The sequence below is a fragment of the Pimephales promelas genome, chromosome 1 (genome assembly GCF_988280905.1).
Source record: "Pimephales promelas chromosome 1, fPimPro1.hap1.1, whole genome shotgun sequence".
In the NCBI taxonomy this organism is placed as follows: domain Eukaryota; kingdom Metazoa; phylum Chordata; class Actinopteri; order Cypriniformes; family Leuciscidae; genus Pimephales; species Pimephales promelas.
In genome coordinates this window covers 36457372-36725175 of record NC_142769.1, presented here as the reverse complement: position 1 = coordinate 36725175, position 267804 = coordinate 36457372, and the positions used below count along the sequence as shown (strand labels likewise).

At 36.7% G+C, this 267804-nt stretch overlaps 11 protein-coding genes across 23 annotated transcripts; 6 read left to right on the top strand and 5 right to left on the bottom strand.

Moving 5' to 3' along the window:
* Window positions 1-2056: 2056 nt before the first annotated feature.
* rab8b (RAB8B, member RAS oncogene family) lies at window positions 2057-7465 on the top strand. The gene is made up of 8 exons (XM_039662848.2): window positions 2057-2342; window positions 4024-4084; window positions 4377-4437; window positions 4521-4598; window positions 4695-4784; window positions 4938-5003; window positions 5130-5180; window positions 5391-7465. The coding sequence occupies exons 1-8, from the start codon at window positions 2219-2221 to the stop codon at window positions 5481-5483; spliced, it is 624 nt and encodes a 207-aa protein (XP_039518782.1). The 5' UTR covers window positions 2057-2218; the 3' UTR covers window positions 5484-7465.
* Window positions 7466-7610: 145 nt separating this feature from the next.
* On the bottom strand, window positions 7611-21547 carry trpm1a (transient receptor potential cation channel, subfamily M, member 1a). 2 transcript variants are annotated; one of them, XM_039662841.2, is made up of 26 exons: window positions 21446-21547; window positions 20942-21140; window positions 20595-20808; window positions 20267-20391; window positions 20020-20191; window positions 19491-19665; window positions 19142-19265; window positions 17694-17766; window positions 17360-17460; window positions 17108-17281; window positions 16263-16397; window positions 15879-15929; window positions 15453-15593; window positions 14996-15025; window positions 14559-14851; window positions 13828-14056; window positions 13605-13736; window positions 13001-13138; window positions 12785-12913; window positions 12455-12706; window positions 12191-12365; window positions 11097-11117; window positions 10841-10985; window positions 10517-10719; window positions 10290-10422; window positions 7611-9073 (listed from the first exon to the last, which is right to left on the bottom strand). In XM_039662841.2, exons 2-26 carry the CDS (start codon window positions 20942-20944, stop codon window positions 7870-7872), a joined length of 4572 nt encoding a protein of 1523 aa, XP_039518775.2. In that variant the 5' UTR covers window positions 20945-21140; window positions 21446-21547; the 3' UTR covers window positions 7611-7869. The 2 variants fall into 2 exon arrangements, with proteins under 2 accessions (XP_039518775.2, XP_039518779.2); XM_039662845.2 differs by lacking the exon at window positions 11097-11117 and having other exon boundaries at window positions 21446-21546.
* A 5554-nt stretch (window positions 21548-27101) lies between these two features.
* Window positions 27102-28980, bottom strand: gtf2a2 (general transcription factor IIA, 2). The gene is made up of 4 exons (XM_039662630.2): window positions 28786-28980; window positions 28087-28191; window positions 27527-27653; window positions 27102-27436 (listed from the first exon to the last, which is right to left on the bottom strand). The coding sequence occupies exons 1-4, from the start codon at window positions 28855-28857 to the stop codon at window positions 27411-27413; spliced, it is 330 nt and encodes a 109-aa protein (XP_039518564.1). The 5' UTR covers window positions 28858-28980; the 3' UTR covers window positions 27102-27410.
* A 15059-nt stretch (window positions 28981-44039) lies between these two features.
* Window positions 44040-46126, top strand: foxb1b (forkhead box B1b). The gene has a single exon (XM_039662864.2). The coding sequence runs from the start codon at window positions 44374-44376 to the stop codon at window positions 45262-45264; it is 891 nt and encodes a 296-aa protein (XP_039518798.1). The 5' UTR covers window positions 44040-44373; the 3' UTR covers window positions 45265-46126.
* Window positions 46127-64748: 18622 nt separating this feature from the next.
* Window positions 64749-68427, bottom strand: anxa2b (annexin A2b). Its single transcript, XM_089129581.1, has 12 exons — window positions 68362-68427; window positions 68094-68187; window positions 67516-67610; window positions 67229-67342; window positions 66726-66816; window positions 66574-66653; window positions 66360-66419; window positions 66112-66205; window positions 65793-65888; window positions 65426-65484; window positions 65168-65290; window positions 64749-65030 (listed from the first exon to the last, which is right to left on the bottom strand). Exons 1-12 carry the CDS (start codon window positions 68410-68412, stop codon window positions 64971-64973), a joined length of 1017 nt encoding a protein of 338 aa, XP_088985707.1. The 5' UTR covers window positions 68413-68427; the 3' UTR covers window positions 64749-64970.
* Window positions 68428-76334: 7907 nt separating this feature from the next.
* On the bottom strand, window positions 76335-125586 carry rorab (RAR-related orphan receptor A, paralog b). 2 transcript variants are annotated; one of them, XM_039662690.2, is made up of 11 exons: window positions 125280-125586; window positions 96026-96055; window positions 84493-84578; window positions 82450-82591; window positions 80998-81414; window positions 80370-80491; window positions 79473-79605; window positions 79237-79344; window positions 79033-79143; window positions 78241-78353; window positions 76335-76717 (listed from the first exon to the last, which is right to left on the bottom strand). In XM_039662690.2, the coding sequence occupies exons 1-11, from the start codon at window positions 125434-125436 to the stop codon at window positions 76553-76555; spliced, it is 1584 nt and encodes a 527-aa protein (XP_039518624.2). In that variant the 5' UTR covers window positions 125437-125586; the 3' UTR covers window positions 76335-76552. The 2 variants fall into 2 exon arrangements, with proteins under 2 accessions (XP_039518624.2, XP_039518625.2); XM_039662691.2 differs by lacking the exons at window positions 96026-96055; window positions 125280-125586 and adding an exon at window positions 88692-88817.
* A 1570-nt stretch (window positions 125587-127156) lies between these two features.
* Window positions 127157-175787, bottom strand: vps13c (vacuolar protein sorting 13 homolog C). Of its 6 annotated transcripts, XM_089129576.1 has the most exons (86): window positions 175564-175787; window positions 173598-173641; window positions 172830-172872; window positions 171096-171191; window positions 170382-170414; window positions 169227-169328; window positions 167684-167746; window positions 167367-167435; window positions 167088-167197; window positions 166911-166970; window positions 166734-166793; window positions 166555-166635; window positions 163924-163981; window positions 162875-163002; window positions 162399-162505; window positions 162145-162316; window positions 161884-161946; window positions 161660-161792; window positions 161465-161559; window positions 160983-161125; window positions 160657-160849; window positions 159979-160093; window positions 159733-159869; window positions 159517-159649; window positions 159319-159436; window positions 159113-159248; window positions 157779-157863; window positions 157569-157669; window positions 157193-157346; window positions 157010-157089; window positions 156836-156895; window positions 155697-155847; window positions 155257-155373; window positions 155020-155123; window positions 154767-154934; window positions 154453-154485; window positions 152660-152964; window positions 152019-152166; window positions 151797-151905; window positions 151581-151723; window positions 151285-151441; window positions 151075-151154; window positions 150184-150243; window positions 149955-150108; window positions 149748-149867; window positions 149304-149407; window positions 148983-149150; window positions 148605-148909; window positions 148269-148416; window positions 147440-147578; window positions 147226-147353; window positions 146952-147112; window positions 146170-146423; window positions 145488-145711; window positions 145227-145319; window positions 144011-144466; window positions 143736-143891; window positions 143065-143323; window positions 142656-142816; window positions 142389-142510; window positions 141728-142025; window positions 140713-141102; window positions 140433-140537; window positions 139747-139908; window positions 139539-139664; window positions 139317-139450; window positions 138438-138564; window positions 138121-138356; window positions 137846-137990; window positions 137622-137762; window positions 137450-137531; window positions 137277-137346; window positions 135669-135780; window positions 135358-135471; window positions 134404-134537; window positions 134211-134292; window positions 134005-134118; window positions 133713-133788; window positions 133454-133617; window positions 133276-133321; window positions 132923-133046; window positions 130528-130642; window positions 128551-128642; window positions 128337-128460; window positions 128119-128202; window positions 127157-127844 (listed from the first exon to the last, which is right to left on the bottom strand). In XM_089129576.1, the coding sequence occupies exons 1-86, from the start codon at window positions 175661-175663 to the stop codon at window positions 127746-127748; spliced, it is 11295 nt and encodes a 3764-aa protein (XP_088985702.1). In that variant the 5' UTR covers window positions 175664-175787; the 3' UTR covers window positions 127157-127745. The 6 variants fall into 6 exon arrangements, with proteins under 6 accessions (XP_088985702.1, XP_088985703.1, XP_088985704.1 ...); XM_089129577.1 differs by lacking the exon at window positions 170382-170414; XM_089129578.1 differs by lacking the exon at window positions 170382-170414 and having other exon boundaries at window positions 157779-157860.
* Window positions 175788-179366: 3579 nt separating this feature from the next.
* tln2a (talin 2a) lies at window positions 179367-230866 on the top strand. The gene is made up of 58 exons (XM_039662867.2): window positions 179367-179459; window positions 192474-192513; window positions 197597-197765; window positions 197875-197972; window positions 198992-199121; window positions 199860-200012; window positions 201246-201388; window positions 201747-201874; window positions 202137-202200; window positions 202328-202432; window positions 205970-206125; window positions 206785-206886; window positions 207093-207169; window positions 207525-207705; window positions 207906-208019; window positions 208239-208347; window positions 208474-208682; window positions 208924-209022; window positions 209103-209270; window positions 209353-209647; window positions 209823-209989; window positions 211037-211165; window positions 211306-211419; window positions 211515-211628; window positions 211753-211887; window positions 212547-212675; window positions 212801-212903; window positions 213259-213467; window positions 213650-213769; window positions 213929-214126; window positions 214214-214353; window positions 214440-214533; window positions 214622-214711; window positions 215421-215543; window positions 215646-215789; window positions 215882-216043; window positions 216150-216290; window positions 216379-216560; window positions 216653-216785; window positions 216923-217024; window positions 217107-217277; window positions 217361-217507; window positions 218395-218496; window positions 218623-218742; window positions 218825-218971; window positions 219103-219272; window positions 220271-220454; window positions 220577-220702; window positions 221396-221512; window positions 223670-223855; window positions 223950-224057; window positions 224715-224820; window positions 225228-225352; window positions 226276-226401; window positions 226711-226773; window positions 226858-227040; window positions 227316-227441; window positions 228895-230866. Exons 3-58 carry the CDS (start codon window positions 197630-197632, stop codon window positions 229021-229023), a joined length of 7632 nt encoding a protein of 2543 aa, XP_039518801.2. The 5' UTR covers window positions 179367-179459; window positions 192474-192513; window positions 197597-197629; the 3' UTR covers window positions 229024-230866.
* A 2825-nt stretch (window positions 230867-233691) lies between these two features.
* tpma (alpha-tropomyosin) lies at window positions 233692-240507 on the top strand. Of its 6 annotated transcripts, XM_039662808.2 has the most exons (10): window positions 233692-233943; window positions 234256-234381; window positions 236407-236540; window positions 237256-237373; window positions 237533-237603; window positions 237697-237772; window positions 237893-237955; window positions 238033-238102; window positions 238800-238878; window positions 239191-239508. In XM_039662808.2, exons 1-10 carry the CDS (start codon window positions 233830-233832, stop codon window positions 239192-239194), a joined length of 855 nt encoding a protein of 284 aa, XP_039518742.1. In that variant the 5' UTR covers window positions 233692-233829; the 3' UTR covers window positions 239195-239508. The 6 variants fall into 6 exon arrangements, with proteins under 6 accessions (XP_039518742.1, XP_039518744.1, XP_088985697.1 ...); XM_039662810.2 differs by lacking the exons at window positions 238800-238878; window positions 239191-239508 and adding an exon at window positions 239797-240507; XM_089129571.1 differs by lacking the exon at window positions 238800-238878.
* Window positions 240508-241239: 732 nt separating this feature from the next.
* Window positions 241240-246471, top strand: fbxo22 (F-box protein 22). Its single transcript, XM_039662807.2, has 7 exons — window positions 241240-241414; window positions 242507-242639; window positions 242726-242810; window positions 242903-243007; window positions 243111-243263; window positions 243807-243972; window positions 244761-246471. Exons 1-7 carry the CDS (start codon window positions 241284-241286, stop codon window positions 245152-245154), a joined length of 1167 nt encoding a protein of 388 aa, XP_039518741.2. The 5' UTR covers window positions 241240-241283; the 3' UTR covers window positions 245155-246471.
* A 14730-nt stretch (window positions 246472-261201) lies between these two features.
* Window positions 261202-264165, top strand: isl2b (ISL LIM homeobox 2b). The gene is made up of 6 exons (XM_039662665.2): window positions 261202-261320; window positions 261606-261795; window positions 262004-262263; window positions 263019-263302; window positions 263668-263835; window positions 263973-264165. The coding sequence occupies exons 1-6, from the start codon at window positions 261263-261265 to the stop codon at window positions 264087-264089; spliced, it is 1077 nt and encodes a 358-aa protein (XP_039518599.2). The 5' UTR covers window positions 261202-261262; the 3' UTR covers window positions 264090-264165.
* The last annotated feature ends 3639 nt before the right edge of the window (window positions 264166-267804 follow it).

The window sequence follows — 267804 nt, the reverse complement described above, 5'->3', positions numbered from 1 at the left end:
CTCTAAATACTGATACACTTAAAACCTCATGATGGATTGGTAAGCTGCAGAACAGCGTATTTTGCTATTTAATAAACTATGTTTGCATTATAGCCATCAAAATGACCTCCCCTGGGCTTCACTGGCTGTAATAGATTCTTGTTTAATGTATAAAGAGATTTGATGATTATTTTTTTCATGGGGTGTGTGGGTGGTGGTGGTGCAGTGGATGAGACACATGCCTTTGGTGTGAGAGATCTGGGTTCGAATCCACTGCGAGACACCAATGTGTCCCTGAGCAAGACACTTAACCCCTAGTTGCTCCAGAGGCGTGTGACCTCTGACATATATATCAATTGTCGCTTTGGATAAAAGCGTCAGCTAAATGAATAAATGTAATTTTTATGATAATTATATATATTTTAAATTGTACCATTACTTACATGATTAAATAATCCAATTATTATTAATAAGAATTCCATTTGGAGAGCTCTCTTATTCAGTTCTTACTAAGAATGCAATTGCAGAGCTCTTTAATTCAGTTAGAGCTCTGCAATTATACATATCTTTAATTAGTTTTTTACTAGTAAAAATTCAATTAGAGAGCTCTCTAATTGTAATTGTTACAGTCATAATTGGATTAGAGAGCTCTGTAATTAAAAATGAATAAAAGTCAACTGAGACATATGACTAGTAATAATTCATTTGTAGAGCCCTCTAATTGTAATTGTTACTAAGAATTGAATTAGAGAGCTCTGCAATTGTAATTCTTACTAGTAACAATACAATTACGACAAGTAAGGATGGTACAATTTAAGCTAAAACGGCTTGCCATATACTAGAGCGGTGAAGTACCGGTCTCCTCAAGCAGGCGGTGACACAACCACAATTCACACTTTACCTTTCAGATCCCCCCCCCCCCCCCCCCCCCCCATCATTATCAGTGACAATAAACTTGGTAGCCCTCATTGTCATTAAAATTTTTTTAAATAAAATGACAAAAATAGGCAATATAAAATGTGATGCCATAATTAGTGCTAATATGCATTTGGCGGATAGTATTATGTGGTGGATTCAAATAAGGGAAATTCGGGATAAACAAATGGTTTGTACCTAATGATATCATAGCTAAAATTCAGAAACCATGTGGTTATTATGACAAAGTAAAAGTACACCACAGAATAATTTGAATCAGAAAGTCGGGTATTTCCCCAAAAGCTTGCAGTTAGCTGAGTCTGCATAGATTTCACATGCCTAACAGTGCAGTGCATTGTTTAATTAAACATTAAAAATGTATCACTGAACAAATCAGTGAATTTCTCAGTGGATTGGTTTAACATCCCCATGACTAGTAGGCTACAGCTTTTTAGCCAATCAAATGATATAGGCTAATTAACAAACATGACCATACATCACTAAGGCTTTATCAAAATACAAAACTTTGTTGAAAGAAAAGGAAAAATGGTACACATTTTTTGAACGAGCTTCACCAAAAGTACAGTACGTTTTGTTTTACTATTTTTCAAACCAAGAAGCTACATAAATCAAAAACATGGAAGCCTAAATTCAAACTTTTTTTAATGAATAGGCTACTAATCACACATATAGGCTAACTACCTTGTTCCATTAAGAATTATACAAAATGTTTTATTAAGCAAGTTTTTTTTTACTCAATTTAGAATTACATTATTCATTCAGTTTATTCAACTCAGTTTGATAGAATTTTACTAGCCTCCAACTGAAATTCTTAAATGTAATTGAAAAAAAATCACATAGGGAAATAAATCGTAGGGAAAGCAACAAGGAGGTAGGCGAAATAGGAAATAATAATTATTATTTCAAGTAGGCTATAAACGTTGATGAACAAAATAATCATTATTATAACAACAAACGCAGTAGCCTATATTGTGACTTTTTATCTCATAATTTATATTAGACTTCATGGTCGCAGGGACTTTTTAAGTCATCATTATTATGATGTAAAAAAGCATGACTTTTCGCTTTTGCTTATGTGGGGTGAAAGGGACTTCCACACTAGTAGGCTACCTTCTGTCGCTCTTGACGCTCATAGCTTCGCAATGGCGTCACGACAGACACGCCCAGTCTTTTCCTCACTGCTGTGTGCAGAAAAGTCAGGAAACACAAGTTCAACAACCGCATCTTTTATGTACCGTTAGCCGAATACCGCTACTCTGCTACCGATCCAAAGTAAGGTAGCCAGGCAGGAGAAACAGGAAACATGGCGAAAACGTACGACTATCTGTTCAAATTGCTGCTCATCGGAGACAGCGGAGTGGGCAAGACGTGTCTGCTGTTTCGATTCAGCGAGGACGCGTTTAACACCACTTTCATCTCCACTATAGGTCAGTTTAACACTATGACTATTTGATTTGTATGTATACATTACCGGAACGTTTACTGGGTAGTCATGCCGGAGGAGAAATAAGCTGTTATAGAGATGGAGGTTTACATGCGTGACTGTCTGTTGGAGTGACAGGAAGAGGCCGTGAATGTGACAGCCCGTTTACTGAGCTGTTCATCGACTTGTTTTTATTCGAATTTAAAATGACAAACAACCGATTTTCTATGTCAGGATCAGTTGGCATATACTCTTTTATATGTCATTTGAATAAAACGTGAGAGTATGCTGTGTGTATATAGCTAGCATGATGGCAGCCTTATTAGCTGTTCGCTAGCAGTGTGGGCTGGACTGCCCTTTCGTTTCTGTGGTTAGAGACGTTTAGTGTTTAGATTCACATTTCACCTATAAACAAAATGTCATGGGGGCCAGAGCGAGCACTTTACTTGGATTTTTTACACTTGTGTATGCAGTCACAAGGGGCTCATCTCATATATATATATATATATATATATATATATATATATAGTTGTTAATTGCACTTAAACCTCAAAGTTGGCATGAAAATAATTCATGCCAACTTAGCGTTTTCTAAACTCATGTTATTGATTGTACTGTGAACAATTCATCTGTGCATGTTTCATTTTAAAATAATTGAGTGTCATAGCTGGACCTTCCTGTGAAATGACAGACTTTTCTTCGGTGAGGTATAGCACGACTTCTCCAATAATCATAGACTCATGAAGTCTGCTTAAACTTCGCCCCAGCAGAATGGTGTTCACCTGCCTCCACTATTGACTGCAACGCACACATCTCAAAATCCAATCTGCAACCGGTGAATTAAACCAAGACCCCGCCCTACATATTCTCTTTTTTCTTTCTTTCTTTTTGTCAATCTGATTAGTCATAATACAGGAAGATGTGTCACTACTTCCGATTCATTGCGACTTTAACACTATTATTATATTACCTTGAAGCAGTAAACTGTTTAAGTCAGCTGACCTATATTGTTATTCCGGGATAGGAACCTCTCAAAATAAGAATGTGCAAAATCATATGTCACGAGCAATTGTACACATACATGGACTAGGTCACAAGGCTAATAGTTCTTTGACACAATATTTGTTGTGATATTTTTGACACAACTTTGGGAAGGCTCGTCTACTCTCTACCGTGGATCAATACGTCATTTCCTGTGTGAAACCCGTGCGAGAGTTCCTTGACCTTTTGTCATTGTTATGCCACAGACTTCCCCTATTGCCATGGACAATACTGCTGTGTCACATCCCGTCCCATGTCCTGTCCAAGCTTTCACTGGTGGCAGGATTGTATGCCTCAATACACACACACAGTCAAGTTTTCTCATAATTGCCATAAGCAGAGGATCACAATCTGTTGCTACCAAATTCAACAGTTTTACATGCATCAAGTGTAGAGCCTTTTCCAAAACCGTAGTCATTGAGTTGGTCAGACATATGTTAAACCATTCTGACCTTTCTACACATTCCATATCCATGGTTACACCATGAAAACGTGCTAATGGGCCGATTCCCTTTTCAGTGGAAAGAGTTGTGATGTGTTCTGAGATGAGTCAGTTTCATAACGTGTCACCATAGGACTCCAATGTGCGAATACAAGGTATTGAGATACAGTGTTTCAAATGTTTCTAAACATTATTATTGCAGGAATTGACTTCAAAATCAGAACAATTGAGCTGGATGGGAAGAAGATCAAGCTTCAGATCTGGTGAGAGTACAAGTCTGCATTTTACATTATAAAGCAGAGATGCCCAAACCTGTGGAAAGATTTGGCCTGTAGTGACGTGGGGAAAAACATGCCATTGAAGCATATCTTCATTTGCTGGATTCATGTACTGGCTTCCTATTATTGTTTACATGTGGAGAATTTAAGTGAATTATAATATTGTGTAATATATAATATTGTTGGAAATTATGCTACATTTTTCAGTACCAGTATATAAAGTATCATTGCATACACATACAATATTTTAAATGTGTGTTTTAAATTTGCCTTAAAGGGATACAGCCGGACAGGAGAGGTTTAGAACCATCACCACTGCTTATTATAGAGGAGCGATGGTAAGCTATAATGGCTCATTCTTTTGAGTAAATCTTGTGGTTACTATTCATAAGCTATGTGTTTTTTTCTTTCACTTTCACAGGGAATTATGCTGGTGTATGATATCACAAATGAGAAATCATTTGACAACATCAGGAACTGGATCAGGAACATTGAGGAGGTGAGAAACTGAACTAATGTTGGAGAAAATAAGCATGATGTGATCATTTCATTTAGTGAGTTTGTCATATGGATTCACTTCTGTCTGTTTTATCAGCACGCGTCATCGGATGTGGAACGAATGGTATTGGGTAACAAATGTGACATGAATGACAAGAGACAAGTATCAAAAGAAAAAGGGGAAAAGGTATGTACAATTAATGACCAATTTATACATGATTGAGATTAGTGAAAAATGTGTTTTATAAAACAAATCTTGATCAAAGGAACTGCTTGTACAAGCTGTATGTTAAATGCTGATGTGGTTATTTTAACAGTTCCTTTTTTGTTGTTGCTACAGCTAGCTATTGATTATGGAATCAAGTTCTTGGAAACCAGTGCAAAATCTAGCACAAACGTTGAAGAGGTGTGGGAAAATTGTCTAATGTTGATCTAATTTGATTCATTTGAATGAGCAAGATTTGCATATTTTACAAGGTATCATACCATCTGATCTACAGTAGTGTCATATCTCTGTTTTCTTCAATTCTAGGCCTTTGTCACTCTCGCTAGGGACATCATGACCAGACTAAACAGAAAAATGGTGAGAATGCTGATGTAGAAAATGTTTATAATCTTATCTAAGAAAATTGATACGCTTCAACTGCTCACTGACTCAAACACAGTAGTATGTTAAATATTATTTAAATGTTGAAAAATTCAAGTTATGGAAAAAAAAAAACGTATAAAATGTGGCTTTATCTCGGACACTAATGCTGAATGGATTCTTGTTTGCTTGTATCTTTGTGTTTAGAATGAGAATAACCCATCGGGTGGAGGAGGAGCAGTGAAAATCACAGAGAGTCGGTCTAAGAAGCCAAGCTTCTTCCGCTGCACTCTGCTCTAACCCAGCAACTCCCGCAGCCTCAGTGTGTGAATGACTTCAATCATTTCTCTATGTGCGTTTGAGCTCAGTGTGTGTGTGTTTATGCGAGAGTTTACAGTACCACTGGACTTTCAGCTGTTAGCTGCTGCTGAGAGCTCTGGACTTTAGTCTGCCTCATCTAAGGCCTGAAGAAAGTATGCTAGATAAAAGACTCTTGAGCTGTTCCCAAAACATTTCTTTTAAACCAAAATATCTATCAAACTTAACCCTACCTGGGCCAATCAAAATTTGATGTTGTCTGATTTGAATTTTGAAAACATTTTTTTCCCCTTTAACATGTCAATAATTATACATGGACAATTTCTATAGATACATTTGATTTTAAAGTGCTTTGTTAGAGCACAGTTTAATGAAGGAAAGAATATAAAGAGATTACAGATCTGCCATTATGCAGTTTTTGGCAATAAAGACTGGACCTAAAGTAGCAACTGAAGAACCTGATGGTTTGACAGCTAAATATTGGTCAAACTGAAAGACATATATTATTTTTGTTGTTGTATGTTTTTTTTTATCTTCTTAAATTTGTGTTTAGTTTCCTAAGCAGCAATAAACTGTGGAATATAAAGAAGCGTTCCACAGGTTGTAGTCTTCCCCCTTTCCCTGACTTTTCGTTATTAACCTTATTTGTAACAGAGACCAAAGTAAAAAGAAATCAAAACTGTGATTAATATTAACAGTCAAAATTTCTCATTCTTTTTCGGTTGTAATTTCTCATATATTATATATTGAGCATGAAAAGAGAGCGAAAGAATGAAAAGAGAGAGCTTGGACACTTTTCCTAATGCTTGTTGAAGCAGCAGCCAGCTAGGCCCTGTATATTAGTATATACAGTATTACGTTTACTAATGGTATTATATTTTTATACGCAAGCATCTTATACTCACCACTTCATATAAAACACGTTAACCCGTGCTTATGTGAGATTTATTTGTTAATACTTATTTTTTTAAATGTATTAACTGTCGTCACAGTATTCTGTACATTGTCTTTTTAAATTCCCTCTTTTATAAGACTCTTATGAGTATGAAGTCATGTAGTGTTTACAGTAACAACACTGCAACAATATCTTTTTTTAAGTCATGCACTGTTATCTGTGTGTGTGGGTCTCTCATAGAGCCTCCTCACTTCATTAACCACTTAAAGTCCTGCTTGTGAAGTCAGCCACTCAAAAAAAGAGTGCAAGATTGCACTAGCTTGATTGTGTTCAAGTTTCCTCTGAGCTTATTGGGCTTTTACCAGGCTCAAATGGAACCTGCAGTCTCTTATCGCTGATTTTTTGGGGGGAAATCCATTGAAATTCTGCTGAATGGTTTTAAACATGGTCAAATTTGTTAACCAGAGTTGAGAATGATAAACTCTTATTACCTTTGAGCATATCAGACGTTAAATTTCTGCGTAAATCTGCTAATTTTTCCATGTACAGATTCCATGTGGGCCTGTTACAAATTCAAACACAAAATTTAAGCTGAAACTACAGAATCTACAAATTTCAGTATTCACAGTCGCTTTAGTTACTCCGAATGAATGATTGATTCTACTGTTAAGTTTAAGGGTGTACGATTGCTCGAGTTCCATTGGCTGTTTTGTATCTGTTTGAAAGAACCGCTGCTCGGAGGTGTGCCATATCCATTTAAAGGGATAGTCCATCCAAAGTAAATGATATATTTTTCATTTTTGGATGAGCTATGCCTTTAATGGCCCTGTAGTCATGTTTTGAATATGCATGCAGGCACATTTGCATATTTTTCAATGAAACAGTGACAGCACTCCACCTCCCATATGAGCATAGTCTTACTGACTATTCAATGCAAACTTTTATGTGCTATTTTATAACATCTTTCTTGATTTTCTTGTCTGTTCTATAATATGTCAGAGTGTCTGTTCTATGATGTGTCAGAGTTAACTGATTATGTAAAAAAGATTAAAATATCTTTTCTAAGTTATTTACATGTGCCCGATTTTTTTTTTTTATGGTGCTTTACCATATAAGACAATATATGATTTATATTATACTTTAATATTTTTCTGTTTTATTTGGAATAGGAATTTGGAAAGAAGTGAAGTTGTTGAATAATTAAACAGCATCACTGAAAGTTAGAGTTCCCTTTATTTAGAAAAATGGGTTATTTAATATCTACAGCACAAAGGGTAGACCCTTATTTCCCTTTTCATTACCAGGTTTTATTACGTACCTCATAAATATGAAGGAAGTATGCCTTTCTTGCTAAGATGTCCCTTGCATGAGCATAACCAGTGTTAGTTAAGTGTATTCCATACTGGAAAATAATAAAAAACAACACTTTATCCACTTTTTTAAGCTTGCACTCCTGCGATTACCTTAATAAAATTATGTCTCTCTGGAGGGTCTGTAGTCATTGGTGTTGACTTCAAAGGCCCCAGCCAGGTCTTTCACACTGCTGGCTGCGCGAGGTTTATCCAGGATGTCCCCTGCGGCCTTCACCTTTCGTGGATTGGTGTTCAGACTCTTAGATCTGAGTGAGGGGTACATCCTGTCCTCTGATACATACAAGTGATCTGAATCTGTGGGCTCTTCTCTCTTCTCTTCTCCCCCCTCTATTTTGATGCTTTCGCTATTTGCCTCCGTCTCATTCTCGTCATTCCTCTTCAAATCATTTTCTTCTTGTTGGGTTTTTGTCCTCTTGCTCTCCTTTGAAGCTCCTTCCTTAACTTGGTCCTCTATCGGTCTTGATTTCTCTGAAGATGTCTTGGGTGAAATGCCGACTGGGGAGGGATGAACTTTGTAATCGGAACGTGGAGGCCAGCGACCTAGCGTTGGCGATCTGCTTGCTTGATATTGTAGGCCGTGTGGCTCCGAAGCCCATGTGTTTTCTGAATTTCCCAACCTCAACTGGGCCACAGAGACATACAATGTGCTGCTTTGGGATCTGTTCCCGTACGAAAGTGAGTTACTTTGAGTTTCAGTTGGGTGCTGCCTTAGGGACTGCGCCCTTTCCAGAGGATGTGACATTGCAGCATCGATCCTAGCTTCTAGCAGAGCCTGTGCGTCTTTAGGGAGATGAGTGGAGGTGAGTTTTGGGGATTGAGAACTCTGGCCTCTACCTTGTGATTCACAGGGAGAGATGAGGATGTCCACACTGGAGCTGGAGCGTGACCTCTGCCGAAGGGGGACCACTTCCAATGTGGGACCGTAGGATGAAACATGTTGAGGATTTGGAAGGAGCTCGCCGCAGCCAATACTGCCACGATTCTCTGTTTGGCCCTTCCTCTCCCCTGTCATCTCATCACCACGGTCTTCAGCATCCAAGTGCCAGCGGTACAAACTGTAGCCGTCAGCACTATTGACACTACCGTGACGAAGCAGGCCGGATTGGTCGACGGTCACTGTGCTCCCGGATCGAGAGCGGACCAGCTCGCAGCGGTCGATGCCAGCCAGCCGCTCCAGCGCGTGCATCATGCGGCCAGAGAACTCCTCTAGCTGAGCCAAGCGCAAGTCTATTGTCTGAAGAGAGGCTTTCATGGAGTGCTCTCGTTCATTCACCTCCTCCAGGCGCATGGACATGTTCTCGACCCTGGAACAGCAAGAGTTTCAAATGGTTGTTGTTGTTTTGAACTCAATTGACCTTATGCATAGCTGCACTACCTCCTGAACTTATGCCAGCTCCTTGTTTCCTGTCTGCCATTATTGGCCGAACTTGATTAATTCAGGTGTGTCTGATTATTGTAGCCGTGACTACTGAGGTCAGGCACACCTGGATTAATCAATTGGTCCAATAATGACAGACAGGAAACAAGGAGCTGGCTTAAGTTCAGGAAGTAGTGCAGCTGTGCATAAAGCCAATTGTTATTCTAAATGCAGGGCTCAACAATAAGAAGGGCCTGCTTGCCCAAAGCCAGTGTGCGAGAGTTCTGGGCTAACTGACAGACTTGTAACTGGATCTTTTGGGTCAGTGCTACACTAACAGTGAACATTTTACATTCATTAATTCAGTACATCCATTTTTTAAATCTTTTTAAACTTAAATGTTTGGATTTCTGTGATATATTCTACATTGTTGTTGCAAATTATGCTTATTTGTCACCAAAAGAAAGTTATCAATCTGTCTTGAAAGCATTAGTATGGGTCTAATGCACAGAATGCACTTTTGCACTCTGCATTCTTCTAAAGCGTCTTTTGCATGATGCAGCTTAAGTTAAAAGCTGTTCATGTTTTTTTAAAACACATCTCAGGACCGTGCTTTTTATTCCTTTCCACTATTCGCGTCTAGAGTTTTTCAACGGCCCAAATAAAAAAAAAAATTGCAGGGTCGTTTATTTTTTTTTACAACTTATATTAACCACATATTTGCCTCAAAATACAATAAGAAAGCAGTGCAGTGGACCGTGCTTTTTATTCCTTTCCACTATTCGCGTCTAGAGTTTTTCAACGGCCCAAATAAAAAAAAAAATTGCAGGGTCGTTTATTTTTTTTTACAACTTATATTAACCACATATTTGCCTCAAAATACAATAAGAAAGCAGTGCAGTGGAGTGCAAAAACATTGTTAAAACTACATACCAGACAATAATGTTTTAAATTGTATGCCATAGTTAAAAAACTGCAATATTCATTAAATATTTATGAATATATGGAGTTACATTTTAATTTCCAGATTTAAAAAAAAAATTAGTAAAAATTAACATTTAAGAACAATGCTAAAAAATAAAAATAGATCATTTTGAACCGCATAAAAAACTTGTTGAGCCCTGAAATTACATTTGCAGGTGCAGTTGTTTTCCATCCAGTACCTCTGGGAAGTGATTCGGATTCGCTCATCATTGGAAGAATGCGTTTCGTCCTCCTTCTCTCTAAAGTACTCCTCCACACACTGTTCCTCAAACTCATACAGACCCTTCAGTTCCTCCAGACTCAGAGTCAACTCTGAAAAGAAAAAAAGATGATAATAGCCAGTTTTAAAATAAGATGCTATAACATTGATAGACTGAGGCAGTAAAGGAGTAACAGGAGTAATAACTCAGCCCGCGGTCTCTCTCGTCCAGCTCCCCTTCTTGTTTCTTTCTGCAGCGGCAGCACAGGCGCTTCAACACAATGTACATGTGGCTAAAGATAATGAGAGGAGGAGGAAGCACTGGTCTGTCATGGAACGTCATGATTAGCTGGTAGCGCTGGAACTTCCAAATTTGGTTGGAGATGGATTTGACTTCGAAGAACGTGTTACTGTGAAGAAAAATGAGTTCTCTTGATGAGTTGATGAATAAATGAGAACATAATACAGTGCTATGGCTCACATCACTGCTTTATGTTACAGGGGAAGCGTTATATTTAGTCTTTGACTCACTTGAATACAGCAATGAGCAGGTTGACCAGTAGGATGTTGGCTACCAGTAGGTAACAGGCCATGATGGCAGGTGTGAGCCAGGCTCCGGGTATACATGGAGGGAGCTTTTTTCCATCTTCATCATACAAATTTTCTCCACAGGGTGCTGTCATAAATAACAGAGGTTAAGATGCAACCATGACGTGATTCTACAGTGTTTGATCATTTAATAAAAATACACTGAATTGTGGGTATAGTAGAAGAATTTTACACTCACGATTAATCTCCATCGCATAGACTAAGAGTATGTAAAAAAGAAAGAGAGAGCACAGATAAAAACTGTTTTTATCATTTCACAATCAGCCAACTATACATTATGTTGGAAATATCTTACAGTGCACTATGAAGATTAGTTAAATAGTTTTTCAAGTGAATATAGAAAAGATATACCACTGTTCAAAAGTTTTTGGCCAATAAGTTTTTAATTTTTTTTAAATAAATGAATAATTTTATTAAGCAAGGATGCTTTAAACTGATCAAAAGATTTAAATTTCAAATAAATACTGCTGTTTTTTGCTTTCTATTCATCAGAGATTATGGGGAGGGGGGGGGGGTCACAAAAGTATTAAGCAGCACAATCATTTTCAGCATTGATAATAATAAGAAATGTTTGTTGAGCACCAAATCAACATATTAGAATGATTTTTGAAGGATCATGTGACACATAATTCAGCTTTGCCATCACAGGAATAAATTTAAGTTTTAAAATATGCATTTGTGATCAAATAAATACAGCCTTATTGAGCATAAGAGACTTATTTCAATTTGCACTGACTGACCCCACATTTTTGAACGATAGTGTACTCCATTTGCACAATAATTTAGTTTTAAATTATTTCATAACAATACTTTCACACATTACTGTACAACTACCATTTTGTACCAAATATCATTTTTTTCTACATTTATTCATTTAGCAACTAGCAAATGAGAATATACTAACAGAAGAAATGTAACCAAGGGTTATAACAATTAGTGCTACCACACATAAATACCAGAGTAGCATAATGCTTGAACAGAAATGTAAAAGTGAAAAAAAAAGATCAGTCAACAACTACGGACAATTAGAAGACACAGCTACAAACCTAAAACTCACAAGCAGGGTAGGTAAAGACCAGCATTGTCACACTCAGTCCATCACACATGATTCAGTAGAGGGCGAAAGCAGCAGTGTGAATGGTCATATGATCAGGAGATGAGATACAAATCTTTCTGCAGAGTTCACAGATACAGAAAGGGTGGAATGGAGACTAGACGCATCATCCACACATGAATCAGGAAACAGAATCTTACTATGAACTCTAGTCTTACGGTCTATCGAGTCAGCAAACACTTCTCCATAGATCATCCAGTAGGGCATGTAGAAGATATTCCTCGCCAGACGCCACGTCGGCTCCTCGTCCGGGTGCAGGATGGCCTGACGTGCCACGCCGAAGCTCATGAGAACCACCAGCATGATCACCACAAAGTACAGCATGTCAATCATCTGCACACACATCAAAAAAACACCATTGTTGTTAGTAAAACAAACAAACAAAAAGCCACTCATATTCAAGTTTTCATGTGAGTTCTCACCATTTTACCAATCATCATGACATACGGTCCCAAATACTTGTTAACTCCAAAGATGTCGAGGACACGAATGTACCAGAAGATGATGTCCACGCAGTAGATGACGCGTCCGTAGCCCAAGTAAGGCTCATTCTGCAAGCGCAGTAAAAGTCCCATAAGGAATGTGGTGATGGCAGCCAGGTCAGTGATATTCCAGTACTCTTCAAGCCATACGTTTATCTTCTGTTTCAGTTTTCCCGGCTCTGACATCAGGATCTACACACAAGCACATGCGTCCAATGAAGGAAACACAAAAATATAATGATATAGCAACTTCATCTACTAGTACTTCACCTGTCTAACTTTCTCCAATCCAAGAGTGATGATGTAGGAGATGACGATCCATTCCTGCAATGATGGCCATCTTTCCATTTTCACCAGTATGATGTAATTATACAGCATCAGGTATACCAAGTAGGCAGTCTGAGTAGATACATAATCATTATATTTTTTCCAGTTTTATGATGTTATAAACGTGCTACAACAAAATTTAGTTTTGACTTCACATACCGTATTGAACCAGAACTTGGTATACGGAGCGTTGAAGAAGTAGTAAATCTTCTTCCCAACAGGCACTCGTTTCTGACTCTTTTTACCATCTTCCTCATCACCTTTTTTAGATGTTGCGTCCATGCTCACAGTGCCATCCTGGTAATAAACATCCATGATGAGTTTTGCTCACTTTCACTTCATAAAGGTCAATAAAAATATACAGAATATATTATATATACGACAGCTTGGAGTTGGTATGGTTTTTTTTTTTAAATGTATTTGAAAGTCTCTTATGCTCATCAAGGCAGCAAAAGTAAAAAATAAAATTATAGTAAAACAGAAATATTGTAAAAACATGGTCACATGATCCTTCAGAAATCCTTCTAATATGATGATTTGCTCAAATACCTTCTTTTTATTATTATCAATGTTGAAAACAGTCATGCAACTTAATTTTTTGTGATGCATTTTTTTTCAGGATTCTTTGATTGATAGAAAGTTTATTTGAACAGCATTTATTTGAAATAGACATAAAACATTATAAATCTTTATTTATTTACCCTTGCTAATTTCTAAAAACCGCAAAGGAAAAAAAGCATAATAGTAGTGTACATATATTTACCTTGCTAGATTTGTTATCATCCTCTTTGTCTTTGAGCTCTTCTTTGTCTTTGGAGTTTTGGTAAGACAGATCATCTCCAGTTCGGAAGTCAAGGAGAAGGATGGCTGGAGGAAAAATGATTCCAAGGATCACCTAGGAATGATATTGAATGATAAACATGGTGATATCTAATACTTAGAGTCTATGGCTTATAAATGTAATGTGTATATTTATTATTGCAGACCTTGAGTCCATTGCTCTTGCCCACCCGCAAGCAGCCCATCCACATGTCAGTGAGCAGCATCTGGCTGCAGGTGTGGGCTATAAAGTCTCTGTGTTTGGCAGCCACAGCCAGTTTCAGACAGGTGGAGTTACTCCAGTTCTTCAACTCATACGTCAACAGCTTCATGGCCACTTGTTCGTCATGTTTGTATGACTGATCCAGCAGCTCATAGGCTAACTGGCCAAATTCCCTGATTGTGAGAGGGAGAAGAGACGTTTTATGTGAGAAGTGACTGTGTGACTGATTGATTTAGAAATAATAGTGAAAAAAAACAAATAGATACTATGTGCAAGAAATTGATACTTTTACTCAACAATGAAAGTGTCAGTAAAGACATTTCAAATGCTACAAAATATTTCCATTTAAAATAAATTCTGTTACTTTGAACTTTCTATTAATCAAATAATAATGAAAACATCATGGTTTCCACAAAAATATTAAGAAGCAGTTTTCAACATAAAAACAATAAATGCTTCGTGTTTGGAGTAATTATGCAGACAACTCAGCCTTGCCATTTTAAAAAAACACAAATATATATATATATATATCTTAATTGTAATTATATTTCACAATATTACTGTTTTAATCTATTTATTGTAGCTAAGAGACTGATTTTATACCAATCATTAAAAAAAACATTAAAAAAAATCTAAACAATTTATAATATAATACAATATAATAATATTCCTCACTTTGAATTATTGTCCAGATCTTGTGAGATGTCGTCTACAAGTTCACTCCGTGAGGATTCGTGCGCCATTGCTTTGTAGAGTTTACATGCCACCAGCGCTTTCGCCATGGCCTCCTCTCCCCTCTGCCACAGAAACAGCGCCATCTTCTGGCGTTTCATCAGAACTGCCCACACCATCAGCTCATGGAAAGGGTACTGGAATCGACTGACCTCTGGGTCATCAACGTCAATATCGATTTCTTCCTCTTTCTTCTTCTTCATCTTTTTTTTGCCTTTAGGTCCTGGGTCATCGTCCTGTCCAAACCAGAAAGAATCGGTTGCAAGTACAAGTTTTAGCTATCAGTCACATTTCTTTTGTGTGTGAGTAGAGTACACAGTACTTGCAAACATTCTGAGGATCAAAAACACAAGGTTTCACTTTTAAATTTAGTGGCTTACCTCCATACCCAGAAGTTTCAACGCTTTGGGCTACAAGAGAACAGAAAGTTGGAGTCAGTCAGCCACTTGTTTGAGCTTTTTTGAATATTTAAAGACACATTGGGAAATATCATTTTAAATGAGAAAAACAAACAATAGAAAATCATTATGCTAAAAAAACTGCATAAAGATTATTTCGTTTTCATGCTTCTGTTACTAATTTGTGATTGACCATAGTAAAGACAGTTAATTGGTACAGTAATCAAAGTTATTTGTATATTTTTCTGTTTAAATTTTGAGTAAATATTTTGTAAAATAATATTATTCCAGCACCCAGATCTAAAAATTGGAAAAACCCATATTGGTTGGTCACTGTTGTTTTATTACTAAACTAAGCTATTATGTTATGTATAATGTGCTTGCAGGAAAATTTGATTGTTTGTTTTCAAATATACATAACATGTAAGGTATAACTCACTCTTTTCAGTCCATAGAGGTTATTATAGAGCGTGCGGAAACTTTTCCTAGTATAGTTACACCGATACGCCCCTCCCATGAGGTACTCCAGAACCAAGCCAATGTCAATCAGGGTGATCTGGTAATCTGGTGGAAGGTTTCCCTGGAAACATTAATGTCATAACACCATAAAATAACTAGTCCTTCTATTGCTGGCTTAGTTTATGCTGCTGAAACTACTAAGATAAAAATAATATTATTGATGGAGTGCTCTCACATTTATACACACACAAACACAAATTCAAACGCACACTTGCATTCACACACTGTAAAGAAGATTAAAATCTTATTGTTTAGAACAATAGGCCATAAAAGAAAAAAAAAACTTATGATGATCTCAATGACAAGAATGATCATAGCACAAATTATGAATAATAATAAACTTTACCTTTTTTACATCTCTGACAACAAAATGCAATGTGTTGATGGGCCCTAACCTCTGAATGACAGAAAAAAAAAACATAGTTAACTGAAAAGCTCATCTTCTGTAAAACACACAGATGTTTGTGGGCTAAGTGCTTTCTCCTCAACAACAGATTAAATAAAATGATATGATAATGGATAATACTGAGCACACGCCTGACATTTTCAAATCATATTGCTAGAATAAGAAGAGGGGACTGGTGAAATCTCTAAAAACTGGACATGTGGCTCATATTTGTCAATGGTTGTCATTAAAACATAGAATGCACTCTGTAAGATGGAGAGCACATTAAAACACAGCGGCTACGTGACCCTCTAATATTCCATGAATTGATGATTGTGTGCTGACTGTGTTATAGAGCTCTTCCAGCCGTGGGATTGTCAGGAAATGGTGGATATTGACGCCATTTTCAATGAGGAGCTTCACAAAATCCACTCTGTCAAGCACAAGTGCATCCATCATGGCCTGCTCCAGAGAATTAACCTATTTTACACATCAACACACACAGGAAAATATTACATTTAATTCACCAGAAAGAACATACACACATGTATAAACAAAAAGAATTAAACTCTCTCACACACACATCCCTGCATAGTAAAGCACATGCTAATGGAAGCTTGTTTCTGCCACAGAATAAAAAGAATAAAAAAGGTAATTGCAACTTTTTAATCTCACATTTTACAGTAAGGGCTAGACTTTAACATGCAATTGTGAGTTTATATCTGAGTCATTCTGAAATGTTTGCCATTCTTGAGCCATCAATGTGGAAATATTTGTTTTTAAATTAATTATATAGAATTCCAAGCACCACAGAAGTGCAGAAAACTAAAGATTTTAGTTAAACTCACTGGTATGACATACTTTATTTTTAGACAAAAAAAAAAAAAACTACTTCATTTAGTTAGTAAACCATGCTTGACAACATGTTTTGATAGCCTACCTTGCAGCAGCCATTTTGTAAAATAAACTTTTCATGAAAATTTTCCTTTTTTATGTGTGAAACCAGTAACTCCCAAAAATGAACTTTATCCAAATGTATTCATTTAGATTTTAAAACGCAATTCTAAGAAATAACGTCAGAATTGCGAACTGTAGGCCTAAAAAACGCAATTTTCTTTTAAAATGTTTGTGGCGGAACAAGCTTCCATTGGCTATGCTGACGGACTCAACATTACTAAAAAACAAATTACCCAGTTAAGAAGCTCTAGTTTTCGGGGGTCTGTCTCCTCAGGAGGCTCATTTTTGGATTTGGCACCTTTGCCCTTCTTGCCCCTGGCAGGTTTACCCTTGCTGGCACGCGTGGCAATGGGGCTCTTTGGTTTATCCTGCTGGCTTGTGGACGAGGTGGGCAGAGACCTAGCAGTCTGGCGAGGTGACATATATGAGTATTGAAAAAAGGCAAATGTGTGCCCCATAAAACAGCTGTGGATAGCGACACCTACAGGCCAGTGTTGTCCGTGGACGAAGATCTGACTGCGAGCGATATCCACACGGTTCCAGGCCAAAGCCAAACTCAGCTGGTCTGGAGCGGAAGCATTTGTGCCTGATGAACCCAAAGAACAAAATTATCCAGAATTTTAAACCAGACGTTTAAAAGAATAGAGCTTAATAAAATTAGAGATATTAAGCTAGAAGAAAATTTTGTAAAAAAAAAAAAAAAAAAAAAAATTCTGATAATTCTGAAGTTCTTTTCAGGGGTAGGCCTTCATGGCTATTTTAATGTTCAAGCTTAGTGCTATTGTAAACTGTGTGAATGTGGTCTGAACATGATTTCACCTTTCAGTAGGGCAGTTAAGATGGCCATCTCAATATCCTGCTGACCCTCTGAAGCCGTGCGGAAAACTGTGATCTGTTTCAGCACAAAATGGAAAAACTGTGTGGAATGTGTATAGTAAAATAGTCGGCTATACCATACATAATATGTAAATATAATTATATACTACCATTCGAAGTTTGGGGATGGTACTTTTTTTATGTTTTGAAAAAAGTTGATTATGTTCCCCAAGGCTGCATTTGATGAAAATACAGTAATATTAAATAAATAAACTGTTAACTGTTAATAAACTGTTATAAATAAAATCTAATTTATTTCTGTGATGGTAAAGCTACTATTACTCCATTCTCAGTGTCGCACGTTGCATTAGAAATCATTCTAATCTGCTGATTTAGTGCTATTTAGTGCATAAATGTTGAGCTGATTAATATGTAGTACTGTGACACACATTTTTTCTCAGGATTCTTTAATGAAAAGAAGGTTTAAAAAAATGTATTAAATCTTTTTTTGGAAGTCTTTCTTGTCACTTTTGTAATCAATTTGATGCATCCTTGCTGAATATTAGCTATTAAGTATTAGCTTCTATGACATACTGACCCCAAACTTTGGAACGGTAGCCTATATAACTCATGAATGACAAACACTGGCCTAAATGATCATAATACGTACAAATTGACAAATGTAAACATGAAATATAGTTTATTCATTTCCCCACAGTTATTTTTAATTATCACGGTTGGACAGAAATGTAATTTGATCTAATATGTATGTTGAAAGAAAATAAATGATTAGAAGGATAAAATGCAATAAAAAAAATCATAATGATTTGATGACTGAGAGGGGGCACTGTGTGTAGCACAGGGCTTCTAAATATTACACATTCACGCAGTGAGAAAAAAAGGAGTGAGAACCCACAGTAGAACATGGTGTAACATTGGTGTTTTTTTTTTGGAGCACTAGCATAGTGATGTTCTGACTTTTATGAATTCCGTATCTTTTTTTCAAAGTCTAATACACTACAATGCCACATGGAACAGCCATGATGCACATGCTTATAGTTACATGTTTATTGTTATGTGTTTTCTCAGTTTCCCTAATGTGCTCCTCACATGGTTTTGCCCCAGTGTTCCTGGGTTTTGTAAGGAAATCTATATTTTTTCTTGAAGGGTTCAAGCACTCGGGATGACACATGGGATGACATGCAAACGAAAAGAATGTTGTGAAAAATGAGAATAAGAAAATAAGAACAATGTATGATATGAAAAAAGCAAATGAGGCTGAATGAATGACAGTCATGTTTATTATCAAATCTGTGAAATATAACAATCGAACAAATAATGTTTTCAAAAATAAACAGTATATTTTACATTGCATCAAAAAACTGGAACAAGCTTTCCTTTAAACCGTTTTCTTGCCATTCCATCTTTTTTTCTTTTCTTTTTTTACTCACCAGCTCTCTTTTCTTCATGCACTCCATCACCATGAGATAAATCTGCTGTGCCTGATTGCGGTTGTAGTTGAATGTCTTCTGTATGGTCACTAAAAGCTGTTCTCTAACACTGTCATTAACCAACCTACACCAGAACATACATTTTTAGAAACCGTGAGACAGAGGAGGTTAAATGAATATGGGATTTTATGTTCCTATTTTTTCAATAACCTCTCAGTAAAAACAAATCTGCTCCGTAATGCACATCCTTAAGAAAAAAATTGCAGAACTGTACCTTTAAGATTCATTAATAGTCACTAAACTTATTTAATAAGTTAAAAAAATGAAAAAAGTGAAAATATTTTCTCACCCATCCTCTTCAGAGTACTTGTGAGCGAATGAAATGATATCTGATGCTCGGCCGCTGCCGTCGCACACCACCACGGGTACGGGAGGGTCCTCACGCAGACTCTCCAACACAATGGAGATTACATTCGGCCCACCTTCAAGAATCAGACACACCAAAGGGACCCCCTGACCTAGACCTGTACAAACACACACATAAAACATACTCATGTACAAATATGCACAAAATAAGCAGTGATTAGACATGAAAAGATGCTTTCGAGCATGATTGAGATGGTTGTTTTGACTGCAGTATGGGTCGACGTCTGGACCTCCCTTTGCTGTCCCAGCCTTATCAGGAACTCCAGGCATAGGATGACAAAGGGAAACCCAGGAGGTCACAGACTAGGCCTTTCATCACTAGACCAACATTCATGGACTCCAACAGGGTTTGATTCCCTTTTGCCTTAGTACATTCATTAATATAATTTTACTGTCTTCAAAAAGTTGACTTCACTTCTAGTTGTTGTCAGAAAGTTGTCTGAGTGACTTACGTGTGTTGATCTTCTGCAGAGAGATGTGTTTCTCCAGCTGCCTGCGCAGACGGACCTCCGCGCCATACTTTCCGTGAGTGCCGTTGTCTGCCAGAATGAAGTGGGAATGGCTGTTGTTAAGCACAGAAAGTTTGCTGAGGGGGTTGGACATGGTTTGGTAAGGTCGCGTCACCTGGTCAAAGCAAAAATGCATGATGTATCACTCAAAAACCAAGTGTATTCCTGTCAAATGACACGAATGGCTTACATCTCGTCCGATCAGATCCTCTTTATTTTCCACAATACCCCACGGTGCAATTCCGATGGCACACACCTTCCCACGGGACTTGGAGGAGTGATCTTTCAAGGCATCTCCTACATGGCGAATCACTCCTGTGTAATGTGACAAAAGGGAAAAAACATAGTTGAGTCATTCACAGTTTATTGCTCAACAGGAAAGCACATGATTTAGCATCTGAAACAATAACAGATGACCATTTACAGTAAGTGTGAGGTCAGTTAGAGCACACCATGAATTGGTCCTCAATGACCACTGATCAGAATTTAATTTCAATTCTGAGTAGTCAAACACTCACCTGTACTAACTCCTCCAGTGAAGATCCAGGCCCCAGTGGTGACCGCTGCTTTTATCAGGCCCTTTCCGAACACTTGCTTGAGTTTGGGCTGCAAGTCAAAGTTCTGCAGGCCGCCATGCACAGAGATGAGCAGTGTGGGCAGCTCTAGCTGCCATTCTTTCACCATCAGATGCAGAAGGCTATCAGGCTTCGTATCATAGGACACACGCACATACTGATGATGAACAAGGAAGAGGAGAGAAAATTATATGACTTAAGGGTATATATACAATGTTCAGGACATTTTCTAAGATGACTCCCAAAGTATATGAGCACATTTTGCAATGAAAAAAAAAATAAAAAAATACCATGGCCTTGTTGACATGACCTCCTCCCTGGAATTCAATGATGCCGTATGCGTCAGTGGGCGTGGCTTGTGTGTGCTTAGCAACTGACCATTTCTCTTGTGAAGGCTCATTCTGCACCCCCTGACCTTCATCTGCGCTCTTATAGGTGGAACCAGGAAGAATAGCCACATGTTGGTTTACCAGTTGACCACAACAGCATCTACAACAGTTTGCAAAAAGGGAAAAAAGACACATTTAACCACCATAGCACATCTCATTCATTTAAAAAACTGCTATTGAGTGCCAAATAAAGCAGATTATAACTATCATGTTATGCATCATAACAAAGCAAATTAGTCGTATTTTTATATATTTTTAGTTTTCATTTGAATATTAGTGTAAGTTTTAGTATTATCTAATATCCATCTAATATTTTAATTTGAGATATATATATATATATATATATATATATACACTGTATATATAATTTCAGTTTTAGTTAACAATGATAACACTGTTACTGACTTGTTGGGCTCTTTGCTGGGGAATATATGAATGCACTCCCTTTTTAGAAATGTCCTGTCAATCCATGCCTTCTGAGCCTGCAAGACACAAAACAGGAGAATTCAGTAAACTCTTACTAAGTCATTTCAGGTGCAATGACATGTCTAAACATTTCCTAAATCACTTATGCAACTCGTTACTTTCTTTTTTTTCTGGTTGCTACAAAAATGAACAATCTGTTCTGCAGCTTATCTGTTTATTAAATTATTTCTGACTAATGATGTGGAAAACAATAAAAACAGCACTTGTAAAAAGAATTGTGATGTCACATACATTCAAAGAACTTATACCACTCTCAATTGTGTACTTTCTTTTCATATTTTTAAGAATTTAAATTGCACAAATGTGTAAGACGATGTGTGTAAAAAAAGGCTTGTGACATAAAAATATATTTAGCAAAATTACAGAAGACATAGCAGTGATGAGATGGAACTTTAAATTTAATCAGCTTAATGTTGTTTAATGTGGATATTTACAGAAATACACCTGAACCTCAATATCACAATAATAAACCAAACAGAAAATGAAAATTCATGCTGTGGATACAAAAATATATGTCTTTAATGGAACAAGCTCTTAACAAAGCCCGGACTGGGATGCAAACCAGTTACAGTGACTAACCAAAAGCTTGAAAACTCAAAATTTCCATTTTAATTTATACCAGACAACATTCAACCAATAAATATGAGGTCTCATCATTAACATTATCTATTAAGCTCAAACTGACTTGACAGGCACTTACCCTTGAAGTTAAAGAGAGAGAGGGCTTACATAATGGCAGGCTTGTTATGAAGTCTTCTTCCAGCTTGCCATGCCTCAACTGCCTGTGGCCTTCATTTATGGGGCAGTGGTCTTTATTTTGCCCCGGACCACGTGTTGCTGGACCTCAGTCTCAGAGTCTCATGACCACTGCTGAAGATAATCCTGCTGGGACCTCATGACCAATCCACTGGAACACCACAAACTAAAGTCTAATCTGCCTCATTGGTCAACATGCTAATCTCACCATTAGCCCCTCCATACCTCTTCTATTAATGCTGTTTGTTAAGGTAAACTGGGAAGGATAAGAATGATGTGAAAGACACCAATGCCCGGAGTCCTTAAAGTCCTGCCATTAATTTAGCATTTATATTGGAAACAGTACATTTTTACCTGCTTCAGAAAGGTAATCTATAAAACTGTTCAATGTTACTGTAGCAGCACCACATTAAAAAATAAATAAACCAATAGAGAAATCAAATTAAGCACAAGCACTCTCATTCACAAAGAGCAGTCTCGCTGAAATACAATCTGGCTCTTTCCCAAGTACATGTGAGATTTGTGTTTAGACATCTGTCGACAGCTTTTGACATCTTTGGATTTGGGTATTTTAGAGCTTCATTTCTCTCAAATCCTAAATGGTTTAGTCATAGAAACACACATGTGGAATTTGCCAGAGGTGAAGCTGGACAGTCACACAAACCATTATCTCAACCTACTTTGTTATTGGAATTTCTTTTTTCATATATAGGCTAGTTATATGATACACTTTAGTTGAGTAAAACAAAATGTAAAATTTGTATTATTGTTTTTTTGTTTTTTTTTTAATTTGGAGGAGAAATTGCCTTATACCTAATCTGTATGCCCTGTTTTGGTTTAGTTAGTTCCCGTTGTTCTCTTTTTCCCGTCACTAGTTTGTATCTATGACTGGTTTCTGTTAGTTAGTGTATTTAAGCCCTCAGTTTCCAATGTTTTATTTTTCTGCCTCGTCTGTGTATTGTGTGGTTATGTTATTCTCCTGCTACTCTTGTGGGGTTTTGTTCTTACTACTGTGAGTACTACTACAGCCACAGCCGATTGTGACAATGCCTTATAAGAAAGAGCTTTAATTACATTATTCTGTTATTTCATTATATTTTCCTTGTTTTATCTACACTACCATCCAATGACACAGAGATAATTGTCCTAGTCCACAAGCTTTCTGAAACAGATTGACTAAATTAAACAGAAAGAGAAAACCAGAAAAATCTGCTCCAGCTGATCCATAATTATAATTTAGTCCGTCAAAGCTCTCACATTAACACATGTCAACCCCGTGAGCAGCTAGGCCTACATAAAGGAGCTCTGTGAGAAGCTCAACTCAGATAATCCTCAACTAAGCAAATCAAGCAAAAAGCAAATCAACTCTGTCTGCCAATTGGAAACAAACACTTGCATTTCCACAATGTTCACAAGACAGAAAAAAATACAATGCTCATTGTGAGTCCCCCAAAAACATATGATTCTGGGAGTTAATATTAGTCCAACACTACTATGGACTTTTGTTGATCATGGTTATTTTTTCATTCCTAACAACATTCAGGACTATAATCCTTTAACATTAAATTTTAAAACAGCTTTTCCGTGAACACTGAATTAATGTTACCAAACATGGTCAGTTGCAAATGATAACTCAAAAGCATGTTTTCATTTGATAAGTGAAAATGCCGTTGGTCAGGCTACCTAGTTTACAGAGTTGGAAGGTCATTTGAAAATGACAATGCTTTTCGTGATTTCATGAACTCACACTGTTTTCCATTCCAGTGAACACAAGCTGATTTGCAATGATTTCATGTGCATTGTAAGCCCATTAAGTTTGTTTCTCTCCAATTGTGTTTGGATTTATTCCACAGAACTCTGCATTAATCACATAAGATTGAGAATAACAGAGAACAGGGGTTTAAGCTACCCGGGCCAGTGCTCTTTACTGGGCCATTATCAGAGATTACAGGACAATGCTGAAAACAGGTTTTGTTCTGTATGTATGCGTGCAAGTGTGTGAGTGCACCCTCAGAGATCAAGAATCAGTGCATTCACCAAATGATTTTACACAAGAATTTGACCATCCAAAATCACTGGCAATATAAAATATAACAGAAATCCAATTTTTGTTATAACATACAAACCTGCAATTTAAACTGCTTGATTTTACAGTGCAAAACAAATCTTCAAAAATGTGGCGAATCCTAAACAAATTAAAAATCCAATGCATAAGACAATGTAACTTCGGTTAATTAACCGCAACCAAAGCTGGTCGGGTTAAAAGTGGGAACGATTCTACAAGCCCACAATTTAAATGGGACAAAGGGCCCAAAATTTCTGGCAACAGCTCTGATCCCGAACATAATTCAATATGTTTCTTAAACAACTCAAGATAACCAAACAAATTGCAGTAGGTGGAGAACAGGGGGAATTCAAAGTTTGTTGGGGTCTCTTACCTTCTGAGATCCAGAGGTTGTGCGTTTAATAGATGCACGCTTAAAGGACCCCTCTTTGCCCCTTTTCCCTCCAAATCCCCTGCTATCCATCTTTATAATGAGCTCCTAAAATCAAGCCATTCCAATGTAGCATCACAGTCTCTGTGACCAGAAGACAGAATGTTCAACAACTGAAAGTAGTGATGTCCAGCATCCCCAGCCAGACTGGTTAATACAGACACAGCGAGATACAAAAAGTATGACGCTGACACAAAGACCCCCTTCCTCGGCTACTGTATATGTGTGTGTGTGTGTAATCAGGCTTAATGGAGTTGCCCTATGAGTGATGCTCTTTAATGTAGGAGATTTAATAAATGGTGATTGAAGGTAAATCTACTTTGGGTAAAAGTCAAATAAAAATAGCTCTTATGCTAAATACGAAACTGCACAGATAGGTCATGACATGGGAAGTATTAAGAAACCAAATTGTAGGGCTTAGCTGTGAATAGGACAGTGCAGCATAATCATCATCTCATGTACCGATGTTCAGGTGACGAGATCAGTTGACAGCACACATCTGCTATCAACATAATTTTCACCATTATCAGTTAAAAACTCAAGAGTTCCCAAATATCTCAAAATGAAATTGAGGCCAACACATAGCCTACTTGTTCTCCTCCTATAAATGATACAGAGTAATGAATAAAAGTCATTAAATCTACTGATTGATCATATTCACGCCTGATTTAATGTCCAGAATCACTAAACTGTGAGTAGAAATCTTACATGGTTAAGCTAAATATCTTAATTTGGTTTTGTTTCGTTAGCCCCGGTTTCACAGACATTGCTTAAGCTAGTTCTAGACTAAAACGCATTTTTGAGCTGTTTCAATTAAAGCAACAACTTGCACCGACCTGTCTTAAAGGGTCATGAAACCCCAAACCAAATTTTCTGAGATTTTAAGAGGTATGTGTGTTGAACATCATTGGAGACAATGTTAGCATCTGTCAGATTTAATAGTAGGGTTAAAATGGTTAAATTACATTTTTACAGTTTTTTTTTCATCTTCCGGGTTTAAAATCTTCGTGTCCACGACGTAGCCGTGCACTGTGAGTGCTTGATGACTCATCGGTGTTTCATAATTATTAATGAGACTGAGTTTTCATATCCTATAAGAAGACACTACCTAGTAGATGAGAGAAGAAATCATGGGACGCAAGTGTTTGTTTTCATGGTGCAAAAGCCCAAGTGGGTTGAATATTTTTTCCCGCGATGCTGCCAGGGCTAGACTCTGGCTCTGGACGGTTGGTTTGCCATCAACCAGGGCCACAAGTCTATGATCTAAACTATAGTGTGTGCCGCAAACATTTTCTCGAGAGGGCTGCGAGAAGTGGAGAATGGTGGACTTCGCCTTGTTGACAACCAATCTTGCGAGTGCTGCGAAACCAAGTCCCGAGGACTTTTCTATCCCTTCAGAGGTGTGTGTGTCTAAAATGAGAAGTCATCCACCTCCACAGAGCCATCTTTATTATGGGGGTTCAGGGGGCGCGTAGATCTAGGCTATGCATGGAACGATTTTTTTAAAGCGGAAAATGTATTATTTTCAAATGCATTTATAGTGTCTATATAAACCACTATATATTTTATAATGACATTATAACTGTACATGTAGTCTACATTAATAGGTTTTAAATGGAATTACAATTACTCAAGGCTAATATATGTAGCAGGACATTCAGTTACTTTTAAAAGGACGATAATAAAGTGTCAGTGTATTTCATAAGACTTTAACTTTGCCAGCTATATATAAAAAAAAAATAAAAAAAAATCGAGCATTTCCTCACGTTTTACCACTGCTTTTTAGTGACAGTCGATATGCATGGGACATTGGTCATGATGACAGTGATAGCCATACCACATCCACTCCCTCCCTTCTTCTCACAGCTATCCACGCCCATTTAAGTTGCATTTTTCAAAAAGATTATGAGTTGGACTTGAGCTGAAAGAGGGGAGTTTCATGAGTCATGACCCTTTAAAACAATGTCAATGCCATTGCCCCAGTTGTTTTTTCTCAAGATGTACACCAGTGGTTTTTAACTAAGGCTAATTTAAACAAGCTATTTAAATGTTTTAACTGAACTAAGGCCTAATCCTGGCTTAATCTAAACCCTGTCTGTGAAACCTGCCCTAATGTTATTGGTCACAGATAATAAAGATTAAACTGCTCAAAAACATTTGAGGACGTGACCCTGAACATTTAGTGATATTTAGTGGGTAACCAGAAATAGAAAACAATTCAGATAATTTTGTGATACAGCTATTATCTATTATCCTGTTCATTTAAAGTAAAATAGACCATAGGGAATAGTTAAAAATAAAAATTCTCCACAAGAGAAACTAAACACCTTTAAAACAAGTTTATTTAGAGAATAAGCTAAATAGTAACAAACTGAAAAGCATCGGCATTTCTATGAAAATTATATATATTTATTTATAAAAAGAAAAATTTCCTGTGACATCCAAGGCCTTTTGTGCTCCATACGTTTGTCAGTCCTCCACTGAGCAGGTTGGTGTATGAAGACTTGAGAACTGTTTCTTGTAATAAATAATATATACACAGTCCCCTCCGCTGTTTGCCTCGTCTTCAATTCTTGTCATCCTTCCCCACGATCCAGCAACTTAATTCACTCCATTTCTCTCTCTCCTTGATTTCACTCAGCTGCATTAGACCCAGTGTCTATAACAGAGAGATATTCAATCAGAAGGATTGCATCACACCATAAATTATGAAAATATACCATATAACATCAGCACAGGCGAATCTTACTTTTGCCATCACACGCTACAATTTTTACTTTATCCACCTTGACCAGATCAGTCACCTCCCGGAACTCAACGTCATTTAAAACAAACGTCCAGACGTTATCACAGAATCTGTATGTGTTCAGAGATCCCTATGGATAAAACAAAGATCTGTTATTTTTAGTGTCACGACAGTGTCCAGTTTAAAGGGATATTCCACCAAAAATGAAAATTCTGTCATCATTTACTCACCCTCAAATTGTTGCAAACATGTATCAGTTTTTTCTTCTGCTGAACACAAACGAAGATATTTTGAAGGACGATTGGAACAAACGGCTGTTTCCATAGTAGAAATGGTACCAAAGTTCCAATCGTTCTTCAAAATGTCTTCCTTTAGTTCAGCAGAAGAAAGAAACTCAGGTTTGGATCAACTTGAGGGTGAATAAGTGATGACAGAATTTTCATTTTTGGGTGGAGTATCCCTTTAAGGTAAAGCTAGATATCTAAAGATCTTGCATTAGCAGGCAAAACTCTGTAAATACTCAATACAATATCCTTAAGAAATAAGGCATTCACTTAACTTACCCTAAAATTGACCCTGTTGCGGACCCGGTTAGCCAGCGCTGTGTTGATAGCTTTATCAAATTGTAAAAGTACTTGGAGGGCTAATTGTGGAGTGATTTGTTGAGTCTATGAATGGAGGGAAAATGTAGTTAAATATTTCCCATTACTGAGATATTAACACAATATCGAGCTTCATTCAATAAGCTTGTAGTTTTATTTTAATTTAACACAACATTTTCAAAATACTTTCCAGTTTCATGAGTGGACTTAAATTATTCATAGTCATACAGAATGAAGTAATAATCAGCAAACTCTGCCTGTATGCTTGTTATTATTAAACATAGACAGGAATGTTTGGTTATGTTATGTCCCAAACATTTGAAAACAAAACAATTCTAAGAAACACTATAATAATTAACTTATTCATCCCTGACTAGAGCAGTTAACGTATGACTTTTTCTAATAAAGCAGCTAAATTACAAACACAGCTGGTGTTAGCTAACACTCATTTTCTAACAAACCAAGACATTACTAACCACGATCAGAAGAACAAATAATAGGCTTTAACACAAACACATGATATAATAAACCACAGAAGGTGGAAGAGTGGATGTGCAGTTATCGTTTTTATACCATTAGCTATGTTTGTTTATCTATTTATCACATCATTCTGCGCTGGTTAGCAATCAGCTACCTAACTTCACTTTGATTTAATCTTACCTGAATAAGCTCGTCGAGACTCTCCTGTAGACTGTTTCCGAGTGTCGTGTTTCTGTAGAGTTGATATGCCATAGTGTATTTTCAGAGCGAACGCGAATGTACTGTTTAAAATAACCGTAGGATCTTCGCTGATGCTTTGTGATTTACCCGCTGGATGAGCACTTCCTCAATATCCAAATTTAGACCGATCGCGCTACGGAAACACGCGAGGGACATACATCTCCATCCGATCCTGAAAGGATACAAAACATCGATAAAGAGAGGGTCGTACAAATTCCCTTTGGCAAGGAAAACGAAAATTATCATCCTAAAAAAACAATGAAAAGATATGAGCGATTGTTTAAGCCACAAACATTATTATCCACTATCCTTATTTTTTCTTACCACTCTTTGTTTGGTAGCCCAAGTAATGATTTGGCAAAGACTTCTAGCAATTTCTTAAACGAGCAGTAGATGGCAGCAGATGACAAGTCCAATCATTGCAGGAACATCTCTCATTTGATTTCAGGTTTTCTTCTTTTTATTTTTTTAAATAAAGAATAATAATGAACAAAATATCACAAATAAATCTGTTTTGGAGCCGTGAGCCTTATTTTATGAGCCATTCCAATGGGTGTCATTTGCTTCACTGTAAAAAAAAAAGATATGATCATTACATTATGACAACATATGTTTTTACCATTTTTTTTGCATCGCTCATCAAAATAAGTTAAGAAATGTTCTACTTTTTTGTAAGTTATACAAGATTCAATTTTTTAAGTCAATTTAATGTAATTTAAGTTGAAATGACTTCCAACATCCAAGTTGATTGTACTTATTTTAAGCCAGCAATTCTTTCTTTACAGTGCTGAAATGCTCTTTTTTCAACACTGAATCTGATAACATACATTTTTAACTATTTAAAATATGTACTGGTCAATTTTAGGTAACTTTATTTGAATTTTAAGGTTCTAAGCAGAAGATTGGTGGTTTTATTTCAGTCCCTGTTATCCTGTCTTTTAAAAAGCAAGATTTGTTGTAAATAAATGGTTGGGTACATGTTCAAATAACATGTCCTCTATTTTCAGCACGACTCTTGACTAATTGTTTAGAAAGAAAAGAAAGCCAGTGAAAAGCATGCTTGAGATGAAATATGAGGTGTGATATAAGCAATTTATGAATTACAATCAAGTTTTGACAATGTAATATATTTGTTTTTTATTTTATTTTAAATAAAATGTTCATAGAAATATGTCTTAGCAACACAAAGGAGTCACCCTTTTAATTAAAAATAAAAACATAAAGTGTAGGCCCAATTTTAAAGTGTGAAAGATGTGGGAAATGTTCATAACTTCTTGAATTAACAAAAAAAAAATTTCTTCTGAGCATCACACAGGGGATCTACAATTCATTAAATGAAATAAAATAAACTATGAAATTATACTTTGTGTGATGCCAGTATTTTATGTTCTGCAACACTTAAAATAGATGCTATTGCATTGATGTTTCATATCTGCACACTGTACATGTGTTTCAAGGTTGTATTTAAACATTTAAAGTTTTAATAAATCATATTTAGTTAGTTAACTAAATTCATTGAAGACTTTCATTTTTGTAATAGCATAAATAAAGAATATGCTAAAGAGACCCAAGCAGAAGCAGAGACAAAATGCAGCTCTTCATTAGTAACACTTTACACAGACAAATGAAGATGCCAGCAGATGCTCGAATAAGCATCTACACAGGGGAAACCACTGATAAATCATAGTTTGAAAGAAATTTGGTCAAATACTCACTGCGCTTTAGCTTCATAAATTGATGTTGATAATGAATGGAGGTGTTTATAGAGATATTTGAAACGACACATCCTTGTAATGATTTCATTTTTAAGAGAATGCAAATAAGGCACCTAGTAAATAGATGAAAAAATGGTAGGCAATTATTTGGATACAATGAGAGAATGTGGGCTCAACACAAACCAAACCATCAACATTGATCAATGGTTCTGTTCACTCTGTGTTGGAATAATGGCATTCGTTTAGCTTATTCATCTCCTCTTGAGCGTGTGTTTGTGTGCAGTGGAGGATGGTGGGGTTTAAACGATGATGGATACAGAGAGGCTGGCAGAAATGGGAGCTGCTTCCTTCATTTAATTACTGTGTCAAACTGAATTACCTTAGAAATCAGAAAACATGACCACTACACCACACAGATTTATTCATACTTCATTAATGCTGGACTTTCGCTTTTTCCCTCAGTTTGATGCATTTGTTCAGTTTTTTGTTCTGCAAGGAGTATTTTAACATTTATTTAGTATCACTCACTTTTGCTGGATGATATTGTTTCAACAACTCTTATTTTGCTGTGTATGACTATCTTTAATGGGACTGCAGCAACATGGTTAACCCTTGTGCTGCATTAGATTTTTAAGACCGTTGAGTGCATTAAGGACCAAAAATGGCCACATATTAAACATTGCCTAAAATATTATATATTATTATTTTTTTCCACTTTTACCAAGTTAAATCGCATCAGTCCTCATCATAACTACCAAAAATGTATTCAATTTCAGGATTTTAACCCTTTAATTACCAGTTTTGTTTGCGAAACCATCGATTTGTATAAGAGGAAAAAACACAAAAATTCAATTATTTTCAATAAACTAAATGCAAAGAGAAAACTTTATATTTGGATTATCACAGTCCCACTTTGCAAAAAATCCCACTTAGCGCGTTAGAGACCAAAAATGGCCACCTATTAAACATTGCCTATTGCCTAAAATAAGGTGCATTTCCACCCATAGGGAATAAATATGTAGTGACGTCATCTGGTGGAATACACTATATAATGCAAATATAATGCTTTTGCTTCAAAATGAAAGGATGTTTGTGCAAAAATCATGTGTCATGTATTACTGACAGCCTCAGATTTAAACAACGTTTTAATGGGTTTCAATGGGCCATTTTTGGTCTTTATGGTGCTGAGTGTTACTATTTGATCTACACAGTGTGTGTTATACATATTTTGCAAAATGGGATCACATTTTTTACATGTATCCAAAAAGTCACAATTTTGCCAAATTTCATACCATTTGCATTAAAACAGCCAAAATGGTCAAAGAAATTAAACTGCAAAAGACCAAAAATGTCCCTAATGCAGCATAAGGGTTAAATAAGCAAGATTACGCAAGGCAGATTTATACCTCTCAAGATATTGTTTCAGTAATTGTCTCGGTGGTCAGCAGGAGGATACATTTATCAAAGAACATTTTTTAAATATTTTCAGATTTCTTTCAGGAAAATCAGAAAAGATTTTCTTTCAGATTTGGATCTGAACTCCATAAACATGTTAAATGAAGACAGACAGATGGATGGATGGATGGATGGATGGATGTGGACGGACAGACGGACGGACGGACATAGATAGATAGATAGATAAATAGATAGATAGATAGATAGATAGATAGATAGATAGATAGATAGATAGATAGATAGATAGATAGATAGATAGATAGATAGATAGATAGATAGATAGATAGATAGATAGATAGATATAGATAGATATGACAGACAGATACAGACATACATGTATAGATAGATGACAGACAGATAGACAGACATGTATAGATAGATAGATAGATAGATAGATAGATAGATAGATAGATAGATAGATAGATAGATAGATAGATAGATAGATAGATAGATAGATAGATAGATAGATAGATGACAGACAGACAGACAAACATGACAGACATGTATAGATAGATGACAGACAGATAGACAGACAGACAGGCATGTATAGATAGATAGATGACAGACAGATAGACAGACATGTATATATAGATAGATAGATAGATAGATAGATAGATAGATAGATAGATAGATAGATAGATAGATAGATAGATAGATAGATAGATAGATAGATAGATAGATAGATAGATAGATAGATAGATAGATAGATAGATGACAGACAGACAGACAAACATGACAGACATGTATAGATAGATGACAGACAGATAGACAGACAGACAAACATGTATAGATAGATAGATAGATAGATAGATAGATAGATAGATAGATAGATAGATAGATAGATAGATAGATAGATAGATAGATAGATAGATAGATAGATAGATAGATAGATAGATAGATAGATAGATAGATAGATAGATAGATAGATAGATAGATAGATAGGCCGATAGACAGACAGACAGACAGACATGTATAGATAGATAGATGACAGACAGATAGACAGACAGACATGTATAGATAGATAGAAGACAGACAGATAGACATGTATAGATAGATAGATAGATATGACAGACAGATAGACAAGTATAGATAGATAGATAGATAGATAGATAGATAGATAGATAGATAGATAGATAGATAGATAGATAGATATAGATAGATATAGATAGATATGACAGACAGATACAGACATACATGTATAGATAGATGACAGACAGATAGACAGACATGTATAGATAGATAGATAGATAGATAGATAGATAGATAGATAGATAGATAGACAGACAGACAGACAGACAGACAGACAGACAGACAGACAGACAGACAGACAGACAGACAGACAGACAGACAGACAGACAGACAGACAGACAGACAGACAGACAGACAGACAGACAGACAGATAGATAGATAGATAGATAGATAGATAGATAGATAGATAGATAGATAGATAGATAGATAGATAGATAGATAGATAGATAGATAGTGTACTGTGTTGCGTTAGGCCTACATCCCAATCACTGTTCATGAATCAAAGAGTTAAAGTGATTTTCATTAAGAGCCTCTCTCTCTCTCATACATCTGATTGCATTTTACAGCACACAGGCTGTTACAGACAGCAGAGCTTATCACCGATCATTACACCATTCATCAGCAGGATTTTCAAGAGTATGCAAATGTGATCAGCAAACAAACAATTACACAAGTCAATGAGAACAATTAACACAACAATGCCCCAGAGACTGGGATAAGCTTAATTAATTTTCCCATTGCCGTGGTATAACAGCATGATCAAGCACAAACTGGATATTTTCTCAAACAGCTTCAGCATTATAAATGCGAAACAATTCTGAGGCCATTCATTCTAATGAACAAAAATATATCAGGTGATGTAGAGCAAAATGAACACATACAATCACATTTCATTAAAATCAAAAAGGTAACATGCTGTCAAACATGTACTGTAAATACAAAGATAAAATAAGAACGTTCATCCTTTCGATGGCTGATGTTATTTTAATATGCCATAGGGGAATACCAGGAGAAAGGTCTTTATTTTATTTGATCTTATCCTGTTCGGTTCAAATAAAGATGAATCAATATGACTCTTGACAGCTCATTGTCTCTGAAGGATAACGTTTTCAGTTATATTTCCCCTTTTCGGCCCACCAGACCAAAGCCCACCCTCAACAGCCACAAACACTGTGATGCTGTTTTTTCCCTAGTTAAACAGTGAAGACGACTGCATCATCCTCCCCCACTGCCGGAGCAGGACAGATGAGCTCCCCTCATTCTGCTCCTCTGCCTTCATTCAGTGCTGTGGGTTCATTGTAACCCACTTTGCTATTGTGATGCCATAAGGTTCAAAATAGCCTGTTTGACAATGGTTAAGAATTAATTTAGTAATGATAATAACAATTCAACCATCAAATATATAGAGATAATAATAATAAACAATGCATTGCTATTAAAAAAAATGTTTATGGCACACGTTTGCAATAGTTATTTTGAAATGTTTGTACTGTTCAAAAGTTTGGGGTCAGTAATATTTTTAATTCTTTTTAAATTTTAAATCTTTTGTTCTCATCAAGGATGTATTTATTTGATCAAAAATGAAACAAAACATTAAAAACTACTTAAATATCCTAACTGAACTACAGTAAGCCCATGCGTTGAGCTCATAATGATCAACCAGTTAGGCTGACCCGAATGCTTGCATGCGGTACTCCCGATGTGAGGACCCTGCCATCAATGAAGAAGACCACCACCCACCCACCAATAAAGCAGCTGTCAACTCATACAGGAAATGAAATACTGCCTTCGCATGTTCATTTACACTTACACACCCTTAATCTGGAGGGAGGAGCAAAAATAATAATTTCCTGTGGGAATACTGCCCCCCAAATTAATTACTGCAATTCAGCATTTTTAAATGGACCACTTAATAAAGTGGCAGCATAATTAAATTTCCAGCCCTGTGACCTTGAGAGCACTTCCTAGATAATTAATGATACACGCAGATAATCAATGCAGATAATCCATCTATGTACCATCTACACACACACACACACACACACACACACAGTATATAGGCTACACCACACAATACTGCATGGCCTACATGTATATAAAAATAAATATGACATGTAAGCAAACTAACACAAACAAAAGTGACATCAGAACATAAGAACTCACATTCAAGGTCATGAAAGCTAATTACGATTCACCCGACGTATAGAAAAAAAGAACCCAGAAGCCAGTTCCAGAATACATTTATGACCAATCCAAAGACCAATTTAAATCCAGAACCAAGAAAAACATTATTTATAAAAAAGAAGATAGAAAGAATTTTAAAGTTCGGATAATGCCATGATAGTAAAAAAAACCTTCACTCCTTGCCTACTACATTTTATCACTTTAACCATCAGATTCATTTTTTAATTCCCATATCAGCTGTTCAAAAATACAAGTTAGAAAAGTTACTGATGTCCATATAATTTACAGTGTGCAGTGTGCAGATCTTATTTTCATAAAGCATTCTGATTATCTCTTGATTCATGACTTGTTCAACCTCTGCTGAACTGAGAACACATTCCATTAGTGTCATTTGGATTATCATTCATCCTAACCCTGCAGAAACTACATTAATGTTTTAATTCACACTGATTATCAGATTAAGCAGAGCATAGACGAATGAAATCCAATATTTTTACAGAACTACACATCGTGTAAAGTTGGAGGTACAGTTAAATCATGAGAAGTGGTGTTATTTTACTCATGAGGGATTTCAAATTAAGATTTCACACTGTCGTTCAACCTTGCACTTTAGCACATGGAATTAAATTAAACGCTGTTAAAATTTGACATGTTTGACATCTTAATGGCCTTTGGCACTACATAACTGGCCTTTGTAAAGAAATAACTTGAAAGAGAGCAACCTAAACCTTGTATGTGTGTGCGTTTAAGTGGCACTATACTGATTTATGGTGGGCACAACAGCAAACAATCCATTTACTACACATTTATCCACTTAATCCTCAGCTTAACCGGAATGCCAATACTGTATTGACCAAATGTCAACACATTCGCACCAACAACACCGAATCCAACACAGTCTCATTCATCTCTCCTCAAACATGCAGGCAAGATTACACACACACACACACACACACACACACACACACACACACGCGTGCATGTGCAAGCAGAGTATACGAATACGGAAGACTGCAACGTTACAGAACACAGATGCCTGGAGGAAACAAGGCTGAGGAAAAATGACTGCTGTCAGAGTGACTCATGATAACCTTATCTGTACACTCGAAGAGTTATCGATCTCATATGAAGATTCAAGACTAGCACATTCTATACACAAGCACACAATGAACATAGAAAACTCAAACAACTTAAATGACAACACACACACACACTTGGGAGGGATCCCCTTCCTAAATCATTAAAGCTATTTACATAGCTAAATAAAAGTCCCATATTTTCATACAGACAAATGTATAGGAGACAAACAGCACCTGTCAAATTAGACAACATTTTGACTCTAAAATTAAATGATTAGCTTTTATGTGTAAGTAACAAATTCTAAATAAATAATCAAAATATTACTTTATTGTAGAATTTACATTTTTATGAATTCTTTGTATGAAATGAATGTAGTATCTTTTTGTACTTATTAATAGAAAATAAGAGAAACAATTTCAGTTCAAATTAATTTGTGTTTTATATTGCATAGTGTATATTTGTATAACAAACGTATACAAATGTTGCAATATTTTCAATGCATTTAAAAATATATATATTTTATGTACAAATATGCAAAGTTTTGTGAAATATTTTAAATATTTTGTGTGAATATATATACGATTTATTTAATCAAAATGCAGTAAAAACAGCAATATTGTAAAAAAAAAAAATTATATTCTTAAGGCGCAAATCAGCATATCAGATTTCTGAAGGATGTGATGATGCTAAAAATTCAGCTTTACCATCACAGGAATTAATTCGATTATAAAATATATTAAAAATATAATTAAATTAAGAAACTTTTGTGTTGCTTAATATATTTGAGGATACATATGATGAATCGAAAGGGTCAAAGAACAAAGAAAGAATGTTTTTAAAATCAATTTAATGCATTTATGCTAAATAGAAGTTCATTTCTTACTTCTTCACTTAAATGTTACCCTATTACCATATTACCCCATTGTGGCCCCCTGAGTGTCCCCAGATGCCAGTTTGAACACCCCTGCCTGGATGCTTGACTTTTCAGGTAGGGAAGTGGCCCAGATAAGCCCCTCTGATTCATCATCTGACTGATTGGACTCAGATGTTATCCTAAAGGCCTGCTGACGACTCGATCTAGACTGAGCTCTCTGAGACCTTTAGGCCGGAAAAATCACACACACCACAAAAGTACTGTCTGACTACCTCCACTCGACTCTGACAGTAGCGGAGGTGACAAATGGCCACGATTATTAAAAGAAGGTTACTTTTAAACACTGTTCTCTGGCAATGAGAGAGAATAGCAGCTGCTAAATCACTGTCAGGGGAACTAATGATAAGATATCATAAGACACGCAAGACACAAGACAAGATGGAGTGGAGCTTCTCCCTCCTTTAATCAGCTTCAGTCTCCACCTCTCGCCACTCTCACGTCTTTATCAAGCACACAAACGCACTTATTCCTGTTCACAGAGGTGTATCCATCACCTTAGCTCTGTGCCTCTCTCTCTATGGCTCGGCTGTAGACTGGTTCAGTCGCTCAAGCAATTTCATGCAGGCAGACAGCATGATTATGATAAAGAATGCGCTTATACTTGCTTTTGTAGCAGATACAATGTTATTTTCTGATGAATGTAAAGTTTACGTTGTATAGGACAAAAGAAGTGATTTTTTTCATGTTCAGCTTCAGTTCTTTATCATATTTTCTTTAAAATCACTTCTATTTCATGATATTTTCTTTCAAAGACTGACCCTTTAAAAGGTCCAGGTTTGCATAATAAATTGGATGGGTAGAGGTCATGCTGTGGCACTCATGTCAAAGCCTTAGCAAGGGGACAGATATGTTTCTCTGAGGCATGCAGGGTTAATCACACTCTGAGTAAAGGCCTCTAGATTAATCTAATTAATAAAAGTCATGGTCTGTCCCAGCATATCTAATACTTTAAGCTAATGATGTCATAAATCCACCCTGCTAATATGGCAGGTGGAGAGAGAGTGGTAGTAAGAGTGTGTGTGTGTGTGTGTGTGTGTGTGTGTGTGTGTGTGTGTGGTGATGGAGAGACAACGTACTTGCAAAATGTATTTACGTGTGACATGTGTACTTAAGAAAGTCTGGGTCATCAGTGGCGGGATAAGAATACACAACATCTTCTATTATCCACTCACAGATGCTTGATCATTTAATTCAGATCAATGTATTTATTCATAATATGTATTTTCTGGCAGTTCAATTCAATTGCTAATAATAATATTAATTATTATTATTATTATTTTTATATTAAATTGTATTTGTTTAAGAATAAATTATGTATTTATTCATTTTTTGAAAAAGAAAAAAGAAAACAACATTCCTATTCAGTAATTATCATGATAACAAAAAGGAAAAAATACACATTGTTTTATTATATGCAAACATTGAGATTTATATTATCATACAGAGCATGGTATTTACTATTGATCTAAACCGGGTGACCAAAAACAGCATAAGCTTCAGAGTCTGACAATGACACAAATGCACATCAAGATAAGTGGTCTAGCTGAGACAGCCACATAATTAGAGTGGTCCATTTTACAAGTCTTCTAATAAATCTGAAATCTGGTCTGATAAATTTGAATAAGTTAACAGGGCATTACCACACCACCACATTCGATTTGCATAGTGCATTTACTGAAATGAATATGCAAGCATAAGTGGAAGGGCTGCTGAATCCTCTTAATTAGAATAGCTCCTCCCAGTATGTTTTCTGAAAGACATATCTTTGCATATATTTTCCCGAGTAAGAGTCTTTGATCAGAGAGATATTGCTTTAACTCTCCTGACATTACAGAATATGGGTACCACCCATAATGTTGCTCATCATTTAATTCACAATGCAATTAGAGTTGTGATGACTCCTGAGGAAAAAATTATGTTGCTAATTATTTATTAAATATTCACGATGCCCTCTGAGTGGAAGGGAGGGTGACAATTAAAGAACTCAGAGCATATGCTGCATTACTTTACTGCATTCATAACTGCTAGTCAGCAGATGTTTTTTTTTACTAGAAGTAAAAAGTCTTGATGTGTCTAGAAAACGCTGCTTTGATACAATCTGTATAGTAAAAAGCGCTATATAAATAAAGTTGACTTGACTTGAAAAATACATTTGCAGCGATACTGCTAATGTCATGATACCACACACAGGGAGCAGAAGATCCAAAAGCAGTATCTTTAGTCAAGGGTAATCCGTACTCACAACAGTCCAGGCAAGGGTCAAAATCGAAATAAGCAACCCATACAAGAAAAACAGAACAAAACTGGCAAGAACACAGGACTCAGAAATGGTATGATGAATAACAAGGACTCCGTAACAAACAATAAAAAGGCAGGGTATTTATGCAGGGACCACAATTATGTTACTATGTTAGTGTGAGGCTATTTTGAGCCTTGCTAGTAAATAGCAATTTTTATTTTTATTTACTATGACATGCCCTATATACTAGCGTTATAAGCTAAATGTTTTTTTAGAGAAAAAAACTATTTATATTCAATTATCATGAAAACAAATCTTAGAGAATTTGAGCTTCCATGCATATTACTCATTTGAACGTTGTTGCTGTTCACGGTCAGGGACTATTTTTTTCCTAGCGGAAGGAAGGCTTTTAGTGATTTTACTTAATGAAAGTTGCTCTAATACATTTTTATTTTATTTTTTTTTACTTTTTTATTGTGTGGTAACCGTTTTATAAAAGCAATAAGGTACCCGAGGCAAGTGCTGTATCGTGAATAAGTAACTGCTGAAGGGCGTTGTTAGGCACGACGCGAAGCCTTATTGCTTAGGCTACATATAGCCCCTTTAAGTATCACACTTAATACTTTGATTATTATGAGCCTTTATTTATATATTTTCAGTTTTCATTTTAAATTTAGTTTAAGTTTCAGTGCTGTCATGTGCTTTTGTCATTTTTTTTTAGTTTTTTTTTGTATTTATCATTTACTTATTTTTAATTTTAACTTTAGTACATAACTTATTTCAGTTATTTGCCAAGACACCATGTCTAATTTTCTTTTATATTATCCTAAATTTTGTTCATCTTATCTTTATATTTTATTTTAGCTTTTATTTAATTTTCAATTAATGAAAACAATCTTGAATAGTTTTAGTTAAATACAAAAAGGGCATCTGCAACATAATTTTTAACCAAATGACAGAATGTAACATCATAGCAAGGCTATTTGTAATGAAATACCTTTGCATGGTCACATCTTACCACTGCATTTGAGAGGGTTCCCACAATGGCACAACACTTTCTATGGTCTTATTACCATCAGAAAGATGTTTTTGCAGCAGGACCAGAGATGGCCCACTTACAGCCAGCTTAAGAGGAGGAAGAGCTGCATCCTTGCATTAAACATGCTCATCATAAACCATCGTACTTCAGAGCCACTCACACAGACATCAGACAGCCTGCAGAGAGCATAATGTATGCGCATAGACACATTCATACATAAACACACACCTCAAAGCAGACACGTGAGCATTAATAAACAGGAGGGAAGAAACAAACATCACAGGGAGTGTGTTATGACTCTTGAGAACAACAAGAGGCTGAGAGGTCAATAATCCACTTTACAATCTAATACAATAACTCTGAGCTGCATTCAAAGGACACTGACCACTCAATGCTTTCAGTTTACAATTTCCCTGACAGAATGTTAGCAAACTTGACTATTTAATCAAAAATCCCATATTTTGATCTACACAGTACTTTTGGTGTGTGCTACTCTGAATATCTTAAATAAGAATGTAGGCCTATATACTTTGTCAAAAATAGAAACAAAACAGACGAAAGTACTAAACATTATGGCTTATTATCATTATACTGTTCAAAATCAAGGAAAGGGATCTTCACATGCACAACCATTACAAAAATATTTTTATTTGAAATTTTGAACAAAAATTACTATTTTATTCAGCGAGGATGCATCAAATTAATCAAAATGTTTATTAATTTAAATGGTTAATTTCTAATTCAAATAAATTCAGCTGTGCCAACACAGCAATAAACTACATTTTAAAATATAATATAATATAATATAATATAATATAATGTAAAAGAGTAATTTTACATTGCAATAATATTCCACACTACTGTTATTAAGTGTATTTTTTAAACAAATAATCGCAGCCTTGGTATGTAATAACTTCTTTAAAGAACATAAAAAATCATACTGGCTCCAAATTATTTAGAAATCTAGTGTACTTTTATACCTCAGCTAATTATTACAAGAATATTTCGCCTATGACACTTGTCAGCGCTTTATCAGGACTGTTGTCCTTTTTAAACAAATTGTAGCCCTTATAAAGGCCTGGTGTTATAATGCTGACAGCCACAGGCAGATCCTCGGGTATCTTCATGAACTCTTCATGACCTGTCTGCCCCATCAAGTTCTATAATATTAAAGAATTGATACTATAAGTTGTATTAGTATTGAAATTTAAGTTTCGATAACTTAACATTTACCCTGCATTCTTATTATTTTAAAAACATTTTAACACTTTCAGATTGAAAAATAAAAAATATAATAAAAGACTATATACAGTTAAGAACAGAATAAACAAATATTCAAAACAGAACACAAAAAGCCAGGCTCTGGGCTGGATAAAGGAAGAGACATCATTGTGTCAAGGGCTGTATTTACAGGCCAGTATCATCTATCAGACACGTGTTCTCAATTAGACTAAATATCATTCATCACAGAATACAGCATCAACCTGCTCCCAGTCTTACCCAGTGCTAGTGGTCAAGGGTTAACTGCAGCATCTCCACACACACACACACACACACACACACACACACACACACACACACACACACTGCAGTTAGGTCAGAGAATGTTGGTACATTCCAGATAATTCATTGCTTCCTCCAGCTGTACGCCAGTACAAATGGAATGACAACAATAAAAGACAATAGTAATAATGCAGATTAAATATTCACTTAACATCCCATAACAGACACACAACTAGAAAAGACTAGACACCAAGAATATGGTGCAGACAAGCAACCTATATTTAAAAAGTCATTGACCTAATTTTAACTAATAATGTTTCCTTTTTAATGCTAATATGTTAAAAAATAATTAGAGATTAGATCGTATTTTAAGTTTATTGTTTTCTTCATATACAAATTCTATAAATGCATAAAACTATTTATTGTTGTTAAGACTGTGTAGGCCTATTAATACGTCTTTTTATATAATTTTATGAGGTCTTTAGAAACCCCATATATATAGGCTTCAAATAAAAAGGTCAAAGATTAGGAAGTTGATCCTCCAATCAAAGGCCCTTGACGTCACCCCTCCTCAGACCAATTATGACAGTCCTCATCTACTTACAGGTATCAGGATTGAGACATGCAGATTATTCTGTTGTAATGCAGCACTTCTCCACGACTATCCCACGTTCTTTTTCACAGTGAATTATTTCAAAATTGACACTGATATTAAAATTGCAAACAACTCTCCATTTATGGCAATCAAGCCATTTTGAACATACTTCTCAAAAATAGCCTAGGCTATAGACTATTCTTCATTTTAGCTGATGATCTGAACTTAGTCTCTTTTAACCTATGACGTTAACACCTGCATAAACCAGATTTTCATCTGTTAAACGTCGTCATTAAATAAATGAATGTATTAATCACAAAAGATAGCCTACTTAATTAACGATAAAATAGTTTGCCTATAAAATGTGATCCTCACGCTGATGCTCTAAATGATAAAAATAAAAACTACAAAACTTCATTCTGAGAATCTTTGAGGCATGATTTAACTCAAACTCTTTTCGATAATAAACACGCCCCATTATTAGAAGATAGGCTAATTTCAGCCTATCGCAATTGCGCTTCTATGCATATAAATTCACTTAGCAGAAAGAATGGGAATCTGCCTGTGTGTGGTCCTAAGTGACTGCAAATAAGAACAAGTTAAGTAGCCTATCGCACCTCCTAAGACAGACATGGTTATATGATTATGCTATAGAGCCTACAAAACATTCCACTCATTAAACATTAAAATGAGCGCATCAACTGAAATCTAAAATTAAATCGGTCACTTAAAGTTTAAATAATACCAAGCGGTGCCAAAGTAACGAAGATAGCTAACGTTTTACATAAATTTGATTTAGAAATTCGACTTGAAAAGGAATTGAATGAAAAGAACATTTTTAGCCTACAACACAAACACAGAAACATTTTGTGTCAGTGTAGCCTATAGGATAAAGTAGGCTAAATGTAATTTTTTTAATGATTAATTTAGCCTATAAAAAATAATAAATTAATACATTATTAAATTAACTAGGAGCCCGATTGGATGCCTTCTGAAAAAAACTATATTTTCAAATTACAAATTCCTAGAAATAAAAACAAAATTGGAAAAGATCCGCTTCAGAATTATTTCGAAAGGATTTTAATTAGGCTATGGTTATACAACACAGTTGTGGTGCCAAAAAAGTCAACCTCAACGTCAACTACGCCAGCCCAGAGCTGAAGACATTAGGCTTCTCCTCCTTAGTTTTCCCCACCTAAATGACTGCCACTGTTCCATCATGTTAGTTTACAAAGTTGACGAACAAAATAGCCAGGTGCATTTCACATCCAGACGCCTTTTGCCGTTCTCCGTTCTCAGGCGGAGATGAATTTTATTGGTTCAGCGGGTCGCGTGAAAGAGGTGTAGGCCTAAATGAAAACTGTTTAGAAGACAGTGCGCGCACCCCTCCTTTGAGGAAGATTGTCATGTGACAACACAGAGAGCACTTGAAGAGACACAGAAAAGGGGGACAGACGCTCAGAGACTTTAGCACACACACAGAGAGCTCCAAGTGAGGCCATGAGAGAAGACGTTGAGATTTTAAGTTTTTTTTAATGGACAGCATTGCGCAAAATCCTAAAACAAACGAATGAATTTGTTTAAAACTTTTACAAGAATGGATAGATAAGTGAGAGTCACCTGAAGCACCTGCATTTATTAAGATGTCTGACTTTTTACTTCGGATCAGTGTGACATTTTCAACAAACTCGGAGTGTTTTGAAGCTATTCGCCATTGACTCTGTGAACCCAAGGTAGGCTAATTCACTTAGGAAAATGCCTCGTCCTGGAAGAAACACATACAGCGACCAGAAGCCGCCGTATTCGTATATTTCGCTAACCGCAATGGCCATTCAGAGTTGCCCGGAGAAGATGCTCCCTCTCAGCGAAATTTACAAGTTCATCATGGACAGGTTTCCTTATTATCGAGATAACACGCAGCGCTGGCAAAACTCCCTGCGCCACAACCTTTCCTTCAACGACTGCTTCATCAAGATCCCGCGAAGACCGGACCAGCCGGGGAAAGGCAGCTTCTGGGCTCTCCATCCCAGCTGCGGTGACATGTTCGAAAACGGGAGCTTCTTGAGGCGCCGCAAGAGATTCAAAGTGATGATCACCTCCGAGCACCTGCAAAAACCGTCCGACGCGGCGCATTACCTCCAGCAACAAGCCAAACTCAGAATGACAACTTTAGGGACGCATCTACCTCAGATGACCAGCTACAACTTAAGTGTTTCACAACCCTCCACTTTCAAACACCCCTTTGCCATTGAAAATATAATTGCCAGAGATTACAAAATGCCAGGAAGTCTTGCTTTCTCTACCATGCAGTCCATGTCAACGGGTTACCAAATACACAATCAGTTGACCACGGCTTGGCCCCATATGTATAGCAGTAATGTGATAGACGCTGAGTATACTGCCTATGGAGTACCATTCAAATCCCTGAGTCATGGCGGGCAAAGTTTACCGGCGATCCCAGTGCCAATCAAACCCACCCCGGCTCCGGTTCCGTCCATCTCGACGCTGCAGGCGCGCCTTCCAGCCTTCCTCTCCGGCTCTCCACAGTCCCTGAGCCCGACGTCTCCCGGACAGAGCAGCCCTGCCACACCGAGCACGACCTCGCTGCTCCATTCGGCCGCCGTGCACTGTCAAGAGGTCACTTAAAACTTTAAGTGGGACTTGAAACTTTACTTTGTCATTCACCCGACAAAAAGGCAAGCGAGGAAAACTCACAAAACATAGGCTATATCTCTGAAATAAAAAGAAAGTTGACTTGTTTAAATTTTCTCGCAATATAGTGAAATTAAACATTCTGTTAAGTTGAATTATTATAGCTAAATATTTCAATGACATATGTCATAGGCTACCTCATTATTGAAGTTTAAGAATCTTATTGGAAAATGCACAATGGACTAGGTAAAGAGTTTAAGAATTACAATATTCTCCAACTTAATTTTGGGCTGCTTACCCATTAAAGCTCATCGACACCTGCAAGTAAAGGAACTGAAAAGGGATTAAGCACAGATGCTGCAGCTTTTCCGTTTGGCAGTGTAGAAAAATAACAATGGAAACACTCTTACAATGCACTTTTGATGTGACGTTACAAATATCGCAAGAGATTGTTCCGTGAACAATGCTCAGTCTAATTTATCAGCTTCGTTGAAAATATTGAAAGCTGTTGTATATACAAGTTTTCTGTATAATGTTGACATGCTCTTATTCTATAGCATGCTGCTTTTCACGTATATACACCTGAAATAAATTATAAACTTTGTCATCAAACCTTAACCTGAGACTTGTCATTGTAATTTGTGTAACGGAGTCATACAGAGTAAGAGATTTGAATCAGCAGCAACAACAATAAAATCATCGAACAGTTTTGTGAAATTAAAAGAGACAAAATTCGGAGCTCATGGACCATTTGTTGTGGACAATTGGTTGTCGATTAAAGATGAAAGGGAGGGCTTAAATGCTTTGTAACTTTAGTAAGATCGGAGGGGAATTTATTCAATTAAAGAGTGTAGGGTATAACTTAACTGAAATAAACGGGCCGTAATTAGCTTATTTTCTCAATCAATACTTGTCGCATAGCAATTTTGAATTCTGTTTTACTGACAGTCTTAATATATATAAAAAATAATAATTTAATTTAAATTAATAGATACAATTTAATAATGTATGAGTTTTTATTTTGGATAACGAAATATCAAGTGGCATTATGAAAAATAGCACAAAAAATTTTTTTTCAGGGGAATATATATATATATAGGCCTATATATATATATATTTGTGGAAACTTTATGGTTTGCTAAACTATTGGAACAAGTTAAGGGAAATTGACTTACACCGATATTAATTTAGATTATTACAATTAGATTCATTAGATTTATTTTACTTTATATTTCTAAGTGTGGCTAAATAACATAAATAAATGTATCTATGATGAACTACAAAGTGAGAGACTTGCATGCTTTTTTATACTTTTACTCTTTTATCAATGAAAATAAAAAACAGCTGTATTTTACATTAATACTAGCATTTTAAATTACTGAAATTACTTAATAATATAATTGTTCTGCTGTCTTCCTGCTGCATTTTAATAAACCTTAACTTCAGCTGTAAAAATAACAGCACAACATGCAATCATATTTGTGTATACAGAAAAAGCAAATGAATAACATGGCATAAATGATCTGTGGTCAGTTGCATAAACTGCTTAGACTTGTCTTAAAAGTTTATCATCTATTTCTTTAGAGTGGTCCTATATTTTTAAAATCTGTTACATAAAATTGTAGTTTGGTCTAATTTGAATTGAAAAATTAATAACAATTACGTCTTGTCTTGCTGCTAGTTGGTCAAACTCTTTAAAAAACAGTCTTAGTGGCTATCATTGACACAGATGAAGGTTAGACTAGGTTGTTTGTTCGATACAGTATGTCACATTTCATACACTGGCATCCATTTAATTAATATAATGCATTATAGAGAAACATCCAAGGTAATTAGCATGTGTAATTTATCCATTTATTCATGCATGTGGCCAGTGGCCTGAATAATGAGCCTGCAGTCTTACCCCGGACCAGGAGATGGAATGGACAGGAACCTGTTATTTATAATCACACTAAAACTAATGTCATCAAGCTTGACATCAACTCACAAAACTTATTTGGTGAGAATTTTTTTCCAGCTGTAAGCTAAATAGCCTTATTTATTTCTCACTGTGGCATTAATAATTTAGGGCGTGCATATTTATGAGCAAAATACCTGAACATGCTCTGGCAAGGGATGGCAAGGATATTTATATGGTCGTAAATCAACAAGGCTAAGCCAGACTGAAAATCAAAAGCAAATGAACACACACACACACACACACACACACTTTGTAACCGTTGCACTCTTTAATAACTGCTTTGAAGAAAAAAATTGTCTGCTTTGCAAAACATATGAACCAATCTTTTTTTTTTTTACTTTTGAAAATATTGTGAAATGAATAAAAATTGGCTTTGCATTTCTGATCTGGATATTTTATAATTAATAATTGAGGTATCAGTATCTATCCATATAGTTTCCAGGAATCTTTTAAAAATATTTTTATTATTTTAAAAAATATGAAAATGAATAGGCCTAAGTATTAAAAAGTACAGCACTTAAGTGAGAAAACAAGCCCTGTTTTGAAATGACAGTTCAAACATCGAGATAAGACAACTCTGCAGACAACACAATGCGTTGTTGTTTGAACAGGAAAAGGTGCCTGATTTCTCTGGATTCTTATACAGGATTCACAGTGCAAGGATATTTGAGCTAACCCGTAATAATCAGCATGGCTGTAGCTGAAAGCAGCAGCAGGTGCAAAGGGAGACTCTCTGCTCGACCCAGCCAAACGCCTGTGTGTGCATGAAATCACTGTGTCAACATTTAATTCATGCTTCTAAGCAGAGACTGTGAGACAAATTACACCACTGGGAGGGACTGCCAATATTAGCTCAAGCAACAAATGTCATCCACTGACCATTGGGCTTCTGACGTAAAGTAAAATACGGTCAAAATGATGTTAAAATATATAGATGCCTTATAAAGTTATAAACTAGAATAAAACGGAATTATTTAACTGAAATCGACTACCTTATTTCTTGGTCAGCTGAACAGATGACTGATCACAAAACTATTTAAAAGAAATTGCTGTGAGTAAACATTCTCAAGTTTTTGGAGTAGAGCAAGAGTGGTAAAGACTGTTTGGTCAGCCATAAAACATCACCCAGCAAACACTGGCCAGGACTATTGTGTCCAGTCAATGCACTTCAGGCCTTTCAACATGTTGCCAGGCGACTGGGTCCGTTGACACAGCGATGCTGGTCTGAGTGATCAATCCCCTGCGTGTCTGTGTGTTTGGTGTTGTGAGTGGGCAAAAGCAGTTGCTTTGTCTCACTAAGAGACCTCCAGTGAGAAGAACAGCACGCTTTTGTGTGTGTGTAAGTTTTTGAATTTACAATACACAATGTAAAAGCGGTTGATGCTCAAGGCCAAAAACACTAAAAAAGTACAATAGTTAAGAGTTTATGTCTCTTTCAGAGGTACAATCACAATGGGCAAATGAACAATCACCTCAAATGATAGACCTTCATAGCCATCATTTAACATGAAATCGGTTGTACTTTTTGCATCATTCAAAAGTTTGTGATCGAGTTTTTAGAAGAAATTAACAAGGACAATTTATCAAAATGACAGTAAGCCAGCAAAAAATGACAGCAAAAAAATACACTATTAAGAAGGAGCACCAAATCAGAATGATTTCTGAAAGGAGGACTAGAATAATGGCCGCTGAAAATTCAGCTTACAGATAACAGATATTTTATATTTTAATATTTAGAACTGTGAAAGGATTAATCGCGATTAATCGCATCCAAAATAAAAGTTTGTATTTATATAATATATGTGTGTGTATAATTATTTTGTATATATAAATACACACATATGCATGTACGTATATATTTAAGAAAAATGTGTTCGTAATATATCAAATATTTATATTTATGTATAATATAAATTTTGTATAAATATATATAAAGTATATACATAGAAATATTTCTTAAATATGTACATGCATGTGTGTGTATTTATATATACAAAATAATTATACACACTACACACACATATATCATGTAAACACAAACTAAATATTATTTCTTCTTTGAAAAAAAAAAAAAAATCTTACTGACTCCAAACTATGCTTGTTTTGTTGTAGGGCCTAATAAGAAGAAGCCCTGAAGGAGTTCAGTGTCTGAACACTCAATATTACAAAGTCTGGTTCTGATCTGATAAGCTGGCGCCAATGACCCTCTACCTTCATACAGTAACAGGACATGACTGACAGTTCCCTAAAGATGACAAGGCCTTAAGGTGCTACTCTTGTGTAATGCTGAAAACACATACCTTGAAAGAAACACACAACTTCACTTAATAAGCTCCAGAGGCAACAGCATTAATTGTCAAGGACATTTGTTTTGTTAAATCAAGTTCAATTAGGGAAATATTGACACAAATTGATCCAATTGGTAAAAAGTAAAATTTTAGGTATGAAACTCTACAAACTAATAATCTGTTGTCCCTTAAAACTCACAATTAGGAGCATAAAAATGGCTTTTTATCAGATTTTGGCAAGTATAAACAGGTAGCTAAATATTTGACATAACTACACTTTTTATGACGTCACTTTTTCTTAACAGCCCATTCACACAAATAACCATTTTCACAATAACAATTAAATTATTAACACCCTACCTTAACTGACTCTCTGGGGCGTCTTCAGGTCTCAGGTGTTGTCATGTTTGAAATGTGCGAGTGTAATGACAGGTTTAGCTCGGCTGTTTCCCCTGCAGCCGCTGACTGACAAGTTGATTTAGGCTGAGCAGGAATCTTCCTTGTTTCTCATAAACTAACACCTCTATGACACTTCAAAGGGTCAGTCGCACCTGAGGTGACAGAGGGCAGCGGGTTCCTGCACAGAGTGAGATGGACAGATAAAGGGTTAGGGTTACGATTTGCTGGGGGTCAGGTGCTGCTTTTGAGTCACATTTTTAAGGAATCCCAGAAGAAACACAACCATGATGTTTTTTTTGTTTTGTTTTGTTTTTTAATACCAAAATCCTCTGTGGTCACCATCTAACCTGTAACTAAACATATCAGCTTCTAAACTTAAAAAAATTAGACACAAATGATTGTAATACAACCTTGCAAGTAACAAACTACAGAATTAAACTAACAAAGGCAGCAAATTACTTACAGGTTTGAAACATTTCCTAAAATATCTTCTCCCAGTGTTGCATTAACAGGAAGGAAGAGTACATTTTCTGCTTGGCTCATAACAATGGCCTTAGTTTCTTTGATCTGTGTTAAGTCCTTCTCAATGTCAGGAACTAATAACTGACCTTTTGTAATTGGGATTAACTTCTCTGTGCTTTGTTCATGTCAACTTTGTTCTATTGCCAATGTATTTACAAAGTCAATGAGAAGATAATTAGTAATGTAGTGTAGTTTGAACTACCATGAAATCACTTACTTTTCAAATCTTTTTTTTTTTGTTTTTTTTTTTTGGAACAAGTATGAGCAGAACTATATCTTCCATTTTTAAGCTGTGCTGAATGTTTGTTTAAAATGGTGTTTAACTAACACACTAAGGCCGAGCTTAGATTAAGCCAGAATTAGACCTTAGTTCAATTAGGATCTTTAAAGGGATAGTTCACCCAAAAATGAAAATTACCCCATGATTCACCAACATCAAGCCATCGTGTATATGACTTTTTTTCAGACGAATTTAATCAGAGTTATATTAAAAAATGTCCAGGCTCTTCCAAGGTTTATAATGGCAGTGAATGAGGTTTTGAGATTTTGAAGCCCAAAAAGTGCATCCCTCCATTATAAAAGTGCTCCACACGGCTCCGGCATGGTCAACAAAGGCCTTATGAAGCGAAGTGATGTGTTTGTGTAAGAACCATAGCTAATGCTACTCCTACCCATACATTTCAATTTCAATTTATTTTACCCACACATAAATTCAAGACAAATGGCACAAACCAAATTGGCACATATAGTCATGTGTGAATCAGGTCTCCCAAAGAAGCTATCCAAAGCTTATAATAGGGAGCCTGAGACATATTAAAGTAATACATTACATATACTTAAACTAAACACTGCATTGTGTCAGGAACCCCACTGGAGTCATATGGATTACTTTTATGATGGATGAATGCACTTTTTTGGACTTCGAAATCAGGACCACCATTGAATACCATTATAAAGCTTTGGAAAAGCAATAATACTTTTTTAATATAACTCCGACTGTGTTAAAACAGCTCAAACATGCGTTTTAGTCTCGGACTTAAGTCATGTCTGTGAAACCTGGGGTAAATTTTGTGTTGACTGGGACTGTTATAGGGATAGTCTTCAAAAAACGTCATGTCTCTGTAGATGTTGTAGTCTGACATCACACATGAGAACCATGTAGAGCATTGTAATAGTGTGTCTGACACCTGGATGGGCAGAGATTGGTGTTTCTCTTCCACAGGTGCGTGGCCTCAAGAAAGAGGCGGGCTGAATGTGCTGGAAGCAGTTAATATTCTGTGAGAGTAAATTATTCAAGCCTCCATAAAAGCACTATTTTTAAATAAGGGTCAATTTGATTGCTCCCCTTTACCCTTCAGCCAATTATCACACAATGGATGGAGGAAACTGACCTTTTCTTCACTCTGAAAAGTCCAATTCTCCCAGCACAGAAGGATACCGAATACAACTGTCACTGTGATATATATTATAATATTAATTTTACAATTACAAAACAGAATGTTTATTTCATTTAGCAGAAATCATATGCAAAAGCAGCATATGGAAAAATATATATATAGTGAAATTATATTTCACATTTAAATAACATTCTGCAGATTTTGATTTAACTGTTTTATTTATTGTTCGCTGTTCTTGACTGCAGGATATACATTTGGAGTCTATGGATCTGATTATTTAACTAAATGCAAACAGCAGGCTTCATTTTTCCTAGAAAGTCTGAGAGGTACAGATGGACACACACAAAGGGCAACTGTACCTCGATGTGAGCTGTACTATTTAGGTCAAAGCAAATCAAACAGAACAAGCTGAAGCTGCATAGAATGATTTATTCAAGCAGTGGCAGCTGATTGCCGTGACAACAGATTGCCTCCTGGTAAAGTTCCATTACAACAAACAAAGCTCTCAGGAACTCATAAACCGTCTGATTCACGACACCGTGTTTGAATAAAGTTCTGATGGTTTAATTACAGGCTCATTATTAAAGTTTACATTTCAGATCATCAGCGGAAAGTGTGGCTATTGATCAATTCTTAGTTTAAAAGTAATTTTTTTTATAAATAAAAATCTTTTTTTAACAGTTGCCCAGTTATAGAATGTCATGAATTTCAGTTAAAAAAAAAAAAAAAAAAAAACATGGAACAGTTTTCCCCATTCATTATCAAGAAGAAAAAACATCTTTGTATAGAATATTTACTTCAAGGAGTCACCATGATACATTAATATAGTGGACACTTAAGTCACCATTAAAAATGGTTGCATTAGATGAAATATTAAATCATATGCCATTACTTTAAAAAAAACTGATCTCAAAAGTCATTTTTAGTGAAATCAGTTGACGTCAAGAGTAACAAAATAAACACTGGTGAATTTGTATTGAAAGTGTGCTTGCGCTATTAAAATTTCTTTGAAATAAACCACTTGATATTTTGTTATCTAATGCCAAAGAATTTTAAAAACTCTAAGCGTGGTTTATAGGTATTAAAATATCTTCTTATTATTCTAAATATCTTTAAAATCAAAAGGCCTTTTTGTCTAGTAAATTTGTTCTATAATTTCTGAATTAGAGCAAAATGACCATCATTTATATTGAAGGTTTGCGTGTTGAAGTTTTATACACTGTACTGTGGTCACCATCTTGAACTTATTGATTTTATATATCTGGGTCACGGTGCCCACTCCTGACTCATTAAAACACCCAGAAAGACCCCAACTCAGGACAACAAGAGACAGTTACAAGGGTAAAATAAGACTGGAGTAAAGCCTCTTACTGAAAAAGAGAAAGACTCCCACCCTAGAGCTCCATAGGACTGAAGAGGGGGCGGTGTCAACATCACATTGTTTATTGGAGTGGTAATTCAGAGCTTGGTGGTCTAATGCGCTTGTGAAGCACTTTTAATTTTACCAAGTTTGCGTTTGAAAGGAACAACGGGTAGCTTTCATTCACAGGTAGCTTTGAAGTCTATACAAGAGGTTCTGACATAGTCAGTCCCTTAAAAGTCTGAAACAGAGAACAAACCTCCCCAGCTTTCCTTGGACTTGCCACCAAGTAGAAAATCCCTATAACAGCTGTAGGTTGGAGTTTAAGAGTGGATCAAAAGTGGGGACAATGATAAAAAAATATATACATTTTGAATATGATAAACTGTTTATCATACCATTACACAAGAGCACATACTGTATATAAAATGATCTTCTCTGGGCTCAGATTAGGACTATTTGAGCTTGTATACACAAATAACTATGGTTTTTCTCTCCCTCTAGTGGTCATAATCACTGCTATTTCAAATTTGGTAATCCTATGCAAAAACATTACAGTGGCTGTTGAAATGTTACACCAAAGTAGGGTAGCATAACTGAGAAAGTAAACTATCGACATCAGAGCCATGAGACTGCAGATTCATATTTTATGAACCACTGATAAATATAAAATATTCAAATACATTCTGTCAACGATACCTGATTTTCTGAGTATCGTTATTATTCAATCTTATGTTTTGATCCAGTTAAAAAAGAAATGAGGATATGAATGCCCTGAAATTAATTAAATAAGATCTACTGTATTTTCTTAAGATTCAAAATCTGAAAGTATTTAATTCCTCTATTTTTGTAGTAAAGAAAACCACTTTGTACTTTCAAGAATCGAGCCTCCAATTGAGGAGAAAATAAATGGGGTGTGTTCTTTACATGCCATAATTCTTTAAAGTTAAACAACCATAAAGGCTAAGAACTCTGACCTTCACCATCTAACTAAGCAAGAAAAGTCAATGATGTGTGAAGGCCCCACTCTCGTCATATACTGATTATGATAAAATATGTCTCAGCCTCACGAAAAATAACCGTATGTCATCCATGACAACACGGGGCCAGATTTCAACGATACCCAAATTTCTGTTGGCAGAAAAGCTCAAACTGATCTGGTCCGGGACTATATATTTGGACATTGTTACACCGTCCATTCTACAACATTTCATGTTCTAAAGAAAACATATATGCACATACTTTTGGTTTGTAGTCTGTACTACTTTTTTCTTATCGCTTTTTCTCCGTCAGGTAACCTAAATATTAAATTAAGTCAAATGAACAATTGTATAAAATTCAGAAATATTATTTAATATCACTAAATCAACATTAGCTTAAAGGAGTAGTTCACTTTTTAAAAAACTTTTGCTGATAATTTAAAGATATCCATGTCATTCTTTCTTCAGTCGAAAAGAAATTAATGTTTTTGATGAAAACATTGCAGGATTTTTCTCCATATAATGGACTTCAATGGGAACCAAACGGTTCAAGGTCCAAAAGACAGTTTCAGTGCAGCTTCAAATGGCTTTAAACGATTACAGTCGATGAATAAGGGTCTTATCAAGTGAAACGATCGCTCATTTTTTAAAAAAAGCCCAAAGTTTAAGTTTTATGAGCTCAAATGGTCGCCTTGCTCTGTTCTGAGATGTGCGTTCGTGACTCTCCTGTTCGAACTCGTTCATCAAAATGAACAAATTTTTTCCAGAGTCAACTCGTTCATTGAATGAACCAAATGACACGAAAAAAGATTTATTTATTTTGATGAACAAGTTCGAACAGGAGAGTCACGAACGCGCATCACAGAACAGAGCAAGGCGACCATTTAAGCTTATAAAACTTAAACTTTGTTATTTTTTTAAATGAGTGATCGTTTTGCTTGATAAGACACTTATTCATCGTCTGGAATCATTTAAAGCCCTTTGAACAGTTTGCAGTTTGCACTAAAACTGTCTTTTGGACCTTGAACCGTTTGGTTCCCATTGAAGTGCATTATATGGAGAAAAATCCTGGAAAGTTTTCATCAAAAACCTTAATTTCTTTTCGAATGAAGAAAGAAAGACATGGACATCTTGGATGATATGGGGGTGAGTAAATTATCAGCAAAAGTTTTTTGAAAAGTGAACTACTCCTTTAACAAATGCTGGTTACATTATCTACAGTGTAGATTATGCTAAATTACATTATTTAAAAATAAACAGAAGAGAACATAAAGTGTACTAACAACTCACATTCCATATTTAGATTCACTAATGAATCGATCACAAATAAAAAATGAAGTTATAAAAAAGCTCAAATTCACCTCAAATTGTTTTTTGCAAGAATAAACCTATTTTACATATTAACATTTGAATATGTATCCAACATTTCTATTTTAGCACCTGCTTGGTTAACAAATAACTGACAGAAGGATGAAGCTGATAGGTCTGTGGGGCGTCACCGACTGTCTTTGTAGAGGAGCCATGATGCAGAGGGTCCCATGCCTGCCGAGGGCTCCCTGAGGCCATGCCTCCCTCTCCATCACTGCCATATGTTTGCATACTTACACAAACATATGAGCTTTGCACCCTGTTTGGCTCCGTTAGCATGTATCATTACCCGTTTGGCAGGACAAAATATAGAGCGCGTGGTGGCCTAATTTAACTGCTTGGTGGATTATGTTTAAATTTTAAGATGTTGCTTTAAAAACAAAACCAAGATTGCTTTTTACTGAGCTAACACTGGAGGTGATGAATGTTTTGTTTGTCGATATGACTTTCTACAAAAGTGAAGCAAGAAAAAAAATCTTTTGTAATGAGAAGTCAAATTGCAATGAGCCGTGCTCGAACAATAAACCTGGCTGTGAAGTGCCTGATGTTTTATTCACTCTTACTGCAGGAAACAAGAGGATCTTCTTTCATTATCAAGGGTCGTTTACAATACCATAACGCATTTTGACGCTAAGGAAACCGTCCCATGATAAATTCTTTGCCGTGCCCTTCACAGTTGTCATAGCAGGACCATAAACAGCATTTATAATAATCTAGCAGGGCGGCGCACCCAGCTTGCTGATTAGCATGCAGAAGACGAGGGGATGGGAGAAGTGACAGAGGCCACGGAGCTCATTGCTATATATCCTCATTGTTCTTCATCAGAAACACCATGAGTGGTGCAGAAAAGAAAACATACATCAGACATTAATACTTTTGGGATCACAGAGTCTTTTTAGAAGTATTCCTCCTGTTTTTGTAGTGAAAAAAGATGAATCTAAATTTAATAATTGTGAAATTATACAGAAAAAACATCTCAGGACTGATATGAACAGTTATGCTGTTAAATTGGGAATGTTTGAGGTAAAGAATGTATATCTAAAATCCAACATTTATCTTCAAAACTTTTGTCAAACAGCATAGAGTTATAACTCTAAACGCCATAGTTCACCACAAAAACTATTTTTTTTGAATAATTTACTCAACCTCATCTTGTTCCAATAATAACTCTATATCACATCATTTAAATATAATTAACATCCATACAACTGAATCAATGTAAATGAACGTCTCTTCAACACTTTCCTTTTCTTCAATTCCGGCTTCCTAATTTTAGTCACCCATTAGCCCACTAAGTAATAAACATTCTTCACCACATTATACTATTATAATAGTTTTACATTATAATGGACTTCAATCTCTATATGTTCAGACGATAACGCTGACTTGCAGATTTTTTTTTAATTTTTTGTGCTTTAAGCGTCTTAAATTCATTATGTAATTCCTTTCATGAATGTTCACCTAAGCATTTTCTGAGATGTTATTCTGTTTGTTGTGGCAATACTGTTTCGTAAAGAAAACAAAGGACAAAAAAGTAATTAAGTTCCGTAATAAAATCTCAAGCATCATAACACGCAACATTAAATACCCATCCAACTCCATCAATTACTCCAAGAGCTCTCTCTCTCTCACACACACACACCTCAGTGCATGCTTCTGTATGGATGACAGTTCATCTCACTCGCAGATTCAGCACTCTGTTTTAATAAACTATAACATTCAACAAAATTTAGTAAGCGGTACCACCCAAACCTTGAATTGCCATACTAGTTTTAAAAGTGTAGATGGAGAGAATCTAAATGGTGTCTGAATCTAAAGTTTCCTTTCCTTAAAAGTCAAGGCAGTTAAGGCTTTGGTCTTGGACACAGCCTAGATAAATACAAAGTTATGTTGGTGAACACTTTTTTAAACTCTATATTTCCACTTTAGCGAGGGGCTATTCACAATACTTTAGTATGGAGGAACAGACACAACTTAAAGAAATATAAATCACATGTCTACAAAGAACAAGAACAAAGAAAAAAAAAACAAGTAATATTTTTTTTAAAAACATTATTCAGCGAGGATGCATTATTTACAAATTAATCAAAAGTGACAGTAAAGACATTTATAATGTTACAAAATATTTTTATTTCAAACAATTAAAAAAATATTTCTAAACATTTTTTTTTTACTTTTTATTTATCAAATAATTCTGAAGAAAATGTATCACAGTTTCCACAAAAAAAATTACATCACAACTGTTTTCAATATTGATAATAATAAGAAATGTTTCTTGAGCTCCAAATCAGCATATTAGAATGATTTCTGAAGGATAATTTGACAATGAAAAACCGGAGTAATGATGCTAAAAATTCAGCTTTGGCAATAATTACATTTTAAAATAAACTCACGTATTTAATTAACAATTAACAGTCATTTAAATAAATACAGCCTTGGTGAGCATAAGGGATATTTTTCAAAAATATTACCCACCCCAAACTTTTGAACGGTAGTGTGTTTACATTATTTTCTTTGCCAATTATTTCTACTGGTTTAAAGTTCACCTAAAGCACAGGCATTCAAATATACAAATCACTGACACAACTGTAGAATCAGTCTTTAAGAGGTCGGCTGACACACGAGAAGGACACTGTGCATGGCCTCTGCATAAGTTTACTTTGTTTTAGTTTTGGAAGGAAGCAGGATTGTTCACTGAGGCAGGGCATTTATCTTATATTCATCAAAGGCCGCCCACATAACAAACAGCCGTACTTGTTTGATTTTATAAATAATTGAAGTCTACAGGGAGTCACATTGTTTTAGGCCTAAATCTGTTGTTTACTGATAGTGTGTATGTAACAGCACCATTGCAGTGAGTGTGTTTGGATAGAGAGAGTGATTGAGAGAGAGAGATTTAAAAAAAAATGGGAAACTCACCCAGGGCGGAAGCGCTTGGCGCGGAAATGAAAGCGTCTCTGTTTGCAGGCTGAGAGAGAGCAGTGCACTCTCTTCGTGGCCACGGGGCAAGCGCAAGTCCCCAACGAGCACTCAACACAACGTCTCCTCGTGACAGAGAGGCATCAAACAACCCATCTGAAATGAGAGAGTAAATATAAATGAAACCAGAATGCTTCTTTCTAAACATTCTGCATTTATAAATCTCTGTAAGATGGGTGAAACGTGATCTAAATTATTAGTTAGCAAGAAGCAAACTAATAATTTTAACACTTTTTATGATGACAGCTGTGTGACTGAGTGACAGAGGCTTGAGGAGTTTCCTTCATTTGACATCCTCTCATTTTCATTCTGTCATCGTGTACACCTCAGTCACAATAAGAAATCGAGATATGACAATAAGTTGATTCTGTATTCTTTTTGTTCCTTCAAGTACAAGCTTTCATAAAGCGTCTGCTCAGAAATGGGGGACATCATGTATTCATCTCTAAGAGCTCTGTGAGTTAATGTTCTTGGCCAGAACAACCTGTGCAGAAGTTTCAGTCTCCAAATCAATTATTAGCACTAAGGTTTTGACACGCTCAAGAGGAATCAACAACTAGCATTAAGAAAACTACAAAGCTGATATAAACAAAACCAAATGAACTCAAGGCATCCCATGTCTATAAATTATACATGCAATCTAGCAAAGGGCCGGTGTCACCAGAATAGGGGTCCATGACAGAATCACAGCATCTATATGTAAAACAGCAGAGGCCAACACAATGTTCTGGCTGCACTGGTTTAAAGTGCTCATAATGAGATGCGTCTTCCCCCCAGTCTGTCTGCTTTTATTTAAGCAATATTTAATAGATTCCATATAGGTATAAATGCATGCTGCCTTTTATTGTTTGCCTATGGGATTACACTAACTTATTCATTTTTTTTCTCTCTCAGATGAATAGGTCATTTTCACCGACCCCACCAGAAATGAATTATCTTTTCTTTTTTTGTTACACGAAAAAGTTTTTTTTCTTTACAAAAAGAAAATTGGACAGTAATTGCTGGGTTTATGGTAAGAGTCAAGCTTTTCGAAACAATCAGTCCACTGAAGGCGAGTTGAAGGAACCCGTGTGCAGTTTATTTAAATCCAAAATCGATCCAAAACAAAACAATAACTTAAAAGAATCATAGCTTGAAACAGACATGAAACAGACATGACACCGGTATGGACACACCGACACAGACACTCCAATTATTCACAAGAATAAATAGCATCTATTTTCACTCAATGTAAATAGAACCTAGTTGCTACTTACACTTACACAAATAAATGTGCATGAAAAACAACAGAGAAGAAAGCTGTCTTATGAATGGCAATGGCAGGCCTGGACCAAGGAGCAGTGTCGGGCCTGGACTGTGGAGAAGTGGTGGGCCTGGACTGTGGAGCAATGCCGAATGAGATGACCACCTCAGGATAGCAAATGTTGGACCAAGACCTGGACAATCCTCCTGGCTGTGAAATACAGCACAATGAGTTAATATACGGCCTCCGTGGCCATAAAGTGGGGCACAGTGAGTTCAGAAAAAGACACAGCTGCCTCGGGATGAAACACCACCTTAGGACAACTGTAGTGGTCGTCAAACACACAGAATGGCGGTTGCCATGACAGGACACTGGCACAGACACCAAAACGGACACCGGAATGGACACGGGCACAGGCACAGACACCGGAATGGAAATGGACACAGTCATGGACACAGACATGAGACATGGACACACCGGCACGAACACCTGAATATACACAGGCACAGACACCGGAACGGAAATACCGGCATGGACACCAGAACGTAAAAGAACACCGGCAGGGACACAGGCACGGACACCGGAATGGAAACGGACACCGGCATGGACATGGACACCGGCGCGGACAACCGACACCGGTGCGGACATGAATACTGGCACGGACACCGGCACAGACACCGGCATGGACACCAGCACGGACACCGTCAAGGACACCGCACTGGCACGGACACCAGCACACAGACATCGACAAAGAAATGAAACACGGGCACCAGAACAGACATTGGAACAGACACTGGCATAAACACGGACACCGGCAAGGACACCGGCGCGGACAATGGACAGACACCAGCATGGACACCAAAACGGACACAGGCACGGACACCGGAACAGAAACGGACACCGGCAGGGACACCAGCATGGACACGGGAACAGAAACGGACACCAGCACAGACACCGGAACAGAAACGGACACCGGCAGGACACCAGAAAAGAAACGGACACCAGCAGGGACACCGGCACGGAAACGGACAACGGCAGGGACACCAGCACGGACACCGGAACAGAAACGGACACCGGCAGGACACCAGAAATGAAACGGACACCAGCAGGGACACCGGCACGGAAACGGACAACGGCAGGGACACCAGCACGGACACCGGAACAGAAATGGACACCGGCAGGACACCAGAAATGAAACGGACACCAGCAGGGACACCGGCACGGAAACGGACACCGGCAGGAACACCAGCACGGACACCGGAACAGAAATGGACACCGGCAGGACACCAGAAATGAAACGGACACCAGCAGGGACACCGGCACGGAAACGGACAACGGCAGGGACACCAGCACAGACACCGGAACAGAAACGGACACCGGCAGGACACCAGAAATGAAACTAACAGCGGCAGGGACACATGGAACACAGACATGGATACAGACATGAAACACGGACACCAGCACAGTCAACAGTACGGACACTGGAATGGAAACGGACACCAGCAAGGGCACTGGCATGGACATCGACCCGACCCGACCCGACACAAAGTTAAAGTTGAAGTTGAAAACTTAAAGTTGACTTGGTTTTATATATATATATATATATATATATATATATATATATACAGTATATACAGTATATATATATATATATATATATATATATATATATATATTTGAATGGTGGTGTAGCTCTAATAGATTTTTTTGTAGTTGTGTGGTTACAGTGCCGGTTTTCCTAAGGCAGAGAGGGATGCCATTCACTGGCTGTCTTCACCCTAATTACTCAGCTGAATAATTGAAATTAAAATAGCCATCGCATCCAGCACCACAAGGATGGGATCGTTCACCTCCGATAGCACCCGCACATCAATAATCAGATTATCAGTGGGCCATGGATAAACAGAAATAGCTGGCCTTAGCATATTTAAGAGCTACTTTAGCCGGCTGCTATTAACTCATCTCCCTGGTTATTTATGTCTTCTGCTTCCTAATAAGACTCTTGGCAATATTATTCTAATTATATAAGTCCAATCAGCAGTATTGCATGTCTGGCCTCATTTACATTTGCCAGCACTTTGTCTTTCACACTGTGATACTAATTCAATGAGACGTCTAATGTTTACGTTATGTGTGGCCTGCAGAGTTTGGCCTCCTCTACCATTCCAGTCCATTAGAATCTCTGTGTAGGTGCAAATATGTTGTGCCTGTATGATTGGGTTTGTCTCTGAGCACATGACGGATTGATCAGGGTTGCTCTATGGCACAATTGAGTTTGCTTTGTAATACAAATATGTGTTTAGTTCTGTGAGGGTGTGCTGGCGGGCTTTTCTAGACGCTTGCCCGTAGCAATTATAGCCTGTAGCTGTTGCAAACAAGTTGAATTTCACCAAAAAAATTTCTCTTATCTTGCCTGTGAAGATCTACAAAATATATCAGATGAATGTGGTATGAGATTTATTAAGTGATTAGATGAAACTAAGCATCTAGATCATATCAACTCACACTATCCATGTTTAAATCAATATTCTTACAACAGCTAATGCCATCACAAAATAGATCATATTTTCAATAAAGATCAATAAAGTGTAACATTTTTGGAGCTTTTGGGAAATGAAAGGAGAGAGGGAAGGAGAGAGAAGCAATGACAACATCCTCATTGCTCTATCCTCTGTGCTTCTGAGGAATGACATTAATCTGGAAGATTAAAAACTGTCACGTCTGATGATGTACTGCCATCCACCTTCAGAAAACACACAGCAGTGCACACTCTATTATTCATGCTCTTTCAGACTGTGATCATAACAATATAGTTGACCTGGAGGACTCAATTACAATAACCGAGGGTCAGAATGTCGACAAGGTGTGTGGCAGTGGACTGTAGGTCTACACAAGCTCAACAATCCATTATCAAGATACCAAAACCGTATGTTCAATTGACAAATACATACATCACATTCTTCTCTGTCATTCCATCAGCATTCTTAGCTCCCCTGGTTCGAGCTTCTTTTTATTTACCTCAATTTGAGATCATTAATATTATGGGCCACCTTTAATGTCATTATATATTAGGCCTATATAATCTATGTGTGAACTTAAATATTGAAATATTGAAAATGTGCTTTTTAAAAAACGTAAACAGGCCAGGACAAAACAGTTCATTTTGTACATTTTAGACAATGCCTAAGCGATCCAATCTATGAATGTTAAAGTTTATTATGGCTTTGTTATAATTAAATCACCTGTTAAGTTTTAATAATATGAAAAAAAAAAATTGAGTTTGTCTGCTAAAGCAGCTTGAAAGATCTGTTCCGCACTTTAGAGTTGAAAGGGGCAATTCAGTAGTTCAAGTTAATCTACTGCCCTCTTGTGGCAGAAGCCTATACAGCCAGCAAAGTGTTACACAGCAAATATGCTTATTTAGCCTTTCTTGAAAATGGATAAAAGTTTAACTCGGGTTCCGTTAGGCAGATCATTCCTTCAGCTTGGAACAGTCAAAGTAAAGGTCAGTGAAAGTGATTTTTTCCCTCCTCTTGCTTTGCAACGCAAGCTTCTGGGGGGCACATAGGTCTGAAGTACGCTAGGCTAGTGAGTTTAGGAATAGGGGTGCACAACCAGTTGTTATGCTCAGTTAAATTGTTAAATAACAATTTAACAAGTGATATAATAATGTATAATTACGGCTTATAAAGTAATCATTACAAAAATGTTTATCATTTAAAAAAAGTAGCCATTTACAGAGATGAAGGCTATTATACTAATGTTGTCCACTAGAGGGAGCCACATAATAGCAAATCCTTTTAAAGGAATGAAAATTCTGTCAGTATTTACCTTAGTCTATGGTATTTACTCACCCTCGTGTTGTTCCAACCCCGTAAGACCTTCGTTCATCTTCGTAACACGAATTAAGATATTTTTTGATGAAATCTCAATCTGAGAGCAGGATCACTCGTCCATAGGCTTCTTCAGGGATTGAAATTTGCCACCCCCGAAAAGTTATTAAAGACATTGTTAAAGTAGTCCAAGTGACTACAATGGCTCAATCTTAAGTTTATCAAATACTTTTTGTGCGCAAATACAAAACAAAACAACGACTTTATTTCAACTATTCACTTCCTTCTCTGTGGGCCTCGAGTCAGTTCACTAGCGTAAACTTCTGTTGTTGTACGTCACACGCATTACTCACATGACCAGCGTCAGCCAATAGTGATGTGTGACGTAGCCCTACACTATCACCCTACGTTAACTGACTAGAGGCCCCCTTAGCATTTGAAATGTATTGCATTTCTATTGTTTGTCTTGTTATTTTTTTCAATTAAAAAAAAAAACTGACTAGAGGCCAAAAGAAAAGGAAATGAATAGTTTAAATAAAGTTGTTATTTTTGTTTGTTATTGCGCACATTAAGTATTCTCGTCGCTTGATAAACTGAAGTTTGAGCCACTGTAGTCACTCGGACTATTTTAACGATGTCCTTACTCCTACTTACTTACTAACTTTTCGGGGCTGGCAAGTTTCAATCCCGGAAGAAGCCTTTGGACTAACTTAGTATGGATGAGTGATCCAGCTCTCAGATTTATTCGAAAATATCTTAATTCGTGTTCCGAAGATGACGAAGGTCTTACGGGGTTGGAACAACATGAGGGTGAGTAACTGAACTATCCCTTTAACATCTTACTTTAAAGTGTTCAATAAATTGCATTTTAGTTTTGGGGCGTAGCCAGCACATTATTTCTGCAATATGAATTTTGTGATTTATGTCATTTTAGACGATAATTTATTTAGGTAAACCATAGCATTTTAAGTGCAATAGGCCTATTCATGTTTGTCCTGAGTTTTTGTTGCATTTACATTGTTTTGACCAGCATATAGATGTACAGTATATATACATAAAATAAATGTCTGTCCACTGAATGTGACCCACAATCTTTGATTACCCTCCGTGGCCATGGGAAAGTAAACATTTTACACATTCAAAACCATGTGTAGTTATAAGTGTTTTTATTAATTTAAACAACAATTTAAATAAAATAAAAACTTTATTCTGTATTATTTTGTCTGAGTGAAATGTGATCAGTTTAACTAATAGTAAACATCAGTCATACTGGCACAAGAAAACACAAAGCATACTTATAATAATACTGCATTTTTGCTAATTGTTTCGAAAGATCACTGCTAGACATCTGCAGAACATTATAGATTATGTTTAGTCATCTCCTCCACAGAGATTAAGGAGAGCTCTTTGGTAGTCACCCTTAGTGTGCTCCTGAAGAGAAAAAGACAATGCAAATAGATTCAAGAGATTGATTAAAATGCTTCCTGAATGAAGGCAAACTAAGAGCAGAAAGAAAAGAAGAGGGAGATAATAATAAAAAAGAAAGCTGTAAACAATTGGATACTTACTAAAATTGTCTGGTGCAGAGATTTTCCAAAATTCCTCTTAAACTCTGTGCGAACCTTCATTAGATCGACTTCACAGCGGGAGACGATGATGCGCGTTACTAGCTTCTCTTTCACACTTTTACTCTGCAAACATCAAAATCGATAAAAGAAACTGACCCTCAAATTTAGCCAATGTCATCTCCTTACAAGTCAAATGACACATTTAGATATTCAAATGTGTAAATTTTCAAATGTGAAATATATTCAGGAGATACTCACCTTCATGGAGTCGTTGAGTCTGCTGGCAAAATACAGATGTTTGTTCTCCAAACACTCAACTGCAGAAAGACAGAAATCAGTCGTAAAAGGGTTACAGGTTCTCTAACTTTGGTAGGAAACTCTCTTCGGTTCTCTTCTGGCTTCTTGCCTAATGCATTTCCACAGGAATTTCCATAAAATGTTCCTCACCAAACAGCTTGTGATCAATAAGAGATGATAAAGAGATTCCCAAGGCATGAGTGGCCTATATTGTGAAAGTGTAATTAAGCCAGCAGGCATAACCATCATCAAAGCTGCCAAGCACATCTGTTAAGTGTTCTGACAGTTTGACGACAGCTTATTTGAAGAACAGACAGCTGATAGATACCTAGTGTGAGGAAGGATTTTTCCAGATCTCCTTTCACCTCCTTTCGAATGCTCTCCTTAATGTCGTAAGGGCTGTATCTCTTGTACCTTTCAAACACTGCGAAAAAGAGGCTTTGATTAGCTAGTTGCACAAAGGATGATCATGAGAGTTGACTTTATCAATCAATCAATCATTTATTTATAGAGCACATTTAAAACACAACTGACGTTGACCAAAGTGCTTTACAAGGAATAAAAAAAAACAGAGATATAAAACTACTATACATACTTAAAACCTAACGAGACAACTGACTTTAAATCCATCTCTTTTCATTTGTCACCTTTCTGCAAGTGTGGGACACTCCTTTCAGAGAAGATTGTAATCCAGGTGGTCACATCAGTTCCTTTTCGCTTCACTCCAGCATCATAAAGAGCCTAAAAATCACCATAATGGACACAGGATTACAAAAAGTTAACTGTTTGGTTATTCCAGTGGTCATCTGAATGTACAATGGTTTATCATAATATTATTTTAAGCATCTTGAATAAGAGTCAGTTGAATTTCTTAAGTTAAAAGGGCTCTTCTCACTCTTGCATCATTGTCAATCTTCTCATAGTCCACCACATTACTTGGCTCATCTCTCTTGGCCTGTGGACATGAATGAATACAGTTTGAGCATAGCAATACAGGATCTGCACTTTGCAGGCTATGTTGGCGGAAAATGGAATTACCAGTTACGTATTGGGAAATAAAGTGGAATTTGATGGTTTTGGAAATTATTGGTTAATCTATGTTACCCTACCTGTACAAGGGCCAGGAGCAGCTTAGCAACATCACCAGATGTGTCTCCAGAAACATCTTTCTCCAAATCCTTCTTAAACACTGCAGGAGAAAAGGGGATATGAATGCCAATGTATTTGTGCTTTGCTTTTTATGCTTTTTAAAGGCACTCACTTTCTCTGTAAACCTTCTTGATTTCCATCAGCTCTTCATTATTGCGAGAACACACTATCTCATTAAGACTCTCCTCATCAGTGCCCAGACCCTGCAAAACACATGGCACTGTCACATGAATGCAATGAATGAATACAACTCTAAAGACATTTAGAATGTTATAAAATGTTTTCATTTTTATAAAAGCTGTTCTTTTGAATTTTCAATTTTTAAAATAATACTGAAACAAATGGACCATGATTTCCTCAAAAATATAGTTTTTACTGTGGTAATAATAAGAAATTATTCTTGAGCACCAAATCAGCATATTAGGATGATTTTTGAAGAATCTTGTGCTACTGAAGACTATTTTCAAAAGACTCCTAACTTTTGAACGGTATGCTAATTATGCTCTTAACAGGACAGGACATTTTTAAATATGGACCAGGAGCTGAATTTTAAAACAGGGGAGAGCAGAAAGCAAGCAGAGTTTTTATAAACGATTACAGATCAATGCAACATACTTTCATTGATGATTTCAGTTCAGAGGCATCATACTGTGCTGTGCTCTTCATCAACCCCAGAATCAGATGCTCCAACGATCCTGAGAGCGCCCCCTTCAGGGCACTTACCAAATCCTACAACAACAAACAGCGTCAGGTTTGAAACTTGTTTAGACAATATGCTACTAGACATTATATAGTATGTACATACATATATTAAAATATAGTTTTAATTAAGGTTAGATGATCCAGTTAAAACAGGAAATACACATTTTCAAAAGTAAATAATTGTGGTGTGTATAGGCTACCTTCTTTGCACGTTTTTCATACTCAAACGCAATCTCGCTCCTTTGTGAGCAACAGCGTTTTGTCAGAATGTCAATAATCGTCTGCTCATCAACACCTGAAGCAAGAATGAAAGAAGAAGACAATGATTCAAAAAGAAAGCCAGATAGCATTATTAAGATAAGGCCTTGAAGGACTAATTGCACCTTTTTATTTCCTATCAAATCATTATAAAGTCATTAGCTATTTTTGACACTACTAGCATACATGGATGGCTATATGCATGACTCAAATATGGTGAAGCAAATGAGAGAACTGTTATGGATTATGTATGTCTTACAAGGCAGTGCAACACAACCCAGTTTTTCTTTTTATTTCTACTAAATTGATATTATATATTTATTTCCGGAGGTATAGCCAAAACAGAAGGCCAAAGATGATTTTGATTTGATAAGCAAATATAAAAACAATGAAAGAGATCTTTCCCTGAAACAAATTATGAAATTACATTGAGGACTCCTTTTTGTGTTCAAAGTTTGGAAAGTTCCTTTGCAAATGTTTGGCGAAAATGTGAAATATTTAGCACTATAGCTTGTTTTACCTTTGGTTTTGATGGCTGTCTCTATTTTGGCTGCATCCTCTTCTGGGCTAAAATCATAAGCTGGTACCACCGTAGGGCATTTAGGTTCTCTCTCCTGAAAAAATACATAAAGAAATATAACTAGATAATATTCCGAACACAATCAAAATTAAGTTTTGGCCAAAACAAATGATGAATCTTAATAGCCACCTTAACTAACAAAGAAATGTACTTTGTTGCATTTTTGATAATACTGCATTTTATATTAGATTTGTCATAGGCTACTTACCCCACCATAATTCAATGTAAGTTTCGTCAAAAACTCAGACACTAAAGCCATTTTCCTGCAGAGGACAGAGAACACGCAATCATCCAAGGTGAACAATGAGTGGATGAAATAAGAGATACAATCTACGTTTTAAGCCACAGTAAAATACAACCTCACCCATGCATAGTTTCAAAGGTCTAAGTGATAGTTGTCATAGATACAGTGATTAGTGGGGCAACGTAGATAAAGGCTTCAGTGTCATCAAAGGCAATTATGTAAGTCAATAAGCCATTTTACTGGTCTTAGATGTGCCAATAAGAAAGCTGTATGTTATTATAAAGACTAAATAACAGCTGTTTGGTGTGTTATTGTTCCTTAGCAGCCAACAGCGGTTAAACTTAGCGCCCTACAGTGCTAATAATTTTCCTTCTGAAGCATTACGAGGTGGTTTGTGAAGGAGACAAGAAGGTTTGTTGGAACTTTGTTCTGGCGCACCTGAACACACACCCATGACACATTCCACAGACCAGTGAACTTCTGACCATCACACACACACACACACACATACCCACACATAACTAGAGAATGAAAAGCAGTAAAATCAGACATAACATTTTGACAATGCTAAACTTTTGATAATATTCACAATACTGCTGTAGTCCTTGCCAAGAGATTTGGTTTATGTTTCTCAGTCTAATCAGGGGTGGTGATGGCGCAGTGGATAAGACACATGCCTTTGGTGTGAGAGACCCGGGTTCGAATCCACTGCGAGACACCAATTTGTCCCTGAGCAAGACACTTAACCCCTTGCTCCAGAGGCGTGCAACCTCTGACATATATAGCAATTGTAAGTCGCTTTAGATAAAAGCGTCAGCTAAATGAATAAATGTAAATGTAATCAAGAGAGGACTAGACTAGTCTTACCTTAGATGCTGTGGAGTGTGAAGGTCTGGAGTTCCTGTTGTATCTCTCTCAATGAGATTACCTCTTAAATGCACCCAGCCAATGACTCACTGCCCCCTCCTATCAATCAACACCCACACCCACTCAAGATGCAGACCCAAAAGTCACTTAATGGTTATTCATTTACTGGGCTACACATTCCTTACTAAAATGGACCATGTCCATGGTATTCACACTTTGTGCCAAAACGTCAGTTATTACAGTTAAGGTTACTACTGTATAACTGTACATTTTCAAACAGAACTTGGTTTCACTGGCATCGTAACTAAATAAACTGTTTTCATTTTACATTATTTGAAATGTTATAGGCCTAATTAAATTATATGTCTGCCCACATTTTGGACGTGGTTTTAACATAAAATTAAAATGAATACAGATTAGAAAATGTGGAGAAATTTCCCAAATTGTTCACATCTAGATCTCTTGAACTTGAACACTTGAACTGAGTAAAATTGTCATCAGCTGTTGAATTAAAAATGAATTGTGAATCACAAACCCGTACTCGTCTGACCAGTGTTGGGGAAAGTTACATTTAAAAGTAATGCATTACAATATTGCGTTTCTCCCTAAAAAAGTAACTAATTGTGTTACCAAATTACTTTTTATGCTGACTTTTAAATTACTGCTATGGAAAGTGATATTGCATTACTTTTTCTCACCTGGGGACAGCAAGTATACTATTGGCAAATGTAAAGGCCTTTTCACACCAAAAGTGACATGAATAAACCTCGGGCTAAAGGAAATGCAAATTCATATCTGTACTAATCATATCTAATAATTAATACAGATTCATAATGATTAGTATTCATTTCTAATTCCACACTCTTACTTCATTCATTCATTAATTCATAAATAAATGTGGTTTATCAAAGTTAGAAGGATTGAATTGGATTATCCAAGGTCAGCAGCAAAGGTGGTGGTTAATAATGTGAGATTAAATAAAGTATATTTGTGTAATAGGTTTGAGTAATATTCTGAGTTTGTATTTCACCATATTTATTCATTTTAGGGAATACTGAATCTGTTTTTGTGCAAGTGTGATGAGAAAGTTAATGTTCACATTTAGTCTAGAACTACAAATAACCATCATATTTACGCAGCACACACGCCTCTGCACCTTTACTTCCGAATTCTCTCAACATTGGGACAAATTAACTTGTGTTACTTATTTGAGAAAGTAACTCAGATGTTTTTTGTAAATGTAAAAGTAATGTTACTTTAGTTACTTGACAAAAGTAATCAATTTATTTAACTCACATTACTTGTAATGTGTTACCCACTACACTGCATCTGACACAGACATGCATACATCTTTTTTTCTATTTTTCATCTCTGATGTCATGGTTGCAGTCCTGTGCATGAATTTCAGTTAGCATATCCATCATGAATGTACAGTATGTGTCTTCAAATACATAGAAAAACTCATTTTGGATGAAATTTTGGTGAATTATGAGAAATAGAGCTGTGTGGCAACCCCATCACCCACTATGTTCTTGGCAGAGAGGCCATGAATTAAGACTCACTTGTATGTGGTGTGTGAAATAAAGGCACTATAGCACTACAGCGACTAATCCCAGTTAAACATTCCTAAATTAACATTCTGCAAACATTCACTCAGTAACTTACAATGACAATAAAACAGAAATGACAATGTGCTAGTTCATACAATCATTGAGAATGAAAAAGTAAGACATTTGACTTGCTATCAAAAATATATAATGGATATTGGATGAACAACCATCAAGTCTTTTCCTAATGCATTTGTACTAATGCAAGTATTTTATGCATTACAGATTAATTGTTAAGAGTGAGTTAAACCATAATACATGTTTAACAGGATCAATATGTTAATTTGGATTGACTAGTTGCATTAAACCACACCACACATGGTGTTTAAGGATTCAAAGGAAGTATGTTTGCTGAAGGTGGAGAAGTATTCCTCAATCAGCAGTTTCTGCCAATGCCTGACTGTACTCTCAATCATAGTCGAAGTGATAACAGAGGGCTGGGTTTTATAGTGAGAACAGACGGTACACTGACGTCTACACAAATACATTTCACACTAGCAGGCCACAATCTATTCTGTTGATTTTCTCCTTTGTGCCTTTAAAAGCAAAAGCTAATAAACATAAATGAGGATGACTGTTATAGTAGCTCAGAATAGATGTTTAGTAAAGGGTTCATGTGTTTCCTAGCAATCATTGTTCTAGACTTGCATCCATGGCAACCCATGCAACAAGCACTGAGTAATGACTTGCCATAATGAGGTTATTCATTCTATAATCATAAATAAGGGTCAGTCCATCTGCACAGTGATAGTAAATACCATCAGCATCATCCCAATCTTTGCATTTTAATCTGAGCTTGAATTGAAAAATGAATCTATTGTTACAACACTTTAGATCAGAAGCAAACTATTTAACTGAACTCAAATTTAATTTAGACAGAACTGAAATTATTTTCTGTTGATATGTGAGGCCTGTTTAGTAATATGATAGTGACTATACACTCATATTTCTTTAAAGCTGCAGTCTGCAGTCTTTCTCTTTGTCGCCATCTCTGTTTCTGCAATTGCAGTCATTTGTGGAATTATCAGCTTTGCGCGAGTTGTACTTCGACACGACACAGCGCGGATGAACACAATGTTGGAGGAGTCTGTGAGGCTGTCAGTCGCCGCGCCGGTGTGGATAGTGTCATTTAGAATCACAGATTATTCTTTTTGGAAGTATGACCAATATAAGAATTTTCACCAGAAAATGTCATCTGAAGTAACATCAAGTAACATCCACTTTTGTTTTGGTTCTGACATTGCAGTAAATCGCGCTGATTAAATCTAACAATCGCTTATAAGATATATCACGCAAAAAGTTATACTTTGTTCTCAAATTGTTAACGTTCACAACGTCAGCATTGCGTGACTACATGTTTGTTTCTCTTTTTTGTCTGTAGCCACTCTGAAGTCCGAATGAAGTCTTTTGCATTTTACAGCAGGTGAATCTGTTGTCACTGGTGATTGTCGTTTGTACCTTTCTGGATCTGCCATCAAATTAATAAGTTTAATTATATCAAGTGCTGTGAGAAAAGGCTATAAATCTCCACCTCCAACATCCTCACACACTCATAGCCTACTATGTGAGACTCCTTCTTTATGTGTATAGATGTGACGTAATGACGCAAAGACATGCTCGACATGAACACTGGCTGGTTATGTATTTTCTCAAAAAATTTATTTTGGATAATTTTTAACCCCAAAAAGCTAAGGACTGAAGCTTTAATATCGACGAAACGGCATGGAAATCAAGCATAGCATTAGTTCTGGCAGGTCACATCAGTCAAGCAATCAGCCACCCTCCATGTTTACCTAAAGAAATATTAATAGCAGCTTTATCCAATTACCCTCATTCATCCCCAGCTCCTCTTGTCCACAGTCAGGACTCTTCGAATCAGACTGTCATTTATCTTGATTTATTGCATTAAATTACTGTCATTAAAAACATTAATGATAAGAGGGTTATAACTGCGCTCCCTGCTCTTTTCAAAATAGGGTGCATGGAGTTCCTGCAGAACAGAACCATACAGCCAATAACTGTATGCTAATTGTCAATCTTTATACAACAGTGGTCCTGAAAGAAAAACTGATCTAATCAGTGAGCCTTTAGCTCCCTTTAACAGAAAAAAAACCCCACAGTAAATCACAAAGCAGAAATTCAGAGTATTGTTATTTTTGTCTGGTTATCAAACTTACTATTTAGGTTTTTTTAAGTTAAATGCAAATATTCAGAGTAAAAAAACAAAACAAAAAATAATTCCATAATTAATGCCCCAGGTTCATAGGTTCTCTATAGAAGTGGTTCGCAACTTTCAATGTTCCTCACTTATGTCCATGCTCTTTGCTGCTTCTTGATCCTGTTACTTTTAAGTTAATCTATTTTCCTGTCTTTGCATTCCTTTTTGGACATCGTTGGCAAATGAGAAATCACCCCCACTCAATGAACCTTTCCACCTTCCCTCCAAACATATGAAAATGGCTTTGTTTAGTAAGGGGACAACTTAAAACAAGAAATATGTATTTTTCTCCTCCTTAAATTAGCATTTAAAATTTTAGAAAAAGTTATATTATGTATAATAACGTTAATATAAATTATTTTAATTAGGGCTGTCAAATGATTAATCGCATCCAAAATAAAAGTTTGTGTTTAAATAATATATGTGGGTGCACTGTGTATAATTATGTTATATATATAAATACACACACAAAAAATATTATTTATATATAAAATATTGATATTTATATATAATATAAATTATATATAAATCTAAAACGTATATACATGAAAATATTTCTTAAATACAAGCATGTGTGTGTATTTATATAACATAATTATACACAGTGCACCCACATATATTATGTAAACACAAACTTTTATTTTGGATGCGATTAATCGTTTGACAGCCCTAATTTTAATATAACAATTTTAAGTCATCAAATTTGCTGAAGCTGCCTAATGAACCAACATAAAAGAGAGCATGACAACTTCGATTTTCATCACAAGCTGTGGGATTTTTTTTTTATTGTCCTCAGCACGTTCAACACACTATTTGTCAATGTGTGACATGCGTCTTTAATAAAAGTAATTTAGGGGGTTAAACCTCTAAATACAAAAATCACAACATTAGATGAAAACTGTATTTCAAAGAAAACAATACTTTTGCATTTTTTGTACAGGTGTATATACAAAACAAAGGCAAAATACCTCAAAACGAACAAATAGGAAGAAACAGACCCTTTCTACAGGTGTACTAGTTGAAGAGTGCTTGTGGATTAAATCAAAAGACCATTGGTTAATCTGTTAAAAATTAAGAATGGAAATATGTACAGATGAAAAACCCCAGACTCCTAAACAATGAAGTTTTTCTTCAGTACAAACTGTGATCCACTCAAATGATACATTACTCACAAATTAGCATATTATGGTGTGTATATCATATAAAACATTTGGTCATTTGTCAGTGAAAATATGACAACCTTAAAAGGGACTGTGTTACTGTGATACTCTTGTTTTAACACATACATAGACAGAATAAGTACTCATGCCCCAAAACCAAAGCAAGAGAAAAATACAATACTGCCTTAGTGATGGACATTTAAAGGATAATTGGCAAATAAAGAAGAACATTCCAGGCCTCTGGACTAGCACACAGAGAATACCACACGTTACACGTCATAATAATAAACAGCTAGAATTCATACCAAACCTTGATAAGGTCAGAAATCAAAAAGCATTTAATTGATTGTAAAAAAAAAATTAATTTGCTAACCATTTAAGTGCCATAATACTTCTTTAACAGCCAACCAAAAAGTTAGATATAACCAGCACAAACAGTGGGATTGAGGACTGCTAAAAAATATATTCACAGAGAATACATATAGGCCAAATCAAAATAGGAAAGGGGATAAAGACACTGGGGCATGGGAGAGGCCAAACCAAGCGAATTTCAAAGCAAACAAAAACACATGACAAAGTTCTGCATTTAAAGCATTTGCATGCAATTTTCATATTCAAAACATGATTATGCCGTTATTATTGCTTTCTGCTCAGTATTGTTTTGGATAATTCTTCATTTCCACACCAGACCCTGATGCTCGAAGAGGACGATTTCACTGTGCTTTTTACACTTTTTTTTTTTTTCAAACGACTGTACTATACCGCCGTCTCCTTGCAGTTTCTGACTCTCCTCCTCAACTATAAAACAATAGTTTCCCTGAGCAGTCCCAAAATACCCTTTAATGAGGTCAGATATCGAATGGATTGTCTTTCACGGAACAGATACAAACAAGAACACTACAGATAAAGCAGTGCCAGCCCTTACAAAAAACATTTAACAGAGATGTTAGATCGGAACATATTTACTAAGGTTATTGCTTGTCCTTGTATGTAGGCTGCGTGCTAAATGCATTCAATTTGGTTCAAATGAGTGTTGGTGAAGGGGCACAAAAGTGTTGACACAAAGTTACTGTGAAAAAAAAAAACCCCAAGCCTGCATGTGTACACAGCTGCAAATTAAAGAATGAAACGCAAAAGTGACTCTTTATTCTCTCCTCTTCCCTGATGAGCATTACTAGGTGCAAAACGAATCTCAACATATCTCAAAAAGGGTCAGTTAGGAACAACGTCAACCTCCTCCATCCCCACGACATTTAATACAAACAGCTAGATCCCCTGGAATGTCAACACATGCCCCTCGTCTGTCAATCATCTCTCTACTCAGCTCACTTTGACGGAAATCTAATTACAGAATCAATATGGCACAACAGGGCGTCACACCACTGTCTACTCTAGACAACGCGAGCTGGCTTTAAAAGACAGATTTGACAAAACACAGACAAGTATTTCAGATCTCACAGATCTAAAATAACAGCATGTTCCTTCAGATTTTTTCACAAAATGAATTGAAATCGTTTATTGCTGGGAAAAAACACAAAGTGCTACCTTTCGTTAAGTTCTAAACATCATACATTGCATGATTTAACTAACCATATAACAAGTATATATGCACGTATTTGAGCTCACTGCCTCAGAATATACCATTTGATCATGTAAGTTTCACTACGATAGTGATTCAGGTCTCATAGTTTGAGTCCCATGTCATGCCTTGTCCACTGGCTTCTCCTGCGGCTGGGGCAGTGGTTTTGCCGAATGATGTCCCTGCTGATGTCTGTGTAGTGGAAGAAGTCAGTAAAGGGCAGTGCTGTGATGCTAGCACCAACATGGGTGGTTCATTGTGCCAACGGAGAAGAAAGACAGGGATTTCAGCTCCAGACGTTCATTTCCTGTCCCTCTCTACCCCAGCCAGACACCTCATTACCCGTTATGGCCGGTAGAGGGCGCTGCTGGGGCAGTTAAACGCAGTGGGCGTGTCCACTACGATTCCCATACAGTCGGAACAGGAGGCTGAAAGATAAAGCTGTGGGATTGAGGAACGCTCTGAATCACATTACAAAATATCGGCCTGTTTTTTTTCCCCCCTCGCATCTATAGTCTTCTCTTCTTGTCAGCCTTCTGGTGCTCGGCCAATGGGGCGAGTTAAAAGTGTAGCTGGACACTGAGAAGTGCTTTGTGAGAATGCAGTGTGCATGAACTGAGGCTGAAGTGAGATTAGAGTTCTTGTCAGCATGTTAGTATTATCTCTCTCTCTCTCTCTGAGTCTTTTTGTCTCTGAATCTGTGCAGTATTAGGATAAGTCTCTATCAGGCCTCCTGAGGCAGAACCTGCTCAAATTCGGAGCCAAACAGCTCCTTATAGAGTGGAGGGAAGCGTGTTTGGACTGTTTCTGGGTAAAGAGCTCTGAATGCGCTCAGTTTCTCCATGTGGCGACGGCATAACATCCGAACGGTGGACACTTTACAGACCAGCTAAAGGAAGGACATCAAAAATAGAGATATTTGACTTGTGTAGACAACTTCATGTTCACCAAAGCTGCATTTATTTGTTTATTTTACAAACACACGCACACAGTGCATGTAGAATTGTTAGGCACGTTGATTTTCTGATCACATTTTTTCCCATGCACATTTGTACCAATTCCAAACCACATTAATCTTAATAAGTACTATTAATTTTGTATTTAATCATTTATAAGTGATGTGTAATTCTTCATGAAGGCTGCAAAGGAAAAACGCATTTTATTCAGGTGTGCATAGTTATTAGGCACGTTTTCTTTTACAGATGAAATAAGCCAAAAAGTAAATTATTAAATGCCCATGAGAGGGATGGAATATTAAAAATTGCAGTTAAGGGATAATAACCATTGGACAGTGAAATGCTCACTGGTTCAGCAGAGTCAGACAAAAACAGGTGGAGAAGGAAAGACACATGTTAACTGCTAAAGAATTAAGATGATGAGTGTGAAACCATCAGGAACCCATCTGAAGAATCCATCTTCCAGAATCTGGCAGTAAGTTTTGAGAGTTCATTTTAAGTCCATCTCCTCCTACCCTGAAGTCCTGAACTGTTTTGCTGAGATGGACTAAAAATGAACTCCCAAATGTTACTGCCAGATTCTGGAAGATGAATTCTTCAAACAGCGGTACGAGAGGATGTGATGCTGGTCCTTCAAGAGTCACTCTCAATCAGTCTGTCAATAAAGCCTATTAAAAATGTATTTTACTACACTTCAGCTTATGATTCTTATTAAGTGAGGGTCATTTTCTAGGATTCTTTACCTAACCTCAGTCTTCGAGATCCTGACATCTTGCACTTCAGGGAGACTCTGGGCAGGTTGCAGTTCTGGAAAATGGTGGCGCTGGAGACTAAAGGGTTCCTGATGGTTTTAAACTTAATTCTTCACATTAATTATTTAGCAGTTAACATGTGTCTTTTCTTCTTCATCTGTTTTTGTCTCACTCTGATGAACCAACGAGCATTTCACTGTCCAATGGTCACGCCTTAACTGCAATTTCTAGTATTGCATTACTATTGCATTCTTCTCATGGGCATTTAATAATTTTTGACTATTCAGTCTGAGTTAAGTCTCTTTTTTGGCTTATTTCATCTGTAAAAGATTTTTTTTTTCATTTGCAGCCTTAATGAACAATTATACACCACTTATAAATGATTTAATACAAAATGAATAGTAGTTAAGATTAAGATTAATGTGTTTGGAATTGGTAAAAAGTGCCTGGGGAAAAAAATTATAAGAAAATCATTGTGCCTAATAATTCTGCACGCACTGTATATGTAATATACAGTACATACAAATATAATAAAATATATACACGTACACTATAAACAAAAACTTATGTTAGATCGCAATTAATCGATTTTGAAAGCACTAATATAAATACAGTGTGTATATATACACATACACCAACAGTGATCCGATGAGTAAAACTAACTAGTATAATATGAATGTAACCGCATTCATGCACGTATGTACCTTTGTGAGAATTCCCTCATCCCTCTGGTTCTTCTGTAGGAGGTTCTGCAAGGCGATCTTGATCTTCTGCTGGAGTTTCTCCACTCGGGTCTTCTCCTGCAGCCAGCAGCGATCTACACACACAAAAACAGTTCAGTCCCTGCACAGATTCAGCAGGGTTGGGGAAAATTCTGATGAGTTGGAATTAGAACTGCATTGGTCACACCCCAGAGAAAGTTCAACTGGAATGACAGGAAGCGGAAATTTCCCAGAAGACATTATATAATTTATTTGATTAAGTGTTCTTCCACAAAAAGTTTATTATTTATTAAATATTATTAAATATATACACCCTTTCAAACGTTTGGGGCCGGTGCGATTTTTTAAAATGTTTTTGAAAGGAGTCTCTTTTGCTCATGAAGGCTGAACTTACTTGATAAAAAACAGAGTAAAACCGGCAATATTATAAAATACTATTACAATTTTTAAAGAACTATTTTCTTTTGTAATAAATGTTAAAATGTAATTTATGCCAAATTTCACATGAATAAAAAGAAAAACAGATCTCATTTCTCATTAAGTAATATGGCTCTATGTAATAAACAAATCACACACCAAAGGCCTGAACTGGAAGTGATGCAACCGGTTTTACAGAAAATGGAAGTTTGTTGCACTGGAATTTTACATTTTATTATAGAAGGTGCACAACCCTGATATTCAGAGACTGCAGAATCAAAGCCTCTGCATAACTGATGCAATCCCAACTCCCATTAATGAATCTCTCTGATATTGCCTTTACTTTTCTTCCCTCACCTGCAGACATCAGCACGTATGATGAAAACAGGCCAATCTCATCCTCACTTAGCTGTAGAGAGTTCAGGCTCTTAGCAAACTCGAACACAGAGCTGATAAGATCATCACAGCCTAGAAAAGCATAAAAACAGTGGTTAATGCTTTGCATTTCCATTTGCAATTTCCTTTTCCTTTAAAAAAAGAAATCCAGTTCTTAATGCGCACCCAGAGCTTTGAAGACCTCCGGCCCAGCATATTTGCTGTCAAAATAGACGGTGTTGTTCTGGGAGTTATATGCCCGACACATCCTCACAAACACAACTTCTAAAGAACCTGAGAAGCAGAAAAACACAGGAAAAAAAAATAGTTTTCAGTGGTTCTGCCACAGTTTGTCACTTCATTGATGTACTTTTGCTGGTTATGCGAACTAGGATATGTTTAGAACTTTATCTGAAGTGTACCTGCTTTGAGCAGCACGATCTGATCATTCTGACAGAGCTCCATGAATCCATCAATGCGCTTGGCAAACTCAACCACATACTGCACTGCTTCGGTGACTTTAACCGCACACAGCTGCCACATGTCCTCCTGAGACTAGATGGTGCAGAGAGACGGTCTGTTAGTACACACACCTGATTATTCCTCATAAAGTGCACTCATCCATTTGTCTGTCCATCCATTGATACATACATACATACAAAACAAAGAAGAAATGTAGGTAAAACAAGAAATAAACTAATTATTACAAATGTTTCCTTTTTATAAACTTTTATCAACATGCACTACTCATAAAACACACCATATGAAGCATGCAGTCGCTCCTATAGTCGACCAAACGTTAGTCGATGAAAAAGGCTTAGTCAAACAAGGCTTTGTCGACCAAATTCCACAGGAATTGGCAAAGTCACGTCAGTTCGAGACAGACTCATCGTTAAATGGTCCATATGGTAATTATATCAGGCAGGAAATCCAAAAGTTCGCCTATCATTCATCAACATCAAACATGGCTTATCATTTAAGAACATTTAAATTGTAGCCTTATGTTAGCCACTTTACATGGCCGCTCGCTCTACCGTTAAACTATATCTAAGTGTTTGTGCGAAGTGCGGAAGCTAAATTAGTCCCACACTTAACTGAATAATTATTCAATTCATAAATGTGCGACTACTCGACTAATGGCTTTAATTAACGACTACAAGTTGACTAGAAAAATTTTTGGAAGCTCTATAAAATCCAGTGGTGGTCATTAAATAAATTTGAGACATTAAAGCGATTCGTCTCGGCTGACCACTTGTGATAAGATCATCCGAGATGTTAATACCAGGTGTGCACAGAGCCAAAAAGACATAACCAAACACCTTCTTTTGGTACGTGTCCAGGTCGGTCTGTAAGACTGTCTGCCAATTGCTGGGCTGTAGTTCCTCTCGAAGATACTGGCACGTCTCCAGGTGAGACTTGCAGATGTTCTCTGACAGATGTTCTTTGTTAGAAACACACAAATAGTCAAACAGCTGGAGATGACACACATTCCTGGGCTTGTAAAATGCACATCAGATATTCTGAATATTATTGCCGCATTACATTTTCTAAAACAAATTCATTAAGACTAATTTCAGTAAAAAGGTGGGAAAAGTGCTCTGGTACTCTTTGACTGGCGTGTGTTAATGAGGTACTTCCTACTAATGACATGTTAAATGGGCCATGGAGGTGAGTTCAGAGACCCCTGCTGTTTCAAACCCCACAGCTGTCAATCATGCCCGTAATGGCAACATCCTTTATAATTATTTAGGGCGGCACAATGTAATTTAATTTGATATTTCCTTTCTTTGCAATTACATGGCAAATGATGCCAACATAACTAATAGTTAATCTATGATACAAAAATATTCTGTCTTTGTACTTCTATGATGTATTCAATTCAAGCATCCAAAATAAGATTTTTTTTTTTCATGTGAAATATGTATTTTTGCAAGTGATTAGTATTACCTAGATCACTGTCAGGAGGTGAAGATTCTCCATTGCTATAGCAACAATATTGATCCAGGCCAGAGTCTGAGCTAAGGTCGCATACAGGTTCTAGTTTAATGCCATCCATGTCTAGACCTGACTGGTCTGGAGAGGGCTGAATGTCCAGGTAAAATCCTCCAATTGCTGGATCTGCCTTTCCCTCTTCTGGGGTCTGACCATTCACGTATCCACTGAGGTCATCTGGGAGCTCTGTGACGCCATTGGTGGACAGGGCGTAAGAGGGTGTGAGTGGCTCTGCCTCTCCTGGAGGTTGAGGTTCCCGCCCCTTCTCGGTCTCATCACCCATTTTCTCATCCTGCTGCTGTTGGCGGTGTTTCTGAACTTCTGCGAAAAGACTGTCCCTCTGCTTCTTAGACATGCGGCCGAACTTCACAGCTGCAAGCGACCACACAAAAGCAAGATAAAAGCAGTCGGTTAATCATTAATGACCTTATTATCATGCTATATGTTTTAAAGCATTGATACCGCTTTACAATAATGTCCCTTTTGATTTTAATAATGTATTAGTAAATGTTGGGACTAACATCCACTAGGATTAATAAATGCTTTGATATACTCAAGGCAAAGTTCTTTCCCATTCTTTGATTGGGGTAAAACAAAGTGCGAAATACGTGAACAGCGATATACTGTTAGCGAACATCCAACACTGCCCACACTGCTGAGTGGCGTGCTTTCCTCTCATTAACATAATTAACACACAACAAAATTAAGAAAACGAAGGAAGCCCTGAACCACAATGTAAAAAAAAAAAAAAAATCTAGCATTTCGAGATTAAAGTCGAAACATCCGGAGATTAAAGTTGAAACCTTTTGAGATTAAAGTTGAAACCTTTTGAGATTAAAGTTGAAACATTTTATGTTTTTAAAGTTGAAATGTTTCGACTTTAATCTCGAAATTTTTCGACTTTAATCTCGTAATGCTACATTTTTTGTTGTGGTTCAGGGCTTCTGTAGAAAACAACAAGTATTAAAAAAAAAAATATATATATACATAGAAATGGATATGTTTGCATGAGCTCTGCAATTCGGCATAAAGTCACGTCATGTTTATTTATATATCACTTTATACAATAAATTGCTTAAAATCAAGCAGCTGTGCTGTATTAAACATGAAAAACAGTGTCAGTGTCTGGTTTCATCCAAAGGACTACTTCAATTTCTACAATAAAGCACTGCAAAAAATGCAACTGAAATGATAACTGAATTACAAAATATTTGAAAAAATGCAAATGTTTTAGCATATGCCATTGCTTAAAAACATCAAAGCTCATGGTAAGTTTTTCTATGGCGAAAACGAATGGGATTTTTACATTATAAACTCTACTGTCACACTCTAAATAACTGGAGAGAATTAGATACACCAGCAGCCACATGCACATCACTCAGACTACTGTGAGAGTTGAGAGCATACCATCTCTTGACATGCCCACTGCTAAGCATTTCTGCAGGCGACAGTGCTGGCAGCGGTTTCTGCTGGTCCGGTCGATCAGACAGCTCTTCTGCCGAGGACATGAATATGACACAGTGCCCTGCTGACTCCTCCGGAAGAAACCCTGAGAGAGAGAAACAATAATTCCTCTAGATTAAGTTTGACATTTGCAGCACAATTCAGATTGATTTATAAACTCTTTAATCAGTCCAGTAACTAAATAATACATGTGTATATCCCAATTACTGTGGCCATAACATTCCAGTCACATATTTCCATCCAAATAAGTGAGTTTTTTGCACATTTTTTGCCTCTCTTTCTAGTGCAGTGGCGCGTTATGTGAGCTCCAAATGAACTTGGATGCATGAAGAATGCATGAAGTGTAAATGCCTCTAGAGCACTAAGGTGTGCGCATTCACCTTCTGTGGTTATTCATGCCACACTCACATGAAAGTATAAACAAGGCTTTGGCATAGCATTCTGGTTTCACTTTAATCTTTTCGTCTGTGTGTGTTAATGGGAATGATGAGTAATAAAGTAAAATAGTATTACAATTTAAAATATTTTTATTATATTAAATTTTTTTATTTATTCCTCTAATGGCAAAGCTGAATTTTAATTATCATTATTCCAGTCTTCAGTGTCACATGACCCTACAGAAATCATTCTAATATGCTGATTTGATGCTCAGGAAACATTTCTTATTACCAAAGATAAAATTAGTTGCACTGCTTAATATAACCATGGATTCTTCTATGAATGGAAAGTGCAAAAAACAGCATTTATTTGTAATTTATTTAGACATTTTTAGCAGCATTATAAATGTATTCACTGTAACTTTTATAAACTAAATGAGTCCTTGCCAAGTAAAAGTATTTTTCCATATATACTCTCACACTATATTTGCTTCTATTTTAGAACACTTGATGATTATCTAATCAAAATAATAAAATATGCCTTTTAGAGACGATAAAAATAACTGAAATCGAATGCATTTCTGATTCTTAATATGTTTCTGCAAGTTGCATGATACGGTTTACTCTATCACTAGCACTATCTTTAAATATGCAACTTTGCTGCATACCAAATGCATAAAATTGACCAGCTGGATATAACCTAACGTAAATCGATGGCATCAAAACTATTAATCATGACAATAAACATTCGGGTCAGGCTCGAAAGAGTTTTTGGCATTGTTTTAACCGCTTAAAGTGCTACTAATGTTAGCGTCCTCTCTGCCTTGATGCCAAACATACTGCTCTTCTCCACAAATAAAGCATCTAGTCAACAAATGAATTACTTTAGAATGATATGACAACATGTACGGTAGTCTACTCTATACATTGATAAACCGATATACTGTACATATACATTGTCTATACATTATCTATACATTGTACTCTATACATACAGTCTATGTTTTAAAGGGATACTCCACTTTTTTGGAAATAGCCTCATTTTACAACTCCCCCAGAGTTAAACAGGTGAGTTTTACCGTTTTCAAATCCATTCAGCCGATTTTCTGATATTTAGAAGAATATTTTATTGACTCATTGACTACCATAGTATATATTTTTTCCAACTATGGTAGTCAATGAGACCAGAAAGTTCTGTCTGGTTACTGATATTCTTCTAAATATCAGAAAATCGGCTGAATGGATTTGAAAACGGTAAAACCCAACTGTTTAACTCTGGGGGAGTTGTGAAATGAGCCTATTTCCAAAAAAAAAAAAAAGTGGAGTATCTCTTTAAATCTGTATATGTGCAGGGAGCAGCTTCATGTGTCAAAACAAACACCACAAGGTGTCAGTGATTTCACTTCTACAGGCCGCTCTTATACCGTAAATTGACAGCGGGCCCTTCCCAGACGCTCCAGCAACGGACGCAACCCAGAAAAATAATAGGTATGAGAAAACTGACTAGAAATCCACCAATCTCTATTTTAAATGATAGTATACAGTATAAAAAAAGATTATGATTTTAAAGAAAATGATCGACTGAGATGTTTCTTTTTCTTTTTCTTACCTTGCATCCCTCACAGGTGATAACACCATAATGGATCCCTGATGATTTATCTCCACAGATTTTACAGGGAATACTCTCAATCTGAGCTAAAAAAATACAAATAAAAAGACAGAAAGACACTTTTAGGAAATTGAGAAAAAACAAAACAGTTGTCATTTTCTTTTTCTATGCAAAAATACTTTTTGTTAGTACGTAAGTTTCCCATGAAATACTGTGAGGATTTTAACATTGCGCTGTTTGAGCGGCCCCCACCATCCATAGCAACACTGGTTCAAACAATTGGCATGAGTTTAGGCTTTACGTTCCATACAACTAAAAACGTGCGTTTGGTAAACTTGTTTGGAGGAACAATTCTATTTAGTGCTGCAGAAATTACAAAGTTCTGTTTGGATTACAGTTCTGTTACAGATCTGTTTTTGTCTCTGGAAAAAAAAAAAGTTTTTATTCATTTAAACTAATCAGCAGACACCATAATCACATCAAGACTAATTCCACAGCTCCTGACCTCCTGAATTAGCTAACACAGAGAGAACAAGGCCTGAGGTCTGTTGTGCAGAGTGTAACCTCAGGCTTTAGCTACAACGGTAAAACATACATTATATATATATATATATATATATATATATATATAAGGCATGGGCGAAAAATCGATTAAATGAATTAATTCAAATTTTTGTTGCGGGCGATTTTAAAAATAAGTAAATCGAATTTTTGGTCGTAAATAAATCGTAAATCGAATTTAAAAAATAAAATAAAATCTGAGATTTTATTTTTAGGCCATATCGCCCAGCCCTAATATATATATATATATATATACACACACACACACACACACACACACACACACACACAAATTCATATTTTTTTAAATGAATCCAGGCAGCACCACATAAACCACTCAATTTATTCAAGCAGAAAAAAATGGCTCTGACTATTGAGATCACCCAAGGGACTGACTTCATCTGTAAGTACAATCTGCTCTCCAAACATCCAACATTCATTTGGTTAACAACAGTATGACAATGCCATTCTCCCTCAAGCGATGAGCTTGCTTCATGATAACGCTGTGGTGCATTTCAGTAAATATCAAAGTCAAAATGCACTCCTAGTTGGAGATGGCGTCTGCATGCTCATGGATTGTATGCAGTAGTCGTGCATGAATCCCTCAGCGGCACGGCTGCGGTTGGTTGTGAAAGAGAACGCAGAGACGGTGTGCAAGGCTTTTGAAAGGGATGCTGGGGGAATAGAGCAGGAGGAGAAATCCATTTAGAGAAGAGCAATGCAGTCGTTCCGGCAGCCCTGAGGCGCATACAGTACAGGATGAAAAAGTAAAATGCATCTCATCACCAGAGTGCTCTCTCTTTTCTCTCTCTCAGTCATAGACTCATACTCATACGGTTTTTTTTTCATCTGCGGACTCTATTTGCAAAGGCATCAGAGTTTGAGAATGACTATTTTCTCATGATTCCAGAAAGGGCTAATCCCCTTTGGTTCTGCATGCCGTATTCATTAAGGGCATCCTCACTCTCTCTCATTAGATATGTAAAACCAATCGGCAGTAATTAGTTACTCCAAAGCACAAAACGCTAATCTGGTCTGAATTATGGATTAATACATCAAAGGCACATTCTCCCAGGGCAGCCGCTAAAGTCTTGCAGCAGTAGGTACCGCTGTTCGGCTCTGATGCAAGGGCACGGCTTACAGAGCTGCTATTTCAGACTACAGAAAAGGAACGTTCTTGAAGGCCATATACAGATGAGGATTGTAAACGCATGAAGACTGCACAACAATAGAAGTGTGTGTGTGTGTAAAGAGATTTGATTGCTGTTCTTAGTAGCACTGATATATTAGCCAGGCCATTCGGTGAAACCGTTGTTGTCGGTCAGTCATTTATTGTAGGTTTAGCGGGTCCACCCTGGGTTCACCTCAAAGAGCATGCACAGAGAAGTCAAAACTAAACATGATTGAATGACTCGTAAACGCAAGTACACATGCGATCAGTTCCGGCGGAACTTTGAACATGATTCAGTTCGGTTCAGTTGGACATTGCACAACTGATTCAGATCACTTGGACGTCACTGTGATTACACGAGGTAAAAACAATATAAATACTGTTCGTTTTCTCACAAAAACCGCTCGTTTCGTGTCTTAGGCCATCAATGTGTACTTACATTTACGAGTCATTAAATCATGTATAATTTTGACTTCTCTCATGCTCTTTGACGTGGACCCCCTATACCTGCATTATATGACTGATAGACAACAACGGTTGGACCGAAAAATGTCAAAATTGAAAATACTGTGGAAACAAAGACACCTACATCTTGGATGCCCTTGAGGTAAGTTAAAACATATCAAAAATTAGTTTCAAAGTGAACTATCCCTTTAACTGTTTTATTAATCATTAATATATAGACATTAAGAGAATTGTTATGCAAGTACTTTTAATACTTAAGTACATGTAAAATCAGGTACTTTTTACTTAAGTAGGGTTGTCATTGTGGTACTTCTACTATTACTTAAGTAAATATGTCTGTGGTTATTTGTACGTTTACTTAAGTACTGAGATTCAGTACTTCCTCCACCACTGTATATATATACATGCATCGATATCAATAGACTGAAAAAACCATACCAGCCCACCACTGCATGTTTATTCTTGTCTGAAACATTTTATAGCCAAGCATCTACAAACCAACCAATATTTTACAAACATGTACCATTATCCGCAAATGCAGACTTTCGAACACACAAGAGACTCTCTTTTCTGTTTGCAAGTGTCGCTTCCTCCCCATGAGAGGTTGTGGTTTAACATGTTTGGTTTCTCTCCCGGTGTGAAAGTGCTGATGTGCTGTCTAAGTAGGAAACATAAAACACAACACCCAACCAATGTCAAAGCCTGCAGATACACACGCACAGACACACACATGCGTTCCCTCCCCCTTTGGGCCTTCTGTAATCTGTTGACAACACTGACTCACAGCGGCTTGAGATAAACACTTCATCATAACAAAGGAAGAAGGAACATTCTGGCACATAAAATAGTCTTAAACTGAACCATCCTCAAACTTGAAAGGTCTTTGCAAACGCATAGACATTATGTCGTTATTTTCTTATTACCCTAATAATTATTCATTATTGTCATTATGTGTAATTAGGTTGAAAATAAAGACTTAAAAATGATCTTCTCCAAGAACAAACTTAATGATGACCAAGCCCTTTAAATTCAACTAATTAACATTCATGCCTAACCTTAATTGACACTAAATGAAGCCATGGTGTTCTTTGTAAGCGAGTTTCGGTTCTGGCAAGTCAGTCCCAGGATGAAACTCTTTAATCTTATTAACCTCTGGTTAGGATATCAGCAGGTCACGCAAGAAAAAGAGATGCTTTCACAACTAGCTTTTTCGTAGACAAAAAGATCTTTGATAATCAATCATTTTAGTTTGATCTGAAAACAGTAAAGGAGGACACATTTTTTGAAGTGCTGAAATAATCTCTAATCTCTTTGAGAAAGAAACGGCGGAGGCTCACACAGATGTTCCACTGCCCTATACCTTATCACTAATAGATAATGACAGCTGCCAGCAAGACTTTGCATTGCCTGTGTATGTGTGTGTGAGTACATGCGCACAGTGATTCAGAGTGGGGGTGGGGGGGATTAAGTAAAACACAGCCGTTGGTGGAATAAAAATCCATGCGCTCCAATGGCAGTCCACCACTGCCTACCATAAATAGGTCAGTAGAACAACATTCCCCAATCATCCAGCATGGCAACATTCCCATGCCGTGCCAAACAGCCAACATGGCCGCCCATGTATGAGCTGTCAGAAAGACGCCATCGTATCACATCCCATCCAACACACACTTACTGATTTATTAACTTATGCTCACTGCAGTTTCAGATGGACTGAGACGTTCCCTCAAACGCACACATTGCACATTACTACAAATCAAAAAAAAAAAAAAAGATCTAATAGTCACTTTGCAATTCAAAATAGAAAACATGTAAATGAACATGCAAAACAGCACACAGGACAGTCCATGATGTTTTGGAAGCAAAACAGCCACATTATACATGCAAGAGCTCAAAACATTAAAGAAACATTAAGACAACAGCTCTCAAGCACTCAAATCTCTCAAGTGCACCCAGGCACGCATTTGCATGGATTTAGCCAACTTGTAAGTCCCTCTCCTACCTTTCATGGCTGTGATCATTAAGTACATCCTGAGGCTCTGTGACCATGCAGAGGACCGTCAATAGCCTTGCCTCAAGAGCATGTGCAGGTCTGGACACAAGCGTTGTGCTGCCGACTGACTGTAGCGCTGCTGTGCCTCCCCCTGCCTGTCGTCTCTACCGCATGAGAATCCATGTGACCGTGACATAAGGACTAAAACCCTTTCTTCCCGCCCCCTCAACCCCCGGAGTGACAGCTGTGCCACCCAATAGGTGATTAGTGAGCAAGTGTTTAGATGACTCTGTGGTTTAAAGGGTTAGTGTTGGCTCACCTTGCACTGCTCTGCAACGTGTTCTGCTGATACTATAATGTATGCAGGAAGTGATCTGCAGTCTCACATTATGAGAGCAAACCTAAACATTTTCCCTACCTCCGAGAGGCATCGGCTACCTGTAGCCTGTAGTCTTTTTGATGACATGTCATCATTATTATTACTTAGCACATTATACATTACCAAGGATCTAATCTACATATGAACTAAAGGCAAATATACAATGTGCTGAATAAATGTTTTGAGTGGACTTTTCACCCTGGAGGTGCTTTGTGGCACTTTTTAAAATGACAAGTTATCAATTTACCCAGACTTGACTAGATTTCACTAACTTACTGCAAGTACAGTAACTTAAAAATGCATGTATGTTTAATGTAAAAAATACACGTTGAATGTAAGAATATATATTACTGTTAAAAAAATTGGGGTCAGTAAGAGTTTATTTTTTATAAATCAAGTTTATTCAGCAATGATGAATTAAACAGATCAAAGGTCAAGGCATTTATAATCTTACACAAGATTTATATTTCAAATAAATGCTGTTCTTTTGAACTTTCTATTCATCAGATAATCCTAAAAAAATGTAATCATGGTTTCCACAAAATATTAAGCAGCACAACTGTCGTCAAACATTGATAATAAGTAATATAAGCACCAATTCAGCATTTTACAATGATTTTTCTGAAGGATCATGTGACTAAAGATGATAATGAAAATTCAGCTTTGCGTCAAAGAAATAAATTACAATTTAAAATATATTAAAATAGAAAATAAGATATCATGATAGTACTGTTGTTTTTACTGTATTTTTGATCAAATAAATTTTTATTTCGTGAGCATAAGATACTTCTTTCAAAAAAAAAAAAATCATGAAAGAATGTTACTGACCACCGAACAGTAATGTATATAGAAATGTTTGATAACATTTTGTTCCAAATAAAAAAAGGTTAATTTAGTAATAAAATGTACATAATTATTAAGAATGTATTTTATGGAAAAAAAAAAGTTTTTTTTTTTAATTTGCCTTTTATATGTCATGTATTATCTGTTCTGTACATTTATTAAAATAATAGCTACTAGAGAATTTTGATGAGATAGTTAATTATTTTTTTTAAAATGGTTATTAATAAACAATAAATTATGATAAATTATGACTACATTTATTTGTATTTTATTTGAATATTCCGTAACGCCACCAGCAGCACAGCAGTGATTTGAAATGGCATGCGTTTGCCAACAGGATAACTGGCTTATTTGAAATTCTACCCATATGTGTGTGGGGGGTACAAACACATGCGCATGTAGCCTTATACAGGTCTGGCTGAATCTGAGGGGAACGTAGCCATCTGAATGCTAATGATCTGGCCTGGACCCAACACAACACCCTCTTCAATCCACTTTCGCCAAAAGGTCTGCTCAAAGAAGAAACCACACAGCAAACTGAACCAAGTATCATGAAAAAACATCTCTCCGGTTGTGAAAACTATTACGCAACACAGTAGCTGTAAGAACCTGCTGGCTAACCTTATCAGGTAAACGTTTCAGAGACGCCGGCTATGTGACCTTAAAGCAACAGTTCAGCCAAAATGAAAATTCTGTCAACATTTACTCACACTTCAAATATGGATTTCTTCTGCGGAACACAAAACATGAATTGATGTTTGGTTTGTTTAATTATTTATAAATTAATTTAAGTTCAACCTAGTTCAATCACCTCATGGACCACAGTTTGAGAATCACTTTAAACACGAGCCTCTAAATGCTGTTCCTTCTAGAAACATCTTCCACATGCTGTCCAACTGAGGACTGAATAGTTTGAAATAGAGATGCTGGAGCTGTTTCTGCAGGTCTCATGTTTCACGGGCATGACAGCAGTGTGAGGATGGGGTTCTGTTGTGAGAGACACTCTGACAGAGAAATGCATCCCTCTGCAATCCTGAACACAAGCCCTCACTGGGCTAGGTTTAACTTCAGCAGACATGCTAATACATGCTCCCAGCTGCTGCTTGTTTGCTTGGTGTCTCCAACACAAAAATCAAGACATGCACACATACAAATACAAATGTGAAAATGCCTGCAGTGACACTCTCACACCAAAATCTCTTATTTAAAGCTGCAGTCCGTAGCTTTTTTGGGGTTAAAATGATCCGAAATAGATATTTAAACAAATACATAACCAGCCAGTGTTCAAAACTGCTTGCCGTAGCTCGATTCAAAGCGGGAAGCCTGGAATAATGTTTTTAATTTCAAGTGGTACTGGTGGATTTCCGCGGGAGATTCGAGCATGTCTTTGCATCATTACGTCACATCTGTACACATAAAGAAGAAGTCTCGGCTAGTATTAGCTATATTGCGTGCGAGGATGTTGAAGGTGGAGATTTATAGCTTGTTCTCACAGCACTTGATATAATTTGATGGTGGATCCAGAAAGGTTCAAATGACAATCACCAGTGACAACAGATTCACCCGCTGCAAACAACTTCGGAGTGGCTAACGTTTAACAGGAAAAAAAAGAGATTGCAACCGGATCCATGCGAAAACAAGGATATATATCGGAAGGACATTACATTTTACATTTGAGAACAAAGTATAATTTGTACGGTTTTGCGTGATATGATAACTTATAAGCGTTTTTTAGATTCAATCAGCGCGATTTACTGCAATGTCAGAACCAGAACAAAAGTGGATGTTTCTTAATAGTTCAGATGACATTTTCCGGTGAAAATTCTTATGTTGGTCATACTTCCAAAAACAATAATCTGTGATTCTGAATGCCAGTATCCTCACAGACTCCTCAAACATTGTGTTCATCCACGCTGTGCCGTGTCGAGGGTGTTGAAGTACAACTCACATAAACTTGATAACTCCGTGAATGACTGCAATTGCAGATTACAAACAGAGATGGCGACAAAGAGGGGAAAACGCCAGACTGCAGCTTTAAGAACCACCAAATACATCTGAATGCAATATGCAAATAAGCTTGGGCATAGTACAGCGCATAAATTCGTTCTAACGTTTCACTTTTTTTTTTTTAAGTAGAACTTTGCTTTCGGTATTTTCAAAGTACACAAGGGACATCTCAGCCAGAAAAGGGGATTTCAAATCATTCAGTACATAAACAGGAAATCTCTGCTGGTAAACCACAGAAGCATCCCACTAGAGTGCAATTATTTTTTTGAGCACCTTCTCTCACCTTGACCAACATTGTCATGTAGGCAAAACCTTTCAGCATGAAACCAATATATAAGAAATGACTCTCTCCTGTTTCCTTTAACACCTACATTAGTTTACAAAGGGCATGTAGAGCACATCAATTAATAAAAGAACAGAATTTACATTTATAATGTAATTTTTAAAATATTTTTTACATAAAATATTTGATATTTATTATAATAGAAATAATACAATAAATTATAATTTATGAAAAATAACAAACTGTATTATATATATATATATATATATATATACAAACCCAATTCCATAAAAGTTGGGACACTGTACAAATTGTGAATAAAAACAGAATGCAATGATGTGGAAGTTTCAAATTTCAATATTATATTTAGAATACAACATAGATGACATATTCCCTCATATCAAATAAATTTCATGGCATCAACACATCTTAAAAAAGTTGGGACAAGGCCATTTTTACCACTGTGTGGCATCCCCTCTTCTTTTAATAACAGTCTGCAAACGTCTGGGGACTGAGGAGACAAGTTGCTCAAGTTTAGGAATAGGAATGTTGTCCCATTCTTGTCTAATAAAGGCTTCTAGCTGCTCAACTGTCTTAGGTCTTCTTTGTTGCATCTTCCTCTTAATGATGAGCCAAATGTTTTCTATGGGTGAAAGATCTGGACTGCAGGCTGGCCATTTCAGTACCCGGATCCTTCTTCTACGCAGCCATGATGTTGTAATTGATGCAGTATGTGGTTTGGCATTGTCTTGTTGGAAAATACAAGGTCTTCCCTGAAAGAGACGATGTCTGGATGGGAGCATATGTTGTTCTAGAACTTGGATATACCTTTCAGCATTGATGGTGCCTTTCCAGATGTGGAAGCTGCCCATGCCACACGCACTCATGCAACCCCATACCATCAGAGATGCAGGCTTCTGAACTGAGCGCTGATAACAACTTGGGTTGTCCTTGTCCTCTTTAGTCCGGATGACATGGCGTCCCAGTTTTCCAAAAAGAACTTCAAATTTTGATTCGTCTGACCACAGAACAGTTTTCCACTTTGCTAGAGTCCACTTTAAATGAGCCTTGGCCCAGAGAAAACGCCTGCGATTCTGGTTCCCGTTTAGATATGGTTTCTTTTTTGACCTATAGAGCTTTAGCCGGCAACGGTGAATGGCACGGTGGATTGTGTTCACTGACAATGTTTTCTAGAAGTATTCTTGAGCCCATGTTGCGATTTCCATTACAGTAGCATTCCTGTGTGTGATGCAGTGCCGTCTAAGGGCCCGAAGATCACGGGCATTCAGTATGGTTTTCCGGCCTTGACCCTTATGCACAGAGACTGTTCCAGATTCTCTGAATCTTTGGATGATATTATGCACTGTTGATGATGATAACTTCAAACTCTTTGCAATTTTTCTCTGAGAAACTCCTTTCTGATATTGCTCCACTATTTTTTGCCTCAGCATTGGGGGAATTGGTGATCCTCTGCCCATCTTGACATCTGAGAGACACTGCCACTCTGAGAGGCTCTTTTTATACCCAATCATGTTGCCAATTGACCTAATAAGTTGCAAATTGGTCCTCCAGCTGTTCCTTATATGTACATTTAAATTTTCTGGCCTCTTATTGCTACCTGTCCCAACTTTTTTGGAATTTGTAGCTCTCATGAAATCCAAAAGGAGCCAATATTTGGCATGGCAATTCAAAATGTCTCACTTTCAACATTTGATATGTCATCTATGTTGTATTCTAAATATAATATTGAAATTTGAAACTTCCACATCATTGCATTCTGTTTTTATTCACAATTTGTACAGTGTCCCAACTTTTATGGAATTGGGTTTGTATATATATTAGAGGTGGGCATAGATTTTTTTTTTTTTAAATCTAGATTCATTTTGAAATTAATCTAGATTAAAATGGCTCATTTGAATTCTACCAAAGGCGTATGCTATACCCAAATAAATAACCTCGCAGGTAATTTGTAATTAGACCTAAATATGTTTTATACAAGATTTAACACTGGAATGTTCATATTATTATAAATAATGAGAGTAATCATAATTATTTTATTCTATTGTCAACCCTAGTTTTAAACAGCACGCAATAATAACTAAATCAGTTTTTTTGTTGTTGTTGTTGATGTTTTTTTCATAAAGTTTTCTTGTGTAATTCTAAACTCATTTGATCTACTTTTCTTCTATGTAACACGAAATGAATTATTTTGTAGAGTCCGGGAAGCTCTTTTTCTTACAATACAAATAAATACAGAGGGATAAAATATCTGATGAATGCATAATGCATAGCCTAATACAGAAATCAGCTGCTTGAATGACAATTGCTGATGTTATTGGATTTTTTTAAGGTGAGATTCTCAATTAATTCAGTTAACGGATGCTCTGAAATCACTTCATACGTTTTCTGTATCCGATCTTGAAAAGACCAGGTGTACTGTAAATGCCCTCCGAAACTCCGATCACTAAAACCACATCAGAAGGTAGTCTTGGCCACATTCCAGACGAAACTGGACATGTGTAAATGCATCTGGTTGTTGAAACCACATATGTAAATGTTACTACTCCCAAAAATGCTAAAAAATAAGAGTGTGAGAGCGTGTTATAGGCCATATGTCATGTTATTTTAGTCAGATATGACGGCGCTACTGCGACACGCATCACCTCAGATGAGCAGCTGAGCGCCTATCAAGCCAGCGCCGCAATCTACGACAAATCAAAATGAAAGTAAGTCGCAGACACTTAACACTACCATCTTCATAAAAAATGTAAAGAAACTAATGATCTTACCAGGTCCACTATGATCTTACTCTCTCTTATTGCTGTCTTTGCTGATTTTGAAATTAGCCGATGATCGAAATGCAGCTCATATCTGTTGTTTTCGGTGACGTGCACTTCATTAAATCAGCATATACTAGCGTGGGGGAATTGAAGATCGGATTTATATCCGATCTGAGAAAACGCATGAAGTGGCCAGGTGTAAACAGCCCCCTAGATGTGGCACGGCGCTGCGCTTCTCGTTCGGTGTGCGACCTCGTTTATGGATGTGTATTTCCCTCATATTAAATATAAAATGCATCTCTGATATTTTCCTAATGTCTGGATATACAGACATTTCAATATATTGGTTTTAAATGGCCCTTACAGTGCAATTCGACTACATCTGCGCTAAAATATCAAAGTGAAAGTCATCATAGCTTGTGTGGTATAGTCAGCTCCCAACTCAACTGTGAGAATAGATTAATGGCGATATTTTTTTTTATCGCCCGACAAGAGTCTTACGTTAACGCCGATAACGGCCCACCCCTAATATATATACACATAAACATGTTTGTGTTTGAGTGTATGTTGCATAAAAGAGAGAGATTGTACATGTAACCATGGTGTGGGGTAAGAGGAGGTGAGAAAAATCAGTTACACCACTGACAAACTGGTAAACACAACTTTAAGAAACGGCTACACATATATCTCACAAATGATCTTATAGGATGTGCAACAATTACTAAATAAAACCTTACTGAAAAGCGATGGGCGTTGGTGGTAGAACAATTTTTTAAACCAGCATTTATTATCACGTCATCTGATCGGTCTATTCTTGAAGATCAAAGCATGCATTTTCACTTTCTCACATTAACCCAAAAAATCTGATTTAACCGAAGTGAGATGGATGTCAAAGTGGGTGTCAACGTTCTCCATTTCTTGAATGCTCAAGAAGTTTGTCTTCTCCTCACTTCAAATTTTCCCAGAGCATTTGGCCTTGCATGCAAATAGAAAATGTCACAGAAGCATCTGAGGCCACAGGAATTTGCACTTACATGAAAACTATACTTACACGTGTGCGTTTTCTTTGCTGAGGACACATCTGAAAAAGACAAGAAATAAAATGCATATTAAACTGGGCATATAGTTTGGGCATATAATAATATATATATATATATATATATATATATATATATATATATATTTATACATAGTTATAGTTATATATAAAGTGATTTTTGTGATTTTTTGGAAGAGACCTGAAGTCAGTCTGTAATCCCAAGTCATCACAGGCCCTGGCTTACGCTTTTACATTCAGGGCAACTCAGGCCAGCGCAGTCAATCACTATTAATCCATCCACTCCCTTTAATCAGGGCTATTGTACTACAGCCAGCTCTATTGAGATGTAAAGTGTCCATCTGAGAGAAATACAATCTGTCATGACTAGTAATACTGTTGAAACAAGATACAAGTGGTAAATGGCAACTGCCAATCAACAAAGCATTAACCAGTTATTTGTGCCAAATTAATTTCCATCTGCTTGTAAATTATACTCAGTAATAAGAGTTCATGTCCAACTCACAGCATGAGGAAAATGAGATAACCAATAAATTGCATGTTAAATATTGCAGTTTAGATGCTCTCACTGTGATTACACTGGCTGGGTTAACAAAAGTTTTTAAACTTAGGGCATTTAGAAACAAAGCTTGCTTCTTGCCAACTGTAATCAATCTTATATGTGATGGTTATTGAAATAAAATAGATAAAAAAACATACTCGCTTCAGACACTCCAAAGCTGAGGTGGACATACACCATAAAGTGTGCACTGAACAAAAGAGGATTTTGAAAAATACCTCATCTACAGCGGATGTGCCATTTATTACAGACAGCTTGCAGCCGTCTACACTAGATTTGACGAAGCGACCATTTTCGTGTCAGAAGTAGTGCGAGTGCCGGAAGAACGTCAAAAATAGAATGGGACATCAGTTGGTACTGAACATACCCAGTACTCTCTTACCGGTAATGCAAAAATGCAGCTATTATCACACTTTAAAATTTCAGTACAGACTTGGTGCCGAAGTACTGGAAATCTAGACAACCATAGAAGACATATTAAGGTGGTAAATTATGTGCACTTTCATATGTTAGACTTAAGCTTATTTTTTAAGAACGTATTTTATCACAGATGTGAAAGTGATAATGTTGAAAACCTCAAGTAGAAGTATTAAAATGTGCATTGTTTGTAAAATGACTGTAGGATCTTAAGAGGGAGATTATCATGACTTGATGCTGAAACTGCCAGTAAATTCATTAAAATGATGAGAAGAGCTTTCTCTTTTCTTAGCTCTTTTTCATGTGTTATTTTCAGCTGGACTAGAACAAACGATGTGGCTTAGAGCAGGCGCATTCATTACTCCTCTCTAGCTGAAAATCAGAATGACGAAAAGAGTGAATCTGACAGCAAACCTTTATTCATCAATCTATTTATGAAATTAAACTGAAGAGACATGAAAAAAACAAGCCCACTTTGTATCCTTTTATTCACAAAGCCAAGTAATAAGGGGCTTCAGATCTGATGATACTCAGCAGGGAAATGACAGTGAATCTCCAGTCGTTGTTTTTTTCCATCCATTTCTAATTGGTTTAACTCCTTGGTCTCAGTCGCAAAAAGCCTACCCCCAAGTGTCTTTGTGTCTGTCTGTTCATACAGTGTGGCTTCTATGAACAGAGAGCATGTTTTTGTGGATGTGGATGAAAAACAAATGGCTGAAGAGGATTAGACCGCAATAACACTGAAACAGTATGAATAGCAAAGATCAGATGGATGACTCTTAGTCATATCCTGTAAAATTTACTTTGTAAATTAAAGTTTTTTGTGCAGTGAGTTTTTATTTTTGCTGTTTAGCTTGATAAAAACCTGTGGTTTGTTATGTCAGTCTCTCCAACTATATTGTATATTGTCAATCTTATAAGTCAGTTGGTGTGTTTGTGGTCAATTAGTGTGTATAGGATATATATATATATATATATATATATATATATATATACACACACACACACACAAACACACATTTCACCATAGACCATAGTACTCACTGCATAATTAATTATACTAAAATATAACACCTGCACACCAGCTGGGAGAACATAACCCCCTGCGTTTAAAATGTGTGTCAGTTGGCAGGATGCAGGCCATATTGGGTTATTAAATTTAAAATGTCTTTTAGGAAAGAAAGTGTGCTTTCAATATTTTTGAGAGATTCGTCAGACCTGAATGACACAGAAACTGCTCACTTGGTGATTTTCTCAATCCCTTTAAACCGGACACTGAGAGGATGGACAACATCCAATAATGTGTGCAATAAAGCTTGTTTACACAGTCGTTTAACAATGTAAAAAGATCATCAGTTATACCCTTACACAATTAATAAAGTGTTAGCATTGATGATGACTGCTTTACTGATGTTGTACTGAAACAAACATATGTCCTCTTCAGGTCAAACCCTTGGGTCTGATTGTTAATTCACTTATTTTATCAAAGCCAAATTTGGTACTAATGTGATTTTGAGTTATGCAGAGTTGAATGGGTTCATGAAAGGATGGAGTTGCACTTTAAATGGAAACAGATATCAATCTTCAGGTGAGCTGACCATATTGGGAGTTGGTTAGGGATGCGAGTACACCCCATCCCATCCCCCCCCCCAAACTGATGAAGTATTTATAGCACTCAAAGCACAAAATCCACGATAAGAAGGTTCTTCAATCAAAAACATGATCCACAAAGATTCATTCCCTGAACAAACACAAATCCCAAAATCCCAAAACCTTCTCCCTCATTCGCTGAAATTATACAGCTCTACAACCTAAGCTGCTTACCAATGTATGAATGGACAAACTGACAAAATATTTGTATAAAATTAAAGGTGCATTGCGCAACATTTCATGTTAAAAATGCCCGTTTTTCTAACCCATACACATGCTTAAACAATTGCCTGATGGGCTGAATGAGCCCCTCTCTGATCACTGCGATCACTGACTCTATAATCATGTATAGTAAAATAAATAAGGGGGATTCAAGACAGAATTTAAGACTGCGCGTGACGTCATGCGCGTTCACGCTCACCTGGCAATGTCTGGCAGGTTTGTGTATTCACCGCCATTCTCCGTATCAGCGAAGACAACTCGAGCGACACAACTTTAGCCAACTTTCCACAAAAGTAAAAGATGGATTCAAAGAGACTGGCATGTAGTTCATTTCAAAACCCGACGGAAACTCATAAGTCAAACACGTAAGACAAAGAAAATAAATCTTTCGTCTAGTGCCAGGCGTCGGTCAACATCGGGAAGGCTTTCAACAAATGGAGAGATCACCGGTCTGCTCTAGGGCTCAAATGGGATCCTATACAAATTAATAACTTATATTGTTCATGAACGTGTTTTCATAATAATACAATCATAAGTGAATACAGTAACCACATAAAACAGTTCAACATGTAGATAGATGGAAACAAAAAACGTTTTCTACCACCCCAGTTTTCCCCTCACACATAAGTTTGTAATTTACTTAGATGCCTTTCCTTTCATATATTTAAAATGACTTGTTGTAGATTTATAACTTTATTACCTCTGAAGACATTATGACTGTAACAAAAGATTTGCTGATGCTCCTTTGGCTATGAACAGCTCGTGCAAGCGTGCGTGTGGTCCATGAGCGTGCACACCTCTGGTTGCAGTTTTGCTTGTCGCCAGAGGGGGTGTAGTTCTGCAAAAACTCAGAGACTTGCGCAACGCACCTTTAATACTTACAAATATAATTTATAAAGTATATATATATATATATATATATATATATATATATATACACACACACACACTTATAGTATATATATATATATAAACTACTGTTCAAAAGTATGGTGTCGGTTCATGTATTACTGAATTTTCAGTATTATTACTCCAGTCGTCAGTGTCGAATGATCCAACACAAATACTTCTAATATGCTGATTTGGTCCCAAAGAATTATTTCTTATTTTCATCAGTGTTAAAAACAGTAGTTCTACTTAATATTTCTTTAAAGTTCAAAAGAACAATGTGGCGAGCAGGACAAGGTCCTTGTTACAGTGTTGTTATTAATTAACTATGCTTACTATATAGTTAGGGCAGGATTAGGTTTGGTTTAGTTGCATGTAATTAGGCAAAAGTTATAGTTATAACTATAGTAACAAGGACACATGTCAAATAAAGTTTTACCCAACATTCTTCTATTTTTTATATAATTATTAGGCATATAGTATTCATGACATTTGTTATTTATTGAGAGAGCATTTCTTCAAATTAACACATTAAGACTTCCCATAGTAGTCTATTTTTCAGAATAGCAGAATATAAAGAAAACCATGAGAAGAAAACATTGTCACTATCAAATTCTGTTTGTTTGCGGGACAACTTTAAACTTTTATTTTTTTGTAATGATACTAAAGGTATTGCAAGGGTCAAAGGGTTCAAATGGACGCTAATGCTTACAGGACTTGTTTTTCTTACACGTGGTCTTTTAGACAATGAGGTAAGGAATGCAGGCCATAAAGTTGTTACAACTCACTCATTCCTCTCCTCTTCATACACTTTTGAACTCTGTTTGACCATTTCAGTCCTTCATAATGGGATAGTTCACCGGATGAAAGGAAAAGAAGATATTTTGAAGAGTGTCTCTATTGATTTTCCATACTATAAAAGTCAGTGGGGCCCATCAACTGTTTGGATACACATTCTTCAAAATATTTGGAACTTGAGAGTGAGTAAATGATGACAGAACTTTCATTTTTGGGTGAACTATGCTTTTAAACCCTTAACCGTGTTGTGAATGTCAGTTACACTGGTGACAGGTATTCTCTCTTCAAAATTCTCAGGTTTAAAGATCACACTGATATCCATGACAAGCTTAACACTCACACAGCTCTAGCTCTGCACACTCTTTGGGGCACTATAAACACCTGAATCAATCAACGTCAAACAAAATTGATGCAGCATCAAATAAATGTTATTAAACTAATATTACAGACTCTGGAATCTGATTGGAGACATGTTGAAGTCGTTGTTAAATGCAGATAAACATATATTTGTAACTGCATATATATATATTAATGTTCCAAGTTTCTAATTTGTTTGGAAAGTGTAAACAAAAGCTAGGCTAATGAACTATATTACTTTGCGGAAGAATTATTTACTCAGATAACTGATATCAATAAATGTAATTTACTATTATAGCCTACAAGATGAATTCATTATGAATTATTTAAATTATTTAATTATTTAATAAAATAAGAAACTGATTCGTACTGCACAAGCACACTTCCAATTTATAGGGCAACTAAATGGGCACAAATGTGACAAAACAGACAATTTAAAATCTAATTTGTTTATGTTTTGTCAGATATCATCGCGTTACAGTGTGCAGTCCATGTTTGTGTCTTTCATTTAACAAATGAATGAAAGACTGAAACAACCATGTATGGAGCTCTGTGGACGGATTTCTACGGAAGCACTGAACCACAACGAAAAAGAAAAAAAAGAAAAAAAAAAAAAAATCGAACATTTTGAGATTAAAATCGAAACATTTTGAGAATAAAGTCAAAACATTTTGAGAATAAAGTCAAAACATTACATATAATGTAATACAGATAATACAGTCTTCCATAGAAGACATTTTAAACCCTTTCACATCATTCTGTATCCAATCATTTGGCCGGATCCCTCAGATTTAATAACGTGGTTGAGAAGAGATTCTCTGATATGATTTTAAAGTGCTTTGAGTGTAGGCCTAGTAGACTTATACGTGCCTGCCTGCCTGATTCATTCATTCATTCATTCATCTGGATATCTCCATCCAGTCTGAAAAGTGTTTTCCTATAGGCTAAAGTCTACTCCAGCACAGTATATTTTATAATGTCTTACATGGTAGCCTAATGCTGGTAGATTGGTAACTGTTTAATTTCCTTTTGTTGAAACAAAAGACACAAACACACACAAAACACACACACACACACAGTGTGAAACATTCGCTATACACCATTATGAATGACTGTGTGTGCGGCAATGTAAAACAATGGCAGTCACACACACGGAAGCTTCTACAGAAAACTGTTTTCTCGTACTCTCTACATTTTTCGACTTTAATCTCCAACTGCAGTTTATATTTAAAAAAAAAAAAACTTAAGACAAAATTGTTCATCTTTTACTGCCAATTATTTATTTTATTTATATCATATTAATTAAAATTAATAATATATTCATATTTTTAAATTCATATAATTATTATATAGTACACTATATATATATATATATATATAATTCTTTTAAACAGCATCAGATGTAGTCAGATATTTTCTTTTAGCTGCCTTCTTAAATGTTCGATGAAGCAGCAGTTTATTCCAGGCTTATAAATGCTTTTAATTTCATGATAATTTTCAAAATGATCTCTTAACTCTTCAGAAGAGAAGTAAATTGTGCTGTCTCTCTTGCGAGAAGTGAATCAAACTGATGCTCTCCATGTTTCGTGTGATTGGCTGTCACAATTTTAGGTGCACACACTTCAAAGTTAAACTCTGGATCAAACCTGAACTAACAGAGAACATTTATACCGAACTTTTTGAGACCGCTGAACCTGATCTAAACCAAGTTGGATTCATCTGGATAAGTCAACTCTAAACCTACTCTGAAACTCAACTAGCTTCGTGCAACAGGCCACTTAACTATCATTCAAGTAACTAAAGCAAAATGTGGAGTTTATATAACAACAAAGTAACCTCTGTTGCTTGATGTTGTTGTCAAAGCAAATGTTGTGGTCTTTTTATGGAATATTGCAGTGTTTATAATACATGATTTATCTGACTGTGCACATCATTTTTTTAAAATTCAAATAATCTTGTAATCTTTAATTAAAGTAACTTCCCCTCCCTCTTGCAGCATTATCTGTTCTCCTCTCGGATGCCGTGTTTATTCGCACAAGGGCGGGACAACCTGTCCCTCACATGACATCACAGCAATAGCAAACCACAACGATCTGACAATCCAATTAATTCCCCATCATGTCCCGTCCAACATTTTTTCCAGGATATTCGTCACAATAGGGAAGACCACAACTTCCGTTATAAGCTGACTTTAGAATATTAAGCATCAGTCATGTTCAAGAAGTTTCACATTATGTTTAATCGCATTTCCAGTCCATTTTCTCTTTCTCTCTTTCACATCCTTCACACCACTATTTCTTTTGTATTTTTCCATCAGTCTATTTCTGGCTGACAGGCTTACAAGAGATGATGATCGCATTTACGTAATAGATACACACAAGAGCACAGACACACACCCACAGAGATCCAGACAGCACTTACACAAACACTCCCACTGTGCATTACAGCACAGCACTAAGATTATGCCAAATTGGGTTAGTAGAGCAGTACTGTGTTACACAGAACAACAAATGCACACTGAGGAGGTACGAGAAGACAAGAAAGAAGATAAAGGGAGGGGAATGAGTGGTCATGTAGTGGACTGCCAACACCAGCTCAGTTGATTGCTTATGACCAGCTCTGCATGATAATCTCTGCAAGGAAAAAGCATGTTGATGTTCCCCTGCCGTGCGTAATGAGGGGGCTATCAGCTCCTACTGCGGAGAGGAAAATAACGGTTATGCACCAAAGGGAGGGAGAGAGTGAGAGATCACATGAAGAGATCATGGAGAGTGTATGTTAGCAGCAGGATAACAGAGCTTAAACCTCCAAAGGGATTAATAAAATCTGGTTTCCAGGGACTCTGGGATATTTGAATTTAAAGGTTTAACCGTGCACAACAGACAGACAACTTGAAAATATTTTTCAGTATTTTTTTTCACATGTTTGTCCAAAAATTTTGTCCCAAAAAAAAAAAAAAAAACACTAGAGGAAGTGCTACCATTTTGCATTTTTCAAATTTATATTAATCTATAGAAACTGTAGTTTCTCAAACTGTCAGACAGGTTGCTCATGTCACATCTACGTCGTCAAGCTCAGTTGGCTTTATGCCCAGCTGCACTACTTCCTGAACTTCAGCCAGCTTCTTGTGTCCTGTCTGCCATTATTGGCCAAATTGATTAATTCAGGTGTGTCTGATTATTGTTGCCATGACAACTCAGTTCAGGCACACCTGGATTAATCAATTTGGCCAATAATTGCAGACAGGAAACAAGGAGCTGGCTGAAGTTCAGGAAGTAGTGCAGCTGGGCATAAAGCCCGTTTGAGCCTGCGCAGTGGGCTTGGCAATCAGGAAGTGAGTGCTTCTAATTGACTTCACTTTCCTCCGTTGAAGTCTATGAGGTCGCTGTGTCCATTGCGTTCAACACAACTGTAGCTTTCATCACCACAACGGAAGGCTTGCCTCTCCATTTAGTCGATTGGACAGTGTAAAAAAACGCTATGACGTCTGCTGCTTTTTCCGCTCGGGGTAACTTTTTTTCAACTGCAAAAACGCGAGGCGCAGCAGGCGGTAAAACACATGGCACCTGGGGCGCATAAACAGCGCGCAGAACTCTCACTGCCATAGGAAAACAATTTAAAAAAGGCGCCTCTCACTGCAAAAAAAACGTGTTTGGTGTGATCGAGGCCATGCTCATGTAATAACTACATCATTTGATATACAGTAAATATAAGAAAAAAACTCATTTGGGGACATACCTAAAACTGCATACATTAAGCAGTGAAAGCATGAGTGACACTTGCGATGTCAGCTTGCAGTGCCCCGTACACTGTTAAAACAATGATTACAATATCATCATAGACAATACATGTCACACACCCCTATGCACAAAGAATGAATGGCTTCTCTCGAGACTCCCGTGCTAGTTTGCGGTTAATGATATGCTAAAGCTCGCCGGCACGTTGACGTGATTGGTTAAAAGGTAGTTTGTGACGTCAGAAACACCAGTGATTTCAAAACACGTTTTTGAGACTGTCTTTGGTTCACTGCAGTTTTAAAGGTGACATATGGGGCCGTTCACATATCGCGCCTAAAAACGCGTAGAAAACGCTAGGCGCACGCGTTCTCCTTTTTCCAAAGAAGCGCTAGGGCGGTTGCACTCCGGAGGCGTCTGTCGTTGCTAAGCAACCATCAGCTGCGCTCTCCATTACATGAAGGAAATTTCAGCAATGGATTTCCACCACCGAAAAACCCTTGCTGTAACTCTGTTACAAGATTTATTTACTCATAAAAGTAAAAAAAAAATCGCCGCAGTGTTTGGGTGCACCCCATACTACAAAAACGCAAGAACCATGGGGAATTTCACCAGCTGATTCAGGAACTCCGCCTGGACAATGGGAGGTCCAAAGCCTATTTCAGAGTGGACAAGGAAGAGGTAACAAAAATGGCGAGGAAGCTGATTGGTTGGTTCGTGTCACGTGACCTACGGTGCGCTTGCGGCATTCTGAAAAGTTGAGATGTTTTTATCTCGATGCGGCGCGGACGCGCCTGGAAAAAACGAGCGCGTCGCACCGCGACCGCGTCGCTTCCATTATGAGCGCGCATACCGCGCGCCTACATTTGAAATAACGAACTTGAGCGCGCAAAAGACGCGATATGTGAACCGGCCCTATGCCCGTTTTACAAGATGTGAATCTATGGTGTCCCCAGAATGTGTCTGTGAAATTTAGCTCAAAATTAACCAACAGATCATTAATTATAGCTTGTCAAATGTGCCCCATTGTGGGTGTGAGCAAAAACACTTCGATTTTGTGTGGGTCCCTTAAAATGCAAATAAGCTGCTGATCCCCGCCTCCATTCAGAAAGTCGGCCGATCAGATACAATAATAAAACACTCAAATAATCTCACTCATACGAAATCTCAGAAATAACCAGTACTGGTTATTGAGATTTTTGGAGATTATTGGAGTGCAGCCACAGAGAGACTCAAAAAGTTGCAACAAGAGGTTGCAACTTTTAGACGCACCTGGATGGTTCGGAATGGTTAGTAGATACATTTATGTAGTTCTTGTGTAGTTACATTGAGTTATCGGTTTCTTGGGTTTGCATGCTTTGCTCGACCTTTTGCCCTTGCATTAGAACTGGTTACACCGCTTTCGCTTGCGAAACCAAATAGCGGCGCTGTGTGTGGAAACAAGCAGGTTAAGGGTGATAATATCCCCTATACTTCATAGTATATAGTAAGATCCCCTATACGTTAGAAGGAGAGTAAAATCTGATCGGCTTATTTTTTGACAAGCTTGCAGAGAAATGCTTACCAAAACACGGTTTCACGTTTTCAAGTCAGATTTTCATGTTACCTTTAAAGAGAAAATACTCAGCAATGGTGTTGACTTATGAATTTGCACATGGTTTGTCTTAATACCATATTAAATAAATAAATAAAATTAAAAAGTTGATTTTCACCACAGGGGGACATTAATAAAGACAAAGCTGATTGTAAATGTTCTGTATTATTCTCTGTTAACTAGCCTTGGGCCTTTAATTATTGACCGACAAAGTGTAGAATAAGAAATATGTATTCTTCATTTTATGTCTCTTAATTATAAATGTTTCAAAATACTCTAACATCCTGTTCATTTCCAGACTTAATTAATTTTGAAATCCCATATTTTCACAATGATTTCAGACTTTTGGCCCCCAATGTGTATATGCTGAAACTAGGAGCAATTGCTGTTCTTTCAATAATCTGTTCATAAAACCATCTGCTACTGTACAGATGCATAGTGGGTAGATGCCAGTATAGATTCTTATGTAATATGGTGCTTTTATGAATCACCCACGAGATGTCACTCTCAACGGCACTAAAAGACTTGATCACATTTCACAGCATGAGAAAAAGGTCATGTCATTAGCTTTATGAAGACTATCGCCCCCTCATGGCACATAAAATGAATGCATGTGATGATCAAGTAATCTCAAATCAATCTCAGAATCCACCAACCATTGAACAGTATTATGATTCAACAGGCGAATCAAAATGGGGAAAACATCAGCATTTATATGTAAAACCTGTTGTATTCTTTCTTATTAAGAATATCCCCTATCGATAATGTATTTCTATCCAAGTAATAAAAAAAGAGTGCAGGAGGAGAGGCGGTGAGAGAAATAGCAGATGCGACTACAAAAGAGAGAGAGAGAGAGAGTAAAATACACTTTGAATATAGACTTTATATAATCCCAATCACTAAGGATTAGCTTCATCTTACATAAACCCATGGCTCGGCTCTCTCCTCCCTCCCATCCAGATGCTGCATCTGTCAAATTACTCATTTCCGCCACTGCCAGGTTTCCACTAACATCTCCTCTCCCGACAACAAGTCAGTAAAAAAAATTAAACATTAAATGTCATAAAATGTAACTGTAAGAATCCATTTTAATTAATTCCTGACATTTGCTAGTTTGCCATAAAACAAACAAACAAAAAAAAAAAACAATGTACACTGACGCATATTATTATATTATTAATAGCACCCACCAGTGGCACTAAATTGCTTTAGAGTGAGATACCATATAAATAATCAGAGTTTCCCCCACAAAAGGGAAGTGGTGTGACAGAGTAGCTATGCATTTGAGTCACCAAATCACATACACACTTACGACAGCCAGCCATAACATTACAATTCAAGTAGACACCTAACAGTGACAGACATGATGATGAAGCATCTTTAAGAGCTGTTCTGCTTAAACGCACTTGAATGATGTTTATTTGACAAACTAGTTGGTGAAGGTGGAAGCATACGTGTTTATAACTGCAGCGAGACAGAGCCGGTAGATTCAGTCCTATTGGCTGCATGTGTTTAACAGGATGGAGAATGAGATTAATGGAAAAAAGTAATGGCCTTATTGACCTAATCGCCGTTTTAAAATTCCACATTGGTCGCACTCTGGATGCAGATTTCCCTGGGCTACAGTCATGTGTCTGCTTCCAACAGCACCGCTCTCTCTCACAAACTCAAAATTAATCAAAGATCGCTCATCAGCACAAAACCCTTTTGATTTAGATGTTATCTCATAGTAAGCTCACGCTTTTCATTCAAAGATAAATACAATCGCCTGATGAAATTACAGATTTGCATGTTTAAACTGATGCGCTGGTTGGGACAACTGGTTTGCCCTGTTTGGATGTTACTAAAGTCATGCCTAAAACACTATTTTCACTCGCATTTTCTGTGTTAGTGTAAGCGCAGAGAGAAAGAGAATGAGAGCGAGAAGTGAAAGAGAAGGGGAAATGGGTGACATACATGAGATAGACATACATTTACTAACTGGATATTTGTGTTACAAGGGCAAGAGGTGAGGTACATGGGGAAGTTGTTGGTAAGGTTTTTCATTTAAACAAATTGTCCACTTAAAGATTATTTAAGATACTTATTTTTAGCAAGTATGCATTAAATTGATAAAAAGTGACAAAGACTTTTACATTGTTTTTTGTATGATTTGTTTTTTATAAAATTATGAAGTAATTCATAATTCTGAACTTTCTATTCATCAAATAAATCTGCGATATACTGCAAGTTTGACAGTTTGCACAAAAATATAATTCAGCACAATTCTTTTCAACATTATTAATAATACTGTAAATGTTTCTTGAGCACCAAAACTGCATATTAGAATGATTTCTGATGGATCATGTGACACAGAAGACTGGATTAATATTCACAGGGAAAAAAATTACTTCACCATTACAAATTTAAAAAAAAGAAAAGGGGCGGGGCTACATAAGATCTGCATTGTTCAATAAACTGTATATTTTTTCTTGGGCAAGGACAAACCAAGAACACGAGAACAGAACATACAGAACATTTATCCAAAAATGAACAAGTACTTCTCTACGGTTACTGTGGTTAAAGTACAACTGCAACAAGAAGGTTTGTGGTAACAACCCAGACGATGGTATAAATAACCAGTTCTGCTACTGCATAAGTCATTGAGTTACATAACTGGTTAAGGGTGCTTTCAAACCTGGCTCATTTAGGGTGTATTAACACCAGGAAAGTCCGATAGTTCACTTGCTTTGGTCCGGACCAAATAAAATTATTATTATTATTATTATTATTTTGGTGCGGTTCGCTTTCACACTGCTCTTTTTGCAAGTGAACCAACATTTGTAAACAAAACCACACGTGTGCTAAGGTCGTCCATTCATTGGACAAGGATTATCAAGTAGGGAAATCAGGAAGTGCAAAAAAGGCTCAGCATAGAGATATTTCGTACTGCAATATTTGAAGAGTTCAGATGCAAAAGCCTCTAAATGCCATTTGAAATTTTCTTCTTTAATGATGATTTTTATCAAACTTGTATATTTAAGTTCAGTAATTTCACTTGCCATTTAAGTGAAATTACTGAACTTAAATATACAAGTTTGATAAAAAATCATCATTAAAGAAGAAAATTTCAAATGGCATTTAGAGGCTTTTGCATCTGAACTCTTCATTTGTTCTTTTACTAATTTTTGGTTATTCTGTTCAAACGCAATATGAAGAAACTAATGAGTATCATATGATACAATGTCATCTATACAATGTTGTAATTCGGATTTTGAGAAGACGACGATGTGCTGCAAGACGGTTCCGGTGGAGATAACATGCTCTCATGTGCGCCTACCATGGCATGCTGACAGTGGCACGGCGCAGAAGACGGATAAGGTATAAAGTTTTCATTCATAGAGAATGTAGTAGGCTACAACAGATCACTTTCCCATAACGCAACTCCGACTACGGATGCCTTTTAACTTGTAGGCTTAGTGCTTTCTTGCAATTGGGTCGGTTCATGTTCACACCGTAAACGAACCGTACCAGAGTTCGTTTGGAACCGTACCGAGACCACCTCTTCAGCTGGGTCTCGGTTTGGTTGTTTGGTCCGCACCCGAGTTCGATTGCTGTATTCACACCTGCCCAAAAGGTCCGCACCAAGGGGGTAAACAAACTAGAGTTCGATTCAATCGAACCGAACAAGGCAGGTGTGAATACACCCTTAGTTCGGTTAAATCACACTACAGTCCGTTTTCCCCCTTGATGCAGTTTGAATACAGCAAATCGCACTCGGATGGGCACCAAAAACGGATCAAACAAGTGTACCGAGACCTCCTTAAAGAGGTGGTCTCGGTACGCTTTCAAACGAACTCTGGAGCGGTTTCGTTTCTGGTGAGAACGTGATCCGACCTCGAACAGACCCAACTGCAAAAGAACTGCACATTTTTGGACTAAACCAGCTGCCGTAGTCAAACAAAATTAATATTTAGATTGTCAGTAGCCCTCCCTTAATATTAAGCCATGACTGACTTTCCGCATTCTGCACTCTCACTCTCATCATAAAAACTGAAGTTGTCCGCACTGCACAGTGAATCTCTCATTTATTTATGAGGGGATTTGCGAAAGGATAAAGCTTGTGCGGATTCTGAACATACATTGTGAGCGAATTCTCCGCATGTCTGCCAGATTTTCCTCCTCTTTGTTTACTTCCAGGAGTTGTTGGAATTTTCCCACACCTTAATTCTGACCAAAGTGCAGTTGTGGAAATATGTTCAAGAGACATCTGGCCAACGAGTGATGTGGATGTTGTCACGTGACTACATTTTAGTTTGTTTCATCAACCCATCAACTGATTCGGACCAGAGCAATCAGTGTAGTGTGAAAAGGAACCAAAACCCCTGAAAATGATAAAGTATAATTTTTCGCCCTTAGTCCGGACCAAATGAACCGAACTACAGATGTGAAAGCACCCTAAATATTCATGCCTTTAAGAGCCCTTTCTACCTTGTTTGGTGACAGATGAAATTTGGTCGGGCGAAAAGAGGTATAGTCTCTGTCCGGATCAAACTGAACAAAGGTTTGGTTCATTTTTTAGTGTGAAAGCATTTCTGTATGGTTCGGAGTTTCAGACCTTTTACAGGAAGTTCCGGTGGTTCCATCATAGCCAAAAAAACAGAAGGTGGCAGAAAAATGAGCCTGCCAGCGACGATAAAATGTTTGCACAATGAGGACGTTCATTTTTGCGAATTTTAACTATAGCCTTGTGTATAGTTGGTGCTGCAGGTAATTATGGCATAAAATAACTATATAGTTGCAGTGATATGAGTCTGTTCATTCTTGTTGTCAAAATTACCCGCCAAATTAACAAACACGATGACGTCATGCACATCCATTTACAAAACTAATCAAAGTCAAGATGCAGCCCACATACTGTAGATGATGACGACAGGACGCAAGTATGTCACGTAAAGTTCTTTAGTGCGCTCGCATAGTTGCATTGTGAAACCAACCCAAAACGTTCTGAAAGTAAAATGTTTCAAAATGTGAACTTTGGTTTGGACCTTGGTGCGGACTTTCAGGTGTGAAAACGACTGAAGTTAATCAAGATAAGACAATAAGGTCTAATTTTAAAAGGTCATACAAAGTCCTTTAAAGGGTTAGTTCACCCAAAAATGAAAATTAAGTCATTAATTACTCACCCCCATGCTGTTCCAACCCCGTAAGACCTTCGTTCATCTTCGGAACACAAATAAAGATATTTTTGATTGAATCTGAGAGCTGGATCAGTCCTACATAGACTGCCTCTTGACGGCCCATAAAGTCATTAAAGAAAAGGTTGAAATATTCCATGTGCCTACAGCGGCTCAATTATAAGTTTATCAAGCGACGAGACTACTTTTTTTGCGAAAAAAACATAAATAACGACTTTATTCCACTATTCCATTACTTCCCTATGGGCGCATGCGCGAGAACTGAGACGAGGACGTTCTCATTCGTCTACTTCTTGTTACCGGCTGCTCACCGCTTAGGAGTTTTACCGCCACCTACCTTACAAAAAAATGATGATCCAATGATGATGGAATAGTGGAATAAAGTCGTTATTTATGTTTTTTTCGCACAAAAAGTAGTCTCGTCGCTTGATAAACTTATAATTGAGCCGCTGTAGGCACATGGGATATTTAAACCTTTTCTTTAATGACTTTATGGGCCATCAAGAGCCAGTCCCTTAGGCAGTCTATGTAGTGATCTAGCTCTCAGATTCAATCAAAAATATCTTTATTTGTGTTCCGAAGATGAACGAAGGTCTTACGGGGTTGGTACAGCATGGGGGTGAGTAATTAATGACTTAATTTTCATTTTTGGGTGAACTAACCCTTTAACAAGTTAAAACAGAGTATGTTACACCACTGGTCACAAGAAAAAACAAAAAAAGCTTTATGGAAAAACAGATGTTCTCTCACTGTACTGTATCCACTGCTATCACATACTATCTCACTTGCAGATGTGCTGTGTAAGGGTAGCTGAACCCCCCGCCTTAACCAGTGGGAAAATTGTCACAGAAGACAAATAGCCTGGCCTCAGTCCAGTAGCTTAATGAATGAGATGTTTACTCTTACCTGGCAGAGGCCAAACATAATGGCCAAATGACCTACAGTATCCACTATCCATACCCAACAGATTTTATGCATATGGAATTATAAATAATATTTAATAGGCCTGCACATTTTTAAAAAGGGTCAAATTAAGTAAGAAAGGATAACTGGACAATCTCACTGACAACTAAACATGAAATATTATGGGGTTATGAGGTCATAATGTAGCATACTGTGTGAAACATTTATGGTTGCATGATGAGTTTTCATTTACCTTTTTTATTTTATGTTTTTATCGTTGTACTGTATACTGTACAGCAGGGCTATTTAACAACTAAAGGACCAAATGAAAAAAAAAAACAACCTTTAAGACGTGAATGGGTTGAGAGGATTTTTTTTGTATATAATAGAAAAACTACTACAAATGAGATTGCAGTGCTACCATTAAGTTTAATATTTGATCACTATATAAAATGTCAGTATTTATAGCTTTAAAGGTTAAATCAAAGACAAAAACAGAAGTCACCTGTGAAGGATAGTAAACTACCTTTTAAAACCAACCATGATTCTAACATCTAAACTTCACTTCCCTTTTTAGGCCTAACATTCTAACACTTTGAAACTAAATTTACTAAAACTTTCTGTTCTTTGAATATTGTGTAAAAATTCTGAAGTGCTGACCATGACAATATTAAAAAATACACAAAAAAAATATTCTTGTCTGCATTGTGTCATGACATATCGAGTAATCAACGGAACTCTTAACCTTTTCTTTGTTTTTTCTGATGATTCGAGATCATTTTGCTTATGCCAGTAACAGAGGGTAAAAGGCTTGCTTTTACAAATTGAACCAATCATATTGATAGAAGGTGACATGTTAAATCATGAGTTAGTCACAATGATCCTACTGTTGTGTCTGTCTTTATCCTATAAAACCTGATGTATTCCTCTTTTTGAGTGACATTCTCTGAGAAATGATTGAGAACTCCCCTGGACATGATTAAAGCATTTAAAAGACATTTGCTGAAGTCTGTCTGTTTATTTTTGCTGCGCAGCAAGTTAAAGTTAGAGGAGGCTCAGCCAACGTCGACAGGGAGACGCGCTAGAGTATAGGATTAGAAGACTCAGCAAGAGCATAAATATTATAGGGAACAACAATGTCGACTGTAGGGTTAGGGTTAAAATATTCTACAACACACCTTAAAAAGATCAACCGTTACTGTATTTAGTAGAACTATGACTTCTCTGGCGAAAATATACATCCATCAAAATGATGGACAGTCTTGGTTTTCAAACGGAATGGATTTGGCCTGTACCCTGAATAGGCCTGCTATATTTAGTTCATGTTCATTTTATTTATACTGCACATTATTCTATTTATTACAATTTATCACATTATTTAGCACTAAGCTAGTATTGTATATTCTGAGCAATGAGCATAGCCTAACCATTCAGATGTCTTTAGATGCACTGCAGTATTCCTTTATCTCAAACAGCAGAGCATGGCACTTGCAACACCAAGGCCATGGGTTCAATTCCCAGTTTAAACTTGATGCGAACCTTGTTTAAACTTGACGCGTCCGTATGAGCCCAAAGGTGTGCGCGGCAAAAATGACATGATTGTAACAGCGCACGCACCTCTGCATCCCACAGACACCATTTACTATGTTACACACAATAGGCTTTTTTTCTCCGATTTTGAAAACTCTTCGCGATCGATTTAAAATGCTTCCAAGATCAACTTGTCGACCGTGATCAGCTGTCTCACGAACGTAACCAGGACATTTATCCCCACATAGCAAATCCATAACACAGCAAGGGAGAAAAACTATATAGTAGGGCTGGGTAATAAATATCGATTTCTCGATATTAATCGATTCTCATTATTACGAACCGATATCGATTCTTAAATCTCAATAACCGATTAGTCATCCTGTTTCATTTGAATGCATGAATGGAACGTTGTATCGCGGCTGCACGCATCCAAAGGAAGGAAGAAAAAATAATAATAATAAAAAAAATCGCAATAATCTTTGTCCTTTGTTACTATTGATATGAAACAAAGTCTCAAATTTCAAATTACGTCCATTTTCTTTAGAAATTCAAAAACATAAATAGCGTTTTGGCGCTCTGCACTGCAGCTCAAGAGAAGCAGCAGCGCTGATCTCTCTTCCGGCTTATTAATACCAGTCACAGCGCGAAATAAACATGAATGAGCATCTGAAAGTGTGTTAAAGATAGAGTACAACTTATCTAAATCCGTATCATGTCACAATGATTCGCTCAATCAGTGTTTCAACCGTGGAAAGACGTCAGTTAAACAGCTTGTAATCAATGTTATGTATCGTCATATTTACCTCAGAAAACCCACATAAACTCGTTAGTCAGATAGAAAAAAATAACTCTAGAGAGGAGCATTTTGCTAAATATGTACACCATATTACATATGCATTATGATCTTAATGTTCTTAAATATTTAATGCATATTTGAATAAATCTGTTTTTAGTTTAGTATGTTTTTAGTTTATATGTTATATGTTTTAGTTTATTAAGTTTTTATGACAGACACCATTTAAATGTTTATATTTCACATAATATTCTTATTATAAAAAGTGTTTGTATAGCTACAAAACAGTTAATTATTAACTTCATATTAGGTTAATGAAGCCTAGGCTACAACTAGACTCCCATAGTTTACAGCATTAGTTAAGATATTTAATTTCCTTGAGAAAATTTGCCATTTATTGTAACTGATATCCAAAATAATCAATATTGAATTGAATCGAATTGTGAAATTTGTGTCAATACCCAGCCCTACTATATAGCCCTAAGCTGGAGGAATACAAACACACACTGTCTCTCTCACACATTCCTGGATAGATGCTTGCTTTGTGGCATTGGCAGAAAGCAACACTTTTGTTGAATGATGTCAGAGCAGCTGGCAGAAAAACTATAATCTCAAACAGCTCACTATTAATTCAACATAGAGAAGTGAGTCAATTAAAGCTTTTTTTTGCTCCTATTATGCTTCTCGAATATTGCATTTCACGCAGTGTGTAATATAGCTGTCTGTGAATGTAAACGGTCTGCAAAGTAAAAGTGCACAATAAATAGTTTTTGTCTCTCTGAACTGCCTCAGGAATTCCAATCTCGCTTCTCTGACCTGCATACGTAACGCGGTATAATGCACGTCTATGGTCTTCATTGGCTGCCCGCAAACAATGTCTACTTTGACCTGCTCTCAAACACTGTAGCTGGTTCGTGTTGTGTACATGTCGAGAAGTCACTGTTTTCTGCTCTGCAAAAGCAAATTGTCTTTGTAAACACTTCCAAAAGAAGAGGATGTGAAGAGTCAGTGGTTAAAATTACCAGTGATACAACAGCAGTAGATCCTTTTTATGACTGGTTCTCAAATCTCCATGAGGCCTTATTTCTAAATGGGATTTTCAAAACGTTTATCCATTAAAGGTGCGACAGTACCCACTTTATTTGGACCAACTTGCTTCTTAGAATCAGAACCTGTAAGTATGATTAATTACTCATGTAAATATTCTCTACCGTGTGTTCAAAATACGTAGTTTTGTTTTTTATATCGTGTAGGTCTCCGGCTAACTGGATAACTCACATTATTACTGTCTTACTGAAATGGTTCTGCTATTTAGCTGTGGGCCACTATTACCTAAAACGTTGACAATTAATGCAGATTGTCTTTTGTTCTTACTACTTTGAGTAAATATAAAGAATTGAGCAAGATTTGTTTTACTAACTCTGTTACATCAGTCATTCATGGTAGTGCTCTGCTAACGTAGGCACCTTTACTGTTTTTAGCTTTTTCTAGAACCACGCATAAACAATATTCTCTCAAAAAACAAAAATACAAACATGTACATACATGTTGCTCACATATTATGGTAGCCCTGTTTGTGCTAAATAGAGTGTAATTTCACCTTTGCCATTAATATGTTTATAGGCAACTGAAAAAAGGAGCCCAAATCTCAAGTCAAATCACATCTCAAGGACCCCAAAACGTGATGATTCGTTAAATAATGCAATATTTGATATGCAATCTGTTAATGCTTTAAATGTGCAAAAATATTATATTTAAATATATTTTAAAAATGGTGTGTCTAAATATTGATTTTGCTGTTTAAAACAAATGATCAACAAAATTCCAACACATGAATGGCGATATTTTTTTCCAAAGGGACATCAATATTACATTTTTACACCTCTAAACATGACGCAGAACCAAACAAACTGTGACTGGTTGCTTTGCATGTCAGTTAGACGGTCTCTGGGTGGTCCTTGGCCAATAAAAGCTGACATGTCCCCACCATTTTTGCCAGAGCCGATATTGTCCCTGCCACTGAATACAAATGAAACATTTCCAGTTGACTAGCAGAATATTAATTTCATTTGTTTGTTAAATAAGAGGCGATCTGGCTCTGGAATGGGTTGTTTTTGAAATCATGCTAAGTGTTTGTTGCCACTGTTATCAGGCTTATGCACAGTCCTCACAGACGAGCACTTCAATCTATCGCTTAACTCCTTTGCAGAGACTTCTCTCTTCGTTCCGGTTAAATCACAAAGCAAAATGCAAACGAATGTGTCCCTGCTCTGTATACAATCACTGATGAACATCTTTGGTTATGATGAGGGGGAAAAAACACTATACGAAGGTGGATTAGAACCCAGAACCTCTGACACTCTTAACAAACGTTCTACCACCAGACAATAAGGCCACAAGAACAGTTAAAGGGGTGGTTGATTACGATTTCACTTTTTTAACTTTAGTTAGCATGTAATGTTGCAGTTTAAACATAAACAACATCTGTAAAGTTACGAAGCTCAAAGTTCAAAGCAAAGGAATATATTTGCTTTTAAAGAAATCGTTTTTTTAAAGACCACAACAAACAGCTGGTATAGGGACTACATGAAATTCCTCCCGGGTTAGTGCCATTACATACCCTAAAATGTACATAAACCCCGCCCCTGGGAACACGATTTATAGATTATCATGACAGAACATGCTAATCAATGACTATAAGATAACTACATATAAGCTACCTAAATTCATCAACTAACCATTCAGAAATGTCCTGTTGCATTCTACATGTTTTCACTTCCTCTTAAGTCTCTCCATTTTTGTCTGACTACGGTTTGAACATAAACATTGAAGTTTTCAGTGCAAGTCTGTGTGAGGTAAAAGGACACAAACTGTTGTAACTCCGCCCTCTGTGCCAGGAACAGCATCTCATTTGCATTTAAAGGGACAGACATAAAACAATGCGTTTTTGCTCACTCTTAAAAAGTGACAATTTTAAAATGCTATATAAAAATACCTGTGGGGTATTTTGAGCTAAAACTCACATACACACTCTGGGGACATTAGCACCCCCCCATACACACACACTATCCCACCCACTTTTTAAAACAAGGTTACGCCACTGATGCCACCCGTATGTGTCCAGTCTATTCAGTTCACGCAAGTCATTGTGATATGCATTTTGCGGTACATTTGCAAATTGCAATATTTATTCTGATAATTCCAAAATATCATGCAGCCCTGCTCCAGCTGGATAAGAGAAAGGAGGATGTTTTGTCCAGGCTACTTGACATGACACTCTGACAAATGATACTGGGATTATCACACTGTTTAGACTGGAATTCGGTGCAATGGAAAATAGGATTCAACACAAACATCTTCTCTTGGAAGGTCAGTGTGTGTGCGCATACTGACAATTTATCAAATTAAAGAGAGATTAGATGATTCATCTGAACTCAAATCTTCTGTCAAAAGAATGTTGGGAACATCATCAGTGGCGATGAAATAGTCACTGAATGACACAATCCTGTAAAGAAAGGAACTTGCTGCCAAAAACAGCAGGGATGAGCAAAACGACATATTTTCAAAGCTGACTGGTCAAACTGACTGCACAACTAGCCGCCTTGTCTGTCTTGAGGTATAAATGGGCAAAACAACATGTAAAATGGTAGATTTTTGACCAAGAAGACTTGAGGAAATCCTATAGTTAGGCTGGTTTCTAGATTCTTTTAAGAAAAGTCAGTTCACTTTGCAGTCATATTTGCAATACCTTTTGGCAAGTCAAAAACTGCTTGCCAAACCCACATTAAAATTACATAAATTGGCAAAACAATCTGATGTACCCTCACCTTGTAAATGTAAAGTTATAATGTGCATATGCCAAAAGAGCATCTCAGCACCCTCACCATTTCTATGGCAGTTGCATTGATGTGATGACTTTAAAAATTGCTGATTGGCTCTTTTATTTATAAGGCACGACTTTTTCTGTGATATTGCACATTGCAATTTTTTTCTATATGAGTGAACCATCTTGGTATATTACATATTTGGTTTGACAGCAAGCAGTGTTTAATTTTTAATACACATTATTAGAGCATTATTAAGGCTGTCAACAGAATAAAATAATTGCAGTTAATTTTATTGTTTTCGACTTTCAAGCTAGTCAACCCTACAAACCAATTAGCTCCATTCCTATGGACTGCAAACTTTAAGACCTACTAATCAAAACACCCTAATTCACAATGTACCACAATGATTCATAGGGAGCCTGTGAGGTGGAGAGGCTCTAAATGTAAACAATCTAGCTCTGGTACATGCTGCAGGGGAAACATGAGGCATGCAACAGGACCCAATCCACAGTTACAGCCCAGCGGGGAGTACACAGAGTACAGTGCAGCATATTCAGATGAACTCGGCATGAACGCTTGCCCCTTTCCTTCTGGAATGTCACTGAGCAAGAAGGTAAAGAGAGCACCAAAAACAACAACTATCCTGTGAACGTCATCTTAAGGGCCCAATTTAGTTTTTTGTCCAACAAGTCCCAACTATCTTGTTGGTTGGTTCTACGGATCAGATTTTCCTGTCGTTTGAGGTGCATTAAGTGATTGAATCTGCTCTTGAGAATGTCAACAGACCTCAAATCGTAAATATCCAACATAAAATCCAGTAATGTTGGGTGAAGCCCGAGGACAAACATGCACGCACTCTGTAGACTGTCATCAGGAACAAAACAATAGCCAATCAGAAAGCAAGCTGTATTTTGTGACTAATTTTACTTACCTCCCGCTTTCGCTGTAACGTGTAAAGGTCCATGTTCATGCAATCTCCATGACTTCATCCATTTTTCGTAAAAAGCAGTCCAAACACTATTACCGCTATTATATTGCCTGTCGGCGCTATGCTTGTTTACTCTAAAAGTCACGTTTGACTGCGCGAGATTTTGCGAGCTTTCCCGTGTTCGCAGTCGGGACTCTGAATGTTTCGAATGGAACCTGATGTGTCTTGGTCACATTTTGTATTTGGCATTGCCAAAATGCTAAATATTATTAGATGGAAATAAATGGAAGTGTTAAATGGACAATTTCCATCGACCTATGGACCTATAGCCCCGTCCCTTTTCAGCGTTGCGCTCGTTGTCTTTTGATTTCCGGTCTGTATTTTCACAGCGATCTTGCATAGGTATGAATGAACTGCTCGTAAAAAAGTTTCCGGTCGACATTTGTTAAGACATCTGCTTTACAATGCTTATAATAAACATTACAATGCCCATGAAATCTTTTGTTAACTCTACAATAAGTAAATCCACTTCACCAGCTAATTACTCCTCGACAGTGATGCCATAGAAATATACAGAGCGACCACGAAAACGGAAGTTCAAAGACAATATTCTAAAGATGACGGCGCCCTCGTTTCTCTGGTGCATAAGGTCTATTGACTTTGAGTGTAAAATGAGATTCAAAACATCAGAGTGTATCATGTAATCAAATATTCCAACAGATGGACAACGCATTTCTTCTCTACCTAAAAGAGCAGTTAATGATTCGTATCTACTCAAGAGATCGCCTTCATTTCAGCAGCTCCAGTCCTTAACAACCCCATTTACAATCAGTTCAATGTTCTGTACTTCTAAACCATCTAAATCCACAGCAATTCTCAGGTTACAGTGAGGCCCGGTATCAAAAGCCAATTAGCCCAGAGTGAGTAGATCATTTGGAAGCTCATCTTGCCAAACGTCATGCTATGGCCATTTTGCAAGTGCTTTAAATGGTGTGTAGAGTAGGCCTACTTAACCTGGCAGCATCAGATGGGGTGCACCTGTAGCCAATTCCGATTGTCACCACTGCAATAACACGATCGCTAGGGTGTTTTCTCTCTCGGTGCGAGTATGTTCATTTTTCCAGACAAGACTTTGTCAAAGCCAACTCTAAAACACCAGTTGCATAACTTCCCTTGTTCCCCCCACTTGTGTTGAAGGCAACATGCCTATATTTATTTCATTCCACTGGAAACCCACACATACCAAGACAGTATTTTCCTCATTCACTCCTATATTCATGTTAACAACACAAGCCTTTTAATAGCAAAGGCCTGATCAATACCCAAAGACTGGTTCACACGGCAAGATATTCCTGCCGTGTGTGGTGTGTTAAGACTGCTCTCGTCTGCTAGGAAGGATGTCGCGACCGCTCAGATTTCAAATCAGGGGATTTCGTGAGATTTTCCCTCGGACCTGGAAATGCTCGGGAGTCAAATCGGTTTGTGTGTGATGTGTTGATTTTGCCGTGAGGCAGCGCACCACACACTGTACGACCATAACTGTTAGACCCGTGATTTTTTTTAATCGCTGTGTATGGGGTCTCTCAGATTTTCAAAATCGGCTGAGAATTTTTAAATCGTCCCATGTGAACCAGGCTTAAGTTGGTGGCCAATATATGAATATGTGCACAAAACTGTTAATGCTTATTTTACACAATATTTACAGAATAAATTACAATTTACAGGCCAGTAGATGTTGGAATTAAAGCTGCATTCACAAAATTCTAGATTTACCATAATTACTGACAAACCCAGGACGTCCTACTTGGAGCTGTTCATGTTCTATGGCAACACTATGAAAGTCAAAATGAATCTGTGCCATTTGAGTAATTAATGGATCAAACTATAATACGAAAATTAACAGTTGTTATGAAAATACCTTATTAATAAACATTATGAATATAAATAGTTTATTTAGGGCATTAGAAAATTATTCAGCTCTGTACCAGCTACATTTAACTGTATGTGTTCATGGATTATTAATACATTGCCAATAGTCAATTATAGGAATTATTAGAAATATTATAAAATAACTGTTTCACTACATTTTACTGCTGAAGCCGCTGCCGTTTCGAGTGTTTCCGCGTGGCATTGCAATTTGCAGAGGTCAGGTGGTACAAGTCAGGGCTCTCCAAAAATTCAGAATATACTAGGGTGTAACGATACCCTCATGTTATAATTCGATGCATATCACGATACTGAACTCACAATACAATATTATGGCGATATTTCAAGACATATGGTAAAAGGTGCTGGTAACCCAATGCACAGGACAATGGTGCCACCAGAATAACAATATTCATGATTCTGAAGCTAAAAATACAGAATTATTTTAGATGAAAATTCCACTCCGTCACTGACTCGATATATTTAAAATAATGTAGGCCACTTTTTACAGGTCATATAAGACATTTGGCATTATGAGGAGGACCCACAAATATTATCACATTGCATTATTATACATTATATTCAACATTATATATAGTAGTTTAATGTAGTATCGACACCAAATCTCAAAATCTCAGCATTTTTATATCTCAGATATTGTATTGTAACACAATATCTTGTTACACCCCTGGAATATACAGGTTGTAATTATAACTTTTATGAGGATTGGAAATTCCAACATAGCTGGTGTGAACACACCTTAACACATTATACAGAATGACCGCTGTATTCAAGTAGACACTGTTATCATTCCTAGCCAACGCATCATTCTCCTTCAAATGAAGTCCATAGCTTGGACATGTAATACAGCTCCCCTTCTCGTTTATTTGTTGCATTTGAGCACAATCTTGCGCCTCACTACACAACAGACTCAAGTAGACAGAAGATGCTCAGCAATGGCCTTGCACATTTTTGTGCTAGAGTGCTAGTGTGTAGTCACTTGTCCACCCTGAGGCCCACCAACTCCACTGGGGTGAAGAATTTGAGAAAGCACAAGAGGTTATGTAACATCATCTCGGGTAGGTAGTCCCTGTGCGGTGTAAAACATGGAGCTTTTAGAGTGACTGTTGAGTGGAAGAGTCTCAGCTGCTGCCTGGGACTGAAGAAAACTCCTTAAAGGGATAGTTCACCCAAAAATGACAAATGTAGATATTTTGAAGAATTTGGAAAAAAAGATGTCAATAAGGTTTGAAATAACATGAGTGCGAGTAAATAATGACAAAATTCCCATGGTTTGGCCCTGGGTATGAGGAATAAAATCTGAATAATCTTAGTCACAATTTTTTTCTTCTGTACTGTGGTGTAGGGCACAATGGGGCCAAAGGCGCACCGGGGAAAAGGCGCCTTTGATTTTAATAACCACTAGATGACAAAAAATTGTCACAGCACTTTCCAAAGCATCCGCTTTTCAAGATGGACATGGATCATTGATATGATCGCAGGCAGCAGCACAAGTTCTCAATTTTATTCAAGGCAAATAAAGCAACAGTTTTCAATAATGGAAGCATGTGTTAAAATATGGTATTTGGGGTAAAAGGCGTCCCTGCTGTTGGGGCGAAAATCACAATAATTAACATGATAATAAATAACTGGCTGACTTTTCCATTTGTTGACCAGACATGGATAGATTCAGATGGTAAATATCATATTTACCTTTTAAATTGGGTGTCCACCTTAGAGATAATCACCATATTTATAATGAAACAATTATATTTAAAAATTTGATATTAATCATCTCATTTTTACTACTGTAAACCTATATTCAATTATTGACGGATCTCCTTCAATGCTTGCAGAATCTTTACTTTTCAAAATAATTTTATTTTTATATTAACATATTTTAATGACAGTATATTGAAAAAATATACTGTCATACTGTAAAATATTTGTTTTTATTTGTCAAAAACAAAATTGTACAAACTTTGCTAAAGTGATTGTTTTGGGTATTAAGGAAGTATTAGACGTATTAAATGTGAAAAGCACATTTTTCTTAAGGTTTGCCTTTAGCCCCATAGTACTTGATACCAGAGAGAAAATTATGGAGAAGAAAAAAAATGTAGGGTGGGGTTTTGTTTTTATCCATCAGTTGTTAAATGGATGAAGCATCTGAATGCTAGCTTGCAGTTAATTGTAAGAAGTGGGTAAGGAGGTTTAAGCAGACTAAATGATTGGAGAAGTCCAGTATATGTCACTAAAGAGAAGTCTGTTGTTTCACAGTAATTTATGACATTTTGATTAAAAATTTAGCACAAAAAAAATTCTTAAAAATGAAACATATGGATCGATGAACCATTCACAATAAGACGAAGATGAATTTACAAAATATATACGGTGAATTTTCATTTCATGCTAAATGTTTTGCTCAACTTTCATAATGTTTGAAAGTAACATAAAATTCACATGGGTCAATGCCAGTGAACTATTTTCATGAATTGACTATGGAAAGACAGCCAGAGGGATTACAGTGGCTGACAATTATGTTGACCATCCAGGGATTTAATGTGGATTTTTATTTTATAATTGTATCCTAAATCATTTCTATCTGCTTTTTAAACCTCGCCCAGTGTAAAACCATATTTGTTCTCCACGCACGCACCGGTAAATTATTCTTCAATAGGCCTACTGGGAAAATCATTTGGCCAAATGTCAGAGAAAGTTATTTTAACCAAGCAGGAGCATTTGAAAATATAGGTTAGCGGGTTAGGAGTGTCAGACCCTTTTTTCTCAGTCCAACTGAAACTCCTCGAGCGGCCGGATACATAAGCGTACCTGCCTCCTTTCTTCAGTTACGTAACCGGACAGCGCGACAGTGTATCCGCGAAGAGAAAACGATCAATCGTGTCAACAAACAGGAAAAATAACAGCGAGCTACACATTTAAAACCCGAAGTAGTCAGGCATGAAACCCCATTTGTTTACACGAGCAGTAAAAATGTGAAAATATCCCTTCATATCCTCTCCTTCAGTGTGTGACTTAACCTGTTACATAACAGCGCTCCACACACACGCAAACACAGCGCAACGCCTGCCAGACACACGGACGGCGTCTCAATACCGAATAAACTGCCTATTTAGACAGCATGTGAAGGGTACATAGTAGCATGTGATGCTCAAAAATGCTACTAAGGTTGGAAGCTACACTAGGTTTTAAAGCACAGCCACGACTGCCAAAGCCAAGAGGACCTGAAATCTGCTCCGACTATGTAAACTATGAGAATCTACCGTACCGAATGACACATTAACCGATCTTTCTTTGACTTGTATCCCCAGAAACATACAAAAGGGGTGTGGCAGTCCCATGTAAAAAAACGGCACTATGCTTATTTACACACTAGAAATCACCACTTCTCTATGCAAATATTCTCTCGTCTGTGCTTAGTGAATGATAAAACATTTAGTGGAAGAGACGTTGCATTGTCATTGTCAATGTGTATTATTAGAAGCCAACTGAAACATATGGACACGTACGTTGGCCACACTGCTGTCTATCGAACATGCACAATGATAGCAGGAGTAGATAAAGAAGAGACACTCGTGAAAAATGACAACAGTTCGATTAAACAGCATGTGGGTAGGCTAATAGATCAGATATGACAGGTTAGCCAGTGGCCAGTAATGTTTGGGCTCGCTAACAAAATGTGTGTATTATCCCATTATAGTTAATTTGCACTAAGCGTGCATGAGCTAGCTAGACAACCACCAGGCCTCCATATATGAAAAATAACACATTTAATGCGTTTAATCCATTGTTAATTCAGAGCTAATGTGAAACAGGTCACATGCAAGGACTGGAGTTTATTAAACTCAAAATTTGATCTCCGTGAACTTGAATAAGATTGAAAATAATCCACAAGCAGGCTTTGGTTCTGTTCTTCAAGCTTACCCCTGTTGGTACTTGAGCAACTCTGCCGCCGAACTGGAGCTGGTTTGTCGGTTTCAGCCTTGCTGTCCAGGTTCACCGGGCTGTCCTCCACCGAAGCGCCCGCTTCGGCGCTCTTGCGCGACACCGTGACGGACTCTGGCGGAGACTCCATCTTCATCTGCGGCTTTCAGTTACTTTTACAATTGGATCGCTTTGTAAAACAATTCGGATTCGTTTTACATCGTCCTTTGGTTCGGATTGCACTTGAGCGTGTGACAGATCAGTGTTCATGGGAGCGGGTGTGGCTATTCTGTCCACAGACAGCGCTGTTGAGCGCGAGACATGGTCACGCCAAACACACTATTGACATGCTCTCTAAAACATTCCAGTAAAGCCATATGTGGCACATTTGTTTAAGTTTTATTAACATAGCAGTTAATAGCCATTTCTTACGACCAAATTCAGTTTGCAGCCAAGACTCAGCTTACAAAAATAGGCTAATTTAGATAAAATTTTCATTTAATAAACTACAATTTTGAATAAGTAAAAATCCTAAAGCTCATTAAAATAAATAAACTTTATTTCCCTGTACTTTACTATTGTAAAATTGAATTAAACTCATTTCGAAACGAGTTCAAAAGGTAAAAAGATCCGACTCAACAGAACGATTTCGTTCACTAATAAGACAAGTAAAATCTTTGATAGATCTACTCACATCGACAATTGAATGGGAAATTTGGGTGATTTTTCTTTATGACAATTTAACAATTCATCTTTGTCAAAATTTGAAGTCGCTTGTCCCAAAATGCAGGTTATTATTGGTGAATAAGCATTTAATCATTAAATAAAAGATTGTCTCGTCTAGACTTGCATGCCCATCTTAAATTTCCCCTACACACAAACCGACACAACAGACAGGCAGCATGCTTGACATGTGATGAACGAACATGCTGCTGACGTACTTCCGCTGAACGCAGCTCCAGGCGAGGCGCAGTGCGTGAGCTTCACGTTGTCGTCATGTTGTGTTGAAGGATTATGTGTGCTTTCTAGACAGACTATATAAGACTAACAAACAACAGATTTATTTAAAGCCCAAAACTTGTATTAGGTATCCTGCTGCTGACAGTCTTTTCGAGTTTCTAAAAGTGTGTTTTTACTGAGAATTGCAACCTTTAGACCCAATTTGTTTTCATTAGCATTAACAGTTAATTTGCTAGATTACAATAATAACCTTAATCATGAAAAGTATTTACACTATGTAATGCACAATAAACCATTAGTTTAAAAACGTTTAGCCTAGATAAAAAAAAAATCTCAATATTGGTTCAGTTGGCTCTTACATAAGAACTCTATTCTATAAATGCCCTTAAACCAAAAATTTCCATTACTTAACTATGTGATTATCTATAGTTCTAAACGCACTAAAGTTGTATCAAGGTGCAATACTTTACACAGTGACTATGTTGACATGGTCTGTTGCAAAACACAATATGCTTCTAAAGCAATTGCTTTTATCAGGAGAAACTGATGAGATCAGGAAATTCTTATGTAAAGCCTGACATTCCTTGTGTTTGCATTGGATTAGTTTAGATTATTCATCATGTTTTTGGCATCTTTAGCTGTTACAGCTGTAACTGTAACACTGTGGCATTGACCTGTGGGCGTATGTCTGGCATACTGATGCATAGGAAATAGGAGGACATGGAAAGACCCACCGCAGAGGGCATGGGATAACCAACCTCTCCTTTCCTGCCCACACCAGGCCAACAGGAGTCACTTGCACCCACATCCAGGAAGCCGAGTCACTTAGCAACTTGGAGAGGATCCATTGCCAGGTGCTTTGACACTATATCACTGTAGCCTACATCATTGTGGGAAAACTGTGGAATACAGCACAATACATTTCCTTGCCATATAGACACGCACCCTTTAATCATGTCATGGTTACGTACAAAACAAACAAGTAATGTTTCAAGTGCAGTGCAAGGGACAAAAGAGGCATATGTGTTCTTTTAAAACAATACAAAAGAAAACAAAACATTTGAATGTTATCATTTTTTAAGTGCAGAGCAATTTTATGCATCTTTGTTGAGTAAATTTAAGCAACACCTGTGGAAGGATGATCTAGAAAAGATATATATGTACAGTATGTCAGCTTTTTGTCTTCTTTTTTGACAGGATTCATGATCAAGGTAAGTGAGCCAAACTGGACAAGCTTCACATTGCACATTAAAGTTGTATATAGACAACAAAATTATCTCTTTTAGCATATTTGTTTTCAAGACATCAAACAAAACAAGATAACACAAGTCAAAGTGCTTAGATTTAGAAAGTCTTCTTACTCCAAAATACATTTAAAACTTCAGTAAATTTCACTAAGACATTTGCCAAACAACCAAAACAAATACACAGTAACTGATTCTTTGAATGCAAGGCAGTATAATAATCTTAGGAGATGTGACCACAAGTTTACGTAGTTCGACTGGTTTAAGTTTTGCCCATTTTGATGAAGCGCTGAGATTTCTGTCTTGCCATCTGATATTGCTTGCGTGAAAACTTGGCATTGTCGATTCCTTCTCGTAGTCTCTGTGGAGTGTGAAGCAAAAGAGGTCAAACAGGCCAGTTTGTTCTTGACAGAAAATGAAATGCAGTCATTTTGATAGCTATGTACTTTTTTAAAGCAAATGTGAGCCTGCAACCCATGTGACCACCTTGATCACAGCTTAAAATCTATGAAATAGCACGCTAAATATAAAAAGCCCAGTGCCATATTCTACACTGGGCATTGAAATTGTGCCTGTCATTTTCACTTTAATGGAATTACATTAACGAAACAAAACATTTTGCCTGTGATGTTTACCTCAGCCATGTCAGCATGTTGCATGTGTATCACCTTCACTAGCACCTGTCCATCCTTCCTAATGAGGTTCAATTTGTTCTGTTCCTGCACCAACATCAAGATTGTTGTCAAGCAATGATCATTTATTCACCATACATCAGTTAGAAAGCCTGTATAATTCTCAATCTGGAATCAATGCAATTCCCTATCTGCTAATACTAAAAGTAGCATTTATGTACCCGGTAATATATCTTCAAATCTCCTCCCTCTGCACTTGGAGGCCTTAGGAAATTCTCAAACTGACACTCCCATTCTTTATTGAAATGTCCAATCACATCGATCTCCTTCACACACATCACTCTCCTAAATGAAAAAGAAACCAACACAGCACATGGAAAAGGGAGAAAATGAGGAAAGTGTCACCGTTTCATCATTTTCCTGTTGTTGGAATACCTGTTGGTGATAATGATGTTTGTTTTTCTGTGCCCTGGGTACTCATAGTGTTCTCTGAAGATCTCTCCATCCAACTGTTTAATTTCAGACCTCTGAAAAACATACACACTCATGCGGCACTATACACAAAGTATGTCACATGCTTCTTTATGGCTCAGCATGTATTCTCTTTCAGCAATAACAATCAGAATCATTGTCAAATTAACAAATCATAAATCATCTGAAATGCATAAAATGATCATAATTTCATGTCAAAGAGGAGTATTGATTTATTCCAGGTTAATCACAGGAGTCAAGCAAGCTCTTCAGTTAACACCATTACAACACAGAAAAGCCACATTCAAACAAATGATTACATGACAATTATGAACAATGTGTTATGTATATAAGATAAATATACTATAAAGTATATAGGAAAATACATCAGACATTAATTCCAACATGCACTGTAAAATGCCTATTTATTTATTGCATATAAATGAGGTTGCATATACCAATATGCACATTTGATTGATGTATTCACAATGAGTAAGAATAAACATTATGTCATATTTTAAATAGATGTAATTTTATGTTATCAGAGTTCAGATGCATGGAAATGCATTTACAGACATTAGTTTAAAGAAATTAAAATGACACTTAGAAAAATAGACAAACTTTGCCAGCTCCATATCCTATCCAAAACAAATCCAATAGTTATTTAAATATTAAAATGGAAAATCTATTATTGTTTGCCATCATATGGTTTTGAAGTCTTAAAACTACCTTGTTTTCTAAAATTTAGGAAATGAAATTTAAATAAAGGATATAGTGATATAAAAAATTAATATAATAAAAATGTTTGAGGTATAACGCTGAAATTATTTTTGGCAAAATGAATAGAGACAAATAAAATACAAAATTTATAGATAAGAAAAGTAGCAAAGCTGTAAAGGTGCACAAGACAGACAACTTCAGATGCAGACTTAGGATATTATGTAATTTCCTAAACTCAATAATGAGACATTCCATTGTAGGTGGACCAGGCTAGACTGGATGTAGCACTGAATATCCAGTTTGGTTAAGTGCAACAATATCTTAAAAGTTTTTAATAACATGGATATTTAAAATAATAATCCCAATCCCATCTCCCACTCCCATTTTACATTTCCTCAGGCTGCATTTGGGAAAGGACAGAAAAGAGAGAAAATACGAAATGTTAAAACAGAAATTAATTTCTTCACAGCAGGGAACTTTTGAACTTCAACTTTTGAGTTTAAGATCAGTTTCGATTAAGAACACATCATTTTGATTACATAATTTAGGATTTGGAATTTGTTTGAGTTTAAGGCAAAACACCACAGTTAAAAATCATAAAAAAAAATACATTTGGGGTAAAAAAAAAAATAATCTGAACATTGAATAAAACCAATTTCAAAATTATTTTGTTGACACATTAGAGTTAAATGTTTTTATAGAGTGGATTTTGGATATCTCCTTTTATCAATATAATGTTTAATGTCAACCATCAGAAGACAAAAACTATCATGTTTTTAAGGATAAAATGTGTAAAAAACTGAATAGAGAATACTGGAAATACTGGTTTTGTATACGTAAGTGGAAATTTCTGGCACAATGACTGAGAAATATTTTTTGAGAAAACAGACTTTAGGGTTTGTACATGTACAGGCCTGTACTGTAATCAAAATCCATAGACACAAAAAGATAAAATAAACACTTAAATATGGATTTTTCTCCCAACTAGTCTGAAAGAAGACATAGCCCCAAAATCCTCAAAATTGAGCAGTCCATGGAAAAAAAAAAAAAACCCATTGGTTTAGCCTGTAGTGTGTTGCCTTAATCTGTCAAACTGACTCCAATCCTTCAAAACAATTTGTCTGTTAGTAGTTGTTAAATTAAAACAAAGGGTCATGCAGAATTTAATCCTTCTCATCTGGGTTTAGTAGCCTGGTCACTAGGGTTGACAGGTGACCTCACCTGAAAGAGGTCATAGCCCCCCGACTCATGGTGGTCGTAGGGCCGTATGATGCCGTCCTCTTGTACGAGACGCACTGGCCTTAATTTGGTCACCTCCTCAGTTGATTCTGCTACCCTGCAAATCAAGTCAGAAACAGCATCTTAGATAACTCGGACAAAGACAACATCCAGTGATCTAGCGATTTTATATCCATGTAATAATGCGGGCAACGGGTGAGTCATTCTTAATGAACAGAATCTACTCAAAGTTCATCTGAGCATGCCCGGACAGCCTTGAACTAACGCAATGCATCTCAAGAGTCGTTTAAAAAGCGTCAACCTACAAAGTTTCTTTGTGCTATTGCGTGCAGTGTCTGATTCCTTAAGCCCTTTCTCACCTTTGGTTACTTCTACAGTGCGAGCATGGAAAAGCAACATGATTAGTTCATACAGTTAGCGTTGATCAGTTCGGATTACGTTATGGAGAGCGTAACGAATGGAAGGATGATTGAACGTATAAGCGTATAAGAGAATCACTGGAGGGGTGGGGGGCATCGCTGTTCCAGCTTGTCGGGAAAGGCTTGGCATGAAAAAGCCAGGGGTGGGAACACCGTAAAACACAACAGATTTGCCAACTCATCTTTTCAGGGCAGAATTAATGGAATGGGTCAAAAATGTGATTGGTTAGCCTGGTCATAAACTCCCTTTTGAAATCACAATGCTTCTTTTGCAATTGCGCGTGGTTACACCATAGAGTCCAGTGCATCAGCAGTGCAGTGAGCTCGTGCAGTGGACTTGGTCTGACAAGCAGAGCAGTCGGAGAGTGAGAGGGACGTCACCCAAAGTTCACCCCAAAAATGGAACTCATTTCCTCACCCTCATGTCGTTCCAAACTTGCATTACTGTTATCTTCCATAGAATACAAAAAATGTTTGTCCATATAATGAAAGTCAATGGGGTCCAAAACAGCACTGGACTGACAAATAGTACTAAAAAATTCAAAATAACTTTCTTTGAGTTCAGCAAGAGAAAGTGGGTAAATAATGACATTAGGGTGGGTAAATGATGGCAGAATCTTTATTTCTGGGTGAACTACCCCTTTAACTGTTTGATTATTGAGACAATAAACAAACGTGTCCATTTTTTTTCATCTAAAGGACCACTTCCCTTAAATATAGTTACAAGTGAGTATACTTTTTTATATGTACTTCCGCTCCTCTATATACCATCTCTGCTCCTGTCTGTGCTGTTCTGCTCATCAGACTTTCCACTGGCCCCAAAATGCACCAGTGAAAGGGGTGTGGAGATCAGAAGCAAATGTTACAATGATGGGAAAATAGGCACATGTTGATGAATCCAGTTATAAGGGGAATCTTGAACTGTAGATTATGGCAGAATGCTCTGCGCTACAGCTCACATCCTTTGCTTCCCAAGATGCAATACTTACCTTTCAACAATTCACACCCTGTAAGATTAAAAATTCATTCATGCTGCCAAATTTGTTTGGACTCGGGAAACAAGCAAACTCGACTGAGTGAATGCAGAGGAATCGTTCACTGTCATCTCTCTGGGTAACATGGGCATAAATACACATACATTCACGCTTCAGTCATCCAGACCTTCATACGCACATCTGTACACATACACTCATGAGTGTCCAAATACTCACTGAACTAAAAAGAACAAACACATCCAGGAATTAACTTATGAAAAACATGAAAGAAAAAAGTCACAAAATTAGTTGACACTCAGGAAAACAAAAAAAGGAAAAAAATAAATAACAAGACAACAAAATGCAAAACAGACACAAATTAAGACACTGACACAATTACAAACATTTATAAACAATTATAAACATGTTTCTTGTCCTTTCAGAATGGATTTTATCATCAATATCTTCCTCCCTTCCAAAAGATTGATTAGATAAATGTAAATATTTTTTTAATTTAGAGTGCAATGACATCTCCGCTTACATAATATGATACATCAAAACATTCTCTCTGTCCTATAGCAGGAAGTAGACAAGATTTCCAAGCTATACTTAGATTGGTGGGAAGAGGCCTCATGACTTCCACTCTGCAATGAGTAAATGTGGGTCCCTTCAAACCGCTTGTGGTCCTATTTTGACTACATATCAGTTTTTGGGTTCAAAATATTGCTTAATAAACATCTTCACTTGAAAATAAGAACTATTTTATTTGTTTGGGGTCCATAAGATTTTCTTTTGTATTAATAAAAATGATCTGATTGAATAGAAATTCGAAAGAATTTGAAATAGAAATCTTTTGTGACATTATAAATATCTTTACTGTGACTTTAGATCAATTTAATGCATGCTTGTATAAGTTAATTTCTTAAAAAAAAATCTTACCAACTAACATGGTGTGTATATAGATCAAAAAGATGAGTGTCTCACCTCTGAATGCCCTGAAAAGTACTGCTTGCCATGTCTATGATGCCCCCTGTAGGTCTGGCCACCACTCCAACCAGGCCTTTCCCAATGCCCTTGAAGAAGCCTGCCGCCCCCTCTTTCTTTGCACCTAAACCCATGACAGATTATTAAATGACATATTATACATTCTTGTCCCAGGTTCTGCTATTGGTTGCCATTATATACTGTATGTACTTGTGTATTTTCAATAAATTATTACTGTTTACCTATTTTATATATATATATATATATATTTTTTTTTTTTTTTTTTTTTTTTTTTTTGCCTAAACTGAACACAAAAGCAGATAGAATCCATTTAAGTGATGCATCTGCCATACCTTCCACCGGTTTTGTCACAATTCCTGTTACTCCACCAACCACTCCCTGAAGGAGAACATACCAAAAGTCAATTCATGCAATACACAATGGAACTTTGTTATATAATGGAAAAATAGAAAGGATAATGCTTGGATGTTTTCTTGGACATATTTTTATAGAAGTCAGAAAGTGCACTACCTTAAGGAAACCCTTTCCTCCTTTAGCCAGACTTTCTCCAAAGTCCTTAGTGGGTCTGTTCATTTCCTCCCTCCGTTTCTGCTGATACTCTTTGTCCATAGTGATGGCAGCCAGGCCTTTACCTACAGAGCCTGTTATACGGGACACCATGCCAGCTGCGCCCCCTAGGAAGATAATGTAGAAACAAAACAAGAATGTGCAGTTAGGATCCTCAGTGAGTATATATATAGGCTTTAGAGAGAAAAGCAAAGTACCTTACCCACTGTGTGGCCAAGCAAACTTCGAACACCGATAACAAAACCTTCTGCAAATTCCTCAGGTCCTTGAACAGCCCCCTAGACACACAAACAAATAGCACAAATGTAACCAATCTCAGACCACACAAATCATAGCTTGATAACCTTGTAATCCTGACACTGCAATGGTGATTTAAATAAATATACCTCAAATCTGTACTTATATCTGTCATTTAAAAGAGAACACACTCACATTTGTACTGAATTTAATGATGAGGCCTGAATGAACATGTAAATGAACAGCATTTGTCAGACCTGAATGGGCTCATAGAAGAAAGCCTCCACTCCTTCTGATAAGCCTCGGATCAAGCCAAATGGGTTTCCAAGAACATCCAGACCCAAAACCAACACGTACATCTGCGTCAAGAACTATGAGGAGAGAAAAAGACTTAGATACAATGATGCGTGTTATGCTCACGTAACAACATCTGACATTGTATGAGTGTATTTAGATCACCCACTTGTTCAGTGTAGTGTCTGATCACCGCCCACATCAGTTTCTCTCGGCGGTAGAACTGATATTTCACCTCAAAGTAAGCCAGTCTGAAAAAAAAAGAGCGAGACAAAAAGAAGTCAATCAATGCCTAAGTGAATCGTATTTTCAAAGAGGCAAATGAGTCACTATTAGAGTGCATGCACATCTGAAAACCTTACTTGAAAATCAGATCATCTACATCAGTGAGTGTGGCACCAATGCTTTTGAGAAGGAGGTTGACGGACTGGATGGCCACCATATCACTCTGCTCAGAATCATCTCCACTGGAGCCCAGAGACAAACTCAGATGCAGCTACACACACACACATTAAACATAAACAACAAACAATTACATGACTTGTTTGATGCAGCTGCCCATCAAGGAAATTTATCAATCATTTCTCATTATAAAATCAATCATATGCTGGTATACAACAAGTATACCAACTGATTCAGTTGATTTAGTTTAGTCTTTCATATGAAAGTACAGACAAGCACATCATTAACTTGGGTAAACTTTGGGGGATCTTGTTTTGCTCAATAAAATGTATATGAAACTCCACTACTGATCAAAAGATTGGGGTCAGTAAATTCCTTTTAAATTCAGAAAGAATGCATTAAAAGTGAAGGTTAAGATATTTAAAAAGTCTATTTCAAGTAAATCCTGTTCTTTTGAACTTTCTAGTTATTAAGGAGTCCTGAAAAAATGTATCTCAATTTCAAAAAAATACTAAGAACAACTACTTTCAACATTGACAATAATACGAAATGTTTCTAGAGCACTAAATTTGGCATATTAGAATGATTTCTAAAGGATCATGTGACACTGGAGACTTCATTATATTCATTATATTCAAAAATACATTAAAATAATAGTAATAATATTTCAAAATATTGCTGTTTTACTGTATATTTGATAAATAAATGCAACCTTGGTGAGCATAAGAGTCTTCTTTTAAAAATATTAAAAACTGTATTGACCCCAAACTATTGACCAGTGGTGTGTCACTGTCCAATCATGCTGTAACATGTGGAAGACTGAAACTAGGGAGGTGGTCTTATTTAAAATGTTGTTGACAAGTGACCTTGAAGAGATCATGTGCTGTGTTTTGACTGTGGTGCTGATTCATTACTTTAATAGGGGAGATGTGGAAATGCTCAAAGAAGCTCAGGCCCGAGGTGTCTGTCATGGAGCTCTCCATCAGCTGAGCCTGCAGCGCCTCCAGATCCCTCTCTATCAGCTTATTCTGAAGCACAGAGAAACACATACTGACAACTCCAGCCCCCTCTTCATTCACATTTCATAAAGCCACACATGAGTGAAACAAACACAGAAGAATGTCATGATGGAGGAAATGTTTACCACTGCGATCATTGTGGATTCATTTTACTGGTAAAATTATGTGATAGAATGTGAACACCTGCAGGAAGGTGCAGTAGTTACCTTCTCTTTACTATCCTGAGACTCGATGGCTGGGGTAAACAGGTTGATTATTGCCCCCAAGAAACCCTGATCGATCTTCACTGCCATCTCCTGTACTAATGCCATAAAGTACCTACAGAAAAACAAACACTGCCAGTCAAAGGTTTGGATCTACTCATTCTTTCTACATAAAAATAACAATAACGTCAGACTATGAAATAATAACACATGGGATTAAGGTAATTATGTAGTGTCAATTTTTTTTATTTATTTTTATGTTTTTTAAAGGAGTCTCTTATGCTCACCAAGGCCGCATGCATTTATTTTAAAATACAGTAAAACACTAATATTGTGAAATATTATTATAATTTCAAGAAAAATCAGGATTCTTTAATAATAATAATGATACAAATTATAATAATTAGCTACATTTATATATCGCTTCATGCATACATCTCCCCAATACCATGGTAAAATGTAACTATATAGTTTCTATGGTATATGTATAAAAACAGTAGCCTAAATACATTTAATAAAAATGAACAAACGCTATTGCTTAATCACAAAAAGTTATTATATTCCATTAATCCTTTAAAATATTTAATATATGTCTACATTAATAAAATACAATTTGATATGAATATCCCACATTTCCACCACAACACAATAGTGCAGTTAGTGTTACTAAAGTAAATCCATGGTAAATGATGGCGATTTGTAGATTGAAAAGCCATCTGACTGAATCGCTGCACAGTTTTTCTCCTGCTTGTGAGTGCCGTTTCATCTTCATCTGGCTTTAAATTAGTTTAAATCACAGACATTTGTGTTCTCCACTGATTTCAAACACTTCACACAGGATCACACAATGATGTTTAGTTATTGTGTGATCGAGACCGATTGAGCAGAGCAGATAAATGGTCAGTGTGGCGCGTTTCTAAAGTTTTTGTTACGCTTTAGGGATGCACCGATATGAAAATTTTGGCTGATACCGATAACCGATAATTCTTTATATTTGAAAGCCGATAACCGATATATTGGCTGATAAAATTAAATCAAAATTTTTATCTAATTTTTAGAGCCTGATAACAAAAACAAAAGTCTCACAATTAAATCCACGTCCCAAGCACACAACTATAATGTTCTCATTATAGTGTTGTATAGTCGATATGACAGATTTGCGTTACTCATGTTGTCCCGAACCAGATTTTAATTTTTTGAAGAGATTTCAATCATATTTCATGAAATTCAAAAACATAAACAGTTCTCAACAAGTATCTCAGCTGAAGAGAATAATAGATTATTTATCGGTTTTAATATATCGGCCACATTTTCTTACCAGGCCGATAACGATTACATTAAAAATGAACATATATCGGCCGATACCGATATGCTGGCCGATATATCGTGCATCCCTACTTTTGGTGCATACATTTTATAGTAAACATTTATCTCTTTTTATCATTATATCGAGAAAAAATATATATCGAAAATTATCGTTAGGATTTTATCGCCCAGCCCTAATTTCACACAAGACAGAAGAAAGCAATGTGGCTAACTGATTTGAATTAGTACATGTGTGACTGTGACACAATAAGGGTAAAAAACGTAAATCAATATCCCATCACTTACTTAAACTGCATGACTTGGCTGTGCTCATTAAACCTTGTGATGACGCTCACATCAATGAATGGCTTCGGCTCTAAAGAGAGAGGGGATATGTGTTCATGTCCACTCACTCCAAATGTACACTCAGAACTCTATTAGCTTAGATGCAGCCTTTATATGTTAGCTGGTGTTTGTACCTGAGTCTTGAACAATAGATTTTGGAAGAGGAACCGGATGAAAAACAGTAGGAAATATAGCTCCCGGCAGCTGATTATCCACCTGGAACAAATATATGGTGAACATAACTGAACCACTGCCAAAACCGACGGAAGCTTGATATTCAACAAGTACATTGTGTGTGGGTGTTACCTGTAGCCAATAGAGCTGTGCACGTAGACTCCTCTGGTGAGGCGACTGTTTCAACTCAACATGAATTCCAGGCAGGAAGTTTCTCCTGATATGGCAGGAAAATGGCTGTCTCATCAACATGGGCAATCTCCCAAAGTTGACCTGTTTTAATAAAGAATACTATAAAGTCTGACAACATAAACAATCTTATTAATCAAAGTTTTCCTGGTAAAGTCCTTTATTACCTCTAGGCCAGTTTCTAGTTTAGTCCAGACTGGTTCACTCTTGCTGCTGATGTGTTTCTGATAGGCTTTCTCCAACAGTTCGATGTTCTTGTTGTTAAAGGACTTCCAGCGGTTCTTTGGTCTCATCTCCCAAACCACACCAGAACTTAAAAACACAATTCAATCATTATCAAAAAAAACCACATTGACAGTAAAGTGCCATTTATGTTCCCCTTTTAAAAGCATTTGAAATGATTAGTGTTACAACACTGAATGCAGGGTGTGGGTTTATTTACCTGGTGATGCCAACGTATGCAATCTCCTGCCTGATGTCATTGTTGATGAGTGACAGGCCCAGGTTCTGTAATGAGATGTTGACTTCCTGCTGGAACTGCTCCAGCTCCTCTGCCTGCCGTGCTTTTGTGACTATGCCGACATCCTCGGTGAAGATCAGCACCCGTTGGCGGCCGTCCAGGAAAGACACCCAGTGAGTCTGAACTAAGCTGCTGTAAGAAAACTGGCCACACTCGTCCTAAAGACAATGAAATGGGAATGACATAAGCAGCAAATTAAGATGATCAGCAGATTCTCTGACCCAGATTCCTTCTCTAACCTTGACAAGGTCCAGTTCTCCACTGTGGTCTTGACAGCTCCAGCAAAGCTTCCTCTCCCCTGCTGGATCGTCCCATGCAAAATGCTGAGCTTCACCTGGTCTCAGTGCCCAAGACTCCTCACATCCTCTGCACAAGTACAGAGCCACAGACACAGATTTGAGATAGGAAACATATTTAAACACTCCAAAACACTCAATAAGAGAATACAAAATGTAAAAAAAAGTACCAGTTTTTTTTGGTGCCACAGTCAAAAAAGGAGCACTTGTATACAGCTCACATGTGAAAGGCACTTCTTAATCAAATTTTTGGTCTTGGCGATTGGTTTGTTTTAAGTTTATTATTATTTATCACTGTATATACACACACAATACAAACTATTTTTGATCAGAAATACAGTAAAAACTGTAATGTTGTAAAATATTATTACAATATAACAACTGTTTTTTATTTGAATAATATTTTAAAACACACAAGCTGCTTCTTAAGGATTTTTCGATAAATAGAAAGAACATTGTTTTGTAACAATATAAATATCTTCACTCTTGATCAATTTAATAGATCCTTGCTTTAGTATAACCACAAACTATAAATGTATTTTTTGCTCTTAATATATTTATTTTATAGTTAATATTTATAATATTTAATATATTTATAGTTAATATTTATATCAACATTTAAATAAAACCGCATTTTCAATTTCAATTCATGAGATTTGTGAAATTATAGTATTGGTCTTATTGACTACTGAAACATGGGTATTGTGACAACCCTAATTTCCACAGAAGACTAATACGTAGATCTTCATGGTCTTTCTCATCAGACATATTCAGACTTCTCATTAATCGGTCATATGAAGTAAAATATTAAAGCGGTTATACCTCTGTCTGAAGTTGACAGTGGCTGTGGGCGTGTGGTTCACAACCAAAGCAGGTGCAGCTCCATCATAGTAATCAGTGAAGCTGACGACAGTGGAGTGGTCTGAGATATTTACATCCACTATCACGCCACCATACTGATGGAAAAGAAGATTATAATTTAGATGCTCAATACGGTTTAATAAAGTATATTTAGCATCGTGTTTACATCCAGAGCATGTTCACCTGATCCATGCGCAGCAGAGTCCCGTTGTCCTGCTTGTTGAAGAAGAACGATTTGGAGATAGATTCAGATCCCACAACTCGTACACACAGCTTCCCTGTGCTGGACTCAGGCCAAAAAGGCAAACACTGTAACACACAATTGTACGGTCAACACAAATACAACGAGTGCATACTGCTGCCTTTGATAAAAGATGAATTCATCTCTGACCTCAGTGGAGGAGATGTAGTGCCACTTGTTGCTGAAACCGTTGTTATTTTGCACCTCTCCAACCTCAAGCTCAAACGAAGACTTATTAACCAGCGTGAAGAAGGGACTCATGATAACAATTCGTGTCAGATTAAAGCTGCTCATCTGGATGCTGACCCCAACCTGGTACATCAAATACATTATAATGTTGTTGAGTCTTAATTCACATGTACAGTAGCACTTAAAAAGATTTTAGTTATAGAAAATAGTATAGATTTTTAATATCAGGCATCTCTAACCAGCCATAACATGAAAATAATGAGCAATATTAAAATTCTTTGATGATAGTAAGTCACCATGAAATCAAAATGGACAATTCTTATTTTTCCTGTAATATTTCAGTGTTTATCATAAATGATTTATTATATATATTTTTTCTTTTAAATTTACATGCCCTTGTAATCTTTAATAAAAATAACTGCCCCTCTCTGGCGTGAGGGCGGGACAACCTGTTACTCACATAACATCACAGCAAAAGCAAACTACAATGATCCAAAAAACAACAACAATCCAATCAATTCCATATGGACAAAATCAAGTCCCGCTCTACATTGTTTCTTGTTCGAGAAGCCGTTTTACTTGGATATATGTCACAAGAGAATAAGAGAATAAAAGATGATCGCAACTACGGTTTCACGCTTATTTACCAAGTAGTCCCCGCCTTTGTCTGGACAGCGCACACATCCATAGCTGCCGACGGTGTCCAGCGAGAAGCCATCAGACCAGGAGCTGGTAGACACACAGAGTTGCACCTAAAAGGAAGAGCAGCATGTACATTTAGAAAGGAATATCTGAATATTTTGTATTAAAATCTACCGGTAAATCATGGTTTTCCAAACATGACAGCACAAACACATTTTTATACATGATTAGGCTAATAGCTGTACAGATTTATCGTTCAAACCCTGCAAAAGAGTCCAATCCAACCTTATTCTTGCTGAAGATATTCTTCTTTTTAAAGGAGAAAAGAATGACGTCTCTGAAGTCGGATGGGTGTTTCACACAGGTATCCTCGGCACGATACTGTAGCACGCGGGACGTCTTATTGATGATCCAGTATGGACTATAAACAGAGAGGATCATTTTGCTGTTCACGCGAGACACATGCACACCCACATCCAAGGCCAGTTTCTCTGTGGTGTCGCTGGTGAAGCAGATGGAGAAGAACTCAGGCATGTCTCGGCTAACCCTCATACGCCCATTCCAGTTGCGACCTTGGTACTTGAGCAAAACAAGTTCCATTATTTCACCGCCAACATTCGAATTCAGTACATCCGCCGCACTGCCCTCCTGAAGCTCATAGAAGTCAGCAGAGCCCTATGAGAGACGTGATGAGGTTTTAATAAATGTCTGTTGGCCAATATTAAATAGATGTTAAATCATACAGTTTTTTTAATATGAACATGTCATACACAAATGTTTGGGGTCAGTACGATTTTCTAATTATATTTTTATTCAGCAAGGACAAATTAAATTAATCAAGAGTGGCAAAATAGACATTTATAATTCAAACGAAGGCTGTTCTTTTGAGCTTTCTATTCTATTTAAAAAAAAGCATTATGGTTTTCAAAAAAAAAATGTTAAGCAGCACAACCTTTTTCAACATTGATAATAATAGCAAATGTTTCATGAACACCAAATGATTTCTGAAGAATCATGTGACTGACGACTGGAGTAATAACTGCTGAAAATTCAGCTTTGCAATCACATGAATAAATTAAATTTGAAAATATATTAAATTAGGAAAAAGGTATTTTGAATTGTAATAATATTTCACAATATTACTGTTGTGAGACTATTTTTCATCAAATAAATGCAGTCTTGGTGAGCATAAGAGACTTTTTAACATTAAAAAAAAATCTTACTGACCACAAACTTTTAAATGGTAGTGTATGTCAAATGGATTTTAGCATTTGTGTATTGAATCTGCAATATTCCGCACCTCCAGTAGGTAGCGTATTGAGTAAGGTAACAGGTTTTTGACAGTAACAGCTGGGTGCAGGTGGATGACATAAGCAGGGTCCCAGTCCCCTTCCCCTTGGCTGGCGATGTGGCTGAGGTCATCAGGCACGGCCAGTGTGTTCACCACCAGTGGCAGGAAGCTGCTGTCTATGGCAGGGCACTGCAGCACAGCTTGAACCTCTGAGCTCACATGCACCTGTTCCTTCCATGAGATGCATGTGGACGATGCGCGATACTGATCTTCTAAAGGACCAACAGGCAGCAAGAACAGCTGACTCCTGATGGAGAACATATAGAAAAGTTACATTACAAAGTACAAACGTACACTGGTATTTTATTTGACAGTATATTGCAGGGGTGTCAAGCAAGATTAAAAAAATACAAAAATATAAAGAATTAAATGTTTGTGATCATATATAATTTTCTATATATGTAATATAATCTATTTTTAACTTTTTGATAGTGTCGCAGAACTGTTTAATTTGTTGTTTTGGACCCTTTTTAGGTCTTTTTATTTGCTTAATTGTAAATATGCATGATATGTAGTCATAGATCTTCTTTACAGTTGGCACTCATGATATTTAACTCATGTGAATTCAAAATGCACTGAAACATAGTAGGCTCTTACACTTAGCCCATACCTGTAAGCTTCTAGGGGAACATGACACTCCTTCTCAGGCTCAGCAACCCCTACATTCACCATCACTCCAAGTTCAGAAGAGTACTTCAGAATGGCAAAAGGCACTGAGAAATGGTTCTTTATCTGTTAACACATAATTAACACACAGTTAACGTACACTAAAATATTAATGTCACTCTGATTTTAACAAGGTCTTTTTCATGAATAATTATTTCTTTCTCGAGACAGGAGGACAGACGCTCTCTGCAGGTAAAGTGAGCAGACGAACCTGTAGGGGGGACCGTACTGTGATGACCTTGTTGCCCTCGCTGGCATCGATCTGAAGCAGCACAGACACAGCTTCCATTTGCATGGGTCCTCTGACATTATACAGTCTGCGGCCAGGCTTACCCAACGGGATATTTGAAATCTCACTATAACCTGAGGGAACTGCACAGAGGACGTTTATGATTAGGATTCAGGTATTCATGATCTAAAAAATATTACACTGCAGTTCAAATATTAAAGGAGAGAGTGACCTACCAAGACAGCATTTTTCATAGACATGCTTGAACTTCTTAAGTGCATATTATACCCCAAAATACTATCTAGGTAAGCAGCTTAATAGGTTTTAAGGCGCAACCCAAGGCATTTGAATAGTTTACGTTTACGATGTGTATATTATCCATGTTACTGACCTACGCTGAGATTGAATAAGCAGCTTTCCTGCCGCTGTAGCGCGGACAGTCGTGCTGAACGCTCAAAGGATGAATGGTCCAAATCCACACTTTTATCCACAGCCAATTCGTGCAGTTTTCCCAGTGAGGATGAGCCAACCAAACGCAGGTTAGCGCTGTGCTGAACAATGAGAGGAATGCCCAATGAATTGCGAATGGTGAACGAGGATTTCTCCTTGAGAGAATGGTCAAAAGTCGAGGCTGTACTCTCTGAGAATGCCTGACAAGAGAGAAATAAATGAACAAGTTTAATTTTTATCTTTCTCACCAAGGCTGCATTTATTTAACAAACAAACTGTAATATTGTGAAATATGAATACATTTTAAAATAACTATTTTCTATTTTAATATAAAATAAAAATTTCCTGCTGAATTTTCAGCATCATTGCCTCAGTCTTCAGTGCCACATAATCCTTCAGAAATCATTCTAATGTGCCGATTTGGTGTTCATGAAACATTTCTGATTATTATCAATGTTGAAAACAGTTGTGCTACTTAATATTTTTGCTGAAACCAATGATAGGATTGTTGGATGAATGAAAAGTAAAAAAAAAAAAAGATTTCTTTGAAATGAATATCTTGTGATATCTTTTGAAACATTATAAAGGAATTTAATGTCACTTTTTGTTTACCTTAGCCAGGTTGTTGAAGACATAGAGGCAGCACTTGGACACCGTGATGTTCATGGTGTCTTTGGAACATATGGTGATGGCTGTGCGAGGGTCTGGCAACATAATAAAATCCTCCCCAGGACATGGACTTTTATCTCGAACAGGGTTATTCTTAATCTACACACAGAAACACACAAATAATCACTAACACAAAAACCTTCAAGATATTTGATAGGGTGGGAACGTGAATTCATGTTTATACGCAGAAGTGAAAAAAGAAGCAAAATTCTACTTGCGTCTAATTTGAGCTTCCACCTCTGTTTCCCATTGTCCACTCTCTCAAGCAGTGGCTCCCATACTGCATGAGTCTCGTTGAAGTAATTCACCTCCAGTGTCATATCTGCAGAGACACTGAGCAATGACGACCAGTTCTGAGCAGTAACAGTGAACGATGATTCTGCAAGCAGCAAGGGAACCGTCCGATGGCCCAAGCCTGACTCCAACGTGACCTGCACCACCTTCACGCTCATCCTAAAACTCTCTCCGTCCTTACTGCTGTCCACATCCTTAAAGCTCTCGGTGACCTCGGAGGCTGTGTCCACACCAAGGAACCAGTAGTTTGCATTAGCAACTTTTATCAAAGACCAGAGACTGTTCAGGTCATCGGACGTCTGCTGTGACGGCTCTTCTTTAGGTTTGGGAGCCATCGCCGCCGTGATGGTAATGAAAGTGTTAAGAATGATAGGAGAGATCTGAGAGAGCAAGATGGAGAAAAAGCAGGTTAGTTCAACACAGATAAGCAAATACTCAAATGATATGTAATGAAAACATAAGATATTTGCATAATATTGTATACATTTCCACAGAGAAGAACATGTCATAATCTTGACATAGAGTTACAGCATCTTTGTACACACACACACACAAAAAAGGTGAAGTCTTTTACAGTTTAGGGAGCAAATAAACAAGCGTTTTAAAGTTTGGGGTCAGTACGATTTTTTTTTTTAAGAAATTAATACTGTTATTCACAAAGGTGCATTAAATTTGTTAAATGTGACTGTAAAGACATTTCTATTGTTACAAAAGATATCTACTTAAACTACTGGAAATTATATTCTTTTGAACTTCTAATCATCAAAGAATCATTAAAAGAATCCACAAAATTATTAAACAGCAGATTTGTGTCTCAACATTGATAAAAAATGGATTTCAGAAGGATCATGCGACACTAAAGATAATAATACTGAAAGTTCAGCTTTTCCATCACAGGACGAAATTACATTTTAAAAATATATTAAACTAGAAAAAAAAGTTATTTAAACTGTAATAATATTTCACAATATTACTGTTTTACTGTATATTTGATAAATAAATGCAGCCTTGGAGGGCATAAGTCATAAGAGTTCTGTCAAAAACATTACAATTTTACCGACCCCGAACTATTGAATGGTAGTGTATATGTTCCTCTAGTTATTTCACAAGATATCAATATGGCAAACAGATAACACCCACTTTTACTATGACCTCCTCTACAGTTACAGAACCAGTTAATGGGGCATTGGCTGGCATTTTGGTCTCAAGTTCAACAGAACACGGTCTCAGCACCTGCAGTAAACACAAATTCATAGTTTGCATATCATTACAGAGACAAGTGCAGTTTCATAACATGCAATATATTTTCGCTGCACCAATTGAAAACAAACATACAACTTTATTCCTGTTGTAAAACTAGAGTTAAAACAGAAACATATTAGTAGGAAACAATAAACATACAGTGGTCACAGCTTTGTCACCCTCCTTCCTGATGAATGGGCAGGCGAGCACTTTGAGGCTTTTGACGCTGGCCTTCATGGCCTGGCCGGTGTCGTCAGACAGCAGGCTAAAATCACACTGGAATGAGGCTACCAGCGCAGGAGCATCGGCCTTCATCAGATCAGCCACAAACACAACCTCTGGGTCCACCACAACTGCTCGCAGTTTTGTTCTCGGAGCTGGGGCTGATGACAGAACAAAAATATTTTTTTAAAACACATTATATATTTTCTATGATTTCTATATCATTTTCTATGATTTTCCCAGTTGTTTATGATGATCAGATAAACATTTTTGTTTTCATTTATAGACTTTGTACTCGAGCATTTCTAGCCAAAATACTTCAGAAATGACAAAAAAATAGCATATTATTGACTATAACTATTTTTATGACTTTTCGAGGCCTAGAAATCCCACTCTTGAAATTCCCTGACATTTCCTATTTCCAGAACTGTGAGACACAAACATTAGTTTTGCAGTTCTGCAAAAAAATTACAAACTTAACCTTTACAACTGCAAGTACAGGTTTAACTGAAATAGTTCTGAGACCCTCAATGACAAAAAGTTGTTCACAGTGTAAATCTACAATATACTGGCTTCACACTCATGCAACAGGTCATTTTTTCAGCGATAGTATTCACACCTGCTTTAGGTTCACACTGGATTTTGGGTTCTGAGACGTATTTGAGCGGCAGCTGATTGGTTTTCTCTTGCTGTGTAGGCGAACTTGTAGGCAGGGCTTGCACAAAAAAGTCGGCAACAGCCAACAGGAACTCCACGCTAGCACACAGATAGAGCTTCTGCAGCACAGCGACCACCGAGCGCTCATCCACACTCTGAGAATATTTTACATCAATCATGGGCTCTGTTGTCTCCTCATCACGTCTTCCCAGCATTCTATAAGGAAACATAATATTGAGCGATCAAACCAGAGGGATTAAGCCTAAAAACAAGATTGTATAAAAAAGTACATGCTTATTTCTTCTGAAATGCTCTCTGTCTGTCAATCATTTTATGTAATGTCACATTAAATAAGTGTTTCTTAGTTGTAATTAAGTGTTTACAACTATTTGTTTTTTTACATTTCATGTTTTTGAAAGAAGTCTCTTGTGCTCACCAAGGCTAGATTTATTTGATAGAAATAAAGAAAACACAGTAATTTAAATGAACTGTTTTCCATTTTCATATATTTTAAAAAGTAATTTATTCCTGTGATTCCTGTGGCACATTTTCAGTGTCACTTGATCCTTTCTAAAACATTTAAAAAAATATTTTAATTATTGCTAACTTTTGACCGGTAGTACATTGTATATATATAGTACATTTTGTAAATAATATATATATATATATATATATATATATATATATATGCGTTTATTTTATAATTGTTTGTTATTGTATTAGGTTTTATTATGTGTAAATCACCTGGATGTGACTCTTTGAATGCCGCTCCTCCTGTCATCCAGTGTGCATGTGGTGAGGATGGTGGAGACCTCCATATTCCCATTACTAAACATTTTGCCTGAAGTCTCCATTTTACGCAGCATAAATTCCCCTAAACACAACTGCTCCTGATGTACAGATGGCTAGAGAAAGAAAGAGAGATGGGGGGAAAAAAAATGCTTTTTTAACTGCTCACTTTAGGAAAGTAACTGTAAGCAGTCACTGATGTTCACTGATCTGTAGGCTTTATACACACCTGTACAGGGTCATTACTGTAGAGCATGAGGCCAAGCGACTCAACATTAAAGCTGAATTTGACACTCTCCAGAATCTCTGTCTCCTTCAGTTTATTTTCAGACAGCTTCTCCACAAGAATCTCAGAGCCTACACAAAACAAGCCCATCCGTTGAGTTCTTCTCTATAAGCAAGATCATTATACAAAACATCTGTGTGTAACAGTTTTCTCTCACCAGTGGCCGTACGTGCTCTGACAAGCAAACTCTCTTGTTTGAGGGCTAACGGTGTGTCAGATTGAAGGCTGCTTGCCTCCCCGATGTTCTCCATCAGAATCCGCAGCAGGACACTCAGGTCATCTTGACACAGAGCCACCTGGAACATGTCAGAATCTTGATTCATTTTCCAACAATCATTCCAATTTTATAATTACTTATAACCAGATCCCAGAATATATGGACCAGCCAAAACTATACTAATTATTATAGTTTATAAAAATAGTAATTTCCACAGACTGTGACATTAGATCCATTTAAAGGGATAGTTCACCAAAAAATCATCATCATTTTCTCACCCTCAAGTTGTTCAAAACCTTTATGAATTTCTTTATTATGTGGAACATAAAAGAAGATATTTTGAAGAATCTTGTAACCAAACAGTTGGGCACTATTGACTTCCATAGTATTTTTTTCATATCATGGAAATCAATGGTTCCCCACAATTGTTTGGTTACCTTCAAAATATATATTTTTTGGTGTTCAGCAGATGAAACAACACAAGAACAGGTTTGGAACAACTTGAGGGTGAGTAAATGCATTAAGTGAAAATGTATTTTTTTCTAATCGCATGTTATTGATTTTAGTGTGAACGAATCAAAAAAAAAATTTTTCTTTGTTTTTTTTTTTTTTAATCAAAATGTCATAACTTGATCTTGCAGTGAAACTACCAGAATTGTTCAATAACCTGGGTTAAAAATATATAATTCACTCTCTATATACTTTGCTACTTCTGTTATATTGCGACTTTTTTATGTTCTGGCATCATACATCCGGTGTGTGAACAGACCTTCATGGGCTTCAGATCTCCATCCACCTCTATGGCAGCCATCTTCTGGTACCATGATGCCGCCAGGTTACGTTTTACAGACAGAACCAGGTTGACTGGCTCCAACAGTTTTGAACTAGGCTGATTTGAGTCCTGCTCCATGCAAATTCTGAGGATATCGAACAAAAGGATGCATAAGAGGAAACATACAAAGTTGTATAATGGACAACTAGAAAATTTAGGAAATTAATTCAGTTCAGTTTATTAACAGATCTGTAAATGGACATATGCTCCATATAATTATACTTTGAAAAGTAAGTCTGAGAATCCTAACGAAGCTTCATGGCAGTGGACTACCTGGACAGCTTTAGCTGAGTGAGCTCGATATCCATGTTATCTATGACAGCAGGCAGCGGACAACCTTCAACTGGGAGCAGAGAGAAGCTGTTTCCCACAGTAATGAGACCCAGGTCCGCCTCCACAGCATTATGGGATGTGGAGGACTGAGGGATTATGATAAGAGGGGCCTTCAGTCTAATGTTCATAGCAAGTCTGAAGCTCTTTTGAGCAAAATCCCTCACACTGGAAGCTGCTTTCTCCGCGGCCTGAGCCGTGGCGGCACTGAGAGCCTCTTTAGCGGTCTGGAAGTTATTACTGAAATTCTGTAGAGAGAGAAAGTAAAGGTAAGTTAGTGTGCTTGAATTAGCAGAGGCCATGGGTGCAATTCAAACTCACCAGCAATGACATGACGAATTTATGAAGGTAGACTACTTGAATACAGCCCACGTTGAGTTTCACTTTGCCATCGACCTTTGAAGTGTCGGTATACCCAGCCCCCTCAGTGGCTTTGGGTGTTAGACTCATGCTGAAGCTGAACACCTCATCGCCTACGATGGAGATGGCCTAGAGAACCAGAAATGACAAATAACAGACATTGCAGTTCACTTTACTTTCACTTCAGTTTTATTTTAATTAAATGAAATCCAGCTTAAAAATACAGACTTTGCTATTTTATTTACAATTACACAAGATCTGAGAACTGTGTGGCTAACTTGCCTTCTTGTGAACTGTTTTAGGATCCACATTGATGACGATGAAGTCACGCAGGCGTGTGGATATGTATGTCTGTGTTCCTTGCATTTGTAGAGAACCATCCAAACCTACAGGAGAAGCAGTTTTATAATCAACCACCAAACAAAACCAGCTTTAGAGGTTTTAACAAAAAATATATATAAGCAGATGATACACATAAAACAAATAAACAAGTTGCTTTAATACAACAATTAAATATATATATATATATATATATATATATTGCACTGTGATTATAATATTTTCTGGTAATAAAAACTAAAGTTGGTATATAATATTAAATGCATTATATCCTATATACAATCATATTTATGTACTAGAAGCTTACATTTTAAAACCTGCATTACTTTATTACAATTTACAGCACATGGTGTTTTTTTTATTTTCAAAAAAGAAATGGATTGAAACCTTGAATCTTGATGTCTGCCATGTTGCTCTTCTGGTCACACACCAACACATTAAATGCACCAAGCTGCATATTCACCATCAGGTCAATGATGTCACCATCAGAGGGAGAGCTCAATGCAGCTAAGACAAAAAAACAATTCTTCATTACTTCATTCTTAAAATGTGTGAAAGAATTTAGTGTTTGTCAGTTTCAGTCAGTGCGTTTACTGGATTTAGCTGAGGTAGTTCTCATGTCGTCACTATTTTTGCTCTCTCTCTCAGGTGAGGGCAGACTGCTGGTGGACAGGGCAGCAGACAGGAAGTCCATAGTAGCGAGGAGAGCCTCAGTATGCAACATCAAGTCTAGGGAGGAGAATACCACCTAAAGAGAAAAAGGCCTGTTACATCCTCAATTTCCAAAACTGTTCGTTATTATACATTATTTACAGATCCTTACATTGATCTTCTGTTCAGTATTCTGGTAAACGCTAGCAAAGTTGGGCCCATTTCGATCAGCCTACAAAGACAGAAAGAAAGATAAAGATCTCCATTCATGCATTCATTCAATGGAGCATGAACCTCTCAACCCCTGCTACTTGTTTGTCTTCCATTATAACAATTTCAACTATGAATACATTAAAAATGAATCCAATCAATATTGAAAGATCAATTAGCACTGTTTCTGAAAATATTACATAGCCACCTATACATCTATGCATTTCATCAGAACTTGATTAATATGCATTCACATCTCTGGACTTTTAACAGTATACTCATGAGTGACCATCAGGAGGTAAAATGAATGGCACTCCATAAACACTAAATAGCGTAGTGGCTAATAGCTGGATATAATTGACCAGATGCTTTGATCAAGCAATGAATTCAAAAAGTGCTGACTTTAATTAAAACCCAAACATAAAAAATGTTGTCATCATTAACTCACCCTCAAGTTGTTCTAAACCTGTATGAGTTTGTTTCTTCTGTTGAACACAAAAGAAGATATTTTAAGGAATGTTGGTAACCAGACAGTTGACAGCACCCATTGACTTCCATAGAATTTTTTTTTTTTGCGACAATGGAAGTCAAATTGGGTGCCGTCAACAGTCTGGTTACCAACATTCCTTAAATTATCTTCTTTTGTGTTCAACAGAAGAAAGACCCTCAAGTTGCTCTAAACCTGTATGAGTTTGAGTAAATGATGACAAAAAATTTTGGGTGAACTACCCCTTGACAATATAGGCTTGACTATATTTTCAATCACTTGACAATATAGGAGTTTTTTAACAACGTCTGTATAGGTAGTTTGATCATTAGCATTTGTACATCAGAAAGAAATGATATTGGATACCTTAAAATATTTGACTTCAAAAAGATCTGCTCCAGACTCTACTGAAGAACTGATTATACAAAGCGGCTCTCCATTTGAATCTGCAAAAAAAAATAAAAAAATAAAATAAAAAATAAGTTATTTATATTATATACTTAAACTATGTGTTTATAGGTTCACAAATATAAATGAATTCTACTAATTTATGAAAATAAACCAAGTGCTACAAACCAGGGAACTCTAGGCACTTCATGGAAATGGTTTTGATGTATGTTGTGGCCTCCATGTCATATTTTCGAACTTTGGTATCAATTCCAAGATGAGCTACATGGAGAACCAAAAAGGGAGACTCTTGCCCATTTTTAGACTTTTTCAACGTCAGCATAACCTAAAAAAAAGGGAAGATACAGGATTCTCAGAAGATAAAAAGGTACAGGATTCTCACTCCATACCAGATTCCTAGTCAAAAAAACTGGAGTTATTACTGCAAGACAAATGCAAATAAGAACTTAAGTGAGGTTAATCACCTCCTTGATTTCAAAATTGAGCAGCACATTGACAACATTCTCAGTAAAAGCACCATTGGTCAATGCAGGTTGAAGCCCTGTCCCCACAGGAAGTGTCACTATCAATCCTTCATCAGTAACAGCTTCATCTGCAACAGCTTCATCTGTGGAGGAAAAAAGGGTCAAATGAAGCCCTCAAAGAAACTTTACTGGCTGAAGTTTAGTGACGAATTAAACCTTTAGCAGAAGTTTTTGTTCCCTCCACTGCAGCAGTCTTGCTTCCCTCGCCAATGTTCTCTGCTAGGATTCTCATGAGGACCCCAAAATCCTCCTGGCCAAGAGCCATCTACAGATGCCAGAAAATAACTAATCTTTAGTTCTCTCCAAGCAATCATCTTTGTTTCCCAATTTAGATTTTAGATGAACACTTTCACTTTCGAAACATCACGAGAAACTCACGTTCATTGATTGAAGTCCTCCTTTGACCTCCACTCCAGGAATTTTGTTGTACCAGGTGGAAGCCAAATTCCGCTTGACTAAAAGCTTGAGATTTATGGGCTCCAGAATTTCAATATCTAGATGAGCAGCATCATGCTTCAGAACAGTCCTGGAGAAAGAAGGTCAAATATATAAGACAGTTAGGAAAGTTAGGAGCCATCTCTAAATCATCTGAATCAAACACCAAACAGGTTCAGAAAATCAGTGTTGTTATTGCTAACAAACTAAAGCTATTAACTTGCCTTGCCAATGAACAGAATCAAATAAAATTATTTTGAAATACTAACATTACTAAAACTAATAATAAAAAAAAATACAAACATTAATACCCAAACATAAAACCTAAACTAGAATTAAAATGAAAAATAAAAATATTAAACTAAAAGCTATTTCAAAATATACACATTATAAATACTATAGTATTTGAAATACAACAGTAAATACTAATGGTTTGTTAATACTACTAAAATAATTCTGCCATTAAGACTAAACTGTAATATAATGCAAATGCTAAAATATAATGCACCATTCTTTAACTTGATTATAAAATCTGCTTCAAATCACATAAATTCATTTTGAAGATCTCCAACTTTCTTTGTTACCTAGATAGTTTGAGCTGCGTGAGTTTTACATCCATGGTCTCCAAAACTGCAGGCAATGGGAAGCCCTCAGCTGCCAGCAGAGAGAAGCTGTTTCCCACAGTAATGAGACCCAGGTCAACCACAAATGCATTATAGGATGTGGAGGACTGAGGGATTATGATAAGGGGGGCCTTTAGCCTGATGTCCATGGCAAGTCTGAAGCTCCTTAGAGCAAAATCCCTCACACTGGAAGCTGCTTTCTCCGCGGCCTGAGCCGTGGCGGCACTGAGAGCCTCTTTAGCGGTCTGGAAGTTATCCACAAACATCTATGGAAGACAACCAACAGTTAGTTACAGCTTATTGTGACTTGACATTGATGTGAGGGAAGGTTTTAATGTGACAGCTTGGGATCCATAGTAAGAGTTCATGCAGGGAGGTTCTTGTCTTTTAAAATGCCTGAAAGCCAAATTTACAACAAAAAGTTGCAAATTCAACAGGGGTGGAAAAAGCAGTGCTGGTGTGAAACACTATTTTTTTTGTAAGATAAGGTAGTTGATGATTTTATTGTCTGGGTATGACAGGTGAGCTGTTTCTATTAAGCATGTCGAGAATGAAAGTTAGAACCAGTAAAATAAAGGCATCCATATCGTGCGAAATTCCATCTCAGATTTCCGTGAATTCTACTTCAGTATGCAATATGAGAAACAAGCAGACATGCAAATCCATACATTCGTGATCAAGTCATTTAAATATGCTGGGCCTCACTGCACGTAAAAAACACCATAGGGTGAATATGCATAATTTAATGTCCACTTCTTTAACAACATCTCACAGTTAGAACAGGAATACCACACAATTAAAACTAAGTAGTGAATGCTAATATACTTAATTACAAAAAAACAAGAAAACAGAAATTCCAAACTGCAGTTTTAATGTCTAACAATCTCAAGTATGGCTGCAATCTTTTGAGAGATGAACAAAAAGACAAACCAGTCTAAAGCATAACTAAAAATGCATAACCATTATAAAAGAGTTTATTATACATCAGTGGTATATATAATGTAATGCAAGCAATACTGAAATATTATTAACAATATTAGTGACTGGAAACTGCCTCTGTTTGTGTTTGTGTTTTCCAGCTTTTAGAATATATATTTTTCTATAATATTCTACTTTATTTTTTAAACAGTATAAACTATCAGTATTAACCTGCCACTAGAACAGTGTTTCTCAACCTTTTTGGCTCGAAGTCCCCCCAATATGCTGCAATAATGACAAAGCTGCTTTTTTAAAAACTTTTCATTAATATTAATTCATTTTGTGATTCCAGAAGTTTCAAGAACTGTATATTTTTTTTTAAATACTTTTTAACATTTTTTTTTTAATTTGTATTAAAACAGCATGATTTCAGTTTATGTTTTTTAACCATTTTATACTAACTATATTTTTACAGTAAAATATTTAGTTTTACTATACAGATACAACATTTTTTTATTAATTTAATTTATTTTATGAATTGTATTAATCTAAATACTTTTAAGTCCAGCTGCTCCCTTGAAAGTTTGCGGAAGCACACTAGTTAAGAATCACTGCACTAGAAACTAAACGAAACAAAGGCAGTCATAAACATTGCTGTGAATGTTGTTAACCAGGATTAACGTTTTCATCTTACAATCAAATTAAAGGTTTAATTATGTGCACAACAAATTCAGTACAGTTTAGTGGGGTGTAGACATATTTCATTGTGTGCAGAGGTGCATTTGAAGTTAAGCTGCAAAGCAAAAGACTTTAATGCAGCATGCCCAAGGCTGTACCTCATCAGCAGAGTACTGATAGCTAAAAGAGTCCTGAAAAGAGGAAGACACAGTTAACAAACACTATGAGGGGAGGAAAAGGCATCACAGCAATAAAAAAGGGGGGCGGGGGGTGGTTGAAGACATAAATGTCCAGACAAAATACAAAAAAATAAAAATACAGACACCGAGAAATACTGATTTTCAAAAGCTTTGTCCCTGTCTGTTTTAATAATAAGTGACTATATTGGTATTCACTTTAGATGACAGAGTAATACAGACAACAGAATTTGAGCCCAGATATGAAAGGGAAGTGCATTTGCATTAATTCTCACCAATAAAGACATAAGGAACTTGTGCAAGTAGACAATCTGGATGCAGCCAAGTCTCAAGATAACTTTCCCATCCACTTTGGAGGTGTCAGTGTAGCCGTCGCCTTTAGTGGCCCCAGGGTACAAGGTCATCTTGAAGCTGAACACCTCTTCTCCAACAATTGACACCGCCTGGTGGTATTCACACAAATATTGACTGGAGCACTGAAACTCGGCATCTGCAAATCTTCCAAAAATATTATAACTGCTCTCTTACCTTTTTATGGATGGTTTTAGGGTCCACATCAAGAACCACAATATCACGCAGACGGGCAAAAACATCTGTTTCTTTGGCCTGGACCACCACAGATGCATCAATGCCTGACATAAATGAAAGAACCATGTTTGGTTAACTTGCATGAAATGTTCTTAGGGAAAATAAATTAAACTTATATAATTCAATGTAATCATTTAAAGAAAAGCTGTACAGACACCGTACAGGTAGTTTTTCTACCTTGGATCCGTATGTCAGCAATGTTGCTTCTGTCATCGCAGACAGCCACTCTGAAGGAGCCAAGCACAGCAGACAGTTTAAAGTTCACAATACCAGAGTCCTTCGAACCCTTGGACACTAAGAAAACATAGATACTTCAGTTAAAACACTCAAACAACACACTGTGTGACAATCTGAAACCAATACTGTCTGCAACATGCTTTAATACAAGCAAAACAGATACTGTTTCAGACTCCTGTTAGTACGTCATGTCAAGACCAGTGCAAGGGTTAAAAAAAAAAAAAAAAAAAACATTAGTTACCCATGAAAAAACCTATAAAGCAGAGACAAAGACAACATGGATGCATGAGGAATATTCAGGGACAACCTAATAATTTGACAAGCAAAATGCATTTGTTTTCACACGTGTATTGTTAATAAGTGTTTGCCTGCGTTCCCACCTGTCTTCCCTGGTGTCACTCTCTGGTCTCGTCTCTTGGTTTCTTTTTCTTTAGAAGCTGTAAGGTCTTGTGGTATAGCCGAATTCATGTAGTTGATGGTAGACAGCAAAGCTTTAGTGTGCAGCATAAAGTCCAATGAGGAAAACTCCACCTGTGAAATAAAATAAATCAGTAACTTAAATTAAAGGTACAATATGCAGGATGTTTCGCCACCAGGGGTCGCTAACCTCTTACAATAACAAAGGCGTATATTAATGACGTATATTCCGCTTTAAGCGGAATTATGGATCTGGTCGTCAGGCTGATAGATCTTTTATGGATGAGTGAATACATTGATATTTTTAACATGACTGTAGTATGAAGCAGGGCACGATTGCTAGACGCATACCAGCGCCACACGCAACGCGAGTCCATGGGTGTAAGTTTGGTTTGAAATGTGCTGGAGACAGAGACGTATTCGGAAGGGCATTTTCAAAAGTGCTGGGTACAATGACGCATTCATTCTTTTTTTCTCTTTCGAGTAGGTCAGGTTTTGAAAGACGATGTCCTGTAGCTTCCTGATGTACATACATGAAAATGAGCACAATGTCAGAATATAGTGAGTATATAGAGTATATACGGCCTTTTTTGTAAATGTACAGTGGTGGTCCAGAGGTAGAACTTTTGCCTAGCGTGTCGGGACTCGGGAGGTTCAAGGTTCTAATCCTCTGATCCGCATCTCGTACAGTTCATTATAATTATCATTATAGTTATGTTTAGAGTTTATAATAAAAATGATTTGTATATGAATGTATTTGATACATACACATATATATATATATATATATATACACATACAGTATATACAGTATATATATATATATAGATAGATAGATAGATAGATAGATAGATAGATGTGTGTGTGTGTGTGTGTGTGTGCATGTGTGTGTGTGTGTGTGTCAGTGTGTGTCAATGTGTGTATCAAACACAGTCAAAAACATACAATAAAAAATATTTTACTACATTAAATATATTTATTAATTTTATTATTACAAGATAAATCTTTTTATTTTACTTTTTTTATCTTAATAAAAAAAATGAATGAATGAATGAATGAATATTGGCATTCAATTATTTGGAAATGTAAAACTTAAACATACCTTCAGTGTCTGTTCTGTATTATTAAATAAGGTGTTAAAGCTGGGTCCCTTCACATCAGCCTAAAGGACACAAAAAGGCCACGCAGACCAGAACAAATCAAACCACTTTGCTAAAACAACCCATTTGAGAGAGTATTTTATAGAGTGCTTGATAAGCGAGATGCTTATGCTTACTTTGATGTACTCTACTTTCAATAGATCTGAGCCATGTTCGTCTGAAGAGGTAATTAAATGAAGTGGCTGATTTTGCACATCTGAAAAATATACACACAAGAATGAGAGAGACAGCATCCCTAAAACATCATGAAGTACTTCAAACAACTAAACGCTGATCACACGTTATGTACGTGCATGTACCTTTTGTCTCGCAGTAATCCAGGCTGATCTTGCGCAGGTAAGATGTGACCGTGAGATCGAAGGTTCGCATCTTGCCCTCAGCACCCAGTTGAGACACACGGAGCGCCAAAACAACATCTTCCTGAGCGGCCTGCCTTGTAAGCTCCAACGTCACCTACATATACACATACAGTATACATAACTTCACACGGAAACACACAATGGTCAACATAAACATAAACAGAAATCATAAACAAAATAGTTGTAATCAACTCATGGAATTCTGAATTTTTTATCATGACAGCTTTTATGAAATGTGGGACTCATATGCCCATTGGTGAACTGGTATGCCTTTTCAAAAGGAGACATTTATGGTGTGAACAAAGTAAGAACGTACCGCTTTGACTTCAAACTGAAACTGCACTTCGGTCAGCTCCTCTAAAGTTGATCTGAGAGTGTCTTCATCCACAGACTTCTCACTGATGTCTTCCTCAGATTCTAAACACACAAGCACGATCAGACACACAGACAGATACACATCCGCATTTTGATTTTTCTAAATGAATTCTGTGTGAATGTACATGCGAGTATCTGGATTAATTCTGACCTGACGCAACAGTATAGGACAGAACTGTGGGGTCTAAACCCAAGACCTTTGGCCTGGCATCAGACAGTGGCATCCCCAACACCTTCTGAAGAACATCATCATAATTATACAAACCAATTATAAGGGGGGGAATATATTCCTATACAAAACTTCCAATACATGTGCACAAAAGGTCATACTCCATAAATAAAACTACCATAAATTTTGTATCAGAAAGGGAATGCCAAAAAAGGGTTTGTGCTGACATAAGCTGTTAGTAAATCTGGCCCTAAATGGTGGCAGCATTGGGGGAAAATTTGTAACCACACATATCCATTTAACTCATGTTCAATTATTAATTATGCATTATAGACACTTGGTAACATTTTTGTAAGAATGTATTTCAAGGAGAATATATATATATATATATATATATATATATATTAATAAAATAAAAAATGTCATTTTCACTACAGTTCAAAAGTTTTGGGGTCGATATGATTTTTTAAAATGTTTTTGAATTAAGTCTATTATGTTATCCAAGCCAAAGTTACATTTATTAAATAAAAATACAGTAAAACAGTAATAGTGTGAAATATTACAATTTTAAATAACTGTTGTTTTTTGTATACATTATATAAATAAACTGTTGTTTATTTTAATACACTGTTGATTTTAATATATTTTCAAAAAAATATATTTGCAGAAATTTCTTATCAATTTAATATTGATAATAAAAAGTATTCATTTAATTTTATTGCTGAAATAAAAAGTATTAATTTATTTTAAAAATCTTAATGAGCCCAAACTCTTGAATAGTTGTGTAGGTTTTATATTTATTATTTATATTTATTTTTTATTTATCTATGATGATATCTAGAACATCCTTCTACATTTATTTTGTGAAGTAAACTATTAAGGGGTTTTCCTTGCTTGTTGAGGCAGCAAGTCCACTAATAAGATACAGCACATGGCTCATTGGGTAGATAGACAGTGATGCTGATTGTGGATAATGTCTTTCCCGAGTTGTGTAATCTGTGGAGACTGAAGCTCCACTGTCACGCTCGCAGAGAAAATTCAGGAACTAAATATAAAAGCAAGCAACTCTTTGTTTTGGACTCAGACATAGCACATGACTCTGAAAGGAATAAGTACACTACAATTATTTTAAGAGGCTTGAAATATTCATGGCTTTCAGAAAAAACAACAGCAATGACAATACTATCAAATACCTGTGGAGTCCTACTAAGAAACTACCATTCATGAGTCATGACTTTTTAAGTGTGAGATGAAGCAACACATTAGCCAATATATAGAGACTGTACTGTCTTTTTTCATTTGTTGTGTTTTCTGACCTTTTTTGTGGGACTGCTAGGAGGGGTTGAGGTAGTCTGAGGGAGAGGAATACTGTCCACCAGTTCCAGAACACCCTGGATCTTCTGGTCAGAGATCTTCACATAAAGTAATGGCAGCTCCCCTGATATTTTGAACCTGGAAAGGAACGGATATTAGTGCATGTGTGAGAATTAAAAGAGGCATATGATAGAGAGCGAAAGCTAACCTGGGCATACGGGCATCTTTGTCCACCATACATTTAGCGAGTTGAAGCGTGAAGTCCATTGGCTGCAGGATGTGCTGATGGGAGAAGCCTTCAAGACGAGCATTTTTCCATTTCTCTCCTTCAAAAAAAGAGCCACCGGAGTGAATAAAATAGCTTGTTCAGGCAGTTCAATTCTTTGCCGTGTTGCATTGTGTTTACCTGATTTGCTATAGAGTATCTGGACACTGCGAAGCTCCAATGAATATCTTTCATATGCTCTATCCATGATTTCCTCTAGTGATGAAAAACTTGCAGATATCTGCTGATGGCTGCCCTGATCTACACTGTTCAACTACACACACAAATGTACAGTCAGTCAGTCATTATTAGCAGAAAGATTTCTCTCTTAAATATGATTTTACTTCCCTCCCTCACCTGTAGGTAACCAAAATCAACAATCATGAGGTCTGATTTGCCATCATAGAATCCAGACTTGGGCAGCAGCAAGTAGGAGGGTTTTAAATCGATCCTCAAGTCCAGCACCTTACGTGTCTCAATGATATGAGACAAACCTGTATTTATTTAAAGATAAAGGGAAAGTATTACTGATGGCTCCTGACATTCTCTCTCCCAGTGTGACCATTTCTCTTTGGGGATGATGGGAAATGAGGAGAGTGTTACCACTTGCTGTCTTCTCTTTAATCTCCTCAAGTTTGCTGAGTGTTGCTGAAGTGATGACCTCCAGATCAACTCCTTTCCCCGTCTTAAAGAATTCTGCTATGCTGATGACTGTCAGCTATAAAACAGGTAAATGAATTGTACACCGTCTAATTATCGAAATAAATAAATTTTTTAAATAAATAAATAAATTTAAATATCAATTATATTATTTTATTACATCAAATTAAGCACAAAATATACATATTTATATGAAGAAATACATTATATTTAGTCGAATGATCTAAATGACATTTTTTACTGTAATTATGTTAATTATGTATGTTTTACCATATTAATTATATAAATGCATAACAAAATAAATACATATTTATATAAGTAAATACATTATGTTGAATTATCTAAATATTTTCATTTTTATTTTATTATATTAAATTAATTTAGAAAATAAACATACATTTAATACATATATAAAACACACACACTTATATATATATATATATCAGCGGAAAATGCAACTCAGTTGGACTGATCAAATGTTACCATGTCTTTGACTACTTTGTAACAGTGAAATTTTATGCAAGAAAATTAAAGATAGTATTAAGATATTACAAAATTCACTTGGTCCAAAAATCAACTACAGTGTGGGACAACTATTGTGTGTGTGCACTTGTCTCTTACGGCATCATAGATGATCTCTACAGGCTGTGAATGAACTCTGAGTAGCTGGTCAGCTGCGCTGTCCTCTGGATTGAGCTCAAAGAGCACGCTGAGCAGAGAGGAGTCAGAGCCCCCGACTGACGCAATGAGAGACGGCACTTCCCCCTGCTGCTGCAGACCAGTCACGTACCAGTGTGCCAGTTTAGCCTCCACTCTACACAACACACACATTTCACACTGAACCATATCAAAGACCAAACTAACTGAGTTCCTTAAGACACTGTATACTTTACATAAGGCCCTATATACATTTGTTGGGTTTCTCTGTATGTATTCGTAATACATACCTGAAGGCCTGTGCTCCAGGTCTCTGTGAGATGGACGTACTGAGGTCAATCATCTGCACTTTAAGGATCTCTGGAACGCCAGGCTCCTCTCTGAATGTTACTGAGGTGCTCAACAGTTTGAAGTTGACTATCACAGCTACATACTGCACATAAGCACATAAATATATTTGAGTATATGTCAAGGCTAAGGAGGATATGCTTAAAATAAGGTATTTGAAACATCTTAAAGGTGTGGTCACATTAAGGAAATTTCACAGCCAGAAAAAACCTCCATCGTCACTAGTGTAGCTATGTGTAAAGTGCACTCACACAAAAATCACAGTCAAACAGTGTCTGTTGGTCAATGCGCTAAATCCACATTACCAAATTAAACGTACTGCGAAATGTGAGTAGGGAAATCTTTCACCCTCAATCAAAAACACATGAATTCTTATTGAAATGGTTGGATTTTTGTTGGATATAAATGTATATTTTCCACTCACATGTTTTGGTAAGGCAAGGTTATGTGAGCTCTCGCTGTAGCCAATGGCTGTGAAGAGTTTTGTTTTCTCTTCAGGAGTCATGATGGAATCAATACCTGATAACAAATACATGTACATAAATATGTTTGTACATCAAAAAAAAAAACCCATTCATTCAAAGGCAAGTTTAGCAAATATATCAAAAATAAAACTCACTCTCAAGTTCTTTATCAACCTCTTCCTCTTTTTTCTTCCCTTCTTTCTTGCCAAAAAAACCGCTGAAAAAACCTCCTCCACTCTGTTTCTGAGGGGTGGCCTTTTTAGCAACATTCTGTCCTGACCGAACCACCTATAGAGAGAGAAAGTAAACTTACAGTGCTACACTGGATTCAAAATATCAAAATATCAGTAGCCCTCTATTTTGGTAAATGTTGTCATACCTCCATCTGAACCTGCTGTCTGGCCAATACAATGTTAAACACATCCAGAACTTTCTCCAGCTCCTGAGGGAAACACAATAAATAGATGTATATACAGTGTGGCCCAAAAGTCCATTATTGGAAAATAAAATATATATTTTTTTTTAAATGAATAAAAAAAAACAAAAATAATTTTTATATTTATTACTTTATTTTTTATCATTAGAAACTATTTTATCAGCATAGCAACTTTCTGATTTGTTAGTATTTGGTTAATAATACCTTGATCTGTTTCTCTGTGTCTTCTCGGACTTTGCCCTGTGTGAGTTTGTCTTTGTATGCTGCTTTGTAAGCCTTAAGTGTGTCCCTGTGCTTCTTGATGTTGGCCCAGTCCCACATCTGGGTAAAGTGCTTGATATGCACTTCTAGTATACTGTTGATGCTGTATTTCCACCTGATCAATCAGAGGAGCCAAGTAAGAAACAACAAGCTCCAGTTAATCAGCCAATCATCATATGAAGATATAACGCACTTACCATTGCCTGGCATTTCTGTGCACTGGAACATCAGGCCTAAACTTTCTGTAGGGGCCGTTCTTGACCATGCAGTCCACAGACTCCAGCAGATCCACCATGGACAGGTACTAGAACCACCCCAAAACAACATTGTTGTATCTTGGCTTTCAAAAATACAGTAAAGCATTTTATTGTACTACTATTTCAATTAAAATAACAGTTTTCTATTTAAATATACAGAATTTAAAATTTAAATTAATTCCTGTGATGGCAAAGCTAAACTGAATTTTCTTATTATCAATGTCATGCTGCCTAAAACTTTTGCTGAAACGAAAATACATTTTTATCAAGATTCTTTGAAAGAAAGTTCAAAAAGAACAACAAGTCTTCAAGTTTTTTTTTTCTTTTCTTACATACTGAAAAAAATATAATAATATCTTAGTGACCCCAAACTTTTGAATGGTAATTTGAGAGTACGCAATATGGCATAACAATACCTGAGGCTTGGTCATCTCAATTGCAATGTTCTGAACCTCAAGGTGCAGGTTTGCTTTGGGTGATTTTAGCTCAACTTCAGCATTAGGGTTGATGCACATCCTTGCAGAGGCAAAAATGGGTTTGAAAACTGTACGAAGAAACAAAAAAGGTTCATCATGATAGGTGCCATGGTTTATGGTGCAAACACTGAGTTGATCATAAATCCTTTAACCATTAAAGTAATTTTATTAGGTGTAACTAGCAAACGCTCAGTGCATTCATATGCATGTTAATTGGAACTGGATTACCATTCTCTCTAACATTTGTGGTTTGTATTTAGTACTTGTAATTATGGGGCTGTAGTAGAAATAGTACACATTGTGATTACTGGAGTTTGTGTGCTATAAGGAGGTGTGTCATGTGTGCAGTATGAGATCACATAGCCTGTTTAAATAGAAAATCAAAAAGAAACCGTGGCAGGTAACACACACACCCAGAAAAAAAAGATTTGCAACAGCAAAACATGATATATCCATATGAATTATTATTTACTATTTACTTTTTATAAGGCTTTCAACATCCATGTTGTTCTTTTTTGCCTTTTCATGTCTAATATTTATATTCTTTCAACACCACTTAAGTTGAGCACAACACCAAAACATACTTGCAAAGCTAAACTAAACAGCTCACGGCCAGATATTAATACATTTGCCATGAACTTTCGGTGGATAAGATAATACGGTAACACTTTAACTAATGTTAACAAGTTAGACTTTATTGTAATGTAACTAACATTAACTAATAATAAGCAATACATTTGATTCAGTATTTATTGATCTTTGTTAATGTTAGTTAAAAATATATATAGTCTTTCTTCATTGTTTGTTCACAGTGCATTAACTAATGTTAATAAATACAACTTTTGACTTTAATATTGCATTAAATGTTGAAATGTACTATGATTAAAAAACTCTATAGAAGTATTGTTCATTCTTTGTTCATGTTATCTAAAGTAGTAAACTAATGTTAACTATTGAAACCTTTTTGTAGTGTTACCGATAATACATACTGTATTGGTAGTCTTTCAGTTCCTCGTGTTTTGAGCTGATTCCTGCTTTCAGCTTGTCCTGCAAACACAAAAAAACAACATTAAGTGATTTTTTGATATATTGTACATGTAAATCAGGGGTGCCCAATCCTGCTCCTGGCGATCGACTGTCCGGCACAGTTCATCTCAAACCCTAATCAAACACACCTGAAGTAGCCAATTAAGGTCTTTAGGATCACATTCAGGTGTGTTTGATTAGGGTTGGAGATGAACTGTGCAGGACAGTCGATCGCCAGGAGCAGGATTGGGCACCCCTGATGTAAATTGAAGAATAAAACTAAGAAACTTGCAGAATCTATTTCTAGAGGACATTCTGTCTGAGACCTTTAGTCTGCATACACATGTATGTTGCAGGGGGGAAAATAATTATATCTATTCTTTAAGCCTGAAAAAGCCATCCTCACACAATAAGATTGACAGCTAAAATCATTATCAAAACATTTTTTGTGCAGCACATTATTTTAGTGTGTACTTAGGCCTCTTACTAACTGAGTATATCCTCTTTACCAGTGAGCATAGCATCCCCCACACTGAATATACAAACCACACCCTCAAACACACCATTAGAAAGCACTGTCATGATTGATAAACACCATTTTGCTTAGTTAACTAGAGAAAATCAACAAGGTTTTGAAGCCAGTTTCATGCATATTTTAAGACACATACATTATATATATATATATATATATATATATATACAGTATATATATATATATATATATATATATATAAAATGTATATATATTATTATTACATATAAGTATATATAGTATGTATATCTATGTGTATGTGTGTGTGTGTGTGTGTGTGTATATATATATATATATATATATATATATATATATATATATATATATATATATATTATTAAACTATAAATACACCAACTGCCAACATATTGGTAAATGTATTTATTAAGAGGTTATTTAAAGCAATCAGAGCTGAAAACCTCAAAGCAGACTCTTTTGCGATAAGCAGACAAAAGGTAGACCAGGGACACAGTACTGTAAATACATATAAACAGCAAAAACATTACCAAAGTTTAGATTATATTTTATGTAGTAGGGGTTTTTAAAGCAGTTGGACAGCAGATTCAGGCCAGGACAGTTACACAAAGAGCATGTGCATGCTAGAGTTAGTTATACTGTTATCTGTTTGAGGCAGTCTGTGTTAAGCTGATTACAAAGATCACTGAGATATACTATACAAATACTATAATACAGCTTTTGCCTCTCTAAGAGACTAAGAAAGAATAAGAGATATAAGAGAGAGATTAAAAGTGTGTGTGAGAAGGAGAGATTAAAAGATTAAAAAGTGCTAGGGTCCAAGCGAATTCAACCATCACTGCATTTCCTTAGAAGTCACAAGCCTTGATAAGATATGAATCAAACGATGCCTCCAGCTCTTCAGACTGACTCACAATCTAACCGTAAGAGCTTTTAGCTGCTGAGTTGATGTCAACATCAATGATCAAAGTATCGACAATCATGATAAACTACAATCGACAGTTTTTCTTCCTGCTATGATCATAAATAAATACTCATCACGCTATTAAATAATAAAAGTTCAAATGTATTTGATATTTTATTATGTGTCTTAACAACTCTTATTATCCTTCTTTTATAATAATTACAGTACAGCCCCAGTTTTACAATGTAACTGCTAATCAATATAAATGGCAAGCTTTTTAAAACACATGAATGCAATTCATGCTTCCTGCCTGTGTTTAGTAGACTAAACTCACCCTCAAGTCATTCCACTTTTGTTGATCTTCAAAGCTCAAATGAAGATTTCTTTTAATGAAACCCAAAATATTTTTGTCCCTCAATTGAAACTCCATGCACTGCTTCAAAGTTCAAAGTTCATAAAGATGTTGTAAACAATTCATATGAATCTAGTGGTTTAATCAAAGTTTTCTGAAGAGACACACTCACTTTATATGATGAACAGATTTAATGCAGGTTTTTACTCACATATAAATATTAATCAGCACATGTACGTCAATAACATCAAATGTGGTAAAAGGAAGAGTAACTATTTTCTTGATGCGCGAGAATAAACATAATTGGTTTTGGGAAACTGTGCAGATGCTTGCTTGACATGAACAAGATCAAATCTCATTGATTATCATGCATCAAAAAAGAACATTTGAGCTTCCATTTATCATATTTAATGTGCTCAATGTATGTGCATTAATCAATGTTTATATCCAAATAAAAACCTAAATGAAATCTGTTTATCATCATAAGACTTGGATTAAACCAATATATTTATTAAAAAGATTTCTTTTTGAAGGGTCTTTGAACTTTCAATGGAGGGACAGAAATCTTTCATGTTTCATTAAAAATAATCTTCATTTGTGTTTTGAAGATTAATGAAAGTCTTATCAGTTTGGAACAACGTGAGGGAAACTGATGGCAGATTTTAGATTTGCATTTAATCTGATAGATCAGATCAGATTTTAAACTGTTCAATATGATGTACCATTTACAATGCCTGACGACAACATAGCAGTCTTCAATACTAGATCAATACTATGAAAAACCTATATAAACACCACCAGAGAATTATGAAATATGAAAGGCACATTACCACTATCTCTTCCCAGGAGCCTCTGTAGAATATTTGGCTGTTCACGTTCCAATAGGCACAAAAACACTCCAGACGGCCCAGCTTATGTAGAGAATACACACAGACACACACATAAGACAGTTGTTGTCGTGTGAAATCTTATTATAATGGAATATAAGACATGTATACTGTTGGCTTACTTTATAGATGATCTTGGCTGCTTCATTTAGAATACAAGTCTTCCAGTTCTCATCTGCTGTCTATAAGAGAGAAAAACTGATACTTCAAGACCAGAGTGTGCAAATAAGAATGAATTGTAATTGATCCTGCTTCACTTTGTGACATTTACAGTATATGAAAGTATTTTGACAGAGCACCTGTAGACTGAGTTCTGAAAGAGTCAGGCCCATAGAAAGAGGTTTTTGTGGATCTGACACCTGAAGCACAATGAGAAAATGCCGTCATATAAGTTCACCAAACTTGTGGCTTTTAATTGTGTTAATCTGCAGTCAAAACTGCACATAACTGAAGACATATTTGGAGTCAACACTTACATCATCCTCATATCTGATGTGAATGCTTGTGATTTTGACCTGGAGGTTTTTGATAACTTGTGTAGCCAGTTTCTCAGTGAACGTGTCTTTCTTTTCCTCCTGAGGCTTCTCTGAAATTAAAAAAAATAATTCAGTAAACGTGAATGAAGGGTTAATCTTAACCACATTCTATTTGCCATTCTATTGTCTTGATCCAACACTTATGTAAACATATTTAATTCAACAAATTTGCTCATATTTGCCACGATGAGTCGATCACAGTCACTACGGGCCACCCACCTGCTTTATGTTCATACTTTTTAGATCTCCTAAAGGGTTTTTTATGCTTTTTAAGCTTACGTCCTTTTTCTTAGAGCGCAGCATTGGGGGAGAGAGAAAAGTAGGTGAGGTAGAAAAGAATCATAGTGCAGTATTAAACACTTACCCTTTCAATAAACACACACTTACATAAAAATACACAAAAGCACACCAAGCAGTCAGAAGGAAAAAAAATATCCACACATGTACACCCTCAGGAAACACTCTAAAAAAGTATGTCTCTTTGACTAGAAGACGGGTGTCTAATTGGCCTGCTATAAGAATGGGTCTGTACGTACCCCGTGGTGGATTCTTATACACATAATTCTCCAGATCAAACACAAACTCTCCACCCTGAGAGCCTGAGGTCCATCAGATGCAGCACAAAGCAAACACACAAAGCTGTTAAGGATAGAGATCTGAATGTACAGACGGACAGATGGACGGATTGGTACATGAATGAATGTAGGGGTGGGCTGGATAGATGTTTGGAGTGAATCGATTGAAGGGTTGATGTGATTCAATGAATGTAGGGATGCACCGATATTGAAAAGCTATTGATATTCTGTCATACTGTGGCCACTCACAGATAAATGGACAATATTATTAATCTATATAAAAAAAAAACACAAAACCTTAAAATACACTATCAAAACCTAACTTCAAAACTCTCTTATATCACAAAGGCTGCATTTATTTGGTCAAAATACAGTAAAACATTTATATTGTAAAATATTATAACTATGTAAAAGAATTGTTTTCTATTTTAATATACTGTATTTTAAAATATAATTTATTACCGTGACAGCAAGATGACATTTTAAAACACCATGTCACCATGAAATCACCATTATTTTTTTCCTGCAATTATTATAAATAGTTTATCTGTGCAGTATGCACATCATTGTTTTGTTTTTTTTTGTTTGTTTTTTTAAAAACAAGTGGCCTCATATTCTTTAATCAAAATAACTTCTCCTCCCTCTAGCAGCATCTTCTCTGCTCTGATGACGAGGGCGGGACAACCTGTCACTCAAATACTCCAATAGCAAATCACAAAGATCCAACCTATTCCCATATTCCCAAAGGACAAAATCAAGTCCTGCCCTACACTTTTTATCATTGGAGAAGCCGTTTCACTCACAAATATGTCACGACAGCGAAGAAAAGGCTTCCGTTTTTATGCAGAGTATTCATTTCTTTGAAAAAAATAAAAAATAAAATCTTATTGACCCCAAACTTTTGAACGGCAGCGTAAATACTTTTATTTAGACATTTTAATGTTCAATATGAAAGATTGATAAATATTTATTTGGATATCTGATATACCAGGGTGCTGGTTAGGCAGTACCAGAAAAAGACACATTTCAGTTTAAGACACATTTCAGAATAATTAATAACTGTTCTTTTTTTTTTTTTCAATAAATAGACAACCCATTTTTTTGCACAGCTTTGATAATGTTACATACACACAACTCCCTCTACATCTTAAAGAGAAAGCAATCTTAAAGGTTTTCCATATACTACTACAATCACTTTAAGTTAGTGCTAGATATTAATGATATACAATCCTCAAAACAACCAAAAGCGAAAAGCAACCTTAAATGAATGAATGAATGAATGAATGAATGAATGAATATATGAAGTTGAACAAGACTGAAGACCATGAATGGATGGATGGGGACAAATGAATTGATGAACATGATGAACATCCGTTAATAAAGTTATACATCCAACACTAGTGTATAAATTGCACAGAGACTAGCAAGGAGAGAGCTAGCAAGAATTGACAATTTCAAGAAATGATTACATCCGGTGTAAACAAACAGACATGGGGTTTCTCACCTCTGCGAGCGACCAGCTGAAGGGTCTCCTCAATGCGCTGAAGCTCCTTCTGTTTGGCCTCCTGAAGGTAACGCTCTTCTTTAACTGCATCATACTTAATCGCTTCAACACACAACACACACAGTTAGAAAAAGAACATCACAGACAACATTAATATCATTCACACCTCAGAAGTCTTTCATTTATTACTAAATAGTTTTTAAAACTGCCACCAAACATTGTCTTCAGATACGCACAGATGTACACATGGAAAAAAAAACAAGTATAGATTCACACACTGTGAGCGGTCAATCATGTAATAACAGAAAAGTAATTTACAATGACCACCTCTCTCTTTACACTGTGGCTAATAAGTAACTGAAGTCCAATGCTGCTCATTCAAGCAGACTTAAGATTTTCATTGTGGCTCTATTCTTTGCTTTGGCAATCAGTCCAAAAGCGCTATCAGGAAAGACTGGTTTTAAATGAATCGATGAGAAACAAAAAGCTTGTACGTGCTGGCACTGTTTATCCTTCTTCATTAGAGTAATGACAGAGACAAAGTAAGGTTTGCAAAGTAGCCCTAGAAAATGGCAGATAAAAAAATTGCTATTGCTTGTTTTTGTTCTAGAGAGACCAAAAGGGTTTGAGGAGTTCCTGAGGCAATTCAGTCCATTAGAGAGATAGTGTATTCATTTTATTATCTCATTCTGAAGCAATCAAATTTCGCAGCACATCTTTCCACAATGTTGTTTAGAGTATGTAGCTTAAACATACGCTCCCAAAGAGAAAAGTTTTTGTATATCTTTAAAAAAAAATTTAAAAAAAACTTTGATTGGCATTTAGAACTTGACTGTCTTCATTCCCAGAGACAGACATTCATGCTATAAAAATTATTTTGATTACTGCATTTTACTTACATGATTTATACACAAATGATCGGTTTATAAGATAAAGCAGAGCACAAAAGAAAAATAGGGAATAATATGGGAAAAATACATGCTATCAAAGGCTCACCAAAACAAACACCTGTATTTGTATGATTAGACATTGTAACCGCAGGTAAAAAAAATAAAGTTTGCCATAATAATCAAAGAGTCAGATGCACACAAGAGCAGCTTATCAGTCCGGGTCCCAAACCACCACCCTGATACCCACCTTCTACACCTGGCTTACCATTGTGAGGTGAGGAAAATAACTTAGACTCAGCTGTAACATGTAAAAGACAATGTCACATGAAGCAGCCCAATAGAAATAGAAGTTATATACTGTATCAATGAAATTCAGTCATTCAGTATGTTTGTAACTGCAGCTTTACTAGGCATAAAAAGAACATCCTCAGTTTTTTAAATGAGTCTTAGATAATCAAATGGTCCAAGAGTTACTGAGTTTTTAGGTATTGTTTATTGTCAATGCATAACACCCCAAATTATTTCATTACAAATATCAAAAGCATAAGTATACAGTATTTTGTGTCTTGTGTCTAGTTTTCATTAATGCAATCTTCACTAATAATTAAAAGTTTCTTTCTCTTTGCGCAGTGAAAAGTAGTGTATGGTGAATTCAGGACCATAAACTAGCTTACTACTTCTACTTCTGTCATAGAAAGATATTGTAAAAGTAGTAAGAGCATTATACTATGAGGTTCCGAATTCAGTAACTGTATACACCCTCTGTTAAAAGGCAGGAAACTAAATAAATCATGCAATTATTCTTAAGAGGAGATGTTATAACAAGAAATGAAAGAATTATGCAGACAAATGACTGCAGTAAAGTGCCATGAAATAAACAGCATATTCGGGCCAGATACATAAAACATTTAAACTTCCACTTTAACAGATGTGTTGCATAAAGAACATTTTAAGTAAAACAAAAACTATAAGCACTTACTTGCACCAGGAACCACCAGAAGGTATAATCCATCTAATGTGGCCACCACTGCTTCATTGTAAAGGTTTTTCCAAGGGATCTTCAGAGTCAGTTTACCTAAAGAGCAGACATTTTCAATTCAATGTCTCATTTAAAAAGTAAGGGCCTGTTCACACCTTGTCACCTAGCTATCAGATAATGAAAAGACCAGGAGTAAATCCCCTCTGAAACGCTTTCAAGAGAGAATTAGGACTCAGGATAATGTGGTTTGAGACGCATTCCAAACAAAACTGGACAAGTGGACATAGGCTATATGACATGTTAGTCAGATATGACAAGGGCTACTTCAAAACGCATCGCCGCAGATGAGTAGCTAAGTATCTCTTCAGCAAACTGACACAAATGAAAGTGTAAGTAAGGCGTCACAGACTCAAAAACACATTCATCTTCTTTAAAAGTACCAGTGACGATGCCGCTCTTTCTCCTATTGCAGTCTTTGAACTTGAAATTAGCTGATGATAAATAAAAATAGCAACTCATACTGTATCGGTTCCTTTTGCATATAGCGTGGGGATCGAAGATCAGTTTTGCAGAGACACATTTATGTGGCCAAGTGTAAATAGAGCAATTTGAACAAATCAGATCAGCTATCCTATCAGTAAAAACACGTGACGTGAAGTGACTAGGTGTAAACGGGCTTTAAGACACACATTAACAATATAAACATGGCTATTAGACAGACTCAGAGTCAGTTAAAAATAATTAGAAGATAAGTTTTGTTCAGAAACAAGAGCAGTTGAACATTGGGGAACAACATTATTCCTTCTAGAAAAATGTAAACATGTCAGTTGTTGGATTATTGGGTGACATATGAATAGAAACCTTTTGATCAAGGACACATAATAAGCAGAATACACTTTTTATCACTGGAGAACCAAAGCAGTTTAAGCTTTTCTTAAATGTAGTAAATGTGCAGGGAATTTTACAGAAATTCTCAGACTAGCATGTCATACTTGTTAACCAATTACTCTTTACATCTCTCTTTTGTTTTCCAATCCAATACTTACAGGTGACTGATAAAAAAATAAAATAAATAAATTAAAAAAAAAAAAAAACATCAAGGCCACATCCTTAAACATCAACACTTAAACATGACCATAACTTACTTAAAAAGTGTGTGTGTGTGTGTGTGTGTGTGTGTGTGTGTGTGTGTGTGTGCGTGCATGTATTACTGGGTGTGTAAGTTGAAATAACTTAAAAGAGGAACATCTACTCTTTGAAACTTGACATGAAGGCACACTGTCCAGCAGAAGTTTAGAGTCATCTGACAGGAATGGATCATGTGATAACTGATAACTGTTTTTAACAAGCTCCTTCTTATTGGCAAGGCATCTGTGCTGCAATGTTTGCTGAGTGAAACTGTAAAGCAGACCACAAATATTCAAATTCATATTACAACAGAACAGAACCTTCGAGCTTTATAGCTGCTCTGTCTTTATTACATTTTGAGTGTGATACAACACCATGTAGTGAAATAAAAATCAACTTTTATTGCAAAGTTCAGTCTTGAGTAGCACAATATGGGAAGTGCAATTCATCACACCAAACCCTGAAACTTTTTTTTCTACTTCAATCTCCTTGATAACAGGCTATCAACACACAATGCAGAATATTAGAAAGTTCAAATTTGACACTTCATAACGAAACTCATGCTACAGCACAATTTCCCTGATAAAGAGAAAGTTGGATACTCACCAATCTGACCAGCCTTCACTTTAAAAGGGACATCAAACTCGCTCTAAAGAACAAAGATAAAATGAGCAAATGGGTTTGAATACATATTTCAAGCAAACAATATTAAAACACCATTTTTTGCACATTTACATATAAAAACTCTAGTTATTATAATATCAGTAGCAAATAGCATCTGGTAGCAAATAGCAACTGATTTGCTATTTCACACTCGCAAATCTCATTGTGTTAACACTCTTGATTCAGCAGAAGCCACAGCCGCTTAAAGGGACACTCCACCCAAAAATGAAAATTATGTCATTTACTCACCCTCAAGTTGTTGCAAACCTGTATGAGTTTCTTTCTTCTGCTGAACACAATGGAAGATATTTTGAAGGACCATTGGAACTTTGGCACCATTGACTTCCATAGTATTGTTTTTTTCTACTATGGAAGTCAATGGTGCCAAACAACTGTTTGGTTCTAATCGTTCTTCAAAATATCTTCCTTTGTGTTCAGCAGAAGAAAGAAACTCATACAGGTTTGCAACAACTTGAGGGTGAGTAAATAATGACAGAATTTTCATTTTTGGATGGAGTATCCCTTTAAGAGGAGACCACAGTGTTACATACACAAACATTCTCTCTCTTATCAAGATAAATATGGTTCTTTCATGTGTTTGACTATGTCCTTTAAGTTTTGAGACATGACACTGTTAATAAATAACATATAAATCTACATTAAAATTATATCTAAAAAGTAATTAAACTTTGTGAATGAGGTCAAACTTACCAAAGCATTTTCTTTCACCCTCAGATTTTCCAACACCACATTTCCTAAAAAAAATAAAGAAAAGAAAAAATTACTTATTGTCCATTTTATATATTTAGGTACTCAATGGCATGTGTATTTGCAGACTGTATTTGTATTATGTGGTCTGTGTTACATTTTTAACACTGCAATTTGGCTTTTATGGAATGGAACAACCTTGTCATTCTGCCAGTGTCAAAGATAAGAAATACTACCACGAAACACATAAACAAAAGAATCCAGATATGATTGGCCACTTTTGACATTGACGATAATTGGATTTTTCATAAGAGAAAAGAATTAAATGTCAACCAGAGCAGCCTATCTTATGCTGAGATAAAGATGCCACCTTGTCAAACGGCATGCTGACAAAATAACAGGGCTGGGCACCCATCCTGATCTGGCCAAGGACCGTCTAAATCCCTGCGGAGTCTCTCTCACCTATGAAAGCTGACTGTTTAATATAGTAAAACAGTTTCCTCCTCTCCTTCTTTTATTTTAACAACAGCTGACAATTTTAAACTTGCAATAAAATGAAAGTAACAACAGATATACTTACTATTCCATAGGTAGTCGTAAATCAGATTCTAACGGATTTATCGGAAAAGTAAAAAATGATGGGGCGAGGACTTGGTTCTATGCTTCGGTTGTTGGTTGAATTTTTTGCACTCAAAAACTGCGGCAGATAATTATGTGGTGCCGTTTGTAAAGCGGCTCATGCTGAAAATAACAGCAACATTTTTTCACATTGAGCTTCAAACTATGTTGATAAATTTTTGACGGTCACTTTATTACATTTACATATATATTTGTCAACTTTGAGATATTTTAAATAGTTAAATCTAAATATTAAATGTTACACCAAAATGTTAAATCTAAATATTTAAATAGCGGCAGTTTTTTTTTTTTTTAATAGAAGATTTACATTTAACTGAAAGAATCTAGTTGGAGTCGTTCCAGCAGTGACACATCCAGTAACGTGACTATAATGACAGAGCAGAATGACAGAAGTTTGATATATGACTCCATTCAATTCAAAGCATATGCTAAAAGATTAACTAAACTGAACAAACACACATATTTGCACAAAACCCACAGTACAATAACAATACATTGTCCGCAAAAAGAAAGATTAAGCACAGATGGGAATTTTATGTGAATTGAGGGTCATGTTTTCATCAGTGGTAATGAGAATAATAGATGAACAATTTGAACAATTATTACACATTGATTTGATTAAATATAGCAAATGTTACACTTGAACCACTGCTGGAATATTTGAAAATTTGGGTAAAAATTTAAATTAGGTCATTATTATTTTTTATTTGTTTTAAGATATACAACCAATTGTACAGTAAATTGTGCACATAATGTACAAAAGTTTACATGCTAAAACTCTAAACTGGTACCATTAGTGATTCGGGTCATAGAGCATTGATGTTTATCTGTCTGTAGTGAAACCTAGTGCTAAATATTTTTCCAAATACATTTGGAATTTAACTTTTCCAATATGTAAAGCAGTCCCTTCAAAATGAAAAGAACAAAAGTGTTTAGGGAAATTATCTACGTTAAAACTTATTGTTATTTATGAAAGTGCACCATTTTTTGTCTTATCTATAAGACAATTGTGTGTATACATAATGTGAAATTTACAGGCTTGAATAATGTTTATAACTAAGATACACATCTCATAACAGGGCGTAAACTCTATAAATAAGTAAACCGTATAAATAATGGCTGTTTTCATCGGCTCTGTCCAAACAAATTGACTGACTGCCAATCTTACAGAACAGAAACCAATCAAACATTAATGACACTAATGGTCACTGCAGCAAATGTACACTAGCTTGCACTATATATCGGAATACGACGTTTTGCAACAGAAAACAAACCAGAGGAACAGACGTGCGTTTGTTGTCGACGAGCTGTTTGACGAATGTACGCTTACCTCCCCATATGCCAATCTTAAGCTGCGACTTGTCCAGGTTTTCCACATAATCTCCAATAAACCTATTCAAGAGATCACTGACTAAAGACTCAAACACCATGGTGAGTCGAGAATGACAGTGACACTCGCAGGCAACACGCTAAAATCCCACAATACGCATTTGGTAAGGATACTTCCCTCCTTGTGTGACAGGCGTTTAGACCAATATCGACTCATTCGGTGATCCATTCACACTGTCTGCACATAGGGTCTCGTGATTACATTATAAACAGGCCGGCTAGTTGATTGTAGAACATTGTTTGCAAAGTGAAAGTGTACTAGTGGCTAATGTTCACAAATGAGAGACGCCTAAAGATTCGCAAGATATACAGTTTAAGTTTACTTTAATTTGTCTCCGTGGGATAATCATATTATTCAATTTACCTAAATGTAAATATATTCTGAAATATGAAAATAGGCTATGTATTAATCATTAACTATTTTCATTTGCTGACTGAATTAATATGAATTAATAGGAAATACTTTGATATAGCCTGCGCATAGTTAATTTGTTAGCTGAAATAAAGATGGAGGGGTGGCGGCCTGACTGTGACTGGTGGCATTTTCCCACCTCACATATCCATCAAACTCCCCTTTGTCCCCTGGCTGTGGTTTTCCTTTGGGAAGTTTCCAGGCTCTTCAGACAGATTGGTCCACGTGGTCCTCTGGGAGTCTGGTTGCAAGTTGATCTTATGATGTTTGCGCACATAGAGGCTTTTTTGTCTTTGTGCTGAATCTTTTAAACCTAAACATGTTGTCTAGGATCTCAAACCTGATACTGAAACCTCAAAAGCAGATACTGAAAGATACACTGTAAGCTGCTGTTGTCTGCAAACAAGACTTCCGACTTGGTATCCATATTGCATGCATGCAGATGTTCAATGACAAAATATATTTTAGGCACAGACCTTAATAATTATTCATCCAATTAACAAATTAAAAAATAGCAAAAATCCAGAAAATCACATTGTATGATTTTTAAGTAATTCATTTGCATTTTATTGCATGACATACTGTAAGTATTTGATCACCTACCAACCAGTAAGAATTACCATGTCCAGGCCCATCTGAAGTTTGCTAATGACCATCTGGATGATCCAAGTTCATGTAATCTGATGAGACAAAAATAGAGCTTTTTGAAACTCCACTCGTTGGAGGAAGAAGGATGAGTACAACCCCAAAAACACCATCCCAACCGTGAAGCATGGAGGTGGAAACATCATTCTTTGGGGATGCTTTTCTGCAAAGGGGACAGGACGACTGCACCGTATTGAGGGGAGGATGGATGGGGCCGTGTATCCTGAAATCTTGCCCAACAACCTCTTTAGTAAGAGCATTGAAGATGGGTCGTGGCTGGGTCTTCCAGCACGACAATGACCCGAAACACACAGCCAGGGCAACTAATGAGTGGCTCTGTAAGAAGCATCTCATGGTCCTGGAGTGGCCTATAGCCAGTCTCCAGACCTGAACCCAATAGAAAATCTTTGGAGGGAGCTGAAAGTCAGCGACAGCCCCGAAACCTGAAGGATCTGGAGAAGAAGGTCTGTATGGAAGAGTGGGCTGCAGTGTGAAGTCTGCTTTTCTGATGTATCAAATACTTAAGTAATGCAATAAAATGCAAATGAATTACTTAAATCATACAATGTGATTTTCTGGATTTTTGATTTCGATTCCGTCACTCACAGTTGAAGAGTACCAATGATAAAAAATACAGACTTCTACAATATTTGTAAGTGTGAAAACCTGCAAAATAGGCAGTCATATACTTGTTCTCCCCACTGTATTAGCAAAAGTATTTCATTCTCAGGTAATAAAGTCAAATGTACGTTACAATTTTACCTGATGACGAATAATGTTATAATGTTTAGCTATATGTAATGTCTCTGTGCCTGTTCTTTTTTGCTCCACTGTTTTGTTTGTGTTTTGTTTAGCTCCCCCATCCCCCCTTTGGCTTTGAATGACAAATAACACATCCACACTGTCAATAAAATGAATCCACACCTTCCTTCCACACCTTCAATAAAATGAATCTTCCAGCCCCCAGGTTCATTGTAATGGAAATAACAGTTGGTGCTTCCTTATTCAAGAAAATGATGAGAGCAACAGCCCCATCTATGGGTGAATGGATGTAAGTTTGAAAATAAAAACGCACATTTGAAAAAAAGACACAAATTTGTAAAAAAAATTTAATCTAAAATATCGATGCCAAAAAGTAAGAGAATAACTAGTTACAATAGGGTTGAACAGTCATTTGAGTACAATTCTTAATAACTGGAGAATTAATTAAAGTTGTCTTAAAATCACATCATCATTTTACAAATATAATGTATGTTTTTTTTTAATTTACTGCCTAACCAATTTATTACTCATATTAAAGTTGTTCCAAGTTCAGGAAGGTGACGTCATAGATGTAGGCCTGTACCTGTTTCCTGCAAAACATTGATCAAATAGCTGTTCTCTAAATCTAAACCAGGCATCTGTGCCTAAATATTTTTTTCATTATTGAGAAATTGAATTATTTCCTGTGTTAAATTCATAATAGTCATCATTTCAAAAGACCACAAAGCTTAATGCACAGCCTGACAGCATGGTAACATCATAAGAAAAACAAAAACCCTGACAGGACCATGCTGTAATACGACACTTTGATCCAAAGAGAGAAGCATTTAGGCTCTGGAGACACAAACTAATGTGGTCTAATGGTCTGTGATTCAAAGTACATTTTATAGGGATAAGGATCAGCAGAAATTCCTACAAGGTTGTCAGTATGGTTTTGAAAGCCACATATTTCATGATAGAGGGTGATATAGGGTGCTCAAAAGGGTGAATTTTGAGTTTTTAGAGCAGGATAGGTGTTCTCCATAGAATGTGTGGAATGTTGCTGTGGGCTCACCCCTGTTTGAGCTTTTTTGGGTCAACACTTCTGTAACACATTCCAGGTGCCTGACCACACAATCCATGACTGCTTCAGGTTATATCCCCTAAAACTGACCAGATTATTTACAACTGTACATCTAAAACAGAGAGTAGGCCTAATACAGTGAAGAGGAGAATTTTTTTCTCTGTGATGCTGGAAATTTGTAATTGTATGGGATTTAAAAAGGGGGTCAAATTGCCCTGATGATTTATTTGATTTATTTATTAAAAATGTAATCAGTGAAAACATTTTATTTTTTTGATATTCCATGAATTCTTCTAAAAAATGTGCTTTCAAGAAAATCAATGTCATTTTCTTGACCATAGGTCAAATTGAGCTGTATTCATTTCCTATGGAATTTTGAGACAGCACTATTTTTGGATACATTTTTGTCAATAATAATATTTATTTTCTTAAAAATGTATGGATTACTTAATGTGAAATGTCCTGCCTCAAATGCAAAGATCCTTTTCACATTGTTAAATGTGGCAAGTGATTCATAGTAGAATACTTTATATTTATTAGTTCAGAGTTTGTTTATTTGTGCATTGCATATGGTTAAATAGTATCATAGTTTTCAGCCTATGATGGCTAAAGTTGCCAGTCTTGTTATATATACAGGCCTAATGGTATATATATATATATATATATATATATATATATATATATATATATATATAAAATATTATTATGTAATAGGCTACTAATTTAGTAATAGCCTACTAAAGCGCAGAAGAAGGCCGACTACAAATCAATCATGACTACATTCCCCTTAATTCAGGTCCACATGACGCATTTCCTCTATTCCCCCTTCGGCTGGGCTCGGTAAATTCCGTAGATCGAAAAGGGATTTACTCCAAAGAGGCAGGACAAGACCGTAGTTTACTCTGCACCGAGCGGCTGAGAGCTTGCAATGAAACTGCGGTAAACAAACTCACCGGTAAGACCCAGTGTGCTCAGATTTCAGTGTTTGGAAGATTGTGCACAGAAAGATCCGCGATCGTTGTGCGTTATGTAGCCTATTAATACGGCAAGACTGTTCTCACATGCTGTGTTGAATGGATTGGGATTTGGAGGTGCGTGGAAATAAGCAGTGTGTGCGGGAAAGAGACGTGCTTAGAGTCCTTATCTCATCTGACATGATACACATGCTTCACCAGTTGCTAATGAGGAGAATTAATTCATGCGCACATTAATCGATGGGAACATTGTGGGTATCTGCATTGTAATTGGTAAGTTTAACTAGGTTACTTAAAGTAACGTTTGTCTCTTTAATGGGAAGACTGATGATGAATGATATTTGCATTGAGGCAAATGTTAGCTCGCGCTTTCACGAGACGGAGAGACCATGGATGAATCTAAACGGCTGTCATATAAGAAATACATTTTTTTAAAACTTGGCGAGGCTTGCATGTTTTTTTCTAAATATGTAATGCTTAACTTTTGTGGATTGCAACTATATACCCAACGTTACCGTCATATTCAGCACATCATCATGTGTTTGATAAAAGTTTATTAGTTAATTTCAGATTAAAAATGATGGTCGTTTTTAAGTAGAATTTTATAGCCTATTTTACCTGATTTATTAGGGCAGAATATACCTTCTTTAGAATAATTAATTTACACTGGTTATATCATAACAAGCATAATAATTCAAAAGTAGCCTATTATTTCCAGCTTCTCTCTCAATCCGCGTTACTTACTAACCCTACCCGCAAATGTAAATACTCTGACAATGTTTAGACATTTAAACGCTCTTAACTAGCCTACACCAATCCAGCCTTAGCAGAATTGGGATAAAATAATTTTGTGGTTGTCCAGACCACTGTAGAAGGTCCAGACACATGCAGCCCATGCTGACGCCACACCCCTCTGTGTCATCACATTTAAACACCCCCTCAGACGTTTGCAAATGTATACTTGTGGATTCGCCATTGTTCTTTAAAGATGTATTGTTTGGCTTTCACTACATTACTCACTCTACTTTTTATCTAATTCACTGTTATTTGCCGAATTGCTTAGGTTCACTTCAGTAAGTTTAACAAACATATGTTTATTGGTTTTGAGATCATAATAAGTGAGACCCAGGGCAAGTTGTCACAAAGGTTATCTCAGGTTTTGATTACACAAATATGTCTTCTCTAGCATTAGTTTGGCACGTTGGCTTACAACAGATTGTTCAATACTGTTGTTATATTTTGTAATTTTATACTTTGAAGGTTTTTTTATGGCTGAAACAAAAAAAATATTGTATATTATCTATTTCATGAGGGTTTTTTATGTTAATATAGCTGAGCATTCTATTATAAGCTATTTATTGGTATGTTCCCATTCTGACACCTTACACCATAGTGGTACAATGTGTCCCAACATCATGCTACTTTTGTACTTTTATTCTTTGTCATATTCTGTTGGCATTTTAAAAACTGAAGAGAAAAAAAACCTTATGAAAGGAGATGCCATACAAAGATGAGTATCTTTCTTTTTCATGAATTTTCATTGACATGGTTGTTCAGATTATGCTAAATGAGAGTTGCTTTGCATAGGTTAATCATCTGTTTTGTTACTATACGAAGGTATGCAAGTACATTGTTCTTTTTGCTTTGACACTTCTTTTCAGCTTCATCTTGATTGTCATTGTCAGGGTCATGTACTAACCTTTTCCAATAGTGCTTTTTTAGTGACCGTCTGGTAAAGAAAGTTTCTCTTACATCATGAGCAGAACTCGTGTATCCAACACATTCCTAAGGTTTTTAAGCACTTTTATGAGTCAGTGTAACTCATCCTCCCCTCTCACTCTCTTTCTAAGAGCTTGTAATCTCTTTTTAAGATGCACGGAATTGCAGGACTGTTGGTTTTATTTTAGTTTTTACCTTTTATCAGCTCTGTAGACCTACTTTGCTTTTAAAGTCTTAAGTTCATCTTCCAGTATTCAATGTCTGACCTGAAGGAGACAGACAGGTCTGCTTACTGTGTATGTGGTGATGGACTGCTGATGCTGATGAATCCAGTAGCTTAGGAAAAGGCATTAAGTAGAGTACTATCCGCTGTCCCTTTGATAAACTGCATGCTGCGTTTTATCACCGCTGTCACTTTTATTGGTAGTTTGCCCATGGGTCTACCTCATTGGAAAGGTTCCTGTTATTTAGAATGAGTGTACACTGTATAGGTGAACACGTTCTTTGACTTGTGCTATAGCGAATCATCACTTGTCCCTTTCCTCACTTCAATAATGTCCCACATATTCTCATTTACAATACCATTTAATTGTAAGGCCAGAATCAGCTGTGTAAACGAGACTGTAAATAAAGGAAAGGGTTCCCTTATGTCACGGATCAGTTGGTTTCTTTAGGAAGAATTAGGCATATGTCATATGTGTAAAACGTGCCATCTTATAATAGAACCTCAAACAGTCCATTCATTTGTTCTCTTTTCTTTAAATTATGAATGGTCAGGTCACTCATCACAAAATGTCACTTTTGTTTATTTTTCCAGGCACTTATAGTTCAGTTAAGCCTGCTGCTACTATGAACAATATTACATGAGAAATGAGGTCTGTCTGCTAATCATACCCTTTATTATATTGAGGTTGACCCATGTCAGCCAACATAGGTTATGATTGTGTTTGTTTAGAAAAATAGTTTTCCTCGCTAATTTGCCACTTATTGTCATCATTTACACTATCGTTAAAATTGTGGGATCGGTAAGATTATTTTAAAATTATAGTACACAGTAGAACTGAAATATTGAGAAATATGATCATCATTATTATTACATTTTAAAATATATTTTATTACTGTTTTGGCAAAGCTGAGTCATTACTCCAGGCTTCAGTGTCACATGATCCTTCAGAAATCATTCTAATGTGCTGCTTTGGTGCTCTAGAAACATGACTCTATTATTATTATCAATATTGAAAACAGTTAAAAGAAGCACATTTTATTTTTCATGATTTTTAGTGATTAATAGAGAGTTCAAAAGAACAGCATTTGGTTTCTGAAATAATATAAATCTTTTGTAACATTACTGTCACTTGTGATCAGTGTTAACTCATCCTCGATAAAAGTGTTAATTCTCAATCTTACTGACCCCAAACTTTTAAACAGTATATATTAAGAACATTTCACTATATACTGTATGTCTTTGGACCACCTGCAATCTTGGTATTTTTGTTTTGTTTAATGTAACAGGAATTGTAGCAAACAGATGTAGACTAGTGAGGGCATTCAAAGGAGTCTCTGAACACCTGCCATGTTCTGCCCAAATCTAGTTTTACCTTGGACAAGTGTTGCATTTTCCATTCCACATTCCAGAGAACCACTAGAAAATGGCTTCTGAGTCAGTATATGTGTTTTTACAAATGGTAAAATTCATGTCGTTCTGAATGCCACATTATCAGACAACTTAGTTCTTTTACAAGCCCTCATGTCATTCCAAACTTGTATGATTGTCTTTCTTACATTGAACACAAAATGAGAAGCTTAGCAAACTATACTTGAATGAGCAGCTGCTGTCATCAAGCTCCAAAATGTGTTAAAAAAAAAATCATCATTTTGTTCATCATTGAAAACATCATTGTGTTCATAGAAGGAATAAAGTGGTTTGGAACATAATAGAATGAGTAAATAACAGAATTTAAATTTGTGAACTTCCTTGAAGAATTTGTATTCACACAGAAAGTTGAGGTGGCAGTCTGACTGAAACTTCTCCTCAAATGCAGCGGTTATTATTAGCTGGGGTGTCGTTGTGTATGCGGGTGTCACATCCTTTTGCTCCAGTGAGTTCTGAGCACGACAAAGAAACTGATAAAACACTACACCTCCACACACTACACAGTCGTCATTCTCTCTTTTTGAGCTGTAATTTCCTTATTTTGCCACTCACTTCTATCTACACCTTCATCTTGAATGAAAATGCCTAGTTGTTTAGTCTGGCTTCAGAAGCTTTAGGTTTGAGTTGTGATACACGTCACAAAACCCTCTCAGTTGACTGTTATAAGAACCAATTACAATAGACATTTTGTTTGGCTCAAATTTGTGTTCATAGATCTTGCTTTTATGAGAGAGCTATTCCCAAAAATGAAAAGTCTGTTGTTTACTCACCCTCATGTCATTCCCAGAGAAAAATTCCACATAAGAAAGTAAGTCTTATTTATAAGTTACTTGAAAATTACTCATTTTAGTTCTTGACTTTTGGAATACTGATTTTATTTAATTAGGAAATTAATACTTTTGATTTATTTAATTAGGAAATTAATACTTTTATTTAGCAAGGATGCATTAAATTGATTAAGTGACCGTAAAGAATTTTACATTACAAAATATTTCTCAAACTCTCTGTTCATCAAAGAAACCTAAAAAAGTAATAGCCTATTTCACAAAGATATGAAGCATTACGGCCATTTTTTTTAAACGTTGATGATAATAATAAATGTTTTTATGAGTAAATCAGCATATAAGAATGGTTTCTGAAGTATCATGTGACTCTGAAATTCAGATTTGCACAGGAATAATTACATTTTAAAATATATTAAAAAAGAAAAACTGTCATTATAAATTGTAATAATGTTTCACAATATTACTGTTTTTACTTTGATTTTGATGAAATGCAGTCTTGGTGAGCATAACTTGGAAAATACATGGGGAATAACATGCAAAGTGTTTACCCAACAAAATGCCAGGCTCCATACAGGCAGACACAGGACACCTATTGGAGCCTTGGAGTTGAGTTTGACTCTGGGGGCCTGAGGCTGTTTCTACCCCCACATTCTCTGTGCCGAAAAAGGATCCAGGACAGGTCAGTCTGTTATATTAGGAACTCCTGCTATTGCTGCCTCCCCTTCAGCAGAATGGCTAACTGGCTCATCGTGATCTTTTGTGCTCACTAAGAGTTGGTTGCCAGAATGGGCAGATACAATTACCATCCAAACTGCTATGAGGGTTCATGCAAGCTGCTCTAATTTGAACACATTCCACTGGAGCAGTAGATGAGCGAGCTAAGAAAGGTGTTGAGAGAAAAATTCAGTGGTCTGATGGATTGTTGGACAATGTATTGGGTAAAGAACATGTCTTTACCTAGTACATTCCAAAGCTAAAACATTACATGCAATGGTGCTTTTTCTGTCAGGGTATATTTTGGGAATTTCGGGGCATCCTTTGCCCTCTGACATGAAGCTCAGTATGGTTACATGAAATCAGAGAGTCGAGGAGGGTTTTCTGAGCCAGTCTACAGCTGGTTGGGTGGCGTAGATATCTGGCATTCCCAGATTCCCTGTATTGTAGAGCTGACAGACTATATTCTCTCTCTCTCTTTCTCTTTCTCTCAATACACTCTTAGAAGAAATGGTTCTATTTAGAACCAGAAATGGTTCCATCCCCCGCTTCATATATGGAACTCCAAAATGGTTCTATATAGAACCATTTTTTTGGGTAAAAGGTTCTATTGGCCAAGTATGGAACCCCAGGGTTCTATATAGAACCCAGTGGAACCCTTTTTTTAAGAGTGTATAGAACCTTTTAGGGGTTCCAAATATGGAGCACTGATAGAACCTTTTAAGGTTCTATATAGAACCTTTTCTTCTAAGAGAGTATGTATAAACAAAAATAAATGTATTATTACTTGATAGTAATTGTTTGGGTGTTTGTCTGTATGTTTATTGCTATTCTAAAAAAAAAAATTGTTTCCTCTATTTTAAGATATTGATTTTACTTTTGCCATCCACTAGCAGACACTTGTAGGGATAGTTTACCCAAAAAAAAAATATATATATATTTTATCATTTATTAATTACTATTACTTTCTTTGCTGGAACATAAAATATATGATTAAAGATATAAATATATGTAGAGAATAAATCTCTGTAGGTTTTCTTTACAGAATAAAAGTCGGTGGGGTCTTTGATAAAGTTTAGAGTTGTGAAGAATCACATGATACAACTTTGTAAACTGAACATGCAGAAATGATCTATCCTTTCTATCATCTATCACTCACCTGGGTTATTTAGGTACATCGTCAACTCAAGTATTATAAACATGCAAGTTAAGTTACATTTATATAGCTATATATATAGCTTGGCAACACAGTTCTTTAAATGGACCCTGCTGGTCCTAAATGACAGATGGATCTATAGAGTCAACATGGATCTCAAGACCATTTGGGTATTATTAGAGTTAATATTTTCAGATAATTGTGTTTTTGTGATTTGTCATGACCTTTTTAAATCTTATTTACTGCAGGAGTATGTTGATATTCTTTTGTAAGAGTGTTTTCACCCGCAATGTGTTACCTACACTTCTTTACATGTAGATAAATGTCATTTTTCAACAACATTGTTTGTCTTGCTGAGAAAAAAAACATATCTTCATATCTTCAAACATATCTCCATTGCATGAAGATGAGTCGGGTGGTGTCTTAGTCTGTGTCCAATTTTATCTGTCTCTGTCTGTGTATCAGTCTCAATCTCAGTTTACTACCTTCTTGGCCCCCCTCTGTCCTTCTAAACTTGGAATTTGGCTTGACGTAGAGATGCTAATATTTGTCGACCATCCGTTTAACCTTCACAGGGCTATGTGTTGACAGCTGTCTAAATTTTGGATTATGAATGTTTGCCTTTTTTCAAAAATCTTTTTCATTGGTAAATCAATCATAAAAAAACATTCTTTTAAAAGTTGTTCTTGGTTTTGCGAAAGGGGGGGATGTTGCTTTAACACACTTGATAAACACACTTGAAGACAGACAGAACTGTTTAAGTAATTTTAAGTGCAAATGGAAAATCGTAACGATAAAAGATGACATATTTTAATGTTCTGCGCAAATACAGGTTTCTAAAAATACACTTTGTTTACACAAATTACTGCCCTTTAGGACAAGATCTTGTTGAAGACTATGAGGGATTTGGAGCCAGATGTTACTTCCTACATGTCCCGTAGATCTATATAAGTAGATTTGTTGTTTATGGGCGAGAACAACACCAGTGGGCTTCCAGCCAATAGTGTTGTATAGCCAGCCACACAGAGAGGAAAAGCCAAACCTGGGTGTCATGTTCCATGACTGTTACCTCCCCCCCTATACTTTATCCCCCTCTCAATGTGGATCACTTTTTGGAAAGGGTGTCATGAGAATTCCAGCTGGATTCGATTACATGCGGAGAGCTCTGCGTTAATCAAATGCTTGAAAATAGCCTGTTATTTGTGTGGTATGCCATCAGAGTCCCCTAATGCTGAAATAAATGGATACAACAGACTATTTAGGCTCCTGACTGGCATGTTTACTGGAAGGCTCTGTGGCGTAATCCTCTGAGGTGCATCTCGTAGCACAGGACATAATGTCCATAACCAGATCTGTGTGATCTGTTACAGCTGTTTGCTCTGAGGTCATAGTTGTGGCTCCGAAAATCATATGATCCGTACCTTACATGTGGGCGGAATTTCAACTGTGGTTCTTCCTGGCAGTGTATACGTCATTTGTTAAAGTTTGCAGATGATACTCTAGTGGCTGTACTTCTACTCTATTTGAGAACAGACTACTTAGTTCTCATTAGCTGGCACTGGCAGTGGTTTTAGTGGCTAATCCCCACAATCACAGTGACACTTCAGATTAAGCTGTGTCTAGCGCTGCTCATTTTTCACCGGAATAGCTAGCTGCTTTATGCTTCATGTAAAATGTTGCCCCAGTCGTGTTAAACGAGCTTGATTGGCAGTGAAAATACAGTCATTAAACCAGCTAATGACTAGCAAGAGACTGCTGATTGGCTGCTCGGCTGCAGCTGGAGATGCTTTTGCGGATGTTATTAGAGTTGACTGAAGTCTATTTCCATTTGCAAACTGTTTCGCTATTACTGTTTGCAAAATATGTTGGAGGCATTATTTTTGCTCCATTTCTGGAATGATCGGACTTTTTTTGACATATTGAATGGAAATTACCTCTATTCGAACGATGAGGGTGTTTGTGCATGTATATAGAAGTGTGTCCCATCTCAATGTGCAGCAAACTAAAAGTACACCATTGTTCGGTTCATTTCCTTAAAGTGTAAACTCTGGTTCTGTAGGTCCATCAAAATATAGTTTAAGCATCCCATCTTGGGTTACTTATGGAAGACAGGTGGAAATAAAATCAGTGTATGTCTGTGCAGTTTTGTTTTTGAATCACATCAATTTAATTGTGTTAAACAGATGTTGCACCATGTAGCTGTTCCAGTGTAAAGCCATGTCAATCACGTGATCCACAACATGAGCTGGCTGCCAGTGCAGTAGAAATTTCTACGTTTGTCTGCCCCCTTTTTGGAGGGTAATTATTTTAGAATGATGGTTTAATGTGCCCTCCTACATTTAAAAATCATTCATACACCCCTGTGCCCAGGCTAGACTATTCCTGCTGTGAGTTAATCTAGCCTGGAAGCATATTGAGTTTTGCTGATCCAGCAGGAATGTTGCTTGTCTTTCAAGGGGCAGGCCTGCTAACAGTTAACCGGTCTGTGACAACACAGACTTTACATTTGGCCAGAAACCCAAGGATTTCAGAATTAGCTGATTTTGCAGCTCCGTTTCCTTGAATGCTCTTTTGAACTTAAATGGATAGTTGCCCCAAAAATCCAAAATTCATGATATAGAGGGAATGCGCGTGACGTCACCGTCGGTCGGAGTGCCTGCAGTTCCTCACAGTGAGTGGCAAAAAGACTGAGCAGCTGTATATGTGTTCAGCGTGAATGCCGCGAAAAGCAAACACAACACACACAAATAAAGTGGGAAAGAGCTTTGCGATTGATTGTAGGCCTACAACTAGATTTGACAAAACATCGGAGGTATATTTTTACAGACTGCTATGGAAAGAGGAGCAAATGGATCGCTGCAATTCACAGAAACAACTGGACTCCAGTCAGCGAAAGGTGGATTTGCAGTTATCATTTTGTGTCAATATGCTGAATTTAGCTGGAAAACCATACCCATATATTTTGTATTGTTATATACATTATCAGCTCATCAATTAAATATTTATCATTGCATATTCTGCTTTATTGGATGTTTTTTAATTAAAAAAAATGTTTTTTTTATTAGAAAAAGTTTTAGGGCTGGACGATATGATGATGTATATAGTCTATATATAACACTGATATAAGTGATCATCCGGATTTAGACCTATATCTATATTATATTTATATAAAGCGTTCACTGGCAAATTTGCTTTACGTTTAGGTCTTGATTTATTTCCCTGGTGTCGAAATCAGGCAAACATAAATGTTAGGCAACACGATTCCCGGCTGCATGTCAATATCCATGGATCGTTGGATCTTTAGTAAGTTAAAGATAATACACTATATTGAGTGCAAGATTTAGTTTAAATCAATAAAATTGTTCGATTTAGTCGCATTTCCGCAGTTTTCCCCTATTAAATCCAGTCACGCAGCAGATCTTTTGCCACTCGGTCAGGCTGAGGGGGGTTGTCACGCGGGAAAGTCACGTTTCAAATGCATTCCCTCTATTCCAAAACCCATAAGACTTATGTTCATCTTCTACAAATGAAGAGACTGTTAATGCAGTGGAACTCGTTTCTCGTTTCTTTCTCTTCCACTAGGAGCCAGAGCCTGTATCCCTAAAGATTCTGAGAATCCTCTCAGAGAGCTCCTAACTTAACCAGGAGTTTTAGCTTCGAAGTGATTCCTGAACATTTTCAGTGAACTCTGACAAGGAAAGGATGGAAAATCCTATCATAGTGAGGAGGTGTGGTTGACCCCGTTGCTAGGTACAGTATGAGTCATCATTTCAAAAGCCATGATTGGTTGATCCTTCAAGTTTGATGAAAATGAACTTTTGGTGATAATGAGCATGAGGATATACCCTCAAATCAATAAACATAATTATACACTCTAGTCTTATGCAAACTGTAATTGTAAATAAGATTTCACATTCAAGAAAATATCTGGAAAATGAATAGTAAGCTGCTGTTGCTTGGAGACGTACAACAGTTCTGTTGTGGCTTTCGGTGGAACTATTTGTCGCGCCACAATAAAAACAATTCAAAACTGAGCTGAGTGTGACGCCAATCCTTTAAGCTTGCGTCTTGTTTTATTTTGTACAGGTTTGCACCGTCAACAACATGTGTCAGCACTCACCGCCATTTACCCATACTAAAGCCTAATTTATAATTTATACAGCATAGACACTACGCCGTTGGTCCGACTCAGACGTATAAATCAGCCATAACACACAATGGGTGTCTTAACCCCACAAATTACAGTCCCCTTTTTGCATTGGTCACATTACTTTTCCATTACATGGCTCCTACACTATTATCTAATTGCACAATAGAGCAAACTATACTCTATGAACATCATTATTATTACAATTTTGTTTGTTTAACTGTCAAAAATCAATATCACATTTGCAATCATGTGGATATTCGGGTGGATACTCGTATAATATATAAACTTTAAAAACGAACTTGGACCGTGTGTTATAGTATCAAAGCGAGTTTGAGTCTTAAATGGATCTCTATGCACTTGTGTCTACACTTTTTATGCTAGTAAGTGCTAAAACCCCACTTTTCCTGTTTTACACTGGGGCCTTGTGCCTATTAGAAATGCATTCTCGGTTTGAATGATATTTTATAGTGGGGTATAATTAAATGAAAGGCAAAATTCATTTTCCATTTAGAATTTCAAAGCATTTTGTTCGCATACCCCCTCTGTCACCTCACATTCTCCAGTTTGGAAATATGGGAGATTTCTCTCCCTCCATTGAAGCGTAAAATTTTTAGTTTAATGGACTTTCAAAGAGTTAATAAATTCTAAACGCAATTCATATGACTCAAGCTGTTTGATCCAAGTCTTCTGGAGAGACACACTTTATGAAGTACATCAAAAATGGTGAAAAGAAGCTCAAACACTTGCTTAAAGCATAAGATCCAATGAGATCATTCACATAGAAGTTTTCTTTTCTGAAATGTACAGTATGTTTTCAGAGTACATTGAACTCTTTTCTCAAAAGATCAGGGAAATTTGACTTTAATAATGACCCATTTCTGTATTCAATCAAAAATATATACTGCAGTCTCTGCTTTAATAGGCTGTGCATGGACTGAATTTTAATTCAAATCAATCTGTAGTCCTGTTTGAACATGCTGCATGTACAGGGGGTTGTTCATTCTGTCTTTCAGTGAATGTGAGTCACTAGGAAGCTGTCTGACACACTGTTGCCATCGTGGTCATGTGAGCTTCACCGCCTACATATGCAGTCATGCCAGTGATGGCCATGTCTGCTGTTCATCAAACGGTTGATCATCATGCTTTACCAGTCACTCCTTTTTTTTTTCTTCTCTATCCATCTCTCCAACCTGTCCCTCATTTTCCATAGTCCTCTTGGCAGCAAAACGAACATGTAAATATTTGTAGGCCTAATTGTGATTTAATTAAAATGGCTATTGTACCTTTTCATTATTTATTATGGTGCAACGATGGTTATTTATGATCTACTTTTTATGATTCAAAATTTAATTGAGAAGTTATTAGATTTCCAGCTCGGCATAAATGATAAAGAGCTCATTAGTATGTATACTATAGATTTAAAGCAATAGTTCACTCAAAATAATTCAATTGTGTCACTCGCCCTTGTTGTTGACTTTGAATCTCCTCCATGAAACACAAAGTAGAGTTGTTGAAGAATGTTCTGGCAATTTTCTGTGAAATTCTCCCATTCCATTTTATGAAATGAATGTTGCGATAGTCATATCTTACCTATTGTGACGTGTATCTGAGTGAAATGACTTCTCAAACGAAAATAATTTAGGGCGGGACTTGATTGTGTGCATCTGGATTCCAGAATTGTTTGGGTAGTTGGATTATCGTGCTTTGCTATTGGTATGATCTCATTTGAGTGACAGTTTTCCACTTTTTGCATATTGTTTTTTTTTTTTTCAAATACTGTGTATTCTGACATACTACACCCTTGGCATGCTGTTTTTCACATACTAGGGAAGTACGGTATATTCAGACATGAGGACAATGCACTCCCTAAAAAATGCTGTGTGGCTTCAACCAGGAGTTTTTTGTTGTTGAATTTTGTAAGTTTGCCATGATTAATCAGTGTATTGACTGATTTGTACTGGACTCTTGTTGACCTCAGTCTGTAGTGGTCGAATGGCAGCAGCTGTTGCTCCTACCACTCACTGAAGTGACTTACCACACACAATACAACTCAATACAGCAACACATCTATGACCCACATCTGCTATCTGGGCTAGTCACACCAGTGGTGAAGTGTGTATAGTGGTAGATGACTTATAGACAACATCAACAATCAGTCATACAGTAATTTGATATGCTATTGTCTTCAGAATTAAACATACTTATTGTCTGATTCTTGATATTTTTTCCCCTGAAGCTGTTAATGTTATTTTTTACTATGTTAGATGCTGTAGTCGATATGTGTTAAAATTCTGTTATATGCTCTAACTTGATTTACTTATACCTTTAATTTCACCTTTTAGTTAATAAGCTCATTTGGTAATTTAGGAGTTTAGTGTGAGCTCTTGTCTTTTAAGTGTGTTTAGAGGCTTCTGGCTTTGAGTCAGCTCTGCAATCATGAGATCATTAGTAGATAGAGGTTAATGGGTTAATTACTGCGGCTTTAACTCATCCCTCATGAGGCGATAACACACACACCATCACTGGTACCTGTAGGATTTCCATCTTAAATTAGCTGCTTTTTTCTTTTCCGATCTGTTATATCTTCCATCTAACATGGCTAATTGGAATTAGATTTGGACTGAATAATGTCATTGATAAACTGATAAACTTTGTGATGGAATAAATGAATATTTTGTGGATTAACCTTCTTAGGTCCAATTCAATTTCCATTACTGTGGTTTCCTTTGAAATTTCTTTTTGATTAGCATTTTTAAAGTGTTATGCCCTCTAATTGCTTGACTGACCATCAGTCTGTCTTTCTTTCTGTCTCCATAGATCTGCAGTGCTTTAGAGTTGCATACGCCTCAAATTTACGGTAAGACCAAGCTCTCTGTACCTCTTTCAAAATATGTTTTTTCCCCCGGTTGTGCTGCTTTTAATTGTCTTTCATTGCTGTAGAAAAGTCTTTCTCAGCCTTTTTGTTTAATGTACTCCACACAGTCCCATTAGTAGGGCTCAGGTACCCCTTTATAAACACCAAACCAAAAATATATATATTTTTTTTATTGGATATCATTAAGCAGTAGCATTATTAAAATGTGCATTACCCTCTATAGTTACTCACATTTATACTAAAAACAATCCATACTTTGGGTGAAACACTGACTCAACCACTAATTTCTTTTCAAACTTAGGTGGTTTCTGTCACTTTATAATTTAATAAAGTTTGATTGGCTAAAACATTTGGTGGTGAGAAAATAATAAACTGCTTCACAACACATTCTTTCCTGTTTACTGAACCTAAAATTAAATTTACAAACTTACATAAATAATAAATGAATAAATATTAGATTAAAAATGTAAACCAATTACTGGTTATAACAAAAAAATTACTAATTCATTAAATTAAATTAAAATTAATTACTAAAATAAAAAATAATTAAAGCTAAATAGAAATATATAGAAATATGACAAACTTGAACAAATATTAAAATGAGAACTGAAAATATAAAAATATTAATAAATTCTGTACTACTATACAAATAATACTAAACAAACACTGTTGTGCAAAGGAACTAGTGTGATGATTTGTAATTAATTTTTTTTATAATTTTCTTTTTTTTAAGTTCATTGAAATCTCTCAAAGTAATCAGTTTTATGCACATTTATGCTCTATTTAAGGAGTTAACACTAACTTTGTGGAGGACGGAGTTTTGCGCCGTAATCATATTTCATTAGCCCACAGTTACTATAGTAACATCGATGACAGACATGAGTCACGTCTAGAATGTCTGAGTGTATGACTCTATGGGAGAATATAGCTGCCGAGTCTTGCTGATATGAGGCAGTGGAAATAAAAGGTTGTGGTAATTGAATGGCTGCATCATGTGTGCGTTTCATTACTCTAAGAACTTGAGTGAGTAATCAGACTTCAGTCAGTCTGCTAACCTGAATGTATCATGTGATCCTGTTAAATGTCTAAAAATGGAAGAGCATTCTCTGGAGTGTTATGCTGTCTCGGACTCTCTAGAGCCACCGGTGGGCTGGTCTAGTTAGTGCGTGTGGATCTATATGCTTGCAAACATTGAATACAGAAGACTGTGCTACGCAAGTTACGCCCTGTCATTGTTCACAACATGGGCTGGTTTTCTGTACAGAGGTTTGGTGTTGTAATGAATTGAGGTGATGTTTTAAAGGAAAAGTGCTCATTTCTGCACCACTAACAACACCAGATGAATTTGCAAAAAGTAATTTGATCCCCAAACAGCTTTTCAAAACACTACTCCTCCACCTCATCTCCTTCAATTTTCCTTGTTTTGAACATGCAGATAGTCCCGCCCCAAACTCATGGCATGGATTGAGGCAGAAGTTGTCAGACAGACCACTGAAAAAAAAAAATAATTTTCAAGTATAATTTCTAAAAAAACAACAACAGTGCAACTAGTTTAGTCTGATACTCTGATTCATAAGCAAATGACTCTAGTGAACATATTGTTGTAATGAATGCTTCTAAAAGATTCACAAACTTCAGAAGTTTACATTTTGAATCAGTTGGATGAATCGTTTACTGAATGAACTAACTGAATCACTCAGAGCAGTTACTGAATGGACATGTGACTCGTGGCTCAATACTTTTAGTGATGTCTCAAAATGAAGCAAGTTGTTTTATAATACAACTCTGTGTATATTGAGTGTGTATATATCTGTGTATATAATTCCAACAATGCATTTCCTGATCTATATATGTCTGTCTAAAATGGCTTGGAGCTCTACAGCTTGTCCCTGACATAGAGTACTAGGTCAGATCGCTGCCAAACACTTGCCAGTGTTTAGTGTGCCAACTGTGCACAAGGGCATCCTCCATCCCCACAGACACACATTTTAAACTAAGGGTAACTAAATGCTGTGAGCTACTCTGACTTGAAGATAATAGTTCTGGTTCTGTAATGGGTGGTAAATACATGCTAATTTCGAAGGGAATGAACGGTTATAATTCTTTTTATGCTCTAGTCAAAGTGATTTGAACCTTCAAAGTGAAACTCTATCCTCTGTCTAGTATAATGTTGTGCCTTTTTTTCTCTGTGTGTGTGTTTAAACTAGACAGTGTTTCATTAATGAGCAGTTTGGATAGTGTTGAAAGCGTAAACACAGCTGACTGGGAGTTCAGGTGCTAACAGTAAGTGTGTGTGTGAGAGATGGAGAGAGGATGGACTGAATCCAGATACCTATCTAATGACACACCCAATGTCAAACAGGAAAATGAGTTAATTTTACATATTCTGTGTATTAGAAGACCAAAACTATTAAAAAATGTATTTAATTGGTTAAATAGTTCATCCAGCTTTAATGATTAATGTGAGCTTGGGTATTGGTGATAAAATAATATTACAGATGGAGATGGACAGTGATTTTGCACTCTACGTAAAAAAGAGACTTTTACATAGTTACAAATAATTTCTGTTTCAAATAAATGCTGTTCTTTTGAACTTTCTATTTTCCCGTTTCCACACAAATATTGTGATAAATATGAGATGTAATACATGTTTCTAATGCTCCAAATCAGCATATTAGAAGGATTTCTAAAAGATCTTATGATACTGAAGAGTGAAAACTGGAATAATAATCACAGGCATAATTTAAATTTTAAAATAGAAAAAACAAACAAATATATATATATATATATATATATATATATATATATACACGAAAGAGGGTTTGGGCCAAGTAATAAAACATCTTGAGATTAAAGTCATTATAATGCGAGATTAAACTTGTAAAATTTCGAGAAAAAAGTCAAAATGAAATGTAGAGAATAATGCATTCGATCAGGGTTCATTGCATAGCCTACTGATAAAGGACATGGCAGACATGGATCACTAGTCAAGCTATATTTTAGACTTTATTTCAGTAACAAAGAAATACCATCAACTTTTGCAGTAATGTATTATGTATTGCATTAAAAGTGTCTCTGAATTTGCCTGTGCAGAATTTTACTGATAAAATTGGTAAAAATGGTAAATGGACTGCATTTATATAACGCTTTCATAGACCTAATGGCCACCAAAGCGCTTTACATATTGCCTCACATTCACCCATTCACACACTCATTCATACACCGACGGCGGTGTCAGCCATACAAGGCGCCATCCAGCTCTTCGGGAGCAGCTGGGGTTAGGTGTCTTGCTCATGGACACCTCGACACTTGGACCCCGTTTACACCTGGTATTAAAATGCGATCTGTATCCAGATAAGTTATCCGGATAATAAGTACTGATTCCATTTACACCTGGCCACATAAATGTGTTTTTGCAAAACGGATATAAATCCGATCTTCACCTCCTGCGTTATATGCAGATTTAATGGATTGCACGCCACCAAAAGCAACAGATCTGAGCGGCATTTTATTGATCATCAGCTAATTTCCAAATCAGAGACATCAATAAGAGAGAGTGGCAACAGGCCTGGTAAGATAATTTCGTTTCTTTACTTGAAGATGTGTTAACTGCGTCTGTGACTTACTTTCACTTTTATTTGCGATGTTTGCACGTTGAAACGCTCAGCTGCTCATCTGCGGTGATGCGTGTCGCGTATCGCATCTGACTAGGCTATAACATGACATATAGCCTATATAACACCCGCTCTCACTCGTTTATTTTTTAGCATTTTTGGGAGGAGTAAAATATACATATGTGGTTTCAACAACCAGATTGCGTTTACACCTAGTAAAGATCCGGACACAATGCGAGCCAGACTACCTCCAGATGTGGTCAGGCAGATCCGATCACGATCCGATCACAACGCGTTTACACCTTGCATTAACATGCGTTTTTTATTATCCGGATAACTTATCTGGATACAGATCGCATTTTAATACCAGGTGTAAACGGGGTCTTGGTCAGGTGGAACCGAGGATTGAACCACCAACCTTTCGGTTCGTAGACAACCCACATGAACCACTGAGCCACTGCCGCCCCAAAAGACATTTGAGCCATCACTTGAACAACGAACAGCTCTGGCCCGAATGCACTCTGGCATATGGACAGCTACGATCAATTAAAACCGGATGTACGGCATTGCCATTAATGGCTGTATATATGGTTACAGTTGTTACATTCTGTGGATGGCGGCGTACACAACCACAATCCTAAAGTAATAGCCATTTGGCTACTTCGTAAAAACAGTTAGCCTACTGGCATAGGAGGGTGTCCCGAGAGCTCCGCACGGACATGGGGACCGAAAATGGTAGTGTGGCAGCAATACAAAGGTTTTTACAAAGTAACCATGGAGAAAGTTTCTCGAAACACGGCTTTATTCTTGAAATTTAAAGAATTTTTTTCCTGAAACACAACAACTTTATTCTCGAAATTGAATGAGTTTATTCTCAAGATTGTATTTCGACTTTTTTTTCCGAAATTTAACGCATTTTTTCTCAAAACACAACGACTTGACTCTCAATAATTAATGAGTTTATTCTCAAGATTGTATTTCATCTTTTTTCCTCGAAATGTAAAGTTTTTTTTTCTCAAAATACATCGACTTTATTCTCGATATTTAATGAGTTTATTCTCAAGATTGTATTTTTCTCAATTTTACGAGTTTAATCTCGCGTTATAATGACTTTAATCTCAAGATGGTTTTATTTTGTATTATTGCTTGGCCCTAATCCTCTTCCATATATATATATATATGTATATGTATATGTATATATATATATATATGTGTGTGTGTGTGTGTGTGTGTGTGTGTGTGTGTGTGTGTGTGTGTGTATATATATATATATGTGTGTGTGTGTGTGTGTGTATGTATGTATATATATAAGAGGAAGAGGATTTGTATTTTTACATCTTTTTTTGAAAGATGTCAGAATGTTGAAGAAAGTCCTAATATCAGCATCATTCAAATGCACATGTTCTCTCTTCTGTTCTCCATCCCTCTCATCTCCTTCCATCTCTTCACAGGTGCAGAGTCTTTGTAATACTTGAACTGGCAGGATGGTGGCGCTGTCTTTGAAGATCTGTGTGAGACAGTGTAATGTGGTGAAGACGATGCAGTTTGAGCCATCAACGGCTGTGTATGATGCATGCCGGGTCATCCGAGAGAGGGTTCAGGAAGCCCAAACAGGACAGGGTGGGACATGACGTCTTTGTTCCTTGTGTATTGTAAGATTTTGTAGTTGCTAATGTTGCATCATTTTTTTTCAAATGCAAGCTCTAATAGAGTGCCTGTTGTTCCTCAGCTTCAGAATATGGGCTGTTTCTGTCAGATGAAGACCCCAGGAAGGGCATCTGGCTGGAAGGGGGCCGGACGCTGGATTATTACATGCTGAGAAATGGGGTAAGTTCTTTGATCTTCTGTCTCTCTCTCTCTCTCTATTTTACAAGCTGTTGTCCAATGATCTGTGACATGTCTTTGGACTCTGCAAACACATTTTGAGTGTGTGTGTTGAAAGATGAGAAGAGGTCTTAACTCTGCTCTTAGTTATTTTTATAGTCTCTGTATGTGTGAGAGAGGAAAGGCTCCCCTTAGTGTCTACACTTACTGAAACAAGCTACAGTTTTGTGATTTAAGGACATCGGTCACTGCAGCATGTGGTTTTTGTTTGTATTTGTTTACTCTTGTAAGTCTCTGTGATTGTGTGAAGAAGTGTTGGATGGTTGTTTCCCCAGGAAGAAATACAAATGTGTTTGCGGTGTAAATTGAGAAGTGTGAAAAGATGATTTCATCAGTAGTGTTTCATCTTTTGTCAGAGGTTGACATCAAAAGACCTCTTCTTCTCCCTCATACATGCACACGCAGATGTTCAGCTCTCACAACCACGTCTTGCTTGTCCAATTTGTTGTATTTTGCACAAAATAATGTTCCCTTTCCTCTTGTTTTTTTCACAAACTCATTCACATTCATTACAGTGTTTGCAGGGCAGCACCTAATTTACATTTCTCAAACATTCTGGTGAGGGTTTGTTCTTATTTGCAATTCTGCAAATTCAACACGAACCGCTTCGGATACAGAACTTTGTTTTGTAGATAATCTCAGTCTTAGGTTAAAGATCATTCAAAATGGAACCAGCATCAGTGATTTTACATCTTACATCTATTTTGCTTACTCATTTTTATTGTCTTCCTTGCATATATTTAACCATTTATAGTAATTGTTTTGCCTTTAGGCTGCACAAATTTGATTCTTGTGTGCTGCTGGCTGAAAACAAGACGTGTGGTGAATTTCATGCAAACAGCAAAACAACTCTGATGCAGAATTTCGTTCAGAATCAAAACATCTTTCCTTAAACTTTAAAACTATTTGTTTACTGAGCTTGGGAAATCTAGTTTCTCTGTTTCTCTCTCTTGGTCTCTTAGGACATACTGGAGTATAAGAAAAAACAGAGACCTCAGAAGATAAAAATGCTGGATGGCGCTGTGAAGACCATCATGGTGGACGATTCCAAAACTGTTGGAGAGCTTCTTGTCACCATCTGCAGTAGAATAGGTCAGTGATGCTCTTATACAGGTTACTATCTGATATAACTGTATCATATACAGTTATTCTCGTAAATGGGTTATTTTGAGGGGCAACTTGTGGTTCCTTAGGTGACATAAGACACGACTGAAGAGGTTTAAATAAATGATTATAAAAAGATGTGTTAGGTTTAGTTTTTATTTAAATTTCAAGGCAACCTGTGTTTAAACTCATTTGCACACAGATTCAACTGTATTGTACTGACCGAATATATACATGACAATGCGTGATCTGCCATAGCTTTTAAGACAAATGCTTTATACATTTTTTTTTTTTAAAAGTGAGAGTGATCACATTTGTAATGTTACCAAAGATTTCTATTTAAAATTGACCCATTTTTTTGAACTCATCAAAGCATGCACAAAAATATTAAACAACTGTTCTCAACATTTATAATCAGTTTCTTGAGCAGCAAATTAGCATATTTAAATTATTTCTGAAAGGTCATGTGACACTGAAGACTGGCGTAATAATGCTGAAAATTCAACTTTGTCATCACAGGAATAAATTACATTTTAAAATATTCTCAGAGAGAAAACAGTTATTTTAAATTGTAATATTATTTCACAATATTACTCTTTTTACTGTATTACTGATCAAATAAATGCTGCCGTGAGTATAAGAGACTTTTCACAAAAAAGGTAAAATGCATATATACACAACACAGGCCATAACAAGTCTATAACTATGTCTCATTTCTCCTTCCAGGAATCACAAACTATGAAGAATACTCTCTCATCCAGGAGGTGGTAGAGGAGAAGAAAGATGAAGGGACGGGCACACTGAAGAAAGACCGGACTTTACTGAGGGAGGAGAGGAAGATGGAGAAGCTCAAAGCTAAACTGCACACAGATGATGACTGTAGGTAACACATCATCACCCATCACATGCAGATAGACATATTGAACTGCTAAATGGGCCACAATAAGTCAATAAAGTTTAGGTTTAGAATTGTTTCAGGGTTTATCTTTGCATTTCCCTTTAGTCTCTTACTATATTTTCTTATTCTTTTTATGTCTAAGTATTCTCTTATTCATTTTTTTGTGCGTGTGTGTGTATGTTCATTTTGTTGTATATCCCTCCATATGTACACTAATGTTCAAAAGTTTGTGGTCAGTAAGATTTTGTTTGTATAATTTTTTAATATATATATTTATTTTATAAATGTATACATTTAATACTTAAATATGTTGTACTGTTTATAATATTTCAAAAAAAATATATTTCAAATAAATGCATTACTTTTAAACTTTCTATTCATCAAAAAATCCTGAAAAAAAAAATATCATGGTTTCCACAAAAATATTGTCCACATTGATGATAATCAGAGATGTTTCTTGAGCACCCAATCAGCATGTTAGAATGATTTCTGAAGGATCGTGACTCTGAAGACTGGAGTGATGGTTAATTGAAAATCTAGCTTTGCCATCACAGGAATAAATTACATTTAAAAAACATATTAAATTCACTTATAAGGCCCTGAATAACTTGGCCCCTCAATATTTGCGTGAGCTCTTAACCCCCTACACTCCTACACGTGCTTTTTCGATCTTCTGAAGCTGGTCTTTTAACCGTCCAAACAACACGGCTAAAAACTATGGGTGATCGGGCTTTTTCTTCTTTAGCTCCAAAATTGTGGAATTCCCTGCCCTCTGAGATTAGAAATGCAGAATCCCTTAGAGTTTTTAAATCCTCCCTTAAAACGTACTTTTTTAGGGTGGCTTTTATGTGATTGTGTGATCACTGTGATTGTTATTATATTTGCCTTTTATTTTATTGCTTGTTTAGTTTTTATTGCCTAGACTGTTGTGTATCTTTCTAATTCCATTATTTTTTATCTAAAGTGCTTTGAGATACTACTTTTAAAGGCACTATATATATGTTTTATTATTATTATTATTATTATTATTATTAAAAAAGAGTGGTCTTAAATTGTAACAATACCTCACAATATTACTGATACAAAAAATGCAGCCTTAGGTGAGCATGACCCTAAACCTTTGAACTGTAGTGTATCTTCTGTGAATAACTCTGTAAAAACAGTTTGATATATGAAAAAATGTATCAAATATTTCATTTCTGTTTCTCTCACAGTGAATTGGTTGGATCATGGGCGCACGTTTAGAGAACAGGGAGTCGAGGAGAGTGAAACGCTACTGTTGAGACGAAAGTTCTTCTACTCCGATCAAAACGTGGACTCGCGAGATCCTGTGCAGCTCAATCTGCTCTATGTACAGGTTAGACACGACTCTTCTCTCTTATTGTATTTTATAATGCAGTGAGGTGAAAACCATGATCGGTATCCAACAGCCTCATGTTGACCTAAATGATCTGTTCTTTGCTTGTCCGTTCAATATCATGTATATAGATTGAAATGCTGTAAATCTCTTATTGACGTATGAACCTCCTAAAAGCCTCTGAGTGCTACACTACATGCTGTTACACACATTGTATCGATCTGTAAAGTAGTGCAGTCCCTATTACCTTTTGATAAGCTCCCCTTCTGTCAGGGACTCGATTGCTGATCTGGATCATTTCTACTGTGTGATTTCTAAAAGCTTTAACAAATGTGTCATCCTGCATATGTTTCCCCAGGCGCGTGACGACATCCTGAATGGTTCTCATCCCGTATCATTTGACAAGGCTTGTGAATTTGGTGGAATTCAAACACAGATCCAGTTCGGACCTCATATTGAACATAAACATAAGTCTGGATTTCTGGAGTAAGACCAAGTCCCTGTACTTTCAGTTTACTGCCCCTCTGCTTCATAATCACGGGTGCTGCATTATTAAAAGCCATGAAATGATGTGTAAAATCTAGATATTGTAATGACCATTCAGGTGATGAGCTTAACCAACTCGAATGAAAAGTGCCTAAATGAATTTCAATATTTTATGCGTATCGTATAACTAATGCCTGTTTGCAGTTTTATGTATTGTTGCTTATCTTCTTCTCACTTTGAATGTGAATTTCATTCCTTTCAGCTTGAAGGAGTTTTTGCCTAAGGAATACATCAAACAGAGAGGAGCAGAGAAGAAGATCTTTCAGGTGGGCCAGTTTATCCTGCATTTGGTTATACACGTGACTGTTTATCTTGAACTTCACTATTTGTAAGCAGAGATGAATGAGATAAATGAACTAATTAGGTGAAAAAAACGCTTTGTGAATTTAACAGGAACACAAGGCTTGTGGAGAAATGACAGAGATCGAAGCCAAAGTGAAATATGTGAAGCTTGCGAGATCACTCAGAACATATGGAGTGTCTTTCTTCTTGGTGAAGGTAAAATGCATGTGTGTTTGTGTTGTACTTGGTTATTTAATTAAGCTATATTTGTTATACTGGGAATGTCTAGACTTCCCAGATGATGATGATGATGATGATAATTGCTTAAATCTTATTCATAATGGGTTGTGTTGTGTGCTTTTACATGTTGTGAATGTACAACCAAAAATTGTCTCTGCTTTATAAATTCCCATGTGCAAGAAGGTTATTTAAGATCCCACCCCCGAATTGATTAGAATAGTTGGTCGCACCTGTGATGGGCAATTAAATTTCTTGGCCTGGGACACCCATATGGACATCTATTGTATAGAGGGTATGCATTGATGTCACTTTCCCACCAGAACACGCCCCCCTCAGCTGGACTGAGTAGCAAAAGAGCCTATGATAGGATTTAATAGGGGAAACTGCGAAAACGCGAGTAAAACAAACTTATCTCAACATTAATTATCCCACTTATTACACGGCTACTTGCCACATAAGTTAATAATTACAAACACGCAATTGATCGGAGTTTAAATATTTTTTTGAAGTTGAAATATGAAAAAGTTTTTAAACGCAAAGCTCCTTGGAGAGAGCAGTTGCAAGCGCGGCAAGTTCAAACTAGATGGACATTTAAGAGATACGGTATACCGTCATACCACTTATTACACAGCATTTAGCCACATAAATAATTATTTATTAGGGGTGTGCAAAAAAATCGATTCACATTTGAATCGCGATTCAATCTTTACCGATTCAGAATCGATTCATAGAATTCCAAAAATCGATTCATAGGCTATATTTTTTTAATGGCGTGCAGGGGCGGAGTGGCAATCGGGTAAGTCGGGACTTTTACCGGTGGTCCGGTAGTGTTTCTATGGTTTCGAGGCTGCGAGGGCCGGTCTGATAAATAGTCATTGCAAGTTCTTGCCGCCCGCTGGTCAAACTGTGCAGCCACTCTGCTCAACCCGTAAATAAATGCATCGATCCGCAGATCTGTTTGAGTTCTGTAGATCTTTTGCCAAGCGTGTCAGAGGTGACGGGTTCTAAACCGCACTCGTATAGTTTTTCTTCTCTCTCATCAAAACCGAATATGTTCATCACGTTTGTGTGTGCATTTTATTTTGTGATTTCACCGGAGTCTCCACAACGGCGATAGATTGAAGCGCGCGTCCGAGAGAAGACTGCGTGAGCCACAGAAAACACTGTATCCATGACACTGATTGCAGCGGACACGAGCGCTCAGCTTGATTTCAAAAACAACAGGTCTCTTATTTAATAGCGAACTAAATGAATGCTCTGCTAGTTAACTGGAGATACCCGCAAATTACGCGCCTATGAACGACTTCACTGGATGTAAACAAATCAATCTAACCATAGATGTTACCAGTATAGCGGTGGCTTTTTTTAAATCTATTTAAAATATTTTCGCAAGGGTTCTATGAAATTAGTATATATTTTTAGGAAGTTCAATGTGCCCAGTCGAGTTCACATTTCAACAGTCAACCTGGTAGCTGAAGTAGGCCTACCACATTTAGCATAATTGTTTGTTTGATTTGACTATAGCACTTTAAAGCTAAATGTAAAAGCTTTTTATTTAAGTTTTATGGTAACACTTTACAATAAGGTTCGTTAGTTAACATTAGTTAACTACATTAGTTAATATGAACTAATAATGAATAGCACATATACAGCATTTGTTAATCTTTGTTAATGTTATTTTCAACATTTACTAATACTTGATTAAAATCTTGTTAACATTAGTTAATGCACCCTGAACTAACATGAACAAACAATGAACAGCTGTATTTTCATGAACTAACATTAACAAAGATGAACAAATGCAGTAACAAATGTATTGCTCATGGTTAGTGCATGTTAGTAAATACATTAACTAATGTTAAATAATGAACCTTATTGTAAAGTGTTACCAGTTTTATTTTAAACTTGAATTAAATGTATTTAAAAGCTGGCCAAAGCTTGGCACTTCGCACTTTTTAGTTGCAAAAGTTTTTATTTTTGTATGAAGACATATAAAGTAATATCAAACTTTTCTTTTAAATTACGTCTACTGCAATCAATCACATAGGAAAAAGTAAACTACATTTATGTAGACCTGCGAATCGTTTTTTGAATCGAGAATCGTTTTTGAATCGAAAATCGATTTTGAATCGAATCTCGAGACAAAAAATCGGTATCGAATCGAATCGTGACATTTTCTGAATCGTGCACCCCTATTATTTATATGAGAGATATTGATTTCAGATTAAACGTTTTAAAATGTTACCTGTTTGTATCTTATAATCAAACAGTGTACAAAACAATAGTCTCAAAATGGCAGCAGCTGCGTTTGTATGAAACAAGAGCGAGCCAGTCGATGATACTGGATGGAAGAATTCAACAGTTTTAATATTTTATTAGCTCACCATATGCAAAACTTTCTTGAAGGAAAAAAAAAAAGTTCTTAGCAAGCGTATATAGTGCTGCTAACCCAGATGAGCCTGAGTTATCTGTTTTCAGCGGTTGTTATCTGGGAATAACATACCGCTGGATGGCGCGATTGACCAATAAGAATCAACTATTCCACAGAGCCGTGTAATAAATATCATCATATCGTCCAGCCTTAACTTAAACTTAGGTTTTTTTTTTGTCAGTGTTTATTTAAACACGTTTATTTAAAAATGTCAGATTTCTTGTCAAATCTACAGGCAATCGTAAAGCTTTTTCCCGTTTTAGATTTGTTTTGTGTTTTTTTTGCGGTATTCACGCTGAAAACAAATGTTGCCACTTAGTTGGCGTAACCGCAGTCACTTCGGCCGACAATCACGTGCATACCCTCTATTATGCGTTTGCTTCAATCATAATTCTGAATCGGCTCACATATTGTAAAGGTGTTTTTGAGATCAGCAGTCCTGAGTCACAATATCAGTGTTCTTTCATACCTAAGTCCAGAAATTCTCTTCGATATACACGTTGCCAATCAATTGTTCTCATGAGAGCTTTCATCATGCGAGTGGAATTCCACCTCCAGAATTCTTCCATCTCTTCCACCCCCCATTCTTGGCTGGTGGTGGTCTGCATGACTCATGGACTGATTACAATTCAGCTTTTCTTGAGTTGTAAAGTTAAGGTGGAGCAGATGTGCTTGTGCCTGAAATAAAAATCTTAAGAGTCTGATTTTAGTTTTGTTCTGGCTTTTATTTATCTCTTAGGACCAATATAATTATTGTCTGTATTCATTAATCAAACTGTTTGCATTTTGGCTATTTATTTATTTATTTTTGGGCTGCCTTATAGTGATAAATGCATCTTTGCAAAAAAAAAAGCTAAAGTGAGAAATATTGGCACAACTTTGAAACTCAGACAGGCAAGCAGAGCTCAGCTCATCCATTTACTGACAGCTCTGAGAGAGAAAGAGAAACAAAAGAAAGACAGTAAGCTTTAGAGAATCTGAGAGGATACTGGAGTGTTATGTGGAATAAGTGTAAAAAAAGGATTTTGGTAGATCATTTGCATTGTTCTGAACAAAGAACTTTTTATTTTATTGTTTCTTAGGAAAAAATGAAAAGTAAAAATAAGCTGGTCCTAAGGCTGCTGGGTATAACCAAAGAATCAGTGATGCGAGTGGATGAGAAAACCAAAGACGTGGTTCAAGAGTGGCCACTTACTACAGTCAAGAGATGGGCCGCCTCACCTAAGAGCTTTACACTGGTACTTATATAACAGACATTGACTTCCAGATGGCTCAAAAGGCTCAAGGGCTTCTGGAAGTGCTTTTTTTCTTATATTCATAACTGTTGAAAAGTTTGGGGTATGTAAGATTTATTTTTTGAAAGTTTTTGAAGTCTTTTATGCTCGCATAGGCTGCATTTATTTGAGGAAAACAGTAATATTGTGACGCATTATTGGAACTTAAAATGTCCTGAGACATTTAATATTCCTGAGACGGCAAAGCTGAATTTTTGGCATCATCATCTCTTAAGTGTCACATGATCCCTCTGAATTCATTCTGATCTGGTGCTCAAAAAAACATTTCTTATTATTATCACAGTTGAAAACAGTTGTGCTGCTTGATTTTTTTATTTTTATTTTTTTTGAGGGGGAACCATGTTATGATTTGTTTCCAGGATTCTTTTATTGATTTAAGTTTAGAATAGAATTTATGTAAAATATAATACTTTTGAAACATTATAAATGTATTTTCTGTAACTTTTGATCAATGCAACATTGTCTCTCTGATTAAAAGTATTAATTTCTTTAAAAAAAATACTAAACCCCAAAGTTTTGAACACACACACACACACTTTATACCCATTATTTATTCTCATTCTCATTCAAATCTGACAGCCTGTGTTCTTCTCCATATGAAGGATTTCGGAGAGTATCAGGAGAGCTACTACTCTGTTCAGACCACAGAGGGGGAGCAGATATCGCAACTTATAGCTGGCTACATCGATATCATTCTCAAGAAGGCCTGTATAAACTTCTTTATCTGCCTTTCCTTCATGAAATAGTCAACAATAAGTTGTCCTGTGCTTTTTTTTTTGGATTATGGGTTTTTTTTGTATCACAGATTAACAGTGTTTAGATTACAGTATACACAATGTTACAGTAAATACCAGATTAAACCTGAGTCTTATGTGTAAACGTGTTTGTTTTTGAATGTTTGGCCCCACAGAAACAAAGTAAGGACCGTTTTGGTTTAGAGGGAGATGAGGAGGCCACCATGTTGGAGGAATCAGTTAATCCGAAAAAGTAAGACCTGTACACATTTTGAGTCCGCAGTGATAAGAACCATATTTCCTTTCAAGGTTTTGGAATTTTCTGCCAGTCGTCTTTGAAAATACTTTTGTAATCAGACCAGAGTAGCAATACAGGAAAAGGACTGTGGAAAAACCTTATCTCAATCTCTATTTATCTAGATTGAGCTGAGGTTACCTGTTCCACACACAGTAATATATTCAGTCTGTTTTTAAAGAGTGCCGGCAGAGTCTCCTCTTCTTGAATAACCCCTGTTGTACAAATACAAAATGAAAAATGTACTTGAACTTTTATACCTTTCTTTGTCATTTCATTTATCTTTTTTTCTCTCTCTCTCTATCTTTCACAGATCTACTATATTGCAGCAGCAGTTCAACCGTGCCGGACGGGTAGAGCATGGCTCAGTGGCATTGCCTGGGATCTTGAGGTCAGGTTCTGTCGGCCCAGAAGAGCTAAACATGGGTACCATGCCCTCTCCACAACAACAGATCACTACTGGACAGATGCATCTTGGGCATATGCCACCACTGGTGAGTCCACTTATAAATGCACATGTTCATTTAATTGTCCATTTTTTAACCTCATATTGGCTATAGGCCACCATGCTGTCTAGATATGCGCATCAGTCCCTTCACTACACATATTGGTTGATCACCAGTTTTTCAGCTCATAGTTTAGATATATTAGTGGATGAATGTGTAATTATTGCCATCCTTAATGTGGCAATCAGAGCGCAGCCCAACAGGCTCTCGTGGGAACCATTAGCACCAGTATGCAAGCGGTGCAACAGGCACAAGAGGACCTGGAGGAGGTGGAAGAGCTGCCACCACTTGGAGATGATATGGTGAGAAAATGCATATGTGACACTTCACATTTACTCTCCTGTACCTATTAGCAATATTTTATTTTTAATGCAGGAGAGCTTTATAAAATAATAAAAAAAAATACAAAATAGATAAAATAAATATATAAATAAATAAATAAAAATAATTAATTTTTTTTTTTTGATTGAAATGGCAGGAAAAAAGTGAATGCACACAACTTGTATTTTTATTTATTTCAGGCTTCTAAAATGTGGATTCAGAACAAGGTGGATGAATCCAAGCATGATATTCACTCTCAGGTGGACGCCATTGCAGCTGGAACTGCCTCTGTGGTTAATCTTACTGCTGGTAAAACCTTGGCTGTATTAAAACTGATTAAATTATTAAGATGTTTCACAACACTTACTTGTTGTGAGCAAGTTTTACTCCTTTACATTTTGAATGTACATCAGCTGCTTCCTATCCATTTCCCAGGTGATCCGACGGACACAGATTATACAGCGGTTGGCTGTGCGATTACCACCATCTCCTCAAATCTGACGGAGATGTCCAAAGGTGTGAAGCTGCTGGCAGCTTTGATGGAGGATGAGGTGGGCAGTGGGCATGACCTCATGAGGGCTGCCAGGACCCTCACTGGAGCTGTATCTGACCTGCTCAAAGCTGTGGAGCCTGCATCAGGAGAGGTGCGAGCAAAGGATGTCCTGCAGATAATCATATCTGTCACTTTGATGGATTGTGCGTTTTTGTTTTTCCAAACATATGCAGATGTTTGCCATTTCTGTATGGTTTCGTCTTGAGATACACATACAAGAATGCGTATCATTTTGATACATTTGACCAATTCAGCTGCCTGTTCACAACCATAAAGATTTTGAGTGACATGACTATGTTTAATAGTGTGTGTGCATGTGTTTTCTCATGCAGCCACGACAGACAGTTCTAACTGCAGCCGGGAGCATCGGACAAGCCAGTGGAGATCTCCTTAGACAAATTGGAGAGAATGAAACGGACGAGCGCTTCCAGGTACACAGATGTCTTATGAAATACATGATGTACATTTGTGCTTTTGAGTGTTGATCACCCTGTATGTGTGTGTGTTACAGGATGTTCTGATGAACCTAGCTAAAGCTGTGGCTAATGCAGCGGCCATGATGGTTCTGAAGGCCAAGAACGTGGCACAGTTTTCTGAAGACAGCGTCCTGCAGAACAGGGTTATTGCAGCTGCGACCCAGTGTGCCCTCTCCACTTCACAACTAGTGGCATGTGCCAAGGTGGAGTTCACCCACTTGTGCTTCTAATCCAGATTGATTAAAAGAAATAAAACTGTTGATAACCTTTGTGTTTGTGTTTCAGGTTGTGAGCCCCACTATCAGCTCCCCTGTGTGTCAAGAGCAGCTGATTGAAGCAGGGAAGCTGGTGGATCGTTCAGTAGAAGGTTGTGTGAAGGCCTGCCTGTCAGCTACCAGTGACGGAGAGCTTCTCAAGGCCGTCAGCGCGGCAGCTGGTATCGTCACACAGGCTCTTAGTGACCTACTCACGCATGTGAGGAACTACGCCACTCGTGGGGAGCCCATTGGACGCTACGACCAGGCCACGGACACCATCATGACGGTTACAGAGAATATTTTCTGCTCCATGGGTGATGCTGGTAAAATAAATACATCATATACACCACCATTCAAAAGTTTAGGGGTTGGCAAAGCTGAATTTCAGTGTCACATGATCCTTAAAAAAACGGACTTTTGAACGTCTACCTTGTATATTTTATTTGCTTAGTTGTTCTAGGCTGTGTAATGGTAAAGATTTACCAATCTGTTGCGTAGGTGAGATGGTCCGACAGGCACGGGTTCTTGCCCAGGCAACATCTGACCTGGTGAACGCCATGAGATCAGATGCTGAGGTGGAGGTGGATGTGAACAACTCCAAGAAGCTTCTTGCTGCTGCCAAACTGCTTGCAGATGCCACCGCTCGAATGGTCGAGGCTGCAAAGGTGGGTTTAGCAAACCTTGGCCTGCATTAGAAACACATGACTACATTTAAGTAAAATGTATTTTCTAGTCTCCTATACCAGTGGCTCTCAACCCATTTCACTCGAAGAACGTATTCTGCTGGAATTGACAAAACTGCTTGCTTCAAAACTTTTTTTAATAAGCAGAAATCGTATTACTATTGAAATGGGTGGTATTGAAAGAAATATTACATAATTAATCTTTCATACATTTTTCACTCCAGATGTTTTAAGAGCTGAATGCACATCTTGATTTTTTTTTTCACATTTTAATTTACATTAAAATGTAATTTAGTTAGTTTTCTGTACACTATTGTTCAAACGTTTTTAGTCGGTAAGAGGATTTTCTTCTTTTAAAAAGAAATGAATACTTATTTTCAGCAAGGATGCGTTGAATTGATTAAGAGACATTTAGGACATTTTACATTGTTACAAAAAAAAAACAAATTAAAAAAAACAAATGCTGTTCTTTTTTTAACTCTCTTTATCAAAGAATACTGAAATATTTCTTAAGCAGCAAATCAGCATATTAGAATATCTGAAGGATCGAATAATGATGTGTAAAATTCAGCTTTGCATCACAGGAATAAATGTATATATATATATTTTTAAATATGATTTTTTTAAATTGTATTAATATTCATGTTTTATTGTATTTTTAATCAAATAAATGTAGCCTTGGTGACCATAATAGACTTATTTTGAAAAAAAAAATCTTACTGACCACAAAATTTTGAGCATTAACATATTAATCATTTATTAACTGAAATACTTTTAAGGCAAATACATTTTTGCTGAGGCCCCCTAATTGGCCCCTGCCCCTTGCTTGAGGGCCACTGTTTTATACCAATTAAGTAGATGCATTAATCATAGCTATCAAGAAAATCATACGAATTCTTAAGTATTTAAGAAATTGGAGACATATTTTCTGCACTAATCTAGCATCCCTAAACCGTCTCTCTGGTTAATACAGCGGTAAACTAATAGATATCCAATAGACTTATTTCACATCTGTGTGTGTGTGTTTAGGGAGCTGCTGCATACCCTGAGAATGAAGACCAGCAGCAAAAGCTGCGGGAGGCTGCGGAGGGGCTGCGTGTGGCCACCAACGCGGCTGCACAGAACGCCATCAAGAAAAAACTCATAACAAGACTGGAGGTCAGTGACTGATGGTTATGATTTGAGAAAAGTAATTCAATTCAGACAGGATTATATGGGATCTACGCAAGGGAGTGTTTGATATAAATTCAACGTTCGAATGAAACCCTGATCTGTGTGTCTGTTTTCTATCTTTCCAGAATGCTGCTAAACAAGCTGCTGCCGCTGCCACTCAGACTATTGCGGCATCCCAGAATGCAGCAGCCTCTAACAAGAATACTGCTGCCCACCAACAACTTGTTCAGAGCTGCAGGGTTGGTAGAAGTTTTAGTTTGTGAAAATCTAAAGTGATATTAATGTATTCCTAATGTTAATACCACTGTATTCTCTATTTTTTAACGTGTGTTAGGCTGTAGCTGACCATATTCCCCAGCTGGTGCAGGGAGTGAGGGGCAGTCAGGGTCAGCCAGAGGATGGTAGTGCCCAGCTTGCCCTCATCATTGCCAGCCAGAACTTCCTTCAGGTAACTATCTACTGATATTAATCACCTTACTCTCATCAGATAGATAACATCACTCTACCGCAAAAGTGCTCCTTTAAAAAGCTTCTCCTTCAAGACTAAAATGTCTTATGTTTTTGTTTTCCAGCCTGGAAGTAAGATGGTTTCTTCAGCGAAGTCATCTGTGCCAACTGTTTCGGATCAGGCGGCAGCCATGCAGCTTGGGCAGTGTGCAAAGAATCTGGCCACCAGCCTGGCTGAACTCCGCACTGCTGCACAGACGGTACTTAATCTGTCATTTCCACACATGTATTGAGTAAAATGCCACATTCTGTTTACCAGAGCTGGAAATGACATCACACGTCACAAATTTGTGTGTGTGAAGCGGACCCTGCAAATGAGCGGGAATAATGCTAGGAAGAAAGATGGATGCTGGAATGCATATCCACTGATGGATAGTATTGTGTGCACCACTGAGTTTGAGACTAATAGAAGTGCTAATAAACAATATATTACTGTTGTTTCACTTCTGTTGATGTGCTGAGTGAGAGTCAGGGTTATTTGTGGTTCCTCTTCCATATTGGAACCCCAACTTGGGTGGCCATTCCAGTTAAGGTTTCTACTGGGGGCTCGGAATTTTTCGACCTTCAAGTACAAAAGGAACGCACCATAAGGCATATGCAAATGAAAATTCTCGTTCCAAACTTTAATGACTGACTGACTGACTGACTTCTGTGGAACATAAAAAAATATATATTTTGAAGAATGTTGGCAAGCGAACGAGTTTCGGTACCAAAATTCTTAAAAATATCTCCTTTTTTAGTTCTGCAGAAGAAAGAAATAAGCATGTGTTTGGAATTATATCAGGGTGAGTAAATGATGACAGAATTTAGATTTTTTGGTGAGCTATCCATTAATGAAATCCTGTCATGTGATGTCTAGGCTCATGAAGCGTGCGGCCCAATGGAGATAGACTCTGCCCTTATAGCGGTGCAGACGCTTAAGAATGAACTCCAGGATGCAAAAATGGCAGCTTCTGAAGGACAACTGAAACCATTACCTGGAGAATCAGTGAGTTGATCAGTGATACTATGATTCTTTTACACTACCTCTGAACTCTATCTTCTCAGCACAGACATATTGATTGATTGTGTTGAATTATCCATCCATTGTGGGGTGAAATTTGTTTGTTTTAGTTGGAAAAGTGTACTCAGGATCTGGGTGGTACATCTAAGGCCGTTGGTTCATCAATGGCCCAGCTGCTTACCTGTGCAGCACAGGGAAATGAAAATTACACAGGTAATACACTCACTAGCATAGGAAACACATTTATTTGGCTAAATGGAGACTTACCTTAGAGCTCTGAGTAGAACTTACCCTAACCTTAAACCTATAGTAAGTACATGTAGTTCATTAATAATACTCAGTACTTATTTGGGTATTTATACTGTAACAACGTCACCTTAAAATAAAGTGTAACTTAATATATTTTTTTTATATTTGAGGAGGTTTTGTAAAATTAAGATGGGTTACAGGGGCTGTTTTTTTTTTCGAATTTTTTTTCGAGCTAAAAAAAACAAACATTCTTGGACACACGTACACACACACACACTACCACTCCCACTTCCAAACACATGAATTGTACTGTTCACAGGTGTTGCTGCTAGCGAAACTGCCCAGGCTCTCAAGACATTAGCACAGGCTGCAAGGGGTGTTGCTGCCACCACATCAGACCCTGCTGGAGCCATAGCCATGTTGGATTCTGCTTGGGAAGTTATGGAAGGGTCGGCTAAATTGGTTTCTGAAGCCAAGGAGGCGCTGGTTGCTCCTGGTGATGCAGAGATACAACAGAGGCTGGCACAGGTGAGGGGGGAAGAGATGTAAATTTAATGTGAATAATACAAAAATAAGACATTTTAATCATTTATCATATATCCATTCTTGCTAAATAAGTGTTCCTTTTCTTTCCCTAAAAATAATCTTACTGACCACAAACATACAAATATAACACAAAAGTATTTTACTGACTCTGTTTTGTGTACTAGGTAGCAAAGGCTGTGTCTCACTCACTGAACGCATGTGTGAACTGTCTACCTGGACAAAAAGATGTTGATATGGCTCTGAAAAGCATTGGAGAAGCCAGCAAAAAACTTCTTGTAGAGACGGTGAGCAACAAACAAGAAAATCCTTTTTCTTTCCTCCCAAAATATTGTAGCTAGAGAATAAGGTTGCTCTCTCTGCCCTTAGGGTGCATGCAGTTATTAAATGTACTTGTCCCTAATGTGTCTCTGGACTGTTTTGGGATCTTTTTCTTTTTATTGCAGCTCCCTCCTTGCAGTAAGACCTTCCAGGAGGCTCAGAGTGACCTGAACCAGACCGCAGCCGATCTGAACCAGTCCGCAGGTGATGTGGTCCATGCCTCTCGAGGGACCACTGTCAAGCTTGCAGATGCTTCTGGGAAGTTCAGTGAGGACTTTGATGAGTTTCTGGATGCTGGCATTGAGATGGCTGGCCATACACAGGTACGATGTCTGGAGCAGGACAGAACGTGAGAAGGTGGATAGGTCTTCCTTTTCCTGAAATAAGAAGTAATTCTTGGTTGTTTTTAGGGTAAGGATGATCAGATACAGGTGATTGGAAATTTGAAGAACATCTCAATGGCCTCCAGTAAGCTGCTGTTGGCAGCCAAGTCTTTATCTGTGGACCCTGGAGCAGGAAATGCAAAGAACCTGCTCGCTGCTGCTGCCAGGTACTTCACGCCATGTTTATTCATTTGTGTTTTATATATGCTCATTTTTCTGTTTTTTAACCTCACTCCCCTGCATGTTTATTCAGAACGGTGACCGACAGCATCAATCAGCTGATTACCCTGTGTACCCAGAATGCCCCGGGACAGAGGGAATGTGACAATGCTCTAAGAGAGCTTGAGGTATTATATATAAACAATGCAGAGTACCAAGTAATTTTTCTTACTGTTGAAAAAAAAATGGGATATTGTCTTTTTTTGTGGGTTACAGGCTGTTAGGGGCCTGCTGGATAACCCGAATGAGCCAGTCAATGATCTCTCCTACTTTGACTGCATTGAAAGTGTCATGGAGAACTCTAAGGTAACAGCAACATGATTATATTGGACTGGTAGTAATGTGCAAATTGCAGTTTGGGATTGGGCTTTTTTTTTTTTTTAAATAAATGCAACTTTGATGAGATCTTAAATCTTACAGGCCCCATGCTTTTGAATGATAGCGTACATTATTATAAAAGTAAAAATAAAGTTTGCATATTGTGAATGGTATAAGCACTTTCATTTGCTATTGAATCTTACATGCTTGCGGCCAGATTTACTAAAGGACAAATTAGCATGAGAGTGCAATTCCAAAAAAGTGCAGATCTACTGAAATCGTGCAAAATAAAGAACACTGATGCAGCCGGATCATTCAATAATGACCAACACAAATAATGGTGCAAATACCAGTAAATTGACTAGCAACCTTAGTAAATCACCTTGCATGGTTAATTTAAGTACTCTACATCCCTAAAAGTTGCATCTAAAAGGGAATCTCTTTCAAATGTATATTCAATAAGGTCAGTCCCAAAAATAACTTTAGTGTGTCTTTAGTAAATCCTGGTGGTAGTTTTTTTTTTAATGCCAAAAAAGGGTTTTCATTGGCGCAAGCTATTAGTAAATCTGGCACTAAATGGGCAAAATTCCTGTTAAGATGCTGAACTGCAACCATTCATTTATAGCCTGTTGATATTGGTAATGTTAATGCATATCACTAAATGATGACTGATCTGTAATCCACGTCTTTCTGTTAGATACTCGGTGAGTCTATGGCCGGTATCTCGCATAACTGTAAGACAGGAGATGTTCCAGCGTTTGGAGACTGTGTGGGTGGAGCCTCTAAAGCTCTGTGTGGACTGACCGAAGCTGCTGGTCAGGTAAGAAACTACCAGCTTCATTCTCAACCATTAAACATTTTTACCTGAACACTTTTACTTTGTGTATGTGCCGTTCATACTTGTTTTTGGGTGTGTCTCTAGGCTTCTTACCTAGTGGGCGTGTCTGACCCCAGCAGCCAAGCTGGACATCCAGGCTTAGTGGATCCTATCCAGTTCGCTCGTGCTAATCAGGCAATCCAGATGGCTTGCCAAAATCTTGTTGACCCAGACAGTAGTCCTTCACAGGTAGCTTCATTCTGTCAGATCTTGGGAATGTAGTGTTTCTTTCTGCATCATCTGCACTTTTAAGGCCAAAAATTAAAATGAGCATGTTGCAGGTGCTCTCAGCTGCCACCATTGTTGCCAAGCACACCTCAGCGCTGTGTAATGCTTGTCGACTGGCTTCATCTAAGACTGCCAACCCCGTGGCTAAAAGACACTTTGTGCAGTCAGCCAAAGAAGTGGCCAACAGCACAGCCAGCCTGGTCAAAACCATCAAGGTTAAACCACTCCTCTTTATAAATGATTCCAACTTTTATTCACTCCAATGACACCAAATGATTGCTTTCTAGCATCATTTATTTTCCCTATTCACTCCCACCATAGGCATTAGATGGGGATTTCTCTGAGGAAAACCGTGAGAAATGTCGTGTTGCAACAGCGCCACTCATTGAAGCCGTTGACAATCTGACTACGTTTGCTTCCAATCCGGAGTTTGCTAGTGTACCTGCACAGATAAGTAAAGAGGTATGAGTTTGTTCTTCATTGAAATGTTATTCACAATTGAGTCATTCTTTTTGTTAATGATATTTACATTTTTATACTACCAATTTAGGGTTCTGCTGCACAGGAGCCAATCATCCAATCAGCACACTCCATGCTTGGCAGCTCCACCCACCTTTTGAAGACAGCACGGTCATTAGTTATGAACCCTAAAGATCCACCCACGTGGTCATTACTGGCAAGCCATTCACGCACCGTGTCGGACTCCATCAAGAGCCTCATCACTGCTATCAGGTAACACATATATACTCAATTTTGTTTTTAGGATGAGACGTGCAATAGAAATACATTTAAATAACTTGTGTTTATGTGATTTGATTTTACAGGGATAAAGCCCCTGGCCAAAAGGAATGTGACTCAGCCATTGACAATATCAATAAATGCATCCGAGATATTGAGCAGGCCTCTCTTGCCGCTGTCAGCCAGAATCTTCCTCCTAGAGATGAAGTTTCATCTGAGGTAAATGTGCTTCTACAGTAGCTACTCAGAATAGTGTTTATTACTAGCTTCATGGCTGTTATCGCAGCTCTATTGAGCAGTATATCAATTAGGGATGGGCTGGATCTTTCTTTTATATGTATATTGTATTGTATCAGGCTTTGCAGGAGCAGTTAACATCATCCGTTCAGGAGGTGGGTCACCTGATTGAGCCCATTTCTACAGCAGCAAAAGGAGAAGCAGCACAGCTGGGACATAAGGTAAATAAAATGAAGCCTTTCCTGTCTAAAATTAGTTTTCAACTCTAATGCATGCCATAAGTAACCTTTCTCTGTTCCTCAGGTCTCTCAGTTGGTCAGTTACTTCACCCCGCTGGTCTCAGCCTCGATGGGCATGGCCTCCAAAATCTTTGATCATCAGCAGCAGATGAACCTTCTGGATCAGACCAAGACTCTTACTGAGTCTGCTCTACAAATGCTGTATGCTGCCAAGGAAGGGGGTGGAAACCCCAAGGTGCATGTCATCCATTAAAATATGTTATACTTCCATGGAAAATTTCAATCTTTCAGTAGTTTTATTAACCCATTTTTCTTTAGGCCTTTCATACCCATGATGCCATAGCAGAAGCTGCACAGTTGATGAGGGAAGCTGTTGATGACCTCTTGCTGACCCTTAATGAAGCTGCTAGTGAGGTTGGCTTGGTCAGTGGCATGGTGGATTCGATTGCTGATGCTATGGGGAAGGTAACAACCCGCATACTTTTGCATTATAAACAGCTTTAATATAATTACTTTTAAACGAAAACTATTTACATTTAAAGGGCACCTATTATGCTAAATGTACTTTTACATGGTGTTTGAGCATTAATGTGTTGCCAGTGTGTGTACACAACCACCCTATAAAGATACATTATTTGACTTACTATTATGCTAATTCTAATTATTTTTTTTAAAATCCCCATAAATCATAATCATAATAATCTTAGTCTCAGAACAAGCGGTTTGCGGATCCTGGGCTTTTTTCGCATGCGCGAGAATTGCGTTCTTATTCTACTACTTCTTGTTCAGTTCTCGCACATGCGTCGTGGAAATCTCTTGAACTCTTGTCTCAGGCCCAGAAGAATGTCGTTTTTTTGTTTTATTTACGCACAAAGTATTCTCGTCGCTTGATAAACTTATAGTTCAGCCACTGGAGTCACATGGAAAATTTTAACATTTTCTTCAATGACTTTCTGGGCCGTCAAGTTTTAATCCCTTAGCAGTGATCCACCTCTCAAATTTAATCAAAAATATATTCATTTGATTCCAAAGATGAACAAAGGTCTTACAGGGTTGGTACAGCATGGGGGTGAGTAATTAATGACTTTATTTTCATTTTTGGGTGAACTAACCCTTTAAGCACCACCCTCTTCTTTAAAGGGAGCCAGAAACACCAACTCATTTGCATTTAAAGGGACACCCCCCAAAAGTGGCAATTTTAACATGCTGTAAAAATTATGATTTTGAGCTAAAACTTAACATATCAAAATCATTTTACATCTTGTAAAAATGGGGCATAATAGGTACTCTTTAAGTGTTTAAAATAATTTAAAACAGACATGTTGTGTTTAAATGATCTTGTGATCCTGTAGTTAGGTGAAGGTTCTCCACCAGAACCAGAAGGTTCATTTGTGGAATATCAGACCACCATGGTGAGATACTCCAAAGCTATTGCTGTCAGTGCGCAGGAGATGGTGAGCAATCCTAATTTTCTACATTTAATGTGTTTTATGCTGTATATCTATAAAACACAGTATAACATAAACATTTATGCAGACTTATGTGTCCAATTTCATTGTATCGCTTTATTTCCCCCTCAGATCACTAAATCAGTGAGTGCTCCAGAGGATCTGGGCAGTTTGGCCTCACAGGTCACTGCAGACTACAGTCAGCTTGCAGTTCAAGGACGTCTAGCTGCTGCTACTGCGGAACCAGAGGAGGTCATTGACATACAGCTGCACGGTCGGTCACTCTTTGTGTATCTCTCACTCACACGCTGACCCCTGTTTTGGTGATTTTTAGATCGGGTTCCAGATAAAGACACGTGTGCAGGAACTGGGGCACGGCTGCATTATTCTCGTCCAGAAGGCTGGAGCGATGCAGATCAGTCCGTCTGACTCGTTCACAAAGAGAGAACTTATTGAGTGTGTACGAGCTGTCACTGAGAAGGTGCCGGAACAACACAGAGCAAATGCATTTCTTACAACCATCTATCAAAGAATTTATGTTGTTCTCTGTTGAAAATTCTAGTTTCTCCATATAGTAGAATTGATTTTAATGTGTGTGTGTGTTTTCTGTAGGTGTCTATGGTGCTGTCTGCATTGCAAGCCGGTAATAAGGGCACTCAAGCCTGTATCACTGCAGCCAGTGCTGTATCGGGCATCATCGCTGACCTGGACACCACCATCATGTTTGCTTCTGCTGGTACACTCAATGCTGAGAACGATTCAGACTCCTTCGCTGATCACAGGTATCAAACAAATATATAATACAACGGGGTAATTTACAGTCTACAGTTATTGGCGATACACTGAAATATAAAGTTATTGGGCGAAACCAAATATTTTGGGCACATTGGGTCAAAAAAAAATATCTGAAAGGAGAATATTAATACTTTAAATTAGACTTTCAATATAATTTTGACCCTTTTCTCAGCTATAATTTTTAGATGGACAATTTCGGTGCATCTCTATCGGTCATTATACAAAATAAAGCTAACGGGGTGGTCTTGTATATAAACGTGTGACATCGCACCTTTAAATATAGAATTGAATTTATTTTATAAATTGAAGAGTTCAGATGCAAAAGCCTCTAAATGCCATTTGAAATTTTCTTCTTTAATGATGATTTTTATCAAACTTGTATATTTAAGTTCAGTAATTTCCCTTAAATAACAATTAATAGGTAATTATCATTGCCATTTAAGTGAAATCACTGAACTTAAATATACCAGCTTGATAAAAATCATCATTAAAGAAGAAAATTACAAATGGCACTTAGAGGCTTTTGCATCTGAACTCTTCAATTGTATTTATTAAAGGGGATAGTTCAATGAAAATTCTGTCATCATTTACTCATCCTCAAGTTGTTCCAAACCTGTATGAATTTCTTTTCTTCTGCTGAACACAAAAGAAGATATTTTCAAGAATGTCAGTAATCAAACAGTACACAAACAGAGTATTTTTCCATACTATGGAAGTCAGTGGGACCCATATTCATTAATGTGAGGTCTCTTTAATATATTGCATTTTATTTTATGAATTGAATTTATTCAAATATCACTTTTTTATATTCTGTGTGAGGAAATAGTAGAGGGATACTACCGTGGACGAATACTAGAAACATTCAACAACACTGGAGATAGAACAGTCAAAAACAATTGACCCCAGAGTGCCACAATTGACTGATCAAGAAGGCAGCATGTGCAATCACTGATATGCAAATCTCTCTCTCTCTTTTTGTTTTTAGGGAGAATATTCTGAAGACAGCTAAAGCGCTGGTGGAGGACACTAAGAACCTTGTTTCAGGTGCAGCATCAAGTCAAGAGAAGCTCGCCCAGGCTGCCCAATCTTCTGCCAAGACCATCACACAACTTACAGATGTGGTGAAATTGGGAGCGGCCAGCATAGGCCCAGATGACCCAGAAACACAGGTGAGAGTAAAGGGGAAAGTGATGAGGACAAATCAGAAGTCCAACACAGAGATTTAGCAGCTGCCAGTCGTAAGTCATCTTCCTGAAATGTGAATGTGTTATTATCATTCATCTCCTCGTAGGTGGTGTTGATCAACGCAGTGAAGGATGTTGCTAAAGCTTTGGCTGAGCTCATTAGTGCCACCAAGTGTGCAGCAGGAAAAGCTGCCGACGACCCCTCAATGTACCAGCTCAAGAGTGCAGCCAAGGTAGGACTGTGAAAAACACTCTGGCCTCGTTTCTGCGTAACATAAATGTTATTCTCCCTTTTGCAAATTTTCCTTCATACCTCAATAGCACAGAACTTGGTTAGAAACAGTCCAGCTAGACAATTAGCTGGTATATATTTGTCTCTGAAACTGTAATCTCCCAGTTGTCCCTCAGAAATCTGGCCGCAGGGGTGGAAATGTCTCCTAACTCAGATATCAGTAGAAGTGTTCTGGTGAGAAACTCATTTCAGTGTGTGCCATTAATCAGATTAATTATGAATGAGGAAATTAATCTGTGGTGTTCATCCGCTACTGCACTCTTAGTCCAACTATTGTGCCATAAATTGAACTACATGCTCTATTAATGGCATAGTTCTGCATGAGTTTGGAGTCAATAATTTTTAGGATTCAAAAAAATCCTGGTTTAATCAACTTAACCTTAGATCATTTAATTATTAAGCAAGTATATAAAGTACTAGGGTATACATAGCTATTTTTGTTTTTTTAATTAAAAAGATTAGGGGAAAATAGGTTGTCTATAAATAGCTTGTTTCCAAAGGCTTTTGCAATAGTGAATTTTGACATCAGACGTTTTCCTGTAAAAGTGCAATTAATGTTCACAAAGATTGTGATGTTCTTGAATGTAAAATGTAAGTGACTTGAGTGTGTTTGTGTCTCATCTTCTGTGTTCAGGTTATGGTAACTAATGTAACATCCTTACTAAAAACGGTGAAGGCAGTGGAGGACGAGGCTTCAAGAGGAACCAGAGCTCTGGAATCGACTATCGAGTGCATTAAACAGGAACTCACAGTAAGACCGCAAACCCAGAAAACATGGTGTACAAATTGTCTATTTGTTACGTACCTTTTTCCGTTCCTTTTTTTTCCAGCCCATAACATTTTATTTAAAGTTTTTTGTTCTTAATTTAGGGGTAAATAAAACGTTTGAAATACCTTTGCAGCTGAATACCTTTAGCAAACATCCCCGACGCCACCCATGCTTATTAGAGTGCCATTTAGATGACAGTGGTGAGAAAACATCAGTAAAGAAAGCATCTAATCATGGTGATGTGCATATGTGTGCGCAGTGCACAAGCTCTGCAATACGGCACGTCAGTCAAGTCACGTCACCTTTATTTATTTACCACTTTTTGCAATATTTTGCTTTAAAACAAGCAGCTTTGCAGTATTAAACATGAATAAACAGTGTCAGTATTGCTTTCAGTAAGAATTACTTCAATATATACTATAAATTAACACTCCAGATTGTTGTAGTCTCACTCGTGTCTGACCTCAACAGACTGAACAGAAGAAATGAACGAAAGAACAATTTCCTTTGAAGTGCATCGAGGCCTTTAAAGTTAACCATCTTAATTTATAGACCATTTTGCAATATGTAAACTAGGCTTGCCGCGATAGACGGTGTTGACGGTGTTACCGGTTTTAAGCCCCATCACCGGTGACATCACTTTCCCACCGTGACACCGCGATGTCTTGACTTTTTTTTTTTTAAGTATTCGTTTTTGCTAAAATATTTATTTGAATTAATTAAAAATAATAATTTTCAATTATTTAGTTCTGAAGAGAGCATTATAATTAAAAATGAACTGCGCAACGCGTGCCGTCACGTCACAGATCAGCAAGCATCAGGATTCCATTTAGCACGTGTGGAGACGAGAACGAGTCAAATTACAGAAAAGCAAGATAATGGCGGAAGATTTGGTGTCAAAACGCAATGCAAAAGCGCCTGTTTGGCAATATTTTGGCCAATATATATTAATGTTAATAAATGCCAATTTATAGTGTTTTACTTTTTTTTAGAGTGCTGTCATTTATGTAGGCTAAGGTCCTTTTTAAAGTTTTTATTTTATATTCGTCTCTTTTTATTTGGTTTTATCTTATTTAAACTTTGTTTAATTTATTTAGGCCTATTTTGTTTTCTTATTCGTTAATAAACGTTTTATTATTTTTTTTTGGGCCCACAGTTTGCCGATTTTCACTTTATTTTTATTCGTTCGTTATGCTAATAAAAGTTCTGTCTATATTTTATTCGTTTATTATTCTAATAAAAGTGCTGTCTAAATAAAAGTTTATTGTCAGCGAGTTGTTTTTTTTTTTTTTTTTTTTTTTTTTGTCCATTCCAGCAATTGACGCTGAATTGCAATTGACGCTTATTTCGAAAGTGAAAGTATGTCATTTATGTAGGCTAAGGTCCGTTTTGAAGTTTTTATTTTATATTCGTCTCTTTTTAATTGGTTTTATCTCATTTAAACTTTGTGTAATTTATTTAGGCCTATTTTATTTTCTTATTCGTTAATAAACGTTTTATGGTTCTTATTTGTTTGGGCCCACATTTTGCCGATTTTCACTTTTTTCAGCCTATGCATGGGGTTATTTTTATTCGTTCGTTATGCTACTAAAAGTCTATAAATAAAAGTTTTATTATCAGCGAGTTTTTTTTTTTTTGTCCATTCAAGCAATTGACGCTTATTTCGAAAGTGAAAGTATAACGCGCACGCATTTAAAAGCTATTTAACCCCCCCGCCCTGCCCTCCACGGTGACACCGGGATTACCGGTGTTGTCACACGTCGATTAACCGGTGGGAAATTTTCCTCACCGCGGCAACCCTAATGTAAACAACACATGGTCCAGAAGCACTTTCTGTTTCAGTTTTTTGACACTACACAAAGCTGGGATAAAAATACAACCAACAGAACATGTAAAACTGAATCAAAAAGTTAAACAACATCTTTAAGATGTTTTCTTTACCTGTGAAATAAAGAAAACAGTTACAAACTGAAACAGGAAGTGTTTCTGGACCAGTGTTGTTTACATCTAGCAAAATGGTCTATACCTATTTTTATTTGTTAAGTACTAATTACAAATCTTACACATACATAGACAAGCATAGTTAAAAAGCTAAATGTGAAACATCTCAATTGACAATTATGTTGTCATTGTACTCAGATGTTCCAGTGTAAAGAAGCCCCTGAGAAGTCAACTACTCCAGAAGAGTTCATTCGCATGACGAAGGGCATCACCACTGCCACTGCTAAAGCTGTTGCAGCAGGAAATTCTGCCAGACAGGAAGATGTCATCTCCACGGCGAACCTCAGCCGCAAGGTCATAACCGATATGCTGACCACATGCAAGGTGTGTTTTCTGCCAGTGTCCATCTATGCTTTATTAGCTAAGTTAGCGAAGGTGGTTTTGGTGTTAGTAATGGACTAAGTATTTTCCACCTCAGCAAGCGGCATATCACGAGGAAGTGAGTGACGACGTCAGGAGAAGAGCTCTGTTATACGGCACTGAATGTACCAATGGATATATAGATCTCCTAGAACATGTCCTACAGGTACAAACACACACTCGTTCACAAACAAATTGCATCTCTTTTAAAGGTTTCTAAATTTGGTTTTGAAGGTCTCCTACAATAGACCTTATTCAGAGCAGCGCCATGACGGGTATGAAAGTGAGGCTGTGAGGGATAGACACACCGTGTTTCCAATGGCATCCGCTGTAAAAAGCTGAATAAAGCGGCTAGATTACTTACAATTTTCCACAGCTTATATTGTCGGGAGTTTTTTGTCAACTAAAATTTCTTGTAAAGATATTTTTCCAGTGTTTCATGAGCAGAACAAAACGAAAACACTTTAAATAATAGTACAGCCCTTTGAAGAGATGCATTTCTATCCCTCACAGCCTCGCTTTCATTCTCATTAAAAATCAAAGATGGCGCTGCTGTGAATAAGGTGTATAGGTTTACCTGCATCCAAGGTCAAAAACATCTTAATGTACGTTTCAACATCGATGTACAGTGCCTTGCGAAAGTATTTTTAGCCCTTTGTCCCCCCCCCACACATTTGCATATGTTCCATCCAGACTAATACTAAACTGCTTTAAATGACCTTTTTCCCCCCATCAATCTACACTCTATGAAAAACACTACATGAAAAGTAATATCTGAAAAAGCATAACCAGAACTGTTTATGTGCATAAATATTTGTTTCAGGTCTTACAAAAACCAACAGGTGACCAGAAACAGAAGTTGGCGATGTTCTCTAAGAAGGTTGCTGCAGCTGTTACTGAACTGATTCAAACAGCAGAGGCCATGAAAGGTAACCTCACTCACAGACACACACCTTCATTAAGACATATACACATTCGCTCAGTGTAATCTGTGGATTTATTGTGCTGAGTAAAGTTTCCTGTCTTTCCCGTCTCGCTCAAGATGTGGGTGAGTACCATGAGACTCCAGTACAAATGTTATCTCTCTTTGCAAAATCCATTTAGAACACTTTCTTATTTAACCACATTTGTGTCTTGTTCATTTGTTTTGATTCATTTCATTTATGTGCAACACTGTGGCCAAATGAATTACACTTTTGTTTTTGCATGTTTGTTTTAAATGGCAGTATCCATTGCCCACGCAACTCACACACACGTATAGTTATTGCAGCATGCTGTCTATGTGTCGAATCTAGGCCTGCCAAACAGTTGGTCAGTGTGTGTATTGTGTGTTTAGGCACTGAGTGGGTCGACCCTGAGGATCCTACTGTGATCGCTGAAACGGAGTTATTGGGAGCTGCTGCCTCAATTGAAGCAGCGGCCAAGAAACTTGAGCAGCTCAAACCAAGAGCCAAACCAAGGGTAATGCACATGCTTAATGCACTGTTTAAAGACTCTACGAGGCTGTATTTATGATTTTTGGAACGTGTGACACTGGAGTAATGGCTGCTGAAAATTCAGCTTTGCCATTACATGAATACATTACATTTTGAAATAAATATATTATAATAGAAAATAGCTTTTTTTAAATTGTAGTAATATTTCACAATGTTACTATTTTTACTGTATTTTTAATCAAATAAATGCAGCCCTGGTGAGCATAAGAGATTCTTAATCTAATTTGTGTGTGTGTATATATATATATATATATATATATATATATATATATATATACATTTTTACAAATATATTTTTTGTTGTATAAGAAAAACATGTACAGTCAATGGACAAGATTATTATATTAATAATGTTATTAATAATGTTAATATGATTAATTTTCCAAATGTTTTGTATTTTTCCCACTACTGCTAATGTAAACAATATAACATATGGAGCTAATGTAATAAACCCTGAACATCTAAAACCTTTTCTACAGAAACAAATAAAGTTGTTACTGTTTTAACAGCTGTGCACTGTATGTTAATAAAGTTCAGGCACCCTTTTGTCTGAGATGGCTCTCAGATTCCCACACATGTTCCCATTAAACATCCATTTGCTTATTAGAATGTGATGCACTTAAATGGGGCAGAAACAATAAACTTGAGGACTTTGTTGTTCTCTATGATAATTAAGCCATTTTTGGGGAATGAGCATGATCAACCACCTAACTTGGAGTGGAATCTGGGACAGGGCAGACTATAATTTCTTACAGGAGCTAATTCCTTATTAACTCTTAAAGAAACAACATTGCTGATCATTTTCATTTCAAAAGACCCCTTTTTGTTGTTGTTCCACACATCAAATTAAATGTATCAACTGAGCTTTTCCTATTTTTTTCTCTGCAGCAAGCTGATGAGAGTTTAAACTTTGAAGAGCAGATACTTGAGGCAGCCAAATCCATCGCTGCAGCCACCAGCGCCCTTGTAAAATCAGCTTCAGCAGCTCAGAGAGAACTCGTAGCCCAAGGCAAGGTAAGAAAACACAGCATGAACCAAAAAAAGCTTTGACTAGTCCGTATAGCTAATGTTCGCATGAAACTGACATTGCGATCTTCCTTATTGTGATGCATATCCTTCTTGAAAGAGAACAAAAGTGTAGGGCGTGACTTGATTTTGTCCATGGGCAATTGATTGGATCGTTGTGATTTACTGTTGCTCAATATCACGAGGGCACATGAATTTAGAAAAAATAATGATACGTTGACTTCATAGCCTGACTTTGAAAACAACCGTTTCTTGTATTTTTCATTGATTAATTGCCATCGTTTTTCCTTTGTGAAGGTGGGAGCCATCCCTGCCAATGCTGTGGATGATGGACAGTGGTCTCAAGGGCTGATATCTGCTGTAAGTCTTTAAGCATTTAACAGTGACAATAAAATGTCATCATGTTGTATCCCTGTAAGACTGTTTGTTTCCTCCCTGTTACAGGCACGCATGGTTGCCGCAGCCACCAGTAATCTCTGTGAGGCAGCAAACGCATCAGTCCAAGGCCATGCCAGTGAAGAAAAGCTCATCTCTTCTGCCAAACAAGTGGCTGCTTCCACTGCTCAGCTGTTGGTGGCGTGCAAGGTTAAAGCTGACCAGGATTCAGAGGCTATGAGGAGGCTACAGGTATATACGGTTGCCTATTAATCAAATCTATAAAAAAGATTTAATTAATTCTGATATTCAAATAGTAACTGCACTGTAAAGGCCTCGATATACTCATGGGGAATTTCACACTCCCAAAATGAACTTGATTTTGTTCGAAATGATGTCCCAGCAGTTCATTATTCGATTCGTTGGGGCCTTAAATATTCAAATGTAAGCCTAGCCTTACTGTACTATCTTCATATACTATCCATTTCATAGACATATTTCTTGAACTTCTTTTGCGTTATCTGCAGGCTGCAGGCAATGCTGTGAAACGTGCCTCTGACAGTCTGGTTCGAGCTGCCCAGAAAGCTGCTTTCAACAAAGCTGATGATGACAATGTGGTGGTCAAGACCAGGTTTGTCGGAGGAATTGCTCAGGTAAGATTTACAGGCTGAATTCTATCAATGGTTTATTTAATAATAATTAGTTAATAATGTACTATTTTTCATAATCTATATTAATAATGTGTTTGATTTATTGTTGTTGTTAATAATACAAATAAATATTTATGTATAAAATGGTAACAATTTACAACAAGGTTCATTAGTTAACAAACTTTTATAGCATTATTAATCTTAATATTAATTTCAACATTTACTAATGAATAATTAAATCAAAGGTTGTATTTGTTAACATTAGTTAGTTAATGCACTGTGAACTAACATGAACCATCAATGAGCCGCTGTATTTTTATTAACAAAGATGAACTAATACAGTAACAAATGTATTGCTCATTGTTAGTTCATGTTAGTTAATACATTAACTAATGTTAACTAATGAACCTTATTGTAAAGTGTCACCTAGAAAATGAAATGTGCATAAATGTGCTCAGAATGCACATATGCTTTTTTATGTTTGTAGTTATTTATAATAATAAAAATGTTATGTGTGTAAATGTGCAATTTAATACAAAACCACTGAATGTTTAAAATGTATCTTTACCAATTATTTTTCCTTGATGCCCATGTTTTTGTTAAGTTAAATAGATTGTTCAGTAAATAAATACATTTATGTAGACAACAAAATGTGTCTAAATGGGCAATGCAAAACCACTCTGAATACATCTTATGGCACATTCCCTGTTTTTGTAGTTTGTGTGTATATATTATACATGTTATTTATTAATGCTGCCCCATATTGGCTTTATTCAGTTATTGTTTTTGAATATTCTATTTATTGAGATACAACCTATGCCAGTATAATACAACAATATTATATATTTAAAGTTAGACCTCTTTTACATAATTATAAAAAATAAAATATACAATAAAAAAATAAAAGATAATAGAAAGTTAAAAAAACAGGTCTATTGGGATAGCTACACCTTAAGAAGAGTTGGAAATAATCATGAATACAAGAGATACATATAACATTTTGGGGGTAATTTAGTAAAAATAGTAAATGATTAAATTACTAATGTTTTAGTAGTAATAACATGCGTGTGAAAATAGGTTGAGAATCAAGTTATCTTATCTCTTTCTACCTCATTCATTATATTACTAAAATCAGAATTTGAAATAAAGGGTATGAAGGGTTTCCAAATAGTCTAAAAAAAGACAATTTACCTTTCAAAATATATGTAATCTTTTCCATTATTGATCCACTGCACAATATGTGGCTTTTCCACTTTCTTCCAATACATAACTATTAAACACTTTGCTTGAACACATATCAATGAATCTACAAGTGCTGCTACAATGTACCATATTCTCGGGAAAAATCCCCAAAATAAAAATTTCTGGTCTCATTGGGAGATTGACAGTTACCATCTTAGAAATTAGTAAAAATTCAGTTATTGTTTTAATTGTGTTCAATTGTTCATTGGCCCAGATTATTGCAGCTCAGGAGGAGATGTTGAGGAAGGAGAGGGAGCTGGAAGAGGCCCGTAAGAAGCTGGCACAGATCAGACAACAACAGTACAAGTTCCTGCCAAGTGAACTCCGAGAAGATGAGGACTAAACACACATGTTGGCTTCCTCATGATCAAGTTGTCCACCATTTGATTTTTGTCTTCAGAGCGCAGGTGGATTTCTCTTCAACCTATAGTGCAGTCCATTCAACACCTACAAAACTGATGAAGGGTTATTGAATTAGTTTACTGGATTGTGATTTTTTTTTTAAATATTTAAACTCTTGAAGAACTATACAAACAACAAGCATCTCATCTCTTTTCCCATGAATGTGTTCATGCCTCCACTACACCCACATGAAGAAGCTTTGGATTTCTGGCATGATTCTGAACTTGTCAATGTGTGCATGTTCGTGCCGAACAGCGGGATTACACTTGTGGGATTGGAGTGTTAAGGATGAACTAATGAGATGGGCCTGTTTGAGCTCAGTCATTAAAATAAAGCATTTTAGGGTTTCAAACAAGGTACAGACTTTGACATTTACATCAAGTGTAAAGTCGAGCAGAAAGTCGAGCAGAACTTTTTAAACTCCAGTTGAATGTTTAACACTTGTACATTTGTAATGGTGAGAATTTTTTTTATTCACTTTCATTGCTTCGAAATTCAAAAAGTATACAAATAAAAGATATTTATATAGCGAAATGTGCGTACATGTGCAATGTAAAACAATATCACTCAGAATGAAAAGTCTAAAATGCAGCTTCTCAAATGATTTTTTTTTTTTTTTGCTGACCACGCTTTTTGAGAATGCAATGACCGGATGATTTGTGATTCATGGATAATAAATGGAGAATCAAAAGACCATATTAACCTCAGAAAAGTATTGTGGAAAATCCACCTCTAACCCCTTAAAAGCTTTTTTAAAAATGACCTTAAACCACATCAGATTTTCTTTTAGATGAATGAACCCTAAATACTGAATGTATGTGTTAAAATGTAATGGAATTGAATTTCTCATATTTGTTGTCTACAGACATGAGGATGTGTGTTTAAAAGGCTGATTGAATGTTTCTTTTCACTTTTCACTATACTGTAACTTTTTTCCTTCTCGTCCGGAAATGATTTGCCACTGCAGTATTTGCTGTGAGTAGCTAACGAGTGTTTTTTCTTGTCTTTTCATTATATCCCTTATCTAAAATTTCTAAATCATTTGATGCTGGTATGACTTTCTGATTTTTAGCCTTATCTTCTGGTGTGTGACTTATGCTTGTATGATGGTCATATGCAATCCTGGAAATCGCATTCGGTTCTCAGTGCTTCATTGCTTTGCGACAGCCCTCCTTTCTCTGGCTTTTTGTACATTTAGTTTCAGTGCCTTAGTTTATCAGTCAAATGAGCGTATCAGTTCTCTGACTGCAGGAGACATGATCAGGTGTGTACATTCTAAGCTGAGTTGCTGCTTATCTGTTTCTACTTATGTGCTCTCTAATGCTCAAAGCTGGAAGAGTATGAGTTGGAGTTTGGTAATTACAGCAACAAGTCATTGTCTGTCATAACATGGCCTGTGCAACTCACTTTAAGCAGTCCCTCCCTTTAGCTAAAGTTCTGTCTGGAAAGTGTCTGTCTGCTTTATGTCGCTGTAAATGTCTATGGCTTACGAATATGTGTCTGTTAAGACGGCACGTTTGTCCTGCATTTCTTGTGCATGCTTCATGTCATCTAATGGCAGAGTTGCAGAATGATCAATGTTGCCATCTCATACATTGACTATAGAAGAGTCTAAAATATTGAGAAATTCCTGAATGTGACTTCACATTTTGAAAAATCAATTGATTTTTGGGTGTCTTTGAATAATTGCTTGTAGCATTTCTGTAAAAGCGCAGACCTGAAGTTACATGTAAAGCATCTGTCTATGAAGAACATTTTAATTTAAAATAAAGGGTTTCAAAGTATTGTTCTCTTCATATGGAATGCTTTTCTTATACCTTGCCTGAGAGTGAATTGGCAATGGCACTACAGTTTAAGTTGCTGGTTGTGCACTGAACCGTGTTAGAGAGTTAACTATCACAATTCTTATTTCATAAGGTTTCTTCTTATATGGTATATTGGAGAATGAGCTCTGACAAACCTTTTTATTTATCGTTTCATTTATTATATTGCAAAAACATTTGAATTGGCATCAGCTGCCTATCCTTAGTTTAATCACATGTGTATTAAATGTGTACGATAATTAATTAAGACTTAAGACACAAGTTTAGTATTTGTGACAAAATATAAATATTTTGCTATCTCGCGTGAACTATGCTTGAGTTTGGATTAATGTTCTACACAGTCATCTGTATGATGTATAGTCTCAATTTAGAAAGTTATAAATCTTTTGCAAGATGCCAAGGCAAGTTTACCTTCTACCTTCTCCCTAGTAATGCTTTGTGAGATTTACATAGGCTATAAATTAAAAAAGGTATACTTACTTTGCGTCTGTGATTTGTTAAATCAACTGATAGAAACATTGTCTTATTTTCTTAAAGCATATCAGTTTCCTGTTTCTACCGATTTTACTGTTATTCTGAGATATTCCTAATGATTGTGAACTGAGAAAATGTAATCTGGTCCTGTCAACTCTGTATGGCAGTACTGCACTAAGTTCAGGCTGGCTGCCCCTTTAAGCCATTGGTCTTTGGCATGGGGTAGGGCTGAGGTGGTATGTCTTAGTCAGCATGAGGGTATGGGGCTATATTGGGTGGGATCACATACTCAGAGAGGTGCTAATTTTAGTCCCCTGTGGGGAGATGATCATAGCAGATATGCATGTTTAAAGATTTACAGTTAGTACAATTGGAGTTTCAATTGGTTTGGCAAGTAGAACTGGTAAATGTTCTCAGACTTTTCTGATTTTAGTGGGAGAGAGGGAAAGATGGTGAGAAGTGTAGGCTACCCATTGTGTATGTTTTATGTGAGTTCATGGCTATTTAATTCCATTCCATCATAATAGCACCACTAGCAATACTTTAATCTCTCAGTTAACAGAATATAACCATTCTAACCATTTAAAGTGTTACTTTTACATGTTTACATTAGCACAAAATTTGCATTGCTGCTTTGTGCAAATCAATTTTAGACTATATTCCTAAAAATAAAGGTGGCATTGCTTCACTGAAAGGTTCATCGAAAAACTCAGACTTGCTGTGACAACTCATTTGGAATATTTTAAGAGTGTGTATTACTGCAAACTACATCATTCAAATAATACAAAATAGTATCAAAGTTAGCAGCATCCAGAAAATCTTGAAGTTAAATCAAAGGCATTTAGCAGGCTGAAGTGCCAGGTGTAAATGTACCGTTGAAAGGTTTTCCCCATGAGGAAGCTTTGCACTTCTGCTTGAATGTCTCTGGTTATAACTTGTTAGTCTGATCTTCCTGGAAGACTAAAAGCGGTGAAGAAAAGAATGAAACCAGACTAGTTGATTTGAATCTACTTTAAGGCATACAGAAACCATTCTAAGTGAATGTTTTTCCAGCAGCATCTCTGCACAAAATGGTTGCTTTAACGCAATGTAAGACCATGAAGGCAAAGAAAGTGTCCATGTTACATAATTCATGCATACCGAATGACCGCACTAAACATGCACATAAAAGCACTTTCCGTACAGAATTATGTGCATGTAGTTCGTATAGTTCAGTACATTTGTAATAGGCTGGCTACACAATGATATAAACACTGTTGTGTGATCCATGATTAAGATTAGTTGTGCATGTTGCAAAGCTTGTCTTACAACAGCTAAGAAGAGACTGTAGCAGGTGCTTCCTTCAGGAGGGGAAGGGTAAAAATAACCTCCTGGAAAAAGTTCATGGAGTGGGAATGTGAGAGTGTAAGAAATTAGCCTAATGATAAGTGCAAACACCCCAGCTTTGTAGAAACACTCTTGTGATCTTCTAATCCAACGACGCATTTAGGCTACATTAAAACTGTTATGGTGGTAAAAAAAAAAACTGTACAACAAACACAATGTAGCCCATTTTCTCTCCTAACTTGCACGTGTAAGATATTGACCCAAGTAACCTCAGTCGTAAGTGACAATTTTTTAAACGATGTAGCAAAGTCCAATAGACGCGTTACATGAGGCTTGTACCTTCACGGCATGGGCGACAGCTGTAGCTTTGCCACAAGACACGTCGTTGTGATTCCAAGAGATTTGGGGGGTTTTACCACGGCCGATTTAAGCCAGCACGATGCTTAAATGAATGCTAGCGTGCTGAGAGATTGCTGTTCAACAGCCACCGTATCTAAAGCTCTTCAGATTATGAACAATGCCCCAGGGACTCGTTGACATGCCTCTCAGTTACGAGACTGACCCAGAGATAGTAACACCTTTCCTTAAGATAATCACTTTCATGAGACCCTCGTGTGCTGTATAAAACCAATCGATTTTTTTCTTTAAAACTCTTGTATTTTTCTTCGTAAATAATTTATGAGGGTAAATAATAAACATTGTATATGTTGGGTCTAGCATAATCAGCGTTTAGCGTAAATTCAGCGGGTAAATTGCTTTCCGGACAGTTTTGCTCAACTTCCCTCGATTTCTCTTCAGGTTCAGGGTGTTAGAAATAGGAACACGGCCCCCTTGTAAGACGTCTTGGCCCTCAGATCCCATATATAGGCATTTCAATGGTCAAATGTCTGAGGGCAGCGAATCGCCGTCCAGATCCTTAAAAAAAGACGCGAGGCAGGAGGAACCGCTAAGGGACCTTCCCTAAAAAGTATTGGGTGTCTTGCGGAACTTCTCAGGCTCCTGTGAAGGCACATATTTGACAGGCTACACCGAGACGAGCTCGCACTCCAGCTCAGCGTTCGGTTCAGCACAGTCGCTCATAGCCTCTCTCAGTTCAGTGTGACCACCCATACACTAACACAGCCATGGATGCCATTAAGAAGAAGATGCAGATGCTCAAGCTCGACAAGGAGAATGCCTTGGACAGAGCAGAGCAGGCTGAGGGCGATAAGAAGGGAGCAGAGGACAGAAGCAAACAGGTTGGACATGGGCATCCGGGTGTTCTCTTACACCTTTAGGCTATACATCAGACTTTATGAAGTCTGATGTTTGTTTTCTCAACTTATTATGATGTAGCATATGGCATTATTCTAGGCTATTTATTATGTTTTTTTATATCTATTTCTGTAATAGCCTATATTTTATTAGTTCTCATTCTATTTATTTTTTCATTATAGATGTCTCACTGTTACTTTAGAGTTTAGACCGTCTTAGGCCTGCATGGTTAATTGATGTATGGCAGTTGTTCTTGTGCCTATCAATGTCCATTGACACGCGTGTTCTTCGTGCAGCTTGAGGATGACCTGGTCGCCCTGCAGAAGAAACTGAAGGGAACTGAGGATGAGTTGGACAAATACTCCGAGGCCCTTAAGGATGCTCAGGAAAAACTGGAGCTGGCTGAGAAGAAAGCTGCCGATGTAAGCAAGCCGTCTGATGTCACGCGTAACCTGTGCCCACCCCTACTAGACTGTCTGTTGAACTTATTATAATAGGCTACACGTGATTTTCATATCACCATCTCGTAGCCTACTTTGGCTATGTTTTACTGACCAAACTTGATCGGAAACTATATGTATTTTAAAATGACTCTGCCATTCTTAAAAGTTGTTGCTCCACCTGGTAAACGAATACAGTGGCAGGGGAGTGTATGCAAACGGCGAGTTAAATTTAGCAGTGCGCTTTATAAGGCAAGCGTCTGGGGGGTTCTTCTTGCGCACCTACAAGCGTCTTAATAGGGTCCGTGTAGAATTTCACCTCACCCTCGCTGGAGACCATCAGCCATCATCCTTCTATATAATAGCCTATGATAAACTCTACAAATAATTGTATTATAAAATACAAGTTATTTCTGTTATTTAGTTCTAGGAATAAAAACGAATAGCAACCCATTATTCGTTATAGCTACAACACAAAACAATACAGCCTAATATAATAGGAATATATATTGATGGCCCAATTTAGATTTTTAATAAATAAAGACTTATTCATAGACTGTCAATGCCTGAAACGGATTTCTGTCAGTAGGGTATTATGTGGGCTCAAATAATCAAAGGAGGGTCATTCTAAGCGTTTGGCGCCCCTAGTGAATTTAGCTAACATTAGCCCTCAGCTCACAACATACTATGGACGCACTGTTGCCTACAATATATTTGGGATGTCTTAATTAAATTAATAAATAATGGGCTCCTATTTTTTTCTTATTTTTCAGTTATAACTTAAACAAAAGCAACTTATGTTTGCGAGCTTCTATTTTGGGATAACTAAAACTAAAAACGCTTTTTAAGCTATAACTGGTAGCTATGTTAACAAAACATAACATAGGTAACCCTTGTAGTAGGCTAGCCTACCTCCTCTTTGTTTGTAGTTCCTTGGGAAGAGGCGTCATGATGTCATTAGAAAAGAAGCCCAGAAATCGAATTCCCAGTTTCACCAAACGAAAACAATTGAGAGAAATTTCTCCTTGAGAGAAATGTGCTCCACTTGTATTGCAGAAACACACCACAAGATGGGGCTGTACGCTCAGAAAATCGCTCACAGTTAAATGATTAGCCTACAAAATCTGTAAACGCTACAATGTGAAAATAATTGACGGAGAGATTGTCGCATTTTAAATACACTTAAACATTCATTACATTTATTTATTTATTTTGTTTATAAAATTTATAAAAGGTATCCTTTATTGTCAGCATTTATTCTTGTCATAATAGGCTACACGAAATGCAATGACATTTCTCTTGTAATTTATAAACAGATCTTGTGGCCAAAGCGGTAGTTTAAAATGCGATACAGCGTAGATGAATTGACTTCCGGTGTTTGGCAAACCGGCGTTACCACTAGACTTGGAATGAACCATAGAACGACTTGCTTCACCGGATCGCATTCACGCACATGTGATAACCATTCAAAACAACCCTGTATAATCCGTGATGGCTGATACAGCATATCTTGAGGCTGTGAAAAAGAAAATCAGATCGCTGCAAGAACAAGCTGACGATGCTGAAAGCAACATGTTGAGACTACAAGAGGAGCTCGCGTCCGAACGCGCAGCCAGGCAATCTGTGAGCTTACCTGCCATCTCATTTAAGCGTATTAGTAGGCCAAATGTAGGGCGTTTTCGCATCACATCACGTCAAAGGGCATGGAAATTACGTTTAAACAACGTTGTCAGTGTTTCGCGTCGTTAGAAAGTCGCGATGATTGATGGTGAACTGGCGCTCAACATGAAGGGCGGTGAACGCATTTTGACAGCTCCCGTCCTCTTGCCTTAGTTTCAGTGCTAATGTTTACCAAAAATCCTTGACGATAGCCTTTACATGTTTTGTGCAACACATCACAACTCACACGGAAAAGCTTTATTAGTTCTAGAGATATTTCTGCACCAGGGGAGATGTGCAATCTTGACGTATCAGTGCGCGTCGTGAGATCATTCTGTGTGTGCGCAGGCTGAGAGCGACGTCGCTTCCCTGAACAGACGCATCCAGCTGGTTGAGGAGGAGTTGGATCGCGCTCAGGAGCGTCTGGCCACTGCTCTGCAGAAGCTGGAGGAGGCTGAGAAGGCTGCTGATGAGAGCGAGAGGTGTGTATGGAAACAAAGCAGGGCCTGAGACTCTCAATAAGCAGAGATTTGTCAATAAAATGCAAGTGAAACTATCTAGTGAAGTCAAACTACCCCCCCCCCCCCCCCAAACACACACACACACACACACACACACACACAAACAAAATATGTTCAAATTTTTTTTCCAAATAAAAAAGAGAAGTATAAATACAATTTAAAACTATGATATGGAATTTTCAATAAACTTTAGACAGATACATTCTAAAAAAGGTTTGGTTGTTCACCCCAACTTTGGGTCAAACTTTGGGTTACATTTTTTATTGACATTTTTAACCCAATGTTTGGGTTTGTCCATATTTTACCCAAAATTCGGGTAAAACAACCCAGCATTTTTTAGAGTGTATAAAATTAAATCAGTTTAATAAAGGTCAATTAAAAAATTGGATATAAATTGGATATATACAGTTTATAACAATATTACGTTTTTTGTTACAGTGAATTGAATATCAATTCAGTAGATTTTGTCAAGTTATTACAAAAGTATAGATATAGTAGAAAAAAAGTTTTAAAAAAAGCTGAAACCAGCCCAAAATCCATTTTAAGAGAAGGACAGACGTTTGATGTTTCGAAACTATCTAATTTTAACACAGTGTTAAATAAATGCTATATATGTATAGGTCTCATGATTTTTAGGGTGTAATATTAACACTCAAACTCTCTCTTTTGCTTTCAGAGGCATGAAGGTCATTGAGAACAGGGCCCTGAAGGATGAGGAGAAGATGGAGCTGCAGGAGATCCAGTTGAAGGAGGCCAAGCACATTGCTGAGGAGGCTGACCGCAAGTATGAGGAGGTAAGTTTTCTCTCTTTTCTCTCTCTCTTATAAGGCCAAATATAATCCAAATATATATATATATATATAAAAAAAAAATAATTCCAATAAAATAACGTCTTCCCCTTGGACAGCATAAACGAATGACTTACATTTGTTCTCTTTTGTGATGGCACACAGGTGGCCCGTAAGCTGGTGATTGTTGAGGCTGAGCTGGAGCGTACTGAGGAGCGTGCTGAGCTCAATGAGGGGTAGAAACAAACAAATACTTTATAAAAAATATGCTTACCTTAATCTATGCCTGGTTATTTTTGTCTCATATTTTCTGTCACTCTCTCCCACAGCAAGTGCTCTGAGCTGGAGGAGGAGTTGAAAACTGTGACCAACACCATGAAGTCTCTGGAGGCCCAGGCTGAGAAGGTAAGCGTGTAAATATTTGTGTGTGTGTGTGTGTGTACAGGAGGTATTTATGTATGAATGATCATCTGTGTATATTTGTTTTGAGTTTTGGTGTTTAAAGCCTGTCTTTTCCATCTACAGTACTCCGCTAAGGAGGACAAATATGAGGAGGAGATCAAGGTCTTGACTGACAAGCTGAAGGAGGTGAGTTCATCACCAATTTTTTGGTGTGTGAGCACTGATATAGCCGAAGAGGGCCTGACAAACTTTCTGTGTTCCAGGCTGAGACTCGTGCTGAGTTCGCTGAGAGATCAGTCGCCAAGCTTGAGAAGACCATTGATGATCTGGAGGGTATGTCTACTTATACCTCACTGTTTTTCATGCTGCTATTAGACATGGGTTAAAACAAGCTATTTAGGATCAATGTAAGACTTACTTTTTCATTTTATAGAGAGACGTTAGTTACATCCTTAGAATAACAGGTTCAATTCCTTTTTGCATGCATAAACCTGCAACCTTAAAAATAAGGGTTGGTTCCACAAAGAACCTTTAACATCCAATGGAACTTTTCCATTGCACAAAAGGTTCTGTATAAAATGTTCTTCACATGAAGAAAAACAAAAGGTTCTTTAAAAAACTGATCACTGAAATGTTCTTTGAGGAAACCAAAATGGTTCCTCTATGGCATCGCTGGGAAAACCCCATTTTGAAACTTTTATTTCTAATGTTGCTATTAACAATTCATAGAGTGATTTAAAAGATACGCCTTTAAATTAACAGCAGTACTTATCAGCACTGCTATCTGTAGGTATTTTAAAAGATCATATTTTTCTCATTATTGAAGAAGGCAATCTCACCTCATTTCATTTCTGTTTATTTTTTGTATTTTTTCTTAGCCTTTCCTTTTTCTGTCTCTCTATGGTCACTTGTCACTTTTCAATCCGCCTTTGCACTGCTTCCTCTCCCTTATTTTCTTGTTTCTCCATTCTTTTCCATTCCACTCCATTCAACACCCTCCACCGTTCTGGGCTTTAATTGGCTACTTTAGATGAATTGTATGCTCAGAAACTCAAGTACAAAGCCATCAGCGAGGAGCTGGACCACGCTCTCAACGACATGACCTCCATGTAACTATCCCCACCTGTTACTCCAGTGTGCACATGTGCTTTTGGATTTATAGCATTTCCAGATTCTCTGTCTGCTAATATAAATTCATTTTCAGGTTTGCTGATGGATTTTAGAATCCACTATACATTTTAGAGCCTGCATCACATAAGTGTTTCTATTGATTAACTCAGTATAAAGTGATTACACACAAGCTTTATTATTTGCAATACATGATGACACTTTTATTAATCTCTTGCATGACCCTTGTTGTTCAAAATCCTCATCTATCATTTGTTTCAACTCTTTTTTTCTCTTTTTTCCCCCCTGCACAGTTAAATTTTTTACATCTCATCTCTGGCTCCGGGCACCATCTGAGCGGCATCTTCTTCATTTTCTTCCATGTTTCTGTCTTTTTCTCTGTTGCCGCCTTCTCCATCACACTATTCTCAGTGGGGATGGAGCACTCAGCACTATAGTCCTATCACTTGTACAGAAATTTTTTGCTTTCTGTAAAATAAAACTTCCTCCCATCTCTGTAAGCTCCCCACTCCTTTCTCTCTTTAGTATGTCTTAACTCTTTTGATTTCATATGTCCTTAATTTATTGTTGAGAAGCTTGAATAAAATCCAAAAAAAAGTTCCTTCTCATCACCTCATGTTGCTTCTCTGTAATGATCATATTCATACCATCATGACTTTGCACCAAAGGCTCTGATATTGTAAATATAGTATTGAAAGAAAGATTTCAGCATAATCTTTAATAAACCATTTTGGGTAAATGCTCTTACTAACATCTTTCCTTTAATTTCTTCTCTTCTCTTCTCTTCTCTTCTCTTCTCTTCTCTTCTCTTCTCTTCTCTTCTCTTCTCTTCTCTTCTCTTCTCTTCTCTTCTCTTCTCTTCTCTTCTCTTCTCTTCTCTTCTCTTCTCTTCTTGCCAGACCCCCTATATCAACAGCTCCAGAAAAACCGGGTCCTTTCACATGAGCTCAGTTTAGCACTTAATGAATTCTAATCTCATTATATAAGTAAAAAAACAAACAAAAAAACAAACAAACAGGATGTACCCTAAATTTTACATTCTGTCTATTGTTTGTGGTGTACACAGAGTAACCAATAATCTATGGATGACAGATCCATAATTTCATTATTCTATTATTGTTGATATTGGAGAGCTTGATCTTTTTATGTCAGGGTTAAAAATATACAATACAATGAAAAAGATTTACTGTCTATGGGTTGCCATAAAACCTAAAGCTTAAATCTTAAATTTAATAATATCATGGCAACCTGTGTCCATTAAATGATGTCCTTGAAATGATGACTGTGTCCTTGACCTTTCAATGTATTTTACGTATAGAGGAAAAGTTTACAGAAAGGTGGAAGTGCCTTCTGCATTATATAACTCACTTTGGATCATTACCAAAGGTGTGTTGTGTTATAAGAGTTGATTGTTTATAGGCTATATACTTCTAAAATCAGAAAATATGACTAGAGCAAGAAACTGAATAAGACACATGTAACATGCATAAATGCAATGCACCTCCCTCAGGTACACAAATATAAATGTTTACATTTTTTTTGCAACTGCCAAAATGATCAATATACCTGAATAAAATAAAAAATAATCTAATCTCAAAATGCCTAATGGCTTGTTTCTTTATTGACCAAATACATAGGCTATATACAGTGCTGGGTAGATTATTGTAGTCGGCTGGTATTTTAGTATTGTAGTAAGTTAGTATAATTCATTACATCACACATGTATCTGATTACTTTTAGATTACTTTTGACTAACTTGTTTATGATTTGAATAGGATAATCTTTTACCATTTTGATACAAAGAGAAAGAAAATATATTTCTGTTGATTAGATATGCAATGTTGAGAAAACCCTTCTGAAAAGTGAAATGATTTTTTTAAGAGATTAATGCCGTGGGTCTCAGTTTTCTGTGATCGGCCTGTGTGTGCGATTCCTCAGACCTGGAAGACCTTCTGAACGTATGAAGCAGTAGACTTTTTTTAGAAAGGAAAATTGAAAACAGTTTTTAATCAGTAAAAAAAAGTAACTGTAGTCTAATTATGAGTATTTTAAAACGTAATATAATCTAATTACAAGTAGGCCTACGTAATTTTTGGAGTAATCCAGATTACATGTAATCCCTACCAGCAGCACTGACTTTATAAAATGAAGGCAGACTGTACTAGACTGTGTATAATTTCTTATTTAAATAATCTTTGCTGAAAAAAATGTATTTAAAACTGATAATAAATGCAAACAAAGTAAACATGTTCCAGTAGTCAGCTGTGTTTCTATGGTTTCACTCTGGTTTCACTGGCGTGTACTGGCGTCCATTGTAAGACTTTTAAACAACTTCCGGTTAGCTTCCGCGTGTAGGGTCAAATGTGAGAAAATAATCCGTGTGAAAATGGAAGGGGATGCGGCTCTTCCAAACATCTTGTGGGAAAGCAAAGCAGGATATGTCCTGAGTAATGTTGCCGAGGTCGTGGAAAGGATTTTGACATTTGTGCCGACTAAAAATCTCTTCCGGATCGCGAGGTAACGTTAAAGATTCTAGCTGACTGTACGTTAGATGGTTTAGCCCATTAGCTTTGAGCTAAGACCCCTTTTAGTCCATCACAGACAGTTGAAGCGGTATTGTATAAACTCAATTTGTAATTTAACGGGATATTTGTACACGATTACGTTATTGAGTGATTATTTTGGTCCGATTTGAGACAGGTTGCGATGTTCCTTCTCAAATGACGTTAACGATGAGCTAACGTTAGCCTAGAATTCATCAGTTGTTGATGTAGATCCGCATTGTTTTTAAAGTGTGATGTATTAATATTGTTGTATTCAGTTGTCACTTCTAGTCATCATACTCATGAATGTTTAACTATTCCTTTCAAATGATTGATTTATTTCGATTTTCTCTTAACAGCCTTACAGCTGCTCTGTTGAAAGTTTATCTTAAATGATAAACAACTAAACCATAGGAACTAAACACTTCAAAAATATTTGTACTTGTTAAATTTCAGAAACACCCGATACAGTTTGTTCAAAAGCGGTTCCGTTCATTCATTACGAAGATCATTTTTGTACCTTTTAACAGCAGTCACTATCATTACGAAACTATCTTTTATTAAAAGTTATAAACTGATATAAATATATCGGATGTAAAAACTGTATAAACTAAAGTGTCTAAGAGTTATTTTGTGTGTGTGTTTGTTGATAATGTCACTCTATCGTTCCTCACTTGATTTCGTAATACCATCACTGCTTGTTTGATAAATATAAAATGCTGTGTTGTTGATTATACTGCTGTATCGATTACTTGAATGATTAGATCCTTTTGGTGTTAATATAAATGTACCTAAAATGAACAATAGATTTTAAAATGCATAATTGGATCAATAAAGTATTAAAAGAAAGTAATATTCTGGTTTTATTGAACAATACGGTTAAAATAATGAATGTAATAGTATGTGCGTGCCTATATGCAATTTATTGATTTATTAAAAATGCCATGGTTATCTTAATTTACACCTTTCCACATGAACAACCAGTTGCATGCAGACCTAAGTCTGTAAAAACTAAAATAATCAGAATCAGTTTGTATTTAAATATCATTGTTTCTTTTCTCCGTAGTGTGTGCAGGCTATGGAGGAATTGTGCACGCAGAGTCCTGAGGACGAGGCAGAGATTTACCTGGCTCTCCGCCTCTGGATCATCCATATATGAAGAGCATGTTTTACTTAGAACTATGGCACAAGATTTGGAGGTCTGATGGTCTTTTCTGCTCTAGAAATGCCATTCTCACTTTTTCCTATTTGTTTAAATGGTTGCCTTTGTCTGACCCCCTTGCAGAATATCTGTCTGCTGCCCCAGATAGCTCTCTTAATGGTAAATCATGAGAACTTCACAGGGGCTGTTAGTCACAGACACAGGAAAGGTACATTACTTGATTACTTCTATATATATATATATAAATCTGTCGGTCATGATGAGGAGACCCACTTGTTCTCTTCGATCCTTCCTCTGTAGCCAGGAGGTGTGAGGATGAAGTGGACTCAGATCCTGTTGAGAAGCTGAGACGCTTACTACCTAGCAGTTGTGAAGTAATAGGCGTAGTCGCACCAGGAATTGTGGGTAAGATTAATTTTCTCTTTTTTCTTGTGTTCTACCTTTGCTGTGTTTGTGTGCAATGTCAGTGCAACCGTGTAACTGTCATTTCTTATGCTGTGTTCTGTAGTGACCCCCAGTGGATTACCCAGCAGCCCCCCACAGGAGCACGAGGAGGGTGAAGCTGGCTTCAGTCTGCTTTTCCCTGCCATGGACGGGGTCACCATCCGCCTTTTCCACTTCTGCAAAAAGACCCTAAGTGAAACTGCAATGGAGGAAGCAGGTGAAGTGTTTAGATTGTTGGACAAAACCGTAACATTTAGACAACAATAGTAATGAAAGTATGGGCTCATTTAAGATTTTTTAAAATGTGTTTTAAAATATCTTAGGCTGCATTTATGTGATCCAAAATATAGTTAAAGAAGTAACAATGTGAAATAATGGAATTTAAAATAACTTTTCTATTTACAATTAAAAAAAAAAAAATGCTACAGCTAATTTTCGGCAGCCATTACTCCAGTCTTCAGTGTCACATGATCCTTTAAAAACTGCTCATGAAACTCTTCTCATTATCATTGATTAAAACATTATAGTTTTTTTCAGGATTCTTTGATTAATAGAAAGTTCAAAAGAACAGCGTTTCTTTCAACTAGAATTTTTTAACATTAAAAATAAATTTGTCACTTTTAATTAGTTTAATGGATCCTTGCTGAATAAAAGTATGAATGTATATTTATATATAATAAAAGAGAGAAATCATAGTTTATATAGCCAATGATTTAGTTTTATGGTAAGTCATATCAAAATAATCTGTATTTGATTTCAGGGTTGATTAATAACCCTGATCTAAAGGTGGTGCTGATGTTCGACTACGACACATATAAATCTGGAGGTGGACGCTTTCTTAACAAGCTTCTGAAACCTCTTTCCCAAAGTAATGTACTTATTATTGGAGGACAAGTTGAGGATGTATTTTCCATTAACAAAACCTGGTAAGTAAAGAATATTCATGGTAAACTTGATTTTAGATTAGTCAAGTTATTTAATATTTTTTCCCTCATGTTGTAAAGTGTTGTTATGGTCAACAACTCATATATACAACAATTGCCCCTATATGAATATGAGATCTACTTTGCATGTTTTCACACTATGCCTTTCTAACATCATCCGCATCATGATAGTTTGTAATTTAAAGGGTTAGTTCAGTATTTAACACTTAAAGCCCTGTTTTAAGATAGTTTCTGAAGAAATAGAATGGTTAAGATTAAAAATTTGCTGCAAAAGATGCTTTCTGACAGGTTTTATCATAGTTTTTGTACCAAGTCAAGTCAATTGAAAACTACAAAAAACTATGATAAAACCTGTTGGAAAGCATCTTCTGCAGCAATTTTTTATATATATTTTTTTATGCGAGCATATCAGTGAACACCCCAGACCACTCGGTGAGTTTCATGTCTTTGTAAAATAAATGCGTTTTATGAAGGATTGTTCCAGTACACATAGACAACCATTGTGTGTGTGGTGGGGTGCTAACACAGAAACCTAAAATTCTCAGGACTGCAGCATTTGTCCAAATTTCAATCTTAACTGTTTTATTTCATCAGAAACTATCTTAAAACAGGGCTTTAAGTGTAAAATACAGAACTAACCATTTAACATTGCTTTAGTGTCACATACAGGAAGCCATTTTTCACTTCTTATTTCCTCACATTACCCTACAGTCTCAGACATTATTACAGTTATATCTCTGTTATTTACTACATGCAATCTCTCTTTGCAGCTGTTCTCCAGGCTCTTTTGGAGCAGTAGGACTAACCTTCAGTGGCTCCAAGATCCAGGGTGCCTCAGTTCTGGTGGACCAGGACGTGAACAGCCCAAAAGCAGCAGAAGCCACTATCCAGCGGCTGAAGGCTGCTAATATCCCAGAGAGAAACACCATGGGCTTCATGTTTGCTTGTGTGGGCCGTGGCCACAACAGCTACAATAACCAGCATAACGTGGAGGCCGACGCCTTTCGGAAGATCTTCTCCAACATTCCGCTCTTGGGATTCTTTGGAAACGGGGAGATCGGCTGCGACCGTATTGTCAAAGAGAACTACACGTTGAGCGAGACGGATGCTGATGGACTACAACACTCTTTTACTACAGTCATGAGTCTGGTGCATTTTGGCTAACACAGCAACTAGAAAACCAGCTAGTTCACTTGGTGTTTTAGGACAGACACCAGCTGCTTGTTTGAAGCAGTTCCGATGTTGATCAGGTATAATTCTAGGTTCTATTCCTTGATTTCTTTTTTTTTTTGTCTGTAAATCAGGATGTCAGAGGGACATTTAGCAGTTGTTTAACCTCATATTTACAAGACCCTGCTTTGAGCTAAAAGTGGCAGGTACAACTGTGTCATCAGATTTGGCATCAAAACACTAATTGGGAAAGTGAAAACCTTGTTCGTAGCTGCAATTTTAGAGCACGCTAATTTTGATGTCTGAAAACACTCAAGTGTCCTCTTACACCATGGTTTGGTAAGGTCATTACTTACAGAATGGTTGTGAAGAACCGTTAGAATTTAGTTTTAATGGCATGGTGCTAAACCTTGTCTTTTGACTTCAGTTATATGTGCAACTCTCTTTTGTGTAGAGCAGAGCTGAAATCTGTCAGATGATCAGATTTATTGTGGGTTGTACGGCTCACTCAGGCCTTATATATAGATAAATAGTTTGTAAACGTATTCAGGCACTTTCGAAAAAAATGAAAAGCCAATTGTGTTGGAATGGCTAACGATGGAGCTGTTTATCAACCTTGGTACGGATTATGGAAATTCTACTATCTTCACTTGTGTTTTTACGTCTGGAATGTCGTAAAAATATTGTAAGTTTGGGTTAGCCCTAACCCTAATTTACACATGGGATTTCACAACAAGTGCCAAGAAACTACAGAAAAAGTATTCACAATGGATCATCGTATGGAAAGCTTAAGCTTATTTATATACCGTACAATAGACTTGCAAGCAGCTTGAAATGCCCAGATCAGAGTAATAAAGGACAGAAGTGGAATTTCTTTGTAATGCATTTGTGCATTTACTCTGCCTGTCCCTATCAAATCCTGTAAAATTAGCAGGGTAATCCTCCCATTTCTGTTTCAGTCTAGTTCATGTTAAAGGTTATTATTTTATTCTGTGCACTAGTTAAATAACAGTGTTGATCACCGATAAGAGCTGTTTGCCTGTGGAGATCTATTTGTTGCAATATTTAGAAAGTTGATTCAAACATTGCTGTTGCCAAATCTCTTTTGCCCCCTAGTTTTGTTCTGGTCAGATACATAAAACTTGGATTTTGTCTTGCCTTTACTTTAAGGAAAATACCATTTACTCCTGCCATGTTTTTAATGGCAGTGTTTTGATTTATTTTTTCTTCTCTCTCAAATATCTGAAGTCTAATTGATCTGACAGGTATATAATAATGTATATAATAAAATCGATGTCAATTAAATTGCAATTGTGGTGCAGTTTTAAGTCATTTTTTAACAAGAATATGGAACACATAGATAGATAGATAGATAGATAGATAGATAGATAGATAGATAGATAGATAGATAGATATATAGATAGATTTTATTTTAATTATATTATTTATTTATTTTGCATTAAATTAAAAAAAAGTGAAAATACTGGAGCGATATTGTTTCTGATACAGCTAATATACAGTAATATATCTCACAGTATAGTTTACAAATACATTTTTTAATTGAAAATATAAAAAAAATACTTTACTAGAGAATTCGTAGATTCTTTGTCTTATCTTATTTGTCCATTAGATGGCGCTCTCATGCAACAGCTCTTTAAAGTGACCAATAGACGCTTTTCAACTGTCGACTCATTAAAATGAACCCCAAATAACAAAACATCAAATTGGAAATAATTAAATAAATCTAAAGAGTAAATAAATATATAATTTACTGTTACATGAATTATGAAAGTGATTGAACTCAAATGCTTGTCACAATTTGAGGAACTCCAGCTTTCTCTGTTGTGCGTGTCGTCAATGGCAATGCCGCGCGCATCACAACACACAATGAATTAAAAATAAACCCATTCAGGGTGAGTTTTCAATGTTTATTTTACGATGAAGACCTGTTGGCTGTACCACTTACATAATCAATATAAAATCAATACAACCAACACAAACTTCTCAAATCAGCCTTCTTTGTTATATTTCTATCATCTGCAGTAAACACAAAATGGATCACTAGGCCATCACAGTAGGCCTACATCCTTAAACTTGAACTGCTTATTGGAATTCATGGATGTTGAAAATAATCAATAGGCCTAATAAGTTAATAAATAAATAAGGGTTATTCACCTTTTGATTCTGTTTCTGTTGTGTAGTTTAATTTTGCTAAAAATGATTTGAAATGATCCGCACGCCTCTGGAGCAAGGGTGTCTTGCTCAGGGACACATTGGTGTCTTAAAGTCGATTCGAACCTGGGTCTCTCACACCAAAGGCATGTGTCGTATCCACTGTGTCTGACAGTTAAAAATCTTCTAATAGCTGTGCCAAGACAAATCTGAATTACCTAATTCCGCTAAAACGTTGAAATATTTTGTCCCGTTGCTTTTATGGACTCTCTATTTATGGGCTTCTACCTTAACTTTGTGCCTTCATGTCCCCCCGATTGCCTCATAGACAGTAAAAGATTGCCTGCAAGCTTCTCCTCCTGTCTATCCTACAGTAATGTCTCTATTGTGCGACAGAAAGTCCCGTGGTTCTGACGCAATTTCTAGCCTATTTTTTACAAAAAACGGCATCTACTGGGCCGTAACGTTAGATACAAAGTAATGGAGTGTTTTATACATTGTCGTGTTTCTTTAGAAATAAATAATGGACAAATGAAGTCTTTGGACACCTCAGATGTAAAGCTATTCGCTGTCAAAGTGACGCCAAAATGAATGGGAGTCAATGGGATGCTAACAGCAGGTGAAGTTCTGCTACGATGGTGGCTCCCGCGAGGCTTCAGCTTCCGGCTGATGGACTACCCCCTTGGGTGGAACGGATCGTGTCCGACGCATTCGCGACACTCCTGCTGCACGACACTTCCGGTTTTCTTCCCACCGGAGCCATTTAAAAAAAAAAACGGCTGCATGAAATCAGCGTGTAGCACAAGCTGTTTCCTGTTTCTGCGGTTAGTTAGCCTGGAGCAGGTCTTGGTCGAGGCAGTGGTCAGATAGTGGATTGCCCCAGGACTAATGCAAACTGAAGCCATTTAGGGTTGCAGTACAAATCCCTCAGTTCCACAAGAATTCCCATGACTACTCTAGCACAGCAGGTGAACGCCACTTACAGGTGAAGTGTGGGCTATTTTATAGTCCCTTCACCACAAAAAGAGTGAAAATATCTGTTTACCTGCGAACAAGCTCTTTGGTCCCATTCCATAGACACTGCCACTCAAAAAGGCCCCTGTGGAATTGTGGTAAATCTGACTTTCAGGAACAAACACAGCATTTTGGAGGAACATGGCTTCTCGATGTGCACTAAAAGTGGATTTGTTGGAGTGCGGGTGTTTTCAAACCTGTACATTGTCGCCTCAGGGCTCTTGAAGTAAAGGCATTCAGCCTCACTTTAAGACTCTTTCCCTGTTGAGAGCAGACTCAGAAACAAGACAGACAGACCCGAGCTTTGGGACCATTGTCATAAAGAGCAATGTTTTGTAGATCACACACAAGGGGTGGGCCACATTGCTCACTTAGGTATCCCAAGTGTGTGAAATTTTGTCAGGCATTTCATAGAAAAACAAAACAAAATTGTGTGTAAAATGTCTTGAAAGCAGAGTGTGTAATAGAGCATAATAAGATGATATAATATGTATCTAATATTTGTCATTTCCTCAAATATTACAAAACCTTTTAAACAAATCTCTTGTTATCCAGAATGGAATTTAACATAAATTGATTTGAAGTGAGGCAAGTAAAGCAATGTAAAAAGTATTTTATGGTTGGTAGGTATTTATAAATTTACATTTGAAATGTAAAATGTACACATATTTATTATCCCAATTAGTTCATATGGTTTAGTCATGCTAAATTTCCTCTATTGTATGTTTCTTATGCACTTTAATACTGTCAGTAACACTAACACCAGCCGAAGTTTATTGCACAAAGAAATATAAAAAGATGCAACTAAATAATAATAACTTTAGGCTACAATGTAATCATTTTTAAGTTTGTAATATTTCTAAATAAAATAGCAATGTTAATGATGTGTTTGTTCAGTAGTACATCCACTGATGTGAAAAGGCTCAGCTCCATTATCATTCGAGGAGCTGTCACACGTTCTTTAATTAGCATCACACTAATTAGCTATTATTAATTCAACACAATTTTGTTGTGAATTAAATATATTCAAATATTTAGGCAAGGGTGTTCATTTAATGCAAGGGAGGCATACAACGCTTGACATGACATGCTAATGTGACAAACTGTTGCTAATTGTGCAAAGAGCCGGAAAATGAAGATTGATACTATTTGTTCCCTAGCCAAACCATAATGTCAGTCATATATACCAGTATATTTGAGAGAGATCTACTAACCTTTTCACGATTACTTTTAATATAATCCACAATTAGTTAGGTTTCTCTGGATGATGCATTATCATGTTTACTGTTACTGAACCTTGTCAATTCATAATAAAAGAGCCATGTTTGCAGTTGTGCCACCCTGACATTTAATACAAAAATTGCTGGACAAGAGTTTTTTTCAATTATGTCAACAGCTTTAAAACTACTGATATTTATAAAAAATAAATATATTAATATGAAAGGTTTGATGCCTCAGTATTTAGTTTTAAAATAAAGTATTTTTTTTCTTACTCTTAATTTTTTTGGGGGGACAGTTGCACCACCTGACATTTTAGGGGGTTTTAAAATAACAAAACGTAAAATAATATGCATTATTTAAATGTACTAAAAATTAATCCACAAAATAGGTTTTATAGAATAAAGTGATTATGCCAAATTTATTAAATTATTTTAAAGGGAAATAATGCAATGATGTCATTGGCCCACCACCATATATAATTTCAATAAACTGTTATTGTGTTTTCATTAAAACAAAGAAAAACACAATCACACTTTTTTATAATAATTTATCTTAAATAATATAATTTTAAATCATATATTTTTGGAAGATCCTCAAAAACATTCAATTAATTATTCAGTGAAGGAATTCTAAAGAAACCGCAATGCCGGATGGTCAGTCAGTGCTCTAAATACCAAGAGTTTAAAAAGAGCCATCAAATCCACATGCATGAACACACACTCACACCCTGAGTGAGCTCACTTCTCAAATGAATGCAGTGCCTCAATAATACCATTGGGTGGAATAATGGACAGTTGAGAATTCACAGGGGATACAAGTTTCGTCTGACTACAACTGCTCTGTCTCTGCATGGGTCATTCAAGTGTTTGTGGTTTCTGACCAAACTTTTCTTAGCTTTCTCATGCTTCTGTAGTCGACCCCAAAAAAGTGCCAAAACCACTCCAGTATTCGCACTGCAAAAATAGCTTTAATAAAACCACATCAGGCAGTTATTGTCATGACTTTTCAACAAAAGAGATGCTGTTGTCTGCAAATATAAATGTATAGATCTTATTTTCAATGGAACATTCCCAAATGTCCTTTGTTGATATGTGGTAATAGTGCTAGGTGTGCTTTTATAAATCCTCATATCATATCATATCAGGTCTCGTCTCTGTTTGATGGAGTGTTTAAGTAAAGAAAACGGGCCCTGAAACTACCTCAGAGATACTTTTGACACTGATGGAGGGAGACAGTAATATGAGGTAACAATGAAAGGGTTGAGTGCAGATATACGTGAGTGTTCCTGCTCTGACCATTAGACATTAAACTCAATAATTCAGAACTTTCATAACCAGTCCACTTGAACTGTGACTTTAATCGCATTAACTTTGCATGAATCAAAAATCTTATCTAGAAATATCACATATTATTTGAAAAATACTGGGATTAGGCATCACTCATTTGTAATATAATTCCCTCAAAGAATAATCCCACACTGTCACGTACGACCAGGTTACAGGCAGACAAATACTGATAAATGTTTAAATGCATTAATTACAGATTGGATGAGATATTCATATTCAAAAGTGATTAAAATATTAAACCACAGACTGGCCAGCACTCATTAAATTCGAGATGTTGCTGAGAGAATTCCTTTGTTTCCTTTTAAGATTTCTTTAAGACGTCTCACCATTTAAGAGAATCAAAATTTTTAGATAATAAGCATAGATTATAAGCAGCTATCCACCAATTCATGCAATATAAAGCTTTTAAGGTTTGCCTTTAAAACCAGTTCAAAAAGGAGCATTTTGAAAAGGTTAGATGTTTATAGAAAAAAAATATATATATTTTTCTATAAAAAACGGAAAACGGTATAAGTATACTGCTGTAGCATTTATTTTTGTGAGTTCAATAAATGTGCTGAATTCATAGCAAAATCAAGTTACCCAAATAAGAATATTGCTGCGTTGTAGCATTGAACACACTAGTCAAATGGCCACAATGTCTAATTCCAAACCATCTTTCAAAGAGATATGAGCCAGGAGAAAAACGCAAATAAATTATACATCATATTTTAAAAAGCTTCTCGGGTTTCTTTTTGAAAACATTCTTCTTAAGTGCATAGCACCCTAGTGAAGTGAAATTGCTCGGTAGAAAACATCTACTCTAGAGACTGTTACCATGGCTACAGAGGAGTTTTTACTCTTCACATTTACATAAAAGTTTTCCGCTGGATGGAGCAGGATTTTATCCTCTACTTTCTGTAGAAGTGGGTCAGTCACAAAGAGCAAAACCGGGAGACTGAGAAAGCTGGATTTAGACTGAGGAACAGGAAAAGAAGATGCAATTAAAACACACATGTCTATGAAATCGATTGAGACAGTGAAGGACAAATAAAAAATGACTGAAATGTGAAAACTGTGTAAAAGTTTAAACTTTTATATAAAACTATATATAGGCTATATATATATATATATATATATATATATATAAGAGTTCAGATGCAAAAGCCTCTAAGTGCCATTTGAAATTTTCTTCTAAAATGATCATTTTTATCAAGCTTGTATATTTAAGTTCAGTAATTTCACTTAAATGGCAATGAAGATTGCCTATTAATTGTCATTTAAGTGAAATTACTGAACTTAAATATACAAGCTTGATAAAAATGGTCATTTTAGAAGAAAATTTCAAATGGCATTTAGAGGCTTTTGCAACTGAACTCTTCATATACAATATATATATATATATATATATATATATATATATATATATATATATATACATACATACTGTATATATAAAACATTTTTAATTGTAATAATATCCAGCAGAAACTTTTAGAATCAGAGCCTTTTCCATTGCATGTTCTACGAGTACCACGGGATCGTTTCACAAATATAATATTCTTACACTGTAAAAAGTTGTAGCCTAACCTACATTTGTTACGTAGTTCTACTTGATTAACCTATTAAAAAATATTTTGTAATATTAAATAATAGGCTATTTTTAACAAGATGATATAATGTGTAGGTTACTTTTTTTAGTGAATATTGAACGACCTGTTGTAGGCTAAATTTTATTTTCATACGCAGCTACAGAAAATGTTGCTCATAAAGGTATTCTTTGTAACAGTCTTTTCCAGTCCCGGCTCATGAAAATGTAGCGTCATCTGTTTTCCGGAACAGATGGACGTTACGCTGGAGTTTGTAGGCCCTACGTTTCACCACATTTCAGAATTTAAATGTCCGGAGAGTGGCACCTAAAGCTTAATGCTCCATTTTAAAATAACGTACACATAAAATAACCTGCACATACACTAAACCTACCCGATAGTGTACTGTTAACAAAAGCAAATGTTACATAAAAACGCACTCGTAACCCACAGCATTTTAGCTTGATTTTTGAACTCTTGTCTTCGTGCTTCGTTCCAGGCAACCTGTAATCTGTGTTTTCCCAATCTTGTAACGGCAGTCAACCGTTATACCCATGACTTTCCACCCGTGAACTCATACTAGATCGATGTACTCCCAGTTACGAGCTCTGACGTCACAGATAGCCCACGAAAACATACAATGGGAGTCTCTACGGATGCAGTGTTTCTGCAGGCGGTACAGGTTGATAATACCAACCGATCTCACGAGAATTCGTACGAATTTTACGAGGTGGCTTATTCGTAACAATTCGTACAACCTCACTCGTACGAATTAGTACGTTTTTGCTAAATCGTACATATTTTACGAATTGGCCAATTTGTATGAATCCGTACGAATGACCTACCCCTGACCTCGCCCCTAAACCTACCCATCACATGGGTTTGGACGAATCGTACGAATTCATAGGAGTGAGGTCGTATGAATTAGTACGAATTAGTCACTCGTAATTAATCACTTGTATGAATTCGTACGAATTGGTCGTGAGATAGCGTAGACACTTTAGGACAATATAGTCCATTGAGTGCAAGGATAAATTAATATCAAATAGCCTACATTTCCAAATATACAACTAAAGTAAAATAAAAGGTATAACAGCATCTTGTCATGCGCCGTTTTTTTCCTCCTCAGTTTCAAATAAACAAGTAGTAAGCACCTTTGGTGACAGAAATTATTACAAATTCGCATAAGCCACGTAAGGTCTGCCATGGTGGTTTGTTTACATCTAGCTACCACAATTCCTTGCGCTTAAGTAGTTTGGCGTGACTTGCCTGGAATGCTAGAAAGTCGTGAGTCATTGTTTGAAGTCGTGATTGACGTGCTCAAAAACCTGCCTGGAAAGCAGCCATTGAGCTATTAGTAAGCTATGGAGGTTTGGATTGTTGGTATGTAAAAAATAAATAAAAAATATATCTTGCATCACAATAAATGTATTGTAATTGTCAAAACATTTAAGTAACTAAACAGATTTTTATTCGGTTTAGTGACAACGTTACAATGTTTAGGCCTATGGTAGACAATTTCTGGGAAGCTACATTTTTTTATTATTATTGTTTGACACAAATTTCACGAATTCAATTCAAGATTGACGAATTTGGATAAACATTAGGTACACAAGATAGGCCTTAATTTTTCTCAAGAAAAAAAAATCTCTAATGCTGTAAACATAAAGAGCCCTGTCACCTGGCCTAAGGTTAACAATAACTCAAATTAAATATAGCCTAATGCGTTTTTTTATTATAATAACAACTTTCTTTAATGATAAAAGTAAAATATGGAATGTAAAGTAGCTACACTAGCAAAATACTCTCTTTAGCTGGATACTATTGACATATCCTAGGTTATACTCATTAAATTGCTTCCCGGAGGTAAATATTTTGTGACATAATTGTTCTCCAGCTATTTTATTGACCTCTGTCTGCGGTTGAAAAACACAGATTGATCGATATTATTTATCTTTCAACATTGTTCATTTGTGATTATTTGCTATTAGTAGATGATATAAGCGCCAATGGTATTTAGGCTATTGTTTGAATTTTGTAATAGAATTGACACAATCTGTGAGCTGAATTTTTTTTATTATATAAGTAACCTGCTCTGTCTTGTCTGTCAGTCCCCGTGTCCTCTTTGCTTCACGATTTTTCTGTGCATGAGAAAATGGATGTGTGGCAAGTGTGAAAAGTGTTGTGTGAGACTCACGGTGAATGAGATTCGGCAGCTCTAAATTGTGTGTGAAAACGATAAAAGTGCTTGCTTTTTTACTGCCTCCAGTGTTACTGCCCTCATTTCGGTTGGAAACTGCAGTCATATGTACGAATTATTTTGCGTTTTGCAAGACTGTTGCCACAGGTAGGCTATGTTTTTCCAATGAGCCTGTGTTGTTGTTTTTTCAGGGTTACCCACCATGTGACCACACAATAAACCATCTGAAGAGAATACATTTGAATTGTGTGACAATTAAGGTCACACTTTAAAAGAGTTGAACTTCACAGATCATGCATGGATTCTTAGAGCACTCAAACAAAACCAGTTCTAGATACTCCCTTTCACCATGCATAGGGCTTGGGTGGGGGTAAGGGTTCGGAGCCCGACAGTACTTCCCTGTGGCCCCTCCTGGGAGCCGCCCATCAGCTGCGCTCAGCTAAATGCACTCACAAATGAATATTTCAGTGCCATTTAATGCTCCTGCTGCAGCCCCTGAGGAGCCTAGCATCAATTTGTGAACATGCCGTTAAAAGCCAGGACGTATAATCCAGAGTGAGAGCTGCTCTGCTCCCCACCAGGCCCTCAGTCCCCCGCTACTAGTGAACAGCTTTGGCAACTTTTTCCTGCCAAACTCTGCTGACTTCCCCGACCCCGGTTTAAAAATATATGCATCTGAGAGAAGTAGTAGACAAATGGTCTTGTCGTTTGCCCTCGGTTGGTCAGTTTTCCCAGAACGCTTGTTGCTGTGCAGTCTGCTGGCAGTGGAGAGGGCAGTGATAGTCTGTTCATCTTCTGGCCCCATGGTGCTGCTGTAATGCTCACATGGAACAGAAGAGCAAGGATAAAATAGCCAACACACCATCTGCCTGCCCACTAGTCCCATTGGAACCTGAAGCAGAAATCGCCACATTTAGATATACACACCTAATTGTTCACTTGTCAGGTGTGAAAACATGAGCACTCTGCACCTCATTAAACAGCAGGAATCCTATAACCATGAGAGCACAATGAAAGAAAATGCTGGTATACTACACCCCAAACTAGGCTTAGACTAAAATATCTCATTTTTAAAAGTCAACATACAATTACGGAAAAAATAAATAGCACAAAATGATTCAGACAATTAATTCAACTGCATTTTTGCAATATAAAACATTAGTACTCCAAATGTGCACAAACACACAAGAAATGTGTTGTGGACTCCAGGAGCTCTGAGACATACTGTATATAAGATAAGATAAAATAATAAACAAGCAGGATAAAAATTCAATTAAAAACAATAAAAGTAATATGAATCTAGATGGATGTCACATTCTATTTGCGATTATTTTAATTTTCATGGACTGTTACATTTTTTTCTCTTCAGTTACATAAAGTTACATCTCTTTAAGTTTCCTGCCACTCATTAGTTACTATGGACACACTTGCTCATCATTTAGTTCGTTATCATTCCATGTTTAAATTTAAATAAAATGGTATAATGGAAAACAACGATAAGCATATGTTTTTGAGGCTTTTATTGGCAAAACATTCAATATCTGCAGAGTCAAGGCTCTCTTGCCTTGTGTTGTGGTGCTCCACTGCAATGGAAAATACAGGCATCATCACCAAATTACTCCTGGATTGTTTGGAGAAGTTGCCCTTCCAGGATGTTTTGATACCATTCTTTATTCATGACAGTGTTTTGGCTCAGAATTGTGAGTCTCAACTCTTTTGGCTGAAAAGCAACCCCACACATGGATGGTCTCAAGATGCTTCACTGTTTTTTTTTATTCCTTTTTATTATGATAGGGTAGTTGAAAGGAAGCGAAGTTGGAGAGAGATAGGGGACGGGATCGGGAAAGGTCCATAAGCCGGGACTCGTTGGGACGCCCAAAGCGCAACTACGCTATATGTCTGTGCTATATTGGTGCCGACAGAATGTTCCACTGTTGGCATGAGACACGACTCATATTAGCATTCACCTTTTTTTCTCCAATCGATTTCCCAGATGTCCCAAGCAGTCAGAAGCGACCTTCATCGGAGAAAAGACTTCTGCTCTCCAATTGTACTTACTGCGAAATATCAGTCAGCCCTTGATGTTTTTTCTTGGAGAGAAGTGGCTTTTTGCTACCCTTCATGACACCAGGCCATTGTCCAAAAGTTTTAGTAGATGAACTCACAACCACCTGCTGTCAATATTGAATAAGCTCTGCACTGGGTGACATGATTCCACAGCGGATTCCTCAGGAGGAGAAGATCCTAGCACTTGCTGGACACTCTGGGACGTCCTGAAGCTTCTTCACTGCATTTTAACCTCTCTCCTTGAAGTGTTTGATGATCTGGTAAATGGTTCTTTCAGGTGCAATAGTCTTTGCATGTGAGGCCATTTTGAGGCAAAGCGATGATGATGGCTGCACATCTTTCTTTGGAGGTAACCAAAGAAGACAACAACTCTAAGCACAGGAGTAAATCAACAGCTTTGGCATTATTTTAAGAGACTGATTTACACACGCATATTCCAAGAATACTGCTGAATTGAAACAGCTTTATAAAGATAAATGGTGCAAAATTCCTATTGACAGTTGTGCCGGTCTGAAGGGTACATTTTGTATATCTCTGACAAAAGAGTTATGGGTTCACATACTTTTCACCACCCTGCAAGGACATGAAAATGTCTTTATTGACTGTTTTTAAATAGACTGCATGTTTCTATTATTGTAAGATGACATCAAATTTTATAACCTCTTTATGCAGAAATCAAGAGTTCACAATGATATTCCTGCAACTGCATCTGAAAGGAGTTCGGGTATTACCTCTTGGGAAGTAATGTACTGAAAACAATGAATGAACGAGCGAATACTTTCTCATGGTGGTCCGCAGAGGAGCTGTTACCTTCATTAGAGTGACAGTCATATTTGTTACAGCTCTTAATAAATTTGCAAGAGCTGTTCTGTGTTGGCAGGGGCAGAGATACAAGCTCAGCATTTGTAAAATAAAAGGCCAGATTGACAGCAACACTGTTATGATAATAATGGCACTGCTTCCTCTGCCAACAATGCAGAAATGCCCTAAGGCAGCAATCAAAAATTAATACTAATTATTATGTGAATGTTACATTAAATCAGACGTGTGTTGAATTATATATAAGCAACATGATTCTACTTTCAGAGGAGCATGCGTGAAGACCTGTTTTTTTTTTTATTCTGAGATGGAAGTAAAATTGTCCATAAGCCTTTTATATATGAAAAAAAGTGTTATCAAGAGAAAAAATAGGAAAAACTATACATTTACAAAATAAAGACAATTAAACAAGATAATCATTGCTATTTCTGCTCATGGCGTGATTTATTTATTTCCGTTTAAAATTGTGTGCATTGAATTTTGACTGTGGTTTTGGCACATGGAGCTGTTCTGGGGCTGGCTGGACACACAGCACTTTAAGTCTCATTTCTGATGAGAGCAGTAAATAATTTAGGGCTTAAAGCTGCCATTAGCCACACTTAAACTCTGCTAATGTAGAGCCCTGACAGCTGGCCTATCCCCGGATGGGGCCCTGGATCAAACGGTTCTGGACGAAATAATGGGCCATGGTAAAGCACAAAATCTGTCAATAGGCATGTTGTTTTTAAATTCTGCATGTTTGTTGGTTGCACTGCGGTATTCCCATTACACAGGAGGAAATGCATTTAATGTTTACATGCATGTACAATGCACATTAAGAATTTACAGGATATTACAATTAAAAATACTGACCTTGTGGCAGCCTTATTATAGATAATATTACTTTTTTTTTTTGCTCAACAGCATTCAGTAAAATAATAATAATAAAAAAATCAGGTATAAGAAAAGCATTTTAATGAATGATTAATTATGGAATGAAAAATGTCCGTCGTCATTTATCTACTCACCCTTCCAAACAAGTAATGTTCATTTGTCTGCGGACCATAAAAAAAAGGATATTTGGAGAAACGTCTCTCCTTAAGTAAAATATGGCTCTTAAATTAAAATAACATTTATAAACAACAACAAAATATCATCATACGGTTTTTTTATTTTTATATGAATTCAATCTATCAGGAAAAATAGATTCTATATAAAAAAGAAGCCTTACCATGATGCAAATTAAATGTAGGCTTCTTAGAGGTCAGGTGTAAGCTGCAAATTATTTTTTTTTTTCGTTAAAAACGACAGAAACAGCAACAACAAAAAAAGTCATGTGACTTTTGCCTCAAGTCATGTGTCTGAATAGTTCGCTTGCGATTACATGGATGGAAACATTTTTAACTAGTGAAGAGTAAGAAGTCTGATTTTTTTTTTAATTCATTTAAATATAGGCTAATCATATTTTTCAATGAGAGCGCCCAATCCCTTAAAAATACCGTAAACCGCTGCTGTTTTCATCAATAGATTTAATACTTTGATAATAATAAATAAGGACATTTCTTTTTTTCATCAGAATCTTCCGAGCGCTGCACTCATCCTTCAGTTCGAGCGCTGGGTGTCACTATCTTCTTAATCGAGAGATCGAAGTGCAGGAAGATGGCATGGAAGTTCGTCTTCTTGAACAACAAAGATGTGCAGTATCCTATATGGCCGGTTTTCATAGCAATATAGGCGAAATATATAGCCTATCATTTGTTTTCTCCATGACGAGTTGTTGTGAGTGATGGATAGGAGCCAGGTTTAAAATAGCCTATATATTAGGCTATAACAAGTAGGAAACTTATTTTTATTTTCTCTATAAGCTCATATGTGTCAATAGTCCCATTATAAGTAGCCCCCCAAAAAGTATGCATGTGATTCATCCATTACATGACCTGAAATAGTAGCCTTGTGAGTTGCCGTGTTCGACAGTCATAGTTTTGAATGACATACAGTTTGAAATGCCCACTGCACTTGCACTTAAAGTGAGCTCTTTCATATGTTCTGCGTTGACAGCACTCGTGTGTCTAAACAATATAATGGGAGACAGAATGTGTGTCAATGTAGCCTAACTGTTATTTTGTGAAGGCTATTTAGTTTTTCTTATGTAGCTATTAATTTCCGCTTATTTAAGTTTATCTGCTTGCTAATGTGGAACTTTCCCATAAATTGTGTAGGCTACATTTTCAATTTATTTTGCTAATCAAATTAACAACAATCATTTCATGAATTTGAATACGAAATGGTTAAATTCAGGAAACGTTCAAAAATTGTCAACGTAGGCCTGCTAAACAGATTTAGAAAAAAATAAATAGGCTATCTCTCTCTCTCTCTCTCTCTCTCTTGGATTTGGTTTTTCGCAGCCATGAAAAGGAAGAAAACTCTTAGGCTATATTTGCGTTGGTGTGCATGATAGAAATTTGCAACGAAAGACATGCAAAGATATCTTTGTGAAGAAGTCCATCTATCTTAGGGAGTATAAGCGTCCTCTTATTTTTAAGCTTTATTGTGTTATAGCTTAATTTTCGATTTTAATACTATTATTTTATATGACCCTTCTAACGTTCTTGACACTGTTTTTGAATGTCCAAGACGTGGCCCTTTATTTGTAACAGCCTTAAAAATATCACAAAAGTGGGGTTTCCATAGGCTATTGTTTATATTATGATACCAATATATCAACATGCGTAGCCTACTTGCGATTTTTTTTTAAATTGGCCAGCCAATTTAAAAATTTGAAATCCTGAAATGTAGGATATAAATGTAGGATTTGAAATCCTGAAATGTATGGATATAATGTTGGCATAGTAGCTTTAAGTCTTTCGAGTGATCGTTTAGTAGCCTGTATAATGTTTTTTTTTTTTTTTGTTTTTTTTTAATGGATAGGGGTGTGAAAGAGACACTTTAAAAATTATTGTAGGCTAATAATAGCTAGAAATGCATTGTGTTTATTTGTTTATTCCTAACCCTTAATGTCCAAATGAAAGGGCTATTTAAAGTAAAACAGTCTGTTTAAAATGTGAATAAATAACCATGTGTTAAAACTGTCAAAAAACTGCTTTGTCACTTTTAGAATGACATAAATCCAAATTGCACCAATAAAAAAGAAAGAAAAGTAAAATAGTAGGCTACGTTTGAGATTGTCTCGGCTTTTTTTCGGGTTAGTGGTTAAACATTTTAACCAGTAGATGTCACCCTGATAGTAGCCAACTTCGACCTTAATAAGCCACTTGCAAGACTTATCTGACGTTCATACATAGCATAGCCTAATGTGACTCAGGAACCCATAAAAAAGGCTACCTCAAATTGCCTAAATCTTTTTGTTTGTTTTTTGTATTTTTTCCACCTTCCTGTAGTATAACCTACAAATTAAGATGTTTTCATATTGTTCTGAATCAACACGCAGAGATATCTGATCGTGTCTAGGGAGTGAAATTAATCGATACTGCATGCAGTGTGACTTGTTGCCCCCTAGTGACGCATCTTAGTTCGGATTTACGCCTGACGTCACGTCTTGTGCACCAGACAGCTCTCGTCTTAGCCCCCGTTCCCGTGTTTACACCCCTCTCCATCTCCTCACTCTGGACTGAAGTTGCGGGGCAGCCGGGAGCGCGCAGTACCTTTTCTATCTTCTCTCTTTTCTCTCAAGCGATCTTCTCTTTAAGGCAACCTGTATGGTGGATATAATATTCAGATCTTCTTTTTTGAATGATATGGGGGATCATTCCAAAAGTAAGCATTTCCTGAAGAAAATCTATAAAACGTTAGTTTTAAAGGTAGCCTTTTAATTTGTTTCAGTTCAAAATTGTTTTTTAAAAATAATTCCTGTTTTCAGTGTGATTCTTCATCGGCCCTATGAGAAATAGATGGGTATTTTTTTTATTTTGAAAAGAGTTGGTTTTTCAAACTCGAATATTAGCCTTGCTATTTTATTAAGAAAACACTTGAACGTGCCATCGATGCTCAAACTCCATCCTATAACAGCTCACAACAATGTGTTTTCTTGTTCATGTGCAGAGAAGTCCGGACTTGCGATGTGTGTAGGCTGCGGCAGTCAAATCCATGACCAGTACATCCTGCGGGTCTCCCCCGACCTGGAGTGGCACGCAGCCTGTTTGAAATGCGTGGAGTGCAACCAATACCTGGACGAGACATGCACTTGCTTCGTACGGGACGGGAAAACATATTGCAAGAGAGATTATGTAAGGTAGGTTTTTTGTTTGGTTTGGTTTTGAAAAACTATTATTTCATAAAATTATTTTCTATGTACTATTTCTAATGGCCAAAACATCTGGCAGTGGGCTAGACTGTTAAATTAAAGTGGATTAATTTTTGGATAGTAGGCTATTAACAGTGGATCGATGTAATGGTTTTGTCATTGCTCATAAATTCTTTTTCTTTCCCACATCAAACAGATTGTTCGGTATAAAATGCACAAAATGCACTTTGGGCTTTAGCAGCAGTGATTTGGTCATGAGAGCTCGGGACAATGTGTATCACATCGAATGTTTCCGCTGCTCGGTGTGTAGCCGGCAGCTATTGCCCGGGGACGAGTTCTCTGTACGGGACGATGAACTGCTGTGTCGGGCAGATCATGGTTTGGCTCTGGAGCGCGGATCTGGCGGCAGCCCTCTTAGTCCGGGAAACATCCGCAGCAGAGGATTACATATGGCAGGTCAGTATAGCACAATTACAATCAACTGACTACCGTCATATTAGACACAATTAAGTATTTTATTTGGCTATAGGATATTGCAAATAAAAACGAACCAATATTATTTGGAACGGTTAGAACTTTAAGATCAATTTTAAAACTCATGGCTCCCAGCACATAACCAAAGGCTAAACTGAAATATATTGGCTACTGTGGGAGGAATCGTGTAATGTTGTTACATAATAGCTAATTACAGGCTGATCCGCTTGATAACTTTGTTTAGTCAACCACTGATAAACCGGAGCGGCAGGGCTACAGCATACGAAAGAAAGACTCAGCATGGTCTTTAATGCATAGCCTTTTTATTATTATTATTATTTAATACATTATTGGTTAAATTAAATGTAATATTGGCAAGAGCAATTCATTTTCAGATTTCAAGTTGAAAATTGTCTGTTGCAGGGATAGCTGCTCAAAATAGTCTACAAGTTATCTATCTATCTATCTATCTAGCCTATCTATCTATCTATCTATCTATCTATCTATCTATCTATCTATCTATCTATCTATCTATCTATCTATCTATCTATCTATCTATCTATCTATCTATCTCTTATTCAAAATGCAATGACGTGGTTATAAATATCACGGGTCAAAAATGTAAATTATCTTTCAACAGCATTGTTATTATTGACATTTATATTCGCTATAAGCTTAGCCTGTTTAATGTGGGCTACTTATTCTTTTTAATTTAACATTTTTAAAAAATTCTTCAGCCGACCCGGTGTCGGTCCGACAAACTCCTCATCGGAACCACGTGCACAAGCAATCGGAGAAGACCACTCGGGTGAGGACGGTGTTGAACGAGAAGCAGCTACACACTTTACGGACGTGCTACAACGCAAACCCGCGCCCAGATGCGCTCATGAAGGAGCAGCTGGTGGAGATGACAGGCCTGAGCCCGCGGGTCATTCGAGTCTGGTTCCAAAACAAGCGCTGCAAGGATAAGAAGAGATCTATACTCATGAAACAGTTACAACAGCACCATGGCGATAAGACGGTAAGTGTCTTGGTAATGCATTTTCAGTGTGAGAAATGTACCATGTGCGAAAAGACCAGTGCGGATTTGAGTGATCCCTGACACTTGAACTGATCATCATCCGAGATATTTGGTCTGTAATTCGACTGCGGTGTTGGCTGGAAGCAAATCACAGACTCCTCCTACAGTGTGTATAGTTTGGGGAATGTTTTAAACTCAGTTTTCTTGTCGAACTGTCTAACGCACTCTAGGCTATGTATGGATATTGTTTCCTTTCAATTATCACACGTTTTGGGGGGAATTTCACACTGTTTTATACAACAATTCTCTCAATATGAAATGGTCTGTGTGGCTGTGTCCCCTCATCGCAGACTTTTTTGGTTCAGAATCTGCAGGGTATGACGGGCACAGCACTAGTTGCAGGTAGCCCAATAAGACATAATCCTTCAATGCCAGGACACCCGGTGGAAGTGCAGACTTACCAACCACCCTGGAAAGCTCTCAGCGAATTTGCACTTCAGAGTGACTTGGATCAACCTGCATTTCAACAGCTGGTGAGTGAATAAATAGGCTAACTTACGTTTGACGTTTTTGTTTTTCAAATTTTGGTAGTAGGCATAAGACACTACCTGACCAAGACTAGGCCTATATCTAGCTATTTATTTCGAGTTAATTTGCCTCTCTCTTTTAGGTGTCTTTCTCGGAATCCGGTTCTATAGGAAATTCATCGGGAAGCGACGTGACCTCTCTTTCTTCACAATTACCGGACACACCGAACAGCATGGTACCGAGCCCGGTGGAGACGTGAGAGCGACTCGTCTGTACCCCGGCAAATCATGAGAACAGCTCATATCACGGACACGGGAAGGACAGCGCTATCAGACCCATCGCAACAACCTGCTATAAGAACAGAGGAACCCTTTTCCCAAAAATACGTCAACAAATCCGTTGGCCTCGGAGTGAAATGATGGAAAGTGAAACTCTGCATAATAGACCTACACTAAAAGAATGGACCATGTTCAATCGAAATGGATATTCGTTATTCGTTTTGATGACCGTTTCGTTATCTGTGGTTTTTGGACATTTTTTTTTTTTTTGAAAAATATCTTTTCAAAAGACTCAGTTTCAGAAGTTAGGATTTTTTTTTCGTTGTGAATTAATGCAGACTCTTTGTGTATTTGAACAAAAATTAAGTTATTGTTATTTATTGTCACATCAATTCGCAAAAAAATAAATAAATCAGCACAGACCATTATTTTATTTACTCGTAATTAAAATGCGTGTTTAGGCATATATGGAAATTTTTAATACTACAGAAAAATAAGAGTATTGGCATATTAAACAGACAACGATAGTAGTCCTAATACGATACAATCATATTTGTAGGATAGTTGTATATTATAATTATTCCAAAAAAATCTATGTAATAAAGCGCAGTTTCTTAACACTGCACTGCTACTTTACAATTGGTTTTAGCAGAAAAATCGGCTACAAAACGTGGGGTAACATTCGTTCAAATCAATAAAGAAAGGCAGAAATAGGCTACATGTGATAAATTACATAAATTAATTAGATAGGAAACTTGAAGGTGCCCAAATTATAAAGGTAGGCTCAAACGTAGCCTACATTTAATTATAGGCCTATATTATTATTGTCTCAAACTGATGGCCATCTGGTTAGTGATGTCGAAGGCTATGTTGTTATTTTTTCGTGGTCAGATCGCTAACATGATTAGATTAGTCCTATGTTTCCTTGTCTAGACAAATGGCTTCAGGATCGGTTGTGTTATGCTTTTGCGCGTTTGCCATCACAATAAACATTCACAGACGCGGAACGTGAATTTCGCAAATTCACCAAAGTATAGCCTACCAAAAAAAGTTTGCACAGTACATTGAACAAGCCTAAATGAAATTGCTTATTAACTGAGCAGAAACACTTTGATTTTTATCGATTAACTAATTGTTAGTTCCAACAAGTTTTGAAACATGTCTGAAAATGTCAAGGTCAACAAGACGTCTCCCTAAAGTGTTGGCACGCAACCAATACAGCTAATCAAAATATGAGAAGATGGACTTGAACAGTGAATTGCGGGTTTGTTTTTAGCTACAGTCCAAACCTTTCTTATTAAATTAAATGTTGCACATAATCTAAAAGATAGCTAAACAAAACTAATCATAATAATTAGCCCTGAATTTTTTTTTGATAGTAGCTCTTTACCTTAAATATCAAGGTGCCATTGATTCTGATGCAAATAGACAAGATATAGCCTAAATATACACAAGTTCATGCACACAAAGCTCCCTATAGCCTACTTCTTTTGCTTGTTCTGGTGAGTTAAACAGAGACAGAAAGGAAGCAAGGCATTACAAGATGAACTGTTGTAGGTGGTTCTCAGCTCTCAGGTTTTGCAACCCATCTGCAACTACATTCACAACCATTTGTCATGGATCATACGAGCCAGAAATGAGAAGTTGTAAATGGGATCTAGCTGTGTTGCCAATTTCACAGATTCAGTTTACCCACTGAAATAGTATTCGGACGTTTCTTTTAATAACTCTGTGTTATCTTACAGCAACATTTTTAACCTATTTCTTGCAATAGAACTATAAATCAAACAACCCCACCCACCATGAAGACATACTAAAAATAATGAATTTCCATTAGAATAAACACACACAAGGACACCGCTAGCAGGCCAATATGGACATGCGCATGCACACACACACCCATTAAAAGCATGGAGGGAGGTCAAAGCCACCCACTCTATAACAGACTATAAAACAGAGTTCACGATGGCTACAGCGTTCAAGCAGACTCTGTCATTCAGAAGAAATACAAGTATCTGGCATTTGAGGGAAAGAGACATCTAGAATTCTATGAAGTGCTCTGCAGAATAATATAATCCCTCTGCATAAACCAAGATACAGAAATAGCTACACGTTCAAGTTTGGAAGCTTCCTTCATATGTGGGCCGGATCAGATCAGACAGTGGGATTTTGGTCACACACACAGGTACGGGTGCAGAGCTCGGGCCAAATTAAAGAAGATGGTGGGGGGGAAGCGATGTGACCATGGCTCCATAAATAACTAGGATTTATTAGATCTTAAAAACACTTTTAACAATACCGACCCTAATGCATTCTATGTTTGATACTGCACTCAGGGCCTTAAGAGAGGGATAAACAGACCTATAACTCATGTTTTTATCATTCCAGCATGAGGAGAACACAGAATGTGTTCTACAGCAGCGTTCAAAGGGTCAGCGCAATATTGCTTTCAAATTAATGGCTACCATCACAGCAAACAAACCATCCTCAAACTAGAGTCAGCCTCTTCAATTTTTATACTGCCAGCAATTGTTCATTTTGTTTGTGCTATAGATATTCACTATGTGAAGTTATAGCCGTACTGTGCGTGGAAGTATGTACCTTGTAAAAACAAATGTTTTCAAATGTTGTTAAACAACAAAATTACAGTTTACACCAATCTTTTGTGACAACTTCTAATGAAGTGACGTTCAACCAAAAACCATTGAGTAACAGGAACTCAATCATTTAAGTAACCAAGTTAATTTTTCCAAACTAATTTCTAATTTCAACATTTAACGGTGGCCCTTAAAACCAATTAAGTTCAGCTTTAGCAGCTTTAACATGTAAACTTAACCATAAGCAGCACTCTTCAGCAATAAAGCTAACCACAAAAACTTCAACTCTTTTAAATGTCAAAGGTCTTTACCCTTTACCAAAATACATTAAATAACTTTTAATTTAAACTAAATTTATTATCCTTCTCCAGTCCTTAAAGGGATAGTTCACCCAAAAATGAAAATTCTGTCAGTATTTACTCACCCTCATGTTGTTCCAACCCCATAAGACCTTCAAATCATCTTCGGAACACAAATTAATATATTTTTGATGAAATCTGAGAGCTGGATCACTCCTCCATAGTCCATAGGCTTCTTGAGGGTTTGAAACTTGCAATCAAAAAGTTATAAAATACATTGTTAAAATAGTCCAAATGACAGTGGCTCAATCTTAAGTTTATCAAACGACGAAAACACTTTTTTGTGCACATAAACAAACATAAATTACGACTTTATTTCAACTATTCACTTCCTTCTCTTTGCGCTCTAGTCAGTTAAACTATGTAATTGCATATGATCTGTTGTTGTACGTCATACGCTATCACACTACGTTAACTGACTAGAGGCCCAAAGAGAAGAAAATGAATAGTTGAAATAAAGTCATTATTTATGTTTGTTTTTGCACACAAAAAGTATTCTCTTCATTTGAAATTTAAGATTGAGCCAAAGTTGGACTATTTTAACAATGTCTTTAATAACTTTCCGAGGCCGGCAAGTTTCAATCCCTCAAGAAGCCTATGGACTTACGAGGTTGGAACAACATGAGGGTGAGTAAATACTGACAGAATTTTCATTTTTGGGTGAACTAACCCTTTAAGCAGACTGGGAACTAGTAATTTAAAAGCAGAAGTTTAAATTTAAAGTTAATTTTTTAGGTTGA

Excerpts from the sequence above, each read along its gene's own strand:
- tln2a (XM_039662867.2), top strand. The coding sequence starts at position 197,630 with ATGGTGGCGCTGTCTTTGAAGATCTGTGTGAGACAGTGTAATGTGGTG. Across the intron at positions 217,025-217,106 it reads CAGCACAGCTGGGACATAAG|GTCTCTCAGTTGGTCAGTTA; the intron begins GTAAATAAAATG and ends TCTGTTCCTCAG. Across the intron at positions 225,353-226,275 it reads AACCAAGAGCCAAACCAAGG|CAAGCTGATGAGAGTTTAAA; the intron begins GTAATGCACATG and ends TTTTCTCTGCAG.
- anxa2b (XM_089129581.1), bottom strand. The coding sequence starts at position 68,412 with ATGGCTTTAGTGTCTGAGTTTTTGACGAAACTTACATTGAATTATGGT. Across the intron at positions 66,817-67,228 it reads AACTGAAATCATCAATGAAA|GGTCTGGGCACTGATGAGGA; the intron begins GTATGTTGCATT and ends TGTGTTTTGCAG. Across the intron at positions 66,206-66,359 it reads AGATTGACAATGATGCAAGA|GCTCTTTATGATGCTGGAGT; the intron begins GTGAGAAGAGCC and ends GGTGATTTTTAG.
- isl2b (XM_039662665.2), top strand. The coding sequence starts at position 261,263 with ATGGTGGATATAATATTCAGATCTTCTTTTTTGAATGATATGGGGGAT. Across the intron at positions 261,796-262,003 it reads TGCAAGAGAGATTATGTAAG|ATTGTTCGGTATAAAATGCA; the intron begins GTAGGTTTTTTG and ends CACATCAAACAG. Across the intron at positions 263,836-263,972 it reads AACCTGCATTTCAACAGCTG|GTGTCTTTCTCGGAATCCGG; the intron begins GTGAGTGAATAA and ends TCTCTCTTTTAG.
- fbxo22 (XM_039662807.2), top strand. The coding sequence starts at position 241,284 with ATGGAAGGGGATGCGGCTCTTCCAAACATCTTGTGGGAAAGCAAAGCA. Across the intron at positions 243,008-243,110 it reads AGTCGCACCAGGAATTGTGG|TGACCCCCAGTGGATTACCC; the intron begins GTAAGATTAATT and ends TGTGTTCTGTAG. Across the intron at positions 243,973-244,760 it reads TTTTCCATTAACAAAACCTG|CTGTTCTCCAGGCTCTTTTG; the intron begins GTAAGTAAAGAA and ends CTCTCTTTGCAG.
- vps13c (XM_089129576.1), bottom strand. The coding sequence starts at position 175,663 with ATGGTGTTTGAGTCTTTAGTCAGTGATCTCTTGAATAGGTTTATTGGA. Across the intron at positions 148,417-148,604 it reads ACTCAGCTAAAGCTGTCCAG|AATTTGCATGGAGCAGGACT; the intron begins GTAGTCCACTGC and ends CGATATCCTCAG. Across the intron at positions 135,781-137,276 it reads AGCCAAGTCATGCAGTTTAA|GTACTTTATGGCATTAGTAC; the intron begins GTAAGTGATGGG and ends GTTTTTCTGTAG.
- rorab (XM_039662690.2), bottom strand. The coding sequence starts at position 125,436 with ATGAAGATGGAGTCTCCGCCAGAGTCCGTCACGGTGTCGCGCAAGAGC. Across the intron at positions 82,592-84,492 it reads TCACCTGTGAGGGATGCAAG|GGTTTCTTCCGGAGGAGTCA; the intron begins GTAAGAAAAAGA and ends TCTCTCTCTCAG. Across the intron at positions 79,345-79,472 it reads GATCGTGCTGCTCAAAGCAG|GTTCTTTAGAAGTTGTGTTT; the intron begins GTACACTTCAGA and ends TCTGCTTCTCAG.
- foxb1b (XM_039662864.2), top strand. The coding sequence starts at position 44,374 with ATGCCTCGTCCTGGAAGAAACACATACAGCGACCAGAAGCCGCCGTAT.
- gtf2a2 (XM_039662630.2), bottom strand. The coding sequence starts at position 28,857 with ATGGCATATCAACTCTACAGAAACACGACACTCGGAAACAGTCTACAG. Across the intron at positions 28,192-28,785 it reads GTCTCGACGAGCTTATTCAG|ACTCAACAAATCACTCCACA; the intron begins GTAAGATTAAAT and ends CTCCATTCATAG. Across the intron at positions 27,437-27,526 it reads TGTAGCGTGTGATGGCAAAA|ACACTGGGTCTAATGCAGCT; the intron begins GTAAGATTCGCC and ends TCTCTGTTATAG.
- tpma (XM_089129571.1), top strand. The coding sequence starts at position 233,830 with ATGGATGCCATTAAGAAGAAGATGCAGATGCTCAAGCTCGACAAGGAG. Across the intron at positions 233,944-234,255 it reads CAGAGGACAGAAGCAAACAG|CTTGAGGATGACCTGGTCGC; the intron begins GTTGGACATGGG and ends TTCTTCGTGCAG. Across the intron at positions 237,374-237,532 it reads CTGACCGCAAGTATGAGGAG|GTGGCCCGTAAGCTGGTGAT; the intron begins GTAAGTTTTCTC and ends GATGGCACACAG.
- rab8b (XM_039662848.2), top strand. The coding sequence starts at position 2,219 with ATGGCGAAAACGTACGACTATCTGTTCAAATTGCTGCTCATCGGAGAC. Across the intron at positions 4,438-4,520 it reads CTTATTATAGAGGAGCGATG|GGAATTATGCTGGTGTATGA; the intron begins GTAAGCTATAAT and ends TCACTTTCACAG. Across the intron at positions 5,004-5,129 it reads CTAGCACAAACGTTGAAGAG|GCCTTTGTCACTCTCGCTAG; the intron begins GTGTGGGAAAAT and ends CTTCAATTCTAG.
- trpm1a (XM_039662841.2), bottom strand. Across the intron at positions 17,767-19,141 it reads GCATGAAGAAAAGAGAGCTG|ATCACAGTTTTCCGCACGGC; the intron begins GTGAGTAAAAAA and ends GTGCTGAAACAG. Across the intron at positions 16,398-17,107 it reads AACTAGAGCTTCTTAACTGG|GTTAATTCTCTGGAGCAGGC; the intron begins GTAATTTGTTTT and ends TGTGTAAAATAG.